The following is a 233,830-nucleotide window of genomic DNA, read 5'->3' as shown; positions in this document are numbered from 1 at the left end:
AATTAAGGTAACAAGTTCTTTGCAAATTAGGTAAGGGCTTAATTACAGAGGCTTACATTTTTGAAAAATTTGGCAGTTAAATGTTACTTGACATTGCTAAATGGCATGTTTAAAACACGAAATGGTTAAATGATGAAATGGCGAAATGGTACTAAAGATAAGAGCCAAAGTTATATAAGATATAACCACTCCAATAAAAGTTGCAGTTGTTGCCCAATTTATTCTGTTTGGGGACAGAGCATTTGATTTTTGAGTTCAGGGGGTGTGGACACTTTCTTCTGAGGAGGAAATGTTTTTCTGCATTGGTACTTGTAATTGTTTTGGTTACTACTTTACCACTTTTCCCATGCTTATTTGCATAAGATTTCCTTCTCCTAATTTTAATAATAATGTCATAGCCGCTGCTTGATGGTAAACACGAGATAAACAAATCGTTTTCTTCCGAAGTCAAAATTAATGCCACCATTTCGATCACGAATATCCTAGGCATCTCAAACCGTGCCCTGTTAACAGAGAGAGACTGGCATCCAAATTACCCAAAGGTCCGTGGCGGAGAATTTGTGGTGCTTACCATTTAGCAAAAAAATCCGGAAATTTCGGTTCAAAGTCAAATGGAGCAGTAGTTTTCCTGAAAATCAGTTTGGAAATTGTAGACTACCTCCAGAGGTAATCCTCTTTTGCTGTTTCGAACAGAACAACAGAAACTCCTTACCATTTGGTAAATTTTCCAGTTCCCAGTCTTTCATCAGCCGAAAAAAAATTATGAGAAATTGAATTGCAAATGGTGGGCGCACTCCATTCAACTAAAATTTCCAGAAATTTTGGTCTGAAACTGAATGGATCGGTTTGGTCCAACAGGAAAAGTTTTGAAAAAATCGGTCCACCTTTCGAGGTGGACCAATTTCCTTGGTTGGACTAGTCCAATCAAAATGGACCATTCCATTTGACCATTCCAGCCCATTCTCAATCTCAGTACCTCGCTGTTCGGTATTTTCCATGTACAACATGGAGGAAAACAATTATCATTGCAGCTTTTATGGATTATTAACAGTGGATCTATCAGCATTACTCATACATCCATGTGCAGTTACAACAGGTCCATAGCTACTTCGCAAGCCAAGTGTATGTTTCTGCTGTTAACGGCTCTTAAAGATGATTAATTTCCTGAGAGAATTTGGAATGTTTTTTTTCGTCATTCAAAAGTGGTGTTTGAACTCATACAGCAAATATCTGGGAGCGGTCTGCTCAAAATAACCCGTTATACTGGTTAAATTACTACGCATGAAACAGCTCACACAATATTGATATCCCCGTCAAAATCATCATCTAGCTCTAATATGAGCAACAGTGATCCAACACCTCCATTTTAAATAAGCATGAAACTCGTTTTGCAAGTGGAATAGAACCTGCCACGATCCATTCGATGCCACGAAATTTTTGAATCTCAGCCCAGAAATTTTGGTTGAATGGATCATGCCCAAAAAGCGCCATCTCGTTTGGTTGGTTTGTTGATTTTGGAAAAACCCTTACCATTATTCAACGGTCATCCCAACTGGTTCATTCTGACAAATGGTAAGCACCCTAGATGTTTCTTTTATTTGTCGGGATTAATCTACAGAACAAATTCTGCAACAGATGGAGATTTCATTGGCTCTTATCTTAAGCTCTTATCTTTAGCACCATTTTACCATTTTGCCATTTCACCATTTCGCTATTTCAACATTTCATGTTTTAAACACGCCCATTGCTAGAAGCACAGAAAGCTAAGAACTCCATGCTACATGGTTTGCACAAATCTACCAGGGCCTCCTATGAAGGTACTCTTGGGAGTATGTCCCCATCCCAGTTAGGAGTGCAAAACAAGATCATTTTGAGGTGATTTCAAGACAAACATCACAACAGATCAGGCATGGGCTTTCATATTTATCTAGTATTTATGACCTGTTTGAGTTTTTCAGAGAAAAAGCTTGAAATCAAAAGCGACTATGACGGCGTATTTTGACAGACCTGGTCCACAGAGGGGGTCCATGGACCCCAGCTTGTACAGCCTTTTAGCCAGCTTCTTCAAACTGGCTGGAACTGGAAATTTGACCATGACACACTGCGTTATGATATCCTAGAACAAAATAACTGTTTTTCTGGCGCCAAAACAGGCGTTGCAGTAGGTTTTGTAGCTTTTGTAGAATTCAGACAATTTAGGAGATTTTCTCAGAAATTTGTAAGTTGCTTCAATGAAATTCAATATCAAGAGATGACAAGAAGTCATTTATAAAAACAGATGAACGAACGAATCAGGACTTCAAAACCCTAATTAGGCCCAGTCCAAACATCACTCCACCAGACATTCCAACCCCTTTTGAAGGAAAATAGGGAGACTCTTTCAGTGCTGAAGGTGGCAGCCTCCAGGGGGGTCTGGGGGCATGCCCACCGGGAAATTTTGCAAATATAGGTTTTCTCAAATGCCTTTTCCTGCATTTTGGAGCTGCTAAATGGACTAAGACTGCTGGCCTGATGAGTCTGCACAACACGTGGTGAGAGAATGGGTGACATAGTATGAGAAGAAAGTGTAATGTATCGCAAAAACGTACTTAAGATTAGCATTTTTCCCTAGTTTTCACAATTTTATGATAAATCAGGAGAATAAGAATCAGGAGAGCGGGAGGTAACACATCAAATCAGGAGCCTCCCAATCAAATCGGGAGGGTTGGAATCTCTGCTCCACTCATGTGGCAAACCAAACTTGATTAAGTTCGACTTTAAAGGAACTTTGGAGCGATGGCTGGTACAGACGGTGTACTTGCGTCTAACTTAATTTGGGAAGCCAATGGTAACAATTTTCGACAAGAAAATATGCATTCTGAATTCAAGAACTCGATCTGTCCAAACAGAAAAGCTGTGACTAACATTTTGTTAGGAAGCAAATTCAAACTCATGGTTCAGTGTTTATTTATGTATTTAGACAGGTTTTCTCCCGGTTAATTCGACTTGTTAAAGGGAAATCTCATAAGCTGGGCTATTATCACAAAGAAAAAGCAAAAAATGAATTTCCGCTAAAGAAACTTGCTTTATACAGTCCCGTTTCTCATATAAAATCGAAGGCATATTTTGTTTCTTTATTTTTAGCGACGACTTTGAGCTTCATGCATGACTGGTCATGTCACTCAATTTTGAGCCGATCACAAGTCCCGTTATATGAAAAATACATTACAGTAATTTATGCATTAGGTTTGACACATGAGGAGAACGCCGTATGAATCAGCTGCCGCTTCAACATTGCATACTGCAACAGACCCTGCGGAATTTACTGTTGTTTGCCGCACCAAACCTAACCTGCTGAACCAAACTGATTCAAACGCCGCTCCTCCGCCGTACTCAACTCATCAGTTAGGCTCGGCGCATGAATGGAGCAGCGTTGGGAACGGTCCTTAGGCCCGGTCCTTCAGGCGCGGACCTCAAGGCCCGGTCCTTAAGGCCCGGTCCTTAAGCCCGGTCCTTAAGGACCGGTCCTTAAGGCCCGGACCTTAAGGCCCTGTCCTTAAGGCCCGGTCCAAACTCCGATCCACTCATGTGCTGAGAAGAAGTCATTTATTAACGAACGAATCGGGACTTCGAACCCCTTAATCTTGTGAAAAATCGAGACTGCGAGACGCACAGAGCCGCTAATGAACGAGACTGCGAGACCCGTGAAATTCGACTAAAATTTTGATGTTGTTGAAGGACCATTCACCACCCCTAATTAAGCTTAAACTAAAATGCAAACTGGTCAAGTTCTACGTTTGCATTTGCTTTTAGCATTGAAAAGCTTTTCAACAGTGAAGTTCGCTCGAGTAAGATGTTTTAAACAATCATGAAAGGAAAAACAAAACAAACTTACGAGTTCCTGTTTATGTAGAATTGAAATTAGCTCATACGAAAACATTGCAGTTTGAACTTGTTTCACTTCGCACCGCTTCATAAGGGCTTTTTCAGGACTAGAAAATACAGACTTTAAATTCTTACCTATCCAGAAGACTATTAGCGCAAAAGCTGTTCTGGTGAACCACCGATTACGACGATGAGATGGTAGCATATTCCATAACATTCAACATGCATGAACAACCGAATATCGAATACACTTCTGATCCGAACGCACGGTTTGTTCTGGTTTGTTCTGGCGTGCACAACCTTTCTCGGAATGTCACCCGAACGGGGGTAGGGTAAGTAGAAACACTTGTTACCCAAGCGTTTTTGTCCAATTTCTGGCTATCTTTTAACGTTCTGATTTCTTTGAGATCTTTTACGTGAAATTGCGAATACTAAGTGATATCTTAAGTGATAAGATATCTTCAGGTTACTTTAAACCTTCGCGGGGCTATATTGGTCGATTTTTTTTTGGTCAAGAAAATTAATGTCCGCGAAGCACAAGTTTGCATACTGTCAACGCTAGGGGTTCTGTTATTTCATTGGCTCGCGGCTTTCAAGTTGACACATTCCTCTGTGAAGGCGTGATATGTTTATAAATCTTTAGAAGGCGAAAACTCGAACTCGTTTTTCGAGAGAATCCCTTCTCTTTAACTGAATTAATAGATTTGACGGTTTTCCATGAAATTTGGTCAGAACATTCACTGATAGATATGGAACAAAAGCGTGTCGGCGAATTCCTCTATTTTAAATACTTTCCTCGTGGCGGCCTTTAACGTAACAGGTTACGCGAATTTTTCGATAATCGAACTTGGTAGATCTATAAAAAGATAACCAATAGAAATAAAAGAAAATGCTGACAGGTTTTTAGAGATTGAGGCTTTGTGATTAACACTGCACAGTTATTTTGCATGAACGATCGCATTTGATACCCGATTAATTCGCTGGAACGTCAATCGGTCATTTTGGAGTTGACGGCCTCTGCCGCCTTTGGAAAGCAAAATCCAAAACAAAACATAATTTTATCGAATTCTACATTTCATAACCTTTCTGTTGGGGGTTTCCTTGAAAACAGCGCGGGTACGAATTTTTTTCTGGAGGACTCCCGCGAAGATTTGAAGTAACCTTAAGTGATAAGATATCAAAACTTTGTGCAAAGTCACGGGAATTTTAGTGGATGCATGCCCCGAGTAATCCGGAAGTACGAAGTACGTGGGTTGAGATAACTCCGTCAAAACACGTCATTAAAGATATAAGTCGAATGACCATGCAAAAAAAAAAATGACCAGTTCAATATTATACACAACAAACAGAAGGATGATTAGGCAATTAGTATAGGTAATCATACGGTTTCGAGTTCAATTTGGAATTAATTTGCACTTGTGAGTTTTTCAAAAAGCTGCAATTGCACGAGCGGCTTCGGCTCGTGCAATTTCAGCTTTTAGAAAAACTGACAAGTGCAAAATAATTCCAAATTGAACGAGAAAAGCCCGTATGATTACTATCTTTATTTTTTCCCTTTATATATTTCCACTGTAAAATCTGGTTGGTCTGTGCCAGTGAGTTTTCATAAGTAGCCTTTTGAGGCCACATTGTCCAAGAATTTCTTTTACATGTAGAACACAGTCAATACGTGTATTTTTGTAACAAGAGGTATTTTCATTGTCCAAATGTCAAAAAATCAAATGCGTACATTCGCATTTATATAAACAGATTTTTGACATGAAGGACTCCCATGCAATTTTGTGTTAAGCATAGTTTCAACGGAGAGGAATGCGGCATGGCAAATTTATAAAAAGATATCCCCGCAGAGACAAAATCCAGTGTTACCTAGTTCCTAAAGGTGATCGTACACAATTTTAATATTCTGGTAAGCAACCCCCCCCCCCCCCCCCCGCCCCCAATAAATGGTCCACCCCTAAGCTCAATTGAAACTCTCTGAAGGGTAACAAAGCGGAAAGAGTAAAAAGCCATTCAAACAAGCAAATTCACAATATTGCATACCGAGGTCGGCTAAATCTCTTCTGACTTACGCAACAAAACGGCCAAACCCACAGGAAGTTATAAAACGTTTTCAAGTTGTACTGAAGAGACATCCGAGGTAGTTGTGGATGTAGCCTGTGTATGAGGTCTGTTAAGTGGTTTTAATATTCACTCAGTAAAATCACCTGCCGGAGCAGCAGTTATAGCTTCGCTGCCAAGCGCAACAAGTAAGTAGCATTCAGTTGTAGTTAAATGTAAGGATGAGTCTGTTTCACAAGGTTGTCTTCTTTAGCTCTAGTTTATAGACACCGTACAGTGCAGCGCGTAACGGCAATGTACAGCATGCTCTCTACATTATCCCTCCAGCACGGTTAAAAACAAATGAATGTCACGCTACGCGAGCGCAAGCATAGTACATGCAAGTGGCTGCTTTCAACTTTAGCAGCACTTTCGCTATAACGATTCCCTCTAATTCTACAAGGAAAAACTCATGTATATCAGTTCAAACATTAATTATGTTTTTACAAATTAAGATATTAGTAAATTTGTTTTTCTTTTAACACAACTCAGAAACATAATCGGCAATTAAAGCAAAAATAGAATTTTGCCTTTGGCATGAGAACCATGAGCAACCACATAGTTTTAATTTTCAGTGCAGTTTACACTACTTTGCATGGGTTTCGTTTCCCTGAATGAGAGCCCGGCGATGTCCGAACGGAGAAGGTGACCAATATTCTTACAGAAGAAGAACAATAATTGCGGTTCAAACAAATAGATATTCAAAATATTAAAGCTTTATTTTTTTCCCACAACTCATCAGTCATTCATCGTCTGGTACACTCACACACGATAATCATTCCATGCGAAGTGAACATAATATTCATTACTGTAAATTATGCGGTATATATGGCAACGAGGCGAAAAAAAAAATTTTTTTTCCACAAATTGAGTAATTACACATTTCTAGCGAGCATATTAAGGTTCCGCATCGTTTCAAACCAGCGCATGTTGTCAACACGTGTTAAAAGCACTCGACGTGCAAAAGCAACCCCAGTGTGTAAATGTTATATTGGGTTCCCAAGGATAACCAACAGAAATGCAAATACGATCGATCCGCACAAAAGCGTAAAAGCGCACGCGATCCAATGCCGGTTGGTATTGTGGGTACTAACATGAGAAAATGAGGGGTCACGCGATGGAAATCTCGAACTCACAGTCTAATTGCTAAATATAAAAGGAATATCAAAAGGAACAGTGAAATATGTTTCTTTAGTACATGGCTGCGTCTCACAAGGACTGGGAACCACAGAATCCACGAATTTGATTGGCTGAAATCGATGTTGAAAGCGGTCTAGATTTTCCCCTCTAGACCGGCGGTCTAATTTTGCGATAAAAAAGTTGCAAACTAAAATACAAAAATATTGACTTTTTTCCTTCTAAAAATATTAGTAAAAGTGCCAAAAGGTTGATGAGAAAAAAAAAAAAGTAAAGAGACCGAGCAATTTTTTGGCAGATTTAAAAATAAGTTCACCTCATCGCCGTTCGCAAGCAAACTGTCAGCTAGTACAAACCAGTTACATTAAACAAATTGAATTTTTCTTGTTTGGCTTATAATAAACTTCTTATTAACCGAGCTTAGTCGGTCTGTATGGGAGAATCTCGACCTCAGTCGTGTGTAAAGACCTCGCTGCGTTCGTCTGTACTCACGACCTCGGTCAAGATTCTCCGATACAGACCTCCTGCTCGGTTAATAAGAGCTAAATAAATATCGTATCCATAACAAAATTTTCGATCGTGATTGGTTCTCCGCGCGCCTATTTGTCACGTAATCGGCGCGCGATCATGTGGGTGTCCAATTACAGATATCCATATTACAACTTTTTTGATTGGATACCTGTAATTGGATACCCACGTGATTTAACACGTCAATTACGCGCGCTCTAATGGCTTCTTTCTCATTTTTTCCTACAGTTTTTAAAGCATATGGAAAGCGCTATTGCCTTTTTGCTCAAACGAAATTCTCAATAGACTTTGCCGTCAATTTCAAAATTTGTTATAGATACGATTAATTAGTAATTGTACCTCTACTCGTGTCCTACAATTCAGGGAGTAATCGTACTCGTAATTTCAATAACTATTACATAAGGCAATCTCTCCGTGTTCCTTGCTTTTATCACAGTCTTGAGTAAATCCGACCTGAATACTGGACTGCACGTATCACATTGAAGAAATGGGATCAGTGACGCAACATCAGCAACTACAACAACGTGTGCAAGTTTCAAGGAAAAGAAGTAGCGAACAAGGTGACAACGGATGTTCAGAGCCAAGTAAAAAACCAAAAGAAAAAACAGCTGAGACAACCAAAGCTGATTTGGAAGATGGAGCAAACATGTCAATACAAGTTGAACAAGTGACGTTGTTATCACAGCAGTATATTTCTACTGAGGTATGAAAGGTTCCTTCATTGTTTTTGTTGCGTAATAATTCAGTGTTCTGCTGTTTTTTAGGAGAGAGAGAAGGGCATGCTCCTTTGAGTGAGGGGATAGTGGCGTTTTCTTGCGTGGGAAAGACGATTTGATATGGGCATCTTAAGAAATAAGAGGGAGAAGACCAACTGGCTGACTGACTGAATGACTGACTGTCTGACTGACTGACTGACTGACTGACTGACTGACTAGTAGAACAACCCACTCAACGACCGACCGACCGACTGACTGACTGGATAGCTTGCTGGCATAAATTATTTATTACAGTTTAGAGATCCACACAAAGGGTAGAAGGTCATGTTCTTATTTTCATTTTGTTGCCACTCTACTAGTGCAGTGGGGCTGTACTGGGATTCGTTGGTTTTGGCTTTACGACAAACGTTTATAGAAAATCCTCTGACTAACGCATTGAGGTACAACCCTAGTCGTAAACTCTTTCTTCGTTCTTCTTTACTCAAAAAGCCGCTTTCGGCACTTCGACGTACTCGAGTATCCACGAAAAAAGAACAGAACTCTTGTGCACCAGGATCAAGATGACTTCACTTTAATTCGACTCATGGCGGTGCCCAACCGTATACCGTAAGCTTAAGACTCCACCGTGAATTTTGTATCTAATCAGTTTTGTCAGACGCAAGAAGGTCTACCATGTTGTATCCAGTCGCTCCTTCGTCGTGATCGGAAGAAGAGGCGAGGAGAACCTTATAGAAACCTTGTAAAGGCCGGTTCTGTGAGACGTTCGAAAAGAATCAATGTAGAGTTCACGGGTACTAACACGGAAGGTCCAGCAACAGGTATGTCCACGCCCGTCCGAACGCTAAATCAATATGTCTTTTTTAATCATATGGTTGTGTCTCACAAGGACTGGGAACTAGCGATTTTGCGGTGAAAAAGTTGCATACTAAAATACAAAAATTTGACTATTTTCGTCTAAAAATATTTATTTATGGAAGTGCCAAAAAGTCTGATGAGAGAAGAAAAGTAAAGAGGACGAGCAAATGTTGGCAGAGTTCATGGGCTCCCGGTTCAGCTCATCGCCGTTTCCAAGCAAAATATCTTCTAGTACAAACAAGTAACGTTAAAAGAATTGAATTTTTCTTGTTTGCCATATAATAAACACTTTACTAGCCGAGCTTACCCGGTGTGTATGGGCGAATATTGACCTTGGTCGTGTGTACAGACCTCACTGCGTTCGGTCTGTACTAAGAACTAAATATTATGTCGAATTATTCTCGCATTTTGATTGGTTGTTACTGAGATGGCGTCATAGATGACAGCATAGATGACGGCATAGATGACACCATTGACATTTTTTGTTTCTTTATTATATAAAACAAATAGATTCCATGCTGCCGTGCGTCTGTTTAATAATAGATTACAGGTAACGTCAAAATGTGGTAAGAACACTAATGACACACTCGCCTATTAAACTGCTCGTAGACCACTTTTTAGTGCAGAGTGCACTATTGGGATGATTTTGGGGGCTGCCATTCGCTGAGGCACTATGTAACTGAGGCAATAAGGTGTAAACCTTTATGACTATTTATTTAATTAAACTCAATTAATTCATTAGTCCGGAGGCAAGGAAGTGGTGGGGTGGGGTGGGGAAGGTACTTGAGTAATCTACGGTTCTTTCATTATCCCAAACCGACTCGTCAGAGATCAGTGGGAACACCCGAGGAAAATGGAACGAGATTTTCCGATTAAACCGGGCCAACCAATAGGAATGGCTCTTGCCACTTTTTATTCCTTTTCCGAATTCCCTAATTAGGGCAAAGAACCGGTTTGTCAAAAATGGAACGGCGAATTTCGATCGGATTATTCCGACCGAAATAAGTGGACCACCTCCAGAGGTGATCCCGAATAATCCGGTCGGAAGAAACCGAAACGGACCTTTCCATTTGAATTCCGACCGAAATTTCCGGAATCTTTGGCAGAATGGAAAGCACCCTACGTTAAACAAGTTCCTTTTACACCAGTTGAGTGTGATTATCGCAAAGCGATATATTTGTTTCAGGCCGTAACCGCTTGCTCTCGTTGTGTCACTATTCTCTTGCATGCGCATATTAGTTAGCGTTCGTGTCTTCCATATATTAGCGTGAGGATACATTGCATACGGGATTACTAGCCCTAGCAGACTACCAAGGTAAATACAAACCGCAAGTGAACCGAGCAGGGGTGAGTACCTGCGTGACTACTGTGCCAGAGCTATCAATTGCACTCTGCACTATCTGAGATTGTGTTACTAGTTTGTCCTTACCACATTTCGACGTCATACTACGTGGCAAATTTCTTCAAATGGATTTCAATCACGGTGATTCGTTCAACCTTTTTTACCTTCAGAATTCCACAAAAAAATGTGTGATGACAAAAAAGCGTATTTTTTGAGGTACAGGGAAAAGGAGGACGATTACTATCTGAAGGTCAAATAATCCGGCGGCGTTAATCTTCGTGTAAGTACAGTTGCATCAACAATCTTTTTCTGGCGAACGATCAGTCGCGCGTTTTATTTGCGGTAGACAGAGAAACTCAAAGAAACGCGTAGCGTCAAAAGGAAGAAATGCTGAATTGAACCAAACATGCTTCAGTGGCGCTGTTACTGACGTTGCTAACACTTGAAATAATCACGTGTTCAAAGTGGTGCTTTCTGCCGAAGGGCGAGAAGATCTGGGTTTCTGAGGCCTATCTGATCCCGCAGTATTCATCTCAAAGGTGCTAAGCAACTGTGGGAATTTTCGCGCGCTGATTGGTCGAAGGCTGTGGTAGATAAGAATTTAGACCATAAATTTGACGTACATCGGTATTGTAACTTAAGGCAAGTCTCGGAGGGCTTGAGAAATTCTTGTAACTTCTGCAGTAAACTGAAACCGTCAAGTTTCGAAGTGTATTTGGGACAGCGGGTGTCAAATTTTCTAAGAACTCGTCGGCGTGAAGCAGAACAAGAAGTGATCTTATAAACTGTCACGCGCGCGAGCGATTTCACGGTGGTTTTGCCTGATATTTTACTCACCGTAGCTTCGGCTCGTGGTTCCACTTAAGTTTTATGACGGTCATTTCCACGGTCAATAAGTAGAGCACAAAAAATGTGATCGATTTGTTCAATAACCTAGTCGTACTTTAGTTATCATCCCTGAATGTTCTGTCCTTCTCTTTTTCTGTCATCCACAGAAATTGGTTGACTCCCCCACAGGTGACAAATACTTTTTTCTTATTGAACGCATTGATGCTATCGCTTTCGCCATCCAATCTCTGAAAAAACGGGGGTGGTTCCTACATTGTAGTGATCTAGGCAAGGTTTCCATGACAACGGCGACAACTGGAGATAATGGAGCATCTGATGATCTGCAGACATGGTTCACGTTTATAAGGAAAGAGCACGTGGTTCAATATCAAGAAATGAGCATGATGTACGCTAGAAGTGACAGTGGCATCGAGTGTGACTTCTCTGATCCTGAGGATCCAGGCAATGCTGTGGAGAAGAATTTGGAAGAGGCGCAAAACGAGAACGTGGAAAATCCAGAAGTAGGGAACTATGAGGCCCCCGGGGAGGACAACTGTAATAACTCAAGGAGCGGCAAATCCCAGGGCGTGGCAGAGACGACCCCCGAAGATCAGAAGGGGGAACATTCCGGAGAGTTGTAGAAGAGGATGTTGGAAATATCGTCAAAGGAAAATTTCATTGATCTGGGTGAAAAAACTTTAAGGAAAAGAGCACGCTGGAGTAAAAGCCAAGCAAAAGACTTTTTAAAAGTCCCACGATTCAGCGTAATTATATAAGGCCTATATATGTTGCGAGGAGCAGTTAGGACAGTAAATGAAATGTACGTAATTTAGTACAGTTTAAACATAACTCAGAGATTTAATTAAGCTCTCAGCCAGTATGCTCCTTTTCTTGTAAGTCTATAATTCTCCAACTGAGCTTGACATTCTTTGGCCACTTGAGCCTGCAATGGTCTCAAACCACCATTTCTAGCATTTCAATGAATCAATGTAAACACGATCAGGACCAAAATCGCATACATCGAAATATGTTTAAGCTCACCGTAAATGTTCAAACTTGTAACTATAAGCGTATGGTTACTGGACTACACAGACTCAAGTTCTAAAAGACTTCACACTGTTCTTTCAAAAAGTTGTCAAAATAAACTTGCTCCAGTGACTCTCATACAGCCTGCGATGTGTTGTTAGTGTATTTTTAACTTTTGAGTTAACCTCAGCTTCAGCGTTTTTATATACATGGATATAAAAAAGGGTTCTTAACGAAACAAGAAAAGTGTACAGCAAACGTGTTCATGATTATATAGTCGATCGTTTAGAGTCGTTTTTGTAGTCTTACTGTGCAAAATGTATGGTTTTCAGACCGATTTCGGAGTGTAGAACGGTGATTCTAAAACTTTATTTTGTATGTCATAATTCGTGCATCGTGATTTGCGTTAATCGGCCAGTAAGTGAACGTGGTTAAACATGGAGACAACGGGTAAATTTGTTGAAAAGAATGCCCTGGCGATTCGATCATGTAAATAAATCAGTCTTCTGATATCACCCGAGTCTGGCAAAGCAAGTTGTGGTGAGACGATAAACCAGCTGAAGGCCGGTGATTGCTGCGATGGACTGGCATCCCATCCAGGGGGGAGTAGAAATACTCCTAGTCGCTTCATGCTACAGAAACCGGGATAAGCTCTGGCCTGATGGGCCACTTGGCTCGAATGCAGACTTTTACCTGGTGATTGTTGCCGAATGTAATCGTCGGGCCAATCATGTTTTGAAAACACGCCGGGTTCTCTAAACTGCACTTAAATCGGCTGTAGATTTACGTTAAGTACATCTTACGGCCGCGTTGTATACATTGTACCCTTTCAGCTGACTAACCGGTGAAAAGGAAAGTTTGAAGTCGCTACTTTTTGGACGGGCGTTACTTTAAGGTTGTTGCCTGCCTCGTTCCCAGTCTCCGGGAAGAGCGGGTAACAAGGAGCGAAGTGCTTGATGGTTAGGTTGCAGGTTGCTCAGATGCACCGCGCTCCAACAAGAGGGACGCCTGGGGAAGAGGCAGAGGTGTTGTTACTTTGAAAGAGCTGCTAATTCTATTGAGTCTTTATTGGTAAATGGCAATAGTGGATGCGCAGTAGCTATGATAAGAAGTCACTCCTTATTGGTCTGAGAAATTACGGGGACTGAATGACAATATAAAACAGAGGGCAGACATTCTGCTGCAGAACAAGTCTAGCCCTGGAAACAGTACAGTGGAAAAAAAAACATAAATCCAAATTGTTGTGCAAACATCATGATCGTGTCTTGTAAATCAACTGAAATCGAGATTACAACAGAAGAAGCAGTTTTGACAGAGGTACGCAGTTTTTATATATACGCTTTATCATTCGGCAATTTGATTTTCAGCCAAGTCAAAGTAAACCGTTACAAAATTCAGATTTGAGAACTTTATCATACTCATTTCTAGGGTGGATGATTTTCTTTATTTTAATTAAATGATCACTGATTTGTGTGGATGGAATCCTAGTCCACATCAACGCTCAAGTCAACGAATCAAAACATTTGCGTCAGTTTTCGAAAGAAAGTATTTTCAATCTCGTGTGCTTATCATAACATAACCGGCACAGTAGCCATTGATTTAAGTAAGGCCTTTGACTGTCTATCACATGACTTAATTCTAGAAAAACTTAAATTCTATGGCTTAGGTGATCATGCGATCATCTTTAATTCGAAGCTATCTCTCTTCTCGCCATCAAAGAGTGAAGTTCGGTACCGCCTTGTCCACGTGGGAAGGGGTGTTGAGAGGAGACCCCCAAGGCTCTGTCTTGGGACCTACATTGTTTAATATTTGTATAAATGACTTGGCGTATGCAATGACACAATGCAGGATTATCGATTATGCGGATGAGACAAATATCCATTGTTCCAACAAGAACGTACGCGCTGTTGAAGACAACCTAAATAGTGATCTTGAGAACGCAACTACGTGGTTTAATCAAAATGGCATGAAACCAAATCCGGAAAAGTACCAGGCTATGGTCCTTGGCAGAACAGAAGAACACCTACTTCTAAATCGGATAATATTGATATTAGGACCACAGAAAAGACTAACCTCTTGGGGGTTGTACTTGACAGTAAGCCAAAATTTGACAATCATGTATCGAGTATTTGCCGCAAAGTGAGTGCTCAAATAAACGCCCTTAATAGACTGAAAAACATTTTACCACTTAAAACCAAGGAATCGTTATATCGTTCGTTCATACTACCAAAAGTTTTTATTACTGCAACCAAGTTTGGCACCATTGCGGAAAAAGAAACACTACAAAAATCGAAAAAGTCAACGAAAGGGCGTTGAGATATGTCTATAATGATAAACATGCATCCTATCAGCATCTCTTGGACAGGATAAGACTAGGCTCCATGGAATCTCGAAGAATTCAAGACATGTTATTGACAATACATAATAGCATATCGAACAAAGCACCACGGGCAATCAGAAACCTTATTAATTTACGCTCATTTAAGTACAATCTCAGGTGCCAAGAATATGTTTTATCTTTACCTAAAGTTATCACTACCAAATATGGACTCAAGTCATGGAGATTCTTTGCAGCCAAGAAATGGAATGAACTATCAAATTACATTAAAATAAAAGTAGGCGCCAATGAAATAGTAAACAGTATTAGATCGCTAAACTTCGGGGATTAATAAATTTGTCACATTAATTTTAATAGTATTTTGACTGTGGCGGTAATATATATTGTAATAATAGTTTTGAATAGTTTTAATCAGTATTTAATTTGTGATTTTTACCTGATGAATTGTGATGTTAGCGTTGTTTAGTTGTTAGGTTCTCATTAGTTATTAGGTGGAATACCTGTAAACTAGCTCTCAAGCTAAGCGTATATCCACGTTAAATAAAGCATTCATTCATTCATTCATTCATTCATTCATTCATGACTTTATATCAGTTATTGACTTAATTTAATGTTACTGTTACTGAAGTTATGACGAAAAATACGTATGTTTTGTTAGTACTAACGCATTTCGACATTGACGTAATGAAGAGATGTCAAACACAGGTCTGATAGACGAGTAGAAAATGAAAGAAATAGTTTATTAATACTAATCGTGTAAGAAGAAGGCCTTACGTGCCCCATTAAGCGCGACAAGGACTGAGGAGAAAGAATCGTGTAAGAATGATCGTTAGAAAATAAGAAACGAACAGATGGAACGAGAAATTAAACTGCCTTCCGCTTTGAATATAAACACGATCAAAGGTACTGATCATTTCTTTGTACACGTTTGTTATCAAAAAGATGACTGGCAAGTCTGATGCAAGTCAAATCTGCGCCGACGAAAATACCCAGCCTTATCACAGTGCGGTGGATTCTACGGTTTAACGTTGGGAAAACGTGTAAAGAAGCGATCGAAATGGGAATGCCTTAAAACGGGCAGTGTTCAGTTCAATCAGCCTATTTCATTTTCTGAAAATATAAAGAAAAATTGTATAGTTCAAGAGCTAAGATGGTATCCTCGGTTTTCGCAGTGCCAAAAAAGGATGTGTAGGGATTATAAAGAAAAAGAAAAGCTGTATAGTTCAAAAGCTAAAATGGTATCCCCGGTTAATGCCAAAAAAGGATGTGTGGGGATGAGGGTTGCGAATGAGGACATTTTTTGGTTATCATGAGATGATGCAAAAACAAATAATTCATATGATCTTATAATGTGCTTGATTTCGATTCATTACTAAAGTCTGAATACCCGAAGTTTCCTGCGTGGATTGAAACAAAGTTCTATCATACATGGGCATGGTTGATGTTGAATCAAGCTCCGCATGGTGCCTGTTTAAAATTGACAATTCACAATGTCACTTGTCTTAAATACTTGGAGCAAATGACATACCTATAGAAGCAGTTGAAGAAAAAGTTCCTAAATTCCTTACTTATTACAACATTTGAGACCTTCGCAGTAATTCTATGATATTTCGCTCACCGGAAATGGGAGACTTTTTATAGAGAAAAAAGTAAGCTGAAGATGTCATTGTGAAGTTTCGATTTTCTGTTTCTCCTAATTTTCGAAATAGGAGTGGCCAGTTGTAAGCAGAAATCATGCCATGTGGATCGGCCATAACATAGCATTTGCTTCCAGAAATTGACCTTTAAAAGGAAAACGGAATTCTAAAGATGCCAATATTTGAACTTTCACTTTTCTGTTTCTCATTTCAAAATATCAAGGGGAAGTTGGTAACATTTCAAGGAAAAGTAAACTATAAAAACAAAACGCCATTTTTTATTTTAATCAGTTTCTAGTTATAATTTTGAAAAATGAATCATTCGTATAAGATGAGTCAGCCGCGAGCAAAACTCGTTCTTTTTACATTGGTCCTTCGACATCAATCGTTGACCGGAAATTGGAGATCTCTTCGAAATTCTGAGCTTTCCTTTTCAAGTTTTTCGAAAATGAAAAATAAGCTTAAATTTTTCACTTTTTTAATTTTGAAAAAAATTAGTGATCATGACCTTTAGGGAGATATACGCACTGTAGCCATGTTTTCAGTAACATGCTCGACAGTTTCTTTCATTTTGTTTAGTCTGTTTTTATTTTATTTTTTTTTTCTTTTAGTCAGAAGAACATGGACCCTGCTATATCCAGTCACTCTATCGTCGTGATCGCAAAGTCAGGCGCGGGGAACATAATTACGGAAACCTTTTGAAGTCCCTTTCAACAGAAGGAACCGAAATCAATGTGGCCTTCTCCGGTACAAACTTCGGCGATCCGACAACAGGTATTCAAATTTTCCTGTACTAAAGTATAAAATTACTGGCGATCCTTGCTTTGCCCAATAACTATGGCAAGTTGAACTGCTGCGAATCCAGATCTAACAGTTTTCTACTTGGCGGTCTGATTTGTGTGCCTCGTACGGTGGAAAAAACTATTTCATTATAAAGCTCGAAAACTGTACCAGCTGGGGCGACATGCAGATGCCGGGGAACTGTGTTACTGACCCACAGTTTCGCGGCCGTCAAGCGTGGCAATTTTTCGCGAGACAGTGTTTCACGGGGTTTTGTTTTCACGATTTCAACAGGCACATATGAAAAAGGGCATTGAATTTGCGATTCAAGCGTTCTCAACTTCATTCTATTTTTCAGAAGTCTGAACTTTTTAAAATTTCAAGCGATTCAGATTAAGGTGATAGCTAAATTCTCTACTCCGGCCCATCTTTGCAAATTAACGTTATTTCACAACAGAACATACAAAATGGAACTTACCAGTACTGAACCAGTTAATAGTTTGTGTATTTGTCGAAAAATATCCTGTATGTGTTGTTGTTATTACACGATTAATCATTTTTTTTTTTCTGTGATTTGGATTTTCCAGTTAAATTTCACGTGTTTAAATTTCTCGAGGATTTTTATTCGCGCGGGTCTTTAATTTCGCGATTTATTTACAATCGCGAAAATCGAGAAATTAAGTACCAATAAGGGGGTCCTTTAGGGAATATTGAAAGGTCCTGGCTGCTACGACACAGGAACATCAACGAATACAGAATTGCGTTCTCCTTCTTAAAACTCAAAAATAGCTGCAAAGTTATCACTGTGTTTCCTACATCTAGTATTCCATCTTGAAGCAAGTAATAAAGACAAAGGAGCAAAGGCCATAAGGTACGACGGCAACTACTATCTAGCTGTGGACACTGATGACCACGTGAAACTTCGTGTAAGTCAGATCGATTCATTAAGTTACCTAAAAGGGCGTGGTAAGGTTCTTTACGCGATTGTACTGCAACAGATACATTATGATTCGGGATGGGCGTACAATAATTAAAATAATTGCCTTTTCGAGGAGACTCCGCCCGGAAAAGGTTACCTTTCTCAGACTTCAGGTAGGGATGGTAGAGATTTCACGAGTTGAGGTATATGAAAGGGTCGGGAAATCTAATATTTCGAACAGAAGCATCTAGAGCCTGTATCTGGTAATGCTTAATGTTTTCCCGTAAAATTGTTCATCAACTTCGTCAAAGGGGTTTTAGGTGAAAGAGGTACTTTTTTCCAAAAAAAGGTACACGAAACGGGTACGTTTTCTGTTCCAATTGTATACAAAAGGGTAAGGGGTTGAGCTTCAGGGCGGAGACTTTTTAGAGTATCCCCCTCTGGAGGTACGTTTTTTTTTGTTTTTTTGTTTTTGTTGTTGACAGGGTGTGTAATGTTGTTTAAGTCCGGTCAAAACTCGGTCTGAATCTATCTTTAACAGGGAGAGATTGTTGTCGTTAAACGTGGTTCAAACAGTATTTAACAAGCCAAGCTCGGAAACGTGGTCTAAAGTCAACATGATATAATTTCAAGTACAAATAGTACTCGTGGGGTTTTCGGTATCTTGTAATCTGTTATACGGGATCTTAGCCCTCGAACGTACAAGGGGAATGGGATGTGGAGGCTACCCCGGCCCTCCCCTTATGGTTTTTTCAAATTTTTGAAAAACAAAACTTACTCTAGGGGGCTGAAACTTTCAATAGCTGTTCATTAATCCTCTGCGGTTATTGTGACATGTCAATTTTGTGTCTATCATTTTTTACGTTGCCATGGCAACCATCGAATCCCATGTAGTTTTGGCCAAAAATCAATTTTTTTGACACGATTCTGTATTTTTTCCAGTTTTCATCATTAGTAGAAATTCACGAGTTTGTACATTTCATAAGCTTTATGATTTGATTTTGTATTAATTTTCGTTATTTTTTGCCTTCTTTTAAAAAAAAATATTGAAATTCAAGATGGCGCAAACACTGAACAAGATGGTAGGTCAAATAGCTTCAAATGACGTCATTTGACGCCATATAACGTCATGACCAACAAAAATGGTATCATCTTGTAGAGGAAACTCAAGACTATCTAGTTAATGTAAATTTATTGCGCTGTGCCCTAACAGAACGAAAACCCAGAGGGGGTTCCATCAACCCCCCCCCCCCCTTCCCTTGTAACGTGGTGGGGGTATGAGTTAGCTTGTACGTCCGAGGGTTAGAATAGGGTGTGTTGTCCTACTGGTGGCAGTACTTTAGGTTTGCCCTGTGAAAAATGGGATCGGGATTTCAAACCCTCGGCGACTTCTCCATACCCAAGTATAGGCCAAGTACCCCCTCCCCCGGATTTAGGACGGTGCTCTGAGGAGTTTTCAAAGCAGCAGCATAACATTCTTTACGTGACTGATTTGTAGTCGTTGATTTGAAAATCTGATCGAAACAACTATCATCTGCATCAATGCCAGCTTGTCCTGACTGGGTTGGGCTTCGCAGGCACACAGGTATAGAATTATATAATAAGACTGTTTTCTTTCCTTTCTATTATCAACAGAAATTAAAAAGCTTCCCCTCAGAAGACAAATATTTCTTTCATATCAAACAAACGAACCCTGGGCGATATCCTGTCACCATCCAATCAAAGATAGCAAAGGGGCCGTATCTACACTGTGGAAAGGAAGGCAAAGTTTCCGCTTACGGAGAGCCTGATGATTTACAGACGTGGTTCGCGATCGTGCCGTATGGATGCGAATACATCCAGAAAGAGGCGTATGAGATGAGTTACACAGAATGCGAAACCGTTACGACTACGAAAGCATTTGAAGACACTGAAGATTCAGCAAAGGGGATATCCTTAGGGCACGAAGGTGGCGCTTCTGTAGATCCAGACGAAGGGAACTACAATTATCGAGTAAAACGCAATTCTGTTGAACCAGGGAGGGGGAAATCCGAGGGTACCGGGGAGGGGACCCCCGACGACCTGAAGAAAGGAAACTCCCAGGAATCCGGAACGGATGTCCTTGAAGATCCGACGGAGGAGAGCTACCCGCACGGGGACGAAGCGACATCCGTTTAAGAACTCAAGGAAAGATAGCATAACTCTCTATAAAACGTTTAACAGCACGGCGCTCTTATTCTTACTATATGTTTACCTGAGCTTACTGTAAGAGAGAGATGTAAAGTAAGACAAATATAGAGTATACCTTACGCTAACTTTAAGGAGAACATTCGAAAGAGAAAATGTTAAAATGTATCGGAAGATAGGCGCACGATTCCAAGCTGCGATGATTCGGTGGCTTGTGCTGCGTGAAGGTATTAAACAATAAAAAAATCCTGTCTTCAATGACAGTAACAGCATTAAACAAGTTCTTGTTTTGGGATTTTTGACTCCCGTTCGCAATTTAAAACTAATAAACTCCGATTGAATGAACTGAGCCGCAAAAGTTCCAGTGTGTTACTTGCACACAGCACTTGGAGTGGTTGGGAAAATGAAGGTTGGCGAACAAACCTATTCTAAAGAATAGACATCGACCACACTTTTCCACTGGCGTTTTTAATGACCTCGAATAACAAACTTATTATAATGTAGCTTAATCAGTATTTCCGATTTCACTTTCTCTTGCTCGTTGATTTCTACCTAGCTCCTTTTCCTCTGATCTGGCGTAAGGCTTCTTGACGCTAAAAGTTTAAGGCGGCCTGATATACAACTCGAACCTGATTCTGCCGGCCAGCAGAATTCATCTAAGCGATATCCAAGCGTATTAACCTTGTGGGAGGTTTATCTTAGCCATGGATTTAAGGCACAGAAAATAACAGTGAAACTGTCACGATACACGATTTTGTTCCCACACTGACAATTCATTTTTTAAATAGTGTTTTCTGTGTACCAAGGCTTGGGGATTAAACTACCTTCTGAGGGGTACAGCATTTCTTAAATACTGTCAGGTTGTTTTAAACATCGCCAGTCTCTGAAGAATCTGAAAACTCAGTCCTCGTCGAGTTAGAAGACGTATTTATCTGCCAACACGCGCGCAAAAAAGCACAGTGAAACATTAAAAAACTACTAATATACACAAAATTGGGCATATATTTTGTACGTAAAGAATTTGGGTGATTGAGAAAGATTCCTCGTAGTGCAAATGCATTCGATGGCCATTTCATTTATCATGAGATCATCACTTGTGAAACGTTGTTAATTAAACATGTGGCGAGTCTAGCTTAGCAGATCATATAATTAGCCGTGACAAAACAGGCAGCCGTTTTGTCGTAAGACTTCAGACGAAAACCGTTTGAACTATGATAACCAAAATAGCAACGAGAGTCGAAACGAAATTAAATATGTGGAAACAGCTCGATCGAAAGGAAAACATTGTCTTTTTGCTCCTTGTTTTCAAAGCGTAGATGCTCTCTGCTGAAAGTTTTATGACCTCACTCTGCTCTCCTGCTTGCTAGTAATCGATGACATATTTATAATATCATCAATAAGCTTGTGGCGAATCTATCTTAGTTCTAAAGAACCTGGAGTTGAATTCACGGTTAATAGCCTGACAGTGCTATAAATTCGAGGCAAAAAAGTGAGACAATCTTTATACCACGAAGACTGTGGAACTCTGCAGGCTCTTTTGTTCTTCAAACCACCACCTCTGCACAGATCTCACAATATTTTTCATTTCAGAAGGTAGGATAGCTGTTCATGATAATACAAGCGTTGAGAATAGAGGTAGGCAATGACTTTCTAATAATTTACGCCTTGATGGTCGGGGAGACTTCCGTATAGAGAATTCTGTTCACGAATTAGTATGCTGTTGGCGGAGAGACCGCGTTCACTGAATTGCCCGGAAAAAGACTTGTAAGCTGAATTTCGAAAATTCTGCTTTTCCCGCCAGCACGGCATAAATGTAGTTTTACAGATCAAAATCTCAATGTCGATTCTAATATTTTACTTAAGAGGAGCTTACGCTCAGGGAAAAAAGGCACTGAAACGAAGACAAACGGAAGTTAAAGTTACTGTTGGAAGAGGTGGTAAAGGGCATTTTCGTGACTCGTGATCGGCCCTTTTTTTTTTCCCCGTGAAACATGAAATGACCAATTTTTTCCTCGGGAATCGTGATTTCCATAGTCGCCGTGCACCGTGATTTTCCGAAACGTTCTCTTTTATTTTTCGTGAAGCGTGAAATGCCAATGTCGTATTTTTCGTGAATTGTGAAAGGGCTGCTTTATTTTCCGTGAAACGTGATCTATACCCCACCCCCCCCCCCCCACCCCTTTACCACCCCCTTGGAAATCTAAGACATAGGAAACATTGCTGTGAGAGAACAGTTACTTCCACGATAGTTTCTTAACAGCCCCGGAACAGAAGACTGCCTCATAATGTGGCGTTAGCCCAAATGGGACGGGGTGGAGAGACGATCACTGATTCTGGGTGTCCCTCCCAAGATCTGTTTGCAGTTCGTTTCCAAGAATAATGGATTTTCAATCCTTTAATGGCTCCAGTTATTCCTGTAGAATTAAAACTTTTTTTAACCCTCTCCTAATCGCTTTAAATTTTCGTTTTCCAAGAGACCTTGCTTCTCTGAAGCTCGAAACGCAACCAGGGGTATATTCTTACGCTTCTATGGCCTTCCATTGCAAAGGAACATAAATGGACAAAATTAGTGTTTAAAATATAATACAAAACGCAGTCAGTTAAACAGCTCATTCTGCTGTCGGGGTTACGAAAATCGTTCTCGTTTCTGTATAAATATTGTAAGCCACTCATCACTGTTTTAGCTAGCTATTTCAAATAGCTGGCTAGGCTACAGTCACTCTACAACACTTTGACTTTCATAATGATGTCAGATTCAGATTTTTTCAGATTTTTATTGTTTTGCACTATTGCATTTCACTTTTACAGGAATTCAAAAATGATAGCTATTCTGTGTGCTTTGCTCTTCGTTTTGGTTCATGGATGTGCGGGTTGTGATACGGTTAAGTATTGTGGTTTTCTTTCTTTATACAAAATTAATGAATGTTCGAATTTGTCGGGAACTCTAAAATATCTTGATGAAGGGATGAAAGTGATCGAAAGTGACCCTCTCTTAGTCTCTGTAGTATGACACGATTAAGAATATAGTCCATCCCCATGGAAAGGATCGCCTTGTCCCGTTTAGATGTTTTGAAAGCAACCACATGATGTTTTCGAAGCGCTTTCGAAACTATTCATTTCTTCCGAGAAGCAAGAATTGTTCTCGAACTGAATTTTAAATAAACTCTTGACAGTTTCTTTCCTTTCTCTTTTACGGATATGTAGTCACATCCCGCGTGGATCTATGCGACCAGTCGCGCGAGTTCCGGTGCCGGAGCCTTTCTGAAGGTTCAGACTGGAGGAAGTTCAAAAGTCCGGAGTGTGTCGTTCACAGGTTATGGCCTGAAAGATCCTGCTACAGGTATTCGACGTTTTCTGCACTCTCATGTACAAAAGTAAATATTCTTCCTTCAGTTAAAGAATGACTAAAGACCAGGGCGAACACGCCCTTACCACTGACTCCTTCCTCTTTCCACCCAACATTAAAACGAAGGTTAGCAAGTGCAGGTTAGCAAGAGCTGGTTGGGTTAAGGCAAACTGAACCGTCAATTGAAATTCTGTACCTTACCAAGGGGATGGTTATTTAACCCAGCAAAATTTAGAGGGGCACATAAAGATGCTAAGATTTATGTTGGAGGCTCCAGGCGTTTAGAGGAACAACCTAAGATGTTAAGATTTATGTTGGAAGGTCCAGGAGCTTAAAGCGGGGGCACCCAACGGATCGTTTCGGTAAATTATCTGTTCGGAAGGCCTTTAATCACCTCTGATTTTCTGAAGAGAATTGTCACCTCGAACTTTCGTGACATGAGAAATTTAATATATGTTGTTTTCGGATTATAAAAAATGTGGTTTGGGGCGCCGAAAAAAGGTCCGCTATCATTTCCGGAAAGGCGATAAGACCTAAGGTTTTCGGGGAATGGACAAAAAAGTCCTAATAAATTCGAGAATACTCAAGTTCCCCTAGAATAACCGAACAGATAAAACTTTTTAGCGCAACTTAAAATTGACCTACAGAACTTCAAAAGTACTCCAGATAGCCTAAAACAGCGTTTAAAAGCATTTGAGAGAAAACGGTCGTTGGGTGCCCCTGCTTAAAGGAGCAAACTAAAATGCAAAGATTTCGGTTGGAAGGTTCAGGAGCGTGCATAATATCTTGTTTGGCGCTTATATATCACGCATGGATTACGTAACCAAAACGTATCTTTTGGTTAGTTGCTATACTGACAGAAGACGGTCAAAGCCAAAAAAGTGACCAAAAAAATACAACGAAGAGCTTTTTCGGTCTTCATAACCATTCCCCTTTGTTAACTATGGCTTTATTTGACAGTTTGTTTTAATAATATAATCGCGCTTTACTTTCAGATTTACACATTGAAAAGGACAACGTTAGAATGAAGATCGCCATCAAGTACCTTGAAGGGAACAACGATTACTATCTCTCTGCAGAAAGCGCGGGCAAAGTACAATTTCGTGTAAGTTTCATTGGAGTAACATTAATGTTGTGCGGGGTGAGTGAGGTAATAGCCATTAGAGTTTCAGAGGTAAGGCGTGACATGAAACGGCTGTCTAACCACGCATGCGTGAAGCAGTCAAATGATATCCACAGTTGGGGTTATATATACAAATGACAGTTGATGGAGAAACAGGACTGATTTTTCGCGTCGAAGTAGTGTGAAACGCTTGAGTCCTTGCACTATTTTATGGTTGAACAACAAAATTTTGGAAATTTAACTACTTCAACGAAAATCAACCAAAAGTGGCACTTGGTGATGCACATACTCGCGCTTGTTGGATTTAGATGACTACGATAGCCATCGAGGCTATCTATCATCTCTTATAATCCATCACATTTTTTTGCTTGTGCGCGATTGGTCTAAACGCTTCACGTGACTAAATATTCCCCAGCTTAAACTGGGGAAAATCCGAGTGATATCAAAACTGCATGTGTTGCGAAAAATATTGGAAGGACAATAAACACAATAGCCTCCATTTGGTGAGAAAATATCCTCGGATATCTGTTCCTCAAAGCTCACAGTTTTTCTCGAGCTACGCTCTCGGAAAATTGTTCGCTTCTAGGAACAGATAATGTCCGATGGCAAATATCCGAGGATATTTCTTCTCGAAATGGAGGCTATTGTTTATTTATTATCCAACAGCAGCGAATACAGTCCAAATAACGGTACAAATATACAGCGATATTGTACAGTAGAAATCCTGTTTGCCGGACAGGTCGGCGCACGCACGCACACTCTTGTCACACTCTCCCTCTTTCAGTGATAAATTTATTGACTACAGCAGTTGGATACTAAATCTCCTATTAGATGTTTTGGTCTGTAGTATCGCTTTTTATTTTTACTCGTTGTTTGTACTTTGACTCGCCCTACGGGCTCCTCAAAATACGGCACAACTCATAAAACTATACAGCGATACTACACACCAAAACATCCAATAAGTTATATATACTCAACGCGCGCTGGTGGAATAATGGTTAAATAGTCCACTGGGATATTGCACGCACGATTAAACTGAACGTTAAAAGTGGTTTAATGCAAGACCAAATTATTCGTCCGACCCCAACAGAATGAATGATTCCATCGTTTTCACTCAAATATGTTTTACGGGTTCCTTTTATTCTGAACAGGATTGCTATGTTATCAGACAGAAGCATATTAGATTATTACTGTGGTTCTAACAACATCATCGCTTTTTTCTTTATTTATTTTATCGACAGAAATTGGATAACTTCCCCACAGAAGACAAATACTTCTTTGGGGTTCAAAGAATTTCGTCCAAGAAGTACGCCTTCAAGTCGGTCGACACGGGAGAGTATCTCCATACAGATTCTAATGGCAGGGCTTTCATGAGGGCAGTGCCGTCCTCGGGCCTCCGGGATAATAAGCCTCAAGATCAATATACATGGTTCGGGATTGTTTTGCACTCTAAGAGTGACGACTAAAGATATGAAACCAAAGTAAATGTATCTGTGGTTTGGTCGGAAAATAAAAGTTGCGAAATAAACAATGGCTAGCATGTTGATGAAGAAATATCGGACAGAGTATGGGAGAATTGGAAAGTTAATCTAAGCATTCAGCTGCAACCGAGATGGAATTAAACTCTCTCTGAATTGTCCCTAACTTTCTCTCTCGTTAATTTACGTTTGCAATGGGTTATGAAAACAATTGGAGATAAAGGAGACTTGTTCAGTTCAGTGTCGTAAAAACAAAACCAAAGTTATCACTCTAGCCAATCACAAAGCAAACAGACAATCAAATTAACCAATCAGAACTTGAAGTAGACATGTTGTGGACACAAAGCGCGGGAAAACGTGTGCGAGCGAGTTGCGATTGGTTGTGGTTTTACTTCTGATTGGATCAAAAAGTGGCGCGAGTTTGTAAGCCAATCGCGTAGCGTTACAATGTAAAACCAATTACTTTTCGACGCTCAAATGAATACAACTCTATTTTATCATTAATCCTTTTGTAATCTTAAGCAAACAAACTGCAATAATGTCACAATCGTATTTACATAACTCTATGGCTCAAAACGACCACCCAACTGATCAAAGTGCTCTTTATAACATTAAACTGTTCTAACAGTTAAATTGAAGAAGGAAACCAGGAGTCCACTAGAGTTTTGAGGGAGAAAAGGATTCCAACTTTTAATTCTCTTTTAAAATCAGTTACTCGGGATGTTTTTTCTTCCTGTCATTGCTGCTTGCTTAAGTCTTAAATCATCATGTGCGAGTAATGCAAAACTTAATAAATAACCAAATTAAACGACCTTGTGTTAACGGGAAGGCTGTGCACTTTTTTTCCCGAAATCTACAAATATAATCCTACTTCAAAATTTCAGGAGTTAGAGATTGGCTCTGATTAACATATTCAATTGACATAAAATAAAAATCTGTGAGACAGATCTTTTGTCAACAAAGAAAACGTGAAATTTTGCTTATTTCAGAAATATTTTGCATAAATATTTAATTAGAACCCTACAGAAAAACCAGTTAATGCGTTAAATCCCTGCCCATAGTGCGAAACATACCCATGCTGGACCAAAATGTTCAAAGTTAATCTCAGAGGTAGGTAAAAACTAAGTAAAAATTAATATCGCAAATACTATTTGCAGATCCAAACTGTCCCTAACCATGATATGGCAACCGAAAAATTTATTTCAGTATTTCAGTCAGAATGAATTCAGAAAAAAAACGTGACATGGCTGAAAATCTTTAACACTTATTCACAGGAAACACAACAAAAGCAGTCGCTTGAAAACAATCATTTGTGAGCCGACCGAAAGGTTTTGACGAGATTCTAAAAAATGCTATAGGTCTGAACGCATCAAAAACACACTACGTGCAACGGCTGATGGGCAGATCATCCCGTTATTCGAGTTGAATTAAGGTTAGTGCACAGGCAATTAAAAAAATTGTATTAGTGTGACTCCGCGCGACCGAAGGCAAACTTGCAGGTCACGAACAGGCAGAAACGCGTTAAGGTACAAACTTTCACTTGGAAAAAAATATCCCAAGGATATATATTCTTGCACATAGAAAGCCTATTCCTTAATTCTCTGTTAAAACTTCTATTTTTATTTTAATTTGCGATGTGAGATGAATCAAGGTTTAAATGTAAAATGAAAAAGAAAAAAGCAATAATCACTTTTTAAATTGGGTATTGACGCTACTGATTCTCGGAGGTAGCTTTCAACATGAGCTGAGTTCGTGTCGAAAAAGCCAACTGGTCTAGATCTGCCCCCAACTAGTTGGGATTTTTAACAAGTTTCTAGCTGTTAAATTACAATATTTGTTTCTTCTTTCGAAAAGGGGCCACAATACAAACTACTGGGACAGCAGTAATTGTGTTTGCCTTGTAAATCCTGTTTTTTTCACTCTATTTTATTTATCTTTTTAAGCGCGAACTCTGACCTTGACATTTTTAATCTTGATAAAAATCACATCTTGACGATGTCGAAAACGCTTTATTCTCTCTTATTTTCTTATTGAAATATTAGTTTTTGTTTTTTCTTTAGAAACTAATTAAACTTTACTAAAATCAAACTTGTGAGAAATTATCTTAACCATGAACGACCAAGTTTTTCAAAAGCATCACTCACGTTACAAATCTTTTATCCTCGATGGCAGTTTTATTTAGGAGATTATCACTAATGAAACATTATTAAACTTGTGGGGAGTCTGTCCTAGCTGTGAAGAAGCCCAGTCAGCTTCTTAATGAACTCTTTCTGAAACTGTCTAAACTATGACAGGCAAAATAGCACCGAGATTCTCCAAATGGAATAAAATATATGGAAAAAGAACTGAGGCTTTTTGTTATATTTTACATAGAAAAAACGCCCTCCTTGCCTGGTGCTTTTTCATGCCTAGATTGCCATTCTATGAGGTCATCCTCCTCTTCCTAGAGAATCATTCTATGACTTCACTCTGCTTTCCTGTTTGTTGGCAATCGATGATTTATTCAACATCCCAAGTCGAATTACTATAAATCGATGACGAAATAATAAGACTATAATCGTACCACAAGGAGTGGGTGTGTGAAACTTTACTGGCAGTTTCGTTCTTCACCGCGATCTCCAAACTTCAAGTCATCTGACCTTTTCCGCTTCCGAAGGTAAGTGAGCTCTTCACAAAATATACTATCGTAAGAACGCCAATATTTTTTAGAAAACATAAGCCTTGACGGCGGTGATAACATCCTTAAACGAAAAACCTGTCCTTGAGGTTTTTAGTTTCAGATGGGCGCTGGTCGAGACAGACCTCATTCAATTACTTGGAAAAAAAACGGATCTTTTTTGACGATTTTGTAAAAAAAATCTGCTTTTCACGCCTATACTGTAAACTTGGCTAATTTTAGTGATTAAAATCTTAGTGTTAATTCTGATATGTTGATATTTTCTTAAAGAGGGTTTAATGTTCTAGGGAAAGAGAAGTAAAGTAAGGCACAAAGATATTGAACTTAACATATCATAATAAATCTATCACAAACGAGGAAAAGTTATTGTGGAGGAAGTGTTTCCCCGAATACCGTAAGTTCAATACTACACTAAAATAAAATCTAGCAAAAATGTACTGACATGAACATTAAGTTCCGGTCCCAGGTATATTCAAAAGGAACAGGTGCTATTGATTTTCAATCATTTAATGACTCCATGTTCCTCTCGGATTATGACCCTACTTTTTTTCGGCCATCTTTTCTTTAGGTTTTAAGCTGGCCTTATTCGATCTTCTGTTGCGCGAGAGACCATATACTAGTAATTTGACTAAATTTAACTATATTCTATCTATCCTAGTGGTGAGTTTATCTTAGCCCTGTAAAAGCAGTTGTCCTCAATCGAGTAGGTAGACTAAGTCTTTCTAAGTCTTTCACTTTTACGTGCATTTAAATTTGCAGGAATTAAACAATGATTACCATTCTGTGTGCTTTGCTTGTCGTTTTGGTTCACGGATGTGCGGCCACGGGCAGTGCTAAGGTAAAACATGAATTAAAACTTAAAGGTTTTGTAGAAGTGTAATACCTTTCCCTGGAGAGGATCGCTGGCTTAACACCTTCCCCAACCCTAACGTGGTCTTTCTCCCGCACTATTTAGGTTTCTCTAACCTGATATGGCGTTTTCCCGTAAAATCAGGGGGAAAGGGAATGGTGCCAATCTGTATCCTGCACTCTCCCTTTTCCTGCTCGGCTTCAACCCGTATATCGGGTGGAGAAGGGAGAGTTCAGAGCCTCGACTAACAACTCATGGAAACTAAGAGACCACAGTCTCTTGTGGAAACACAAAACAGTCTTACTAGCGCTCCATCCGGAAAGCTCGATCCGGTTTCCAATGTCTCACTTTGATAAAGTGAGCATACTCGAAGTAAAATTTTACTCTGTTGAAGAAACACATATGATGTAAGTGGCCTTTTTGTGTTCGTGAAATTTGTTGCAGCATCTCAGCACAAAAGATAACGAAACAAATCTTTCTCAAGATTTGTTGACAATTGAAAACACCGACTCGGACTTGAAAGTGCACGAGCTGCATTATGTAAATGAGCTAGTTGTACGCGTCAGACTTTCCTTTCAAAAACTTTTGGAAACTCGCCAAACAAGCAGAAACAATAAGAAACCATGAAAAACAGGTTTTGGTTATGATTAAGCATTGTCTGAGAAACTCACAAATTAACTCGATACCAGAGTAGAGAGTTTTCTTGCTATATTCTTAAGTTAAAACAAACGCAAAAGCATGTACGCGTAAGCTTACAACTAGCGCGAGCAGATCTTATTATTCATTCCCAGCGCGAGATTAAAGTCTTGTTTTCGACCCTGAAAAACCCACCTTTTCCGTTAGCTCAGAGCATAAAACTACATATAAGAGACCTGGTTCTTATTTCCTGCCTTATTCCCCGCCTTATTCCCTGCCTTATTCCCTGCCATCGCCGTGAAAAATCTGCAAGAGAATCTCGCAACTCTCACCATTTGATCACGCAACGTGACAACATCCACGCGAGAGTCCCCGATACGTGCGTGGATCCGCGCGTATATATGACGTCAGGATGGCGCAATCTGTTCTAAAAATAGAAAAATTGTCCCATATCATAGGTGCGTCTCCGTCCCCGATTATGGCTCCTGTCAACACTTATGGTGTTTTGAACACGGCCAAGACTAATTACAAAAAAAAAGAGCCTAGAAGTTACAGTCGTTCCTCTCTTTAGTGTTAAGCGGACACCCTCGGGGAAATGGAAGGTGGCCGCTTAAGGACGTTCGCGCTAATTGTTTCTGCGCATCCTTTCTGCGCACGCAAATTGACTCGTCATGTCATGCATCGATGCGCGTGCTAAGTAATAAAAGGAACGATGACAGGGCAGATGGCCATTGCTGTAGCTTTGCCTCCATTTAACGATGTTGGACGTTCGGTGACCCCTATTTTTCTTTTAATGGATTATTTTCTCTACCGGTTTTCTATACGTTTAGCGAAAAAATGAAGAAAATCTATCGATTAGCAGTTATTTAGAAGTTAATCCCGTTATTTTTAGCTCTTCGTTTATCTGTGCGGCGGTTTCAAATGCCTCTGGAAGGGTTAAGTTTTGTAAAATCGTTGGCAACATTTGGAAATACTTACGCAACAGACCCACTTCCACAAGATCGTTTGCCTCCGTTGACTCACTCGATATTTTTAACTATAAACCCCTGTAGACCATGCTGAATTACGGGCGCCAATGTTTCAAAATCAGGGTAGTTTTCCACACGCTTTATCTATGAAACAAAGTCGTTGACCCCCAAAATTTTTTTGCATTTCTGACACAAGAAACTCATTATCTGACTGCAGTAAAAATATTTTAAAAAATTTACGACTGGAAAATTTTCGTCCTAACGTCCTTAATAGGGGTTCGCCGCTTAACAGGGGTTTGTTCGGGATTAGCATGAGGCTCAGTGCAAACTTCAATTTATTCAAATACAAACATGCTGATGGCAACAAGGAATCACGTGAATTCACTATAAACGTGTGTCGGAAATTTTTTAGCGGTGGTCACTTTACGTTTCGGATTTGTATCTGACTTGGCCTTTTCGAAAATAAAGTGAAATTACGTGTTTTAAATTAAATAAATTATAGAAAACACTCCTCTGTAGGACCAAAGGTGGCCAGGCCACTTAATATTGGTGACCGGTAATTATAGGGGTTATATTTACAGTTTTTTATTAAAAAAAAATTTCGGGACTTTGATAACTGGCCGCTTAACAGGGAGTGGCCGCTCAATAGAGGTTCGACTGTATGACTTTGCTGTTGTCTGCTCTACTTTCAGAATTCTACCTGTAAAGGAGTGATGCTAAACTTGCGAATGCCTTCAGGTACAGAGAAGGGAAGAACGATTTCTATTTGTGTGTAGAAAGCGAAGGCAAAGTACTACTTCGTGTAAGTGAAATGAATATTGATGTTACAATCTTGTGTCATTAATAGTGCTAATCCTGTACGAGGCAAGTATTGCAATTATATTAAGAGGGGTTCCCTTTAAAGTGCTAGTATGATGAAATTCTCGATATCCATTTTTTTACATTTTCGTACACAATAGGTATTTCCTAGATATCTTGCCAAATTTCAATCTGTTACGAACATTAGACTTCGCGGTTTTTGGACCTTTATTTCCGAAAATTTACGGCCGCCATTAATTTTCCTTGTTGGTTGAGAATTTGTGAATTTGAGAAAATAGTGTCATTTTCTCAAAAATACCGCACGGGTTGAAATTATAATAACAATTAATGTAGAAAATTGCACAAATATATGAGCCAAAGTTTTGTTATTCTTTATGCGAATTGCTGTACTGATTGTTATTATAATTTCAACCCTTGTGGTGTTTTTGAGAAATGACGTCATTTTCTCCAATTTTCAACCAAGACTTGAAACTAGGAAAATTAATAGCGGGCGTAAATTCTCGGAAATAAAGGTCAGAAAAACATGAGTTATAATGTTCGTAATAGATTGAAATTTGCAAAGATATGCAGGAAAGACCTATTGTGTACAAAAATGTAAAAAAATGGGCATCGAGAATTTGATCATAGTGGCACTTAAAAGGAGATGGTCACTCCAAAAGACGTATTTTTTTTGTCAACGCTAATAAAAACCTTGCACTAAGTTTAGCCATTCACTGATGAAATTCGTCTCCAAAGAAGCCCAAAATTCGAACGTCGTTGCCGCCATTTTGAACAGTACTCAGCAGCCAGGCGGCGTTTCCGTGACGTCATTCCGCCCGAGAGATTTTGTCCAAATGACTTCCGGCGAGCCCTTAACTACCACTTTGGGTTATGGCTGCTCTCCAAACTCCGAAATGATAGCATTGAAGAGGGTGAAGTGGATAATCGCTTGGAAAAAAAAGTAGATTTTGCTGACCTTGTGAAGGATGCCAAATCAGTTGCAGGCATTCCCCTTTCCTGCCAATTTCGAGTCGCACGGAATGACGTCACATAAACACGGCCTGGCTGCCAAGACAGTTTGAAAATGGCAGCCTCCAAAGTCGCTTCTTTCGAGACGAATTTCTTCAGGATAGCGGGCACTTCAGAGGCTGAAACGTCGTTGAGTAGAAAAGCTGGATGTTTACTTGCTATAGGCGAAAACAAAACATATGATATCCAGCGATCAGACGTTCTTTTTTTCCCTATAAAAGAGCGTCTGATCGCAGTTGGACATCGAGATTGTCATGTTATTATTTAAGAAATAGAAAACATGTTAAGTACTTCTATCGAGTTTTAGTAGAATTCTACTAGCATACTAATGCAAATGCTGTAATCTGATTGGCTGAGCCATTGCACACTAATTAAGAAATAGAAAACATGTACCGTGTTTCTATTGGGTTTTAGTGTAAATCTACTAGCGTTCTATCACAAATGCCGTTCTCTGATTGGCTACGCCACTCACTATCTATTGTGTGATAGATAGTGAATAGCGTAGCAGTGTGCGCTGGGGACCGCATCTTCGTGTTTTCGAAGTGTCTGCGAAGAGGATTTAGATGAAAGTTTTGAACGGCTAGTAGATTTATACGGCCCTTTGAAAAACTCACTAAAAGAGAAACTCTCTGATCTCAATCGCAATGCGAATGGACTTTCTTGACTGCGACCATTATACTGTCGCTCTATACAGTACTAACGGGCCTCTTTTTGTTTATACAGCTTGTCTGCTTTGTTTGATTATGTGTGTAGTTAGAAACATACATGAACGGAACATTTAATTTCATGTGTTACGCGTCCGCTTTTTCTGAAACGACTGTTTCTGTAAAAACGTTTTTTAACCATCCAAAATTAACAGCTACCCGAAAGTAGCGACCCCTTTTGCCTGCTAAATCCGAAAGCAACGCGGACCGTCACTTTCGGAATTCTATGGTATTTTCTTACGGCTTTTTGCTAAATCATTTTTGAGGTTCTTATGATAAAGTGTCTTCTGTTTTTTATCAACAGAAATCGAATATTCTCCCCTCACAGAACAAATACTTCTCGGCTTTAACATAAAAAACGTTAGACGGAATAGTAAGTATATGTCCATGAAATCACTGGAGACGGGAGAGTATCTCCACGCGGATAGAACCGGCAGGGTATCCATGGGAGCTGTGCCATCCTCAAGACTCAGAGATGGACAGCCGCAAGATAGACGGCACTACGCATAATGCAAAACTGAATAAACTAAAAATCAAAGCTACCAAACCAACGTACATGTATGTAGGATTTGGAAAATAATAAAACTTAAGAAATAGAGATGTCTAGTAGATTGATATAAAAGCCTTGATATTACGATCACGTAGTATAAATCCTTTATTTCTCGAGCTCTCATGCAATTACTCATTTATTAGTTTTGAATATGAGTATCTCTTTAGGTACACCTGGAGGGCAATGAAAACAGCAAAATTCATGGTGTGGAGAAGCACCATCCTATGTGCTAGTCAAACACTAGTGTTCACCATGAAGGGATATCAACTCCTGCAGAAAGAAAAACAAAATCACTTAATTTGTTGTAAGGCTAATATCTCTCTACTCTATGGAAAACATGATGTACCCTCTACCAGCTGAGCGAATTGAAGCTATAACAAATGACGCAAAGTCGCTGAGCCGTTCGCAAAATTCTGCTTTCTAAAATTCGAGTTTATACAAATTGAATTGTATTATATTTATAAGATTAAATCCTCGAATTTTCCCTACAGAAGCGAAGTTTCTTTACATGTATCTTTTGAGAGTGATTAGCTGATTTGTGGCTCAGACATCGCCCAACTATTTGCATGAGTATGCATGTGCGAATCATCATGCATATTCGAACAAATACGTCAACACACTTCAGAATTTACAAGAAGTAAACCTCTGACTTTACACGCTAGAAATTACATATCAGCGCCGAAAATATGACCAAGCCACAATTTGAAGCTTGAATAAAATTGTAAATGTTATAGTTTACTTTTACACACCGAAGAAATATGAGAAAAATGAGTCAAAAAAAAATGGATTTATGCTTCAAATATGGCTAACACTTGACTATTTTTGACGCAAATTTCGGCGTCCCGAGAAAAAATAAATTACAACCATAACATCATACTGTTACCTTAGTTATCCGTGTGTGGCTTGGGCGGGTTCGTTTGGACAAAAAAAGAAAATAAGGCAGTTAAATATTTTACAATGTGTTGCAACTAACCAAAAACACAAAAACTCGAGGGCACACAACAGTAAATTGTCTTATACTTACGCCATTTTCACGCCATTTTGTACGTCATAAATTTCCACTAGGTTCCACCATGTTGAAATATGCCCTTAGCCAATCAGCGTGTTCAATACACTACGCCTGACCTATAGTTTCCAATCCAGTCTCTTCTATTATCCATGCTAAAAACAATTCGCTGAGCCAATTTAAACTCTGTTCTAGGCAGTGTCTGGAAATGTGCTAAAATTACGTCTCTTGTATTTGATGTAATATATCAAACTCGAAAGACCGTGTTTGACCACATTTCCAAACACCGAGAAGAGAGTTGAAAACACAACGCGCAACGAAGTATTTTTCGACGAACTAAAAGTGTTTGGAAATGTGATCAAACATCGCCTTGAGTGTTTGATACATCTTCTCGAGCGAAACTAAAACTAATGAGAGAACGGAGAGCTAAAATCATAACATTTTATGCTAATTAAGTTTAGACGCATCCAAACACCGCCACGGTCATGATTCTTTGAAGTTTGGGAAATATTGCCTCTCGAATATGGGATGGAATATAATCTTTTTGACCAAGGAGGGGGCTGGGCAACATTTCTGACGAAGACTTTTTTCATGCAAGAATTTCGGTTTGTTCCAAATTTTTATTTTGCGCAACACGCTTTTGTCGAGATCTGTTGTGCAGAAATTTTGGGGGTTGCCCACCCTCCATCAAAAACATAATGGTCCCCTGATTTCTTAGTTTCCCTTCATTATAAACAAGTATATCATTTGGCGTGCCTCTGCAATCCTTGTAATGGACGCTACCCACTGAACACAAAGGTGGAAAAAGTTAGTAGATCTTATCAAGGGCTATTGGAATCCACAAAGAAACCTGAGGGTAGCCACGCATTTTTCCAAGGTAATTAGCGTTTAATTTCCACACGACTATGATTAGGCTGCGTGTAGCCGTACCAACCCACCCTTCAATTTTTCCTAGACTAGTTTTCACTGCGTACGCACAGTGACCACAATGTAATGCGGATGCAGGATTTTTCTGTCAGGGGTTTGCTTTTGGGTGGATAGAGTTCTCGAGATTCTGTGGCGGAGGCGAAATTTCAATGAAACTCAACTAGCTGACGGCGGTTAAGCACTTTTTGTGGCTTGGAAAAAATACAAACTTTTTTTCCCTATTTTTGTTCCACGCGTTATAGTTATCTTGGCTGTCCATATCACATGAGCCGAACCCAATTCAACCAATTGGGCTCAAGTGAAGTTCGGCGTTTGACCCAATTAAGTTCGACTGATTTTATTTGGAGCGGCTGAGGAGTTCTTCACGCCTGGCCAGCCGTGAATAACGCCTGAAGACCGACTTTGGGTCAAACGCATCCTCAGACACCCAAGGGCTACTAGCCAGGACGATGTGATATTTTCGGGCGAGCGATATATATTTTCGGCGCGAAAGTTTACTTCAAGAGCTGAAGAGCCCCTGAGAACCTATTCTTACCGAACCAGTTCCAACACTGGTCGAATTCCGTCCCGCTGATTGTGTGATAAAGAAATATTGGATATGGAAAGGGGGAATTTGCTTTGTTGTATGAAAGCCCGGAATCATTGACCAGCGATAACAAATTCAGGGTCATGTTCTGGACGAAGTTCTATCAAAAAGTAATATTGCTGTTTATTGTGATCTCAAGGGGGGGGGGGGGGGTGGGGGCGAAGGTACTTCCGTAAATTTCGGATAGGCGTGTGCCGTGAATGGCCTTGGTGAAGGACATGAAAAATGACACCCTACTTAAGGCCCAAACCCAAGAAATGACACCCTATTGAAGGGAAAATCAAAAACTAAGAATAGCGTGAACGGGTCGGCTTTTGGTTTCTGTAACATTGGAAGTTAACCGAAAATTCAGTCAGATCAAGCTGGGCATTTATTCACTGCAATTTTAGCAGATACAATAGACCGTTTTCAATATATTAGATTCAGCTTGGCAGTGAGGCTTAGAGGACACAAACAAAGGGAATTGAATGACCATGTTTATTCATTTCTTATGGTTGTGTCCTCACTATCAAGCTGAATTTTAATATATGGAAAGTGGCCTATTGAGGTATCCTATCTAAGCCGGATCACACTGGGAACACAATCCCAACAGGGGCAAAAATGATACCCTATTTAAGGATTGAGAACCTCAAAACCCTACCCTATCCCACGGCACATACCTATATATAGCCCATATATGGGATTACTGCCCTCCCCCCCCCCCCCCCCCCAACCCCTGGATTGTGATGAGGTACATGCAACTGTTCATCGGTAAGTTCATTGATTTGTTTACTAGGAATTGGGTTATTCCATTTTATTAGTACTATTAATTATGAAGTTATGCCTAAACGATGACAGACACATCACAGTAATGTTCTCCTTTTTATTTATAAACAAGACTGGTTAAGTAAGCCTTAAGGGTAGCTTCTTAAGGACGTACTTGACATTTCACATGAAAATGTTGCATCAACCCTTTCGCTCATAGACCAAGTTATTGCATTGAATCTTCCCCTGCAATTTCTGAGGGTTCATAATTTTCCACAAGAGGCTAGGATTTAGACAGGACTTCTACAAGTATAATAATATTATAGATATAAGGTGTATTCACAGGTTATAGCTTTCTAGCGATCCTGTCACTGGCAGAGTCCATATCCGTACTAATATTTATGAAAAGACAAAATTTTGAGTCTTCGGATAAGATCGCATGGTGTCACCTGGTGTTACATGGTATTAACCTCTCAAGCAGTGCTTTATGCATAGAAATATTCATTTCGCTATCTTTTTACATTAGGCCAGTTCCGATATATTAAAATTCTAACTTGGTTCCGAGGCTTACGGGAATAAAACAAAAGAAATTAACTATTCATCCCTCATCCTCGATGCGATTTCTTTTGTTTTATTTTCCTAAGCCTGGGAGCCAAGTTAGACTTTTAATATATCGGAATTGGCCTATTTACATTTAGGATTGTTGTCAAATATTTACATCGGCCATGGTTAGGTGTCAAAAGTTTCAGTTCAAAAGAGCTGTTCATGTAGATTTCGTATAGTTCTACAGCTGAACAATATCTTTGATCTGTGACTGCCTTCTAGGCTTTCTATTTCTTCACTTCGCTGTCACACTCGCATGAAGCTTAAATTTTCATGTTCATAGTTCGCCTTCCGACACACAAACAAATTAAGTTTTTGAAGTCTAGAAAAACCCGCTGATATTTTTAAAAAATGCAGCTGGCCGATCGTCCCCGCACTCGATCGACATAGGTGCGTGGCCCGTGCAACGGAGTTTCGCACATCGTAGAAATTTTTGAGGAAGTTTTAGCAGGCGTTCAACGATCGAGGAGAAAAATAATAAGTTATGTACTTGACTAGCTTCGCGCGCCACCAACAACAGTGTAGAAATCGCGTACATTAACGATATAAATTTGCGATATACCTTCGGTTAGCCCGCCGTGAAAATTGATCGTCGAATATTGTTCCCTTGTGCCCATGTTACAGCCTGTGATTTCCTCGGCTTCGTTGAATCTTTCTTTCTGAATCTCAACTACTCGTGATTGATGAGGAAAATGACCTCGTGTAAGAGGGCTGGACCTCCTCGCTGATTGACCAGAAAAATATTTTTCTGGCCAATCAGCGGGACGGAATTCGACCAGTGCTGGAACTGATTCGGTAAGAATAGGTACCCAGGGGCTCTTCAGCTCCTGAAGTAAACTTTCGCGCCGAAAATATCGCTCGCTCGAAAATATCGCATCGTCCCGGCTAGTAGCCCCTGGGTCTCCGAGGATTGGTCAAACGGCGATCTTCACATGAGTTGAACCAAACGCATAGTCAAAGTTTTAAAGGCGCCATTTTGACTTTACCTTGAAAAACCACTGAACAAGACCGCTTTTGCCTGTACATTTAATGTGTGAGATATGAACCATTATAAGCGATTCCCATACACTAGAGCCTCGCTTAACTTGAATTGGTACATCTGTTTATGGTTTTTTTGCGTACCCGCCAGCTTTCTGACGAAAATCTTTCTCAAACTGTCTGAAGTATGACCGGCAAAATAGCAACGTGAGTCTTCAGATGGAATGAAATATGTGAAAAAAAACTAAGGCTTTTATCATATTTTATATAGGAAAACTCTCTGCTTGCCTGATTCTTTTCTATGCCTAGAGTGTCATTCTATTAGCTTGCGAGCGCCGACGCATTTCCGGTTGTCGCGATCGGTTGTCTTCACGGCTACTATTCTACTGAGCTCATTCTGCTCTTCACGTGCGGTTGTCATTCTATGAGCTCAGTCTGCTCTCCTGCTCGCTGGTAATTGATGTTTTATTCAACATAACATCCGAAGTCGAATTACTATAAATTTTCGACGAAATAATAAGATAATAATCGTATCGTACAAGGACTTCGGATCTGTGAAACTAAAGCTTGCAGTTTCGTTCTTCACCCCGATCTCGAAACTTTAAGTGAACTAACCTTCTCCACTTCCGAAGGTAAGTAAACTTTTCACAATATGTACTATCGGAAGAACGGCAATATATCTTTAGAAAACATAAGCCTTGACGGCTGTGATCACATCCGTAAAGGAAAAAAACTTGTATCCGAGGTTTTAAGCATCGGATGGACGCTGGCAGGGACTGACGTGAAAACATAAGGAGAGTGTTGTTGTCGGAATGATTGCATTTTCAAAAGAACTGTTAATGGATGCAGTCATAAAAACCTCATTCTGCTCACCAGTTTGCGGTAATCTTGCTCGTTTCCCCTATAAACTAAATTTAATTTCTAAGCGGTCAACCATGACTGTTTTTAGCCCAGTTCTTTCAAACGGCTAGCGCTAGCTAGATTCGGTCGACAGCATACTTAAACTTTGATGTGCATTTAAATTTATAGGAATTGAAAAATGATGACCATCCTGTGTGCTTTGCTCTTTGTTTTGGTTCATGGATGTGCGGCAACGGGCAGTGATAAGGTAAAACATGAATTAAACGTTATGTCAGGAGTATAATACCTTCCCCTGGAAAGGATCGCTGGGTTAACCCCTTCCTCGCACCCCAACCCGGTCTCTCTTCCGCCCTATTCAGCTTACTATATTTTTCCCAAAAATTAGGGGGGAAGGAGGGATGCATGTATGAAGCACCAGGGGAATTTTTGATCCCCCTTGATGGGATGCTAGTCCATCGCAGGGTCACCCCCAGTATTAAAGTCGCTGGTACCCGTTGGAGAGAGGTTTTGAAGTGCTCGCAAGACTATTCTTTTCTCCCGGGACGCAAGATTTGTCTTTACTCGAACATTTTCAAATGAACGCTTGACAGTTTCTTTCCTTTTTCTTTTACGTTTGGACGAAAATGCAGACAAAGTCCGTATTTATCGAAGCAGTCGCGGCCACCAGGAGTGACGGACGTCTTTTAAAGGTTCTACCAGGAGGAAGTTCACAAACACGAAATGTTTCATTCACGGGAGAAACCAATACGGATCCCACAACAGGTATTCGACGTTTTCCACACATGTTCATAGATAAATATGGCTACAGGACTGACCAATTATAATTGGTCAAACACAGTCACCCTAACCACCCCTTCCCTTCCCCCGTCAATCGAAATAGTGGACTTAACATGGCTATATTTGGCGGCGAATGCCTGCAAAGCTCGACAAACTTAAGGGAGCAAATAAAGCTTCCAAGATTCATGTAGAAAGGTCCACGACCATACGCAATCTGTTTTGCGGTCATACACTAAGCATAAATTACGTAACCGAAGCGCTTCTGTTGGTTAGTTGCTTAGACAGAAGTAAACAACTGTTGTATTCCGTACACGGCCAAAGCGAACAAAAACATATAAAACAAAGAACTTTGTCGGTTTTCATAACTGCTCGGCCTCTTTATAATTACAGTCGTACCCCTATTAAGCGGACACTCCCGGGAAAATGGGAAGTGGTCGTTTAAGGTCATTCCACTGAAATAGGACCTGCACTGAGATTTTTGTGAAACTTTGCCTATTGATTGTTTACATTATAGGAACTTAAATTTTGAAATAAAAATGAGGGGTCCCCATGTTCGTTTAGGAGCAACAACACCTTGTTTATACCCAGTAAATCCTTATAATAGCACCATGATTGTAGTCACGATTGCTTGCTAAATTCACGTTTCCGACGATTGTTTTTTGTTCTACACTGAGAATTGGTCCATACTTATTTTACTTAGAGAAATTTATTACTCAATTCAAAACAACAGAAAAAAAATGATAGGTCACCTACTCGTTTGCTAGAAAATGACGATTTAGCTCTATGGCGAGGTACAGCCGTAAAGAAAAAGCCGCCACTTTTGAATGCGCACGCGCTAATCACGCGTAAAATTATGCGCAGTAGGGATGCGCAATGCAATACTGGGAATGACCTTAACGGTTGACCGCTTATTAACAGTTAGACCCGTAGCCCGCAAGGGCTATTGACCCGTGGCCCTTGAGGGCGAAGGGTCTAATTGTTTTAGTATCACCCAGCTAGTCGGACAGAAAAGGCAATAATAAAGTTAGCAAATGCAAGTTGAAGAAATATTTATTTGGGAATAAAACGAAAGAAAACGTCACGCTCGATTGCGCCAATTTCGCTACTCGAGGACTATTACTAATATTCATCTAGTAGCGTAGCCAATTAAAATGCAGGATTTGCATTAGTCTACTAGTTGGGTGATACTAATAGTGTATATAACATGAAAAACATGTTTCTTTTTTATGATGCACATTTCTGATGCCAAGTTTCAAGAACACTGCGTCATTATTTCAAGAGATATCGTTTATTCAGTATTTTACCACTTTTTAGTTGCAAACAATATGACGTCATCACTGATCTAATTTGCATGATAGAAAAATGTCAATATCTCTAAAACGAAAAAAGATATTTCAAAAAGAAAAACGCCATTCTTCTATATTTTGAAAGGCCTTTCAAATAAGCAGAAATTATTTTTCATGTCTCACACGCTTTAATAGGGGTTCGTTCGGAATTAGCATGAGGCTTAGAAACGTCAATTTATTCGAATACAAGCAACTAGGAACCACGACTCCATTTCCCGGTTCATTAATCATTACTTTTCTCTTAATTTTGTTCCCCTTACCATTCCATAGGGAATGATAAAACATGTCGTTTATCTCCTTTATAGCATGATGGTTAGAATGTAAAGGAGCAAGTAAGTAAACTAGCTGTGATTCGGCCAGTGATTTAACCATGGTAATTTTCCCTACCAGCGTGAGCCTGCAGTATTTCCAATAGCTCTTAAGAAGGAATCCGCCAGATGTTCGAGTAACTAGTGGACAAAGACTTTGTAGCGAGATTGTTGACATCGTTTCGCAAAGTTATGTGCGACGGCTTTAAGAGGGAATCCACCAGACGTTCGAGTAAATAGTGGACAAAAACTTTGTACCAATATTATTTAACTTGTATTGCAAATTTCTATGCGACTGTTTTAACTTTCTTCTTAAAAGAAATCATTTCTAACAACACTAAATGTCGAAAACAAATGATGAAGTTCATATGAAACACCTGAAAATACTGGTGAAATGAAGCTGATGATGAAATTTTACGTGTGTTTGCACGATTTCTCTGAACTTTGAAATTTATTTCCTCGACTTCCCATGGGAAATTGGTTTTGGCGTTATTTCAGGCAAATATTTATATCATTAGCTTTTAGAAAATGCAAAAAGGACTGTAATATACTTAGAATTTTTCTGGTAGAAGGTTTTTGTCCACTGAAAGTTGAAACTGCTCGATTTCCTATCGGATTTCGTCTTAAATATCTTCTCGAAAGAAATCATTTCTAACAATACCAGATGTCGAAAACAAGTTTTCAAGTTCATGTGAAACACTTGAAAGTACTGGTGACTTGAAACTGATGATGAAATTTTACCTGTGTTTGCACAATTTCTCTGAACTTTGACATTTATTTTCTGGAGTTCCTATGGGAAATTGTTTCCGGTGTTGTTTCAGGCAACTATTTATATCTTAAGCTTTAATAAAACGTGAATAGGACTGTAAAATACCTAAAATTATTCTGGGGCAAGATTTTTGTCCCCTAACAGCTGAAATTACTCGATTTCCTATCGGTTTTCGTCTTAACAGCTTTCTAATTTTTTCAGTTTGCTCGTTATAGTTGAAGGTTATTGCCAAATCCTGATCTGCCAAGCGCTTTAACTTACCATTTTACATCCTTTCCAGGCACTAAAATGTTCTATTCCCCAGATATAGAGCTAATCCAGAGTGCTTCCGTTTTGTTATCATTGAACCTGAGGCCAGAGATCTTACTAACATCCTCTAAAACTTGCAGGGTTGCGATGAGGAACTCCTTTGACCCCTCTAAAATAAGAAGTATCATCGGCATATTGACTTAACTTGACTTCATTCTTAGCTAAAAGTGGTCAATTTCTATTTCGGTCTCTTATCTGACTTGGCTTTGTCCAAACCAAAGTGAAATTACGTGTATTAAATTTTGGTTAGCCACTTCCGAAAGGTGGCCGCCGCCACTAAAATAGAAGTGGCCTGTAATTACTAGGGATTTTATTATATTGCTAGGAACAATTTCGGGACTTTGATAACTGGCCGCTCTACAGGGGGCGGCCGCTTATTGGAGGTTCGACTGTGTGACTTTGCTGTTGTCTGCTTTACTTTCAGAATTCCACTTAGAAACTAGTAACGCTAAACGTGCGAAAGCCTTCAGACACAGAGAAGGGAAGAACGATTACTATCTGTGTGTAGAAAGCGCGGGCAAAGTGCTACTCCGTGTAAGTGCAATGAATATTGATGGTAACAATCTTGTGTCATTAACATTCATAATGTTGTACCAGTAAGTAAGTAAGATCCTTTAGTTAAACACGATGAGATTAAAAGCATTATATGCTTGAGGCGTCGTATATAACTACCTAATACCTATCATTTAACCTACAAGTTCAAGTGGATAAAACATCTATAATCAGACTTGAAGGTATAACCATAATATACTTTTATAATTTGAAATAATTTAAAATTCAAAATTGGACATCTTCTTCGCTACCGACTATGCGGGTAATCTTGTAAATCTGATTTCCCTAAATGTGGCATCAGATTTCACTTTCTATAAAATTGCTTAAAGCTACAAGAGTCAGCAAAATAATCTGAAACAAGATTCCACAATACAGCGCCTCTATATCGAATAGGATTTTTCATGAAATAAGTGGACAATCTTAGAACAACGGCCTTATTATGCCCTCTTAAATAATACGGACTGTTGCGCCATACAGCTAAATCTGAAATCATTTGGGCCATTTTATCGTTCACTATGTTGTAAAATAACTTGACAAGACTTACTTTATACAGATGATAAATCGAGTCCCATTGAGTAAGTTTCATGACTGCTTCTGATGGTAACAAATCCCGTAGCAAATTAAAAATTAGCCTTCCAGCGCGACAGTGTAGTGCTTGCAGGGATTTTATGCAATCCAGATTGTTGCAGTTTCCCTAGATAGCGATGCCGTATATCACAGATGGGAGAATTACCTTAAAATATAGGTCAAGAAGGGATTTTCTCTTTAGAAAAGAGCTCTTTTTCAATAAATTCATTTTATTGACAAGTTGTTTTCCAAATCCGTAAGATGTTTCGTCCAAGTAAGTTTTCAAACTATAGTTATATCTAGCAGCCTTGTTTGAAATCTCACATGCAACGTTTAGGTGGTAGGTACCCTAAAATGGACCAAAACGTTTGTTTAAATATGGTGAAGAGAGATCAATTGTTTGCTATTCCACTCAAGAAAAGAAATTAAATTTTGAAAGTTTTACTCAAAATGGTTGCTATGGCAACCAGCCACAGCCTTTTGAGGTGTTAGGCTATAGCACTGACGCCAGCAGTTCCTGCTCTTTTAAAAAACAAGATTTGATTTTCAAAGAAGCATATCTGGTAAGTTTCTGTCTCGTTCTATGCGATAAACAAAGTGAACAAATTATCTAGTGTCACGTGACAGACGTTAAAATGTTATGAACGTTTTAGTTTATTGCATCACGACATTATTGGTCTTTGATTACCCCAAATTTCAGGAATTTCTCTTAAATACCTTCCAAAGTAGAAATGTTGGCGTGAAGTCAGTTGGTGCAAAAGTAGACCTTTGAGAAAAATGCACTTAAAGTTTCTTACATGATGGATTAAGCATTTAATAAACCAAACATTGCGGGGGGGAGGTGCAGATTGGATCTCTGGGGCGGGGGATTGTAATGGTTGTTCTATTTTGTAAGAAGTTCCCGAAGTTGTGGGAAATGTTCCTTTTCATAAGGGAAGTGAAGGAGCCTGTGGTAGTAAATTAGGCAAAGCTTTTCCAAAGTAATTATACCAATCGAGTTGTGTATCTCTTTACAGCTTTACGACAAATTACCGTTCATATCTGTTACACCTAATCTATATTTTTGGTCATGTTCTCACTGTAAACAGCCGTTGCTATGGCCGTTGCGGCGTAAAAAAGCTTATCCCACAGTGTACTTTCCTTAAATTTCACACCTACCTAAGGGTAGATTCGGCAAGATCGTTTCAAAATGTTTTTAACAAGTGTTCAAGGGTCTTAAAATCTTGTATTTTTAAAAAACTGAATTTTTAATGAACATCGCCATGTTTTTGGGTATGTACCACCTTGACGTTTCCAATGGTAATCAGAGGGTATGGACCAATGAAAGATCCCCGGTGGAACAACATTACTTCGCATTTTGAAGAATGTACTGTTAAAAAAAACTGTAGTATCGTCACTATACAGATACAGATTGCCTGATGTCACAGCATCCTGCATGTCGTTGGCGTACAAACTAAACAAACATGGGCCTAGCACTGATCCCTGTGGGATGCCACAAGTCACATTTAACTCTTCGCACTGAGTGGACTGAATTCACAACCGTTACCTGTGTCCGGTGTTGCAGATAATCTGTGAGCCAAGAAGGACGATTGCCCTCGATTCCAATTTTGGTCTTCAATTTATGCAAAAAGATACTATGAGAGACACAGGCTTTACGAAAATCTATAAAAGCGGTAGCGACCACTGAATTATTGTCAACAGCTTGTCTCCAACTTTCCGTTAGGTGGGAAAGTTATAACCGGGTCGAGTGGCCCTTAAGGTAGCCCCATTGCCTCCTCAACACTGTGTCAGATATACACGATTCCAAGGTTTTTCTAGGGACAATTAGAAGAGAGATGGGTTGATAATTGCTCCTATCAGTAGGATCGTCCTTTTTGAAAACCGGGCATAAGTGAGCTTTCTTCCATTGGCTAAAATCCTCTCGTTTGTTGATGCTTGTCAAATACAGCTTAGTAAGCGGCGAGACGATATATTGCAAGCCTTCTTATTTAATTCCAACCATTTCTATGCTACAGCTTTAAGACTTATATTACAGGAGAATTCGTTATCTCCAAATGCACAGACCCGCTAAGGGAACCAAAATGGTAGTGTCTTTTGCCAACCTATTTATGGCAGCCGTTGAGACAGAAATGTAAAGTGAGAGCACACTGAGGTGGCTTCAAACTAACCCTACAAAAAGAACATTTAAACGAATATTAGGAAATTTAAACCACGTCTGGACGTGAAGTTATCTAGATAGTCTGGTAAATACAGTTCTCTTAGAAGTCAAATTCAAAGAAAGAAAGACGGCTCTTCAACACAAGGGAAAAACTTACAATTAAATTCCGCCTTCTGTCGACAACGCCATCCCGCAGTGCCTAATTTAAAGAAAGCCTTGATGAATAAATGGCACTTAATACAAAATCAGCCTTTGCTGAGGAAGATATATAAAGGGAGGCATATATAAAGGAAGCCTCCCATTAGTTCCCATTTTCTTGTGCAAAAGAGCAAAATGGTTCAAAGACACACTGGTGAGATTCAAACGTAACTCTAACGGCAAAGAACCCTACATTTACGACCAGCAAGGGTCGTGTACGCCTGTCACAATTTTAACTTATTTTTAACATAAAATGTTACCCGGAAATCCTTAGCGACTAAGGACTACTACTGCAATGCTAGCTCAGAATTTTGACTAGGAGCACTGGAGGGGTTACTGGAGATAAATAACACTTGTCATCTTTTTTATGACTGTCTCTTTAAGCTCTTTCTTACCCTTTTTATGTAAAAAGCAATCTATGCGATTATGACCGATATTAATCCACAATTTGACAATGAAACACGAAAAATCCGTAATAATGAAATTTAGTACCTAATAATCCGTATCCCTTCTCTAAAATCCCCTGATAATCCATAATCCTAAAACCCTAACAGGGTCTCCCTAGGGTTTTAATTTTCCTGTACACCGACTCCTCAGAAATTGTAAGTATTGATGCAACATCATTGCCAACTCCCTCCTGTGCAAGGGTGGAGTTTCTTGAATTTATTCCCACTGTTGCGAAGAAGGTATTAATCAAGTTTGCCTTTTCGTTATCGCATTATATGATAGTTTTTAATCCGCTCATTGCTATGCTTAGATTTCAACATGTTATGGTTGCATTTGGCGGGTTTTTTGGGACTTCAGTATTTACAACCCTTTATCAAAAGGGTTTCCTAAACTGAAACAGATTGTCACACAGTTTCAAATTCCATGTCTTCCATTTCAGGAACGTTTATGTGGCTCTGTATTTCACAATTTTAAGCTTAACTCTGTTGTTTGTTGCTTTATTTCATGGAACGAAATGATGCTGATATCAGAGGAATCGAAAAACAGTCAGCGAGAATAATTTTCGGGTAATTCGCGTATTGCTTCAAAGTTTAGACTATGCTCTCATGTTAACCTGTGCACAGGCTACTCTCGTGCTGAAAATAAAATGTAAGGAGAACAGAATGCGAGCGTTACACTTCCGGCAGCATTACGAATGCAATTCGGTCTGGCTTGATCTGATCCGACCCATGGTTTATGTACAGTGAGATAGCAATTAATTTTTGTGAATTACGTACCTGTTTGCTTATTCGCGGAAAATGCGCTTTAGAGGTTAGCTTTTAATCCACTCGATATCTTGTCATGTTGAAATTTTTCTGCCTAACTGAAACCCGTCACCTCAACGTTTTAACCTTGATGTTGTAAGAACCGAAGGCTCGGACGCTAACAGAATAAAATGCCAAAAACAGCCTGTCACAAATGGCTACAGAGGCACGAGTCTCCAAAATCTACATCTCAGTCCCCTTAAAAAACTGTACAGCGTGGTTGAAACTCGTATTTCCAAGCCGTCAATGGTCTATTCATCGTCGGTTTTGTGCCTGTCTTTCGTAGCCAAAATTGATCAACCTGCAAGTTGCCTGAACCATATCTATCAACCTATCTATCTACCGCCCTTCACAGGAATCTTACATTGGGAACACAAAGAATGGTTACACAGGAATTTGTTACACAGGAATGTACATAACTCACTCTATACACTCGAGTCCACGTGACTTTCGTCAAAAACGGCCTTTTCCATCTGAAAACGCTTCAAATATTTTCGTTCCACACTACACCGGAGGAATTTTAAAACGCAACAATCACCAGTCATTTTAGATTTGTGGTTGAGGAAAACTCTGAAGGGTAAATCACGTGATTGTCGTGATGTCATCCTTTTCGAAAAGCTCCGTTTTTAAAACGTTTCCGTTCGCGCTTAAACGTAAGGCCGGCGTTTTCAAATTTTTCAGTTTGAAGAGTGTTTTCAAAAATCTCCGTTTTCGTGACGGATTAATGTGGACGGTAGACTTAACCGTAGAAATAAAGCTGAATTTCTCCGGTGTAGCGTAGACAGGGTCTCAAGTAACTGACTGTCGTGAAAGGGTAGTCAAGTGACATAGAAATGCTCGAGTACGATCAGGGGTTCTTTGACGAAAGGTGACCTTTTGTTTCAGGATCACGTGTAAATTTATTGGTCGTAAAAGAGTTAATGCCATAGATATCGATAATTTATTCGATTTGTTATCAGTTACTATAAAATTGTGATCATATAAAGGTGAAAACAATTATACTCATGATTACCGCCCACTCTAATTGGACGGTACATTCCGCAATCTCGCCACTTATGACGTACTACTGCTCACTTTCATACTAAACAGCTATTTTGTAAATAGATGATATGGAGAAACACACTAAAAGTTAACGTTGGAATGTTATTAGAATTGATGCTTTAATAATCGCGTTTTTTCTTCCTTCTTATATATCGACAGAAATCGAATGTTTTCCCCTCACAGAACAAATATTTTTTTAGAGAAAAAAGTTTGTTTTCGGGGAATCGCCGTTACCGTACCTGGAAGTCGCTGGAGACGGGGGAGTATCTCCACTCGGATGTAAACGGCAGGGCGTTCGTGAAGGCAGTACCATCCTCGACCTTCCAAAATGGAATGCCACAAGATCGACAAACATGGTTCAAGACTTACTGGGTCTTCTTGTGATTGAAAACTGGGTAAACTGAAAATCAAAGTTATCAAACCAAAGTACATGTATGTAAGGTTTGAAAAATAATAAAACTTGAAAAAATAGAAATGTCTAGTATAGATTGATATAAAAGCCTAATATCACGAGTATATAATGTAAATCCTTTATTTCTCGAGCTTTCTAACGATTATTCATTCATTGAGTGAGAAAAGTACGAACACGACTAGATTAATTTACCTCTAGATCCTAATAATAAAATTGTCGATAAATTTGAATGCTCTCAGTTAATCCGAAGTAATGATGACAGCCATACGGTAAGCATAGATTTTTACGATCTTATTTTTTCCGTTCAATTTTTCTTCTTATAGCTTCGATTGAGAAGATAGCCACTGTTTTATCACATTTCCAAACGGATTGAAGCTAATTTTTTAACAAAATACTTCGCTGTGCCATTTCCATCTTAGATTCCTTGCTAGCAGAGGCTAGTTTCCTCCAATTGTCCCGTCAGCGAACACCAGAAAAGGAGCTCTGCTGGCAGGGAACATATTAGACGGTGTCTGCATGGATATGTGCTGAAACAAGGTCTATCGTATTTGATGCAATATTTCAAACACGAAAGACCGTGTTTGACCACATTTCTAAACATTAGGAAGGGAAGGGAGTTTAAACTATGACGCGTGGCGGAGTATTTTTGACGACCTTCGAGGTGTTTGGAAATCGGTCAGTGCATAATGCAGACTGCGGAGTCTGTGGACTGAGGACTGCAGACTACAGACCGCAGACTGCGGACAGGGGGTGAAATGCAGACCACAGACAATAGACTTAGCTGAATCGTGTTACCATTTCAATCATTGAGAGCTAACCATAAACAGGCTAACCGGGGCGTTATTTAGGCTAACCTGAGTGATGTTCAGGGTAACCGGAGTGCAGACGTTCACTGTCATTAGCCTGAATAATCCTGTTTACGGTTTATACTCGATAATGGAAATAACATATGTACTTAAAAAGTCTGTAATCTGCATTTTGCCCTGGTCTGAGTTTTACCCCCGGTCCACAGTCTGCGTTTTACACTGACTGGTTTGGAAACGAGGTCAAACACCGTCTTGAGTGTTTGATACATCTTCTCAAACGAAACTAAAGTTAAGGAGAAAACAGAGAAAAAAATCATAAAAAAATCTACCAAATATCCAAACACTGTCACGGCGTTGATTTTTCGAAGTTTGGGAAATATTGGCGAATATGGATGGGTTATAATACTTTTGACGAAGGAGGGGGCTGGGCTACTTTTGTGAGTAAGATTTTTTTCATGAAAGAATTGCGGTTTGTTCCAAATTTTTCTTTTGCATAACACGCTTTTTATCGAGATGGGTCGTGCAGAAATTTTTTGGGGCAATTGCCCACCCTCCATCAAAAATATCATGGTCCATTTTTTAGTTTCCCTTCATTATAAAGCACTATATATTGGCGAGCCACTCCAATCCTTTTAATGGACGGTACAAACTAAAACCAAAGGTCTTATCACCAGCTTGGGGCCGTGTGGAAAAAGTTAGATCTTGCCAAGGGCTATTGGAATCCAGAAAGAAACCTGAGGGTAGCCACGCATTTTCCCAAGTTAATTAGCCTTGAATTGACTATAGGGTGCGTTCCTCTGGGGTGATCTGGATCAGGATCAGTGATCCAGATCATGGATTCGTCGGTTCCTTTGATGCGCCATGATCCAGACGGATCTTGGATCACCGATCCTGATCCAGATCACCCCAAAGGAACGCACCCTATGTTTAGGCTGTTTATTTGTAGCCGTACCGCCCACTCTTCCGTTTTTCCTAGACTAGGATTCACTACGAACGCAGATATAGGATGGACAGAGTTCTCGAGATTCTGTGGCTAAGGCGGCATTTCGATGAAATTCAACTAGCTGACAGAAATTTCAATTACAATTCTAGGACTTTTTCGTGACTTAGAATAGAAAAGAATACAGACTTTTTCTTTCCATTTTTGTTCCAGGCGTTGAAGTCATTGTCTATCCTTTCATATTCCGAGCAGTGGAAAGCTTGCAGATTTCTGCACTGTTTCAAGAAATCCAACCTCTGATGTGAAGTATATATAAAATAATTCATACCTTTAAATCCAACCTCTGTACGAAACTCTGTCAGCATCCCACACCCTTAGCCTCAGCCATTTTACATATGCATATTAGTGATGAGCGATTCAAACAGCGTGACAACAAACAGTAAGCAGAGAGAATGACGAAATTATCAAACAATTATGCAATGTTAGCGCTGTGGTATTAGTGAAAAGATCTCTTGTGACCCTCGTAGTTTCAGACTGGTGCCAGAAGCTTGCTAGTGACCTGCACAATTAAGCTGTGTTAAGTAAAATAACGTCTTCGTAAAGTTACCGGTAAAAGTGACGAGATCTTGCACGTGGAAGTGTTACAATCCTCGTAATATAAAAAGTACTCGCGCGTAAAACATTCCCCTCCCTCCCCGGGGAGTGGAAATACTCTCATAATCTTGTGAGGAATTGGATAAACGCACACACACACAAAAAAATGAAATATTTGAATTGAAAATTATAATTTATCAGTCGGAAGTTGTCCGTTTCCAGAAAGCCAGAAAGAACATACAATGCAAAAGGTAGCCAGTGTAAAAGGGCCGAGAAAAACAGAAAGGAAAGGGGCATTTGGCCTTGCGGAATTTGACACCTTTGATACCGTTTGTTTTGGCTCATATGCATGTTTTTGTAATATGTAATTTATAAAGTTCGCTAAGCAGGGGTCGCACTAGGTATGACTTTGTTTGGCAGTTTGTTTTTCTCTCGAAATTCAGTAGGGGTTATGATGGGGTTACGTTTTGGCTAAAGGAGAATGGGACGAGACATGGGCGCGGCACGCAAGAGTTTTTCCTCGTCGCGCCTTCTTCCCTACTCGGCCACACCGCCCTTGTCCCGCCTTCTTCCTTACTCGGCCACCGCCATCCACCCTTTTGCGTTCGCGATGACTAAACACTCGTCCTAGTGACCCTTAGAGAAAAAACCGGCTGCCAGCAGACTAAGGGGGTGATGGAGCTTAAACAGTGGTGCGACTACAGGCGGATTCTTTTCGTCTCGCGCTTCGCCCTCGCGGTCGCGCTCCGCGCTCGTGTATCGCGTTTCGCTCTCTGCCCCACTGATACGCCTATTCAGCAGGCTACCCCCTGCCCCCCAAAAAATCGGGGAGAGATAGAGGTCTGTGTAGCGGTGTCGATAATCGTATTCCGGAATTATTTGCATAAATTAAAATTAGTGTTAAACTGGTTTTTTTTTTTTTTTGCAGTATGATAATTGCAACTGCTTCAGTCCAACATTTTAACACATGCATTGGTACTTCGCAGTTTAACGGCTAGCCCTTACAAGGCATATTTGTTTGATTTTCAAAAATTAAGCCTGTTCCGACGCAGCACCTCGGTTTCTTTTGACGTTTTTGTCAAATCACTAAATCCGCCAATTTATGGCAGAGGGGTCGCACTGATATCTAGTAACAAATGACAGCTTTTTAACGTTACATAAAAACTCGAAATTTCCAAAAAATTACAAACGTCTTTTTCACGAGCGATTTTTCAAGTCACTTAGGCCCCTTAGGGACGGACCATTAGAAAGGTGATGGGGGGAGGGGCGGTGGGACTTTTTCAGCTTGTAAGAATTTTTTTCACGTCCACTGCCTCTGCAGGACTTTTCTTTTTCTGGGGCAAGCCCCCTGCACAATTTTTTTTTTGGGGGGGTGGGGTTGGGGGGGGGGGGCAGTGAGAATTGAAGGGAGAAATATTCTACTGCCGCGATCTTAATCTTGACACTCACCACAATCTAAATGCCTGGAGTAGGCTCCAAGTTCAAACAAATATTTTTTAACTTTCATACAGTCATTGTGCTTTCCTGTCAAAATTATACTCGGGGGAAACATAACCGAGTATCAGACACATCCAAGTGCTATTGCCTAAAATGGGGCTGCATTGCTTTTGGTTTGATGTTAAGGGAAATATCATTTTCATTGGTTCCCTTACCCTAGTTAAAAAAAATTCATTCTTGGCATGCAGTGAATCAAGGTTTAAGAGAGGGTTTTGTGAGTGACCGTCCAGCAGCAAATATGGGGCTGAAGGGCTTATTCAACTATGGGGTCTGGGGGTATCCCCACCCCCCACCCCTCGAAAATTTTGCAAAATTGAAGCATTTTTGGTGCGTTTCCGCGATTTTCAGCAAAAACCTAAAATAGATTGAAACAGCCCATACTAAACGTATCAGTTGTGTTAACACCTCCATGACTGTCTTTGGTTACAACGTTTGTCCAACGTTTGATCTTGGCGGCCATCTTAAGGAAAATGCTACAGTTTGCCATGAGGTGTGCACATCTATGTCCATAATCGTCATTTAGACATGTCAGTTGTGAAATCACTCCTATATTTCGAGGCTTTCAAAACAAGGTATGTGCTTGCTTAAATGCAAACGAATCAAGCAGGATGGCTGTTTATAGCACATGGTTATCCAGAAGGGTTTTTCAGCAAGGGTGTTTGGCTACCAGTGTCCATGATGAGGTTGCTGTGCAGTAAAGTAGCTACCAAGTTTCCATTCAGGCGGGTATAGTCCCCGACAGTGCGATTCACTCTGCAGGAATTTTTTTTTCCTTCACTTCTGCTTTGCACGATTTTTTTTTGAGTCACCCTCCCTTGAATTTTTTTTGTTGTTTCCCCCCCCCCCCCCCCATCGTTTTTCTAATGGTCCGTCCCTTAGCGATTGACGGCCGGAAATCTCGCGAAAACAGTTGGTGGTCTAATTAGCTTAAGTTTAACAATAAACGGCAAACTTTAATGGATTTCTTAGCAAGCGAGTCGGTCAAACATTTAATATTGCTAGTAGTAACCAAAGATTAGAGCAGTGCGTTCACGCGGTACTTTACATGTTTAGTCTACTTTGGCGGCGTTCGAAAGGCTCGATAGATCGAATATACCGTAAATCCTCGAATATTTGATTTTTCACAGAAAGAGGCTGGAGCCAAGAGTGTTTCCATGGCAACAACATAGTAGGTGTCATTCTGTTTCCTCTATGATGTACATTTCTGGTACCAAATCTGAAGAACACTGCTCCAATATTTCAAGAGATATTCTTGATTCATTGCCGTTTACTTTTTAAGTGGAACTTTTCATGACGTCATCACTTTTCTTCATTTGCATGATAAAATAAAATCTCTAACACGAAAAAAGATACCGTAAATCTTCGAATTGGCGCCCGCTTATTTCAAATTTAGGATAAGATGGGGGCGCTTATTCGAGGGAGGTCGCTTATTTAATTTTTTCCCAAATCGTAGCATCATCTGCGCGTAAACACCAACACAAGCTATTTATTGACATAAAAAGCTGATCCTAAAGTTCAAATCGCGGCACCATTAGAACTTAACGTGTTCAACGTGTTCACTAAACTGAAACAATGTACAAATCTAATACTACATGACGAAAACTATACACCCTTTGTTGTCTCATTACTCGTCCACAAAATGGGGGGAGGGGAGGGGAGGGGGCTTATTCGAGGGGGGCGCTTATTTTAAATTTCGGCCGATGGGAGGGGCGCTTATTCGAAGGGGGCGCTTATTCGAGGGGGGCGCTAATTCGAGGATTTACGGTATTCCAAAAAGGAAAACGCCATTCTTCTTTACTCTGAAAAGCCTTTGAAATAAGCAGCAATTATTTTTTACTTCAAAGGCACTTTTAATTCCATTCTTTTCTATGCCTAGATTGCCACTCTATTAACTTGCGAGCGCAGACGTATTTCTGGTTGTCGCGTGTCTTCACAGCCGGAAATACGGCTACAATGCTATGACCTCATTCTGCTCTCCTGCTTGCTGGTAATTGATGATTTATTCAACATAGCATCCGAAGTAGAATTACTACAAATCGACGACGAAATAATACGACAAAAATCGTACCACAAGGATCGACTTCGGATCTGTGAAACTATACTTGCAGTTCCGTTCTTCAACTCAGATCTCCATTAAGTCAATTAACCTTCTCCACTTCGGAAGGTAAGTGAACTCTTCACAATATGTACTATCGGAGGAACAGCAATATTTTTAGAAAACATACGCCTTGACGGCTGTGATCACATCCGTAAAGGAAAAACAAAACCTATATCTGAGGTTTTTAGCATCGGATGGACCCTGGCAGAGACTGACTTGAAAACATAAGGAGAGTGTTGCTGTGGGAATAATTGCATTTTCAAAAGATCTGTAAATGGGTGCAGTCATAAAAACCTCATCCTGCTCACCAGTTTGCGGTAATCTTGCTCGTCTCTCCCATAAACTAAATTTAATTTCTAAGCGGTCGACAGTATACTTTAACTTTGATGTGCATTTAAATTTATAGGAATTGAAAAATGATGACCATCCCGTGTGCTTTGCTCTTTGTTTTGGTTCATGGATGAGCGACAACGTGTAGTGATGTGGTAAAACATGAATTAAGAGATTTGGAGGAGTATAATACCTTCCCATGAATAGGATCGCTAGTTTAACCCCTTCCTCCCACCCCAATTAAAAAGCCGGTCTCTCTTCCACCCTCAGTATTCAGGTTCACTCTAACCTGAATATGGCGTTTTGCCATTTATGATTTTTCCCCAAAATCGGGGGGGGGGGGGCGGGGAATGCATGCATGAAGCACCAGGAGTATTTCTGCCCCCATTCGATGGGATGGTTGTCCATCGCAAGGTTACGCATCGCATTTTCAAATGAACGCTTGACAGTTTCTTTCTTTTTTCTTTAACATCTGGACGGAAATGTAGTCACAGCCCGTATGGATCTCTGCACTCGTGCGCACGGGTCGCATTAGGCCCGGCGGGACTGACGGAAATCTTTTAAAGGTTCTACCAAGAGGAAGTTCATAAGCACGGAATGTGTCGTTCACTGGAACAGACCCGTGGGATTCAAAAACAGGTATTCGACGTTTTCTACAAATGTTCATGTAATATATCAAACACAATAGACAGAGTTTCATCCGGATATCCAAACACCGAGAAGAGAGCTGAATATACGACGAGCAGTGGAGTATTTTTGACGCACTTCGAGGTGTTTGGAAAGCCAATGAAACACTGTATTCAGTGTTTGATATATCTTCTCTAGCGAAACAAAAAAATAAGGGGTAAACGGAGAAGTAAAGTCGTCAATATCTATGCTTATTAAGACCGGATATTCAAACCTCCTTCACGGTTGCAATTTTCTTTGTTTTTACTTGATGAATTTTAATGAGATTGAGAAAGATAAATATGGCTACAGGATTTACCAATTATAATTGGTCAAAGACATGAGTCACCCTAAACTACCCCTTCCCTTCCCCCGTCAATCGAAACAGAGGACTTAACCATGGCCATATATAGCGGCAAATGGCTGCAAAGCCCGACAAAGCAAATGCACCTTTTGTTGTTCATTTACAGAGAATTCCCCTTCATTTGTGTTCAAATTTGTTTCATTATGGTCACTATGGTGGGGGTGGGGTTCGTCTCGTTTCACGCCGCCTACCCGGTCAAGTCTTCCGTTTTGCGCTGGCGTCTCGCTACTGTGAACAGTCTACCAACAGGCGGCCGCGGCCACTTAATTTCGGGAATTTGACAACTGGCTCCTCTACAGGGGGTGGCCGCTTAATGGAGGTTTGACTGTATGACTTTGCTGCTGTCTGCTTTACTCTCCGAATTCCACATGGTAAAGAGTGATGCTAAACTTGCGAACGCCTTCAGGTACAGAGAAGGGAAGAACGATTACTATCTGTGTGTAGGAAAGCGAAGGCAAAGTGCTACTTCGTGTAAGTTCAATGAATATTGATGTTAGCTATATTGTGTCATTAAAATTCATAATGTTATACATGGCAAGCAAGGCCCCGTCCACATCACATACCCCGGTGTAGTGTGTAATGCAAGCGTAGCGCTATATCAAGTAGTCTGGATACAATTTTACTTCCGTTAATTTTACGAATAAAATTCGATCTGCCTCTATATATCTGACCCGATTCGACCCTTATTGACAATCAATTTTTGTAATTTATACCTTTGCTTACTCTCGGAAAGTGCGCATTGTATCATTTTAAATCGGCTCGTCGTGATCCCTAGATTTTACCTATGGTTATGGTTGCATTTAGGTTTTTTGGAACTTCAGAATTTACAACCCTTTATCAAAAGGGTTTCCTAAAACAGATTGTCACACAGTTTCAAATTCCATGACTTCCATTTCAGGAACGTTTATGTGGCTCTGTATTTCAGACAATTTTAGCTTAACTCTGTTGTTTGTTATTGTATTTCCTGGAATGAAATGATACTGATATCAAAGGAATCGAAACCCAGTCAGCGAGAATAATTTCCGGAAAATTCACGTATTGCTTAATTAAACGTGTAGACTATACTCTCATGTTAGCCTGTACAGGTTACTCTTATGTTAAGAAATAAAATGTAAAGTGAACAGAATGCAAGCGTTACACTTCCGGTAGCATTACGAATCCCTTAAGGTCTGACCTGATGTCCTAAACTGACCCATGGTGATACAGTGAGATATTGACCAGACCTAACAATTAATTTCTGTGAGTTATATACCTGTTTGCTTACAAGTTCGCAGAAAATGCGCTTTAGAGGTTACTTTTTAATCTACTCAATATATTGTCATCGTCAGATTTTTCTGCCTGACCGTGCCAGTCACAAACAGCTACAAATGCTCTACAAAGCTCTACAAGCAGGCGTTTTAAAATTCTTCCGATTTGAAGAGCGTTTCCGAAAATCTCCGCTATCGTGACGAATTAGTGTGGACGGTAGACCTAACCGTAGAAGTAAAGCTGCGTTTTAAAATTTCGCCAGTGTAGTGTGGACGGGGCCTAAAGTAATTGAAAGGGTAGTCAAGTGACATAAAAACGCTTGAGTGCGATCAGGGGTTCTTTTTCCTACAAAAGAACATCTAATCAAATGTTCATATCGGAATTGCAATGTTATTAGATTATTTTTGAGGTTCTCATAATAACGTTTTTTCTTCCGTCTTATCTATCGACAGAAATCGAATGTCTTACCTTCACAGAACAAATACTTTTTTCAAGTGAAAAGTGTTACCCCGTGGCTAAGGTCCAAATGCCGATCCTTGAAGTCGCTGGAGACGGGGGAGTACCTCCACTCAGATGAAGACGGCAGGGTATTCATGAGCGCAGTGCCATCCTCGAGCTTCATAGATGGAAGGCCACAAAATCGACGAACATGGTTCAATATTTACATGAACCTCTTATGATGTAAAACTGAGTAAACTGAAAATCAAAGCTATCGAACCAAAGGACATGTGTGTAAGGTTTGGAAAATAATAAAACTTAAAATAGAAATGTCTAGTAGATTGATATAAAAGCCTAATATCACCAGCACATAATGTAAATCCTTTATTTCTCGAGCTTTCTAACAATTATTTATTTATTTATTTATTTATTTATTTATTTATAAATTATGAGTGTGAAAATTACGAACACGCCTAGATCAATTTGCCTCTGGATGCAAAAAAAAAACAATCACGATAAATTAGCCTTCTCCCAGCTGATGCGAATGAAGTAATGATCACAGCTGTATGGTAAGCATAACTTTTTACGATCTTATTTTTCCGTAAATCTCTTTCCCTTTAGTTTCGATTGAGAAGATAGCCTGGCAATGTATTATCACATTTCCAAACGGATCGAAGCTTATTTTAAAAAAAATACTTCGCTGTGCCATTCCATTTTAGACGGTGTCTGCATGGAAATAGGCCAAAACAAGGTGTATCGTATCTGATGTAATAATTCAAACAAAAAGACCGTGTTTGACCATATTTCTAAACATTAGGAAGGGAAGGGAGTTAGTTTCAGACTGGTGCCAGAAGCTTGCTAGTGACCTGCACAATTAAGCTTATTCTTTTCTCGACGTTAAGTAAAATAACGCCTTCGTAAAGTTAGCAGTACAAGTGACAAAATATTGCACGTGAAAGTGTTTCAATCCTCGTGATATTAAAAGTCCTCGCGCGCAAAACATTCCCCTCCCTACCCGGGGAGTGGAAGTACTCTCATAATCTAGTGAGAAACTGGATAATCGCACAAAAAAAGTGAAATATTTGAATTGAAAATCCGTTTCCAGAAGATTCCAGAATGGATTCCTATCGGAAAGAATTTGAGATAATTCCGGATCGATGTGACAGATGGTTTTCTTAACCATTATAACACATGAGACTATCATACTCTCTTGTATAACATTAATTTAAATAATTTTCAGCAAGTTCATTCCATCCATGAGAGACCCATCACAATAATGTTTTATTAATTATTTCTTGTAAACTGCCGGACGTTACTACGCCACACTAACGGACGTTATGTCCGGCGTCCAGCTTCAAGCCTGTACAACTGATGTGTTAGATGTGAGCCATTGCAAGCTAGTTTTCATACATTGGAGCCTTGCTCAACTTGAATTGGTACATCTGTTTATGGTTTATATTGCATACGGTAGATGAGCTTATACACGTGTTTGTATGTGTAAAGGAATTCCGGGAGCGTCTCACAACAAGATTAAAAGCTCGGGATTAATTAACTCGGGTTAAAATCGTAACTTCCACTCTGGGACATTTTCCTTTGTCCCAAGATTGTGAAATTTCCCTACCTAAAGTCACTTATCCGGGCTGAAGTTACTTGCGGGACTTTTCCCGAAGTTAGTTAAACGTTTGTAAACAGAGCTCATAGAATGTATCGTCATTCAAACGTTAGTGTCCAAGGAAGAAAGAAATCCAAGCCAAGTTAAAGTGTATTTGTAGTGGAAAATCATGTCCGTGATCAAATTGGAAACAATTGAAGTAGAACAGACAGGATTGACCAAGGTAAACACATTTAAAGCGAAGAAATTTAATATTTCTACTCAAACAACTGCAAAAAATATACGTTTCACTAACGCCAGAAATCGATACGGTTGTACGCCGTGGAGATCGAGAATGCATGATTAAAGAGAAGCTAAGAGTGCATTTTAGTTTTGTTTTGACTTAAAGGAAATTAGTTTGAATTTTAGATTACTGCTTCACAGCCATAATAGACACGTCTTTTCTCTTAATTTCATATTTTCACAATAAATATTCATTAAGTGATGTAAATATTTCAAACGACCAACTACTAGAGACAGAATTACAAATTAGCACTTTGTCCTCGACTTTCTCTTGCTTTTCCTGAAGGGGAGAACGGAAAAGATGTCGAAAAGACATCTGCCAAAGGAAACGGAGTGAAAGCGAAGCTTTTAAAGTGTTATACATCAATTCCAATCAGGGCAGAATAAATGAGGGATGTTAGAAATTAGAACCGGAGCATAATCACGAAGCGAGACAATAGTTCTTTTGCTATTGAACTTGTCACGATCACGGTTTGTTTGTTATTTCTTCATACAGTCTTGTTTGAAATATTTGACAAGAAGAACTTTTCTTAAGTGTTGATGCCCAGTCGTTTTGTAGCCTAAACAAAGGTCACTCTGTGGTCAGCCATTTGATGATGCAATCAGGAGGGGTATAAAAACATCATGCTGTTTAAAAAAAAATCCTTGAAAATATTCGCTTTAGAACTGGGCAACAAGTCAAGTGTCCACTGCGTTATAGTGATCGAATGTGCCATTTCTATGTTCAACCTTTGTCTAGTAAACGACTACTTCTCCTTCGATTCCACGACGAAGAGCCTAGAGAATGCGTTCTTCCAAATGTCTCGATTAAAGCTGATCAAATATCGGTAAATAAACCACGGTATAGATTGTATTAATCATGAACTAGTGAACCCTAGTATAGTTACGGAGCAAATCACGTGCTCAACTTGTTTTATACTCAATTTTACCAGCTCAGTAGTCTACGCATATCGTGTTTTATAAAAATAAAGAAACAGGACAAATACCCCGTGACTTAGATTTCCTAAATTGAAAGTATTCACCTAAATGTTTTCATTTTCAAACAGAATTTATCATAACAGGTGCTTGGAATCTTCTAAAATAGATTCTCAAGGAATCTATTCTGTTTTCAACTTCTACACTGTCCTGGGCTCTTTAAAATTCGAAAGTATTTGCGTTAACAATCCGGTACAAAATTGCAATATAACCTGTAACGTTATTTTCCAGCCGGTAAAGCTGCATGTCACGCGATCTAACGCGTGACAACCCCTAAAAATACCAGGACTTTCATGCTAATTTTATACAGCAAAGAAAGGAAAGTTCTATCTTTTCATTTTCTTAAAGAAACTTTACTAACCTTCTAGCAAAACCAAATTGAAATCTATGTTAGCTATTTCTGATTCTTTCTTACGTAGCGTGGCATGGCGATTTTCAAATTCCGATATATGTTCTTCTCTTTTATGGGATAAAATCTAGAATTTTCCCCACTAGCGTAGCACATGCTCCTGCGCTTTATAAACAACCGGTTTCACAGGATCAACGAGAATCATTTGCGACTAACATTTTTTTAGTCTTTATCATTTTCTTCGTAAAGCGCGTGACTTCGGGGAATCCCCGAGCTGCAATTTGCATAATTAACTTCCTGCCCGTAACTTTTTGTATAAATACAACTCCGGATCACAATTCCGCTGTACTACAGCTATCAACTTTTGGAAGCTATACACTGGTAATCTAGTTGGAAAGAACACTATCCTGAGAAAACCATGTCTGAGGTACGAGTAGAAAACCGTTGTTTGGTTGCCTTCAAGTAGTTCGTTCAAATTTTATCTAATCTTTAACCGGCTATGAAGTACGAGTAGGTTGTTTGAACACGTATATATCCAAACAAATGTCTATTCTTCTCTTCAAACAGGCAACGGGAATTCAAGCTGCAATTCGTCAACACATACACGAACACCAGCGAGGTGGAAACCTCTTGAAGGCCGACGTTAGAAATGGCCATGTAAACCAAGCACACGTTCCGGTCACGTTTACTGGAACCCGCACAGACGATAGAAGAACAGGTAAACTTTATGAAAGTGTTTCATAGAAATTCGGTTTGATACCAAAAATGTTTCCATAAAACTTACTTCAAGTGGCCAACACTTCTTCTAAAAATCGAAAGAACCAGAATGACGCCTCGGCTTAAAGTAGCATGACTGAAGAGTCAGTAAAACTCTCTCAAGATTCTCATTACAAGACAAAGAAATTCAATATTTACACTGGTTCTAAAATTCAGTTTTATGTTACTGTAAAAACAACAACAACAACAACAACAACAAAAAACAAACGAACAAATAAATAAATAAACAGATAAATAAATAAAACGAAGAATTTAAGAAAAATACTGATATTCATAATAACACTTTATAATCCCTGGTTCGAAAATAAGGACCTGTTAGATAGTACATTGAAAACATTTTGAAGAAGGTACAGTGTGAAATCCTATTTTCTTATCTCAAACGTTTAGAAAAGTATCGTTTCAAGTGATTTTGTTGAATAGTGTTGAACTGAATTCATTTTATTTTCTAGAATTCTATCTCGAAAAAACTGAAAGTGGTGAGTGCGACCCCTTCACATGTACCATGAGATGTGAATTAGGAGACCAAAATGATTGCTACTATTTGTGTGCAGATGATGACAAAGATGGCAAAGTATTCCTATTGGTGAGTGTTGAACAACAGTTTACTAGTGTCTCTTCAATAAGACTGCCCACCTGAGGATGGAGACCTCCCCAAGGTCCATGATTATAGCTTTCACGGTTGACAACATTTGATATAAGACTTCTGGAAGAATCTTTGTTACTGTGTTTTTAATTAAATGAAAAATCAGTCGTCTCTAATACTCTATTTTATAAAGATGGAAAACGTGCTAATTGCAGGAGGGAGAAGCTTTGCGGGGGGGGGGGGGGGGGGCTTGAATAACAATAATATTGTTCTTGACTTTAAATGCCTTGACATCAAGAAAGAGGGATGGGCCAGTTTGTGGAGTGCAGGGGCAAGAGGCATTATTACAATTTAACATTGAAAGAATATATTTTCTACACACTAACTCAACTGATCAAACTATTCAACTTTTCTTTCTCACTAGAAATCAAATTCTGAAGACCTTAAAGATAAGAAGTTCAGGTTTGAAATCAAAGTTGCTAGTGATGGTGGACACTACTACACAATCATGTCATTGAGCACCGGAATGTTTCTTGTCAGCGACAACAAGGGAAATGCATCTTTGAAGAGATTAAAAGAACAACCGGAGGACTTACAAACATGGTTTCATTTCATGCCCCACGTGACAGGCTTGACGTTTTGTAATAACGTTGAAACTCATACATTGGGTGTGGGTAACTTCGATTATGACAGTATACAGTTCCCAACTTCATATTGTCAGGCTTCTGAGGTGGAAGCATGTTAGAGTTCAAGTTCAACAATCAATATTTAAAATTATAATGATCTTGAATGATTCAGTTTTCTGCATAGTTTAATAAATTTTGCAGCATATTATCGTAGAATTGAAGCCCATAGTAATTCCCATATGGAATCAAAGCAAGAAATGTATGTATTCAAACAAACTCCAACTGAGAGTTTTTGCTAATATTTGATATTAGGTTATTGGCATAGGGATTCTCTGACCACAAATGGGCAGAGCCTTAACAATTTGTAGACTGTATTTAGACATGGCAAAACAACTTTAGCTATAGCTTAAACCTGTTTCAGACTAGCTTTTTTTTAAATTAAATAATGCTGTCTTAATTTCACTTGAACAATAATTGAGGCTTAAGCTAGCCACCAGGATTTACATATTTTGAACAATTTTCCTATAGGTGAAAAAAGATACTACAGTGAAATTCCAATTAGAGTTGCTGTAGAGAATTACTTTTTAAAAAATAGTGCACGTAGCTCTTTTGTTGTTCATATCAGTTTGTTAACAGTATTTTTTATAGGAATTACGTGGTGACTTTGAGAAGGGCGATGGACATTTCATGTACAAATGCAATTGTTCATGCTCTTTGATATATTAGGTAGAGAAAAATAGAAGTCTAACTGTACTTTTCAGCATCCTACAATGATTGGTTGTTGTATCAACAAGTAACAAATAATATTAATAACGTATTATAATTAATATGGCTTGTAACTGGTGCAGTAACCAGAGAATATGTTGTACTCTATGAGTATGTTTATAGTTAACATTAAAATTTATATTAAATACAAAATTATTGCCTGAATGCTGATTTAACCTTGTATGAGCTCAAGGAAAAGTGGTTATGTCTGAAAGAATATTTTGAAAAAATCAACATGTTACCATGCTCTGTCAGTAGAAATACCAAAGACATTTTTAAAAGATACACTAAAATCACAACTTTGCTTCTGCTTGGGATGAGCAAACACAAGCAAAAATTCTAATTATCAGTCTGCAACTTGTCCGTTTCCAGTAGATTCCAAAATGGTTCCTATCGGAAAGAATTTGGGAAAGAATTTGGGATAATCCCGGATGTGACAGCTGGTTTTCCTAACTGTTATACCACATGAGACCATCATAGTCGCTTGTATAACATTACACCCGCTTTCAGTGTTACGTGCATAGCAACTATCTCTCGACATGCCATCTTTCGACATGCTATGTAACCTGGCCTACGTCAAAATGTAAGCACAAGTGGCTTCTTTGCGGTCGACCTCGACTTTTAGTCATGAAAGATGGATTTATTTGTCATCAAACAAAGGCAAGGAGCATCAAGAAAACATTCTGTGAGTGATAAATCGACTGCTTTGAATGTTTACATCTTTCGAATATTAACTGAGCGGTAGCGGCCCAATTCTACCGGAAGTCACTATTGAGAGCCGATCGAGTTCACTAATATCGTTTGAATTATCCCGTAAATCGGGAGTCCACAATCTTCTTCGTTCATTTGAGGTCAGTAATTATCATATACTTGTCGTTTGTTCCGCTAATAACCGGAAAAATTGCTAGTTTCACAGGTAAACCGTATTTCAGCCGTTTATATAGCATGTCGAAAGATGGAATGTCGAGAGATGGTCGAAAGATATCGCCTGTGCACGTAACACAGAAAGCGCGTGTAATTTAAATGATTTTGTGCAAGTTCATTTCTTCCATGCATGAGACACCCATCAGAATAATGTTTTAATAATTATTTCTTGTAAACTAGCGGACGTTACTACGCCACACTAAGGGACGTTATGTCCGGCGTCCAGCTTCAAGCCTGTACAAATGTGTTAGATGTGAGCCATTGCAAGCTAGTTTTCATACACTGGAGCCTTCTTCAACTTCAATTGGTACATCTGTATATGGTTTATATTGTGTACGGTCAGTACGGTACATGAGCAGATACACGGGTTTGTATGTGTAAAGCAATTCCGGAAGCGTCTCTCAACAAGGTTAAAAGCTCGGAATTAATTGAGTTAAAATCGAAAGGGGTTCCACTCTGGGGACATTTTCTTTTGTCCCAAGATCATACCTAAAGTCACTTATCCGGACTGAAGTTACTTGCGGGACTTTTCCCGAAGTCAGTTAAACGTTTATCAGCAGAGCTCAGAAAATGTGTCGTCATTCAAAAGTTAGCCTCCAAGGAAGAAAGAAATCCAAGCCAAGTTAAAGTGTATTTGTATTGGAAAATCATGTCCGTGATCAAATTGGAAGCAACTGAAGTAGAACAGACAGGATTGATCAAGGTAAACACATTTAAAACGAAGAGATTTAATATTTCTACTCAAACAACTGCAAAAAATATACGTTTCACTAACTCCATGCAGATATCGATACGGTTGAACTCCGTGGAGATCGAGAATGCATGATTAAAGAGTTCAGTTAAGAATGCATTTTAGTTTTATTTTGATTTAAAGGAAATTAGTTTGAATTTTAAAGCACTGCTTCACAGCCATAACAGACAGGTCTTTTCTCTTAATTTTATATTTTCACAATAAATATGCATTAAGTGATGTATATATTTTCAAACGACCAACTACCACCGACACAATAACAAATAACTCTTGAGGTTCTACTATTTTGTCCTCGACTTAGTCGTGCTTTTCTTGAAGTGGAGAAAAGAAAAGATTTCGAAAAGACATCTGCCAAAGGAAACGGAGTGAAAGCGAAACTTTTAGTGTTATACATCAACTCCAATCAGGGCAGAATAAATGAGGGATGTTAGAAATTAGACCTGGAACATAATCACGAAGCGAGAAAGAAGTTCTTTCCGGTGTCAGGGTCACGGTTTGTTTGTTATTTCTTCGTACCAGCTTTCTTTTTAAGATATTTGCCCAGTCGTTTTGTAGCCTAAACAAAGGTCATTCTGTGGTCCACCATTTGATGATGCAATCAGGAGGGGTACAAACATCATATTCTTTAAAAAAATATTCGCTTTAGAACTTAACAACTTGTGTCAAATACGTAGGTCTTATTATTGATTGTCATTTAAATTGGAAAAAACATGCACATGAAGTGAGTAAGAAAATTTCAAGAGGCATTGGTATCCTATCTAAGCTCAGGCATTTTGTTACTGATGATATTCTTACTCAGATTTATCATTCCTTAGTGTATCCCTTTCTTACCTATGGCTTGGTTGTCTGGGGAAATACCTACTCCAAAACTCTTAAACCCATTGCAACTTTGCAAAAACAGGCTCTACGTATAATGACATCCTGGTTACTATGCAAACTGCCGTTTTTATGTTTAAGTATTACCATCATCTATTACGTATGGTCTTTGACAATTACTTTACATGCATATCACCTAAACATAACTATAACACTAGGCTAGCATCTAAGTCAACATATTATATCGACCAGGTTAGAACTAATTATGGAAAATTCAATCTACATTTCTCTTGTCCTTCTATCTGCAACAATTTGGATGAAGAGATAAAAAGTTTATCTCCGCGTTTATTTAAACAAACCTTGACTAAGCAATTTCTAAGTTCTTATGCTTAATGCTAGCTTAGTATTTTTTCTTTAGGTTACTATCGCTCTTAATTAAACAATGCTCTGTCTATAACTGGTACTGTTACTAATTATATTTCTTTTTATATTTATATCTGTATATATTTTTTTCTTTCTACCTCTTCTTTTCTTTATTTTTCCTACAACCGATTTAAAGCGTAATAATTCCTGTAACTACTCAGCTCGTTTAGTTTTTATTATTTTGAGTAGTTTTTTTGCTTATTTAAGTTTAATGTATTCTTTTGCTGAATGATATTCTATGTATTATGCAAAATAAAATGGTTGTTGTTGTTGTGTTGTTAACTGAGCAGCATGTCAGGTGTCCATTGCGTTATAGTGATCGAATATGCCATTTCTCTGTTTAGCCTTTGTCTAGTAAACGTCTACTTCTCCTTCGATCCCACGACGAAGAGGCTTCCAAATGTCTCGATAAAAGGAATAAACCACGGTATAGATTGTACTCATCATGAACTAGTGAACCCTAGCACAAATTACGTGCTCAACTGGTTTTATACTCAATTTTAGCAGTTTAATAGTCTACGCATATCGTGTTTTATAAAAATAAAGAAACACGACAAATATATCGTGACTTAGATTTCCTAAATTAAAAGTATTCATCTAAATGTTTTCATTTTCAAACAGAATTTATCATAGCAGCTTTCAGGTGCTTAGAATCTTCTAAAATAGATTCTCAAAGAATCTCTCCTGTTTTCTGTTTCTGTACTCTACTGGGCTCTTTGAAATTCACACATTCTACGAAAGGTATTTGTGTTGATAATCGTGTTTCGCAATTGCGCGATAAACTGTTGTGTTATTTTAATTTCCAGCTTATGAAGATGCATGTCACGCGATCTAACGCGTGACAACCCCTAAAAATACCAAAGACATTCATGCTAATTTTATACCGTATAAAAAGGAAAGTTCTATCTTTTCATCTTCTTAAAAAAAATTTTACTAATCTTTTAGCAAAACCAAAACCTTTTTTGGCTATTTCTGATCCTTTCGTAGCTTGGCATGGCACTTTTCAAATTCCGATAGATGTTCTTCTCTTTTTTGTGAAAAAATCCACTAGCGTAACACACTCTCCTGCAGCTTATAAACAACCGGTTTGACACCATCAACGACAATCATTTGCGAGTAACATTTGTTAAGTCTTTATCGAGCGCGTGACTTCGGGGAATCCCCGAGCTGCAATTTGCATAATTAACTTCCTGCCAGTAACTTTTGTATAAATACAACCCTGGATCGCACTACAGCTAACTACTTTTGGAAGCTATACACTGGTAATCTAGTTGGAAAGAACACTGTCCCGAGGAAAAACATGTCTGAGGTACGAGTAGAAAACCGTTGTTTGGTTGCCTTCAAGTAGTTCGTTGAAATTTTATCTAATATTTAACCGGCTATGAGGTACAAGTAGGTTGTTTGAACAAGTATATATCCAAACAAACGTCTATTTTTCTCTTTCAACAGGCAACGGGAATCCAAGCTGCAATTCGTCAACACATACAGGAACACCAGCGAGGTGGAAACCTCTTGAAGGCTGAGGTTGGAAATGGCCATGTAAACCAAGCACACGTTCCGCTCACGTTTACTGGAACCCGCACAGACGATAAAAGAACAGGTAAACTTTATAAAAAAGTTTCATACAAACTGGGTCTGATACCAAAAACTGGTTTCATAAAAATTACTTCAAGTGGCTGACATTTCTTCTGAAAATCGAATGAACCGGAATGAGGACTCGGCTTAAAGTAGCATGACTAAAGAGTCAGTAAAACTAGCTAAAACTCTCTGAAGATTCTCATCACAAGACAAAGTACTTCATTATTTACAATGGTTCTAAAATTCAGTTTGTTACTGTAAAAACAACAAAAACGGTTATGTAACTAAATAAATACAGGAATAAATAAAACGAAGAATTTAAGAAAGACACTGATATTTATGGCATTTTAAAATCCCTGGTTCGAATATAAGCAGATTTTAGTACATTGAAAACACTTTGAACAAGGTGCAGTGTAAGTGAAGAATGATCATCGCAGTAAATTTTTTTTTTCAATTTAAGCAATTGGAAAGAAGAAGCCTGAAGCCCGTTGAAGCCCTGATTTTTTCAGGCTTCTTCTTTCCAATTGCTTAAATCGGAAAAAATTTACTGCGATGATCATTCTTCACTTTCATCTACAACCGCAGTTCATATATGAATTATTTCAGATAAACTTCACATCATTTCACTCCTCACGGGAAGATATGAACTCAATTAATTGACCTCGCTCCCAATGTGTGGCTTCATAGCTCAGTTGGTAGAGCATCGCACCGGTATCGCGGAGGTCACGGGTTCGAATCCCGTTGAAGCCCTGATTTTTTCAGGCTTCCTCTTTGCAATTGATTAAACTGGAAAAAAATTTACAGCGATGATCATTCTTCTCTTTCATCTACAACTGCAGTTCATATATGAATTATTTCATATAAACTTCACAAGGTGCAGTGTGAAATCATATTTTCTGATCTCAAACATTCAGAAAAGTATCGTTTCAAGTGGTTATGTTGAATAGTGTTGAACTGAATTCATTTTATTTTCTAGAATTCTACCTGGAAAAAACTGAAAGTGGCGAGTGCCTATTGATATGTACCATGAGATGTGAATTAGGAGACCAAAATAATCGCTACTATTTGTGTGCAGATGATGACAAAGATGGCAAAGTATTTCTATTGGTGAGTGTTGAACAACAGCTTACTAGTGCCCCTTCAATAGGACCGCACACCTGGGAATGGAGACCTCCCCAAGGTGCGTGGTCATAGCTTTCACGGTTGACAACTTTTGATATAAGACTTTCGGAAGAATCTTTGTTACTGTATTTTTAATTAAATGAAAAATCAGTTGTCCCTAATACTCTAAATTATAAAGATGGAAAACATGCTACTTGCAGAAGTGAGACACTTATTTTTGGCGGGGCTTGTCTTTTTTTTTTGGGGGGGGGGGGTAGAAGGTTTGAGTTACAATAATATTATTCTTGACTTTAAATGCCTTGACATCAAGAAAGAGGGATGGGCTAGTTTGTGGAGGGTAGGGGGAAGAGGGATTATTACAATTTAACATTGAAAGAATATATTTTCCACACACTAAGTCAACTGATCAAACTATTCAACTTTTCTTTCTCACTAGAAATCAAATTCTGAAGACCTTAAAGATAAGAAGTTTATGTTTGAAATCAAAGTTGCTAGTGACGGTGGACACTACTACACAATCATGTCATTGAGCACCGGAATGTTTCTTGTCAGCGACAACGAGGGAAATGCATCTTTGAAGAGATTTAAAGAACAACCGGAGGACTTACAAACATGGTTTCATTTCTTGCCCCACGTGACAGGCTTGATGTTCTGTAATAACGTAGAAACCCATACATTGGGTGTGGGTAACTTCAATTATGACAGCATACAGTTTGCAACTTCATATTGTCAGGCTTCTGAGGTGGAAGCATGTTAGAGTTCAGGCTGAACAATCAATATTTAAAATTATAATGATCTTAAATGATTCAGTTTTCTGCATAGTTTAATGAATTATCCAGAATTTCATCATAGAATTGAAGCCCATAGTAATTCCCATGTGGAATCAAAGCATGCAATATATGTATTCAAACAAACTCAATTTGAGATTTGAGGTTAGGATACTTGCATAGGGATTCTCTAACCACGAATAGAAATAGACTTAATAACAACTTTTAGACTGCATTTAGACATGGTAAAACAACTTTATCTATAGCTTTAAACCTGTTTTAGGCCAATTTAATTAAATTATGGATTCTTAATTTCACTTGAACAATAATTGAGGCCAAGTTGCAATAACTGCAACTAGCCACAATTTTTAGGATTTAAATATTTTAAATCATTCATTTGCTATAGGTGACAAAGACAGCAAAACAATATACTACCATGACATTCACATTACTGTTGCTGTAGAGAATTGTTTTAAAAATGGTGTATATAGCTGCTTTCTTGCTCATATCAGTTTGTAACTAGTTTTTATAGGAATTAACATCATGACTATTAGAAGAGGATGGACATTCCATATACAAACCTTATTTTTTGTTCAAGCTGATTGACATATTAGGCAGAGGAAAACAAGATGTATAGATTGGATTTTTTTATATGCTACAATGATAGGTTATATCAACAAGTAATAAATAATACGAATTACATATTATAACTAATATGGCTTGTAACTGGTGCAGTAACCAGAGAATATGTTGTACTCTACGAGTATCCTGGTTAACATTAAAATTTATATTAAATACAAAATTGTTGCCTTGTATGAGCTCAAGGAAAGGTGGTTATGTCTGAAAGAATATTTTGAAAAAAGTCTATATGTTACGAGACACTGTCAGCAAAAATACCAAAGACATTTTTAGAAGATACACTAAAATCATAACTTTGCTTGTGTTTGGGATAAGCAAGTACAGTAAAACCTGTATTAAGCTGACATTGGGACCCTCAGTAGTCTCCACTTAATGCTGGGTGTCCGCTCAAAGCAGGTTGTAATATGTTGTGCAAGAATAGTTAATTATTAACTCTTTTGTAACACAGTGTTAAACAGTGTAAGATCAAAGACCAGCACAGTATGATGTCCAGTAAATCAATGCATCAATCTGGAATAATCACTTAGCCATTTAAAATGACAGGAGTCTCAGCTGAACCTTTAGAAGCAAAAAGCCCTTGAAGTGTCTGCTTATTGCAGGTTTTGTGCAACAAAATGTCTTAATATTTGTGTCCGTGTCCGCTTAACACAGGTGTCCGCTGAATGCAGGTTTATTTTACAGTAAATGTGGGTGGAAACTTTTGCGACTTCAGCTGGTAATAGAGGGTGTCTACTTAATATGGAGGTCAGCTTAATACAGGTTTCATTGTAGTTATTACAGGTAATTATGTTAAAAGAATAAAGGTGGAACTTCCAAAAACTACTAATAATCTGCTCATCACAATAACCTTTAAAGAAATTCACCAATAAGCATTTCACCAAACTGATTATGAATTGAACAACAACAACAACAACAACCACAAAACCGAGGAATCTACATTTATAGTAATTATTCAGGCATAATTTGAATATTATTTTTGCTCGACAGCTTTGCAGTCTTTTATCGGCAGTAGCTTTACCAGCCTTTCACCACTGAATGACCATTAAAGAAATTCGCCCGAGCATTCTTGCTCTCTGCCGTCCTCTTTCCTTTCACGTTCCCTGTCTTGAAACGTAATATCAACTCCGCTGTCGTTTGTTGATATTACAACATAAATAAGTTTTCTTTTCTAAATAGAAAGCTTCTGTTTAAAACGACACCTCTCTCTCAAAATGGTTATGGTGTTTTCCTCCAGATAAACGCGGGTTGCCCAATTTCCCGCCGAAAAAATATGGCATTCTTCAGCTACCCTGTTCGGGTTTCCTTGAGACTCCCCTCCCCTTCCCTCCCCTAGAGTGTGCTCGCTGGTGATGTCATAACCAAACTTTTTTCGGCTTGATGGCTAACCCATGTTGTTTCGCTTCGGGAGCTGAACCCCTAAATTTTGATTCTGTGGATTTAGTGCGGTTTTTTCAATAAATAAAGAAAGCGATTTCCACCGAAATAAAGGCCATGCAATTTTCGTTCATTGTATATGTTTTTTGTCTTGGGTACAAAATGAAGGCAGCCAATCCATTTTTCACTAAAACATTGAATTGCGCTTTTTTTTTTTGACGTGGAGAAAACAACCGGTTTCAAAACGAGATCTGCTAAAGAAACCGAGAATAAAAGTATTAAACATGTACGACCATGTACGTCAATTCAATCGTGGTAGAAGAAATGTAGGGTGTAAGAAATTAGAACTGAACCATAATCACCGAGGGTGAGACAGCAGCTCTTTTGCTATGAGAACTGAACTTCCAATGTGTCACGGCCATTTCTTCACGAAAGCTTTCTTTTACAACTGCGCAATAAGTCAGTTGTCCGCTACGTTGTACCTATCAAATATTCCATTTCCAATTGTCTTGTAAACGTGTTCTCTTCTCAGAGTCTCTCGAACTAAATATACAGTCCGACAACAGTGGACTAAGACGACTTAAGTCCTTGGGACACTGATGTGATGCCATAAATTATCTGTGTTCTAGAACTGAGGTTTGAAAACTCACTGCCATCTTTAAAATAAAAAGACTCAGGAGAAATTACAGGGAAACACGCGTCCAACATTGTAGGTGGGGTAGGAAGTAGAGGGGCGAGGGAGAGGGCAAGTGAAGTTGCATCCGCGCGCGACTTTGTGTGCCAGAAAAACCGCCACAAGTGCAAATTTGTCCCATAAGCAAGACTTTTCTCCATGATTGTAGCAACTTGTCTCTCCACCGCCAAAAGCTTTTTAGGGGACAATCCCCTGAGCAATGTGGGTACAGTGCGCCTGCACTGTATTCGCAAAACCTCTCCGGCAGAGAGAGAAACTCGGAAGTGTAACAGCTCTCATAAGCTTAAAATTCTATTTGTCGTCATAGTGTATAGCTGTTATTGTTTTAGGGCTACGTGCATTGTCTCTGTGGCTTGTTTCATTGTTCTCTCAAAGGAAATCGAGCCATTCATGCATGTGAGACGAGTGCTGCTACATGAACCGAGAAACTGCGTTATATTTAGAACTCGTGAACCCTGATCGTGATTCTGGAGAAACAAATCACGTGCTCAAATGATTTTATACTTTAATACTAGTTTTTCACGTAACGTCTACCCATTTCAGGTTTTATAAAAATAAAGAAAGACGGCAAATATATCGTGACTTAGATTTCTTAAATTAAAAATGTTCGTCTATAAAATGTTTTCATTTTCAAACAGAATTTATTAAGTAGCTTTCAGGTCCTCAGAATCTTCTAAAAAAGATTCTCAAGAAATTTGTGTTGCTTTATCCCTCTGTAATTCTGCTCCTTTCCTTCTTGCCGTTCAATTTCAAATATACTACGAATGTATTTGTCTCAATAATTCTTTACAGAATTGCGCGATAAACTGTAGTGTTTTAAAATATTTTCCAGCTCATGAGTTGCAAGTCACGCAATAGATCGCGTGACAGCCCTAAAAATACCAAGACATTCATGCTAATTTTATGCCCCATAAAAAGGAAAGTTCTATCTTTTCATTTTCTTAAAGAAAGTTTCCCTAACCTTATAGCAAAACCAAAAACCGTTGTAAGGTATTTCTGATCCTTTCTTTCGCAGCGTAGCATGGCCCTTTTCAAATTCCGATAGATGTTCTTGTCGATTTTTTATGTGCTAAATTGTGGGGTTTTCTCACTAGAATAGCACACTTTCCTGCAACTTGTAAACAAACCCCTTTGACACGATCAACGAGAATCATTTGCGACTGTCATTTTTTAGGTCTTTATCGAGCGCGTGACTTCGGGGAATCCCCGAGCTGCAATTTGCATAATTGACTTCCGGTAACTTTTGTAATATAAATACAACCACGGATCACAATTCCGTCGTACTACAGCTATCTACTTTTGGAAGCTATACACTGGTAATCTAGTGTGAAAGAACACTGTCCTGAGAAAAACATGTCTGAGGTACGAGTAGAAAACCGTTGTTTGGTTGCCTTCAAGTAGTTCGTTGAAATTTTATCTAATCTTTAATCGGCTATGAAGTACAAGTAGGTTGTTTCAACAAGTATATATCCAAACAAACGTTGATTTTTCCCTTTAAACAAGCAACGGGAATTCAAGCTGCAATTCGTCAACACATACACGAACACCAGCGAGGTGGAAACCTCTTGAAGGCTGAGGTTGGAAATGGCCATATAAACCAAGCACACGTTCCGGTCACGTTTACTGGAACCCGCACAGACGATAGAAGAACAGGTAAACTTTATAAAAGTGTTTCAAAGAAATTGGGTCTGATACCAAAAAATGGTTTCATAAAAATTACTTCAAGTGGCCAACAATTCTTCTGAAAATCGAACGAACCAGAATGATGCCTCGGATTAAAGTAGCATGACTGAAGAGTCAGTAAAACTTTCTGAAGATTCTCATCACAAGGCAAAGAAATTCAATATTTACACTGGTTCTAAAATTCAGTTTTATGTTACTGTAAAAACAACAAAAACAACAAAAAACAAATAAATAAATAAATAGATGAATAAATAAAAAGAAGAATTTAAGAAAAATACTGATATTCATAATAACACTTTAAAATCCCTGGTTCGAAAATAAGGACATGTTGGAAAGTACATTGAAAACATTTTGAAGAAGGTACAGTGTGAAATCATATTTTCTGATCTCAAACATTCAAAAAAAAAGTATCGTTTCACACGATTATGTTGAATAGTGTTGAACTGAATTCATTTTATTTTCTAGAATTCTATCTAGAAAAAACTGAAAGTGGTGAGTGCCGCCCCTTGATATGTACCATGAGATGTGAATTAGGAGACCAAAATGATCGCTACTATTTGCGTGCAGATGATGACAAAGATGGCAAAGTATTCCTATTGGTGAGTGTTGAACAACAGTTTCCTAGTGCCCCTTTAATAGGACCGCACACCTGGGGATGGAGACCTCCCCAAGGTGCGTGGTCATAGCTTTCACGGTTGACAACTTTTGATATAAGACTTTTGGAAGAATCTTAAGTTTTTTACTGTATTTTTAATTAAATGAAAAATCAGTTGTCTCTAATAATCTAAATTATAAAGATGGAAGACATGCCAACTGGAGAAGGGAGACACTTATTTTTGGCGGGGCTTATCTTTTTTGGGGGGAGGGGGGTGGAAGCCTTGAGTTACAATAATATTGTTCTTGACTTTAAATGCCTTGACATCAAGAAAGAGGGATGGGCCAGTTTGTGGAGGGCACGGGTAAGAGGGATTATTACAATTTAACATTGAAAGAATATACTTTCCACACACTAACTCAACTGATCAAACTATTCAACTTTTCTTTCTCACTAGAAATCAAATTCTGAAGACCTTAAAGATAAGAAGTTTATGTTTGAAATCAAAGTTGCTAGTGACGGTGGACACTACTACACAATCATGTCATTGAGCACCGGAATGTTTCTCGTCAGCGACAACGAGGGAAATGCATCTTTGAAGAGATTTAAAGAACAACCGGAGGACTTACAAACATGGTTTCATTTCATGCCCCACATGACAGGCTTGATGTTTAGTAATAACGTAGAAACTCATAGATTGGGTGTGGGTAACTTCAATTATGACAGCATACAGTTTGCAACTTCATATTGTCAGGCTTCTGAGGTGGAAGCATGTTAGAGTTCAGGCTGAACAATCAATATTTAAAATTATAATGATCTGAAATGATTTAGTTTTCTGCATAGTTTAATGAATTATCCAGAATTTCATCATAGAATTGAAGCCCATAGTAATTCCCATGTGGAATCAAAGCATGCAATATATGTTTTCAAACAAACTCAATTTGAGATTTGAGGTTAGGATACTTGCATAGGGATTCTCTAACCACGAATAGAAATAGACTTAATAACAACTTTTAGACTGCATTTAGACATGGTAAAACAACTTTATCTATAGCTTTAAACCTGTTTTAGGCTAATTTAATTAAATTATGGTGTCTTAATTTCACTTGAACAATAATTGAGGCCAAGTTGCAATAATTGCTAGCCACAACTAGCCGCAATTTTTAGGATTTAGATATTTTAAAATCATTCATTTGCTATAGGTGACAAAGACAACAAAACAATATACGACCATGACATTCACATTACTGTTGCTGTGGAGAATTGTTTTAAAAATGGTGTATATAGCTCCTTTGTTGCTCATATCAGTTTGTAACTAGTTTTTATAGGAATTAACATCATGACTATTAGAAGAGGATGGACATTCCATAAAACGCGTTTTTTTGTTCAAGCTGATTGATATATTATATTAGGCAGAGGAAAACAAGATGTATAGATTGTATTTGTTAATATCCTAAAGTGATAGGTTATATCAACAAGTAATAAATAATGTGAATTACATATTATAACTAATATGGCTTGTAACTGGTGCAGTAACCAGAGAATATGTTGTACTCTATGAGCATCTTTGTAGTTAACATTAAAATTTATATTAAATACAAAATTGTTGCCTGAATGCTGATTTAACCTTGTATGAGCTCAAGGAAAGGTGGTTGTCTGAAAGAATATTTTGAAAAAAAGCTACATGTTACGAGACACTGTCAGCAAAAATACCAAAGATATTTTTAGAAGATACACTAAAATCATAAGTTTGCTTGTGTTTGGGATAAGCAAGTACAGTAAAACCTGTATTAAGCTGAGATTGGGAGCCTCACTAGTGTCCACTTAATGCAGGGTGTCTGCTCAAAACAGGTTAACATGTTGTGCAATAATAGTTAATTATTACCTCTTTTGTAACACAGTGTAACACAGTGTAAGATCAAAGACTAGCACAGTACGATGTCCAGTAAATCAATGCATCAATCTGGAATAATCACTTAGCAATTTAAAAGGACATCGCTGAACAATGTCAAAGGAGTCTCAGCTGAACCTTTAGAAGACAAAAGCCCTTGAAGTGTTTGCTTATTGCAGGTTTTGTGCACCAAAAGGCCTTAATATTTGTGTCCGTGTCTGCTTAACAGAGGTGTCCACTGAATGCAGGTTTATTTTACAGTAAATGTGGGAGGAAAATTTTGGGACTCCAGGTGGTAAAAGAGGGTGTCCGCTTAATATGGGGCAGCTTAATGCAGGTTTCACTGAAGTTATTACTGATAATTATGTTAAAAGATAAAGGCTGAACTCCCAAAACCTACTAGTCATCTGCCCAACACAATAGCCTTTAAAGAAATTCACCAACAAGTATTTCACCAAACTGATTATGAATTGAACAACAACAACAACAACAACAACAAAACCCAGGAATCTACATTTATAGTAATTGTTCAGGCATAATTTGAATATTATTTTTGCCGACAGCTTTGCAGTCATTTTGGCGGCAATAGCTTTACCAGTCTTTCACCAATAACCATTAAAGAAACTTACCCAAGCATTTCACCAAACTGATAATGAATTGAACAACAACAACGGCAACAAAACCCAGGAATCTACATTTATAGTAATTATTCAGTCATAATTTGAATATTGTTTTTCCGACAGCTTTGCAGTCATTTTATCGACAGTAGCTTTACCAATAACCATTAAAGAAATTCGCCGAAGCATTTCAGCAAACAAAGAAAACGAGGAAATCTCCATACTTTGTAACCAACATATGCAAATCACCAAGTACGAGCGTCAAATGCAAACTTAGCAAATCCTGTTCGCTTTTAAAGTTAGAATGAATGAATGAATGAAGGAAAGAAGGAAGGAATGAATGAATGACTTCATTTAGGTGTCAAAGAGTATTTAGCTAAAAAAAAATGCGTTCTTGAGCTTTCTTGGTTGCCAACCGTACCAAAAGATATTTTAGCAGACTACGAAGCTCTCCCTTCTAGCTCCTGCTAACTGGTCTACTAGCACAAGGAAAACTTCAAAACTCGTCGAGCAGTATTTATAAAATAATACAGTTTCATTATTTTCAGAAGTGAAGTTACAACAAAGCAGAACGAAGAGTACAATCGCTTACCATAATTTGGCAATATTCACTCTTCCAGGCAGAAACGTGTGAACACTGAACTGAACTAATGTTTCTGCCGTCATTCCCTATTCCTGGCTCGCTAAACTTCTCGGCATTCCTCACTTATATTTCGCCTCCACTCTATATTCCTGGCTCGCTCGGCTTCGCGTCGTTCCTCGCTTATATTTCAAGGAATTTTTCAGTTTTGTTTCGCCTGAATCAAATAAATTACGCGCCAAGTCTGGACAGACAATTGATTGTTCGACTTTGAAAATTTTCCCGCGAAAATTTGATTCCACTGAAGCAAGCCAGCGTGTTAACATTTAAAAGAGAAGTAAATGTAGCATACTTAAAGAAGACTTTAATTTTTCTATTTCCTCATTAAAGCAAATCAGGGATAATAGGGAATTTTCAAACCTAGCAACTGATTCTGTGGATTTTGTGCGGTTTTCTCAATAAATAAAGAAAGCGATTTCCGCCGAAATAAAGGCCATGCAATTTTCGTTCATTGTATATGTTTTTTGTCTTGTGTAAAAAATGAAGGCAGCCAATCCATTTTTCACTAAAACTTTGAGTAGTACGTTGTTATAAATTAACACAAATAAATAGTTTTTGAGGTTTTAGAACTTTTCTGCGCTTTTTTGGACGTGGAGAAAACAACCGATTTCAAAACGAGATCTGCTAAAGAAACCGAGAATAAAAGTATTATACGTGTATGACCATGTACATCAATTCAATCGTGGTAGAAGAAATGTAGGGTGTAAGAAATTAGAACTGAACCATAATCACCGAGGGTGAGACAGCAGCTCTTTTGCTATGAGAACTGAACTTCCAATGTGTCACGGCCATTTCTTCACGAAAGCTTTCTTTTACAACTGCGCAATAAGTCAGTTGTCCGCTACGTTGTACTTATCAAATATTCCATTTCCAATTGTCTTGTAAACTTGTTCTCTTCTCAGAGTCTCTCGAACTAAATATACAGTCCGACAACAGTGGACTAAGACGACTTAAGAGGCCCTGCGCCTAAGAAACGACCGATGATTTCCGGCTAAAAAATAAAATCGGCCGATTTTTATCTCCCATGTAGAGGTTACCGAATACTATTTAAAAATGAATTTCTTTTGTTTCAGTTTAGCTTTAAACCAAAAATATCGAGCCGCAAACTTTTTCCGTCTGATAGCAGAAAAATCAGGCCGAAAATAAGCCCCCGCAAAATACTGTTCAGAAATTACTATCGCAACGCAAAATAATGAGAAAACTACACAGTGTTGAAGAAAAAGGCCTTTTAATGCAATATCATTCGATAAACATCAAAAAACTGCCGAAGCGATTAAAAAATAAAGTTTCAAATGTTGCATACTAAATTAGATGGAGCGTTGGAGCTGATTTTAAAATAATTATTTCTCAAAAGTTCAACGGTTTTGAAAGCAATCACAGTGATGACTTAGACATTGGAGGGATACAAATCACGTCCCTGGAAAAACATTTTTCGGCCAAAGTATATTAACCTTGTACAAAGCGTTCAAAGTTACCGTGTTTACCGTTATCCTGCTACTTCGGCGAAACACTTCTCTTTTGCCCATACGGCCGTGGATAGCGTGTTAAACGCCCCTTTAAACCTTGCTAGGCATTCAAAGACCATCCTGAGTAGAAGGACGTAGAATTGAAAGAGACAGGAAGATGAAAAATACGCAGAAAAAGAAAATAACTCGAAATCACCATCTGCTAACGAAAGTTCAATCTAAATGTCATCGCGTGACAGCGGCCATTGACGTCATTTGTACAAATAGCGGCGGAATGCAAACGAATGCACAAATAGGGAAACAATTTTTCCCGGCCAGAAAACGTTTAGTGGAACAATGTTATGTTATTTTTCACCAATGATGGTCACTCAAAAAGAAAAACTTCCCCAACCGCCACACCGTTTTGGCCGCAGCGTGATCTGAGTTATGGGGTCACGACTGGATCCCTAGCCGCTGACCGCCCGAAGGACATTGCAGACTCGTTTTCCCACGCTCTTGCGACTTGACGTGACAAATGACGTCAATGGCTGCTGTCACACGACGACATTTTCCAGATTCAACTTTCGTTAGCAGACGGTAATTTCGAGTTATTTTCTTTTTCTGCGTATTTTTCATCTTCCTTTCTCTTTCAATTCTACATCCTTCTACTCAGGATGGTCTTTGAATGCCTAGCAAGGTTTAAAGTGACGTTTACCACGCTATCCACGGCCGTATTGGCAAAAGAGAAGTGTTTCGCCGAAGTAGCAGGATAACGGTAAACACGGTAACTTTGAACGCTTTGTACAAGGTCAATATACTTTGGCCGAAAAATGTTTTTCCAGAAACGTGATGTGTATCCCTCCAATGTCTAAGTCATCACTGTGATTGCTTTCAACAGCGTTGGACTTTTGAGAAATAATTATTTTAAAATCAGCTCCAACGCTCCATCTAATTTAGTATGCAACATTTGAAACGTTATTTTTTAATCGCTTCGGCAGTTTTTTGATGTTTATCGAATGATATTGCATTAAAAGGCCTTTTTCTTCAACACTGTGTAGTTTTCTCATTATTTTGCGTTGCGATAGTAATTTCTGAACAGTATTTTGCGGGGGCTTATTTTCGGCCTGATTTTTCTGCTATCAGACGGAAAAAGTTTGCGGCTCGATATTTTTGGTTTAAAGCTAAACTGAAACAAAAGAAATTCATTTTTAAATAGTATTCGGTAACCTCTACTTGGGAGATAAAAATCGGCCGATTTTATTTTTTAGTCGGAAATCATCGGTCGTTTCTTAGGCGCAGGGCCTCTTAAGTACTTGATACACTGATGTAATGCCATAAATTATCTGTGTTCTGGAAGTGAGGTTTGAAAAAACACTGCTCTCTTTAAAATCAAAACTCTCACGAGAAATTGCGGGGATAAACGCGTCCAACATACTAGGTTGGGTGAGAAGTAAAGGGGCGAGGGAGAGGGCAAGTGAAGTTGCATTCGCGTGCTACTGTTTCTTTAGTGTGCCAGAAAAACCGCCACAAGTGCAAATTTGTCCTAGAAGCAAGACTTTTGTCCATAATTGTAGCAACTTGTCGCTCCACCGCCGAAGGTTTTTTTCGGGGACAATCCGCTGAGCAGTGTGGGTACAGTGTGCCTGCACTGTACTCGCTAAACCTCTCCGACGGAGAGGGAAAACCAAAAGTGTAGCAGCTCTCATAAGCTTAAAATTCTATTTATCGTCATAGTGTATAGCTGTTCTTGTTTTAGCGCTAGGTGCATTGTCTCTGTGGCTTGTTTCATTGTTCTCTCAAAGGAAATCGAGCCATTCACGCATGTGAGACGAGAGCTGCTACATGAACCGAGAAACGTTATATTTAGAACTCGTGAACCCTGATCGTGATTCTGGAGAAACAAATCACGTGCTCAAATGGTTTTATACTATAATACTAGTTTTTCACGTAACGTCTACCCATTTCAGGTTTTATAAAAATAAAGAAAGACGGCAAATATATCGTGACTTAGATTTCTTAAATTAAAAATGTTCGTCTATAAAATGTTTTCATTTTCAAACAGAATTTATTAAGTAGCTTTCAGGTCCTCAGAATCTTCTAAAAAAGATTCTCATGGAATTTGGGTTGCTTTATCCTCTGCAATTCTGCTCTTTTCCTTCTTGCCGATCAATTTCAAATATACTACGAATGTATTTGTGTCAACAATTCTTTACAGAATTGCGCGATAAACTGTAGTGTTTTAACATATTTTCCAGCTCATGAAGTTGCAATTAAGTCACCCGATACATCGCGTGACAGCCCTAAAAATACCAAGACGTTCATACTAATTTTATACCGTATAAAAAGGAAAGTTCTATCTTTTCATTTTCTTAAAGAAAGTTTTACTAACCTGCTGATCCTTTATTTTGAAGCGTACCATGGCGCTTTTCAAATTCCGATAGATCTTCCTCTCTTCTATGTGATAAAATCTGGGGGTCTTCCCCGCTACCGTAACACACTCTCCAGCAGCTTATAAACAACCGGTTTGAAACGATCAACGACAATCATTTGCGAGTAACGTTTTTTAGGTCTTTATCGAGCGCGTGACTTCGGGGAATCCCCGAGCTGTAATTTGCATAATTAACTTCCTGCCCGTAACTTTTGTATAAATACAACCCCGGATCAGAGTTCCGTACAACTTCAGTTATCTACCTTTGGAAGCTATACACTGGCAATCTGCTTGGAAAGAACACTGTCCTAAGAAAAAACATGTCTGAGGTACGAGTGGAGAACAGTTGTTTGGTTGCTTTCACGTAGTTCGTTGAAATTTTATCTAATCTTTAATCGGCTATGAGGTACAAGTAGGTTGTTTGAACACGTATATATCCAAACAAACGTCTATTTTTCTCTTTAAACAGGCAACGGGAATTCAAGCTGCAATTCGTCAACACATACACGAACACCAGCGAGGTGGAAACCTCTTGAAGGCCGACGTTAGAAATGGCCATGTAAACCAAGCACACGTTCCGGTCACGTTTACTGGAACCCGCACAGGTGATAGAAGAACAGGTAAACTTTATGAAAGTATTTCATAGAAATTGGGTCTGATACTAAAATATGCTTTCATAAAAATTACTTCAAGTGGCCAACAATTCTTCTAAAAATCGAAAGAATCAGAATGACGCCTCGGCTTAAAGTAGCATGACACAAAAGTCAGTAAAACTCTCTGAAGATTCTCATCACAAAGACAAAGAAATTCAATATTTACACTGGTTCTAAAATTCAGTTTTATGTTACTGTAAAAACAACAAAAATAACAACGAAAAACAAATAAATAAATAAATAAATAGATGAATAAATAAAACGAAGAATTTAAGAAAAATACTGATATTCATAATAACACTTTAAAATCCCTGGTTCGAAAATAAGGACATGTTAGATAGTACATTGAAACCATTTTGAAGAAGGTACAGTGTGAAATCATATTTTCTTATCTCAAACATTCAAAAAAAGTATCGTTTCAAGTGATTATGTTGAATAGTGTTGAACTGAATTCATTTTATTTTCTAGAATTCTATCTCGAAAAAACTGAAAGTGGTGAGTGCGGCCCCTTGACATGTACCATGAGATGTGAATTAGGAGACCAAAATGATCGCTACTATTTGTGTGCAGATGATGACAAAGATGGCAAAGTATTCCTATTGGTGAGTGTTGAACAACAGTTTACTAGTGCCCTTCAATAAGACTGCCCACCTGAGGATGGAGACCAGCCCAAGGTCCATGCTTATAGCTTTCACGGTTGACAACATTTGATATAAGACTTCTGGAAGAATCTTTGTTACCGTACTTTTAATTAAATGAAGAATCAGTCGTCTCTAATACTCTATTTTATAAGATGAAAAACGTGCTAATTGCAGGAGGGACAGAGTTATTTTTGGTAGGGCTTATCTCTTTTTTTTGGGGGGGGGGGGGGCGTGGGGGAAGGCTTGAGTTACAATAATATTGTTCTTGACTTTAAATGCCTTGACATCAAGAAAGAGGGATGGGCCAGTTTGTGGAGTGCAGGGGCAAGAGGCATTATTACAATTTAACATTGAAAGAATATATTTTCCACACACTAACTCAACCGATCAAACTATTCAACTTTTCTTTCTCACTAGAAATCAAATGCTGAAGACCTTAAAGATAAGAAGTTCAGGTTTCAAATCAAGGTTGCTAGTGACGGTGGACACTACTACACAATCATGTCATTGAGCACCGGAATGTTTCTTGTCAGCGACAACAAGGGAAATGCATCTTTGAAGAGATTTAAAGAACAACCGGAGGACTTACAAACATGGTTTCATTTCATGCCCCACGTGACAGGCTTGACGTTTTGTAATAACGTTGAAACTCATACATTGGGTGTGGGTAACTTCGATTATGACAGTATACAGTTCCCAACTTCATATTGTCAGGCTTCTGAGGTGGAAGCATGTTAGAGTTCAAGTTCAACAATCAATATTTAAAATTATAATGATCTTGAATGATTCAGTTTTCTGCATAGTTTAATAAATTTTGCAGCATATTATCGTAGAATTGAAGCCCATAGTAATTCCCGTATGGAATCAAAGCAAGAAATGCATGTATTCAAACAAACTCCAACTGAGAGTTTTTGCTAATGTTTGATATTAGGTTATTGGCATAGGGATTCTCTGACCACAAATGGGCAGAGCCTTAACAATTTGTAGACTGTATTTAGACATGGCAAAACAACTTTAGCTATAGCTTAAACCTGTTTCAGACTAGTTTTTTTTTTAAATTAAATAATGCTGTCTTAATTTCACTTGAACAATAATTGAGGCTTAAGCTAGCCACCAGGATTTACATATTTTGAACAATTTTTCTATAGGTGAAAAAAGATACTACAGTGAAATTCCAATTAGAGTTGCTGTAGAGAATTACTTTTTAAAAAATAGTGAATGTAGCTCTTTTGTTGTTCATATCAGTTTGTTAACAGTATTTTTTATAGGAATTACGTGGTGACTTTAAGAAGGGCGATGGACATTTCATGTACAAACGCAATTGTTCATGCTCTTTGATATATTAGGTAGAGAAAAATAGAAGTCTAACTGTCCTTTTCAGCATCCTACAATGATTGGTTGTTGTATCAACAAGTAACAAATAATATTAATAACGTATTATAATTAATATGGTTTGTAACTGGTGCAGTAACCAGAGAATATGTTGTACTCTATGAGTATGTTTATAGTTAACATTAAAATTTATATTAAATACAAAATTGTTGCCTGAATGCTGATTTAACCTTGTATGAGCTCAAGGAAAAGTGGTTATGTCTGAAAGAATATTTTGAAAAAATCAACATGTTACCATGCTCTGTCAATAGAAATACCAAAGACATTTTTAAAAGATACACTAAAATCACAACTTTGCTTCTGCTTGGGATGAGCAAACACAAGCAAAAATTCTAATTATCAGTCTGCAACTTGTCCGTTTCCAGTAGATTCCAAAATGGTTCCTATCGGAAAGAATTTGGGAAAGAATTTGGGATAATCCCGGATGTGACAGCTGGTTTTCCTAACTGTTATACCACATGAGACCATCATAGTCGCTTGTATAACATTACACCCGCTTTCAGTGTTACGTGCATAGCAACTATCTCTCGACATGCCATCTTTCGACATGCTATGTAACCTGGCCTACGTCAAAATGTAAGCACAAGTGGCTTCTTTGCGGTCGACCTCGACTTTCAGTCATGAAAGATGGATTTATTTGACATCAAACTAAGGCTAGGAGCATCAAGAAAACATTCTGTGAGTGATAAATCGACTGCTTTGAATGTTTACATCTTTCGAATATTAACTGAGCGGTAGCGGCCCAATTCTACCGGAAGTCACTATTGAGAGCCGATTGAGTACACTAATATCGTTTGAATTATCCCGTAAATCGGGAGTCCACAATCTTTTTCATTCATTTGAGATCAGTAATTATCATATCCTTGTCGTTTGTTCCGGTAATAACCGGAAAAATTGCTAGTTTCACAGGTAAACCGTGTTTCAGCCGTATACATAGCATGTCGAAAGATGGAATGTCGAGAGATGGTCGAAAGATATCGCCTGTGCACGTAACACAGAAAGCGCGTGTAATTTAAATGATTTTGTGCAAGTTCATTTCTTCCATGCGTGAGACACCCATCAGAATAATGTTTTAATAATTATTTCTTGTAAACTAGCGGACGTTACTACGCCACACTAACGGACGTTATGTCCGGTGTCCAGCTTCAAGCCTGTACAAAATGTGTTAGATGTGAGCCATTGCAAGCTAGTTTTCATACACTGGAGCCTTGCTCAACTTCAATTGGTACATCTGTTTATGGTTTATATTGTGTACGGTACATGAGCTGATACACGTGTTTGTATGTGTAAAGCAATTCCGGAAGCGTCTCTCAACAAGATTAAAACCTCGGAAATAATTGAGTTAAAATCGAAAGGGGTTCCACTCTGGGGACATTTTCTTTTGTCCCAAGATTATACCTAAAGTCACTTATCCGGGCTGAAGTTACTCGCGGGACTTTTCCCGAAGTCAGGTAAACGTTTATAAGCAGAGCTCAGAAAATGTGTCGTCATTCAAACGTTAGCCTCCAAGGAACAAAGAAATCCAAGCCAAGTTAAAGTGTATTTGTAGTGGAAAATCATGTCCATGATCAAATTGGAAGCAACTGAAGTAGAACAGACAGGATTGACCAAGGTAAACACATTTAAAACGAAGAGATTTAATATTTCTACTCAAACAAATGCAAAAAGTATACGTTTCACTTACTCCATGCAGATATCGATACGGTTGAGCTCCGTGGAGATCGAGAATGCATGATTAAAGAGTTAAGTTAAGGATGCATTTTAGTTTTGTTTTGATTTAAAGGAAATTAGTTTGAATTTTAAAGCACTGCTTCACAGCCATAACAGACAGGTCTTTTCTCGTAATTTTATATTTACACAATAAATATGCATTAAGTGATGTATATATTTTCAAACGACCAACTACCACAGACAGAATTACAAATAACTTTTGAGGTTCTACTATTTTGTCTTCGACTTAGTCGTGCTTTTCTTGAAGTGGAGAAAAGAAAGGATTTCGAAAAGACATCTGCGAAAGGAAACGGAGTGAAAGCGAAACTTTTAGAGTGTTATACATCAATTCCAATCAGGGCAGGATAAATGAGGGATGTTAGAAATTAGACCTGGAACATAATCACCAAGCGAGAAAGAAGTTCTTGCCTGTGTCACGGTCACGGTTTGTTTGTTATTTCTTCGTACCAGCCTTTTTTTAAAGATATTTGACGACAAAGATTTTTTTACGTATTTATGCCCAGTCGTTTTGTAGCCTAAACAAAGGTCATTCTGCGGTCCACCATTTGATGATGAAATCCGGAGGGGTAAAAACATCATATTCTTTAAAAAAATATTCGCTTTAGAACTTAACAACTTGTGTCAAATACTTAGGTCTTATTATTGATTGTCATTTAAGTTGGAAAAAACATGCACATGAAGTGAGTAAGAAAATTTCAAGAGGCATTGGTACCCTATCTAAGCTCAGGCATTTTGTTACTGATGATATTCTTACTCAGATTTATCATTCCTTAGTGTATCCCTTTCTTACCTATGGCTTGGTTGTCTGGGGAAATACCTACTCCAAAACTCTTAAACCCATTGCAACTTTGCAAAAACAGGCTCTACGTATAATCACATTCTGGTTACTATGCAAACTGCCGTTTTTATGTTTAAGTATTACCATAATCTATTACCTTAGGTCTTTGACAATTACTTTACATGCATATCACCTAAATATAACTATAACACTAGGCTAGCATCTAAGTCAACATATTATATCGACCAGGTTAGAACTAATTATGGAAAATTCAATCTACATTTCTCTTGTCCTTCTATCTGGAACAATTTGGATGAAGAAATAAAAAGTTTATCTCCGCGTTTATTTAAACAAACCTTGACTAAGCAATTTCTAAGTTCTTATGCTCAATGCTAGCTTAGTATTTTTTCTTTAAGTTACTATCGCTCTTAATTAAACAATGCTCTGTCTATAACTGGTACTGTTACTAATTATATTTCTTTTTATATTTATATCTGTATATATTTTTTTCTTTCTATCTCTTCTTTTCTTTATTTTTCCTGCAACCGATTTAAAGCGTAATAATTCCTGTAACTACTCAGCTCGTTTAGTTTTTATTATTTTGAGTAGTTTTTTTTGCTTATTTAAGTTTAATGTATTCTTTTGCTGAATGATATTCTATGTATTATGCAAAATAAAATGGTTGTTGTTGTTGTGTTGTTAACTGAGCAGCATGTCAGGTGTCCATTGCGTTATAGTGATCGAATATGCCATTTCTCTGTTTAGCCTTTGTCTAGTAAACGTCTACTTCTCCTTCGATCCCACGACGAAGAGGCTTCCAAATGTCTCGATAAAAGGAATAAACCACGGTATAGATTGTACTCATCATGAACTAGTGAACCCTAGCACAAATTACGTGCTCAACTAGTTTTATACTCAATTTTAGCAGTTTAATAGTCTACGCATATCGTACTTTATAAAAATAAAGAAACACGACAAATATTTCGTGACTTAGATTTCCTAAATTAAAAGTATTCATCTAAATGTTTTCATTTTCAAACAGAATTTATCATAGCAGCTTTCAGGTGCTTAGAATCTTCTAAAATAGATTCTCAAAGAATCTCTCCTGTTTTCTGTTTCTGTACTCTACTGGGCTCTTTGAAATTCACACATTCTACGAAAGGTATTTGTGTTGATAATCCTGTTTCGCAATTGCGCGATAAACTGTTGTGTTATTTTAATTTCCAGCTTATGAAGATGCATGTCACGCGATCTAACGCGTGACAAAACCCTAAAAATACCAAAGACATTCATGCTAATTTTATACCGTATAAAAAGGAAAGTTCTATCTTTTCATTTTCTTACAGAAAATTTTAGTAATCTGTTAGCAAAACCAAAAACCTTTTTTGGCTATTTCTGATCCTTTCGTAGCCTGGCACGGCGCTTTTCAAATTCCGATACGTGTTCTTCTCTTTTATGTGAAAAAATCCACTAGCGTAACACACTCTCCTGCAGCTCATAAACAACCGGTTTCACACGATCAACGACAATCATTTGCGAGTAACATTCTTTATCGAGCGCGTGACTTCGGGGAATCCCCGAGCTGCAATTTGCATAATTTCCTGCCAGTAACTTTTGTATAAATACAACCGCGGATCGCACTACAGCTAACTACTTTTGGAAGCTATACACTGGTAATCTAGTTGGAAAGAACACTGTCCCGAGAAAAACATGTCTGAGGTACGAGTAGAAAACCGTTGTTTGGTTGCCTTCAACTAGTTCGTTGAAAGTTTATCTAATCTTTAATCGGCTATGAGGTACAAGTAGGTTGTTTGAACAAGTATATATCCAAACAAACGTCTATTTTTCTCTTTAAACAGGCAACGGGAATTCAAGCTGCAATTCGTCAACACATACACGAACACCAGCGAGGTGGAAACTTCTTGAACGCCGACGTTAGAAATGGCCATGTGGATCAAGCACATGTTCCGGTGACGTTTACTGGAACCCGCACAGACGATACAAGAACAGGTAAACTTTATAAAAGTGTTCCATAAAAACTGGGTCTGATACCAAAAAATGTTTTCATAAAAATTACTTCAAGTGGCCAACACTTCTTCTGAAACTCGAACGAACCAGAATGACTCCTCGACTTAAAGTAGCATGATCGAGGAGTCAGTAAAACTCTCTGAAGATTCTCATCACAAGACAAAGAAATTCAATATTTACACTGGTTCTAAAATTCAGTTTTATGTTACTGTAAAAACAACAAAAACAACAACAAAAAACAAATAAATAAATAAATAGATGAAGAAATAAAACTAAGAATTAAAGAAAAATACTGATATTCATAATAACAATTTAAAATGCCTGGTTCGAAAATAAGGACATGTTAGAAAGTACATTGAAAACATTTTGAAGAAGGTACAGTGTGAAATCATATTTTCTGATCTCAAACATTTAAAAAAAAGTATCGTTTCACATGATTATGTTGAATAGTGTTGAACTGAATTCATTTTATTTTCTAGAATTCTATCTAGAAAAAACTGAAAGTGGTGAGTGCCGCCCCTTGACATGTACCATGAGATGTGAATTAGGAGACCAAAATGATCGCTACTATTTGTGTGCAGATGATGACAAAGATGGCAAAGTATTCCTATTGGTGAGTGTTGAACAACAGTTTACTAGTGCCCCTTCAATAGGACTGCCCACCTGAGGATGGAGACCAGCCCAAGGTCCATGATTATAGCTTTCACGGTTGACAACATTTGATATAAGACTTCTGGAAGAATCTTTGTTACTGTATTTTTAATTGAATGAAAAATAAGTCGTCTCTAATACTCTAAATTATAAAGATGGAAAACGTGCTAATTGCAGGAGGGAGACACTTATTTTTGGCGGGGATTATCTCTTTTGGGGGGGGGTGGGGGAACCTTTGAGTTACAATAATATTGTTCTTGACTTTAAATGCCTTGACATCAAGAAAGAGGGATGGGCCAGTTTGCGGAGAATAGGAGGAAGAGGGATTCTTACAATTTAACATTGAAAGAATATATTTTCTACACACTAACTCAACTGATCAAACTATTCAACTTTTCTTTCTCACTAGAAATCAAATTCTGAAGACCTTAAAGATAAGAAGTTTATGTTTGAAATCAAAGTTGCTAGTGACGGTGGACACTACTACACAATCATGTCATTGAGCACCGGAATGTTTCTCGTCAGCGACAACGAGGGAAATGCATCTTTGAAGAGATTTAAAGAACAACCAGAGGACTTACAAACATGGTTTCATTTCTTGCCCCACGTGACAGGCTTGATGTTCTGTAATAACGTAGAAACTCATACATTGGGTGTGGGTAACTTCAATTATGACAGCATACAGTTCGCAACTTCATATTGTCAGGCTTCTGAGGTGGAAGCATGTTAGAGTTCAGGCTGAACAATCAATATTTAAAATTATAATGATCTGAAATGATTCGGTTTTCTGCATAGTTTAATCAATTATCCAGCATTTCATCATAGAATTGAAGCCCAGAGTAATTCCCATGTGGAATCAAAGCATGCAATATATGTATTCAAACAAACTCAATTTGAGATTTGAGGTTAGGATACTTGCATAGGGATTCTCTAACCACGAATAGAAATAGACTTAATAACAACTTTTAGACTGCATTTAGACATGGTAGAACAACTTTATCTATAGGTTTAAACCTGTTTTAGGCCAATTTAATTAAATTATGGTGTCTTAATTTCACTTGAACAATAATTGAGGCCAAGTTGCAATAATTGCAACTAGCCACAATTTTTAGGATTTAAATATTTTAAATCATTCATTTGCAATAGGTGACAAAGACAACAAAACAATATACTACCATGACATTCACATTACTGTTGCTGTAGAGAATTGTTTTAAAAATGGTGTATATAGCTGCTTTCTTGCTCATATCAGTTTGTAACTAGCTTTTATAGGAATTAACATCATGGCTATTAGAAGAGGATGGACATTCCATATAAAAACCCTATTTTTTGTTCAAGCTGATTGATATATTATGCAGAGGAAAACAAGATGTATAGATTGTATTTTTTAGTATCCTACAATGATAGGTTATATCAACAAGTAATAAATAATACGAATTACATATTATAACTAATATGGCTTGTAACTGGTGCAGTAACCAGAGAATATGTTGTACTCTACGAGTATCTTTATAGTTAACATTAAAATTTATATTAAATACAAAATTGTTGCCTTGTATGAGCTCAAGGAAAGGTGGTTATGTCTGAAAGAATATTTTGAAAAAAGTCTATCTGTTACGAGACACTGTCAGCAAAAATACCAAAGACATTTTTAGAAGATACACTAAAATCATAAGTTTGCTTGTATTTGGGATAAGCAAGTACAGTAAAACCTGTATTAAGCTGACATTGGGACCCTCACTAGTGTCCACTTAATGCAGGGTGTCTGCTCAAAACAGGTTGTACATGTAATATGTTGTGCAATAATAGTTAGTTATTAACTCTTTTGTAACACAGTGTAATACAGTATAAGATCAAAGACTAGCAGAGTGCGATGTCCAGTAAATCAATGCATCAATCTGGAGTAATCACCTAGCCATTTAAAATGACATCGCTGAACAATGTCAAAGGAGTCTCAGCTGAACCTTTAGAAGACAAAAGCCCTTGAAGTGTTTGCTTATTGCAGGTTTTGTGCACCAAAAGGCCTTAATATTTGTGTCCGTGTCCGCCTAACAGAGGTGTCCACTGAACGCAGGTTTATTTTACAGTAAATGTGGAGGAAAATTTTGGGACTTCAGGTGGTAATAGAGGGTGTCCGCTTAATATGGGGCAGCTTAATACAGTTTCACTGTAGTTATTACTGGTAATTATGTTAAAAGAATAAAGGCTGAACTCCCAAAAACTACTAGTGATCTGCCCAACACAATAGCCTTTAAAGAAATTCACCAACAAGCATTTCACCAAACTGATTATGAATTGAACAACACCAACAACAACAAAACCCAGGAATCTACATTTATAGTAATTGTTCAGGCATAATTTGAATATTATTTTTGCCGACAGCTTTGCAGTCACTTTGGCGGTAATAGCTTTACCAGTCTTTCACCAATAACCATTAAAGAAACTTACCCAAGCATTTCACCAAACTGATTATGAATTGAACAATAACAACAACAACAAAACTGAGGAATCTACATTTATAGTAATTATTCAGGTATCATTTGAATATTTTTTTTTGCTGACAGCTTTGCAGTCGTTTTGTCGGCAATAGCTTTACCAGTCTTTCACCAATAACCATTAAAGAAATTTACCCAAGCACTTCACCAAACTGATTACGAATTGAACAACAACAACAGCAACAAAACCCAGGAATCTAGATTTATAGTACAGTCGAACCTCGATTATCCGGACTCGTCGGGACCTCGGTAAATAGTCCGGATAATCGAGAGTCCGGATAATCGAAAACATGAATATTAATGAGATAGATATGTGAACAAAAGGTATACAGCAAAGAAAACATGAATATTAATGAGATAGATATGTGAACAAAAGGTATACAGCAAAGAAAACATCATTTTAATTGTGAAATCTACACAGCCTGTATGTATTTGCAAATAAAAACTTTCAGTTCAGGTATTTACAAAGGTCTAAAATGTTCAAGCTTGTTTGTTTGCTTCAAAGACTTGTAACTTGATCGCATTGCGAAGTCCATCATTCGTCTTAGCTGCATTAACTGCACAGGGTCAATATCGTTCTGTGATTCCATCCACGACAAGCATTTTTTGAAACATTGCGCTGCCTCTTTAGTCGATACTATTTTCTCGTCCTCGCCCTCATCTTCCTCATCGCTGCATACACTTTCGCTTTCCGTCGAATCTCCGACAACGGTGGCTAAGATCTCTTCATCATACATCTGCGGTGAAGTCGGGAGCTCGTTTTCTAGTTAAGCCAGTCTTCCACATCGTGAGCATTAGGCATTTCCTCATTGTCAAGTTGCTGTACATGTTCCAACATTTCGACCATGGACTCGGCGATATTATCGCACAGGATAATATGCTGTTTCAACAGTGTTTTGAAAGGATTATTGGGCTTTTGCGACTTTGACTTTTCAAGATCACAACTAATTAATATTCATGAAAAAATTTGAATATTGTTTTGCCGACAGCTTTGCAGTCATTTTATCGGCAGTAGCTTTACCAGTCTTTTACCAATAACGATTAAAGAAATTCGCCGAAGCATTTCAGCAAACAAAGAAAACGAGGAAATCTCCATACTTCGTAACCAAAATATACAAATCACCAGGTACGAGCGTCAAATGCAAACTTAGCAAATCCTGTTCGCTTTTAAAGTTAGAATGAATGAATGAATGAATGAATGAATGAATGAATGAATGAATGAATGAATGAATGAATGAATGAAGGAAGGAAGGAAAGAAGGAAGGAAGGAATAAATGAATGACTTCATTTAGGTGTCAAAGAGTATTTAGCTAAAAAAAAGATGCGTTCTTGACCTTTCTTGGTTGCCAACCGTACCAAAAGATATTTTAGCAGACTACGAAGCTCTCCCTTCTAACTCCTGCTAACTGGTCTACTAGCACAACGAAAACTTCAAAACTCGTCGAGCAGTTTTTATGAAATAATACAGTTTCATTATTTTCAGAAGTGAAGTTACAACAAAGCAGAACGAAGAGTACAGTCGCTTACCACAATTTGGCAATATTCACTCTTCCAGGCAGAAACTTGTGAACACTAAACTGAACTAATGTTTCTGCCGTCATTCCCTATTCCTGGCTCGCTAAACTTCTCGGCATTCCTCACTTATATTTCGCCTCCACTCTATAATCCTGGCTCGCTCGGCTTCGCGTCGTTCCTCGCTTATATTTCAAGGAATTTTTTAGTTTTTGTTTCGCCTCCTTTCTCTAGCCCTGGCCCGCTCTCTTTGGCTACTGCTTTGCCTGTTAATTCTTGCTCTCTGCCGTTCTCTTTCAAGTTCCCTGTCTTGAAAGTGTAATATCAACTCCGCTATCGTTTGTTGATATAACAACAGAAATAAGTTTTCTTTTCTAAATGGAAAGCTTCTGTTTAAAACGACACCTCTCTCTCAAAATGGTTATGGTGTTTCCCTCCAGATAAACGCGGGTTGCCCAATTTCCCGCCGAAAATATATGGCATTCTTCAGCTCCCCAGTTCGGGTTACCTAGAGACTCCCCTCTCCTCCCCTCCCCTAGAGTGTGCTCGCTGGTGATGTCATAACCAAACTTTCTCGGCTTGATGGCTTACCAATGTTGTTTCGCTTCGGGAGCTGAACCCCTAAATTTTGATTCTGTGGATTTAGTGCGGTTTTCTCAATAAATAAAGAAAGCGATTTCCACCGAAATAAAGGCCATGCGATTTTCGTTCATTGTATATGTTTTTTGTCTTGTGTAAAAAATGAAGGCAGCCAATCCATTTTTCACTAAAACATTGAGTAAATTAACACAAATAAATAGTTTTGGAGGTTTTAGAACTTTTCTGCGCTTTTTTTGACGCGGAGAAAACAACCGGTTTCAAAACGAGATCTGCTAAAGAAACCGAGAATAAAAGTATTATACTTGTACGACCATGTACATCAATTCAATCGTGGTAGAAGAAATGTAGGGTGTAAGAAATTAGAACTGAACCATAATCACCGAGGGTGAGACAGCAGCTCTTTTGCTATGAGAACTGAACTTCCAATGTGTCACGGCCATTTCTTCACGAAAGCTTTCTTTTACAACTGCGCAATAAGTCAGTTGTCCGCTACGTTGTACCTATCAAATATTCCATTTCCAATTGTCTTGTAAACGTGTTCTCTTCTCAGAGTCTCTCGAACTAAATATACAGTCCGACAACAGTGGACTAAGACGACTTAAGTCCTTGGGACACTGATGTGATGCCATAAATTATCTGTGTTCTAGAACTGAGTTTTGAAAACTCACTGCCATCTTTAAAATAAAAAGACTCAGGAGAAATTACAGGGAAACACGCGTCCAACATTGTAGGTGGGGTGGGAAGTAGAGGGGCGAGGGAGAGGGCAAGTGAAGTTGCATCCGCGCGCGACTGTTTGTTTAGTGTGCCAGAAAAACCGCCACAGGTGCAAATTTGTCCCATAAGCAAGACTTTTCTCCATAATTATAGCAACTTGTCTCTCCACCGCCGAAAGTTTTTTTCGGGGACAATCCGCTGAGCAGTGTGGGTACAGTGTGCCCTGTGCTCGCTAAACCTCTCCGCCCGAGAGAGAAACTCGAAAGTGTAACAGCTCTCATAAGCTTAAAGTTCTATTTTGCGTCATAGTGTATAGCTGTTATTGTTTTAGGGCTAGGTACATTGTCTCTGTGGCTTGTTTTATTGTTCTCTCAAAGGAAATCGACTCATTCATGCATGTGAGACGAGTGTTCCCACATGAACCGAGAAACTACGTTATATTTAGAACTCGTGAACCCTGATCGTGATTCTGGAGAAACAAATCACTTGCTGAAATGGTTTTATACTTTAATACTAGTTTTTCACGTTAAGTCTACCCATTTCAGGTTTTATAAAAATAAAGAAAGACGGCAAATATATCGTGACTTAGATTTCTTAAATTAAAAATGTTCGTCTATAAAATGTTTTCATTTTCAAACAGAATTTATTAAGTAGCTTTCAGGTCCTCAGAATCTTCTAAAAAAGATTCTCAAGGAATTGTGTTCCTTTATCCCTCTGTAATTCTGCTCTTTTCCTTCTTGCCGTTCAATTTCAAAGATACTACGAATGTATTTGTGTCAATAATTCTTAACAGAATTGCGCGATAAACTGTAGTGTTTTAAAATATTTTACAGCTCATGAGTTGCAAGTCACGCAATAGATCGCGTGACAGCCCTAAAAATACCAAGACATTCATGCTAATTTTATGCCCCTTAAAAAGGAAAGTTCTACCTTTTCATTTTCTTCAAGAAAGTTTCCCTAACCTTATAGCAAAACCAAAAACCGTTGTACGGTATTCCTGATCCTTTCTTTCGCAGCGTAGCATGACCCTTTTCAAATTCCGATAGATGTTCTTGTCGATTTTTTATGTGCTAAATTGTGGGGTTTTCTCACTAGAATAGCACACTTTCCTGCAACTTGTAAACAAACCCCTTTGACACGATCAACGAGAATCATTTGCGACTGACATTTTTTAGGTCTTTATCGAGCGCGTGACTTCGGGGAATCCCCGAGCTGCAATTTGCATAATTGACTTCCGGTAACTTTTGTAATATAAATACAACCACGGATCACAATTCCGTCGCACTACAGCTATCTACTTTTGGAAGCTATACACTGGTAATCTAGTCGGAAAGAACACTGTCCTGAGAAAAACATGTCTGAGGTACGAGTAGAAAACCGTCGTTTGGTTGTCTTCAACTAGTTCGTTGAAATTTTATCTAATCTTTAATCGGCTATGAAGTACAAGTAGGTTGTTTCAACAAGTGTATATCCAAACAAACGTTTATTTTCCCCTTTAAACAGGCAACGGGAATTCAAGCTGCAATTCGCCAACGCATACACGAACACCAGCGAGGTGGAAACCTCTTGAAGGCTGAGGTTAGAAATGCCCATGTAAACCAAGCACACGTTCCGGTCACGTTTACTGGAACCCGCACAGACGATAGAAGAACAGGTAAACTTTATAAAAGTGTTTCAAAGAAATTGGGTCTGATACCAAAAAATGGTTTCATAAAAATTACTTCAAGTGGCCAACAATTCTTCTGAAAATCGAACGAACCAGAATGACGCCTGGGCTTAAGGTAGCATGACTGAAGAGTCAGTAAAACTCTCTGAAGATTCTCATCACAAGACAAAGAAATTCAATATTTACACTGGTTCCAAAATTCAGTTTTATGCTACTATTATGTTCAAAATAGATCAATAAATAAAACGAAGAATTTAAGAAAAATACTGATGTTCATAATAACACTTTAAAATCCCTGGTTCGAAAATAAGGACATGTTAGATAGTACATTGAAAACATTTTGAACAAGGTGCAGTGTGAAATCATATTTTCTGATCTCAAACATTCAAAAAAGTATCGTTTCACATGATTATGTTGAATAGTGTTGAACTGAATTTATTTTATTTTCTAGAATTCTATCTAGAAAAAACTGAAAGTGGTGAGTGCGGCCCCCTGACATGTACCATGAGATGTGAATTAGGAGACCAAAATGATCGCTACTATTTGTGTGCAGATGATGACAAAGATGGCAAAGTATTCCTATTGGTGAGTGTTGAACAACAGTTTACTAGTGCCTCTTCAATAGGACTGCCCACCTGAGGATGGAGACCAGCCCAAGGTCCATGATTATAGCTTTCACGGTTGACAACATTTGATATAAGACTTCTGGAAGAATCTTTGTTACTGTATTTTTAATTGAATGAAAAATAAGTCGTCTCTAATACTCTAAATTATAAAGATGGAAAACGTGCTAATTGCAGGAGGGAGACACTTATTTTTGGCGGGGATTATCTCTTTTGGGGGGGGGGTGGGGGAACGCTTGAGTTACAATAATATTGTTCTTGACTTTAAATGCCTTGACATCAAGAAAGAGGGATGGGCCAGTTTGCGGAGAATAGGAGGAAGAGAGATTATTACAATTTAACATTGAAAGAATATATTTTCTACACACTAACTCAACTGATCAAACTATTCAACTTTTCTTTCTCACTAGAAATCAAATTCTGAAGACCTTAAAGATAAGAAGTTTATGTTTGAAATCAAAGTTGCTAGTGACGGTGGACACTACTACACATTCATGTCATTGAGCACCGGAATGTTTCTCGTCAGCGACAACGAGGGAAATGCATCTTTGAAGAGATTTAAAGAACAACCAGAGGACTTACAAACATGGTTTCATTTCTTGCCCCACGTGACAGGCTTGATGTTCTGTAATAACGTAGAAACTCATACATTGGGTGTGGGTAACTTCAATTATGACAGCATACAGTTCGCAACTTCATATTGTCAGGCTTCTGAGGTGGAAGCATGTTAGAGTTCAGGCTGAACAATCAATATTTAAAATTATAATGATCTGAAATGATTCGGTTTTCTGCATAGTTTAATCAATTATCCAGCATTTCATCATAGAATTGAAGCCCAGAGTAATTCCCATGTGGAATCAAAGCATGCAATATATGTATTCAAACAAACTCAATTTGAGATTTGAGGTTAGGATACTTGCATAGGGATTCTCTAACCACGAATAGAAATAAACTTAATAACAACTTTTAGACTGCATTTAGACATGGTAGAACAACTTTATCTATAGGTTTAAACCTGTTTTAGGCCAATTTAATTAAATTATGGTGTCTTAATTTCACTTGAACAATAATTGAGGCCAAGTTGCAATAATTGCAACTAGCCACAATTTTTAGGATTTAAATATTTTAAATCATTCATTTGCAATAGGTGACAAAGACAACAAAACAATATACTACCATGACATTCACATTACTGTTGCTGTAGAGAATTGTTTTAAAAATGGTGTATATAGCTGCTTTCTTGCTCATATCAGTTTGTAACTAGCTTTTATAGGAATTAACATCATGGCTATTAGAAGAGGATGGACATTCCATATAAAAACCCTATTTTTTGTTCAAGCTGATTGATATATTAGGCAGAGGAAAACAAGATGTATAGATTGTATTTTTTTAGTATCCTACAATGATAGGTTATATCAACAAGTAATAAATAATACGAATTACATATTATAACTAATATGGCTTGTAACTGGTGCAGTAACCAGAGAATATGTTGTACTCTACGAGTATCTTTATAGTTAACATTAAAATTTATATTAAATACAAAATTGTTGCCTTGTATGAGCTCAAGGAAAGGTGGTTATGTCTGAAAGAATATTTTGAAAAAAGTCTATCTGTTACGAGACACTGTCAGCAAAAATACCAAAGACATTTTCAGAAGATACACTAAAATCATAACTTTGCTTGTGTTTGGGATAAGCAAGTACAGTAAAACGTGTATTAAGCTGACATTGGGACCCTCAGTAGTCTCCACTTAATGCTGGCTGTCCGCTCAAAGCAGGTTGTAATATGTTGTACAAGAATAGTTAATTATTAACTCTTTTGTAACACAGTTTAACACAGTGTAAGATCAAAGACCAGCACAGAATGATGTCCAGTAAATCAATGCATCAATCTGGAATAATCACTTAGCCATTTAAAATGACAGGAGTCTAGCTGAACCTTTAGAAGCAAAAAGCCCTTGAAGTGTCTGCTTATTGCAGGTTTTGAGCAACAAAATGTCTTAATATTTGTGTCCGTGTCCGCTTAACACAGGTGTCCGCTGAATGCAGGTTTATTTTACAGTAAATGTGGGTGGAAACTTTTGCGACTTCAGCTGGTAATAGAGGGTGTCTACTTAATATGGAGGTCAGCTTAATACAGGTTTCATTGTAGTTATTACAAGTAATTATGTTAAAAGAATAAAGGTGGAACTCCCAAAACCTACTAATAATCTGCTCATCACAATAACCTTTAAAGAAATTCACCAATAAGCATTTCACCAAACTGATTATGAATTGAACAACAACAACAACAACAACAACCACAAAACCGAGGAATCCACATTTATAGTAATTATTCAGGCATAATTTGAATATTATTTTTGCTCGACAGCTTTGCAGTCTTTTATCGGCAGTAGCTTTACCAGCCTTTCACCACTGAATAACCATTAAAGAAATTCGCCCGAGCATTTCACCAAACAATCAAAACGAGGAAATCTCCATACTTTGTAAACAAAATATGCAAATCAGCACGTGCGAGCGTCAGCTATACAAACTTAGCAAATCCTGTTCGCTTTTAAAGCATGAATGAATGGATGAAGGAAGCAAGGAAGGAAGGAAGGAAGGAAGGAGGGAAGGAAGGAAGAAAGAAAGGAATGAATGACTTAATTTAGTTGTCAAAGAGTATTTAGCTTTAAAAAATGCGTTTTTGACCTTTTTTGGTTTCCAACCGTACCAAAAGATATTTTAGCAGACTACGAAGCTCTCCCTTCTAGCTCCTGCTAACTGGTGTACTAGCACAAAGAAAACTTCAAAACTCGCCGAGCAGTATTTACGAAATAATACAGTTTGAATATTTTCAGAAGTGAAGTTACAACAAAGAGTACAATCGCTTACCGCAATTTGGCAATATTCACTCTTCCAGACAGAAACTTGTGAACACTGAACGGAACTAGTGTTTCCGCCGTCCGTTCGCTCAACTTCTCGGCGTTTCTCACTTATATTTCGCCTCCATTCTCTTTTCCTGGCTCGCTCGCCTTGGCGTCGTTCCTTGCTTACATTTTCAAGGCATTTTTCAGTTCTGTTTCGCCTCCTTTCTCTAGCCCTGGCCCGCTCTCTTTGGCGACTGCTTTGCCTGTTAATTCTTGCTCTCTGCCGTCCTCTTTCCTTTCACGTTCCCTGTCTTGAAACGTAATATCAACTCCGCTGTCGTTTGTTGATATTACAACATAAATAAGTTTTCTTTTCTAAATAGAAAGCTTCTGTTTAAAACGACACCTCTCTCTCAAAATGGTTATGGTGTTTTCCTCCAGATAAACGCGGGTTGCCCAATTTCCCGCCGAAAAAATATGGCATTCTTCAGCTACCCTGTTGGGGTTTCCTTGAGACTCCTCTCCCCTTCCCTCCCCTAGAGTGTGCTCGCTGGTAATGTCATAACCAAACTTTTTTCGGCTTGATGGCTAACCCATGTTGTTTCGCTTCGGGAGCTGAACCCCTAAATTTTGATTCTGTGGATTTAGTGCGGTTTTCTCAATAAATAAAGAAAGCGATTTCCACCGAAATAAAGGCCATGCAATTTTCGTTCATTGTATATGTTTTTTGTCTTGGGTACAAAATGAAGGCAGCCAATCCATTTTTCACTAAAACATTGAATTGCGCTTCTTTTTTTTGACGTGGAGAAAACAACCGGTTTCAAAACGAGATCTGCTAAAGAAACCGAGAATAAAAGTATTAAACATGTACGACCATGTACATCAATTCAATCGTGGTAGAAGAAATGTAGGGTGTAAGAAATTAGAACTAAACCATAATCACCGAGGGTGAGACAGCAGCTCTTTTGCTATGAGAACTGAACTTCCAATGTGTCACGGCCATTTCTTCACGAAAGCTTTCTTTTACAACTGCGCAATAAGTCAGTTGTCCGCTACGTTGTACCTATCAAATATTCCATTTCCAATTGTCTTGTAAACGTGTTCTCTTCTCAGAGTCTCTCGAACTAAATATACAGTCCGACAACAGTGGACTAAGACGACTTAAGTCCTTGGGACACTGATGTGATGCCATAAATTATCTGTGTTCTAGAACTGAGGTTTGAAAACTCACTGCCATCTTTAAAATAAAAAGACTCAGGAGAAATTACAGGGAAACACGCGTCCAACATTGTAGGTGGGGTGGGAAGTAGAGGGGCGAGGGAGAGGGCAAGTGAAGTTGCATCCGCGCGCGACTGTTTGTTTAGTGTGCCAGAAAAACCGCCACAAGTGCAAATTTGTCCCATAAGCAAGTCTTTTCTCCATAATTGTAGAAACTTGTCTCTCCACCGCCAAAAGCTTTTTAGGGGACAATCCCCTGAGCAATGTGGGTACAGTGCGCCTGCACTGTATTCGCAAAACCTCTCCGGCAGAGAGAGAAACTCGGAAGTGTAACAGCTCTCATAAGCTTAAAATTCTATTTGTCGTCATAGTGTATAGCTGTTATTGTTTTAGGGCTAGGTACATTGTCTCTGCGGCTTGTTTTATTGTTCTCTCAAAGGAAATCGAGCCATTCATGCATGTGAGACGAGTGCTGCTACATGAACCGAGAAACTACGTTATATTTAGAACTCGTGAACCCTGATCGTGATTCTGGAGAAACAAATCACGTGCTCAAATGATTTTATACTTTAATACTAGTTTTTCACGTAACGTCTACCCATTTCAGGTTTTATAAAAATAAAGAAAGACGGCAAATATATCGTGACTTAGATTTCTTAATTTAAAAATGTTCGTCTATAAAATGTTTTCATTTTCAAACAGAATTTATTAAGTAGCTTTCAGGTCCTCAGAATCTTCTAAAAAAGATTCTCAAGAAATTTGTGTTGCTTTATCCCTCTGTAATTCTGCTCCTTTCCTTCTTGCCGTTCAATTTCAAATATACTACGAATGTATTTGTCTCAATAATTCTTTACAGAATTGCGCGATAAACTGTAGTGTTTTAAAATATTTTCCAGCTCATGAGTTGCAAGTCACGCAATAGATCGCGTGACAGCCCTAAAAATACCAAGACATTCATGCTAATTTTATGCCCCATAAAAAGGAAAGTTCTATCTTTTCATTTTCTTAAAGAAAGTTTTCCTAACCTTATAGCAAAACCAAAAACCGTTGTAAGGTATTTCTGATCCTTTCTGTCGCAGCGTAGCATGGCCCTTTTCAAATTCCGATAGATGTTCTTGTCGATTTTTTATGTGCTAAATTGTGGGGTTTTCTCACTAGAATAGCACACTTTCCTGCAACTTGTAAACAAACCCCTTTGACACGATCAACGAGAATCATTTGCGACTGACATTTTTTAGGTCTTTATCGAGCGCGTGACTTCGGGGAATCCCCGAGCTGCAATTTGCATAATTGACTTCCGGTAACTTTTGTAATATAAATACAACCACGGATCACAATTCCGTCGCACTACAGCTATCTACTTTTGGAAGCTATACACTGGTAATCTAGTGTGAAAGAACACTGTCCTGAGAAAAATATGTCTGAGGTACGAGTAGAAAACCGTCGTTTGGTTGTCTTCAAGTAGTTCGTTGAAATTTTATCTAATCTTTAATCGGCTATGAAGTACAAGTAGGTTGTTTCAACAAGTATATATCCAAACGAACGTTGATTTTTCCCTTTAAACAGGCAACGGGAATTCAAGCTGCAATTCGTCAACACATACACGAACACCAGCGAGGTGGAAACCTCTTGAAGGCTGAGGTTGGAAATGGCCATATAAACCAAGCACACGTTCCGGTCACGTTTACTGGAACCCGCACAGACGATAGAAGAACAGGTAAACTTTATAAAAGTGTTTCAAAGAAATTGGGTCTGACACCAAAAAATGGTTTCATTAAAATTACTTCAAGTGGCCAACAATTCTTCTGAAAATCGAACGAACCAGAATGATGCCTCGGATTCAAGTAGCATGACTGAAGAGTCAGTAAAACTCTCTGAAGATTCTCATCACATGGCAAAGAAATTCAATATTTACACTGGTTCTAAAATTCAGTTTTATGTTACTGTAAAAACAACAAAAACAACAACAAAAAACAAATAAATAAATAAATAGATGAAGAAATAAAAAGAAGAATTTAAGAAAAATACTGATATTCATAATAACACTTTAAATTCCCTGGTTCGAAAATAAGGACATGTTAGAAAGTACATTGAAAACATTTTGAACAAGGTACAGTGTGAAATCATATTTTCTGACCTCAAACATTCAAAAAAAAGTATCGTTTCACACGATTATGTTGAATAGTGTTGAACTGAATTCATTTTATTTTCTAGAATTCTATCTCGAAAAAACTGAAAGTGGTGAGTGCCGCCCCTTGATATGTACCATGAGATGTGAATTAGGAGACCAAAATGATCGCTACTATTTGTGTGCAGATGATGACAAAGATGCCAAAGTATTCCTATTGGTGAGTGTTGAACAACAGTTTACTAGTGCGCCTTCAATAGAACCGCACACCTGGGGATGGAGACCTCCCCAAGGTGCGTGGTCATAGCTTTCACGGTTGACAACTTTTGATATAAGACTTTTGGAAGAATCTTAAGTTTGTTACTGTATTTTTAATTAAATGAAAAATCAGTTGTCTCTAATACTCTAAATTATAAAGATGGAAAACATGCCAACTGGAGAAGGGAGACACTTATTATTGGCGGGGCTTATCTTTTTTGGGGGGAGGGGGGTGGAAGCCTTGAGTTACAATAATATTGTTCTTGACTTTAAATGCCTTGACATCAAGAAAGAGGGATGAGCCAGTTTGTGGAGGGCACGGGTAAGAGGGATTATTAAAATTTAACATTGAAAGAATATACTTTCCACACACTAACTCAACTGATCAAACTATTCAACTTTTCTTTCTCACCAGAAATCAAATTCTGAAGACCTTAAAGATAAGAAGTTTATGTTTGAAATCAAAGTTGCTAGTGACGGTGGACACTACTACACAATCATGTCATTGAGCACCGGAATGTTTCTCGTCAGCGACAACGAGGGAAATGTATCTTTGAAGAGATTTAAAGAACAACCAGAGGACTTACAAACATGGTTTCACTTCATGCCCCACATGACAGGCTTGATGTTCTGTAATAACGTAGAAACTCATACATTGGGTGTGGGTAACTTCAATTATGACAGCATACAGTTTGCAACTTCATATTGTCAGGCTTCTGAGGTGGAAGCATGTTAGAGTTCAGGCTGAACAATCAATATTTAAAATTATAATGATCTGAAATGATTCGGTTTTCTGCATAGTTTAATCAATTATCCAGCATTTCATCATAGAATTGAAGCCCAGAGTAATTCCCATGTGGAATCAAAGCATGCAATATATGTATTCAAACAAACTCAATTTGAGATTTGAGGTTAGGATACTTGCATAGGGATTCTCTAACCACGAATAGAAATAAACTTAATAACAACTTTTAGACTGCATTTAGACATGGTGAAACAACTTTATCTATAGCTTTAAACCTGTTTTAGGCTAATTTAATTAAATTATGGTGTCTTAATTTCACTTGAACAATAACTGAGGCGAAGTTGCAATAATTGCTAGCCACAACTAGCCGCAATTTTTAGGATTTAGATATTTTAAAATCATTCATTTGCTATAGGTGACAAAGACAACAAAACAATATACGACCATGACATTCACATTACTGTTGCTGTGGAGAATTGTTTTAAAAATGGTGTATATAGCTCCTTTGTTGTTCATATCAGTTTGTAACTAGTTTTTATAGGAATTAACATCATGACTATTAGAAGAGGAGGGACATTCCATAAAACCCTTTTTTTGTTCAAGCTGATTGATATATTATATTTGGCAGAGGAAAACAGGATGTATAGATTGTATTTGTTAATATCCTACAATGATAGGTTATATCAACAAGTAATAAATAATATTAAGTACATATTATAACTAATATGGCTTGTTACTGGTGCAGTAACCAGAGAATATGTTGTACTCTATGAGCATCTTTGTAGTTAACATTAAAATTTATATTAAATACAAAATTGTTACCTGAATGCTGATTTAACCTTGTATGAGCTCAAGGAAAGGTGGTTTGCTGAAAGAATATTTTGAAAACAATCTATATGTTACGAGACACTGTCAGCAAAAATACCAAAGATATTTTTAGAAGATACACTAAAATCATAAGTTTGCTTGTGCTTGGGATAAGCAAGTACAGTAAAACCTGTATTAAGCTGACATTGGGAGCCTCACTAGTGTCCACTTAATGCAGGGTGTCTGCTCAAAACAGGTTAATATGTTGTGCAATAATAGTTAATTATTACCTCTTTTGTAACACAGTGTAACACAGTGTAAGATCAAAGACTAGCACAGTACGATGTCCAGTAAATCAATGCATCAATCTGGAATAATCACTTAGCAATTTAAAAGGACATCGCTGAACAATGTCAAAGGAGTCTCAGCTGAAGCTTTAGAAGACAAAAGCCCTTGAAGTGTTTGCTTATTGCAGGTTTTGTGCACCAAAAGGCCTTAATATTTGTGTCCGTGTCTGCGTAACAGAGGTGCCCACTGAATGCAGGTTTATTTTACAGTAAATGTGGGAGGAAAATTTTGGGACTCCAGGTGGTAATAGAGGGTGTCCGCTTAATATGGGGCAGCTTAATACAGGTTTCACTGAAGTTATTACTGATAATTATGTTAAAAGATAAAGGCTGAACTCCCAAAACCTACTAGTAATGTGCCCAACACAATAGCCTTTAAAGAAATTCACCAACAAGCATTTCACCAAACTGATTATGAATTGAACAACAAGAACAACAACAACAAAACCCAGGAATCTACATTTATAGTAATTGTTCAGGCATAATTTGAATATTATTTTTGCCGACAGCTTTGCAGTCATTTTTGCGGCAATAGCTTTACCAGTCTTTCACCAATAACCATTAAAGAAACTTACCCAAGCATTTCACCAAACTGATAATGAATTGAACAACAACAACAGCAACAAAACCCAGGAATCTACATTTATAGTAATTATTCAGTCATAATTTGAATATTGTTTTTCCGACAGCTTTGCAGTCATTTTATCGACAGTAGCTTTACCAATAACCATTAAAGAAATTCGCCGAAGCTTTTCAGCAAACAAAGAAAACGAGGAAATCTCCATACTTTGTAACCAACATATCCAAATGACTGAAGAATGAATGAAGGAAAGAAGGAAGGAAAGAATGAATGAATGAATGACTTCATTTAGCTGTCAAAGAGTATTTAGCTAAAAAAAATGCGTTCTTGAGCTTTCTTGGTTGCCAACCGTACCAAAAGATATTTTAGCGGACCACGAAGCTCTCCCTTCTAGCTCCTGCTAACTGGTCTACTAGCACAAGGAAAACTTCAAAACTCGCCTAGCAGTATTTATAAAATAATACAGTTTCATTATTTTCAGAAGTGAAGTTACAACAAAGCAGAACGAAGAGTACAATCGCTTACCATAATTTGGCAATATTCACTCTTCCAGGCAGAAACGTGTGAACACTGAACTGAACTAATGTTTCTGCCGTCATTCCCTATTCCTGGCTCGCTAAACTTCTCGGCATTCCTCACTTATATTTCGCCTCCACTCTATATTCCTGGCTCGCTCGGCTTCGCGTCGTTCCTCGCTTATATTTCAAGGAATCTTTCAGTTTTGTTTCGCCTCCTTTCTCTAGCCCTGGCCCGCTCTCTTTGGCTACTGCTTTGCCTGTCAATTCTTGCTATCTGCCGTTCTCTTTCACGTTCCCTGTCTTGAAAACGTAATATCAACTCCGCTATCGTTTGTTGATATAACAACAGAAATAAGTTTTCTTTTCTAAATGAAAAACTTCTGTTTAAAACGACACCTCTCTCTCAAAATGGATATGGTGTTTCCCTCCAGATAAACGCGAGTTGCCCAATTTCCCGCCGAAAATATATGGCATTCTTCAGGTACCCCGTTCGGGTTACCTCGAGACTCCCCTCTCCTCCCCTCCCCTAGAGAGTTCTCGCTTGTACGGTGATGTCATAACCAAACTTTCTCGGCTTGATGGCTTACCAATGTTGCTGGGCTTCGGGAGCTGAACCCCTAAATTTTGATTCTGTGGATTTTGTGCGGTTTTCTCAATAAATAAAGAAAGCGATTTCCGCCGAAATAAAGGCCATGCGATTTTCGTCATTGTATATGTTTTTTGTCTTGTGTAAAAAATGAAGGCAGCCAATCCATTTTTCACTAAAACTTTGAGTAGTACGTTGTTATAAATTAACACAAATGAATAGTTTTTGAGGTTTTAGAACTTTTCTGCGCTTTTTTGGACGTGGAGAAAACAACCGGTTTCAAAACGAGATCTGCTAAAGAAACCGAGAATAAAAGTATTATACGTGTATGACCATGTACATCAACTCAATCGTGGTAGAAGAAATGTACGGTGTAAGAAATTAGAACTGAACCATAATCACCGAGGGTGAGACAGCAGCTCTTTTGCTATGAGAACTGAACTTCCAATGTGTCACGGCCATTTCTTCACGAAAGCTTTCTTTTACAACTGCGCAATAAGTCAGTTGTCCGCTACGTTGTACTTATCGAATATTCCATTTCCAATTGTCTTGTAAACGTGTTCGCTTCTCAGAGTCTCTCGAACTAAATATACAGTCCGACAACAGTGGACTAAGACGACTTAAGTACTTGATACACTGATGTAATGCCATAAATTATCTGTGTTCTGGAAGTGAGGTTTGAAAAAACACTGCTCTCTTTAAAATCAAAACTCTCAGGAGAAATTGCGGGGATAAGCGCGTCCAACATACTAGGTTGGGTGAGAAGTAAAGGGGCGAGGGAGAGGGCAAGTGAAGTTGCATCCGCGCGCGACTGTTTGTTTAGTGTGCCAGAAAAACCGCCACAAGTGTAAATTTGTCCTAGAAGCAAGACTTTTGTCCATAATTGTAGCAACTTGTGGCTCCACCGCCGAAAGTTTTTTTCGGGGACAATCCGCTGAGCAGTGTGGGTATAGTGTGCCTGCACTGTACTCGCTAAACCTCTCCGACGGAGAGGGAAAATCAAAAGTGTAGCAGCTCTCTAAGCTTAAAATTCTATTTATCGTCATAGTGTATAGCTGTTATTGTTTTAGGGCTAGGTGCATTGTCTCTGTGGCTTGTTTCATTGTTCTCTTAAAGGAAATCGAGCCATTCACGCATGTGAGACGAGAGCTGCTACATGAACCGAGAAACGTTATATTTAGAACTCGTGAACCCTGATCGTGATTCTGGAGAAACAAATCACGTGCTCAAATGGCTTTATACTATAATACTAGATTTTCACGTAACGTCTACCCATTTCAGGTTTTATAAAAATAAAGAAAGACGGCAAATATATCGTGACTTAGATTTCTTAAATTAAAAATGTTCGTCTATAAAATGTTTTCATTTTCAAACAGAATTTATTAAGTAGCTTTCAGATCCTCAGAATCTTCTAAAAAAGATTCTCATGGAATTTGGGTTGGTTTATCCTCTGCAATTCTGCTCTTTTCCTTCTTGCCGATCAATTTCAAATATACTACGAATGTATTTGTGTCAACAATTCTTTACAGAATTGCGCGATAAACTGTAGTGTTTTAACATATTTTCCAGCTCATGAAGTTGCAATTAAGTCACCCAATACATCGCGTGACAGCCCTAAAAATACCAAGACGTTTATACTAATTTTATACCGTATAAAAAGGAAAGTTCTATCTTTTCATTTTCTTAAAGAAAGTTTTACTAACCTGCTGATCCTTTATTTTGAAGCGTACCATGGCGCTTTTCAAATTCCGATAGATCTTCCTCTCTTCTATGTGATAAAATCTGGGGGTCTTCCCCGCTACCGTAACACACTCTCCAGCAGCTTATAAACAACCGGTTTGAAACCATCAACGACAATCATTTGCGAGTAACGTTTTTTAGGTCTTTATCGAGCGCGTGACTTCGGGGAATCCCCGAGCTGTAATTTGCATAATTAACTTCCTGCCCGTAACTTTTGTATAAATACAACCCCGGATCAGAGTTCCGTACAACTTCAGTTATCTACCTTTGGAAGCTATACACTGGCAATCTGCTTGGAAAGAACACTGTCCTAAGAAAAAACATGTCTGAGGTACGAGTGGAGAACAGTTGTTTGGTTGCTTTCACGTAGTTCGTTGAAATTTTATCTACTCTTTAACCGGCTATGAAGTACAAGTACGTTCTTTGAACACGTATATATCCAAACAAAAGTCTATTTTTTCCTTTAAACAGGCAACGGGAATTCAAGCTGCAATTCGTCAACACATACACGAACACCAGCGAGGTGGAAACCTCTTGAAGGCCGACGTTAGAAATGGCCATGTAAACCAAGCATACGTTCCGGTCACGTTTACTGGAACCCGCACAGGTGATAGAAGAACAGGTAAACTTTATGAAAGTGTTTCATAGAAATTGGGTCTGATACTAAAATATGCTTTCATAAAAATTACTTCAAGTGGCCAACACTTCTTCTAAAAATCGAAAGAACCAGAATGACGCCTCGGCTTAAAGTAGCATGACAGAAGAGTCAGTAAAACTCTCTGAAGATTCTCATCACAAAGACAAAGAAATTCAATATTTACACTGGTTCTAAAATTCAGTTTTATGTTACTGTAAAAACAACAAAAATAACAACGAAAAACAAATAAATAAATAAATAGCTGAATAAATAATATGAAGAATTTAAGAAAAATACTGATATTCATAATAACACTTTAAAATCCCTGGTTCGAAAAGAAGGACATGTTAGATAGTACATTGAAAACATTTTGAACAAGGTGCAGTGTGAAATCATATTTTCTGATCTCAAACATTCAAAAAAAGTATCGTTTCAAGTGATTATGTTGAATAGTGTTGAACTGAATTCATTTTATTTTCTAGAATTCTATCTCGAAAAAACTGAAAGTGGTGAGTGCCGCCCCTTGATATGTACCATGAGATGTGAATTAGGAGACCAAAATGATCGCTACTATTTGTGTGCAGATGATGACAAAGATGGCAAAGTATTCCTATTGGTGAGTGTTGAACAACAGTTTACTAGTGCCCTTCAATAAGACTGCCCACCTGAGGATGGAGACCAGCCCAAGGTCCATGATTATAGCTTTCACGGTTGACAACATTTGATATAAGACTTCTGGAAGAATCTTTGTTACTGTATTTTTAATTGAATGAAAAATAAGTCGTCTCTAATACTCTAAATTATAAAGATGGAAAACGTGCTAATTGCAGGAGGGAGACACTTATTTTTGGCGGGGATTATCTCTTTTGGGGGGGGGGTGGGGGAACCTTTGAGTTACAATAATATTGTTCTTGACTTTAAATGCCTTGACATCAAGAAAGAGGGATGGGCCAGTTTGTGGAGTGCAGGGGCAAGAGGCATTATTACAATTTAACATTGAAAGAATATATTTTCCACCCACTAACTCAATCGATCAAACTATTCAACTTTTCTTTCTCACTAGAAATCAAATGCTGAAGACCTTAAAGATAAGAAGTTCAGGTTTCAAATCAAAGTTGCTAGTGACGGTGGACACTACTACACAATCATGTCATTGAGCACCGGAATGTTTCTTGCCAGCGACAACAAGGGAAATGCATCTTTGAAGAGATTTAAAGAACAACCGGAGGACTTACAAACATGGTTTCATTTCATGCCCCACGTGACAGGCTTGACGTTTTGTAATAACGTTGAAACTCATACATTGGGTGAGGGTAACTTGGATTATGACAGGATACAGTTCCCAACTTCATATTGTCAGGCTTCTGAGGTGGAAGCATGTTAGAGTTCAAGTTCAACAATCAATATTTAAAATTATAATGATCTTGAATGATTCAGTTTTCTACATAGTTTAATAACTTTTGCAGCATATTATCGTAGAATTGAAGCCCATAGTAATTCCCATATGGAATCAAAGCAAGAAGTGCATGTATTCAAATAAACTCCAACTGAGAGTTTTTGCTAATATTTGATATTAGGTTATTGGCATAGGGATTCTCTGACCACAAATGGGCAGAGCCTTAACAATTTGTAGACTGTATTTAGACATGGCAAAACAACTTTAGCTATAGCTTAAACCTGTTTCAGACTAGTTTTTTTTAAATTAAATAATGCTGTCTTAATTTCACTTGAACAATAATTGAGGCTTCAGCTAGCCACCAGGATTTACATATTTTAAACAATTTTCCTATAGGTGAAAAAAGATACTACAGTGAAATTCCAATTAGAGTTGCTGTAGAGAATTACTTTTCAAAAATAGTGAATGTAGCTCTTTTGTTGTTCATATCAGTTTGTTAACAGTATTTTTTATAGGAATTACGTGGTGACTTTGAGAAGGGCGATGGACATTTCATGTACAAACGCAATTGTTCATGCTCTTTGATATATTAGGTAGAAAAAAATAGAACTCTAATTGTACTTTTCAGCATCCTACAATGATTGGTTGTTGTATCAACAACAAATAATATTAATAACGTATTATAATTAATATGGCTTGTAACTGGTGCAGTAACCAGAGAATATGTTGTACTCTATGAGTATTTTTATAGTTAACATTAAAATTTATATTAAATACAAAATTGTTGCCTGCATGCTGATTTAACCTTGGATGAGCTCAAGGAAAAGTGGTTATGTCTGAAAGAATATTTTGAAAAAATCAACATGTTACCATGCTCTGTCAGTAGAAATACCAAAGACATTTTTAAAAGATACACTAAAATCACAACTTTGCTTGTGCTTGGGATGACCAAACACAAGCAAAAATTCTAATTATCAGTCTGCAACTTGTCCGTTTCCAGTAGATTCCAAAATGGTTCCTATCGGAAAGAATTTGGGAAAGAATTTGGGATAATCCCGGATGTGACAGCTGGTTTTCTTAACTATTATAACACATGAGACCATCATAGTCGCTTGTATAACATTACACCCGCTTTCAGTGTTACGTGCATAGCAACTATCTCTCGGCATGCCATCTTTCGACATGCTATGTAACCTGGCCTACGTCAAAATGTAAGCACAAGTGGCTTCTTTGCGGTCGACTTCGACTTTTAGTCATGAAAGATGGATTTATTTGTCATCAAACTAAGGCAAGGAGCATCAAGAAAACATTCTGTGAGTGATAAATCGACTGCTTTGAATGTTTACATCTTTCGAATATTAACTGAGCGGTAGCGGCTCAATTCTACCGGAAGTCACTATTGAGAGCCGATCGAGTACACTAATATCGTTTGAATTATCCCGTAAATCGGGAGTCCACAATCTTCTTCATTCATTTGAGGTCAGTAATTATCATATACTTGTCGTTTGTTCCGCTAATAACCGGAAAAATTGCTAGTTTCACAGGTAAACCGTATTTCAGCCGTTTACATAGCATGTCGAAAGATGGAATGTCGAGAGATGGTCGAAAGATATCGCCTGTGGACGTAACACAGAAAGCGCGTGTAATTTAAATGATTTGTACAAGTTCATTTCTTCCATGCATGAGACACCCATCAGAATAATGTTTTAATAATTATTTCTTGTAAACTACCGGACGTTACTACGCCACACTAAGGGACGTTATGTCCGGCGTCCAGCTTCAAGCCTGTACAAATGTGTTAGATGTGAGCCATTGCAAGCTAGTTTTCATACACTGGAGCCTTGCTCAACTTCAATTGGTACATCTGTTTATGGTTTATATTGTGTACGGTCAGTACGGTACATGAGCTGATACACGTGTTCGTATGTGTAAAGCAATTCCGGAAGCGTCTCTCAACAAGGTTAAAACCTCGGAATTAATTGAGTTAAAATCGAAAGGGGTTCCACTCTGGGGACATTTTCTTTTGTCCCAAGATCATACCTAAAGTCACTTATCCGGACTGAAGTTACTCGCGGGACTTTTCCCGAAGTTAGTTAAACGTTTATCAGCAGAGCTCAGAAAATGTGTCGTCATTCAAACGTTAGTCTCCAAGGAAGAAAGAAATCCAAGCCAAGTTAAAGGGTATTTGTATTGGAAAATCATGTCCGTGATCAAATTGGAAGCAACTGAAGTAGAACAGACAGGATTGACCAAGGTAAACACAAAAGAGATTTAATATTTCCACTCAAACAACTGCAAAAAAAATATACGTTTCACTAACTCCATGCAGATATCGATACGGTTGAACTCCGTGGAGATCGAGAATGCATGATTAAAAAGTTAAGTTAAGAATGCATTTTAGTTTTGTTTTGATTTAAAGGAAATTAGTCTGAATTTTAAAGCACTGCTTCACAGCCATAACAGACAGGTCTTTTCTCTTAATTTTATATTTTCACAATAAATATGCATTAAGTGATGTATATATTTTCAAACGACCAACTACCACAGACAGAATTACAAATAACTTTTGAGGTTCTACTATTTTGTCCTCGACTTAGTCGTGCTTTTCTTGAAGTGGAGAAAAGAAAAGATTTCGAAAAGACATCCGCCAAAGGAAACGGAGTGAAAGCGAAACTTTTAGAGTGTTATACATCAATTCCAATCAGGGCAGAATAAATGAGGGATGTTAGAAATTAGACCTGGAACATAATCACCAAGCGAGAAAGAAGTTCTTGCCTGTGTCACGGTCACGGTTTGTTTGTTATTTCTTCGTACCAGCCTTTTTTTAAAGATATTTGACGACAAAGATTTTTTTACGTATTTACGCCCAGTCGTTTTGTAGCCTAAACAAAGGTCATTCTGTGGTCCACCATTTGATGATGCAATCAGGAGGGGTACAAACATCATATTCTTTAAAAAAATATATTCGCTTTAGAACTTAACAACTTGTGTCAAATACTTAGGTCTTATTATTGATTGTCATTTAAGTTGGAAAAAACATGCACATGAAGTGAGTAAGAAAATTTCAAGAGGCATTGGTATCCTATCTAAGCTCAGGCATTTTGTTACTGATGATATTCTTACTCAGATTTATTATTCCTTAGTGTATCCCTTTCTTACCTATGGCTTGGTTGTCTGGGGAAATACCTACTCCAAAACTCTTAAACCCATTGCAACTTTGCAAAAACAGGCTCTACGTATAATCACATTCTGGTTACTATGCAAAACGCCGTTTTTATGTTTCAGAATTGCCATAATCTATTACCTAAGGTCTTTGACAATTACTTTACATGCATATCACCTGAACATAACTATAACACTAGGCTAGCATCTAAGTCAACATATTATATGGACCAGGTTAGAACTAATTATGGAAAATTCAATCTACATTTCTCTTGTCCTTCTATCTGGAACAATTTGGATGAACAGATAAAAAGTTTATCTCCCCGTTTATTTAAACAAACCTTGACTAAGCAATTTCTAAGTTCTTATGCTCAATGCTAGTTTAGTATTTTTTCTTTAAGTTACTATCGCTCTTAATTAAACAATGCTCTGTCTATAACTGGTACTGTTACTAATTATATTTCTTTTTATATTTATATCTTTATATTTTTTTTTCTTTCTATCTCTTCTTTTCTTTATTTTTCCTACAACCGATTTAAAGCGTAATAATCCCTGTAACTACTCAGTTCGTTTAGTTTTTATTATTTTGAGTAGTTTTTTTGCTTATTTAAGTTTAATGTATTCTTTTGCTGAATGATATTCTATGTATTATGCAAAATGAAATGGTTGTTGGTATTGTGTTGTTAACTGAGCAGCATGTCAGGTGTCCATTCCGTTATAGTGATCGAATATGCCATTTCTCTGTTTAGCCTTTGTCTAGTAAACGTCTACTTCTCCTTCGATCCCACGACGAAGAGGCTTCCAAATGTCTCGATAAAAGGAATAAACCACGGTATAGATTGTACTCATCATGAACTTGTGAACCCTAGCACAAATTACGTGCTCAACTACTTTTATACTCAATTTTAGCAGTTTAATAGTCTACGCATATCGTGTTTTATAAAAATAAAGAAACACGACAAATATTTCGTCACTTCGATTTCCTAAATTAAAAGTATTCATCTAAATGTTTTCATTTTCAAACAGAATTTATCATAGCAGCTTTCAGGTGCTTAGAATCTTCTAAAATAGATTCTCAAAGAATCTCTCCTGTTTTCTGTTTCTGTACTGTACTGGGCTCTTTGAAATTCACACATTCTACGAAAGGTATTTGTGTTGATAATCGTGTTTCGCAATTACGCGATAAACTGTTGTGTTTTTTTAATTTCCAGCTTATGAAGATGCATGTCACGCGATCTAACGCGTGACAACCCCTGAAAATACCAAAGACATTCATGCTAATTTTATACCGTATAAAAAGGAAAGTTCTATCTTTTCATTTTCTTAAAGAAAATTTTACTAATCTTTTAGCAAAACCAAAAACCTTTTTTGGCTATTTCTGATCCTTTCGTAGCCTGGCATGGCGCTTTTTAAATTCCGATAGGTGTTCTTCTCTTTTATGTGAAAAAATCCACTAGCGTAACACACTCTCCTGCAGCTTATAAACAACCGGTTTCACACGATCAACGCCAATCATTTGCGAGTAACATTTGTTAAGTCTTTATCGAGCGCGTGACTTCGGGGAATCCCCGAGCTGCAATTTGCATAATTAACTTCCTGCCAGTAACTTTTGTATAAATACAACCGCGGATCGCACTACAGCTAACTACTTTTGGAAGCTATACACTGGTAATCTGCTTGGAAAGAACACTGTCCTGAGAAAAACATGTCTGAGGTACGAGTAGTAAACCGTTGTTTGGTTGCCCTCAACTAGTTCGTTGAAAGTTTATCTAATCTTTAATCGGCTATGAGGTACAAGTAGGTTGTTTGAACACGTATATATCCAAACAAACGTCTATTTTTCTCTTTAAACAGGCAACGGGAATTCAAGCTGCAATTCGTCAACACATACACGAACACCAGCGAGGTGGAAACCTCTTGAAGGCCGACGTTAGAAATGGCCATGTGGATCAAGCACATGTTCCGTTGACGTTTACTGGAACCCGCACAGACGATAGAAGAACAGGTAAACTTTATAAAAGTGTTTCATAGAAATTGGGTCTGATACCAAAAAATGTTTTCATAAAAATTACTTCAAGTGGCCAACACTTCTTCTGAAACTCGAACAAACCAGAATGACGCCTCGACTTAAAGTAGCATGATCGAGGAGTCAGTAAAACTCTCTGAAGATTCTCATCACAAGGCAAAGAAATTCAATATTTACACTGGTTCTAAAATTCAGTTTTATGTTACTGTAAAAACAACAAAAACAACAACAAAAAACAAATAAATAAATAAATAGATGAATAAATAAAACGAAGAATTTAAGAAAAATACTGATATTCATAATAACACTTTAAAACCCCTGGTTCGAAAAGAAGGACATGTTAGAAAGTACATTGAAAACATTTTGAACAAGGTACAGTGTGAAATCATATTTTCCGATCTCAAACATTCAAAAAAAAGTATCGTTTCACATGATTATGTTGAATAGTGTTGAACTGAATTCATTTTATTTTCTAGAATTCTATCTCGAAAAAACTGAAAGTGGTGAGTGCCGCCCCTTGATATGTACCATGAGATGTGAATTAGGAGACCAAAATGATCGCTACTATTTGTGTGCAGATGATGACAAAGATGGCAAAGTATTTCTATTGGTGAGTGTTGAACAACAGTTTACTAGTGCCCCTTAAATAGGACAGTACACCTAGGGATGGAGACCTCCCCAAGGTCTATGTTGGTAGCTTTCACGGCTGACAGCATGTGATATGGGACTTTTGAAAGAATCTTTGTTACTGTATTTTTAATTAAATGAAAAATCAGTTGTCTCTAATTCTCTAAATTATAAAGATGGAAAACATGCTAATTGCAGAAGGGAGACACTTATTTTTGAAAGGCTTATATATATATATATATATTTTTTTTTGGAAAGGGGGAACGGAAAAGGCTACACGTACATTAATATTGTTTTTGACTTTAAATGCCTTGACATCAAGGAGGGGGGATGGGCCAGTTTGTGGACGGCAGCCCTGGGAAGAGGCATTATTACAACATAGCATTGAAAGAATGTTTTTTCCATAGTGAGTAACTCAAGTGATCAAACTTTTCAAATTTTAATAACAATATCATATATCTGTAAACATTTTTAGCCAGAGATCGTTTTTAAATTTTTATTATGTTCAACCCTGGCTACGGTCCTTCAATATTTTTACGCATTCAAATTTTCTTTCCCACTAGAAATCAAATGCTCAAGACCTCAAAGATAAGAAGTTCATGTTTGAAATCAAAATTGCTAGTGACGGTGGACACTACTACACAATCATGTCATTGAGCACCGGAATGTTTCTCGTCAGCGACAACGAGGGAAATGCATCTTTGAAGAGATTTAAAGAACAACCGGAGGACTTACAAACATGGTTTCATTTCATGCCCCACATAACAGGCTTGACGTTTTGTAATAACGTTGAAACTCATACATTGGGTGTGGGTAACTTCAATTATGACAGCATACACTTTGCAACTTCATATTGTCAGGCTTCTGAGGTGGAAGCATGTTAGAGTTTAAGTTGAACAATCAATATTTAAAATTATAATGATCTTGGATGATTCAGTTTTCTGCATAGTTGAATAAATTTTGCAGCATATTATCGTAGAATTGAAGCCCATAGTAATTCCCATGTGGAATCAAAGCAAGCAAGATATGTATTCAAACAAGCTCAAACTGAGATTTTCGCTAATATTTGAGGTTAGGATATTTGCATAGGGATTCTCTGACCACGAATAGAAATAGACTTAATGACAGCTTTTAGACTGCATTTAGACATGGCAAAACAACAGGTTAAAACCTGTTTCAGGTCAATTTAATTAAATAATGCTGTCTCAATTTCACTTGCAAAATAATTGAGGCCAAGTTGCAATAAGTGGAACTAGCACAATTTTTAGGATTTAAATATTTTAAATCATTCATTTCCTATAGGTCAAAAAGACAGCAAAACAATATACTACCATGACATTCACATTACCGTTGGTGTAGAGAATTGTTTTAAAAATAGTGCATATAGCTCCTTTGTTTTTCATATCAGTTTGTAACTAGTTTTTATAGGAATTAATATCATGACTAAAACAAGAGGATAATAGACATTCCATAATGGACATTCCATATACAAACCCAATTGTTCATGCTGATTGATATACTAGGCAGAGTAAACAAAAATGTCGTGAATTTTTTAATACCCTAAATAACAAATAATAGTAATTACATATTATAACTAATATGGCTTGTTACTGGTGCAGTAACCAGAGAATATGTTGTACTCTATGAGTATCTTTATAGGTAACATTAAAATTTATATTAAATACAAAATTGCTGCCTGCATGCTGATTTAACCTTGTATGAGCTCAAGCAAAGGTGGTTATGTCTGAAAGAATATTTTGAAAAAATCTATATGTTACGATGCTCTGTCAATAAAAATACCAAAGACATTTTTAGAAGATACACCAAAATCATATTTTTGCTTGTGTTTGGGATGACCAAATACAAGCAAAGTAACAGCCCCGTTACTTTCAGATTTAGCAGGCAAAAAGGGCTCTTACTTTCGGGTAACCGTTACTTTTAGATGGTTTAAAAAGGTCTGTAGGGGACTGGCGGAAACCTTAGCTTTGAAAGGTTTTATCAGGAGGAAATTCACAAGCACCTGATGAATTCTTAATGAGATTGAGAAAGATAAATATGGCTACAGGATTAACCAATTATAATTGGTCAAACACATGAGTCAACCTAAATCACCCCTTCCCTTCCCCCGTCAATCGAAATAGTGGACTTACCCATGGCCATATATAGCGGCGAAAGGCTGCAAAGCCCGACAACGCAAATACACCTTTTGCTGTTCATTTACAGAAAATATCCATTCATTTGTGTCCAAATTTGTTTCATTATGGTCAAGATACTTTCATTTACACCAATATGACCTTCATTAACTGGAATTGGTTAATCCCACAAAAAATGAAATATTTGAATTGAAAATTATAATTATCAGTTTGCAGTTGTCCGTTTCCAGTAGATTCCAAAATGGATTCCTATCGGAAAGAACTTGGGATAATCCTGGATGTGACAGCTTGTGTTTTCAACTATTATAACACATGAGACTATCATAGTCGCTTCTATAACATTAATTTAAATAATTTTCAGCAAGTTTATTTCTTCCATGCATGAGTCACCCATCAGAATAATGTTTTAATAATTATTTCTTGTAAACTACCGGACGTTACTACGCCACACTAACGGACGTTATGTCCGACGTCCAGCTTCAAGCCTGTACAACTGATGTGTTAGATGTGCGCCATTGCAAACTATTTTCATACACTGGAACCTTGCTCAACTGGAATTGGTACATCTGTTTATGGTTTATATTGCGTACGGTAAATGAGCTTATACACGTGTCTGTATGTGTAAAGGAATTCCGGAAGTGTCTCACAACAAGGTTAAAAGCTCGGGATTAATTAAGTTGAGTTAAAATCGACACTTCCACTCTGGGTTAATTTTCTTTTGTCCCAAGATTGTGAAATTTCCCTACCTCAAGTAACTTATCCGGGCTGAAGTTACTTGCGGGACTCTTCCCGAAGTTAGTTAAACGTCTATAAGCAGAGCTCAGAAAATATGTCGTCATTCAAACGTTAGCCTCCAAGGAAGAAAGAAATCCAAGCAAAGTTAAAGTGTATTTGTAGTGGAAATCATGTCCGTGATCAAATTGGAAGCAACTGAAGTAGAACAGACAGGATTAACCAAGGTAAACATATTTATAACGAAGAGATTTAATATTTCTACTCAAACAACTTCAAAAACTATACGTTTCACTAACGCCAGAAATCGATACGGTTGAACGCCGTGGAGATCGAGAATGCATGATTAAAGAGAAGCTAAGATTGTATTTTAGTTTTGTTTTGAAATTAGTTTGAATTTTAGAGCACTGCTTCACAGCCATAACAGACAATTACAAATTAGTACTTTGTCCTCGACTTTGTCTTGCTTTTCTTGAAGTGGAGAAAGGAAAAGATGTCGAAAACACATCTGCCAAAGGAAACGGAGTGAAAGCGAAGCTTTTACAGTGTTATACATCAATTCCAATCAGGGCAGAATAAATGAGGGATGTTAGAAATTAGAACTGGAACATAATCACTAAGCGAGACGGTAGTTCTTTTGCTGTTGAACTTGTCACGGTCACGGTTTGTTTGTTATTTCTTCATACAGTTTTGTTTTTGAAATATTTGATGAGAAGAACTTTTCTTACGTGTCGTTTTGTCGCGCCCAGTCGTTTTGAAGCCTAAACAAAGTTTATTCTGTGGTCCAACATTTGATGATGCAATTAGGAGGGGTATAAAAACATCATGCTCTTAATAAAAGAAATCTGTGAAAATATTCGCTTTAGAACTGAGCAACAAGTCAAGTGTCCATTGCGTTATAGTGATCGAATATGCCATTTCTATGTTCAGCCTTTGTCTAGTAAACGATTACTTCTCCTTCCGGATCCCTCGACGAAGAGCCTAGAGTCAGTAGAGAATGCGTTCTTCTAAATGTCTCGATAAAAGCTGATCAGATATCGGTAAATAAACCACGGTATAGATTGTATTCATCATGAACTAGTGAACCCTAGTATATTTACGGAACAAATCACGTGCTCAACTAGTTTTATACTCAATTTTACCAGTTCAGTAGTCTACGCATATCGTGTTTTATAAAAATAAAGAAACACGACAAATATTTCGTGACTTAGATTTCCTAAATTAAAAGTATTCAACTCAATTTTTTCATTTTCAAACAGAATTTATCATAGCAGCTTTCAGGTGCTTAGAATCTTCTAAAATAGATTCTCAAGGAATCTATTCTGTTTTCAACTTCTACACTGTACTGGGCTCTTTAAAATTCGAAACTATTTGTGTTAATAATCCCGTACAAAATTGCAATATAAAGTGTAGTGTTATTTTCCACCTGGTGAAGATGCATGTCACGCGATCTAACGCGTGACAACCCCTAAAAAGGCTAAGATGTTCATGCTAATTTTATGCCGCATAAAAAGGAAAGTTCTATCTTTTCATTTTCTTAAAGAAACTTTTACTAATCTTTTAGCAAAACCAAATTGAAATCTATGCTATCTATTTCTGATCCTTTCTCTCGTAGCGTGGCATGGCGATTTTCAAATTCCGATATATGTTCTTCTCTTTTATGTGATAAAATCTAGAATTTTCCCCACTAGCGTAGCACACGCTCCTGCGGTTTATAAGCAATCAGTTTGACACGATCAACGAGAATCATTTGCGACTGACATTTTTTTCAGTCTTTATCATTTTCTTCGTAGAGCGGGTGACTTCGGGGGATCCCCGAGATGCAAATTTGCATAATTAACTTCCTGTTCGTAACTTTTTGTATAAAGACAACCCCGGATCACAATTCCGTCGTACTACAGCTATCTACTTTTGGAAGCTATACACTGGTAATCTAGTTGGAAAGAACACTGTCCTGAGAAAAACGTGTCTGAGGTACGAGTAGAAAACCGTTGTTTAGTTGTCTTCAAGTAGTTCGTTGAAATTTTATCTAATCTCTAACCGGCTATGAAGTATAAGTACGTTGTTTCAACAAGTATATATACAAACATCTATTTTTCTCTTTCAATAGGCAACGGGAATTCAAGCTGCAATTCGTCAACACATACACGAACACCAGCGAGGTGGAAACCTCTTGAAGGCTGAGGTTGGAAATGGCCATGTAAACCAAGCACACGTTCCGGTCACGTTTACTGGAACCCGCACAGACGATAAAAGAACAGGTAAACTTTATAAAAAGTTTCATACAAACTGGGTCTGATACCAAAAAATGCTTTCATAAAAATTACTTCAAGTGGCCGACATTTCTTCTGAAAATCGAACGAACCGGAATGAGGACTCGGCTTAAAGTAGCATGACTAAAGAGTCAGTAAAACTAGCTAAAACTCTCTGAAGATTCTCATCACAAGACAAAGTACTTCAATATTTACAATGGCTCTAAAATTCAGTTTTTTACTGTAAAAACAACAAAAACAGTCATATAACTAGATAAATACAGGAATAAATAAAACGAAGAATTTAAGAAAGACACTGATATTTATAATGGCATTTTAAAATCCCTGGTTCGAATATAAGGACATTTTAGATAGTACTTTGAAAACATTTTGAACAAGGTGCAGTGTAAGTGAAGAATGATCATCGCAGTTAATTTTTTTTTTTTTTTTCAATTTAAGCAATTGGAAAGAAGAAGCCTGAAGCCCGTTGAAGCCCTGATTTTTTCAGGCTTCTTCTTTCCAATTGCTTAAATTGGAAAAAAATTTACTGCGATGATCATTTTTCACTTTCATCTACAACCGCAGTTCATATATGAATTATTTCATATAAACTTCACATCATTTCACTCCTCACGGGAAGATATGAACTCAATTAATTGACCTCGCTCCCAATGTGTGGCTTCATAGCTCAGTTGGTAGAGCATCGCACCGGTATCGCGGAGGTCACGGGTTCGAATCCCGTTGAAGCCCTGATTTTTTCAGGCTTCCTCTTTCCAATTGCTTAAACTGGAAAAAATTTACTTCGATGATCATTCTTCTCTTTCATCTACAACCGCAGCTCATATATGAATTATTTCATATAAACTTCACAAGGTGCAGTGTGAAATCATATTTTCTGATCTCAAACATTCAGAAAAGTATCGTTTCAAGTGGTTATGTTGAATAGTGTTGAACTGAATTCATTTTATTTTCTAGAATTCTACATAGAAAAAACTGCAAGTGGCGAGTGCCCATTGAAATGTACCATGAGATGTGAATTAGGAGACCAAAATGATCGCTACTATTTGTGTGCAGATGATGACAAAGATGCCAAAGTATTCCTATTGGTGAGTGTTGAACAACAGTTTACTAGTGCCCCTTCAATAGGACCGTACACCTGGGGATGGAGACCTCCCCAAGGTGCGTGGTCATAGCTTTCACGGTTGACAACTTTTGATATAAGACTTCCGGAAGAATCTTTGTTACTGTATTTTTAATTAAATGAAAAAATCAGTTGTCCCTAATACTCTAAATTATAAAGATGGAAAACATGCTAATTGCAGGAGGGAGACACTTATTTTTGGCGGGCCTTGTCTTTTTTTTTGGGGGGGGGGGTGGAAGGCTTGAGTTATAATAATACTGTTCTTGACTTTAAATGCCTTGACATTAAGAAAGAGGGATGGGCCAGTTTGTGGAGGGTAAGGGGAAGAGGGATTATTACAATTTAACATTGAAAGAATATATTTTCCACACACTAACTCAACTGATCAAACTATTCAACTTTTCTTTCTCACTAGAAATCAAATTCTGAAGACCTTAAAGATAAGAAGTTCATGTTTGAAATCAAAGTTGCTAGTGACGGTGGACACTACTACACAATCATGTCATTGAGCACCGGAATGTTTCTTGCCAGCGACAACGAGGGAAATGTATCTTTGAAGAGATTTAAAGAACAACCAGAGGACTTACAAACATGGTTTCATTTCTTGCCCCACGTGACAGGCTTGATGTTCTGTAATAACGTTGAAACTCATACATTGGGTGTGGGTAACTTCAATTATGACAGCATATAGTTTGCAACTTCATATTGTCAGGCTTCTGAGGTGGAAGCATGTTAGAGTTCAGGCTGAACAATCAATATTTAAAATTATAATGATCTGAAATGATTCAGTTTTCTGCATAGTTTAATGAATTATCCAGAATTTCATCATAGAATTGAAGCCCATAGTAATTCCCATGTGGAATCAAAGCATGCAATATATGTATTCAAACAAACTCAATTTAAGATTTGAGGTTAGGATACTTGCATAGGGATTCTCTAACCGTGAATAGAAATAGACTTAATAACAACTTTTAGACTGCATTTAGACATGGTAAAACAACTTTATCTATAGCTTTAAACCTGTTTTAGGTCAATTTAATTAAATTATGGTGTCTTAATTTCACTTGAACAATAATTGAGGCCAAGTTGCAATAATTGCAACTAGCCACAATTTTTAGGATTAAATCATTCATTTGCAATAGGTGACAAAGACAACAAAACAATATACTACCATGACATTCACATTACTGTTGCTGTGGAGAATTGTTTTAAAAATGGTGTATATAGCTCCTTTGTTGCTCATATCAGTTTGTAACTAGTTTTAATAGGAATTAACATCATGACTATTAGAAGAGGATGGACATTCCATATACAAGCCCTATTTTTTGTTCAAGCTGATTGATATATTAGGCAGAGGAAAACAAGATGTATAGATTGGATTTTTTAGTATCCTACAATGATAGGTTATATCAACAAGTAATAAATAATATTAAGTACATATTATAACTAATATGGCTTGTAACTGGTGCATTAACCAGAGAATATGTTGTACTCCACGAGTATCATGGTTAACATTAAAATTTATATTAAATACAAAAAATTGTTGCCTTGTATGAGCTCAAGGAAAGGTGGTTATGTCTGAAAGAATATTTTGAAAAAAATCTATATGTTACGAGACACTGTCAGCAAAAATACCAAAGACATTTTCAGAAGATACACTAAAATCATAACTTTGCTTGTGTTTGGGATAAGCAAGTACAGTAAAACCTGTATTAAGCTGACATTGGGACCCTCAATAGTCTCCACTTAATGCTGGGTGTCCGCTCAAAGCAGGTTGTAATATGTTGTGCAAGAATAGTTAATTATTAACTCTTTTGTAAGACAGTGTAACACAGTGTAAGATCAAAGACTAGCACAATATGATGTCCAGTAAATCAATGCATCAATCTGGAATAATCACTTAGCCATTTAAAATGACAGGAGTCTCAGCTGAACCTTTAGAAGCAAAAAGCCCTTGAAGCGTCTGCTTATTGCAGGTTTTGTGCAACAAAATGTCTTAATATTTGTGTCCGTGTCCGCTTAACACAGGTGTCCGCTGAATGCAGGTTTATTTTACAGTAAATGTGGGTGGAAACTTTTGCGACTTCAGCTGGTAATAGAGGGTGTCGACTTAATATGGGGTCAGCTTAATACAGGTTTCATTGTAGTTATTACAGGTAATTATGTTAAAAGAATAAAGGTGGAACTCCCAAAAACTACTAATAATCTGCTCATCACAATAACCTTTAAAGAAATTCACCAATAAGCATTTCACCAAACTGATTATGAATTGAACAACAACAACAACAACAACCACAAAACCGAGGAATCTACATTTATAGTAATTATTCAGGCATAATTTGAATATTATTTTTGCCCGACTGCTTTGCAGTCTTTTATCGGCAGTAGCTTTACCAACCTTTCACCACTGAATAACCATTAACGAAATTCGCCCAAGCATTTCACCAAACAATCAAAACGAGGAAATCTCCATACTTTGTAAACAAAATATGCAAATCAGCACGAACGAGCGTCAGCTTTTCAAATTAGCAAATCCTGTTCGCTTTTAAAGCATGAATGAATGGATGAAGGAAGGAAGGAAGGAAGGAAGGAGGGAAGGAAGGAAGAAAGAAAAGAATAAATGACTTAATTTAGTCGTCAAAGAGTATTAAGCTTTAAAAAAATGCGTTCTTGACCTTTCTTGGTTGCCAACCGTACCAAAAGATATTTTAGCAGACTACGAAGCTCTCCCTTCTAGCTCCTGCTAACTGGTGTACTAGCACAAAGAAAACTTCAAAACTCGCCGAGCAGTATTTACGAAATAATACAGTTTGATTATTTTCAGAAGTGAAGTTACAGCAAAGAGTACAATCGCTTACCGCAATTTGGCAATATTCACTCTTCCAGACAGAAACTTGTGAACACTGAACTGAACTAATGTTTCCGCCGTCCGTTCGCTCAACTTCTCGGCGTTTCTCACTTATATTTCGCCTCCATTCTCTTTTCCTGGCTCGCTCGGCTTGGCGTCGTTCCTTGCTTATATTTTCAAGGCATTTTTCAGTTCTGTTTCGCCTCCTTTCTCTAGCCCTGGCCCGCTCTCTTTGGCGACTGCTTTGCCTGTTAATTCTTGCTCTCTGCCGTCCTCTTCCCTTTCACGTTCCCTGTCTTGAAACGTAATATCAACTCCGCTGTCGTTTGTTGATATTACAACAGAAATAAGTTTTCTTTTCTAAATAGAAAGCTTCTGTTTAAAACAACACCTCTCTCTCAAAATGGTTATGGTGTTTCCCTTCAGATAAACGCGGGTTGCCCAATTTCCCGCCGAAAAAATATGGCATTCTTCAGCTCCCCTGTTCGGGTTACCTTGAGACTCCCCTCTATGGCAAGCCGTTTGTAGCAAAATTCAATCCTTGCAATATATGTTTAATCCTTTAAATAATGGTTTCATTTAAACACAAAAAAAGGCATTCAATCCAATGGCAAATAAAATTTTTGGTTCAATTCAATCTTTTAATTTTCATGATTCAATCCAGTACCTGGAATATTGATTCAATCCAATACCTGGAATATTGATTCAATCCAATACCTGGAATATTGATTCAATCCAATACCTGGAATATTGATTCAATCCAATACCTCGAATATTGATGCAATCCAATACCTCGAATATTGATGCAATCCAATACCTCGAATATTGATTCAATCCAATACCTCGAAGAATGATTCAATCCAATACCTCGAATATTGATGCAATCCACATCGAATATTGATGCAATCTTCCTGGGCCGAGCGCGGCCAACAGGAACGAGAGTAACTGAGCACTAGAGAGCACTGAAAACATGGCGGGCGAAGGAGAACTAGATTTAGAAGTCGAGTTTCCTAAGTTTCTTGCAGACGTCTTGGATAAAACGGAAATAATTTTTGAGAATTTTGACTCAGAAGTTGCAGAAGCGCACGCCGAAGTCTGCTTAGGTAAATGAGGCATTGCTACAACCAAGACACAAGGGACACGGAGAATTTAGATCCCATTACTGTCGCTTTTGTAGATGTGTTCAGTGTGTTGCGTCGCAGAGCTATTACTCCGTCAATTTTTACTGCGGAATCCATTACGATGGAAAGCGAAAAAAGAGGAAAGCATGGAAGACCATTTCTTAAAATTTCTGTTGAGGTGCTTGAGAAACTTTGAGGACTAGGATTCATCTGGACAACGATAACAGAGATGATTGGAGTTTCGAGATGGACAATTCACAGAAGAGTGACAGACGGTATGGCCCGGGGAGGTACTTTGGGAATTTCTGGGAGGGGATGTGCCGCTGGGACCCTGGAACCCTTAGCGTATACCAGAGCTACAATCGTGGACAAAAGTCCTTGGGACACTTATGTAATGTAACGGATTATCTGTGTTTTAGAACTGAAGTATGAAGAAAACGCTGCTATATCCTTTATAAACGGGTTGCTGTTCCCCCCTCCCCCCCAACACAATGTTGAAAATCAGGTGAAATTACACGTACTAGTTTTCAACATTGCATGGGGGGTGGGGGGGGGGGGGGCGAGGTTAGGCAGGTGAAGTTGTATTCGCGCCTGGCGTGTTAGCAAAAGCGCCAGAAGTGCAAATTTGTCCCAAGACTTTTGTCCATGATTGTAGTTCAGCTGAATTTTGTTACCCTATACTAGAGTAAACTCCCCAAATCCCCCCATCTATCGACACTGTTGAGGCTGATTTGCGTAAATTTAAACTTGCCGATTTGATTTTATTATATTTTTGAGTGGCAATTCCTGGTTTCCTTAGTCTAGATAAAATCTTCAACCAACTAGTCAGTTTTGTGAAAAATTATACCCTATTCTAGACCTAAATGCTCTGATTTATATACCCTATCCTAGAGTAAACTGCTTGAAAACCATACCCTTCACAGCGGCACATACCTATATAGCCCATATATGGCAGTGCCCCCCCCCCCCCCGGGCGGTATGGCTTAGAAGATATGAGGGGTTTCGACAGCTTACCTGATAAGGAACCGAAATCAGTCAAGAGTACATTTCTAACCACGGGAGTGCTACTGGATATAACTTCATTGCAGGTTTCTTTAAGTCCATTGGGTTACGGGTTCAACGGAGAAGAATAAGAGAAAGGTTAACAAAATTAGATCCCCAAAATACTGTCTTGAGATAGGGTGCGTAAATTTGCTTTGGCATCTGGATGGACATCACTCTCTGATCCGATGGAAAATACTAATTCACGGCTGTATAGATGGATTTTCTCGGAGAATAACGTTTTTGAAATGTAGTGCAAACAATAAAGCAGAACCAGTTCTTGAATTGTTTCTGGATGCCGTTAAGAGAGACGGAGAATTTTGGCCTTTGAGGGTACGAGTATATCATGGTGTTGAAAGCATTGGTGTGTGCGATACAATGGTGCAGGTTAGAAGAAAGGAGAGGCGCAGCTTCACTGCTGGGCCATCAACACAACCAACGAACTGAAAGATTGTGGGATGTTTTCCGTTGTGCTTCCCACTTGTACTTTTACACTTTTTATAGTATTGAATTGTGGGGCATCCTGGAGACTGATAATTCAGTGCATCTTTTCACCTTAAACTTAGTTTTTCAACCAAGGATAAACCAAGCTCTTTGCCAGTTCACTTAAGCTTTCAACTACCAAAATGTAAGAACAGAAAAAAAACTGGTTGCCATACCAAATGTGGCTTATCATATGATGCAGCCTGAAAACCCCCTTTCAAATGGAAAGTCATATGATTTTGAATACTATGGTGATGATCCTGATGGTCCAACTCCATTGGACAGTGATAACAATGTTGTAGTTGAAGAAATTGACCTGGACAACATGATTCAGTGCAGTCATTTGTATTGGAAAGGCTAGATCCCTTAAAAGAATCAAGTCAAATGGGAGTAGACATCTTCCAAGAGGCTCTAGAACTTGTGACAGTTAAACTTGGGCAACTGACAGTTGCATAATACTACATGTGTGTGGGCTGGGTAAAGGAGATTATGGTGCCACTAAAGTATTTTTGCAACTCAATTCACAACAAAAAACCTCACCCTGTATCAAGTAAATTATTTTCTCATCTTTCTTTTCATTGATATACAAAACTCAGAAAATGCTTTCAGGAATTACAGGATGCCTAAGGTCTAGCAACACAACTAAACTGAAGAGAAATCAGGGCATTTTATAACTGCCATGTGCACTACTCTGCTTTGTAGATTTTACAGGTGCTTATCAAAACAGATGTTAAAATGTTGCAAGGTTAATTTGTTATCTTATTTTCAAAAGTACCCAGGACACAAGACTAAATTCTTGGTGCAATGGCGTAATGGCCACTAACAGGTCTCATGTCACTAGCCAAAACTAACTTTGCACCAGCCAGCCTTTTAAATACACAGTTTCACTGACTTTTTTATAAGAGTGGTCAATCTTGGACATATCTTGTTGCATCTAAAGTGTTAATAATAATCACTAAGAAAATTTCACTCCCACAAACACGAATCCTGCTTTTCTTGAATATGCTTATGTTCAATCTCTGATGTGCTTCTATCAGTGGTACCATTTTCTTTTATCTCCATTTAATAGTTCAATATTTATATGTTTATTGAGGCAATTATTTCCACGAAATCCACTCATAGTTTCCCTGTTTTCATTAGTTTCTATTCTCTTCAGTTTTACTTCGTCAGGATAACTCTCAATTTTGTTTTCATCCAGTAGACCAGTACTCCATTCCATCATGATTGCCACAATGGCTAGTGAAAGTGCAAAATCTACTATTCAAAACTGAAATGTGTGACTAGTTGGCAGTAGTGTTAGCCTTGAGCCCTGGGTACCCGATAATATTCACAACAAATTGGTGCAATGTTTGTCATAGAATATCAAGAAAAACATCGTTTTTAGGAAAGAAGTACCACAGGCGGGTTAAATAATGCAAAACATGAAACAGCAACATTGAAAAACTTAAAACACATCCCAATGTTCAATGATTGCTGTCTTGTAAAATGTAAGGTTCTTATTTCAAAAATAACGTAAAGCCAGGTTTACACAAACAGTTTTTGTGAGAAAAATGTTTGACTGTGTACATAGCACAGTAAAAATTTTGTTTACAGTTCAAAGTTTAGTGTGCCAGTAATGGGTGGACAGCAGAAATATGCACAATACCAAAGACCAATGTGGGAGCACAATTTGCGACAGTTTATGTTATTTGTCACAAAAAGCTAGCAAAAAGCTAGCTTTTAATAAACAAATATGTTTGTCACATAAAAATTGGTTAACTTACATGTACAAAAGCGACAGTAATGGGATCTAAATTCTCCGTGTCCCTTGTGTCTTGGTTGTAGCAATGCCTCATTTACCTAAGCAGACTTCGGCGTGCGCTTCTGCAACTTCTGAGTCAAAATTCTCAAAAATTATTTCCGTTTTATCCAAGACGTCTGCAAGAAACTTAGGAAACTCGACTTCTAAATCTAGTTCTCCTTCGCCCGCCATGTTTTCAGTGCTCTCTAGTGCTCAGTTACTCTCGTTCCTGTTGGCCGCGCTCGGCCCAGGAAGATTGCATCAATATTCGATGTGGATTGCATCAATATTCGAGGTATTGGATTGAATCATTCTTCGAGGTATTGGATTGAATCAATATTCGAGGTATTGGATTGCATCAATATTCGAGGTATTGGATTGCATCAATATTCGAGGTATTGGATTGAATCAATATTCGAGGAATTGGATTGAATCAATATTTCAGGTATTGGATTGAATCAATATTCCAGGTATTGGATTGAATCAATATTCCAGGTATTGGATTGAATCAATATTCCAGGTATTGGATTGAATCATGAAAATTAAAAGATTGAATTGAACCAAAAATTTTATTTGCCATTGGATTGAATGCCTTTTTTTGTGTTTAAATGAAACCATTATTTAAAGGATTAAACATATATTGCAAGGATTGAATTTTGCTACAAATGGCTTCCCATACCCTCCCCTTCCCTCCCCTAGAGTGTGCTCGCTGGTGATGTCATAACCAAACTTTTTGCGGCTTGATGGCTCACCAATGTTGTTTCGCTTCGGGAGCTGAACCCCTAAATTTTGATTCTGTGGATTTAGTGCGGTTTTCTCAATAAATAAAGAAAGCGATTTCCGCCGAAATAAATCCGAAATAAAGGCCATGCCATTTTCGTTCATTGTAGGTTTTTTGCCTTGTGTAAAAAACGAAGGCAGCCAATCCATTTTTCACTAAAACTTTGAGTAGTACGTTGTTATAAATTAACACAAATGAATAGTTTTTGAGGTTTTAGAACTTTTCTGCGCTTTTTTTGACATGGAGAAAACAACCGATTTCAAAACGAGATCTGCTAAAGAAACCGAGAATAAAAGTATTATACTTGTACGACCATGTACATCAGTTCAATCGTGGTAGAAGAAATGTAGGGTGTAAGAAATTAGAACTGAACCATAATCACCGAGGGTGAGACAGCAGCTCTTTTGCTATGAGAACTGAACTTCCAATGTGTCACGTGCAACTGCGCAATAAGTCAGTTGTCCGCTACGTTGTACTTATCGAATATTCCATTTCCAATTGTCTTGTAAACGTGTTCGCTTCTCAGAGTCTCTCGAACTAAATATACAGTCCGACAACAGTGGACTAAGACGACTTAAGTACTTGAGACACTGATGTAATGCCATAAATTATCTGTGTTCTGGAAGTGAGGTTTGAAAAAATACTGCTCTCTTTAAAATCAAAACTCTCAGGAGAAATTGCGGGGATAAACGCGTCCAACATAGTAGGTTGGGTGAGAAGTAGAGGGGCGAGGGAAAGGGCAAGTGAAGTTGCATTCGCGTGCTACTGTTTGTTTAGTGTGCCAGACAAACCGCCACAAGTGTAAATTTGTCCTAGAAGCAAGACGTTTGTCCATAATTGTAGCAACTTGTCTCTCCACCGCCGAAAGTTTTTTGGGGGACAATCCGCTGAGCAGTGTGGGTACAGTGTGCCTGCACTGTACTCGTTAAACCTCTCCGGCCGAGAGAGAAAATCAAAAGTGTAGCAGCTCTCATGAGCTTAAAATTCTATTTATCGTCATAGTGTATAGCTGTTATTGTTTTAGGGCTAGGTGCATTGTCTCTGTGGCTTGTTTCATTGTTCTCTCAAAGGAAATCGAGCCATTCACGCATGTGAGACGAGAGCTGCTACATGAACCGAGAAACGTTATATTTAGAACTCGTGAAACCTGATCGTGATTCTGGAGAAACAAATCACGTGCTCAAATGGTTTTATACTATAATACTAGTTTTTCACGTAAAGTCTACCCATTTCAGGTTTTATAAAAATAAAGAAAGACGGCAAATATATCGTGACTTAGATTTCTTAAATTAAAAACGTTCGTCTATAAAATGTTTTCATTTTCAAACAGAATTTATTAAGTAGCTTTCAGGTCCTCAGAATCTTCTAAAAAAGATTCTCATGGAATTTGGGTTGCTTTATCCTCTGCAATTCTGCTCTTTTCCTTCTTGCGGATCTATTTCAAATATACTACGAATGTATTTGTGTCAACAATTCTTTACAGAATTGCGCGATAAACTGTAGTGTTTTAACATATTTTCCAGCTCATGAAGTTGCAATTAAGTCACCCAATACATCGCGTGACAGCCCTAAAAATACCAAGACGTTCATACTAATTTTATACCGTATAAAAAGGAAAGTTCTATCTTTTCATTTTCTTAAAGAAAGTTTTACTAACCTGCTGATCCTTTATTTTGAAGCGTACCATGGCGCTTTTCAAATTCCGATAGATCTTCCTCTCTTCTATGTGATAAAATCTGGGGTCTTCCCCGCTACCGTAACACACTCTCCAGCAGCTTAAAAACAACCGGTTTGAAACCATCAACGACAATCATTTGCGAGTACCGTTTTTTAGGTCTTTATCGAGCGCGTGACTTCGGGGAATCCCCGAGCTGCAAATTGCATAATTAACTTCCTGCCCATAACTTTTGTATAAATACAACCCCGGATCAGAGTTCCGCACAACTTCAGTTATCTACCTTTGGAAGCTATACACTGGCAATCTGCTTAGAAAGAACACTGTCCTAAGAAAAAACATGTCTGAGGTACGACTGGAGAACAGTTGTTTGGTTGCCTTCACGTAGTTCGTTGAAATTTTAACTTATCTTTTTAATCGGCTATGAAGTACAAGTAGGTTGTTTGAACAAGTATATCCAAACAAACGTTTATTTTTTCCTTTAAACAGGCAACGGGAATTCAAGCTGCAATTCGTCAACACATACACGAACACCAGCGAGGTGGAAACCTCTTGAAGGCCGACGTTAGAAATGACCATGTAAACCAAGCACATGTTCCGGTCACCTTTACTGGAACCCGCACAGACGATAGAAGATCAGGTAAACTTTATAAAAGTGTTTCATAGAAATTGGGTCTGATACGAAAACATGCTTTCATAAAAATTACTTCAAGTGGCCAACACTTCTTCTAAAAATTCAACGAACAAGAATAACGCCTAGGCTTAAAGTAGCATGACTGAAGAGTCAGTAAAACTCTCTGAAGATTCTAATCACAAAGACAAAGAAATTCAATATTTACACTGGTTCTAAAATTCAGTTTTATGTTACTGTAAAAACAACAAAAATAACAACGAAAAACAAATAAATAAATAAATAGATGAATAAATAATATGAAGAATTTAAGAAAAATACTGATATTCATAATAAAACTTTAAAATCCCTTGTTCGAAAATAAGGACATGTTAGATAGTACATTGAAAACATTTTGAACAAGGTGCAGTGTGAAATCATATTTTCTGATCTCAAACATTCAAAAAAAGTATCGTTTCACATGATTATGTTAAATAGTGTTCAACCGAATTCATTTTATTTTCTAGAATTCTATCTAGAAAAAACTGAAAGTGGTGAGTGCGGCCCCCTGACATGTACCATGAGATGTGAATTAGGAGACCAAAATGATCGCTACTATTTGTGTGCAGATGATGACAAAGATGCCAAAGTATTCCTATTGGTGAGTGTTGAACAACAGTTTACTAGTGCCCCTTCAATAAGACTGCCCACCTGACGATGGAGACCTCCCCAAGGTCCATGATTATAGCTTTCACGGTTGACAATATTTGATATAAGACTTCTGGAAGAATCTTTGTTACTGTATTTTTAATTAAATGAAAAGTCAGTCATCTCTAATACTCTATTTTATAAAGATGGAAAACGTGCTAATTGCAGGAGGAAGACACTTATTGTTGGCAGGGCTTGTCTCTTTTTGTGCGGGGGGGGGGGGGGCGTGGGGGAAGGCTTGAGTTACAATAATATTGTTCTTGACTTTAAATGCCTTGACATCAAGAAAGAGGGATGGGCCAGTTTGTGGAGGGCAGGGGCAAGAGGCATTATTACAATTTAACATTGAAAGAATATATTTTCCACCCACTAACTCAACTGATAACTGAAACTATTCAACTTTGCTTTCTCACTAGAAATCAAATGCTGAAGACCTTAAAGATAAGAAGTTCAGGTTTCAAATCAAAGTTGCTAGTGACGGTGGACACTACTACACAATCATGTCATTGAGCACCGGAATGTTTCTTGTCAGCGACAACAAGGGAAATGCATCTTTGAAGAGATTTAAAGAACAACCGGAGGACTTACAAACATGGTTTCATTTCTTGCCCCACGTGACAGGCTTGACGTTTTGTAATAACGTTGACACTCTTACATTGGGTGTGGGTAACTTCGATTATGACAGGATACAGTTCCCAACTTCATATTGTCAGGCTTCTGAGGTGGAAGCATGTTAGAGTTCAAGTTCAACAATCAATATTTAAAATTATAATGATCTTGAATGATTCAGTTTTCTGCATAGTTTAATAAATTTTGCAGCATATTATCGTAGAATTGAAGCCCATAGTAATTCCCATATGGAATCAAAGCAAGAAATGCATGTATTCAAACAAACTCCAACTGAGAGTTTTTGCTAATATTTGATATTAGGTTATTGGCATAGGGATTCTCTGACCACAAATGGGCAGAGCCTTAACAATTTGTAGACTGTATTTAAACATGGCAAAACAACTTTAGCTATAGCTTAAACCTGTTTCAGACTAGTTTTTTTTTAAATTAAATAATGCTGTCTTAATTTCACTTGAACAATAATTGAGGCTTAAGCTAGCCACCAGGATTTACATATTTTAAACAATTTTCCTATAGGTGAAAAAAGATACTACAGTGAAATTCCAATTAGAGTTGCTGTAGAGAATTACTTTTTAAAAAATAGTGCATGTAGCTCTTTTGTTGTTCATATCAGTTTGTTAGCAGTATTTTTTATAGGAATTACGTCGTGACTTTCAGAAGGGCGATGGACATTTCATGTACAAACGCAATTGTTCATGCTCTTTGATATATTAGGTAGAGAAAAATAGAAGTCTAATTGTACTTTTCAGCATCCTACAATGATTGGTTGTTGTATCAACAAGTAACAAATAATATTAATAACGTATTATAATTAATATGGCTTGTAACTGGTGCAGTAACCAGAGAATATGTTGTACTCTATGAGTATGTTTATAGTTAACACTAAAATTTATATTAAATACAAAATTGTTGCCTGAATGCTGATTTAACCTTGTATGACCTCAAGGAAAAGTGGTTATGTCTGAAAGAATATTTTGAAAAAATCAACATGTTACCATGCTCTGTCAGTAGAAATACCAAAGACATTTTTAAAAGATACACTAAAATCACAACTTTGTTTGTGCTTGGGATGACCAAACACAAGCAAAAATTCTAATTATCAGTCTGCAACTTGTCCGTTTCCAGTAGATTCCAAAATGGTTCCTATCGGAAAGAATTTGGGAAAGAATTTGGGATAATCCCGGATGTGACAGCTGGTTTTCTTAACTATTATAACACATGAGACCATCATAGTCGCTTGTATAACGTTACACCCGCTTTCAGTGTTACGTGCATAGCAACTATCTCTCGACATGCCATCTTTCGACATGCTATGTAACCTGGCCTACGTCAAAATGTAAGCACAAGTGGCTTCTTTGCGGTCGACTTCGACTTTTAGTCATGAAAGATGGATTTATTTGACATCAAACTAAGGCAAGGAGCATCAAGAAAACATTCTGTGAGTGATAAATCGACTGCTTTGAATGTTTACATCTTTCGAATATTAACTGAGCGGTAGCGGCCCAATTCTACCGGAAGTCACTATTGAGAGCCGATCGAGTACACTAATATCGTTTGAATTATCCCGTAAATCGGGAGTCCACAATCTTCTTCGTTCATTTGAGGTCAGTAATTATCATATACTTGTCGTTTGTTCCGCTAATAACCGGAAAAATTGCTAGTTTCACAGGTAAACCGTATTTCAGCCGTTTACATAGCATGTCGAAAGATGGAATGTCGAGAGATGGTCGAAAGATATCGCCTGTGGACGTAGCACAGAAAGCGCGTGTAATTTAAATGATTTTGTGCAAGTTCATTTCTTCCATGCATGAGACACCCATCAGAATAATGTTTTAATAATTATTTCTTGTAAACTAGCGGACGTTACTACGCCACACTAAGGGACGTTATGTCCGGCGTCCAGCTTCAAGCCTGTACAAATGTGTTAGATGTGAGCCATTGCAAGCTAGTTTTCATACACTGGAGCCTTGCTCAACTTCAATTGGTACATCTGTATATGGTTTATATTGTGTACGGTCAGTACGGTACATGAGCTGATACATGGGTTTGTATGTGTAAAGCAATTCCGGAAGCGTCTCTCAACAAGGTTAAAAGCTCGGAATTAATTGAGTTAAAATCGAAAGGGTTTCCACTCTGGGGACATTTTCTTTTGTCCCAAGATCATACCTAAAGTCACCTATCCGGGCTGAAGTTACTCGCGGGACTTTTCCCGAAGTTAGTTAAACGTTTATCAGCAGAGCTCAGAAAATGTGTCGTCATTCAAACGTTAGTCTCCAAGGAAGAAAGAAATCCAAGCCAAGTTAAAGTGTATTTGTATTGGAAAATCATGTCCGTGATCAAATTGGAAGCAACTGAAGTAGAACAGACAGGATTGACCAAGGTAAACACATTTAAAACGAAGAGATTTAATATTTCTACTCAAACAACTGCAAAAAATATACGTTTCACTAACTCCATGCAGATATCGATACGGTTGAACTCCGTGGAGATCGAGAATGCATGATTAAAGAGTTCAGTTAAGAATGCATTTTAGTTTTATTTTGATTTAAAGGAAATTAGTCTGAATTTTGAAGCACTGCTTCACAGCCATAACAGACAGGTCTTTTCTCTTAATTTTATATTTTCACAATAAATATGCATTAAGTGATGTATATATTTTCAAACGACCAACTACCACCGACACAATAACAAATAACTCTTGAGGTTCTAGTATTTTGTCCTCGACTTAGTCGTGCTTTTCTTGAAGTGGAGAAAAGAAAAGATTTCGAAAAGACATCTGCCAAAGGAAACGGAGTGAAAGCGAAACTTTTAGTGTTATACATCAACTCCAATCAGGGCAGAATAAATGAGGGATGTTAGAAATTAGACCTGGAACATAATCACGAAGCGAGAAAGAAGTTCTTTCCGGTGTCAGGGTCACGGTTTGTTTGTTATTTCTTCGTACCAGCTTTCTTTTTAAGATATTTGCCCAGTCGTTTTGTAGCCTAAACAAAGGTCATTCTGTGGTCCACCATTTGATGATGCAATCAGGAGGGGTACAAACATCATATTCTTTAAAAAAATATTCGCTTTAGAACTTAACAACTTGTGTCAAATACGTAGGTCTTATTATTGATTGTCATTTAAATTGGAAAAAACATGCACATGAAGTGAGTAAGAAAATTTCAAGAGGCATTGGTATCCTATCTAAGCTCAGGCATTTTGTTACTGATGATATTCTTACTCAGATTTATTATTCCTTAGTGTATCCCTTTCTTACCTATGGCTTGGTTGTCTGGGGAAATACCTACTCCAAAACTCCTAAACCCATTGCAACTTTGCAAAAACAGGCTCTACGTATAATCACATCCTGGTTACTATGCAAACTGCCGTTTTTATGTTTAAGTATTACCATAATCTATTACCTTAGGTCTTTGACAATTACTTTACATGCATATCACCTAAACATAACTATAACACTAGGCTAGCATCTAAGTCAACATATTATATCGACCAGGTTAGAACTAATTATGGAAAATTCAATCTACATTTCTCTTGTCCTTCTATCTGCAGCAATTTGGATGAACAGATAAAAAGTTTATCTCCGCGTTTATTTAAACAAACCTTGACTAAGCAATTTCTAAGTTCTTATGCTTAATGCTAGCTTAGTATTTTTTCTTTAGGTTACTATCGCTCTTAATTAAACAATGCTCTGTCTATAACTGGTACTGTTACTAATTATATTTCTTTTTATATTTATATCTGTATATTTTTTTTTTCTTTCTACCTCTTCTTTTCTTTATTTTTCCTACAACCGATTTAAAGCGTAATAATTCCTGTAACTACTCAGCTCGTTTAGTTTTTATTATTTTAAATAGTTTTTTTGCTTATTTAAGTTTAATGTATTCTTTTGCTGAATGATATTCTATGTATTATGCAAAATAAAATGGTTGTTGTTGTTGTGTTGTTAACTAAGCACCATGTCTGGTGTCCATTGCGTTATAGTGATCGAATATGCCATTTCTCTGTTCAGCCTTTGTCTAGTAAATGTCTACTTCTCCTTCGATCCCACGACGAAGAGGCTTCCAAATGTCTCGATAAAAGGAATAAACCACGGTATAGATTGTACTCATCCTGAACTAGTGAACCCTAGCACAAATTACGTGCTCAACTAGTTTTATACTCAATTTTAGCAGTTTAATAGTCTACGCATATCGTGTTTTATAAAAATAAAGAAACACGACAAATATTTCGTCACTTCGATTTCCTAAATTAAAAGTATTCATCTAAATGTTTTCATTTTCAAACAGAATTTATCATAGCAGCTTTCAGGTGCTTAGAATCTTCTAAAATAGATTCTCAAAGAATCTCTCCTGTTTTCTGTTTCTGTACTGTACTGGGCTCTTTGAAATTCACACATTCTACGAAAGGTATTTGTGTTGATAATCGTGTTTCGCAATTGCGCGATAAACTGTTGTGTTATTTTAATTTCCAGCTTATGAAGATGCATGTCACGCGATCTAACGCGTGACAACCCCTAAAAATACCAAAGATATTCATGCTAATTTTATACCGTATAAAAAGGAAAGTTCTATCTTTTCATTTTCTTAAAGAACATTTTACTAATCTTTTAATAAAACCAAAAACCTTTTTTGGCTATTTCTGATCCTTTCGTAGCCTGGCATGGCGCTTTTCAAATTCCGATAGGTGTTCTTCTCTTTTATGTGAAAAAATCCACTATTGTAACACACTCTCCTGCAGCTTATAAACAACCGGTTTCACACGATCAACGACAATCATTTGCGAGTAACATTTGTTCAGTCTTTATCGAGCGCGTGACTTCGGGAAATCCCCGAGCTGCAATTTGCATAATTAACTTTCTGCCAGTAACTTTTGTATAAATACAACCGCGGATCGCACTACAGCTAACTACTTTTGGAAGCTATACACTGGTAATCTGCTTGGAAAGAACACTGTCCTGAGAAAAACATGTCTGAGGTACGAGTAGAAAACCGTTGTTTGGTTGCCTTCAACTAGTTCGTTGAAAGTTTATCTAATGTTTAATCGGCTATGAGGTACAAGTAGGTTGTTTCAACAAGTATATATCCAAACAAACGTCTATTTTTCTCTTTAAACAGGCAACGGGAATTCAAGCTGCAATTCGTCAACACATACACGAACACCAGCGAGGTGGAAACCTCTTGAAGGCCGACGTTAGAAATGGCCATGTACATCAAGCACATGTTCCGGTGACGTTTACTGGAACCCGCACAGACGATACAAGAACAGGTAAACTTTGTAAAAGTGTTTCATAGAAATTGGGTCTGATACCAAAAAATTTTTTCATAAAAATTACTTCAAGTGGCCAACACTTCTTCTGAAACTCGAAGAAACCAGAATGACGCCTCGACTTAAAGTAGCATGACCGAAGAGTGAGTAAAACTCTCTGAAGATTCTCATCACAAGGCAAAGAAATTCAATATTTACACTAGTTCTAAAATTCAATTTTACGTTACTGTAAAAACAACAAAAACAACAACAAAAAACAAATAAATAAATAAATAGAGGAATAAATAAAAAGAAGAATGTAAGAAAAATACTGATATTCATAATAACACTTTAAAATCCCTGGTTCGAAAATAAGGACATGTTAGAAAGTACATTGAAAACATTTTGAAGAAGGTACAGTGTGAAATCATATTTTCTGATCCCAAACATTCAAAAAAAAAGTATCGTCACACACGATTATGTTGAATAGTGTTGAACTGAATTCATTTTATTTTCTAGAATTCTATCTAGAAAAAACTGAAAGTGGTGAGTGCCGCCCCTTGATATGTGCCATGAGATGTGAATTAGGAGACCAAAATGATCGCTACTATTTGTGTGCAGATGATGACAAAGATGGCAAAGTATTCCTATTGGTGAGTGTTGAACAACAGTTTACTAGTGCCCCTTAAATAGGACAGTACACCTAGGGATGGAGACCTCCCCAAGGCCTATGCGTGTAGCTCTTACGGCTGACAACATTTGATATGAGACTTTTGAAAGAATCTTTGTTACTGTATTTTTAATTAAATGAAAAATCAGTTGTCTCTAATACTCTAAATTATAAAGATGGAAAACATGCTAATTGCAGAAGGGAGACACTTATTTTTGAAAGGCTTATATATATATATATATATTTTTTTTTTGGAAAGGGGGAACGGAATAGGCTACACGTACATTAATATTGTTTTTGACTTTAAATGCCTTGACATCAAGGAGGGGAGATGGGCCAGTTTGTGGAGGGCAGCCCTGGGAAGAGGCATTATTACAATGTAGCATTGAAACAATACTTTTTCCAAAGTGAGTAACTCAACTGATCAAACTATTCAAATTTTAATAAAAATATCGTATATCTGTAAACATTTTTAGCCAGAGATCGTTTTTAAATTTTTATTATGCTCAACCCTGGCTACGGTCCTTCAATATTTTTACGTATTCAAATTTTCTTTCCCACTAGAAATCAAATGCTGAAGACCTTAAAGATAAGAAGTTCATGTTTGAAATCAAAGTTGCTAGTGACGGTGGACACTACTACACAATCATGTCAATGAGCACCGGAATGTTTCTTGCCAGCGACAACGAGGGAAATGCATCTTTGAAGAGATTTAAAGAACAACCGGAGGACTTACAAACATGGTTTCATTTCATGCCCCACATAGCAGGCTTGATGTTTTGTAATAACGTTGAAACTCATACACTGGGTGTGGGTAAGTTCAATTATGACAGCATACACTTTGCAACTTCATATTGTCAGGCTTCTGAGGTTGAAGCATGTTAGAGTTCAGGCTGAACAATCAATATTTAAAATTATAATGATCTTAAATGATTCAGTTTTCTGCATAGTTGAATAAATTATGCAGCATTTTATCATAGAATTGAAGCCCATAGTAATTCCCATGTGGAATCAAAGCAAGCAAGATATGTATTCAAACAAGCTCAAACTGAGATTTTCGCTAATATTTGAGGTTAGGATATTTGCATAGGGATTCTGTAACCACGAATAGAAAGAGACTTAATGACAACTTTTAGACTGCATTTAGACATGGCAAAACAACAGGTTAAAACCTGTTTCAGGCCAATTTAATTAAATAATGCTGTCTCAATTTCACTTGCAAAATAATTGAGGCCAAGTTGCAATAATTGGAACTAGCCACAATTTTTAGGATTTAAATATTTTAAATCATTCATTTCCTATAGGTCAAAAAGACAACAAAACAATATACTACCATGACATTCACATTACCGTTGGTGTAGAGAATTGTTTTAAAAATAGTGCATATAGCTCCTTTGTTGTTCATATCAGTTTGTAACTAGTTTTTATAGGAATTAATATCATGACTAATAGAAGAGGATAATGGACATTCCATAATGGGCATTCCATATACAAACCCAATTGTTCATGCTGATTGATATACTAGGCAGAGTAAAAAAAAATGTCGTGAATTTTTTAATACCCTAAATAACAAATAATAGTAATTACATATTATAACTAATATGGCTTGTAACTGGTGCAATAACCAGAGAATATGTTGTACTCTATGAGTATCTTTATAGTTAACATTAAAATTTATATTAAATACAAAATTGCTGCCTGCATGCTGATTTAACCTTGTATGAGCTCAAGCAAAGGTGGTTATGTCTGAAAGAATATTTTGAAAAAATCTATATGTTACGATGCTCTGTCAGTAAAAATACCAAAGACATTTTTAGAAGATACACCAAAATCATATTTTTGTTTGTGTTTGGGATGACCAAATACAAGCAAAGTAACAGCCCCCGTTACTTTCACATTTAGCAGGCAAAAAGGGCTCTTACTTTCGGGTAACCGTTACTTTTAGATGGTTTAAAAAGGTCTGTAGGGGACTGACGGAAACCTTAGCTTTGAAAGGTTTTATCAGGAGGAAATTCACAAGCACCTGATGAATTCTTAATGAGATTGAGAAAGATAAATATGGCTACAGGATTAACCAATTATAATTGGTCAAACACATGAGTCACCCTAAATCACCCCTTCCCTTCCCCCGTCAATCGAAATAGTGGACTTAGCCATGGCCATATATAGCGGCGAAAGGCTGCAAAGCCCGACAACGCAAATACACCTTTTGCTGTTCATTTACAGAAAATATCCATTCATTTGTGTCCAAATTTGTTTCATTATGGTCAAGATACTTTCATTTACACCAATATGACCTTCATTAACTGGAATTGGTTAATCCCACAAAAAATGAAATATTTGAATTGAAAATTATAATTATCAGTTTGCACTTGTCCGTCTCCAGTAGATTCCAAAATGGATTCCTATCGCAAAGAAATTGAGATAATCCCGGATGTGACACTGAGCTGGTTTTCTTTAAAACTATTATAACACATGAGACTATCATAGTCGCTTCTATAACATTAATTTAAATAATTTTCAGCAAGTTTATTTCTTCCATGCATGAGAAACCCATCAGAATGTTTTAATAATTATTTCTTGTAAAGTAGCGGACGTTACTACGCCACATTAACGGACGTTATGTCTGACGTCCACCTTCAAGCCTGTACAACTGATGTGTTAGATGTGAGCCATTGCAAACTAGTTTTCATACACTGGAGCCTTGCTCAACGTGAATTGCTACATCTGTTTCTGGTTTATATTGCGTACTGTACATGAGCTTATACACGCTGTTTGTATGTGTAAAGGAATTCCGGAAGCGTCTCACAACAAGGTTAAAAGCTTGGGATTAATTAACTTGAGTTAAAATCGAAACTTCCTCTCTGGGGAAATTTTCCTTTGTCCCAAGATTGGTAAATTTCCCTACCTAAAGTAACTTATCTGGGCTGAAGTTACTTACGGGACTTTTCGCGAAGTTAGTTAACCGTCTATAAGCAGAGCTCAGAAAATATGTCGTCATTCAAACGTTAGTGTCCAAGGAAGAAAGAAATCCTAGCAGAGTTAAAGTGTATTTGTAGTGGAAAATCATGCCCGTTTTCAAATTGGAAGCAACTGAAGTAGAACAGACAGGATTACCCAAGGCAAACACTTCTATAACGTAAAGATTTAATATTTCTACTCAAACAAGTTCACAAAATATCGATGCGGTTGAACGCCTTGGAGATCGAGAATGCATGATTAAAGAGTAGCTAATAGTGCATTTAGTTTTGTTTCGAATTAAAGGAAATTAGTTTGAATTTTAAAGCACTGTTTCAGAGCCATAACAGACAGGTCTTATCTCTTAATTTTATATTTTCACAATAAATATGCATTAAATGATGTAAATATTTTCAAACGACCAACTACCACAGACAGAATTACAAATTAGCACTTTGTCCTCGACTTTGTCTTGCTTTTCTTGAAGTGGACGAAGGAAAAGATGTCGAAAAGACATCTGCCAAAGGAAACGGAGTGAAAGCGAAGCTTTTAAAGTGTTATACATCAATTCGAATCTGAGCAGAATAAATGAGGGATGTTAGAAATTAGAACTGCCACGTAATCACGAAGCGAGACAATAGTGCTTTTGCTATTGAACTTGTCACGGTCACGGCTTGTTTGTTATTTCTTCATACAGCCTTGTTTTTGAAATGTTTGACGGGAAGAACTTTTCCTATGTGTTGATGGCCAGTCGTTTTGTAGTCTAAACAAAGGTCATTCTGTGGTCCAACATTTGATGATGTAATCAGGAGGGGTATAAAAACATCTTGCTCTTTAAAAAAAAAATCCTTGAAAATATTCGCTTTAGAACTGAGCAACAAGTCAAGTGTCCATTGCGTTATAGTGATCGAATATGCCATTTCTATGTTCAGCCTTTGTCTAGTAAACGTGTACTTCTCCTTCGATCCCACGACGAAGAGCTTAGAGAATGCGTTCTTCCAAATGTCACGATAAAAGCTGATCAGATACCGGTAAATAAACCACGGTATAGATTGTATTCGTCATGAACTAGTGAACCCTAGTATATTTACGGAACAAATCACGTGCTCGACTGGTTTTATACTCAATTTTACCCGTTTAATAGTTTACGCATATCGTGTTTTATGAAAATAAAGAAACACGACAAATATCCAGTGACTTAGATTTCCTAAATTAAAAGTATTCATCTCAATGTTTTCATTTTCAAACAGAATTTATCATAGCAGCTTTCAGGTGCTTAGAATCTTCTAAAATAGATTCTCGAGGAATATATTCTGTTTTCAACTTCTACATTGTACTGGGCTCTTTAAAATTCGAAAGTATTTGTGTTAATAATCCTGTACAAAATTGCAATGTGAACTGTAGTGTTATTTTCCAGCTGGTGAAGATGAATGTCACGCGAGCTAACGCGTGACAAACCCTAAAAATGCCAAGACGTTTATGCTAATTTTATGCCCCATAAAAAGGAAAGTTCTATCTTTTCATTTTCTTAAACGAACTTTTACTACCCTTTAAGCGAAACCAAACTGAAATCTATGTTTGCTATTCCTGATCCTTTCTTTCGTAGCGTGGCATGGCGATTTTCAAATTCCGATATATGTTCTCTTTTATGTGATAGAATCTAGAATTTTCCCCACTAGCGTAGCACACGCTCCTGCAGTTTATAAACAACCGGTTTGACACGATCAACGAGAATCATTTGCGACCAACATTTTTTTAGTCTTTATCATTTTCTTCGTAGAGCGCGTGACTTCGGGGAATCCCCGGGCTGCAAATTTTCATAATTAACTTCCTGCCCGTAACTTTTTGTATAAATACAACCCCAGAGCAGCATTCCGTTGTACTACAGCTATCTACTTTTGGAAGCTATACACTGGTAATCTAGTTGGAAAGCACACTGTCCCGAGAAAAACATGTCTGATGTATGAGTAGAAAACGGTTGTTTGGTTGCCTTATCAAGTAGTTCGTTGAAATTTTATCTAATCTTTAACCGGCTATGAAGTACAAGTAGGTTGTTTCAACAAGTGTATATCCAAACAAATGTCTATTCTTCCCTTTAAACAGGCAACGGCAATTCAAGCTGCAATTCGTCAACACACACACGAACACCAGCGAGGTGGAAACGTCTTGAAGGCTGAGGTTGGAAATGGCCATATAAACCAAGCACACGTTCCGCTCACGTTTACTGGAACCCGCACAGACGATAAAAGAACTGGTAAACTTTATAAAAGGGTTTCATACAAACTGGGTCTAATACCAAAAACCGCTTTCATAAAAATTACTTAAAGTGGCCGACATTTCTTCTGAAAATCGAACGAACCGGAATGAGGACTCGGCTTAAAGTAGCATGACTGAAGAGTCACTAAAACTAGCTAAAACTCTCTGAAGATTCTCATCACAAGACAAAGAAATTGAATATTTACACTGGTTCTAAAATTCAGTTTTATGTTACTGTAAAAACAACAAAAACTATTATATAACTAGATAAATAGAGGAATAAATAAAATGAAGAATTTAAGGAAAACACTGATATTTATAATGACATTTTAAAATCCCTGGTTCGAATATAAGGACATTTTAGATAGTACATTGAAACCATTTTGAAGGTGCAGTGTGAAATCATATTTCCTGATCTCAAACATCCAGAAAAGTATCGTTTCGAGTGATAATGTTGAATAGTGTTGAATTGAATTCATTTTATTTTCTAGAATTCTACATAGAAAAAACTGAAAGTGGTGAGTGCCCATTGATATGTACCATGAGATGTGAATTAGGAGACCAAAATGATCGCTACTATTTGTGTGCAAATGATGACAAAGATGGCAAAGTATTTCTATTGGTGAGTGTTGAACAACAGTTTACTAGTGCCCCTTCAATAGGACCGCACACCTGGGGATGGAGACCTCCCCAAGGTCCATGATTATAGCTTTCACGGTTGACAACATTTGATATAAGACTCTTGGAAGAATGTTTGTTACTGTATTTTTAATTAAATGAAAAATCAGTTGTCTCTAATACTCTAAATTATAAAAATAGAATACATGCTAATTGCAGAAGGGAGACACTTATTTTTGGCAGGGCTTATCTTTTTTTTTTTTTTGGTGGGGGGAGGCTTTAGTTACAATAATATTGTTCTCGACTTTAAATGCCTTGAAATCAAGAAAGAGGGATGGGCCAGTTTGTGGAGGGCAGGGGCAAGAGGCATTATTACAATTTAACATTGAAAGAATATAATATTTTCTACTCACTAACTCAGCTGATCAAACTATTCAACTTTTCTTTCTCACTAGAAATCAAATGCTGAAGACCTTAAAGATAAGAAGTTCATGTTTGAAATCAATGTTGCTAGTGACGGTGGACACTACTACACAATCATGTCATTGAGCACCGGAATGTTTCTTGCCAGCGACAACGAGGGAAATGCATCTTTGAAGAGATTTAAAGAACAACCGGAGGACTTACAAACATGGTTTCATTTCTTGCCCCACGTGACAGGCTTGATGTTCTGTAATAACGTTGAAACTCATACATTGGGTGTGGGTAACTTCAATTATGACAGCATACAGTTTGCAACTTCATATTGTCAGGCTTCTGAGGTGGAAGCATGTTAGAGTTCAGGCTGAACAATCAATATTTAAAATTATAATGATCTTAAATGATTCAGTTTTCTGCATTGTTTAATAAATTATCCAGAATTTCATCACAGAATTGAAGCCCAGATTAATTCCCATGTGGAATCAAAGCAAACAATAGATGTATTCAAACAAACCCAAACTGAGATTTGAGCTTAGGATATCTGCATAGGGATTCTCTAACCACGAATAGAAATAGACTTAATAAGAACTTTTAGACTGCATTTAGACATGGCAAAACATTTTTACCTATAGGTTTAAACCTGTTTTAGGCCAGTTTAATTAAATTATGGTGTCTTAATTTCACTTGAACAATAATTGAGGCCAAGTTGCAATAATTGCAACTAGCCACAATTTTTAGGATTTAAATATTTTAAATCATTCATTTGCTATAGGTGAAAAAGACGACAAAACAATATACTACCATGACATTCACATTACTGTTGCTGTAGAGAATTGTTTTAAAAATGGTGTATATAGCTGCTTTGTTGCTCATATCAGTTTGTAACTAGTTTTTATAGGAATTAACATGATAACTATTAGAAGAGAATGGACATTCCATATACAAACCCTATTTTTTGTTCAAGCTGATTGATATATTAGGCTGAGGAAAACAAGATGTATAGATTGTATTTTTTTATATGCTACAACTATAGGTTATATCAATAAGTAATAAATAATATGAATTACATATTATAACTAATATGGCTTGTAACTGGTGCAGTAACCAGAGAATATGTTGTACTCTAAGAGTATCTTTATAGTTAACATTAAAATTTATATTAAATACAAAATTGTTGCCTGAATGCTGATTTAACCTTGGATGAGCTTAAGGAAAGGTGGTTATGTCTGAAAGAATATTTTGAAAAAAATCTATGTTAGGAGACACTGTCAACAAAAATACCAGACATTTTTTAGAAGACACACTAAAATCAAAACTTTGCTTGTGTTTGGGATAAGCAAGTACAGTAAAACCTGTGTTAAGCTGACATTGGGATCCCCACTAGTGTCCACTTAATGCAGGGTGTGTGCTGAAAACAGTTCTAATATGTTGTGCAATAATAGTTAATTATTAACTCTTTTGTAACACAGTGTAAGACAGTGTAAGACAGTGTAACACAGGGTAAGATTAAAGACTAGCACAGTACGATGTCCAGTAAATCAATACATCAATCTGGAATAACCACTTAGCCATTTAAAATGACATCGCTGACCAGTGTCAAAGGAGTCTCCGCTGAACCTTTAGAAGTAAAAAGTCCTTGAAATGTCTGCTTATTGCAGGTTTTGTGCAACAAAATGCCTTAATATTGGTGTCTTTGTCCGCCTAACAGAGGTGTCCGCTGAATGCAAGTTTATTTTTTTAGTAAATCTGGGAGGAAACTTTTGGAACTTCAGCTAGTAATAGAGGGTGACCGGTTAATATGGGGTCAGCTTAATGCATATTTCACTGCAGTTATCTACCGGTAATTATGTTAAAAGAATAAGTCGAACTCCCAAAAACTACTAATAATCTGCTCATCACAATAACCTTTAAAGAAATTCACCAATAAGCATTTCACCAAACTTGATAAATTGAACGACAACAAAAAAACAAAAAACAAAAAAACAAAGGAATCTACATTTATAGTAATTATTCAAGCACAATTCGAATATTTTTGCCGACAGCTTTGCAGTCATTTTATTGGCAGTAGCTTTACCAGTCTTTCACCAATAACCATTAAAGAAATTCGCCGAAGCATTTCACCAAACAAAGAGAACGAGGAAATCTCCATATTTCTAAACAAAATATGCAACTCACCATGTACGAGCGTCAAATACAAATCCTGTTCACTTTTAAACCATGAATGAATGAATGAATGAATGAATGAATGAATGAAGAAAGGAAGGTAGGAAGGAAGGAAGGAATGAAGGAATGCATGACTTTATTTAGGTGTCAAAGAGTATTCAGCTTTAATAAAAAATGTGTTCTTAACCTTTCTTGGTTTTGAACTGTAACAAAAGAAATTTTAGTAGTCTATGAAGCTGTCCCTGTTTTGATAGATATGCATCAGACTCAGTGAGAATCACAATGAATGTTAATGACCATGTAAGGAACACGATGCAACAGGAACACGTGACATGGTCTACTACAATAATGCAATATCGCAACATCTCCCTTTCTTTGAAGTTAACAAACTCATAAAAATAACAAAATTTGACCATATTACAAAAAAAGTAAGAACAAAATGTGAAGTAACAGAAAATAAATGTTCCAAAACTTTAAAAAAAAATAACTGTCATAAGAGTCAATGACTGCAGTATGGCAAGCCAATTGTAGCAATATTCAATACCTAAATTCAATTTCAATTCAATTTCAATTCAATGAAATTCAATTTCAATTCAATTTCAATTCAATGAAATTCAATTTCAATTCAATGAAATTCAATTTCAATTCAATGAAATTCAATTTCAATTCAATGAAAATTCAATTTCAATTCAATGAAAATTCAATGAAAATTCAATGAAAATTCAATTTCAATTCAATGAAAATTCAATTTCAATTCAATGAAAATTCAGTTTCAATTCAATGAAAGTTCAATTTCAATGCAACGAAATTTATTCAATGAAGAAACTAAATCACGATTCAAAGAAAGTATATATAGTTACTCATCCCGTTGAAAATCACTTCCGGTTAGTGACCGGAAATGGTAAGTTGCATCCGGGGTAGTTAGAATACGGGAGCTGCATGCTTTAATTTTTCCGCGGGAACATTTTACTGGCAATATGGCGCGTGCCGAATCAGAGTTTGACGCGGAAAAGGATTTACCCAAATTTTTGTCGTCTGTGCTGGATAGGACAGAGGAATATATAAGCAGCAATGAAACAAACATCAAAGACTTGCAAGTACAATTTGTAGTTCTCGATAGAACTGTAAGTCTTTTGCGTTCTATTGCCTTTGACATTGAGCAAGATCGGATGGAGTGGGAGTCCCTAGCTACAGCCTTTTTAGAAGTACTACGGGCTATCGAAAATCACATCAAAACTCTAGCAGTAGAACCTTCATTAATTTCACGAAGTGAATGCGAAACCCTCAGAACGGGAAATCCTGGGAGACCTCAGTTCTACGTACCTGCCGAAACGTTAGAAGATCTTCTTGGACTCGGATTCTCAATGGCAAAAATTTCTCGGATGTTTGGCGTGTCTCGCTGGACAATTTATCGCAGAATACAGTCATATGGCTTGCAAAACACCGTGCAGTTTAGTTTGTTGTCGGATGCGGAATTGGACGAGTTAGTTCTCGAATATATGGGTCGTCATGGATTTACAACAGGGCGAACATACTTAGCCGGGTACCTTAAGTCAGTTGGACTGAGGGTTCAAAGGAGAAGAATTCGTGAGTGTTTGGCAAGGGTGGATCCGACGAATACTGCCTTGAGGTGGGGGATTGTTGTTTCTCGTAGGCAATACTCGGTCCCGTGGCCAAATTCTCTATGGCATTTAGATGGGCACCACTCTCTTATTCGCTGGGGTCTTGTAATCCATGGGTGCATAGATGGTTTTTCCAGACGGATTATGTTTCTCAGATGCAGTAATAACAATCTTTCGCAAACTGTTCTGGAACTTTTTCTGAAAGCAATTGAAAATGATGCGTTGTGGCCATCACGTATTCGTGTGGATTATGGTGTCGAGAATGTACAAGTTTGTGATGCTATGGTGGAAGCAAGAGGTGAAGGTCGGGGGAGTTTTATAGCAGGTCCCTCCACCAGAAATCAGAGAATTGAAAGACTCTGGAGGGACGTGTTCAGGTGCGTGTGCCATCTTTTCTATTACGTGTTTTATGCATTGGAAGATACAAGCTTGCTCAACATCGAGAACCCAACGGATCTATTTGCGCTGCATTTGACATTCATCCCAAGAATAAACCTTGCACTTCGCGAATATATGGAGGCTTTTAACCATCACAAGGTAAGGACAGCAAACCATTGGTCTCCGTATCAGATGTGGGTAAATGGCATGCTAAACAAGGAGAACCCCTTACCACATGGGCAACTAGACGAGGATCCCAATGATCTGGAATTCTACGGTGTTGACCCTGACGGGCCATCTCCATTTGAAGATAGCAATAACAATGTTGTTGTTCCCCCAGTCACATTACCAGTTGAACATCAGTCAGTTCAAGCGAAAGTTCTGGAGCAGATAGACCCACTGGCGTCATCAACACAAATGGGCATGGATATATACACTAAAATTCACCAGATAGTAAAAGAAAGCATTGAAAACATTTAACAACACTATACCTTATTGACAAATTGTGCAGCTATGTGCAGTTGCTGTGTGGGATGTGCAGAGATAAAAAAATCAGGAACAATCATGTAACAGGATTCAATATGGCTGCAAGATTGCCAATCAAGTTCAGTACACAACGTACTTAAGTAACTTCAACTTGTTTTATTTCAGTAAAATACAACAGTAACATCAGCAGTTATCTCTGGTGGAACAGATATTATCCTCGCATTTCAATGGATATGACACTGTGATAGAATTAATTAGTGAAAGTTCTTGTGACTAAAAACACTTACAAATAATGTCAACTTTTTGTAACCTATAATCAGAACATTACAGCTTTCCAAAATATGCATTTGCAAAGGCCAAATCATAAAGATTAAATAGTTGCTCCTCACTTGGCAGCAATGAACCATTTGTACATCTTGGTAAGCTCAAGGTATTTGCACAGGTGTTAGCAGTAGGTAGAAAAGGGCATTCTGTGTGGGGGTTTGTGCCATGACTTGTTGCCTCAACGAACTCTATAGAAGGTGCTACTCTAAACCCTAGTAGGGGCTCTTCGTCACTGCCAGTAACAAATTGAAGTATATGCCCCAAAGTGATTGCACCCCTTTGCCCACTTGCTGCAAGTCTGGTGTATTTAGAGAACAACTCATAAATTTCTGTTTCGAAACGGCATGCATTGCTACCCTCTTCAGAAAAATTTGGTGAAAGAAGGGCCATCAACTTTCTTCTCGATAAAGCATAACTTTGGGAAGGTCTGAAAAGATGAAGGAAGTTAGGTATAGCATTCCCTATTTCATAAAGCCCCAGATTTTTAAAACCAATTCGAAGCTTTGCAATACAAGGGCTTGATGGCTCTTGGGAAGAAAAAAGCGCTTGGAGGTTATCTTCTTTCACAAATCTGGGGATACTGCCATTCTGCAAAGTGCTAAGGGCCATAATAAGCCCAATGGTTGAATAATCATTAGCAAGATGGTCTTTAAGACCATTGTCAAAGTATGTAGCTTTAATATCTCGTAAACATAGGCGAAAGAACTCTTTTCGAGGGCCATCATAATCCTCAACACACTCACCATAAAATCCAACTGAGAGTGTTAGTCTGGGGTCTTTTAAAAATTGCACTTCATCCATTGCTGATTTTAAAACATCTTGTCGATTGATTAAGATGAAGTTGGTTTCACCATCTAGACTTTCAGAAACATCTTGCACATCCAGTGGCCTTCCGCTTACAATCACACTTTGTGCATAACGTAAAATTTCTACAGGATTCTCAATGCCATTGGCTCTACAGTAATTTACACAACGCTTTGCAAGCAAATCCACTGATGGATCTTCAGTGTTATCAGCTAGTGTCTCCTCCCCTGCTGACTGAAATCCTGTACTACCCTCTTCAGAAATGGGTACTGATTGCATTTCACTTTGCTTCTGTTGTTCAGAAACTGGTTGACTCAACATTTCTGCCAAAAAAGTAAAATTACAGGATAAATAAATATTTGCTGACAACTTGCCTTGTGAGGAACAAGCCAGAAGCTTTGTACTATGACTACAGAAGGAGATGGATTTTTATGCCAACAAGAGTTTTTACCATGGGCAACTGTTACACACATTGCCGGTTTACTATTAGCACTAGAAATATGATCTGCAAAAATTTTAAAATGAAAAAAAGATCTCTTACTCTATTTTACAGAATTCAAGTACTGTAGTAAAAATGAAGAAATGTTACCATGGTAACAATTTAGTTTTGGCATTAAAACTTTGCCTCAAATAACTCTAGCAAAGGAAGAAAGGCAATTTCAAATTGTCTTAAGTGTCACTCTACAGAGCAATGCTGGCACACCAGGAAATTATTACACTAATAGGCACACAATCTACATTGTTTCGATTTCCACAAATGTATGAGAGTATGTTTAACCTTTGGGGGCCAAACAACCCATTTTCAATTTAACAAAGTTTTCATTCTTGTTTATAATTTATTATCCACATCCAGGACTAGCAAATTAACAACGTTGTCCCCTCCTTGTCTTAGGTTCCCTGGGGATGGTCCATGATACCTTGACATACAAAAAAGGACGCAAATTTAATGTTTTAATGTTAGTATTGTTTTTTTTAAAATTGTATTAACTAGGCCCAAATTAATGACAGCAATAACATACTTACCAGGCAAATCATCATGATCTGATGAGCTATTTACGTCACCATCGCATATTAAACAGTTCAGTCCACTTTTCAGTTTAACATAAATAGCTCCTTGTCCGCAGAGCAGTTTCACTTGCTTGTACGAGTACTCTCCACAACTGACAGGTATGCTTAACTTCCGCCGGTTAGCACGAAGAAACACAAAATCCCCATTACCGACTAATGGATGTTTTAGTCTAATTGCATCGCCAATTTTGGATCGAATTTCTGCCTCTCCATCCGTGCTCACTAAATTAACAAATCCTCGAAGCAAAATGTTGTCATGGTTAATTGACAAATTTTCTTCGTCGTCATCGTCGTCCTCCACATACATAAGAGCAAATTCAAACGGTTTAGGCTGTTCTGGAGTTGTTTTTTTGTTTCTTTGCTCCACTACTACTAGGCACGGTAGAAGGTGATGCTGCTCGAAGTCGCTCCCGTTGACTCAAGCGAGAACACAATCCTGTACTTCGACTTCTTTGCAACATGGACCGAGCTCGTTCGACAGCACTGGAAACGTTGCTCGTTGAACTGAAGTTATTTCCTGATACCCCTTGTGTAACTGAATCCGTAACGTTCCCATTTGAGCTGGAACTACTACTGGCTAAGACTTGCGAAACCAGTCGCGAGCATTCACCCAGCGAATCTGCAAGATTTCGAAGACTTTCCTCCATTTTGTCGGCTAAAATGGCGGGAGGAGATTTGGCCGATTCCCGGATGTTCCACCCAAGATGCTTTGCGCATTGAATAAATTTTCATTGAATTGAAATTGAATTTTCATTGAATTGAAATTGAATTTTCATTGAATTGAAATTGAATATTCATTGAATTGAAATTGAATTTTCATTGAATTGAAATTGAATTTTCACTGAATTGAAATTGAATTTTCACTGAATTGAAATTGAATTTTCATTGAATTGAAATTGAATTTTCATTGAATTGAAATTGAATTTCATTGAATTGAAATTGAATTTCATTGAATTGAAATTAAATTTCATTGAATTGAAATTGAATTTAGGTATTGAATATTGCTACAATTGGCTTGCCATACTGCAGACCTTACAAGAGTTGCTACATGACCCTAGAAACTACGCTATATTTAGAACGTGTGAGCCCTGATCGTGATTCGGGAGGATCAAATCACGCGCTCAAACAGTTTGCAGGTAAAGTCTACCCATTCCAGGTTTTATATAAAAAAAAGATGGCAAATATATCGGTACTTTGATTTCTTAAATTAAAAATGTTCGTCTATAACATGTTTTCTTTTTCAAACAATTTCTTAAGTAGCTTTCAGGTCCTCAGAATCTTCTAAGGTAGATTCTCAAGGAGTTTGTGTTGCTTTATCCCTCTGTAATTCTGCTATTTTCCTTCTTGCCATTCAAATTCATCTATACTACAAATGTATTTGTGTCAATAATTCTTTACAGAATTGTGTGATAAACTGTAGTGTTTTAAAATATTTTCCAGCTCACGCAATAGATCACGTGACAGCCCTAAAAATACTGAGACGTTCAATGCTAATTTTATGCCGTATAAAAAGAAAATTTCCATTTTTTCACTTTCTTAGAGAAATTTCTTCCACCCTTCCAGTAATATCCAAAAAAGTTATTTTGAAAATTCTTGATTCTTTCCTTCGAAGCATGGCAAGGCATCTTTCAAATTTCAATATATCGGGATATATCCACTCTTTCAGGCGATAAAAAGAGGATACTACATGACCGCGCGTGGATACGAATTTTATCTCGAGTGTTCAACTCAATATCTTTCGTGAGATATCAAGTTGAACACGAGAATATAAAATTCAGATCCACAAACGGACATGTAATATTCTGTTCATTATATAAACATACTAATGATAACGTTTTTGACGATTTTCCGAAATTTCAGTCCACTATCTGAAGATTTCTGAAGATTTTCCAAAATTGTTCTGAAGGCGAGACAAACGCTTCCGAACATTTTCTGAAAATTAACAAAGATTGCCGACGATGACTGAAGAAGATCGGAAGATGTTTCGATCATTCATCTACAAATTCAAGTGTAGGTAAAGGGATAAAAGAAAAATGTTATCAAAAAAATATCTTCAGTGTGAAAGATAAAAATAGTATCTTCACTGCACACGATGAAGATACGACTTTTTAGTAAAAGGAAAAATCCTGGTATTTCACTGGTGTTTATGTAATAAAATCTTTTATGCCGTATAAAAAGAAAATTTCCATCTGTTCCTTTTCTTAAAGAAATTTCTTCCACCCTTCCAGTAAAAACTATTTTGAAAATTCCTGCTCCTTTCTTTCGAAGCATGGCAAGGCACCCTTCAAATTCCCATATATCGGGATATATCCACTCTTTCAGGCGATACGGGTATGACTAATAAAAGTTTTGAAAAAAATAGCCCGGAGGGTAGCAAAAGGGAAAGCTGCTTGGGTCCGACATCTTGCAAACTGAAGAACAGCACGCGAAAACTTCGCCTACGTGTAGCCGTACCCACCCCCTGTTGTACATAATGTACATGTATACAGCTCTTTTGATGTTCATATTACTTTTGAGCTTGTTTAACATAAGAGGGTGCTCACTGATATATTAAGCATACGAAAACAAAGTCTAGTCTAATAGTATGTTTGAAAATTAAGAAGTGTGAGCAGTAGTTACATAATTAAAAAGTAATATAATTGAGTTCTAAGAACGCAAACCTAATTTTGACCTGTGGCTTTCTAGAGTTGGTTTCCCTGTGCACGGTTATACGCAGAAAAATCCACATTCCTGAAAGGACAACAAAATGGCCACCCCGCTTGATTTTTGCAGGGGCTGTCACGGCCAGTAAACTGGCACTGTTTAATACTAAGACATGTGACAAGACATGTGACGAACATGTGACTATGTGAGCAGGCCATGTGAGCTTGTCTTTCCGCTGGGTCTTTGACTTCTTTCCACTCAGTCGCCGTACGCTTCGCTATTATGTGTGCTCAGCGTTAGATTTTGGTGAATTTAAACGCTGCGACGGTAGCATTTATCGAAATTTGAGGGAATTGTCCTTGTCTATTAACACGACTTGGCTTTGGGATGTTAACCGTGGGAACACCTACATTTTAATGACACTTGTTGATTAGTTCCAGTCGTGACAGATAGCACAGTCTCTATCCGGTCGAAATTTTATAGATTGTTTGAAATCGGTGGAAGAGTACTCTGAAGGCAAGATCCAAAAGTCTATTTTATTCATCACGGGAAATACTCCAATTAGTCGCACAGAGTTTGTTTACGATAAACGAGCATGCGATTGCAAATGCTAGCTTAAATCTGTGCTTCCAGCTTAGAATAATGTACGTAATTTAAATATTCTCTGAAACTTTTGAGTCTACAGAAACTGGCGGCGTCATGCAACGTATCAACAAATCGTGACCTCTTCACTAGCATGGACGATGACACTATGCAATATCTGACTGTAAAACCTCAGTTGCCGCTGAAAAATGTTGATTTTAGCATTAGACAAAGGTTGAAAGTCATCTGGTGAAATCATTTATTTAAGGTATATATATTAAATTGAGGACGTCAAACGCACTCTCATAATCTCTGATTACTAATAGTATTAACTACATGTCATAACGAACATGGCCTGTAACTGGTGCAGTAACCAGAGAATATGTTGTACTCCATGAGTATCTTTTAATTAGCTAATAATATTAAAAATAACATTAAAAAACAAAGTTGTTGCCCGAATGCTCATTCAATTGTGGATGAACTCAAGATAAAAGTCTGTGTCGGGACAAGTGGTCCATACCGCTGAAGCCTAACTCAGTCTGGGTTTGTACCCTTTTTCAGAAGCAAATTTCCAGGACTTTTCCAGGACTCGGATTGATTTTTCCAGGACTGTAAAATTCACACTAACCCCTTCACTCCCAAGACCTCAATTTTAATTCTCGTTACTGTCTGCCGTACATTTCATATCTTTTAATTGCGTTTAACAGATTTCCAGCACTTTCCAGGACCAGTTGCCTTTTTCCAGGACTTTTCGGTCCTGGAAAATGCCACAGTAAAATTCCAGGACTTTCCAGGTTTTCCAGGGGCTGTAGGAACCCTGCTCAGTTTCCACAACTTTAAGTGGTCAGGATTATTTCTCCCCCCCCCCCCCCCCCCCCTCTGATTGGGATGCTCATCTATCAGAGGGTAACCCCCCTTCTCCCCAGCACTAAACTGGCCCGTACCCATTTATACACCTGAGTGGAGAGAGGCACTGTGAGAGTAAAGTTTCTTGCCTAAGGACAGGACAGGACAGGACAGGACGCGACGGGACAGGACGGGACGGGACGGGACATCCCTGGCCTCAGCTCATTTTGCCTCAAACCTGGACTGCTCGATCCAGATTCCAGCACACTAACCATTAAGTTACCATTGATACCTCAACGGACGCACTCAAGAGGAATGGTTATTTCTGAAAAGTTACATACCTGGGATATGATACGTATTCTTCAACTCAGAAGCACATCAAGATCTCCTTTCATGTACATATTGACATAATATTGATTTCAAGTGTATTAGTGTTTGTTTTTAGATCAATTATATATATGTTTGTGTAACGTATTTTCTTAAAAGACAAAAAAAATCTTGAAAATACAAAAAAATCTCAAGATCTTCTTGCTTAAGGTTCAAATCATGATAGATGTGCAGGTGATCACTTGATGGGAGAAACTTTTAAGACAAAGCTATATCACGCATGTTAAAGTGAAACATTTTCCACTGCAATGTTGTGCTACAGTACTGTTGAATTAAGCAGGTGGTTGCTTGTACAAAATGATATGAGATTTTTGGCAAGAATAACAAGCTGAAATCAAGATTACTATAACGCACCCTGACAATTTTATTTAAATAAATTTAAAGACGTAATAGTAAATGTACTTGCACCATCTACATTACTACACAGCACCCACAAACAAAGGTTAATATTTGATTTGAGTAGCAAAATGGCTATGTAACATCCATTCAGGAAGTTTTAAATCAGCATTTAACCACTGCGCAATGCTGCAATATACATGACTATCACCTTTGGTTTCATTACTAGCAGTTTTTAGGTGCCTTCCATTGGACTAGAGAGTGGACCAAAAGCTAACTACGTGACCATACAGACTGCACGTTTTCTCATAAATCTCAGTAAGAAACCATTGAAGGCAACAATTTTAAAATCTATATACAGTAGGTTGGAATAGCCAGTTTAGCTTTAATTTCTCCTAACATCTGTTGGTTAAATATATCTCTTAACTCAGGCAGAAGCCCCATGGTTTCTTTGTCTCTAACATCTTTGAAAATTATTGCAGATAGATGTATGCCTGATTACAGTTTAGCGGTAAGAATTGAAAAATCAATATTATAACCATTGATATTTAAACTACAATGTCAATCTCTTAAATCTCAAAATGTTAACATTTCTTAGAAGTTTCTTCTTAAATCCCAAAACTAATAACAATTATTAATTAATTAAAACTAACTATTAAGACTGGATCTTGTCTGAAAAAACGACAGTAGAACCACAGTGCTACCATAACCATAATGGTGCAGTCACCATGGTTCATTGTTCTCAGTCCACAAGGCACGAGTGGAAGACTTATCACGCATTTCACAAATAACCAATACCTACAACTCCCTACGGTGGAGTTGTATCATACAGAATCATCTGCAAGAAATTAAGACAAATTAGGAGATCGTCACCACTGGTGATGTGCGGCAAAATTGTCATACCCCACCATGAATTGGGTGACATGGGTTTGGAAGGTTCAGTGTTTACTTATGTTTATTTTTTAGTTGTTTTGTCTCTGAGTAAGACTCATGCTTCCAATTGGCTGACTCCTTTGTGAAAGGAGAGGGAATTGCAGGTGAAAGGCTTTGAGGAAATGAGGGTTGGGTGGCTAGCTCATTTTTTAATTACTGTTACATGTTTAATTACTGTTACTGTTACGGTGTAGGCAAAAAAAGCCTCCTATACCCTTGCAGTAAAACAGATGTAGCTCACAGTACCTTGCAGATATATGTAAAAGAAAAGGAATCTGGAACCTAAACATATTTTATGGGCCGGGGTACTGAGTAGTTGTTACAAAAGAGGCTCAGAAGAGAAAGAGAGAAACAAAAAGCAAGACCAAAGGAAAGGAGAAAATGAAACTGAAGATTAAATGCCCAAGATAACAATAATCATTTATAATATGTTTATGTATATAATTTATTTAATACATAGCCAACTTCAAAGAAAAGAATTGAAGAGGGAACCAAATTAATAACAATGAAATGCATGTTTAAATGAATTTTTGGTATACTTACCATGATACCACCATCTTGTTTTCTTGGGACTTTTGTGACAAGTTTTAACATACCAGCTATTATCAGGTGGGTGTTTCTAAAACAAACACAAAAATTTCAAAGCACTGCCTGGGTTTATGTCACAAACAGAATTACACATAGTACAAAGTTAATGATGGGTAAAAAATGCCATACAATACCATACATGTGGTTGATACAGATGCAAAAAAAAAAAAAGAACTTGGCTGATACTGTAGAATTCCAAAAGTAACGGCCCCATTACTTTCGGATATAGCAGGCAAAAGGTGCTGTTACTTTTGGGAAGCCATTGCTTTCGGATGGTTAAAAAACATTTGTATGGTAATTCACAGTCATTTCAGACAAAGTTGCCGTCGGGATTCAATAGGTAAGTAAAAAATTAATGTTACTTTCAGGGAGCCATTATTTTTTGGGGGACTGCTACTTTTGGAATTCTACGGTATCCAGCCATTTTGCCCTTACACCTGGTTGAATAAGCAACACAATTTTTAAGCATGATTAAGCATGACATTTTCAGTGTGGACAAAACTACTTGTGTAGTTAAGTAAACCCTAATCAAGTGTGGTTGATACATAATTTAAGGTTTTGCATCCCATCATTTACAAAGCAATAAAATTTTAAACTGGATTGGAATCAAACAACCATTATGGCAGTGTCTGTGTTCCAACAAATACAGTTTGACCTCTATTAAGCAGCCACCCTCGGGACTTTGAAAAGTGGCCGCTTAATAGAGGTTGGTCACTTAATAGAGGTACAATATAAATTGGATAGGAATGGCAGTAAACATGATCTCATTGACTACAGAGCAAAATGCTTTTAAAAAGTGAAAAAATATGAAGATAAATCCAAAATTCATTCTAACAAAACATCACGTGCATTTCCAGCCCATGCATAGTTCTAGCTCTAACACAGAGGGCACATAGTTGAAATGTACAGTATTTCTTCAGGTTGATAATGCACAGAAAAAATGCAAACATTGTTGATGACTTGTTATAGTGCAGATTAAATTGCAGTTCTTGTTTTCTTGTTGTTATCAGTTATCACCTTATATCATCTGTCACCATTTCGCTTGGAAAGATAATTTGCCGGCCACTTAATAGAGGTGGCCGTTGAATAGAGGTATCAAATAGAGCAGTTTACTGACAAATATATCGGGACTTTGGAAAGTGGCCGCTTAATGGAGGGTGGCAGCCTAATAGGTGGCCGCTTACTAGAGTTAGGACTGTATTTAGATAACTGCACCACAACAGTGTAAAATTGTGTGTAAATGATCATCTGATTTGAACTTACTGCATATACAAGATCAGTTTGCAATAAATCTGTCTTAAAGGTCAGCACACACAAGGAGACTAGCCCTTGCAACTAGTCCCTGCAACTAGTCCCCTGAAGAATTTACATGAAGGGACTAGTTGCAGGGACTAATCACAGGGACTAGTCTCCTTGTGTTTGCTGACCTTAAAGGCTTTCCATCACCTTACCTTTTCTTGACAGCTACTCAACATGCTAACAATACTTAGACAAACAGATTCCACTGACAGAGCAGGAGACCAGTCATCCGTCAGGATTGATAGGCAGATGTGCCCATTACTATACACATGAGGATGGACTGGAATATTTGATCCTCCAAATATAACCTGCACACAACAAATCATCAATTTTCCTTAATTACTGATTGCCATATCCTATAAAATTATGGTAAGGAACAGACCATTTTTTTTGAGGAGGGGGTTGGGCAATTTCTAGAAAAAGAAATGTGCAGCAAAAAGGGCTTAAAAGAATTGTTCAAGGGGAACCGTGAGCAAAAAAAAAAAAAAAAATAAAAAATAAATAGCAAGTGCTTTCTATTATCCAGGTCCTGTGTTTTGACTTTTAAGAAATTCTTGCATAAGCTATTGCCCACCAAAAGAAATCATGCACAACCTAAAGGTGAGAAAATTCCCACAAAAATTGTGCCCCCCCCCCCCCCCCCCCCTCTTCTCCTCAAAAAAATAATGGTCCATCCCCAATAAGGTCTGGGCTCATATTTGTTTTTGGTGGGCTTATTTTCTTGGGGGGAGGGGTATGTATTGGGGTGGGAGCTATTATCAGAAGGAATTCTGTGTTTCAGAATAATTGTTTAATTACATTTGGAGGTGATATTGTGTTTGAAACATTTTAGGTCTATACTAGAATACCGCTGGCATGGTAAAATACTGGAAAACAGGATATGAAGTACAGAACAAGTCCTGAAATGATTAGATAAACATCACCGGTCAGACTCTTCACAGACTCTTACAGAGCGTTTTCATTGTCACGCAATAAAAAATAAAATCAAAATCAGTGGATAAGGTCAAGAAATTGTGATATTACAGAAGATAAATAAAGAAGACAGTTCTCCAAGTTTAAGGTGTGTGTTCTGTCCCAAAGTTGAGATATTTGTCAAATTTGTTCCATGCATATTTACAGAATCTAATATGGAGTCACCATGTTGGTGTTCCTCCATGGCACACCAATATGGCAGCCGAAAATCAGTGTTAAAATCTGGAACTTACTTTGGTTATCTGGGACAATGATTATCTGCACTGAACAAATAAACATTTAAATAAGCACTTTTCCACATACAATAACATCTTAAACAGCTAAAAAGCACGAGATGAATGCATATTTTTCAACAAACGCGATCACAGCTTTATACATGTATCACAAATCAAAATGCGCTGGTTTCCAAACAAAGGGCAATATTGAGCTGGAAAGTTGTAAACAGATATAACTTTAGTACCTCTTATGCGTGATGAGGATAAAAGCTTTGGTGGCCCTCTAGTTTTGGATTTAAGAATTTGATGACGTCACATGAAAACGCTCTCTTCTCTACTATCATATGGCTAGCTCCATGAGCTGCCAAGATTAATCAAATCCTGTGCTGTGATTGGCTACCCAAGTGGGCAAGATGGAGCTGTCTTCCCCGCTTGGGACTACCCTCCGTGTTGCACAAGAAAAATTTCCCCGAGAGCCACATAATAAATCCTTTATTGACCAAGCTTGTTCAGTCAAGATGGCTGGATATTGGCGTCATTCTTTTTTTGCAAGTTTATGGACCTTGACTCTGTCTCGGTCCATAAACAGGCAAAAAAAGAACTTGGCCAATATCTAGCCATCTTGACCTCACACTTGGTCAATAACCCATATTTACATCCCACAAGAAGCTTAATACAGCTCAATAGACAGGGGGGCTAACTTCATTAAAGAGCAAAACTCTAAAAGGTTATATAGTCGAATCTGTATATAACAACCCTGTATTAAGCGGCCATCCTCTATTAAGCAGCCAGTTTTCAAAGTCCCGATTTTTTTGCTCATACAAACACTGTATTTGTGACCTGTATTAGGTGGCCACCTCTATTAAGCAGCCGTAGCACCCTGTAGTCCTATGTTTGTCTTTCTTTGTTATTGTTACCTGTATTAAGCGGCCACCCCGAATGCAACAACTATGAAATTGAGCGTAACAACTATGAAATGATGGAATGAGATACTTTGTTGTGAAGTCATAGAAATACAGTACTGTACACCATAGAAGAGTAGAAAACAATTTATTGCACAGTACTTTTACGCAATGTTACATATATTATACCGTTAAGTTACAAGTTGGCACTGAACGTTGTTTAAAGTATTGATCTCTTGAAAGAGTGTTGATTGTCCTCTTGTTTCCTTGCATGAAGTGTTTTTGTAGACATTAGACCACGCCCAGTGAGTATTTTGAGTGATCTTGTATTAAGCAGCCACCTGTATTAAGCGGCCAGTTCCTCAAGTCCCCAGGGTGACCGTTATATACAGGTTCGACTGTAATTATCATGATTCATTTTTTGCTGGGGGCTTTGAACAATAAAGTGTCGCAATCAATTCTTTCCAAATAAACAGAAAATACCAGTAAAATTTACCCACAGCTCAGAAATATTGTATAATATAAATTTGTGATCTGATTGGTTCCAAAAAAATGCACAAGTAATGTAATTGGTCTGTTTTTGTTTTAGTTGTCAATGTTCAATGAAGGGGGGAAGGTTAGTAAAGCTCTTGTTCCAAATATTGGTTGGAAAACTTATCAGTTAATAAGATGTTTATTATATGGCAAACACAGACAAATTAATTTATTAATGTAACTGGTTTGTACTAGCTGGCATTTTGCTTATGAATGACGATGAGCTGAACTTAATTCTGCCAAGGTTTGCTCTTCTTCTTTGCTTTTTTTTCTCATCAGCCTTTTTGGCACTTCCATAAATAAATGTTGTTAGAAGAAAATACAGTAGTCAATATTTTTGCATTTTAGTTTGCAACTTTTTCACCGCAAAACATTACCGGTCTAGTGCCGGTCTAGGTGGGAAAATCTAGACCGCTTTCAATATAGATTTCAGCCAATCAAATTTGTAAATTTGGTAGCTTTCAGCTCAGTCCTTGTGAGACACAGCGATATAATAACATATATATAAAACAAACTCTATCACAGCTTCCTTTAAGTAAGGGCATTTCACGAGAAGAATAGTTACATACAACTAGGACTTGGGAACCTCATCTTCTAACATTAGTGCTTTTTAGGCTAACCGGATTGCTATTGAAACGTTTTGACTGCTGGTCAGTTTATAATAGTCTATGTTATAGATCCCGATATACTGGGTGCCGCGCTCACCAAAATTAGTATTCAACCATAAAAACAAGGATTTGACATTATTAACTGAAATTTCTAAAAAATAATTTTGACTGCAGGACGTGGAGCATTTTGAAAAACCTGTCTGGCTGCCGGACATAGAGACACAGCATAGTTTTAAAAGCCACATGTATGCCTGTTTATTCACCCAAACATTTTAACTGGAGTGTATTCCATGTGACAAACTACGGTACTTTGAGTTTTTAAAACCAGAAAAGAGGGAGTGAAATAAAACATTAATTCCTTACCTCGGGCGACTCAAAGGGATACTTGGATCCAAATTTGAACTCAAGCTGAAATTTTTCACCATCGTACAATGTACCTATAAAAATAAAATGTGTAGAGTGACAACAATATTAAACAACCTGACTGCCCATCATTTTGAGTCACTTCAAACACTTGACACTTAAAATTAAAAAAGAAAACAAAAATCATTCCATTTGCAAAAATATTCGACACCCAGTATACGGTCGGCATTTTAAATCGAAAATGTCAGCTTCCTTTTAACATTTTCACCTTTTCTTTCTTCCACTCTAGCTGTTATTTCAGATATGCAATTGCTCAGAAGCTATTCATAGTAACAGTCAATGACATGCATGTTCCACTTTCGCCTGCGTAAAGCTAACTTCAGCTTTCAGACAGAACAGAATTAATCACGCTCTAGGGAGCCGTCCACATCGGATACTTCTCGAATGTCGTCATGAAGTGTAATAAAATTTATTTACCTGGGGCTCCTTCTACATGGATAATCCACCTAAAACAGCAAAAGAGAATCAAACGTTTACACTCAGCACAATTCACGGAAGTGCACATAGGTTTCAAATTAAAGTTCGTACAAATATCGATGTTTATGATTGCCGAAACAATGATTCGGTGTTTTAAGAATTAAGACAAGAAAGCCTGAAACTTACGTAGCAAGATTCGAAGAGACTGAATCACAGTCGAGGCGCATTCCTGGCGGCGGTTTAGTTTTGATTTCCATCAGCTCTTTCTGCAATCTTCTCTGCCAAGCCGCCATATTTGACGCACTGTTATGGTTGCCTCGATATCATCCCGTTGTACAAAAGGAATGGGCTCTAAAATATATGAAGTTTCTTGACAGGGTTGCTTAGTAACATGACGTAACAACTTCGGCTTACGCCGGAAGTGAGATAAGAGTAGTCCGTGATTTCCTCGTGACGCACGTGACGTCGCCGCACCTCCGCGAGCTACGTTTTACGTTTGAGGGGAGGGGTGGAGGCTAGGGAAAGGCTGGCCATCTATGTACTACTCTTTTCTGGACAGCACTTTCATCAATAAAGTGGTCATATTTAGACTCTTTTTTGTGTCCAGGTGTGTGTAAATCTGTGCTAGAACCTGCCGTTTGTTGTCTTGTTCGAGATGGACCGTAAAAGGGGTGTTGGGGATTAAAAAAATAGAGGAGACGCTCGAAAAATTTCCTTCTCCCAAAAGAGGATGAGGCGAGGGGTGTGGGGGGGGAGGGGGGAGGGGGGAGGGGGGAGGGGGGAGGGGGGAGGGGGGAGGGGGGGCCGGGCTTATTCGAGAGGAGGGCTTACTGCATTGTTCAACTTGTCATTTATTAGTTTCACAGCTAAAATGTCATTGCTACAATATTTATTTGAGACGTTTTGTTTAGAAGAATAAAGCACAAAGTTTCACTTTGTCTTTTTGTTTAACTATCCATGATAACGTGACATATCAGATCAGAGAAAGCAATTACTTTGTTTTACATGTAAAACATCACGGTGTAGCTGGTAGGGTAATGAGGGTAATGAGAGAGCAGGAGGTGCAAACATCGTGGCAAGAAAAGGTTTTGATCCACAATTCAATTCAATTCAATTCTTTATTTACACTATACAGAGGCATTTAGATGCATTTTATAGGTGAAGTAATCACAGGTCATATGCTAGCCTCTTCCAGGCGTTCAGTTAGTTGGAGCGCATCGCGAAAAACGGCGCGGGAAAAAATAAATAATTAAAAAAAAAAAACGCGGCGAGATGAAACGAAAGTTCTTTCGCTTCCTCTCGCCATGCTTTTTATATTTTTTCGCGCGCTGTTTTTCGCGCTGCGCTCCAACTAACTGAACGCCTGGAAGAGGCTAGTCATATGCATTCAAACAACCCTTCTCGGAGCAGCCAGAAGATCTGAATTAAGGAATTTAGGTTTTGTAGCCAATGCTTACTTCGGTGTTAAAAAATTGCTTCTGGCACATGGATTGTAAATACATATCTGAAAAAATACACTTAACAAATACATATCGAATCGTTTCAATTCTCTATGCCAGTGATGTCCTCGCCTCTCAGTCGACTTCTCCAACCAACGTTTTTCTTTGTCATTCAGGTTCGAGTAATATGAAAGGACGAATTTCTAAGCAACTTTAACTACAGTCAAACCTCCACTAACGGCCACCTCTCTACAACGGCCGCTTTTTTTAGTACTAGCCTATAGTCCATACATTCACTCTTATTCTAACCTCTCTACTGAAATAAGCTGCAAATTATTATTAGCTGTAAATTTTTATTTAAACTAGATAAGATCTTACATTGTAAATTTTTACATACATACATACATACATACATACATACATACATACATACATACATACATACATACATACATACATACATACATACATACATACATACATACATACATACATACATACATACATACATACATACATACATACATACATACATACATACATACATACATACATACATACATACATACATACATACATACTTTATTGTTACCTCCCCAATGGGGCTTTTCAGGAACAATTACTTAAATTACTAAGTTACTAATAACTACACAATCAAAATTAATCAAATTGAAAAAACATTTACAACATTATCTAAACTTTGTAGTCGCGAAAAATACTAAAAATAAATGAAGTTTAGGGAGTATTTACAAAATTGTCTAATTTTTTAATTCTTAACGGCCAGCTCTCCACAACGGCAACGGCCACTGAAACTCGCCCCAACAGCCAAAATAACCTTTCGACAACGGCTAATTAATCAACGACTGACGAACGGTATATACAAAACCCCATTTTCTTATCGTAAAAGGTCACCAAACTTGATCCGTACCGCACGCCGTTGGTCTCCGTTTCCGTTAAGTTTCTGTTTTATTGATATCTTTTGATTCATATACGCTAAAGTAAGCCTTTTTTGAAAAAAAAAAAACAAAAAAATGTTACAACCCCGAAAAAAAACCGGTGTCGCATTACACCCCTACCTCCCCCTAACGGTCACCTCTCGACAACGGCCACTTTCCTTTCCAAGGTGGCCGTTGCGGAGAGGTTCGACTGTAAAATTGCAATCCTGACCAACTTGATACGCCAACAGTTCCACAGAAGAAGAGACTGTTCTGGGTTATTGTGGGTGGAAGAAATGAACGAGCCAAATAATGCCTGGTAACCGAATCTTGCTGTCAGCTCAGTACTTAAATTCAAGAGTATGTTAGCTCATTGGAATGACTGTTTACATTTGGTTGTATATGACAAGCTCATTTATCAGACGGGCAACTGAGACCACGGCTTCTAGTAAGTCCGTTGCTTCGCAACATGAGGTAAGACGTGACGTATCACATGGGGCATCAAGATGGCGGAGCGCATAGGCTAGCCTCCTTATGGTGTTGCCTCGTTACGGTGCTAAGAATGTAACGGATTAAGGAGTTGTGTTGTGAATAAACAATTTTGACAGTTGGTGATTAAATCACTTACACTGAACTTCACACTATCGCCAAAAAAGCACGCCACACAGTTGCCCGTAAATTATCGTCAAGCAATATGGAGACTTCAGGCAGTGTTCCCGCCTATTGTTAACGTATGGTTGGTCAAGAAGACAAATAAAATAAGTTTTTTTTTTTTTTCTGGGGTGAGGTGTGCGGGGGGGGGGGGGGCGCTAAAATATCGGACGAGGATACTGACGCATCGACAGTTATATCACCAAACCCACGGTTGATCCCGAAAGGAGAAACTGTGCGGAATCCGAATGTATTCTTATCTACCACTACGGGAAGACGTCTGATGTTTGTTCCGACGGCAGTAGTACATTACTATCTCGCAAGAGCCTCCATGTGTGTACACCATATGGTTATTCACCCACTCTTGTCCCACCGGTGTTTGTTGTCTAAACATCTTGATTACCCAGTTTCGTACGTGAATTCTTTTGGAGCTGGAGTGGTTTGTTTGTCTCTAAAACAGAATCGGACGACAAAACCAGTTTTTAAACGTTCATTTAAGACTTCACATCTATTTTGCCGTCTTCGTTTCGCATAGAAGCGCAAGTTTGCACAGGAGTGAAAGATTCATCGACATACTAAAAATAGATCAGAAAGAATTATCACGTGAAATAAAACGCTTCTCTCTTGCGTTATGGTCTCTTGTTCATAAATAGAATATGAGCTCATCATACAGAATGGAACAAACGATGGATTGTCGAAATATGGACGCTCGATCAAAGCGCCAAAAAAAGGGAAAAAGAGGTGATTCACACCCGTTAACTTACTTAGCTTACTTACCCACTAGAACGGACTCGTTCCTTGTGCCGCTTTTTCTTTAGCTTTCGTTTCTGATTTTTGGACAATTTCGAAGTTTGTTCTGTTGATTCGGCCGTGAGCTGTGATCCAGTGTGCCGCGCGGCTTGTTCTTCGCATTCCTTAGCACTGGATTGATACAATGTTTCATGTGCTGCGCTGAGATCTTGGGAAACTGATGAAAAATGATGACGAGTTCTGTTACTTGTCTTGCGTAATGGCAGTATTACAACTGAATGATCACTGTTTTTGTGTTAGCCTTCGACGCAGACGCGCTTTGGGCTGTCACGCACATCTTCCTCCGAAGTTTGCGTGACAAGGCAAAAGGGGGTCTAGTAGTCCGCATAGGAGGATATTTTTGAGTATCGCCAACCTTAAAAAAGCAAACTGATTGTAAACCTCTATGCTTACAGGTATAACGAAGAAAGTAACATAATGAAAGTCGCGTACATGCCTTGTACCATTTCATCGCATTCTCTCTTCTTTCTGTCATATCTCGTTTCAGCAGACTTCGTGCCTTCTTAGTGGCTTGTAGTGCAGTTATGGCCCCCTCTCTGTCACGCAACGCTACGCAAAGAGAGGACCAGAACTGGACTAAGTGGCCTGTTATAGACCAGTTTGACTGAACGCTCTGGAATCAAAATTGATGTAATGGCCTACCGTATGGCCTATAAAGCCCTCCCCTCCGTCCCTCCCTCTCCCTCCTTCTTTCTGATTCTAATAAGCACCCTTTTCTTTAACTTTTCAAGGTGACAATCTGGGGATTAGTCACTTAACGACGAGGATCATTTTGTCCATCCCTTATTTTTTTTTTTGTTACATCTTGCAAAGACGTTTGGCAAGAAACATAAATTGTTGTATTTTCATCTAATACAGGGGTTTCATTAACATCTTCAGCAGGAAGGCAACCGGATTTTTACAGACGGGCAAAATCTTTTTGAACTGAACTTCTTTATAAGAACAACTTTCCTCTTGATGTTCAAACCAAGTGGGTAAAAGCATCCTCACAGCCGGTCAGTCCGCCCTCTCCGACTCTAACATGCACTCCCCCCTCCCCAACTCCTTTCTTAGATGCCATTATAGGATTTCTTTTTTTACCTCGTAAAGACCTTGGCGAGGAAGATAAGACAGGTTTTTCTACAGCATGAAGCTGTGGAGAGTACGGCGACGTTTTTTCTTCATGATTATGTAGCGAAACGTCATCGTTTGGAGCAAGATTTCGACCTAGAACGAAATAACATGAAACTCGTACGTCAAATCATACGATGAATTCATATCCGAAGTAAACAGGAGCTACGTTGTGGTTTGCGCATCTTGAAAAGTTGAGCCTAAATTTTTCAAGTTCGTCGTTTGTAATCCGTGTTAATCTTCTCCATCCTTAACCATCCTTGTTCCTTTATGGTTTAATATTATCTATTTGGTATTTTTCTAACTAAGTAAACTACTATTTTCAGGGTTCCTTCAATTTAACGGTAATTTAGCACCGCGCCAAAAATTCTCAAAATACTGCGACTGAGCTGAACGAAATAACAAGGTACGTAAGAAATGAATACTACCGTCATGCTCCCCGAGCTTCCGTTTCTGTCCCTTACTGGCCATGTCATGTAAGTCTTCACTTTCCGTCCCGACAGGCGAATATAATTGCTTCGTCGTGTCCTCATCATTCTCTGAATCTGTTTCCTCTTCTGAAGGAAACAACTTGCTTAAGACTCTCCGGCGAAAAACTGACGAGAGAGAGAAGACCAGGTAATTAGCTCTGATCTAATTTGTCTGCAAAAATAAAGTTTTCTTCTGAGGCTAAATCCAAATCTTTTTACTGTGCCTTTCAATAACATGCGGACTCTAAAATTCAAAGCTCAACCGACAAATGCGTTTTTCGCTACCGTCAATCAAATGTTCAGCGGCTCCTCCCAGCTTCCGACTACTACCGAGCACTGTTTCGTTGTCTGAACTGTGCAACGATTTGATTACTGCGCGCTCGGTAGTAGTTGGAAGCTGGGAGGAGCAGCCGATGATTTGATTGACGTTTGCGAAAAACGCATTTGTCGGTTGAGCTTTGAATTTTAGAGTCCGCATTTTACTGAAAGGCGCAGTAAGTGCCACTAAAACGAAATTTTTGGATCCTTTTTCTTTTTTTTTTTTTCGCCCAATCTATAGTTTCAAACGTACTCACGATGAACTTTACTTTTGCCAAACCTTAACGCATAGCAAAAAAAGTGTCCGGACTCTGGAACCGAATTTAAGGACCTGGCTGTATAAATACGGGAAGCGTGGTAAATCCTATCTTGTTTTCACCTGATTTATTCGAGTTTTAATCTTCATCTTGTCACGACCTACTACGGCTTTCTTAAATCCTGACAAAAGTCTATCAAATAATAAACCACGCGTTGGACTTCGGATCCAACGGTTCAGCTCCAAGCCCTGCCCCCGGGTCACTGAGTTAGTACTTCACCCTTTAAGTGTTTGGTGAATTTTTTGAGCCTTCTTATCCTCTACAAACAACAGCAATTGGGAGGCGGGAAAAGGACGTCAGCAATGTCTTCACTAGTGAGGATATGAATAATATGCCACTCGGGTTCCGGATGTAGTCTCGTATACATTTTACGAGTGGTGTATTTTTCAGTGAAAGAATCGTGACAATATAATATGGAAAAGTTCACTTACATGTTTCCCTGTCAGCTGAGGTCATTCGGTCACAACTCACAAGCGGCTGTTTCGATGACCGCGAGAAGCATCCGACAACTAAAAGAAGACGAAAAAAATTGGTAAAATAAAGGTGGATTGGAACCCCATGTTGAGGAGGCGCAGTGGTCTCATGGTTAGTACGCTCGCCTCCGGATCGAGCGGTACGGGTTCGAGCCCTGGCCTGGGACATTGTGTTGTGTTCTTGGGCAAGACACTTTACTCTTTCAGTGCCTCTCTCCACCCAGGGGTATAAACGGGTACTGGTGAATTTAATGTTAAGGGTAACTCTGCGATGGACTGGTATTTCAACCCTTCCCCGGGGAAGGGGGAGGGGGTTGAAATACTCCTAGCCGCTTCATGCCACTGAAACCGGAGATACAGGGAATTCATTTAGATCCATACAAACAAAAAGTTCAAGCCTACTACACCAGAATATTAGAAAGTTTAAGATTAAGCATTAGAAAAGCAGGTAAATATGTAGACAAGGTGGTAAAAAACACTCTATTCTGATCGCCACTGACACAAAAGCACAGACTTGCTCTTTGTAGAAGATGACTAATTTTATCTCAAAGGAACATTTTCTCTGGTTTGAGTTCTCTGTCCAGGGCTTTTTTTCCGCATAATCAGAGTCAAAATTTTCCGCCATTTTGCCGAAACGGTGACGTCACAAATCTTTCATGACATCACAACTATCGTCACCTGGTGAAAAATCAGACTGAAAAGGGAAAAGAAAAACCTGGAAAGAAACTGGGAACGAATATTCCCAAAAGAGTCCTGAAACTTTTCCTTACACATACGCATCAAAATAAAACGAAAAAAATGTTGTTTTCCACACAAATTAGAAAGATCAATAGTAAACTAACAAAAATCAAGTGTTGTTTTAGGTATGTTTGTTCAAATTGACAACACGACGCTAAAAACTTCTCTCAGGGGTAACCGAAAAACAGGCAATCGACGGTTTGAACAAACACTGAACAGGAACTTTAAAACTCGGTCGTTAAAGCCATTGTTAAAAAGACTGGCGTCAACCTTGCGTCAACTGTCGCAATAAAATGATAAATTAGTTCTAAATTCGATTTCAATTTTGCTTTACGCCACAGACGCAATTCAGTTATTGTCGTCATCTTTGCAGAGTTTTTGTCCCAATCTATAAATAAACAAAATAAAACATGAGCAATACACATAATGAAGACCGAGGCGGATATTACGAAGATTGAATCGACAATATGGATTCCGTACTTATAAATCATTTTGAAGATCACTTTTCTACAAAAACTTCCTGATGCCGGCAACAATAGACGTCTGTCTCGACCACTCATTACCGCGAGCTATAAGTTTCGTTTTCCATCTATCCCTTGTTAAAACTTGTAGAAGAAACTGGCCTTGTATCTGAGCTGCGTGGATGCGTGCGTGGATGCGTGCGTGGATGCGTGCGTGGATGCGTGCGTGGATGCGTGCGTGGATGCGTGCGTGGATGCGTGCGTGGATGCGTGCGTGGATTACTATAACTACTGCCTACTCCACGTAAATAATAACAAGTATTGCGGGATTACTATAGCTACTGCCTGTTGTCCAGGTAAATACTAACGAGTGTTGCGGGGGCATAGGCAAGGTAATTACGCTGCGAGCAGAGCTTTCTTGATGGCAGCATCTGGTACCTTGTGGCGATACGCCACTTTGCGCAATGCGAAAGTTAAGATCAAATTAACGACCAAAATGCTCTTAGCTTTGAAAATGATAGGAACATTTTACATCTTCAATAGCTGCTCTGGAGTTAAATGGACTATTAAAAATTTAAGTATCTTCCCAGAATTGTGTTGAAACCTGATGGTATTGTTTTCACTGTCATTCTTTTAAAAATAACATACGGTTTTCAATACAATATCGCCACAGAAAAAGTCATTCTGTCAAGGTCAGAGGAGAGAGCACCGATGCTTCTTTTTAATCTCGCCGAGTTCAACCCCACCGAAAGTTATAAACGGGTTTATCTTTCACTTTCGACGCGCCGAAAACTGAAATTGAAAATAATTGAATATCCGTATGTAGGGGCAATATTAACTATGGAATTTCCAATGAATCCCTGTGCCAAACTAAGAAGTGTAAATATTAGACCGAAGACCGAAAAAGACCACGGAAAAAAACCCAAATCCCTGCGACCGCTAAAAATAGAGAGTCACGCAAACGTAGATGAAATATTTAGAAGGTAATTGCGCGTTGAAGTGAAACTAGCGTGAGAGCGAAGGATTTGAGAGGTGACATGGAACATTACAGTACACACGCAGTGCTAATCAGAACATTAATTTTCTAAATCAATGATTCGAAGCAACACGCAATGCAGGAATCAAGGAGAAAGGCCTTTTACTTCACATTAGCAACGTGTTAAACAGTGGGAAACAATCGCATAAATTCGAAGTCTGTGGATGAAAGGTTTTTAAAGGAGCCTTTTGCAATAGCTGCTTTGCGTTATTTTGGCCTCAGTGCTAGTGTTGACGAGTATGGCATCGTGAATGAAACCCACCAATGTCACTTGGAGCGATGCTATGTCAATCAAGCGCACATCGTCTGAATGGCGATCGATCTGAGCCAATCAGATGGCGTTCTTCAATGGTTGCCACGCGAGCAAAGGCTCGAGTCACTCCATTCAACAATTAACGTCCATCTGCGGTAGAAATGCAAAATAGGTTGTCATGCAAGGTAATTTACAATAGCGCAAGTTCAACCACAGAAAATTCAACCCGATCGCCCACTTGAGCGAGCAGTGCGCAACGTGCAATTCGACTGTGGTATGGAAAAGGATGGAAATATTTTCCCACGTGCGAAAAAACCCAGCAGTTCAACGCGCAATGATTTTCGTGAGCCGCCAACGCAATTTGTTGCGTTAAGGGATTAGTGTCAATATTCCGTTTACGCTCGATCGCATCAATTGCTATGCAAATTTACGTGCTTCCACGCATACGAGCCAGCGTGCACAGCCGAAAACCACACACGAGTATTACGAATCCCGTGCGATATGCACTGCTATTTTAAGCAGCTCTGCTGTTGCCTACAGCTGGGGGAAAGAGGAATATTTCGCCAGCTTCTCCAGCACGGCTGTTCCCGTTTGCAAAATACACTCTACTCTATGAATGAACCTCGTGGGGCGTCAAGCGAGACTGTTGCTCATTGGTTATGCTTGAACGGTTCAAGCCCTGTGATTGGTCAAGAGACTCATCAACTTCTGTTTTACCCCCCGAATTCACACCTGAGAAAGGCTTTGCGCGTGGCTTATTAGTAGTCCCTTAGAAAAGCATTTGTTTCACTACGTAGCCGGCTCGCGCTCTGCGACACTACAAAGAGAGTACACATAAGAAAATTTCGCCAGTCCTGGCTAAATCAGCCTCGAGTCAAACTCACAAAAAGCAGCAATTGTCAACCGCCGAAGAGCTAAGGAAGAGAAAAACACATTTCAGCTCGCAGACGGTGTATTTATATTTCACTTTCGAGACATGGTGCTGCACGAAGTTCAGAGAACATTGTGCGAGAGCTGCAGCAGGCTTCGACGAAGAGAAATGGTTCACAACACGATTCAGAGCGGCAAGTTTGACGCATCCGAGCTTAAACTCGGACGATTATTAGGAAGTGGAGGTTTTGGATGTGTGTACGAGGCAAGATATCGCGGTGAGAGACTGGCAGTTAAAAAGCTTCACCAGGGAACAAAGAACGAGAGAGCTGCGCTGGAAAGTTTCGAAGCTGAAAGTTCCATTCTACACTTCAGCCATCCGAACATTGTGCGTACCCTCGCGGTGCTCACAATAATGGACGCTAGATGCGTGATAATGGAGTTCGCCGGCGAAAGGAACTTACAAAGCGTTATAAACGATCCATTTGAGGAGTTAGGCAGTGATCGGCGCAGAAAATTCTCATTAAATATTGCCACAGCCTTGGAGTTTGCCCACCAACAAGGGCTGGCCCATCTAGACCTAAAACCGGGCAATGTGCTCGTAACTGCGGACGATCAGTGCAAACTGGCAGATTTTGGGTGCTGCCGAGCCGTGGAGGAAAATAACAAGCCTGCTAGCCCAACAAAGTCGAATTTGACGGGAACTTATGCTTACAGAGCACCGGAACTTCTCAAGGGCGAAAGTCCAACGACAAAAGCGGACATCTATTCATACGGAGTTTGCCTTTGGCAAATGTTAACAAGAGAGCAGCCTTATGGAAACGAGAATCAACACGTAGTTATTTTCGGAGTCGTCGCGTATCAGCTGCGGCCCGAATTAAACGAAGAAATTACAGGAGATGAACAATATGTAAATTTAATCAGACAATGTTGGCAAGCCGAGGCTAAGTTCAGACCTGCAGCTTCTGACGTTGTTGCCAAGCTCCAAGAAATCCGAGCTGCTGAGAAAGAATTTACCAGAGATCTGCTAGAGGAAAGAAAAGTCAACGATTGCGACAGATCAAGAGTTTGTAGTCCTCAGGTGCGCCATCAAAACACCAGACTACACTAACTGTGGTCTCCATTAAGGCAGCAGTGCAGTGGACAATCTAGTTTTCTAGTATTTCAATGCAAATTTTTTGTAAAGTGACAACGGGTTTTAAATTTTCGGCTCGTGCACAAAACAGTTCTTATGCTTCTAAAAGGACGTTGGACAAGAAAAAATGCCTTTTTATAAAAATAAATCAAGTTATATTGTAAACATTTGTATAATATTACCATTATAGAAAAAAAAGTGCTCCTGCCAAGACGAAAATAATCTATGAATTCTCAATAAAAGAATGCAACAATTTGCAAATTAAGTTTGTGTTCGTTTGATTTTTCGCCGCATAACGCATGGCTAGTTTTCATAGCGCGATCTTTTACTTGCATGAGTAAACCACCGCTCACGGAAGCGAAATGGCGCACTCTTTTGTTCCAGTTGGTGGGATATTTTACTTTTTGCCTTGATATTAACAGCGCAGCGCAGCTATTTCAAAAGTGTTCCATAGATCAGCCGATAAAGATTAACAAAGGACGCTAGGCACAGTCAATCGAGTGACTTATTCGACGCCAAACCCGGTTAATTCTCGAGAGAATTTTGAATCGGCGTCTTTCGCAAGACTTACAGAGCAACTTAATTTTTACTTTTGGTCTATTCTTAAACCCCCTGGAGACGGCTTTTGTTAAGGCCACGTTCTTGCAACGACAGTTCGTCGCAGATCGACCGCGCAGAGTTTTTACAACACATCAGGAATATTGGCACGGGTTGGGCGACTCATTTCAAGAAAAACGTGATTTCTCGTAAAATCAAAGTTCGCAAATCTAAAACAAAATTGGGCATTTTTCTATACCGCCAACCGCTTCCAACCCTGTGACCGACCGACCGAACGAGCCTCAAAAACCGTGAATGCTTAACCCAAGCACAACAAAGAGAACCACAAATTTGCATTCGTTGCACATAAAAACTCATTGTAGTTATCCAGCTGTAGTTGTCCATTAAAATCAATAGTGCCTTTTGCAACCATGGTACAAGGGACTCAGCAAGTTCAGCGCTAACTCCATTGTGTCTTCACCTGCTGGGGGCGTGGCACGCATTGAACGAGACCTAGCCTCGAACGCTGATTGGTCGCCGAGACAATACAATCAATTTACTTAATAGGCGACGCGTGCCGCAGCGCGAGCTGCTCATATGCGAAGCCGCAAGAAAGAAAAGCGCTGGGTTGTTCAATACACTATGTGCTAAAAAATAATCCAAAGTTGACGATTGAACTCGCGACGCGAGAGCGCTCGATAAGTCGCGCAAAACCGCGCAAAATCGTAAAAGCACCGAAACATGAGGTAATGATGCGTAATTGGAGCTTTCCGCTTTTGAACACAAGTCTCATTAGACATCATGGCTACACTCTAACCCAGATCATGAAAGCCCTTGTAATAAATTTGCAGCGTTCAATTTGTAACGATTACGACTAAACTGCGCCTTGGCTGATCATACGCTCGCGATCAAACAGCTCTATCGCTTTTTTTCACTCTATCACACCGTCTAGCAATATATCGAGACCCCGGGAAGTCATTCAAAACGAATATCTACCCCGCTGGGTTTGCAGGTTGAGGCGAGAACGTCAAATCATTACCTATGCAAAAAACGTGCAAACAGCTGAAAATCAAAATCAATGGCATCGTAATGGAGAAGCAAATCCAATCAAATGTTAAGTCGAGACTGTTCTGTAGGGATCCGACAGCTCAACCATCTTCCAAATTCTACCATCGCGCGCGGACTTATCGCAAATTCAACTCGACAAAAACTCTGCCACAGCTATCTTCCAGTTGTTCACCCAAGCTACACAAGGAATGGCTACTAAATAAACTTTCAGCTCAATCTTTCCTTCCGTTGTTTGGATACGCTTTTTCGAAAATAGAAAAAGTAAATAATTGCATGTCAGCTTACTGATTAATGAAGTTCCGAAATTTCTTTTGTTCCTGCACCGAGCTAACCTGTCGCTAAGCAACAATGCGAGCAGAGTGTGGTTGGTAATTGAAACGTTGCTTAGGGGAAGTGTGAAATTTGATCAAGCAGAATTTTTCCGTCATGTAAGATGGTTGGCCTTGGGAAGCGCACAGCACACGCCCGTGGGCGATTCTTTGAAGATAAATGGCTAATTTAACCGAGATGAGCTAATAAAGTTGACCGAGAATTTACACGCGGGTTATAGATGTAATAATGCATCTTGAAATCAATCGGACGATTGAGGCAAAATGTGGCAAGGTTTTCAAAGTTTATAATGACGTACACGAGTTTCAATTGGCCACGCAGATTTTAAATGGCTGGATTTGTTTTTATACAAGCAGAATTGAAAAGGAGAGCATTTTAATAAAGCCTTCGATGGATGTAAATTGGTTTAAACTTGAAGCGAAGCTGTCAAAAGCTATTGACTGATTTACTAGAGCATCATAATCAAACAAACATCGAGGGAACTACAGCACAAATGGCTTGCTATTGTGGAGTTGTCTTGGGGCCGCTTACAACTTCCGCACAGTCAAATTACTGTCTTTTCAAACAAAATCCAAATCAAGCTTAAACAATACTCTCTTTGGTCAAACATTCTTGTAATTAAGAATATGAACTTATTTACATTCATGCGACAGGTGAAATTCACGATGTGATCGCACAAAACCAAAACACTGTCCATTGCGAGGTAAACCATAAACACAGTAGCAATGCTGTTTATCATAAAAGTCGAAACTAGGAGCAACAGATGGTATAAGCCACACAAAAGAAAATGAGGAAAAAGGCGAAAAGAGGAAAGAATTGCGGAAAACCTCGCGCAGGTTACTAGGAAACGGCACGAGAAGAAATGTTTGTTTTCGAACGCAACATTTTCTAACTCAAAAACAGCGAAAATAATCGTGAAATTCTCTTTATGCTGTTTCGTCACGGAAAGCAAATTAAACGCTCCGTGAAGATCCTAACAGCGAGGCAAAAAAGCTGAAGCAGGCTGAATAAACCGGCTTGCCTCTAATCAACTGCTCGGCCAAATTGCCTTCCAATTATATTCATCCCAGCAAAACGTGCCATTTTGCTGACCTAATAGCTCTTGCAAGCAGAGCATAAGTTTACTTGATTGATTTCTCGGCGTAAAAGGTCACGGGAAAACTTTTTTGCTTGTCCTTCTCAATGAGTTAAGATTAGTTTCATTGCCCGAGTGGCAACGGCTAAATTAAGCGCGCGCTCCTTTCATGCATGTGTAAAATTTCGCACATTTTCAATGGGGGTGCTGTTCCAGCAGCTGTTCTGTGGACTAAACAAAGAGAAAAGTATTCTGAACACACGCGGCTCATTGTTCGCAGACAACTGTAAGAATTTGATCCCAAATTAAATTGTACAACCACAGTTACCGGGCGTGTAACCAGGACGAACGCGCTAACGTCGAAGCGTGCCGCCCGTCTCCGAGGTCCGCAATGTGCGAAGGTCAATTTGCACCATTTTGAGGGTACCCACGTGATTCTTGCGGTTGCTATGTGGATGTCCACTAAATTAGTTTCTGAATTCAATAAGGTTTTTAGCGGCTTTTCACATCATACAACGGCCACATGCTTGCGGAGTGTTGCTATCGAAGAGATGCCTGCTCGATTCTCACGGGGACTGAATTAACGCAAAGCTTGCATGCGGCGGGGCTTCCGTTTTGTTGTGGCTTCGGGCTGGCAAAGAATAAGACTCCTGTGGAGCGCTGCATTTTCTGACCTTGGAATAAAAAAGGCGGTGGGAGGTAGACTTCGGATTTACAATTTAACGATAAAAAGATCGCTTCAGCTCCAGAGGCGGGCTAAAATTGATACGATTCTTTGTTCAACCCTACATCTATCAAATGAGAAATTTTATAACGCACAGCCCCAATTCACTAACATAAACATCAACAACAGAACAAGAGCAACTCTTGACTAGGCTGTCAAAACAGTCTGCCAAGAACGATCGAGGACCTCACTGAACGAGTCCAGCCAGAAAAATTTTAAAAGCATAATCCTTTGTCCGTTACAACAATAACCTTTTCATGCCATGATCGAAATAATAATTTTCCTTACTGAGTTTCATAGACTTTTCTTCATAATGGTTGTGAGAATTTGATGCAACACCACGAAAATGAAAATGAACCTGTTGGCGGAACACATTTTCATATGAATGGTTTAGACTGGTTTTGACGCAGGCAAAACGCAACTCGGAAATTGGCTATTGTTAGTCTCCCGATTTCTCTCAAAAGTTTATTTCAAAAACGATCCTGTAGCCAATGCTTATAGACTCTAGTCATAAATGGCTGCCAATTTAAAATTATTTTGAATGTAGTTAAATTAGCCCAACTAACCTCGTTTGAAAGTAAAAATTCTTTGGAATGATCAACTCAAAAACGAGGTTAGTTGGGTTAATTTTAATACGTACAAAAGAATTTTTACTTGGCAGCCATTTATGAATAGGGTCATTTATGAATAGGCCCCTATATATTTCTTGATAACAAAGTAATCAAAAAGACATTATTAGAAAAATTTGTATCGAAAGAAAACACTACGTTTCTGTCAAGTGACCGCACGGCTGATGTAGTCGAACGAGCACGCAGGTATTTCAATAACTGAAGAAACTTCTGGAAGCAGACAAGACTCTCTAAATAATTTCCGGACACTTAGAAATTCTTAGAATCCCAGATCTTAGTTAAATTCCAACTGCTGAGCCCCCTCCCAAGGTATTTAGCAAATACGGGAACAACAGCATTTATTTTTAGAGAACAGGGGATATTGTCAAATTATTTTCAGGAAACATGGGAACTCCTGATTAGATCGTTGGGATCAAGGAACACTAAAATCTACTTTCAATTATATATTTCTTTAAACTTTCCCAATCCCTAAAATAAATAATATAATGTCAGCATAACCTAGGTGGGTCATAAAGTCCTTTTCACTCGAGTATTATTTTGGGAACGTTTGTTTCTGCCATATGGCAAAAATCAAGATTACGACAATGTTACATTTTCTATTGGTTACAGCTGATCACGACGCAGCTCGATCGAAGCAATCACAGTTGTACCAATTACTGCATGGGGCAATTTATTACACTAGGCATGGAAAGCCTATGGAGAAATGGAGCCTTGATCGGCTTAGATTAAGTGTAACCACAGCTGAGACACAAGGGCCTCATGGAAATTTTTTATCAATGACCTCCTAGACCGTTTTAATCCAAGCCTTATCACCAAATTTAGTATTAAAAGTCGTTTAACGCTTGTTGCTTTGTCGAAAACACATTTTCAGAAATGAAGAAGTGACGCCAATGCTCCTACAGCGTGAATTCGATTACAGATTCAGCAAGAAAATTAAGGAATGGTTGAAGAGGCAATGTTTTACACCACTTGCTTAGTTCACAGCTGCCAAGTTCTACTGCAGTGTTTCAGCCAGAAAATTTTACTTGAGGGCCAAAGTGGCCCCTGAAGACCCTTTTTAGGGGCCAATTTTTTTAGGAAAGGGGCCAATAAATTGAAAGCTACAGAAGGAAAAAAATGCGTCAGGGTACCAAGGAAAATAAAGCAGTTTATTAGATCTGTGATAAAATTTAATAAGTGCTTTTTGGAGTGTTTCAACTCAATAAAGTTTCTTTTGAATCAGATACTAGATACTAGTATGAAGTGCATTACAAGAGAACAATCCTTAGGCATACATGACGTAGTCAATGATCAAGGGTTTGCAATGCATTATAGGGCGATTTCAAACACGACCAGCCATTTGGGAGTTTTCCGATGTGAGAGAATAAATACAGCAAAGCAAAAGGACGGATTGATTTCTTTTCTTATGTTGAATGTTTTAGAAGTAAAGATCTTTCAATATGATTTTCTAGAAGGACATAATGTGTGACAAAATAGCCGTTATTGATCGTCAACACAGAGAAATGTAGTCGCCATTATGGTGACAAAACCAGAATTTTTGGTCGCCAAGGATGAAATGTTAGTTGCATTGGCGACCGTATCGGTCGCAATTTCGAGCCCTGGGATAGCTTTTAAAATACTATGCCTGTGTTAAGCCTGAACTCTTGTAAAAGGAAAGGGCCAAATTGGCCCTTTTCTCGTTTTTCTGGGGGCCATCTCTGATTGCAGCGCGGGATTTCCGCAATGGCGCGCTCTGGCCGAAACACTGTCTACTACCCAGAGGTTTTCACCACAACACACTACAAGGATTTAACCAAGTTACTCCCTCCAAAGGCACACAAACTATCTGAAAAGCAGTTGAATCAAATGAGGAACTGGAGAGCAATGTATGGTCAGAGCATTCCCGAGAAAACAACACGAAACATGACAACAAAGGACAACCGAGGAACTCTGTCTACAAATCGAAATGTAGCCGACTCTGTGACTATACAGCCTAGATTTCACCGTGCTGAGTGAAACAGCAGTGATCCCAGTGCCGCATGAAAAAAAAAAACACAAACACAAACACAAACAAAAAAAAAAAACAGAGACTTTGTACAAACCAAGCCAGATTGTCTGTGTTTAAGTTGATTCCAGTGATTCTCATCAGTCGTAATACAGTCAAACCTGTATTAGGCGGACACCCTCGGGACCCATGCTAGTGTCCGCTTAATAGAGTGTGTGCATTGTCACGCAATAAAAAATAAAATCAAAAACCATTCAGTGGATAAAGTCAAGAAATTGTTTTATTATAGACGATAAATAAAGACGACAGCTCTCCAATTTTAAGGTGTGTGCGTTGTTCCAAAGTTGAGATATTCGTCGAAATGTTCCGCGCAAAATTATAGAACCTAGTCCTCCAATATGGCGGCCGGAAAATAGTGTAAACATCTGGAACTTACTTTGGCTATCTAGACAACTGATTATCTGAACCGAATATTTACACAAGCACTTTTCCTAATACTTTAACTCTTAAAATGGCTAAAAATCACGAGATAAGTGTATATTTCTCGACAAACGCGATCTTAGCTTCATGCCACGCACCGCCATAACTTCGAAATTGAAAATGCGCCGGTTTTCAAACGAAGGACGCTATTGAGCTGAAAAGTTGTAAACAGATATAAATTTAGTATCTCTTATGCTTGATGAGGGTAAAACCTTTAGAGGCTCTTTAGTTTTGGATTTGAGAATTTGATGACGTCACGTGCACACACTCTATACAGGGTGTCCGTTGAAAACAGGTTCCCTCAGAATTCGTCTTAAAAGGGTCATATTAATTTTCCTCACTATTAAAAGACCTTGAAAGAGTCAAATAGCATTCTTGTGAAAGGTCGAGAACTCTGAAATACCCGTATTTCCATAAACAATGACAAGTATATGGGGTAAAGCGATTTAAGTGTGATACAGTAACAGTATCCACATTGATCGAATCATGTGAAAGTTCACAAAACCAAACAAGAACAAAAGTTCTGTAAAAACAAAACCGAATAACAAAATATTGCATTTCTGTGACAGCTCAGTTTACTGGCAAACTTAAATGACCGATCTACTAAAACGTGGACAAAAAAATCATGCATTCTTTTTGCACTGTCCGTCTGATACAGGTTTCTAAGAATAGAAATGACCATCAAAGTCAAGTTTAAGGGGTCCGCGTCCGTTAATAGAGGTGTCCGTTGAATACAGGTATTTTTTACAGTGAATGTGGGAAAAGAAAAATGGGACTTGAACTGCTATCCGCTTAATAGAGGGTGTCCGCTTAATATGGGGTCCGCTTAATACAGGTTTGACTGTAATAGCCTGTCTGCAGGAGAATGTGAGTGTCGGCATAAAACATAATCCTCTTCGTGCCTACATGCCTTCGTGCCTGCTTCGTGACACATAAAAAAACAGTGTTCATTCAAGTTGCTTTGAATCTGGTGCTGTTCAAGGAAGATGCAGAGAGATAGTGTCGATATCAGCATTGTTTGCCATGACTACCGTCACGATATCTTAGAGCTTGAAGAAGGTGATGGATGTGCTTCAAGATACCAATGAAGTCGTCACTATCACAGAGGCAGTTGACACCGTTGAGATGAGAGAAACTGCAGCCAATGAAGTACAGCATGAGCGGATTCCAAGGGGAAGAAAGAAGCGGTTTGAAAGCGATTTTTAGTGCAGAGTGCACTATTGGGATGGTTTTGGGGGCTGCCTGCCGCTAAGGCACTAATTCCCTATGGCCCTATGGCGCTAAGGTGTAAACTTTAATGTTTGTTTAATTATTTAATTTCAATTAATTAATTAGTCTGGAGGCAAGGAAGCGGTGGGGTGAGGTGGGAAAGGTACTTGTGTACCCTAACGTAAAACATGTTCCATCTACGTCAGTTAGGTGTGAATATCGCAAAGCTATATATTTGTTTCAAGTAACCCCTTGCTCTCCTTATTTTCTCTCATGAATAGCAAAGTAAAACAAGTAAACAAATGTGGGGAACAATGATAAAAACTTTTGGGGATCAAGAGAACAGCGCAAAAGTTTTTGGGATCAAGGGAGCACGAGCTTAAAACATTTTAGGGAACAAGTGGTTTTATAAATGGGGAACAAGGGATAAAATCAAAAAAGATTAAGGGATCATGGGAACATGTAACCCCACCGCCCCTAGGAAGGGCTCACTGCTTGAAGACTTGTTTGTCATATGAGGTTCAATTCCAAAGTACTAAATGGAGTACGTCACGGTTTGCACATCTTGAAAAGTTCAGCCTAAATTTTTCAAGTTCGTCGTTTGTAATCCGTGTAAATCTTCTCCATCCCTGTTCCTTTATGGTTTATTATTGTCTCTCTGATGTTTGTCGATCTTACTATTTTCAGGTTTCCTACAAATTTAAGTTAATTTTCTACGTGGCCAAAATAACTCAAAATGCCGTGACTAAGCTCCCTTTAGCAGCATAAAAAAGATTACAACTTTGATATGAAGAATATACTACAACCTGCCATGGAGTGTGGATTGAGTGCTTTTAAAATTACCTACCAATTCTTTTATACTGATCAAATAAACTAAAGTTCCGAATACTCGTTGGCGTTCGTCTTTTTAAATGAACGATGGTTGACTTAGCTTTGCCTCAAGGACTACTTGCCCCACATAAGACTATAGTTCGGGCTCCAAAAGGTTTCTAAACGGTCTACAGAGAACAAACGACCACCTAGATCGAAAGCCTCTCATACTATATAGCTAGTGACTTTATCGAAAAACTAAACTCGGGCAAAACCTGCCGATATAGCAGTTTTTAGTGGCTAGAATACACCAGTGTTAGTTTTAGTAATATCTGCCAAATGAATGGCAAATTTATAAGAAATTTATAAGAAATTTCTAAATCATATCGTTGCAGGTCATGCAACAGTTTGAATCAAAAATGACAGAGAACAAATCGTCTAGGAAAACTTGTCGACATCCTGTGTATTCTTTAGTGTGATTTATTAAAAGTTACTTTGCCCACATTCACGCACTTAGCAAGATTATGACTGGTTCTTTAACAGCACGTGTCATTTCCGAAAAGCTTAGCTGTCCAATTACAGCTGCCCCCTGCAAGGACTTGCACTTTGACAGATGCTATCGGGAAATATACATGAATGAGTTCCTTTTAACGTCTTACAACTAATGACAGTCAGAGCAGCTTCGATGGCCAATGACAGCTGCCCACTTACAGGGGCTTACAATCTGACAGTGCATGCACTCGAATGGGTTCCTTTTACGTGGGTTGACAACCATTGAGAGCATGACCAACTCAGGCATCCAATTACAGGTGTCCACTTGTAAGGGCGTGTAACTTCACAGTGCACTCGATTGACGTCCCTATTACGTTAGTTGAGCTTTTAATTTGACGGTTCTCATTGACAACTAGTGCATTTGAATGGGTTCCTTTTACGTTGGTTAACAACCATTGAGAGCACTTGTCCACTTGTGAGGCGTGTAACTTAACAGTGCACTCGAATGCTGGGCTTCCTTTTCATGTTAATTGGGCTTTTAATATGACGGCTCTCATTGGTGCAATCAAATGATTCCTTTTCTTTTGCTATAGACTTTTTATACAAAAAAAAAACACATTTCCATCAAATATCAGAAACGTTCCGCATTTTTTCTCCTATTATTTATTATTGCAGTGATTAACTGTTCACCAGAAGAACCTCCTGTAGTAGTTCTACTCTCTTAGCCCACAAAGCAGGTTTTTTTAACATCAAAAAGGACGCAAATATGACGGCGTTTGAACCAAACTCCGATATCAAATACTTTTCGTAAATATGATCTCTACAATATTCAAAAATTGTACATGTACCTAAAAAATTGCTGATCAAATTAGATTTCATAGCCTGAGCAGGAACGGCTCTGCACGCAACAGACAAATTAATACGAGGCGAACCGTTTTTCCTGTGCGTTAATTTGTCCGAAAAGTTTCGCGCCGAAATCCGAATACATCAGTAAAAGCACGTAAACTTTCATTCTGTTCTGTGAGAATGCTACATCTTTCAAACCACCCTCTCTGGAATTGTCCGCCGCAAAAAAAAAAAAAAGAAAGAATTTATCGTTTTTAGTTACAGTATATATCCCTGAGACAGTTCATTGAATAAGAAGAATAAGTGATAAGCGTGGCTCAATCTCTTTAAGGCCTCCATCCACACGATACCGTAAAAATTTGAAAACGGCGCCGTTTTCACTCTGAAAACGCATCAAATGTTTCCAGTCCACACTACGCCGGATAAATTTGAAAACGCAACAATCACCGGTCATTTTTGATTTGTGTTTGAGGAAAACTCGGACAGGAAAATCACGTGATTATCGTGACGTCATCGTTTTCGAAAAGCTCCGTTTTCAAAATGTTTTCCGTCCGCACGAAAACGCAAAGACGGCGTTTTCAAATTTCACCGGTTTGAAGAACGTTTTCGAAAAGCTCCGTTTTCGTGACGGTTGGCCTAACCGTAGAAACAAAGCGGCGTTTTCAAATTTCTCCGGCCTGGTGTGGAGGGGGCCTAAGAATAAAACGAATGATACAAATTACGTAATATATTAACGATTAAATTATGCATTCGATACGACTATGCATCAAAGGAAATATTGGGCCACCTTCAACTCTTTAGAAAATGAATTTCTTATGTAATCAGCCTTTTTCATTTAAATAATAAACCGTTTCCTGAAAAGGTCGCTTATGTTTACAACTGCATTTAACGGTCAATTTTCTCACCAGAAAACGTTTCAAGGTTTTTGTTCATTTCCAATTGCAAGATGTTCTTTTTTGTGAAGAATATGTTGTCAAGGGACACTCGCCGGTATCACTGCGGGAGGCAATGTGGTTTCACGTTGCCGCTTGAACATTAAAAATATGAAGCTCACCGAAAATAGTCATTGCCAAAGCCTGGGAAAATATTTTGAACGGGCACGTACCGAGCGAGACTTCGCGTGCTTAACCAGGGAAACAAGAAAATGATTGAAAGAATGACCGCTCTTGAGCAACCGCAAAATTATCAATGAACAAAAAAAAACTTTCCAATATCCACTTGTACTTATCACTGAGCCACTTTCCATATTCACTAATGAATTGAACTTTCTTAAAGGAATTTTAAGTGGTTTCAAATAAACAAACCAACTTTTGTGAAAAGGGTTCATTTCAAATATTGAATTCGCAAAGAGCGGCTAATTGACAATTCCACCATCCGCACGCAAGGTGGGGTAGTACAGCCTTGGTCGCTGAGCCTGAACTGCACCGAAGAAACTAGAGAGTTTCTTGCGCTCACTTCTAAACTGTCAAACCCATTTGTGCGTCAAACTTTGCATAATTGTGTCTATTGAAAACTCCATAGACCAGAACACGTTTTCACTGAGACAAAACACTTCTGAATTCCAATTCTATCAGGAACAGTAGACGAATATGCGCTGAGGGAATTTGCCACTGCAAATTCCTGATCATGGCAGTGTTTATTTATACCTTAAGTGTCCCCTGAAAACGCATCTATAAAACGAACTTGCTCATCTAAAATACAGTATTACAGTGACGTGCTTTAAACGGTCAGACGGTCACTATAGTAAATTATCAAGGCAAACCGCAGTGATTGGACCAAATAGTTCGCATTTAAGATTAGAACAGACTCGAATGTAGACACTGATATTGGCACAATTCTCTATTAAAAGGCTGGATTCATTCCAATGAACAGCTGGGTTTTAAATAGCGTCAGTGAAAACGTCAAATGATTACGAACAACGTCAGCAAGATCACCAAAACACAAGTAAAAAGATTAACCTCACTCGTGACAACAACACGCGAGTTTCGAGGATGCGCCCGTGAGAGGAGTACACAATACACGCGAGATCCCAGCCAATCTTGCTTTGGATCGTATAACTATCCGATTGTCGCTACAACCTGACAATCAGTCAAATCTACGGTGGCTTAGAAGAGGTATACAGAATAATTAACATTTTCATCATTTTAGCGACTCTATCACCAACGATTGTTTTTCGGGCAAATGAATTCACTTATCTACAACCGGCAAAAACAGAGATCCAATAGCAAAACCCCGGTTCTGAAAATGTCCAGTAACTTTTTGTACTTGCTCTCTTGCATATTTTGTTTTAAGGCCATACAAAGGAAAGTAATAACATTCAGAGACCATACAAAGAAATTCAAGGAATTTTAGGGTCATACTAAGAAAGTAAAGGACTATCTGAGGACGCATAAATAAATTCCAAACATTTCAAGACCATGTTAAGAAATCCAAGGACTTTAAAGAGCAACTGTAGACTACAAATTCTCCCTTCATCTCTCCTGTCCTTCAATAGACCATTTTACAGTTCTCTGCTTAGTGAACTAGCCTTTGAATGGCAGCGAGGCTAGAGGTTACCTTGCTTTCATACAGACCTCTCTGCGTTTGTCATGTAAATGCACCTAGTTAGCATTAGAACAACCTGATTTACACAACAAAAGCAGTGAGGTCTGTATCAAAACAAGGTCAACTCCAGCCTCGCTGCCATTCAAAGGCCAGGTCACTGAGCAGACAACTGTAAAATGGTCTAACAGACATAACTAGGCAGGAGGCTAATTCAAACACCTAATGGTTCATTTAGCCTCCAATCTTATCAATATAAGATTACAATAATTGTCGCCTTAACTGTAACATGCTACATATATTAAATATACTTCAAATGTTAAAAATTCATATTTGCATTGAGAAAATAAACATGTTGTTGTTGTTGTCCTATATCGCAGTCCTCGATCGTTTATAACACAATGCTTGAATTTGATTGGTTCTCAGGACACCTTATTAACAGCTAACATGAAGAGCATGAACAGCTTTGATGTTTCATGACAGCTGGTCACTTACAACTACTTGTAAGTTGACACATGTTGCCAGCTTAAAGGGACACAGTCAGCTGGAGCACATGCGCATTAGATGCCATTTCATCTAGCTAATTTGCATATCACAGAGACGCGATCCATACTGTTTTTAACCAAATATGATAAAAATAGTATCATACAATGAGCAAAAGCACACTCAAAAACAGGCTATTCAGTAAACAATTGAAAATCAAGCAAAACACTGTGAAGATTGAAGTGGATGTACTTTGATTTCAGGTTGAGGTGAACTTTTTTCAAAGTGAGAAAACTAGTGTCCAGGTCAGCGCAGTCCCAAAGCTGTGTCCCTTTAAGATCCCAGTAAACTTAGATGGTGAAGTTTCAAGAAACAAAAAAGAAATTTATCCTCCTTTGCCATCAAAAAGCTTCAGAAACATTTCATAGTAATAATTATTTCAGCTTAATTTTGGCATTGATTGATTGAACATGTATAATTCAGTGGTACTTTCATCTGATTGGGTTTGCACTTACTGCACCTTTCAATAAAATGTGGACTCTAAAATTCAAAGCTCAACCGACAATGTGTTTTTCACTACCACCAATCAAAGGCTCGGCAGCTCTTCCCAGCTTCAGACTACTGCCAAGCACACGGTAATCAAATCGAATCGTTGAGTACAGTTCAGACAACATAGTCAGAAGAAGGGAGGAGTGGCCGAACAGTTAATTGATGGTAGCAAAAAACGCATTTGTTGGTTGAGCTTTGAATTTTAGAGTCCACATATTATTAAATTAATAAAAGGCGCAGTAACAACAAAGAAAAAACACAGGGGGAGATTATTTAACAATCTGCTTCCAAACAAGTATGCTCTGACACTCCTAGGTACTAAACAATCCAAGCTTTTAAACAGTCTGAGTCCAACGATAACATTTTATTTTTGTTTTGGTAGGACTGAATAATTAGCTGTATAAGACTGGTAATCTGTTTTGTTGCATTATTTTGAACCAGGGCTATCAAAAAAGGAATGGCATAGGGGGGAGAAGCTGATGAAAGTGCATGGAGTGGTTGAAGATCAGAAGAGACAAGGGACATCAAGGCAATGACAATTTGATGATGGTGATGATGATGATAATGATGATCAGGATGACAATGACAAAAATGATGATGACAGAGATGACGACAAAGGCAATGATGAAGATGTCCATGATATTTCCTAATAGTCTATCCTAAAAATATTACAAGACTGACACTATATGAGGATGACTTCTTTCCTACAGTAATCATTATTCAATCTACACCAAGTCAAGCATGAAAATTAAATACTGATGAGTAATCATTTAGTTAATCAACAAGAGAAAATACTCAAATCCATGTATAATTACTGCACTTATCACCTGATCACTGAAAATTATTTGCTTCAGATCTCGAATGCAAACTTCTCTCACTTTTTGGAGTGAGGTGGATGACTGTGAACTAAGCCTGGCCTGTCCTGTTTCTAAACATATCACTCTTAGAAGACAGACAAATTCCAAAACACTAAAAAGTTGAAGACTATAAGGGCTACATACAGTCTTAATAGAACAGTATGTCGAAGAAAAACAGCTTCAAAAATCAAGAGTGTAAACAATACTATTGCAAAAACTGAATTATCAAAACAACATTTATCCCAAAGAAAATAAACCAAATATGGCCTCCGGTTGAGATTACCAAATATGTAGAATGATTTACAAAGACTATAGCTTTCATATGATAATTTTATTATAAAAACTTAATAGAACTTAGACTGTGAATTCACATTTTCTTACTAGAGGTATTAATCAAGCAAGCTGTGGTGAGGACAAGGAATCTAAATAGTTTAATTGATGCAGCAAGACACAGCTGTCACACATAAAATATTTAAATGTGAGTTAAGGCCAAAACTAGCAACAACATAGGTGCATTATGGTGGTCTATTAGCATACCATAAAATTATCTTCACAAAGCCGGGGCCAAACAGCCCTAAAAACAAAGACATGGGGCTGTTTGGCCCCGGCATGACTGGACCCCTAGGCTATTTATTTCTAACACATTTGATGGAGGTAGGGCTTAACAGAGGGATGGCATATTCATTTAGCAAAATGCTGGCATGTTAAAAGTTTACCATTCAATTTCTCTGTACAATGCTAAGGTCAGTGAAGTTGCTTCAATTCTTTTTTAATAATGAAGTATCAGTAATTGTTCCCCCTCATCTCTTGCCAAGCAGGTGTTTGAGAAAAATACATGTAACTATGAGTAAACTACATTTTCATAAATACATAGCCTCCATTTGGCATGAACACAAGCTCAGGTATTTATCTTCAGATATTATCTGCTCTGAGAGGCAAACAGTTTTCTGAGAACATAGTTCAAGGAAAACTGTGAGCTTTGAGGAACAGGTATATGCCCAAGGACATATATAGGAGCATATTTTTGCGCCTAATGAAGGCTATTGTTTGTCCTTCAAATATTTTACGCAACACATTCAGTTTTGAAAATTGGTGAATATCACTCGGACTTTCCCCAGTTTTAGCTGTAGCATATTCAGTCGTGCCACGTTAGAACCAATCGCACAGTCAAGCAAAAATATTTGATGAATTGTAAGCATGTATGTGTATTTCTCTCTGGATTGGTACTGCCACATTAAACAAAATATGCATTGGCAATTTTAACACAGTCCATTGTTTAGCGTTTTGGTTGTGAAGGAAATAGGGGTGGGGTGGGATGGGGTGGTGGCGGGTTCATAAATTTCTTGCTCCAAAGGGAGGGGGCTCATTACTGAGGTGGGTAATTTACGGTGGCAAACAGTGAGAAAACCAATCACGTTATTAGGATAGTGGGCTATTGAAATGCGAATAAACTTCAGAATTATACATGTCAAACAATTCCTTCCTCTCAACTATTCCTCTCTTATTAAAGATTAAATAAAATAGCTGATTATAATATCTACCCATTAACGTATTTTGTCTCTAATGTGATATCTATACATAAAGATCAATAAAGACTTAAAATAGAAGTTGATCTACATACCATTACAGTGTAAGTTTTCTCTCACCGGTCACTTTAAAAGAAGGCTCGCAAGATAACCTACATAAAATAAGCTACTTAGGGTAAAAAATTTGAGTACCAACAAAGTTGCAAAAAAGAAGTATTCACCTGCAAATTTCTCTTTTACAACGTGCGCCATGCTCGCCGCCATATTTTAAACTTATCCCTGCCTGTTGCCTCGTTCTGGCTGAGCGATATGATTGGCCCCTCGGCCTGTTTTGCCCGATCAGCGATGGCTGCAGGTTGTGTTTACTGGCTTGCTGGACACAATTTGAACGAAATTTCAAAAACCCTGGAGGTATTCAGGGATCACGATGGATGGAGAGGTCAGATAGTTAATTTTTCTTCCATTCTTCAATCTTTTAGATCACGTGCATGTTTTGATTAATACCGGAAAGACATCCATTTATACATAATGTTCGTAGGTTTTGACCAAATTCACCAGAAGATCATGCAAATCGAAAATTCTATGAGCAGATAAATCTCAAGCTTATGCTGAAATAATTTACTTTCTTTTTAGACGATAACGAGACGACGACATATCTTGCTATTGGATATCAAAGCTCTGAATTTCAAAGTATCTGCGACTCCCTCAAACACGCAAGATTACAAAGACCTGTTGAATTTTTAATAAACTTGTACAGGGAACATGGAACAAAGAAGCCATTCTGTGATTCCATCTTTGATCTGAAGGAACAGCTGATAGCTCTTCAACTGGTCATGGCACAACTCAACAAAGAGGTACAGAAACTATTTCATAATTGGTCCCCTTTAAGAAAAAACAGTGCATGGAAAGTTCTCTTTCTATCACAAAGGCTGGAAAAGACGTAGACGCTTAAAGGGAGAAAAAGGAAGAGGAAGGGGAGGAAATGGAATGACATATCACTTGCTGAGCGAAGATTCAGCATTAAATTGGCATGCAAGCATAAGCCTATAAATAATTATTAGTGCTCCAGTTCGCATTTTTGCATGAAGATAAGCAAATACATGTTATACTATTAATAGTTATTTTTTCTGAACTCCAAACTAAACTGGAGAGGATTGAGATGACAGCAAAAACAGTGATTTCAACTATCCCGTTTAGGAAACAGGAGAGTTCACAGTGAAAATACAAGATGTCCTAGATGCACACAAAGCTATCATGAAATCCAAGTTATCTATGGATGATGACGATGATGGCGACACAATCACAAAGTTGTGTACTGCCTATAATAAGTTTTTGTCCCACTGCAACGCCGTAGACTTTGCCGATGTCTTTCAGAGAGTGAAGACATATTTTATTGTGGACAGTAATCTTAAGGATATGTTCCAAACATCTCATCAGTTTGTTCTGTTTGGGAAACCCAAGACAGAACTGGAGGTGAGTGCTAAGCATTACCCAAATTACTTTTATTATTTCCCTGTCAGTGGCTAACTTGCATTCAGGAATGTAACACGGAAGCAGCCAGGCTACATCAAATGTTAAGGGCTAAAGGGGGGAGGGGGGGGGGGAAGGGGAGAGAGAGTACGAGGGGATATCCCCATCACCTCAGCAGCTCACACATATCTTCCTTCTGAGCTAGTTGAAGCTGCAGTGACTGCTCATCAAATGTTAGCCAGAAGGTGGCTGGCAAACTTTATACAGGCCGTACAAATGTTCCTTAACCAGCTAGTAACCAAGATAAAACAGCATAGCAACGCAGTAAAGTTAATATCTCCCTAGTACAGACACTTGCCTAGAGTATAGTGGACAGTTTATTGGTCCCACAAAAGAAAAGAAAAGAGAGTTCTCATCTCTGTCTCAGTCTATAAATATGTTCACCTCCATAAAATGGACACTCAGCTTACCCTTTTGGAAAAATCTTTCACTTGGCCAAACCTATGATTTCATTTGCCTTTAAATCAAAGATCAGATACCAAGATTTGAGATCAAGTTTTATGCTAACATGATTACATTGCAAAATTCTTAGCGACAAATCCTTCTGCTGGTTGTTGGAAACAGAACAATGATGTGCTTTACAGGGAGAGAAGGTAAATTGCAAATGAAAGATGGCCTTCATATATAAGGGCCTTCAAATTGATGGAGGGGTATACAGTACAGTGTATATCTTAATTTCACACTTGCAGTTAATACAAAATCCTACTTTTCATAGTAAAGACAAGCACAACTTTGAGATGGACTTATTTAATAGAGTGAAGTAAAAAGTTTGTTTTTTCCCCTTTGCACTCAACATACAGTGTATTACAGTCAATCTAAGGAGGCCATTCGCTCTTGTTGCACCTGTACTCATGAGGTGACTTTGGTTATAGATTTTCATCGAATGATCTTTTATTTAATCTCATTCTACCTCTCTTTCTTCTTCAAACATGCAGATTGTAATCATTTCCTATCTGAGAAAACAGTACATTTGTTCCTGCGTGGAGGGTCAGAAGTTAATGCAGACCAGTCACCAGATTCTCCGATGCAAAGGATCTGCAAGCCAAATGTGACAATTAAATCCCATGAAGAGGTAGCTAAGGTAAAGCAAATGTTTTAGTTCGGAGGTTTTGTCCTGGTTCCACTTGGGAGCTTCAGCTACAAACAAAGCCGAAGAAAGAGAGCAAATTACTGTCTTGCAGTGTTCAACCCATCTGTACAGCTCATTTGAACTACATGTATGTGACAGTAACATCCCCCTGAAAGTTGTAATCCTCCAAAAGTAGGACTCACTCTGATTGGAAAAGGGTGCTTCAGTATCTAAAAATTAATAATTACTTTTGGATGTAATACTCATTAGTTGATCATCCATTCATTGATTTTAATGTTACTTTTACAGGATCAATTGCTCAAGGTTTTGCTTAGCTACCTCAGGCTTCTGGTCAATTCCAGAGACGAACTAGCCCTCTCTCGAGCCATCAACATACCCTACAGAGAATTAGCTCACAAGCAGTTCACAGCACTCAGGAAAGTGGCAAGAGAGAAAAACATGCCCATGTTTCAGGTATCAACAAGCTATGTATTAGCATCATGGCATGCTTTAATCCAGGACTTGAAACTTGGCATTCAAAATTTCCAAAGGATTTGGCTAATGAAAGCTAAATAATAGTTACATTGAAGCAACATGTCATGTACAGACCATGAAAGAGGTGTCTACTTGTGAGTGGGCAGAACTGCTTTACAGAATTGTACATTAAGTGTCTGAAAGTTAACAAATGATCAAAATGTGATGTTGCACCAAGTCAGTCTTCCAAGACTTCCGTGGCATCATAATTTTTCTTTTCTCCTTCCTGTAGACAGCTGTGTCTTTTATTCTGAGAATACGTCTGGGTGGAAAGAGTTATGCACCAAGTGATGACAACCCACTTCTCCCTTTAACTAAAGTAAGTGTACACGCCTGATTATGGATAATCTGCGCCAGTGTTATTGCATTAAAATTCAAAATGATAAAAACTTTCCCTTGCAAAATAAAAAACTTTGCCATCAGGAATGTCATGTTGTGCTCTTTCTAAATAGTTTACAGTACTAATACTGTCATGCCAATACCATCATGGCTCTAACTGACCAATCACAGTCAATGGACCAGACTTAAAACGCTATTGACTAACAAACACTATTCCCTTGACTCTGAAGATAACTTCTGCTCAGGTTATTGAAACGTCAATCACCAACAACAGTTCTTTTCAGAACTACTGTCACCTGGACGATCACACTATATGAACTACTGATACTCCTGGGTTCAAACCATTTAAAATATAAAATACCACTAATGAAAATTTTGATTTTTACAATATTGTAGGGTCTTGGTGAATTTGTAACCTTTTTCCAAAAGTTGCAAAATGTCTGTGAAGAAACAGCTGATGCAAAGTAAGAATATCCATAAGATTGTGTACTTTGTAGTTACAAACTACAATCTATAGCTATGTTTAAATTACCTTTTCATTGGTTATGCTGAGACCACTGATGTGCAAAGTTTAGGTTACATATTTAGGACACCTTTCCTAGGGCAGATCTGGGGGTGGGGGGGTTCTCGGGGGTTTGGTTGAACCCCCTAAATTTAAAAAACTGAGATTTTGACACACTGACCTCTGAGGACTTCAATTTTAAAAATTTTCTGGGGAAGGATGCCTGCCCTCCCCCCCACCCCACCCCGATGCTTCTACAGGGAACTGCCTTCAATGGTCTGTATCTCGAGCACCCTTCCATAAAATCCTAAAGATCAACTTGAGCAGTTCTCCAACAACAAAAAAGCTGTCGTAGCTGGGACAAACTCTAAATAGATCTTTCTTATATAAAATTAATGTTTTATTTTTACATTGCACTTTTTTTTTTTTCAGAGATGCCATCTTTCGAATTATTAAAATGCTTAAAGTTAGTATTACAAAATCCAAGGAAAAAGTTTTCACAAATGAATGCATTGGTGAAGTCATGGAATCCCTGCAACAAAAGGTAGAACAACTAAGCAGTGAAAGCTCTGGTACTGACAAGATTGCATCCACCATGGTTGGAATGAAGGTGTATCTCTTGATTCAGGCCCTGCTGGACCAACAAGTGAAGAAAACATGTCTACAGGATTATCAAGCAAGTGATGTGAGCTGTGCACTGATGACCCCAGAAACAACTCACAGAAAATCTAAAGTACGCTCAATGCTCAGCCAATTCAGGTAATGCTAGGCAATATTACTGTGCCTTTCAACATCATGCAGACTCTAAAATTCAAAGCTCAACTGACAAATGTGTTTTTCGCTACTGTCAATCACATGTTCAGCAGCTCCTCCCAGCTTCCGACTACTGCTGAGCTCATGGTAATCATATCGTTGAGCACAGTTCAGACAACGAAACAGTTCTGAGCAGCAGTCACAAGCTGGGAGGGGCCGCCGAACATTTGGTTGTTGGTAGCGAAAAACGCATTTGTCAGTTGAGCTTCGAATTTTAGAGTCTGGATGTTATTGAAAGGCGCAGTAACGCTCTCATCATGAGAAAAAAGCATTAAATAAAGTTCAGTTCAGAATTTAAGAATAATATTACAGAAATTTAAACAGAAAGTTTTGATTAGTGATTTTGTTACATGTACATATATTTGTGGCTAGAACCCCTGATCTTGAATCTCAAGAGGAAGCTGTAACACCAACAAAGAAGCAGCCACTAAAGCTTAAAGCAGAAAAGGTAAGTACTGTAAAATGGCCTTCAGATTTTAGTACACAGTAAATTTGTTTACTTGGTACTTATCATAGATGATACTGGTAGATAATTAGTATTTACTGGTTTGTGTGTCCTACGCAGTGTTCCAGATGAGTGAGGGGTCTCAGGTCAAAAACCCAACAAGGTCAGCTACATATTAAACAAATTTACAGAAAATTTATTACTGATTTAGTGGGAGCAGTGGGAATTGACCATTGGAATTCCTTATTGACACCCTGCTATGAAAACTTACCTGGAACCCTGCCTATGCATAAAGAATAGGTCAAGACTGTTCAAGCCCAGGGTGTGGAAGCTAGGTTGAGTTCTAGTGCAATACACTTAAATATTTAAGTCTCACTGCACCTGACAAAATGCCTGCAGGTAGGGGGTTGGGCAGGGGGGGGGGGGGGGAGGGGGCTATGTGCAAATTAATGGCCTAGCATTCCACTCAGGGTGAGAAGAGCAATGATAGTAATAACTGAAACTTGCTTACAAGTGCCTTTGATCTTTTCAGCAGAAACAGTTTGACAGCTACAGAAAAGTGTGTGGTGACATGAGCTGGGCAAAACCTGCTGTCAGTATCAAGATAGGACCAAGTCCTGCCACCAAGAGGGACCAGATGATGGATGCTGCGATCAGCACTGATATAATATTGTCTCGAAAGAACTGCATTATCGAAGAATGCACTGAAGGTACACCAAAGTACCACAGCAAGAAAAGAACTCTAAAAGAATCTATGTATGACAAAGAGAACAAACCCAGTGAAGACAGCATTGATAGAGAAGTTTCAAAACCACCTGCAAAACGTATCCTCCTTGAAAGAGACACAACTGGAAAAAAGAACTCCAAAAGCAAAGTTACAGGGAAAGCAAAGTCAAACAGAAAACAGATTAAATTATTACAAGGGCAAAGACAGCTTACTAACTTTTTTCGGTAATTAAGTGGATGTTTAATATAACATTATCATGGAATTTAATATCTCAGTCACGACATCTAAGAATATTGTCATGTACAAGCAACTAACAATCTTTGATTTTTATCGAAACATTCTAAAACCACTTTGCAGCTCTTTTAACTAAAGGCTTTCTTATGGAAACCCCTGTAATAAGACTAGAGTTACATTCAGAAGTTTTTTTTCATTTAAGAACACAACCTGCAAAAGATAAAATTGTCCAATTATACTCTACAATTTTAGTGAGCAGTTACAGCGTACACATACACATAAACATACATCCAATTCTCATTCTCAAAGGATTTTGTAACATTTTAAAATAAACATTCTTTATAAGAATTATTATGCAATTACCCTTATATATAATTACCATGCAACTGACTTATTTTTTAATACACAAATAGCAACGCAAAATTTGAATTTACCGTACTTTGTGGTTAACTTTTTGAGGATTAAACAACAATTTGTTTTCAGTTGCTCAAATTTTTAATGTTTAATTAGTTGACAGGATAAAAATTTGGCATGTGCTTGTGCTGAGTTCATGTCATGTTTCAAATGCAGTTACTACTAACAGTTGAATCCCACTATCTTAAACTCTCGAGGAAAATGAAAAACACTGGGTTTAAGATGGCCAAAAGTAAATAACTGAAAAAACTTTTCCAAGGGAAAGTGATTTGAGTTCAAGATGGAGATATCTGGCTTCTAGATGAGGCAAGGTTCAAGTGTACTTAGTAGATAACTTTTTTAAAAGGTGTAAGGTGACTTGACATCAACAACCACCATTTTCAAGTCCCACTAACCAATGTATATTACAAGCTGATAATGTTATTTCCCAACTCTCTGAAACTGTCTTTCAATGATCGTTAATAAAATGAACTGTCTTCTCTGGTAGTTCAAGACTTTGACAATCATCTCTTACGTCAACTGTGATTACCAAATGAAACCCATTCATCATCAGGCATTAAAAAACCAATGATCCACAGGTCTGACCGCTGTTCAAGACGATTTGCTTCGAGCAACATTAAATGCCAGAAACATCTCAGTTTATGGAATGAACAGTTTATCTTTTTCTTCTCTTGGATCCTGTACTTTTTGTTTCTGCCGTGGAAGATGATGATGCTCCAGTCTCTGTTTCTCGTCTTCTTTTACTTTGCCCACCTGAACTGGCTGTGTCCTGTGATGCATCGGACATTTCATCTGCAAATAATTTGTGTCTGTAGGTGGAGTTAAGGACAATGAAGTGTTCTATTAAAGTTGAAAAGGTCTACTTAACAACCTTAAAGGGCTACGGCTTTTTTAATGTCTGTTACGATAAAATAACAGCCCTGTGGTAAATGGCAATCGTGCAGGTCCAGAAAATATCCATACTCCCCCCACAAAAGGGATTAGAATTTCTGGGGGGTGGGGTTCTGTAAGACCAAAAAATTTAAAGAAATGTGTGAAGCTTTATTGGAATTTCCAGAGGGGTGGGGTGGGGGGTCTTAGAAAAAATCCCTTCTGTGGGGGAGGTATGGATATTTTCTGGAACTACACATTGCATCTTAATAGTTCTCTGTGATATTAGTGACAATATCTAAATTCAGTTTAACAGAGAGTCTTGATTGGTTTATTATGTCATCTACTAGGTATCATTACTCCTACTGACCAGTGATTTCAAAGGACCTTTAACAGCTATTTCGAGAAAGGTCGTTCTACAAAAGTGTAAAATGTTATGTGACAATGCTGAAAGGTACTATGGGTGGAAGTAGTTTTTCTCTCATTGATCAAAATTCAAGATGCAAAAAGAAGGAAAAACCATTGAATATCATTTTTACAACTATTGCCCTACAACACTGTGAACTTTGATCAACTAGCAGTAAACTACCACCAAAAGTACCATTCAGTATTGTGGCGTAAGTTTTTACACTTTTGTAAGACAACCTTTCTTGAAACAATTCTATGTACTGAGTTTTGGAACATTAACATTCTCGAGTCAGAACACATGGTATAATGCGATCTTTGGTATCAAAGAACAAGGGTTAATCAAAAGTGCTTTAAGATTACTTTAAATAAAAGATACTGCTCAAGGTTGAGCTCTTGTCGTAGCACTCCTGTAAGAAGTACTTCGGCACTAACCACAGGGATGCCAGCTTCTAGTGGCTTCTTACAAACACTTTTGTCCTCTTCACAAGAAATTACAAAAACTCTGTCATCTTTACTTCTTGGCATACTGGACAAAAACTGCAAAAAAATCAAATTAATAAACAATCGTAATTCTGCATTGGAATTCAGGTTGATACTTAACCTTAAATTTAAAGCTTTCTCAGTCAGACAAAAAAATAATATAACTGGCAAAATTTAACGATGGTGAAGCAGACTGTTTTTCATAAGCTATGAAAAATGAATTTAGTTGGAAACATTCGACTTGATATATTGCAATGCAATAGTGTGTGAATTTCGGTGTGGAACATGGTTTGTCTGTTAGTGGACAACAGATCAGGGAGGAGATTTTCTTCAGTTGCTACCCTGTTAACTTTTCATCATTCATGATTGACTCAAGATAATTTATTACCAGCTTACTGGTAATACTTGAATGTATTTTTAATGCTACATAATAAATTAGTCTTTTTCTACATACCTCTCCTTTAGCACTTTGAATTATATCTGAAACAGAACAAACAATATTTATTTAATGATTAAAAATAATCAGACTATAAACTTGACAGTGTATTTTATTTATTTCTAATTATCCCTATTGACAGTAACTTCGTGTGACCAATGCAAGTTTGGGAGAACTTGACTCAGCCTTACCCTGGCGGTACGCCAACAACAACAACAACAATAATAATTTTTATTTTCTTTCATTGTAAAATTACATGTTACTTGGCCCGCAGATAGCAAGTGCTAATCTAGGCAGGCCATTTATCACTTATGCATAATTATAACTAGATTAATTAAATAAAAAGATGAGGGTACGAGATGACTGACATTTCAGGCTAACAACTTAAAAGTCCATAAAAGTATTTACAACATACAGTGACAAGAAAAAACTTAATTGTTCATACTGTAGTGTAGTTTACAAAATAATTTAAAATCTTTTTGAGGTTTTCAGCCATGACATGATCCTATCCTATAAGACAATACAGAGCACCTCCAAAAAGTGTGTAAACTGTACAAATATTTTTTCTTTTTTCTTTACCTTTCATTTGTGAAGGTTCTGGTTTAACTTTCTTTGTTACATGAATCTTATAACCCTCAAGCAGACCCTTTGTAAGAGCAACTTCATGGGATCTGAAAGAAAACGAATGAAACCAACATAACAATTGCGCTCTGTGACTAAAAGTGTATATCAGATTATATTATTGGTTCAGAAAATAAAATAAAGTTTGTTTGTTATGACTCATTTGGAAAATAGATTCATTTATAATTGTTGACCAATGTTTACCGTATTAGCTATAAATGAAACATAGAAACGCTCACAAACCTTTGAAGAGTAAACTTATATTGCTTCTCTGCATCTTGATCTTTGACAAAAAATGGCGAGGTGTCTGTTGACAAAATAAAAGTGAAAGCACATCTTGAGAATTTATAGCCCCACAGCAAAAATGTGTTAGAACCAGAGATGTAGGGATGAGTAAGTAAGCATTGGAAATAATGATAGGGGTGGCAAATAGTCCTTCAAAAAACCTTGGGTCTTGCAAAATTTTTTGACAAATTTCACCAGTCTTGCAGTCTCTTTTTTTAGTGGTTATTTGTGTCCCACAGTCCTGATTTTTTCACAAAGCATGTCTCGGAGTCTCAAGGCTAAGAAAGTCCCGATTTATTTGTTTGATTGTCTTTATAAATGAGGACTGTACATCTAATGCTTGCATTTAAAAGTCAAAATGTGTCTTGGGCTTGCAAAGAAAAACCCTAGTCTTACCTTCTTGCAAAGTCTCACATTTACCATTCATGACCACCCATAATGATTAGCTACATGCTATAAAGAGTTGCTATTACACAGTGAATGTAAATGTAAAGCTTACCAACAAAACTCTTTGCCTTTTTACAAGCATCCAGCCATGAAGGCAAAACAATAACTTGCCCACTAGCTAGGCCACATAGGAACTTGACAGTACGTCGCACCTATGAAAGAATTTCCAAAGATCCATCATTAACATATACCTATAATTTTATAATTGCAATGACAATGCAGCTATGTTCATAAAATGTGGATGATGAAAAGACTGGGGGAATAGGTAGGCAAAAGTTTGAACAATATGCCAAGAAAGTAGTGTCTGATATCCCAGGGCTACTGAATTATGCAGTCGAGCTAGTAGTGGATTAATCTGCTTGCCCAAACAGCAAGAGAACCTTTTGCAGAAAAGTTTTGAGAAAATGTAAATTACAAATAAAGTGCTGTAAGAGATGAAGTTATTGTTTAAGTATTAATTTAATTTAAATGTAGAAATGACATTAACTTGGAAAAAAATCTGAGTTCCAGATGGGATTTAACCCCACAACCCTCCGTGATCTAGCCAGACGCTCTAACCACTGAGCTAGTGGAGGCTCTATGGTGGGCAGGGGTGAAATGTGGGTCTTTGACTGGAACCGCATCGTGCAGTCACACAGCCAAATAATGACTAAATAATATTTAATTCACTGTTACTGTAGTACCAAATTATTCTTTTGCACCCAGCAAATGTTTCAATCCCCCTACCCCCATTATTATTATTTTTTGCATCACAGGAAAAGCTCCATGAACCCCCCTCCCCCGCCCCCACCTACCTACAACCCATAGATCTCTCTCCAATAGACCTGTATGTTTATTGAGAATCCCAAAAAGGTCTCAAAAAGAACTAAGCCCAGGAGTTTAACAGTTGAGAGCTTTCACAGTTAAATTCATTCGACCGAAAATGACAAAGTGGTCATTACCCACCTTATCTGTAACCAGATGTGTGCAGTTGTGAATGTTATCCACCAGTTGACCTCCAAGACTTGTCACCACCTACAAGAATGTTTATATTAAATGAGCAGAGAGTAACAAATTATGTTAAATTTTACCCACTTAGTAAGAGAGATGCTAGTGGTGTAATGGAAGTACATGTATGCTGGAGTACAGATCAAGCAGTCCAGGTCTGGCCCGGGTTATTGTGCTGTGGTATTGGGCAAGAAAGCTTTCTCTTGCGGTGTCTCTCTCCACCTAAGTGCAGGAAATTGAGGTAACGCTGTGATGGACTAACATCCCATTTGCTTCAAATCCAACAGGTAGTAGAAATATTCCCAGTCAGTTTATGCTACTGAAACCAGAGTTTAGTGCCAGCCTACCTTCTTGCAATACATTTGAAGACATGATTGATCAACGCAGTTACACACACAACTTAAGCAGTTGTGAAATTAAAGCCTGAAAAAAATTCAGGCCTGAACGGGATTCAAACCCATGACCTATGCGATACTGATGCAGTGCTCTACCAACTGAGCTATCAACCCAGCTGGGAGCTGGTCATACTGTGAGTTCATAATATACCCGTAGATGATGAAGAATGCAAATGAATATATGAAAGGTCATATATTTGCACTGCGGAGAAAGATATGAAGACATTATTGGTCATCACAGTTATACACACAACTTAAGCAGTTGTGACGTTAAGCCTGAAAAAAATTCAGGCCTATTAGAGCCAAGTGGCCAACCCAAGGATATACTGTGAGCAACTCAAAGATCTCTAAACATTATCCCTGACAACCACCGACCATTAGACTTTACAATCAGCTATTCAGGAATTTTCTTACCTTCTCACCCTGTTTATCAACAAGACCAGTGAACATGATTCTAGGTTTGCTATCACCAGGTAACTTTCCTCGATTTAAAGATGGACTGCGAACTACAGAGGGCTCTTTTCCACGCCTGCTCTTTTTCGCTGGAGTTTCCTCAACCTCCTGGAAAGACAAGAATAACAATGCAAAGATTTCTTGGCAAGTTCTTATAGCATCAAAATTAGTCCTTCTTTCCTCCTGTGCCATATATATCACAAGCAGAATATGCTAAAAAATAAATGAAAACAATCAAAAACTTATTGCACTCACAAAAAGTTTAAGTTCTCAGACAGACCCACAGACACAGACAAAATAATAAAGAAACAGCAGACTAAGAACAGATCAACAGACAGAGATGAAAAGACAGGAAGAGCTCACATCTTTTGTAATTTAATTTACCACTGATTCTGAGTCCTCCACTGCCTCTTTTCTTTGCCTGCCCCTACGGCTTCCTTTGCTACTTCCAGCAATTGAACTTTCCTCTGAATCTCCAATGGTCTCACTAAATTCTGTACTTTCTGACAATGTGACAGCCTACCAAACAATCAAAGGAAATCATGTCACTTTAGGGTGATATTGCACGTACATGTATCTTGATAAAACATTGTGCATCAATTATAATTATAATATTAATTATCAGATATGAACTAGCACTTAACAACAACAACAACAACAACAGATCTTCATACAATGTCAGAGTTCTGCTCTGTGCTTTCCCTTGCTATTTTTCCTTTGCTCCGTCCTTTTCTTGTTTGAGAGCTTTCTGATTCTGGCTGAGATGTTTCTTCTTCTTCCTGAAGAAATAACATCAAAAACAAATCATTTTAAGATGGCTTCCTTTCAATATGAGCATAAGATGAGATTACTAGACACTGTCTTAAAGTTTCAGCCCAGTATATTCTAGTATCTGGCACAGAGCTCAGATGTCAACACATTGGAACATGTCATGATAATCAGTTAGATGCAGGAAGTGACACTGGATTAGGAAAGCATGCAGAAAAGAAAACTGTACCATCACAAGACAGGCTTTGGAGTACAACTCCAGTATATAACCATCAGAGAAAGAGGAAAGGAGGGCAGCCTAGAAGCAAATGGAGATACTCCATACAGTAGACTTGTTAGAATGAGTGGCCCATAACTGGAGCAGAGCCTAAACAGTGCCAAAGAACAATGTGGGATGGCGGGAACAGGAGGACACACACACCCTAATCACCCAGTAGTGGAAAGGGTTAATGGTAATGATGATGTAATCTGACACATTCCTTATCAAATAATTCGAATTCTGTATGATTAAAGACAGTCAGGATAATAAATAATTATTATGCAATGTATAAACATGCCTCTAACTCAGCGACTGAACGCTGTGTTTTCTTCCCTCTTCCTTGTCTTCCTCTACCCTTCCCTTTTGAGGCTGCAGCTATGACAGGTGATTCCGGTGGTGGCAACTCTTCATCATTGATGGCAGGAGTCTCTGGAACCTATGGTTCACAAAATGTACTCTATAAATACACTACCAACTTAAACAAACCATTTTGATTACAACACAATGTACTTTGTAATGCAATCAGTAATACATAAACAAGTAAACATTTCCATCATTAGGGTCAGGTTTGTAAAGATTCAAAATTAAAAAAAAGACCCACATACCATTTACACTATACAGCTCTCTGTAGCTCAATAGCTTCCATTAGAAAGGTCAAAAACTACAGTTTCATTCTAAAAACTGAAAAGCTAGAACCCACTTGCACTGCATAACATTAAAAATACCATGAAAGTTCTGCTTACAAGTTTTCAAATCAAATTAATTGGGCCACATAACTAACACCCAAAGTCTATCTTAAAGATGTGTTCACTTCACCAAATTTATTACTAAATTTTAAAAGTCAGCAAACGTGATCTAAGATTCAGCACTTACTGAGTATGGAGAGGAACTTCTACTAGATGCCCCTAACTCTTGATCAGTGCTTAGAGTAGGCTGTGCTTTCTTTGCTCTGCCTTTGCCTCTCCCTCTCCCTCTCGCAGGTGTGACAATGGCTTGTTTGGGCTGAACTTCTTCTGCATCAACAGATTCTGTTGCCTAAGCCATCAAATTCCAACACAGCAGACATAACTAGTAAGCTGCAGAATGCACTGCATGTACAACATTACACATCTTTTGGCCTTCATCATTATGATATCATGTACAAATCTATGTAAAACTCTCAAAAAAATCTGTGCTTTAACTTTGATTTTTCTTTGAAAATAATTTGGAAGGAAAAAGCAAAATATTGATAAACAGCCGCTAACATATGCATGTGGAGCCCCCAAGAAAAAATGAGAGAGTTATACAGGTGGTCACAGAACATGTGGAGGAGAAGTATAGAGGAAGATATGAGACAAATAAGATTACAATGGGCACAACTGGAGAAGGTGGAACAGGACATAATTAAGACAACTTTGGAGCACTCTAGGTGTTAGCCTACACTCCATGACTAGCAAAGAGCCTAAGTAAGTGTACACTAAGAAGTGTTAAGGTAGCGTTAAATTATTTAATTGACATGATACTGAATATGAAGCTCAGTGAAATAACAGTAAGATGTTAATCAGGTATGTCATGAGCATGGAAAAAATTCCTGAGTCTCAACAGGATTTAAACTTAGTTGATCTCCTGCATACTGATTGGATACTCTAGTGTACTAAGAACTTCAAACCAAGACTGCTACCAAGGACTTATATTTCCTCTTTCAAATAATTATTCAAAACTAGTTAACAGACTGTGCACCATAATACTCCACAAATGTAAATGTTCTGATGTTCCGTAATAATTGTTAGTTCCTTTTTCATTGTATCTTCATGTATACTCAAACTGATTTTTCATACCAGTGATTCATTACTTGTGGGTTGACTTTTCCTTCCCCTCCCTTTTCCTTTTCCTTTCCCTCTTGTTGACACGGCTTCTACATGTGATTCTGGCTGAGGTTCAACAGAAGTACCAGATGCTTCTTCACCTTGATCCTCCATTGTCTATAATTTATACAAAATACTTTATTTAGATGCATTGCCCACACAAATGTTGGTCTGAACAATTTTTTTTTTCATGAACTGATCAGCAACAACAAACATTATTGCAAATCTATTGACATTTTATTTTTTGTTCAATAAAACCTGGTAGAAATGAAGCTCTCTAAAAAATATGTGTCATCCTCTCAGCCCCCTCGTCCAAACAAAAAATCCCAATCCATCATACTGTAAATCTTGTTTTGTCTTTCACATCATTACATGTGTATCTTTAGGGAATTTACCATACAATAATCAAACCCTTGCAGTGTCTTGAGCAAACGTTTTTGAAATCCAATTTTAAAACTCCTTCACATAACAGGCACCCTCAAGACTGAACTCACTCCAAACAAAATTTCCTTCCCCACCCTACAATCTTTTATTTCTCTAGACAAGTGCTGTGAGGTCCTTACACCTCTGTACATATACCTGCATTGTTTCTTTAGCTGCCATTCCCTTTCTTCCCCTTCCTCTTCCTCCTCTGCGCACATTAAGAGGTTCTACGGCCACAACTGTTGCTGGTTCAGAATCAGTTACCTCTTGTACTCTTGCAGTATCTGAAGGCTTCAAAATCAGTCCGTTTCAAATTATAAATTATTTTACCTTAGGGTGAGTACAGTCTGTTAAGAGGTGGCAATATTAAGAGGACTGTATTGTTCATTGCCATCATGGCTGGCCTAAAACTCAGTTTACAGGAGATGCTAAATTCGTTTTCTAAATGACATTTAGGGCTTGAGGACTAAGTAGGCAGAAGTAATGAGGTGGCCTGACACAAAGCTTCACTAAATATCAACTTACTGTTTTGAGTGGTGTTTCTGACACGGAAGTTGTTTCAGCTTGTAGTTGATTTCCCTTCCGTCCCCTTCTTGATTTAGTTACAGGCATCTCCTTGTCTTCCTCCTCTAGAACACTCGTTCTTGCTGCTTGCCTTCCCCTTTTTCTTCCAGCTGCAGAAGTCATCTTTTGAATGTCTTCCTCTTCAGTCTCATTTGTCTCCACGACTCCTTTTCCTCCCCTCCTTGTTGAGTTTTCGCTTGTTTCTTCTTCCTCTGGTTCTTCTGGTCCAGTCGTCACCCTCATCGCTCCCCTTCTTCCTTTTCTTGCTGCTGTTATGTTGTTTTTCTTCGATATACCTTCTGGTGTATCACTAGCCTCCTCTATCTGCTCTGTTGTACCAACACTGGAACTAGCCATAACAGATTCAGTTTGATTCCCAGCTTCTCCAAACTTGCCAGACTAAATGTTAAAATTGCAGACATTAAGCCATAAAGCATTTTGACACAGACAAAACAATAAACAAAACAGCTGAAACTGACTTTACAATAACTTTATCCTGAATTATTTTGGCTAAAATAATTATAGAGCTCCCTGGCTAGCGAACTGACTATTACTGTCAAGATGTGGAGCTGCAAAGCTGCAATAATTTATTTAGATTACACAGAATAAATTATTTGGAAGAATTTTTTTAAATAAAAAAAAGGGTTAGGACCTTTTATATTCAAATTAAATTTCAAATTTCGATACTTAAAGAACAGCTATGGGTCCTACATAATCAAAGCAAATTGTAAGTTAGACAAGCTGTGAAGAATTGCCAAAACAGCTGTAGTTCAGTCTGTAATAATAAGTTGCTCTCAACTGATCACTATTTTTTCAGTCAATGAAAATGGGTACACTCATGCTTTGCCCATTAAGGCATACTGTAATTAAGCAAACAATATGTTATCCTCAAAGTATATTAATTCAATCAAAATCTATGCATAGTACAACAAACAGGTCACAGCTGCAATAATGAAAAGTGGTTGATCACAAGGTAAGACTGTCTGAGTCAGTCACTCTCCATACGAGCCAAGTGGCCCTTCAGGCTCGTGCTTATCTCCAGTTTCTGTAGCATGAAGTGTCTAGGAATATTTCTACTCCCCCCAGATGGGATGCTAGTCCATCGCAAGGTTACCCCCAGCATTAAATTTGCCAGTGCCCATTTGTACACCTGGGTGGAGAGAGGCACTGTGAGAGTAAAGTGTCTTGCACAAGAACACAACACAATGTCCCCGAACAGGGCTTCAACCCAGACCACTTAATCCGAAGTCAAGCGCACTAACCATGAGGCCACTGCTCCTCCACTAGTCACTCCACTAAGTATGAAAGAATAATATGAAAAACCAAAATAAATTAAATACCACTTTATAATGAAGCTGTACCTGTTGACTAGGTTCTCCCTGTGACTTTTTAATGACTGGCTTTTTTCTTCCTCTCTTGGAATGTGACTGTGGCTGTGATATCAAGTCCTCACTGTCCAGCAGATAGTCCTCCATGTCAGCTGCAGTACTACTGGAACGTTTACATTTGCCGCCTAGAGTAAAAATAAGCACATTACCCACAAGTTTAGTGCTGTTAACCTGGGCTTCTTGTGAGGAGACTTCAGTGGGCAGGTGGTTTCTGAGATAAACAGGTTGCCTGAGTGGGCGGGTGTGTGGGTGGTGTATATAGATGGTGTGTGGGTGGGTGTATAGTGGTGTAGGTGTGCCTTGGTGCACAGTTAAGTGTGCAGAAGAGTTAAGTGACGGGGGGGGGGGGGGGGGATGTCATTACAAATTAAACCTGCATTACAATAACTACACTGCCATTTAATCAACAATTAATTAAATTAATAATTACTATTAGCACATTAGAAAAGACAAACTACAAACCTTTACCAGGTGCAAATACATCAACTTCAGTTTCATCAACCTCAGGCACCTGCCAAACAAATACAAATGTGATCTGTTACAATAGAATGCTACATGTCACCCCAGATATTTAACCATACTGTGGCTATGAACTGTCTAAAGTACTCAAAAGTACTTGACTTAAAGTACTTGATAAATCAATGCAAAAACACATCATTCAAATTATGCCCAGAAGAGTTTTAAAACTCCTATTCAGATTCTGTTGTCAAGGAACATTTATCTCCTACTAATGTCAAATTAACTTGGTCACCATGAAGAAAAAAGAAAGTAGCATAATCATGTAAAGTGTCTATCAATAAGTGGACAAACCTCTGTAGAAGTGCTAACAAAACCCACTCTCTTGATGTTGTTCTGCTTTGTTCCTCTTTTACTTTGCTACAAAATAAGAAACATTTAATATTTAAAAGGAAAATCTCTCACTTTGGATGAAACAAAGAAAAGATGGCAGGTGCATCCCTACAAGCAAATCAAAATTGGAAACTGCGTCATGGCTTACTATACTGTAGCTACTGACTTAGTTCTTTATCTTCCTTTAGAGAATACCAATTGGGATTTGGGGATGTAAGCCTTGGTACTTTGTGGCATATTTGTTGCTTTCGTAATAAGAATAAGCTGCGCATAAAAATAATACTTTTGTTGCTACAAATACCTGAACTTGTAACTCAGTTTCGGATGGCTCTTCAATACCATAGGCTTGAGTAGCTTCAATCATGCTATTCTGAGCTGAATCTAGTAGGAGGAAAGGACCATTAAGAACTTTCCATTACCGGTACTGAGGGTAATAATATAAAATTATATATATTGCTATCAAGTCTATCAAATGGGAGTTGTTAAAATCCACTTGTACTAAAACATGGATTGATGGGATCACCATCTACATTTTGTTACACTTTGTTTGACTTTCCTCGACACAGCCTCCAGTGATCACTTGTTGTCAACGTGTCGTACCCCTTATGAAATTTGAATTCAGCTTCACACTTTCCTTTACAATTTTGAGATCCCCTTTAAAATTTTGAGATCACCCCACCGCCCCCTCCGCCCCCAAAAAATATAGCTATATATACAACACTTGAAATTTCCATTGATTTCCCCCCATAGGGTGGGTATAGATATTCTCTGGGATCATACAATTTTCAATTAAAGTTCCAGCACCCAGCTATAGGAAAAGAGCAAAACAAAAACTTCACCCCTGCCCCCAAAGTTGTTCATTTCACCTGGAACAATGGTTAAACAAATACAAGAACTGAGTGATTCAATATCTCAAATGCACACACAAATTGGCTCAGAAAAAGTACCTGTGTCGTTGTTATCCATATCATAAGCCTGTGTTTCCTCCAGCCCATAAGGCAATGTAGCCAGGTTATTCTGTCTTACATTACCACTGTCTTTATCAGTCTTATTATCTCCATCATCATCACTATCATCATCGTCACCACCAACTCCATATGGCTGAGTGGGAGCTAAACCGTATGCAAGTGTTGCTGCATTTGCATTACCTCTGCCATGATCCCCACCTGTACTACTTCTGTCCACTTCATTGTCAGCATCCTCATCATCTGTTTCTTCATCAGCACCATATGCCTGAGTTGCCTCCAGTCCATGCGGAATGGTAGGCTGGCCTGTGTCACCTTCATTAACTACATGTACAGTGTCCATATTAGCTGACTGCTTAAATTCAACTGTCTCTGAATGGCTATCTTTTGTATCATCATCATCATCACCAGCGCCATATGCCTGAGTTGCTTGTAAGTCATAAGCAGGCATTTGCTTCTTGTCTTGTTCACCTTCATCTTCAGAGCTATCACCGCCTTTCTCAGAAACATTGTAAGCTTGAGTTGCTTCTAATCCATATGCCATTGTTGCTGAAATGTTGTCATGAGTTGCAGTTGCAGCAGTACCAATTGGCAGTGGCTGGGAATCTGAACTGTTGGAATCTTCATCCTCTAAGCAATATGCCTGTGTTGCTTCCAAGTCAGAGGGATTAGCTGCTTGCTTTGTGCCACTCTTGTCAGCTACTGTGTGACCACTCCCAAGTGGAATAGGTTCACTTTCCGTATCAGACTGACTCTCATCATTATCAACGGCATATGCTTGAGTGGCAATGTCTGCTCCATAATCGTCAGCATCCAAATGTTCATGTTCATCATATGTTGAATCATCTTTTCTGGTTTCTTCAGCATCGTATGCTAAATTAGGTTCTGCATGAGCCAGAGTTTCTTCAAGGTTAATATCTTTATCATTTGCATCTGCCCCTAAAAATAAATCAAATGAAAGCAATTTAACAACAACAAAAAAAACATGGTAACCCATCTTAAATGCCATTTTCAATTTCTTGGTACACTTTAAACCCTTCCATATAAACTATAAGGCAAACAAAGTCTCGAACTCACGTGTATGAGATGGTGGAGTCTGCACTTTTTGCAGTTTCTCAAGATATTCACATGTCAATACAAATCCAACGAAAGTAAGTGACCACTTGATAAAAGAATTGTTCCCTAGATTATTGCTTTTATGGTAGAGTACACCATACCTGATTCATCTTCATCATCTGTTGAACTCATCTCTGCTTCGGCATATGGTAGTGTTGCATCGGCATCCTTAATTGCAGTGGCTTGTTGCTGAATGTCAGTCCTGTTTTCTGCCACATTCCCTGAGCTTTTATCAGGAAGACTTAGTGGTTTTTCTTCAGATACGTCACTGTATAACAGTGTTTGCTCATCGCTGGCATGGTGACCATCTTCTCTTACATCAGATTCTGTGGGTGCTACAACAGTGCTACTGCCTTCCTCAGCATCAGATTCATATAGCAAAGTTGGTTCATTTGAAGCTCCAGGTTGTTTTGGTCTCTTTTTAGGAGTTCCATTATCTGACTCAGAGCCATACAAAAGTGTTGGCTCACAAGATGAGCTTTTGTCTAAGACCCCTGCTTCCGGGTGCTTAGGTCTTTTTATGGGGCTCCCATTGTCTGACTCAGAGCCATACAAAAGTGTTGGCTCACAAGAGGGGCCCTTGCCTGGGATCCTTGCTTCCGGGTGCTTTGGTCTTTTTATGGGGCTCCCATCATCTGATTCAGATCCATACAAAAGTGTAGGCTCACAGGGAGGTTGTGTTCCTGAGCTCCTGGGCTCAGGGCACTTGAACGAGCCTGGTTTTTGATCATTATCTGACGACACATCCATTTTCCCATCTGACTGTGAATCAGATTCAGCGCTAACCATTAAAGTTGGTGGAAAACTTGCTGTTTGTCCTGGGTGCGATCCAGATGAACCTGTGGAATCTCTATAAACAGGAAAATAATTAAGATAAAGTTTATTTTCATTTTATTCTGAATTTACACAAATATGTGAATTACATGTTTTTCTTTGTATGTATTCAAAAAGTGGTCCCAATGGAAGGTAGGCTAAGTGGCTCATCAAGCCCACGCTTATCCAGGTTTCTGTAGCATGAAGCGACTAGGAGTATTTCTACTCCCCCCTGGATAGGATGCTAGTCCATCAAAGAGTTAACCCCAGCATTAAATTTGCTGGTAACCATTTATACACCTGGGTAGAGAAAAGCACAGTGAAAGTTAAGTGTCTTGCCCAAGAACACAACACAATGTCCCCGGCCAAGACTTGAACCCGGACTGCTCGATCCAGAGACGAGTGCACTAACCATGAAGCCACCACACTTCCCAAGAAGATCATAACCCTAAATAGCTGTCAATGTCTATGCAAATGAGAAAGGAGCCTCTTTGCTTCACTTAATGCCATACACAGGAAGTTTACAAGAGGGAGAGGTAAGTTCATTTTCTCTACAAGCAGACCATTCAAACAGGTATGGTTGTTACATTTTTTTAATAATACTTTCTGGCCTTCAGTTAAGTCACTACCAGCCTTGAAAAAGCGGTACATTAAATATCTGACTGGCAGCCCTGCTGAAGCCAAGGAGTTTCAAATTATAAGCCTACAAGAATTAAGACAAAGTAAACTACCAGTGCCTTAACTTTTGAATTCACAAGCAATGTACCTGCTTTGAAACACATTGGCTGGGCTACCAAGTCCAAATGCTAGAGTCTGACCTTCCATACTAGAATTTCCTTTACTTGGAATACCTAACCAAGGCAAAACAGTTGCCGTTAAACAACATTATTTTAGGGGTAACCATCACTTAAAGCATAAATGTGATGGAGTTGACCAGCTGTCAATTTTTGATCCAACCAATAACTAATGATGCCAATAATATAATCATAGAGTGCGCTAGATGACACAAACACCTCTTTGCTTCCTTATGTCAGTGACCTATGTTATGTTTTGGCTCTGGCTATTGGAAAAGGCCCTTTCCAAGTTATCTCTTGCCTCTGTGCCAAAATGAGGCTTTGAGCAAAACCATTAATATGAAAATGTGTTCCCCTACAGGTTCTTTTTCATGGAAATCAAACTCATTTTCATATGAAAGGTTCTGCACAAGGACTTGTTTTGAAACATAGGCACAAGGTAACTCAGAAATAGCTGGTTGCATTTACCTGAAATTTTCATATTGGTTTGACTGAACTTACTCGATACCTGCGGCCTTCTAGGTGTCTCTTGCTCATCTTCAGAGCTGTACAACACAGTAGCCATTGCTGCTACTGCAATTGGACGTTCCTCATCCGTGTCTGAATCTGTGTCTGCAGCATATGCCTCTTCAGCATCCTAAAAATTCCAAAGAATTCATGCATCTTTTTGTTCTTTTAAAAAGTAGTAAGGAGTATTATTTGTTCCCCTGAATGTGACGCTACCACACAGTGTACTATCCAGAGTTAGAATCATGTCCAGTTTCTAAAACAATTTCCTTGTAACCCTTAACACCTCCAATGAGTGACAGAAGTACTTGGGAAACTTTTGGGAAAGGGCATTTAACAATAATTTACCCCTTCTTCTATTTCAATTTGCCTTTAGCGAAGATTCTCTGATACCCCCAGGCCCCGAGTACAATGTTGCGTAGTTGCTGTGCAGTCTCAAAGATAGAAAAACCAACATTGCTTGGGGGAAGCTGAAGGGGGAAATTTGTATAAAACACTCAAAAGTGGCATTTTACACTGAAGTATCTCAACTCTTATCACCCACTGCAACTGGAAAGAGACTCTTTGAGTATCAAGTGTCTTAGCCAAGGAACAAAATGCGAGGGTCATCTCCAAGACCCAGTCTTGACCTCTGAGACTCATACTAGTGAGACTCCTATTACCATTTTGACAACTGTGCCTCCTACATTTTATACCTTCTGTCAGAGTAGACCTCAATGAACATAAACTTACAGACAGTCTAAGGAATATAATTGCTTCAAAATATACTCAGTAACAGACAGCTCTTAAACTTTTCAATTCTGTTAAAAAAAGTCCTACGAATGACACAGTTGAGCCTCTGCTAACGGACTCCACCTCAGATTGGACAATTCTCCCAAGTGGACACTCTTTTAATCTCCCATATGGGGACACTTCTCTGAGGTAGGTACGTGTACTCCAAGTACTCAGTGTTGACAAAGTTTTGGAGAAAATGGCATTATTGCGGTAAGTAGAGGGCTGATTTTGCAATCGTTTTTTTAAAGAATCACGCAAATAGCAAACAGAGTTACTGGCTGAGATCTTGAAGTTGATGGTTATTTTCGCACAGCCAACCACTTTTGACAAACCTGGCTACTACTTAATGAAACCAAAAGTTACAATCATGGATATCAGGATTACTGGTATACTTAGTGCACAGTTATTGTAATTTTACCTTGGTTGGTTTTGTTATTCGGTGGTCTTCTGTTGGCTGCACTAATGCATTCCTTGGAATACTACCATTTTCGTCCAACTTCTTTGAAGTGCTAGCACTATCGGTCACAACTGGCTTTAAACCACAAAATAATGACAAACAGAAAATCGTCAGCAAAACTTAACCTACCAGACATCCCAAATGGCTCACAGGAGGCAACACATTTACTTCTGGAGTTAAATACCTTATCAGCGTCTGATTCCTCTTCAGTATTCACATCTTGTAGCATGGACTCTGATCCTGTTTCTGAACCAGTTTCATCTTCATCTTCCTATTAGTATACATTAAAAAACAATGTTACTTGTCAAGACATTGTACAACTCACACCTAATTATTACATTAAATACCCGCGGAGTACCTAGTTACATGTACTGTAGGTGCCGTCCCTTGGATCCAAGTGAGATCTCCTGTTTTATAAGTCACTTGAGTCTTGAGACTACCTAATAACAGTCACATAATTGTGGTCTTGCTTTCTGGAACAATTTGGTTGCAGTCAAGAGACCATAACACTGAATAGACACTTGGCATAAATGGTACCGAAATTTGAACAACAATATGTTATACGTATCCTAAGCCTCCTGTTAATGTTTCCAGACATAGATTTTTCATATGAATGCGAAGCTTAGGACAAATTAGTATTGTTATTCAAGGATCGGTGCCATTTATGCTAACTGTTTATAACGTTTCTAAAACGTGACAAGCTACTGGACTGTTAAAGACACGTCAGATTATGTGTACTAAAGGTATCTGCGGTCAAGTGTTGATCGCTACCCTCAATCGATACCCTCTATCGACCCTCAATCGATACTCCATCAACACCTCAGTTGACACTCCATCGACACTCCATCAACATCTTGGTCGACAGTCAGTCAAGAGTCGACTAATTTTCGATTGATTCATATGTCTTGAGTCAGTCGACACTCGTCCGATGATCAACCAACTGTTGATCAAGTGACGACAGCGTATCGATCGGGATGTCCATCGAGATGTCTTTCATTTTTCAGTCTGGTAAACCTTTGGATCAACTTTTTGCACCAGCAACACATTTCATTAGTTTTTTTCCTACCTCTTCCATGTCCAGGCCCACCAAATACTGACATTTTACATCACCCAGTGTTAACATATCACCATGTTTAAGCTCATATCGTATGGTGGGCTTCAAGAAAGACTACAAAATAAAACGTTAAAGAATGATCTAGACAGACAAGAAGTTAGGTAATGAAAAAATAATAGTTTTCAATGGCAAAGAAACAATAAAAAATGCATGCAATATGTCCATTAGATTTAAGAGAGACATTTTCTTTGTATGGGACTACTCGTGAAAACAGAATATATCCAATCTTTTTGGTATAATGGTATCCTAGGTTTTAATTGAAACAACCTGCCAAACCTTTTTTTAATTATTATTTATGAACCAGACAGAGTGTCATGCACTTTCACATGATGTACTTTTATACCTTTCCCCTTTTAGTCCTGTTCTTGCTTCCACAATCATAAATGAGATGAAGATCTTTTTGCACTTCAATGCAGGCATGCTTCTTTGACAAGGCCTACATTAAAGCAGAAAAAAGAGTTAATATGATTTACTTGCGCTACTAAGACCCAACAGCCCAACTTGAGTGAAAGCCAGGGCTCCAACGATTCAATAATATGCTGGACTGTTGGAAATGTTGAATACTCACCTTGATAGGAACTGTGATGTTACACTTTCCATCTCTTCCTATAACATTGTCACCTTCAAAGAGATATAACAGACAGTCATTTATATATTAAACAGTCAGGCTCTTTGTGCATTGTTCAATCACATAAACCCTTTAAGCAACAGTTACAAATTGTATTTTCTTATGAACGCATGATTAATCATCGCAGCTATATACAAAACTTAATAAGCAGTTGTGAAATTAAAGCCTGAAAAAAAAATCAAGCTTAAACAAGATTCAAACCCATGACCCCTGCAATGTTTCACAACTGCCTAAGTATGAGTGGAGGCACAGTGGCGTCATGTTTAGTACACTCATCCACGGATCGAGCGGTCTGCATTCGAGCCCCGGCCATGGACACTGTGTTGTGTCTTTGTGCAAGACACTTAACTATCACAGTGCCTCTCTCCATCCAGGAGTATAAATGGGTACCAGCAAATTGTTGGGGAAACCTATGCAATGGACTAGCATCCCATCCAGGGAGAGTAGAAATACTCGTAGCCACTTCATGATACAGAAACTGGGATAAGCTCTAGCAGCTATGAGCCAGTGGGCTCCAAGGATTCACTTAAGTTGTGTATACAACTGCAATGATCAATCATGACTTGTGTTCATATCTTTCTCCGCAGTTCAAATATGTGATCTTTTGTAATATTATATTCTTTTGTACATTTCCTTAAATCTAACCCTTCCTATAACCAGCTTATACAACTCAGAACTGCAATAAAATATTGTACACATTTACTGTACTATTCATTTAATATCAAAGAAGGATAGATAGGCCACTGAACAGGTGGATAGAAAGCATACAGACAGACAGGCAGACAGACAGACCGTGGGAGTAAGGGAATAAGAGACACATACAAAGGAAAAACAGACAGGTGGATGGGTAGACAGACTGAAGAATGAATAAAAAGAGCCAAGAAAAACAAAACTAACATCAAAATACTAGTGCAGACCTTGGAACACTGGAAAGATTGTTTCTTTAAATCCTTGTTGCGAAAATACTTTCAAGTGCGCAACCTAAAACAAAAATTTAATGATATAATTTTAATACTGATCTTACTATCAATTCAGCTGACCTTACAATCCTCATGGGAGGCACAGTGACATAATGATTGGTGCATTTCAAAGGTCCTATTAGGGAGGTCTAAATATCCCACACCCCTTTGATTTTTGGTCTAAATCTCCCATATCCTGTTAAATCCAGATTCAAAAAGTACCAGTTTTCTGGATCATGTGTACTAAAGGCATCTGTGGTCAAGTGTTGATCAATACCCTCACTCGATACTCTAGATTGACACTCAACTGATACTTGATCGACACTCTATCTATACTTGATTGCCACTTCATCGACACTCGATTGATACTCCATTGACATCTTGGTCGACAATCAGTCGAGAGTTGACTAATTTTCAATCAATGCATGTGAGTCAGTCGACACTCAGCCGACTATTGACCAACTGTTGAGCAAGTGTCAATCGAGTGTGCACCGAGTATCAATCGGGAAGTTGATTGAGTACAGATCGAGATGTCGTTAGAGGTGGCAATAGAGAGTATCGATCGACACTCGACCACAGATGCCTTTAGAACACATAGTCCAGTTTTCCTCCTCAATATCACCAGTAACAGTTCTAAATATCCCATATTCAATTAATTTTTCGCCCAAGTATCTTAAACCTGTTATTTTTTTACCTAAATATCCTGTGTCCCAAAAACCCCTTCTAGGATATCAATTGAACCAGCCAAAAGAGCTTTGGTTGAGCTCTTAGTTGATGTATCTAATAGTTTCCGATATTTGTAACAATAGTTCTCCATATGCTAGGCATGACCTGCGAAGCCAGGTTGGACAAGCAAAGGCAATAAATATTGACCGTAGTGTAGTTCAAGTTGGTCCATGCCCTCTACTTGCTACTAGCAAAGGTTTTGACAAATAATTTAGTTCTTTTAATGGCAGCAGGTAGTGAACATGAAGCAGCACAGACTTCAATGAACTAATAGACCAATTTCGATATATTAAAATTTAGCCTAAAACAATAGACCTCAATGCTTCGTTCAGCCTTAAACATGAGACTTATTTCAGATAAAGCTGCCCATTATTGAACTAGGTGAGCCATCTACAAAATCTCTGATTCAAGCATTGCAAAATGATCACTTAATCACTATATCATGTGGTACACGTGATCTCCGAGTGAGCTCTTGTCACACTCAGCACAAGGTTCTAGGGAATAACTTCAGAGTTTGTGGGTTTTATTCTCAATGCTGAGGTCTATTGTGTTAGGCTGAATTTTAACATGTTGAAATTGGTCTATTAGAATAATTTATTGGCTCATTAAAATGTAAAGTTGACATCCAGTTTTCCTTGAGAGAGGGAGGAAATTTCATACTTAGCAGATTTAAAATATACCGCTATGCAGAATAATGTAGCCCATCCAAGAGACAAACCAAAAACAACTATTCTTCCACCTGACCTGAAATCCCCCCCTACCTACTCCACCCTTCCCTTACTAAGTTCACAGTAGGGGTGGAGGAGAGTCTATTCACTGAAGTCCTCCAGTAGCTACTCAGTTACAGCTCAGTCAATTCCAAGCCTGGCTGTTCATTCCCTTCCCCCCTCCCCCACCCTCTTCCTGCTGGGCATTTGATGGGCATTTGACATTTTGTTTTCAGAAGGTGGCAAATGTTCCACTTTGGGGAGGCTGGTGCATACAAAATCCCCATGGTGGGGCCATGAGAAAAGTACAAATGCCCCACTCATAGGATGGCGTCAAAATTATATTTTATTAGCGATATTGCCATCAAATACCCGGGGGGGGGGGCGGTGGGCAGACTTGGAATTGACAGAGTTATTACACAGCTGCAGTTATTCAACAACAGGAAAGCTGACCACAAAGTTGAAATGTTCCAAAAATCACAGCAGAGTTTGACGTGAACCAAGAGGCCTCTCTTTTACATCAGATTTCAATATTTTAAACAAATCGCTTGCACAGAGTGTGGGTGTCTATGAAATTATGTTTAATGTACCACGGTACATTCAGTTGCTTTCTTCTTCAAACTTACCTCCTTTTTCTTAGTAGTAGCTTTATCCTCTTCCACTTTCTCTTCTTCCTCTTCTTCGTAATCGGATATCGTTTGCGTTTGATCAAAATCCATCACGCTGAAGCAATCGTGCAAATTTGAAGATTTAAATACAGAAAAAAACACGCCAGTCGCTAGCGGTAGATTTAATGTCAATTTTTCCGAAAATGACACCAAAATGTGAAGTAGATCAAACGTTAATCGCGGAAAATGAAATCTGGAAACCGAGAATGACAAAAGAAAGAGAAAAATAGCCACAAAATTCACTTTTTTGCCTTGTTTTAGTTCGTCTGAAAAACAAGTCCGCCATATTGAAATTTTCCCGCGAAAAGCCAGCGGTGAACTTTTTCGTCACTAGTTTCAATCCCACTCGGTCATCGATGAGCTAAAATGAGATGACAATCTCGTGATTTTCATGTTGTTCAGTTAATTCTGCAAAATGGTGAAGCTCGATGGACTATCCGTTCGGGATATACGGTTTCCAACTTCCTTGGAGCTCCATGGGTCGGATGCTATGGTGAGAAACTTCTTTTATGCGATATTGTGATGCGAGGTGCGAACACTGTCAGTGCGCGGTCTCCGCTCACCCCCAATGTCACTGTTGTAGGTAATTTTTTTCTTCAGGTAAATTTGATTTTTACCTAGGTAATATTTTTTTAACTAGGTAATTTTAAAACAAATTTTTTTACCTGGATATTTTTAATCTGTTATGATGTTCTTCATTTTCACATAGTAGATCAACGGATATTGACAAAGCTGGAGTGCCGGTTAGCCAGATTTTACCCGTTAGCCCGTGTCGGTTAGGGGTGACACTATTTGGCGCAAAGACAGCTTTTTTTAGGTAGTTTAGGCAATATTTAATATTATTGTTGTTCCGTCATTCCACCTTGAATCGTCCACTGCTTTCGTTTAGTGGCCGCTGCATCGGTCTTGGTTAGTCCAAATTCTGCTTCATTTTTGCTGTCATTCTTTAGCCAGTTTTTTGCCTTGTCGTAAAATTGATCGTCGATAAACACAGTTAATTTGCTTTCCTTCTTTTTAGAGCTTTTTTGCGCATCTAACTTCTCATAAAACGTGTCTTTGCTGACACAAAACGTGGCAGTTTCCATTGCTTTCACGAACGAAGTCCCGTCCCATCCAAGTGCGCATGTGCACGTTTTGCATAAATTAAGTTTGGACCGAGGTGAGTCTGGGACCCAAAAAAGCAATAATTAGGAGAAAAAAAAGAAATTTTTCCAACTTGAGCTGTGTAGTCTAGTGGAGATCGAGATGGACATGTAATCTGAAGGTCTTGGGTTCAACACACGGTAGGTACTTGTAATTTCCTTCTTCCTTTGAAATTAATAATTAGATAGGAAAATAAGAAGAGGTAGGCGTAGAATAGGGAGTTAGTGAAAGAGAAGAAGAAGTAGGTGGGAGCAGGGAGAGATGAAGAGAAGAATAGGAAATGAGATTTTTCTCCTCCTTTTTTTACCTGGTTAAAAAAAAAAATACCTAGTTAAATAATAAATTTACCTAGTTAAAAAAAAAATTACCTACTGAATATTTTTAACTGCAACATCACCTTGAATCGCTTGAATTTCGTCAGATTTGAAAACAAGGACTCTGTAAATAGTTGTTTCTGTAAGTCTTAAAAATCATCTCTCCTTGCTCGAACCTGTTGTTTACCTTCTTCCTTTAGTCAGTGTCAGCATCTTGGTTCCTTAATTTCTTGTCTGCCCTCCCTCCCTCCCCCCCCCCCCCCCGCCCCCCGTCTCATCTCAGTGCAAACTCAATTCAGCCTGCCAAATGTAAATGAGTCGCTTGCACAATTAACAGCAAAACACTAAATAAAATTGCTCAGCACCTTGCCCCCAAGCATCCCTAGGTTTAGTTTGAGCACTGTGTGTGAGGCCATCATTGAAAAGAAAAAGACTGCAAAAGTGCCTGGAAACGTGGCAGAGATACCTCCCTGAGGGTACATCTCCTAACATACACCTAGACACAATTTTAAATTGAAACAGCCACTTCAATCAAGTACACTGTTCAGTCTCCACAGCAATTTGAACTCAAAAATCTAGCATTTGGGCTTCAATTTTTGGACTGCCAAGGTATGATGCCAAGTACAGGCCCCACAAATCTACAGGCATTAGCCAATATAAATCTTAAACATTCCTTTCATTCATTTAAAAAAGTTATATGCTAAGAAAAATGACTTTCACTTTGCAGCACAAGTCACCTGATTACTCTGCAGTGTATATTGTCTTCAAAACAGATGGAGAAACTGGTGTGGAAGGGCACGGCTTGACATTTACTCTAGGGCGAGGAAATGAACTAGGTAAAAATAATATGTGTCGTGGTTAAAGCTTGTTCTTCAAAACTGACAATAATGTTAAAGCTACAACTTTACTGACAGTTCTCCATTTGACAATGTAAACTCAACTTATTATTATTTTGCACAGCCTGTTAATAAACAGTCAGTCTTAAAGGCAATTATTTTCCCCTGACTTGACACAGAAGAGGGATTATAATTTTCAGTTTATAATTAAAACTAAAAATGAAAAGTTGATCTCAGTAATGCGGCAACTTGTTTGAGCAAATTTGAATTGAATTTGCAAACTGCTCAAGTAAACTGCCAATCAATATTGAAACATTGCACTACAACAATGCAAATATGTAAGGAAAAGAACATCCAGTTGGACTGCAAAAGGTATAACATGTTGTGCTGACAGCATCTATGTATTATATTTAGCTTTCACTTCCTTTCCTAATTCCACATCCTGTGTGACTGCTTGAAAAAGAGGATCTAGAAAGGCCCGGTAACCCCTAAGCCCATTAAAAAAATACAACTATAATGTTTCAAAATGTGGGTGAACACCAAGACTGCCTCTCCCTGAATCTGTTTGGAACTGTACCTTTCAATTTAAGATATATGTACATTTTTCCCCTCAGTAATGGAAGCTGTAAAAATATATGGAAAAATGCTCACTGGCAGAACAACTGAAGACATTTTTGGTAACTTTGCTGCGGTTTGGAGGGAATTAGCTCATGAGAGCCAGTTAAGATGGGTAAGGTCCTTCACAATGGTAATAATTATCATGCTAACTATTGACAATGATTAATACATTGTTAGTCGGAGCCTTCTTATAAAGTTCTGAAATACTGTTTTTAGTTTGTTCTCAGGTTTTAAAACATTGAGTTACAGGATCAAACAGCAACTGATTGCTTTTACTTACATGTACTTTGTTTAACATCTCCACTCAAAGTCATGTAAAGGTGAACTACAGTAGCTATGCAGGGATGCAGAATAAGTCAGATAAAATACCTGACTAAAATACCTAAGAGCTTTCAGGCTGAAAAATGCTAATAAATGTGGCTATGTTTTCCACCTGCTGTAAATGTTTAGCTGTAATTATATATCTGAATGTTTGTGACATTCTTTGATTTTTAGCTTGGTCCAGAAAAAGGAGCCATTCACCTGGCGCTAGCAGCTGTTGTCAATGCATTGTGGGACCTTTGGGCAAAGTTGGAAGGCAAGGTAATATTGAATTTGGATTTGGATTTTTTAGGCAGTTTCTGAAAATTTTTTTTTGTCCCTCTTTACTTCCTCTGAAAAGGATCCACTTTTACTGGAGCCTCTTATTTTGGAGCCACAAAGGACCCCTCATTTTTCAGCACTTAATGTTCCAGCCACTGTGTAGTCTGATGATCAGTTCATATGTTTCAAATGGTTAATGTTGTTTATTTATTTATTTATTTATTTATTTATTTATTTATTTATTTATTTATTTATTTTTTACAGCCACTTTGGAAACTTCTTGCAGACATGGTGAGTCATTTTTAGCTCAATATTTCACATCCTTTTCCAGATAACTTACATCCATGTAATTCATTTTCTTTCACAACCCAATTTCATTCGTTTGGCTACACTCAAGATAGCCTAAACTAAACTTTCATTCCACTTTTCTTGCAATACACAGTCTCCAGAACAGCTGGTATCAACAATAGACTTCAGCTATCTGTAAGTGTCACAATTTATAATGATAATAATTTATTGCATTATCATGGCATATTACATGTGATCAATCAAAATTACATTGTGAAGCAGTCAATTATAAGAAACTCTTCACAGTAAGTGACAAATAAAATTTACCACAGTCACCAAAATTTCTGAATTTATAACTGTACAACAAATGTTGAATACCAGTATATAGAATGATATTAAATAGGTACATAGGCTGGTTTGTGCCCAGCAAACAAGCACATGTAAGTCAGCTCCCAAATACTGTTGTGCATTAATTATACATGTGAGAGACTGACACATTTGTAATAAATTAACTTACTTATAACTGTTAATTTGAAATATTTATTTTCTTCAGGTCAGATGTTCTAACCAAAGAAGAGGCCATAGGTTTTTTTGTTTTTATTCTTTTTGTTTGTTCTGTAAATTACCTGTTTACGATTCATACTACATTTTCACAGTGAATGAAAGAATAGATAAAGAGTAGGTTCTTAAATGTTCTTTATGACACATTGTGCAAATCTTGGCATTCACCCAGACTTTAAATGTTTCTCATTCCAAGGTATTCTTCGACGAAATGCAAGCAGCAAAGAAGAAAGAGGTATATTTAAGAAAAAGAAGTCTGTTTGTTTATTATTGTTTATTATTAAGTTATTTTGTACTGATTGTATGACTCTAAATAATTATCAAAACACCTTGGGTCATGCTGGGACCTGTTGATACTGTGATTGACAAAAGGCGGAAATCAACATGATAATAATAAAATAATAATATTTATTTTCAGAAAAAGAGATCATTGCTAAGGGATATCCTTCTTACACAACATCAGCTGGGTGGCTTGGCTACACTGACATTCAACTACGTAAACTGTGCCAAAAATATCTTACAACTGGCTGGACGAGGTTAGTTAAGTTCTCGCCTTCTTTCTCATCTCTGTAGTGTTAATAGACAATTCTGTATGCCAAATATTCTTAGAATTGTATTAATATTATATTAAACAGTTTGTCAGGTACACATTGATTGTGTTTTACCCATTTTTCCACCTTTTCTTGGCACAAAGCTGAGTTCACTGCATCGTACTTATTATTAATAATGGATTATATTTAACTTGGCTGTTTTGTTTGCAGATTCAAGATGAAAGTTGGTTCTGATCTGAGTGATGATATCAGGCGAGCGGCTATTTTCAGAGATGAGATTGGATGGGATAACTTCCTGGTAAATAGCCAATCTTTTAAGCCACAGAAGTTTCAAAGTCAGTTGCTTAGACCAATTTCTCCTTGATTTTCAATTCAAATACAACAGTCCAATGTACCTATCAAATCCTCTTAACTGGAAACAGGTTGGAATTTTTTAGTTTTCTTATTTTCTTATTTTATTTTTTATAGGTTTATTAGTTTCTCAGTTGCTATTGCTCTCTAACCAGTCAGCTGCATCTCTTTGTTCTTGTAGGCAATGGATGCAAACCAGTGCTGGGATGTTGATGAAGCTATCAGTCACATGAAGCAATTGGCAAAATTTAAACCTGTCTGGATTGAGGAACCTACATCCCCTGATGATGTGTTAGGTAAACTGGCAAAACGAAACTTCTTTTAATAGGCGAAGGGATCTTGCCCTTGATATCAGTAACTGAACAGAGAAAATTCACAATCAAGAGTTTAATTTTGAAAAAATTAAAAATGCAATTTTGACTAATGGGGAGAAAATCTTTACTTGAAAGCAGTTCTCCATGCATACTCCAGATTTGTGCAAAATTGCCTCTTTGCTTAAATCTGGTTAGAGCATCTTGCAGATAATTTGTATCTTTTGAAACAGTTACTGGAAAGTCACAAATTGCAAAACCAACCACAGCTTTGAAAACTATTGATTTTAATAAATGAAGGAAATCTCACCCTGTAACTCCATTCTTAACCATTTAACAGGGCATGCTGCAATTTCCAAAGCATTGGAACCTTACGGAATAGGTGTGGCAACAGGGGAACATTGCCAGAATCGAGTCATCTTCAAGCAGTTTTTCCAGGCTAATGGTTTCCAGTTTTGTCAAATTGACAGCTGTCGTATGGGTGGACTTAATGAAGTGCTGGCTGTCTTGCTGATGGCTGCTAAGTTTGGAGGTAATGTCAGTGACATACAAGCCAAAAAATCCAATCTGTATAAAATAAAATCTTTTTTTGGAGGGAGGAGGGGTGGTGTTCTGGATATAGTGACTCAAATTTCTCTATCATTCTATCACCATCATCTGACCATCCAACATTCCCTTAGAGGATTGGTTGGGATATACAAAAAAATGAATTGTTTGAAGTCATGATAGCCCATGCAGAGTGATTTTAATGACACAAAAAAATTGAAACATTCATCCTCTAAAGTCCACTCAGTCAACTGTTACATTAAACATTTGACTGTAAAAGCTGAAGTCAACTTTGTTCTAATGATCTTTTTTTTTTCAGTTCCTGTTTGTCCTCATGGTGGTGGTGTTGGCCTGTGTGAATACATTCAACATATTTCAATTTTTGATTTCATCTGCGTCTCAGCAACATTAGAAAACAGGTTGGTAGTTTAAATTAAGGCACAGTTAAAGCAAGAATCTTAAACTGCGCCATTTTTTAATATAGTTAAATGAAATTTAACATAGTTAACGACTAGGAGCTAGTCTGGTCAGTAGCGTTTTTATAGGCGGTTGTTAGTGTCTTGGCCGCCTGTGAGCGTTTGGCTAGCGTTTGGTGTGTTCTGCAGCGTTTGATATAGTTCAATGAAATTTTACATAGTGTATGACCAGGAGCTAGTCTGGTCAGTAGCGTTTTTTTGTAGGCGTTTGATAGTGCCTTGGCCATCTGTTAGCGTTTGTTTAGCGTTTGGTGTGTTCTGTAGCGTTTGCAGCAGTCATATGGTCGTTAGAGCCCTGGGGCTGACATTGTCCAGTGGTATTTTTGGTTAGTACATGTGTTGTCGTCCCATGTGCTCGCAGTGTGTTCATCGCTCTGTTAGTGTGGCGTTGTGGATTGAATTATAGTTTAGCAGTTCTCGGCGTTCCCTCCCTATCCCCCCCCCCCCCCCCCCCTCTCTTTTCAGCACTTTTTTGTTTTTTGTTTTTTTCCCACCAATGCCATCTGGCTTGAGTGTGACGGGTGCCTGTAGCGGGCTTGGCGTGGGGGACTCGTGGCTTGGTTGCGGGTTGGGCAGGCCAGTTGGATGTTCTAGCACCTTGGGGATGTGACTGCTGTTGCAGCCCCTGGGCTTCGTAGGCACCTTCCCTCCACTAGCGACTTGGGCGTTAATAAGATATTTATTGGGCAACTCTTTCTCCACAGGGTCACTGAGTTTGCAGATCATCTTCACGAGCATTTCATTCATCCTTCTGTGGTGGAGAATGGAGCTTATAAAGTTCCAATGGTGAGTTCTTTTGTGAAGGAAAGCTTTCAAAATGATCCTTGCAGAACAGGCAACTTATTTTAAATAAAGTGTACAGTAATTTTTGTGCTTTGGATCCTTTATTAACCTGTTTTACAATTAATCATAACAATTACAATTTCCTCAAATGTGATTGGTGCATAAACTGCTGTATTTCGCTCTAATTAATCTGCAAAGCTGTAATCGGACACCTGTAATCGGACAGTTGCATGAGCCAATCATTTTAAGTCCTCTCCACTAAATCCACCAATCACAACATTGATTACAATCACTATAGCAACCAATTCAAGAGACTGACTTCGTAAAATAGTGGAGGTTTTGTCTCTGGTGACTGTTTTGAAAGAAACTTAACAGCCATTTTGCAAGCTATTCTCTATAGTTTTAATTATGATATTTAAAAATGACTATTAAACGCTCTTTTTCAAATGAATTTTTGCTTTTGTGGGAAATTGTCATTATTATGATTAATTGGGAACAGGACATCGTGTCGTCCAATTCAGTCTGTAATCACACTCGTGATTAACAAATCAGACTCCCGCTTTGCGGTTGTCCGATTTTGTTAATCACTTGTGTACAGACCAAATTGGACTCCACTCAGTCCTATTACCATTATTAATCGTATCTATAACAAAATTCTTGATTGTTATTGGTTCTCTGTGCACCTATTTGTCATGTAATCGGCGCATGATCACATGGGTGTCCAATTACAGGTATCCAATTTGAACTTTTTGTAATTGGATACCTGTAAGTGGATACCCACGTGATTTGCATGTCAATTACATGCGCTTTAATGGCTTCCTTCACGATGTTTCCTACAGTTTTCAAAACTTATGAAAAGCGAAACTGACGTTTTCGCTCAAAAGAAATTCTTAAAAGACATTTTTAATTCCGAAATTTGTTATAGATACAATTAATTAGTAATTATTGTACCTCGTGGCATACAATTCAGGGAGTAATCATGGTCGTAGCTTGAAATCGGCCTCACACTTCGCGCTCGTCCAATTTTGAAATTACTTGTGCGATTACTTCCTGAATTGCACTCCACTCAGTCCAATCACTATTACGTAAGAAACCAAGACTGGTCTAAAACCCTTGTTCCAGAGTCCATCACACTAATCCTTACCCCACTGTGTCCACCTACAATAGCACATTCGTAAAATATAAATTTGTGGCAGTAAAGAGTGTTTCCACAAAAAAAGAATTCTCTGACACCAAGTAATACTGATGTGACTAAAACCCATACTAACAGCCTGGGGTTAAAGTTAGACGGTTAATTAAAAGTAATTTTTCTTTTTGTAAACGAGTAAGAACTTATAAGAGAAGAAAGAGAATAAAGTGCAGACATGCAGTCACAATACTAAATGGTTCCCTTTTCACTCAGGCCCCAGGTTATAGTGCTGAAATGAAGAAGGAATCTTTAGATGCATTTGAGTTTCCCAATGGTTCTGAATGGCAGAAGCTCATTAATGATGGGCGTTTCAAGATTTGAATACAATAATTTTGATAGGAAAGTAAATTGTAGAAATATTTTTTATTAGACAGTATAGAAATTAAAGTAGATGTCAATATGCAGACTGATCAGTGGATTCTCAACCACTAATTCAGTAGTGAAGGTCACATTTTACATTCACGTTTGCTGTGCTACGCTATGGAAGTCAACTGCAATTAATTTCGAAGTTATGACTTACTGTAGGTATTCTATGTTTAATTCTATATTATAGCATAGTGCTTGCACTGGTTCTACCTAATTCCAATTGAGCCATCATAGTATGTAACATGACGAGTGTAGTTTCATTTTAGCTTCAGAATTTCTGTCGAGTTTAACTGCAAGTTCCTTTTGTTAAATTTTCTGCGATGCGATAATCATTTGGAAATAATCCAAACAAACCCTACTTCCTTTGACTTTCACCAAGCTAAGATGTTTACTGAAACTTGAGTATTTTGACTTTGTTTGTCTACATTGTCATCAAGTATTTTTGACTTGCTGACTTATTAATTACATGTAATTCAAAGAAGCCAATTTTTCATTAACAATTTAAGAAACTGGATGAAGCATTTAGTTCAACCATCGCTTAACCCTTTGAGTCCCAATTATGCATATATGCGTAATTAATGGTCATGCTCTTTGTACCACTTTTGACATCATCAATTTAAATGTCATTAGCTATTCTTGATAAGCAGATAGTAGTACTAGGCTAGGCTAAGTCCAAATCTTGGCTTATGTGCATGCCCAGAATTGAAATGTTGCTCAATTTTGTACCTACTCCTTGAAAAATCTCTCCTTTTAGTAAGGAGCTAAAAAACCTGACTAAATGGTCAAAAACAGTATTTTTTGGCGAAAGTTTGGTATTCAAAGGGTTAACTGATTGTGGCGTGTTTTTAACCAGTCAACTGGATCCTCTGTTTTCCTTTACTGTGCATTGTGAGAACTTTGTAGTCAGTCGCAAATAAAACATGTTTTGCAGTTATGAAAGAATTGGTTCATGCTTTTAGCTGTGCGTATATCATGTTATGGATGCACTTGGGAAGTTTGCAGAGCACTCAAGGAGTTAAAGGTGCTCTCAGCTGCGCCCCAAGCAACTCTTACATTTCTTTGGTGCTCTCCATGACTTGATATATGCACGCTAACCACGAACAAATTCTTTACTTGTATTAATTATTTGCAATTAAATAATTAATTATTTTGAGTACTATTACCAATTAATTATTAATAGTCAATACACATAAAGAGCTAGTAGCTAGAAGTCTACTGGCATTTAGATAGACTTGCCACAAGCAACCTTATTAGTTAATTTCGGAGGGCTTTTGCATCTAAGATGACTGGTTTTTTTTTTAAATAAAGTTCACAATAATCAACATTACGATATGATACAATACAATACATTACTTACAGTACTGCTCACTTACTTACTTAAGACATCTAAGATGACTTTGGTGACATGTTTTCAGGGCATTGTTTTAGAGTTAGATTAATATATCTGTTTGACCATAGTCAACATATCACCTTGGAATCTTTTGAACTGGATAGCAATCTATTAGGAATCACTTCCATGAGAAAGTGCATGGCATTGGAGAAATTGAAAATTTATGAAAATTTATGAGATAAATTTATGAGATAAATTTATGAGATAAATGCAGTTAATTGGTGGTTTAAAATCCATGGCATGTACTTTTGGGTAGGAAATGTGTTAGTTTTGTAGAGTCTTTGCATCAAATGTGACAAAGGGGAGCATGTTTTCGGGGTTGTTTATAGAGTTAAATATATATTAGCTGTGTGACTATGTTCACCATAACCTTGGAACTGGATAGCACTTCCAGGGGAAAGTCCATATTGTAAAAATCGAGAATCTGTTTTTTAGATTAGCATTTTTAAGGATTTTAAGGATTTAAGAAAAAAAAAAAGTATGCCCAAGCTGAAAGAGATTGAAATTCTCCTTAGCTTAGTGAAATCTTGACATACATTTTTTCTCATGTTGGCTATGAGAATTTGGCAGTACGTCAAAACAACAACTCCTTTAAAAGTTGATGAACATCTTTCTTCTCATCACCTTTTTGCTCGGCAGTATATTGATATTGTAAAGAGAAGTTAGATTTTGATCACTCTTGGGATTGAAGGGTTAAATGATAAATTATTTTCTCAGCATGACTAAAACTACAAAATGAGATATTAGTGAATCCCATGTGGAATAAATGGTGGTAATTTTTCCACTTTAAAAACCCAAAGTGTGAGGGGCTGGACCCTCCTTGATTAGCACCTTGTAGAGAACCCCCCCCCCCTCCCCCAGGCTCAGGAATTTGGCCTAATCCAAAAGAGGGTTCCAAGACAACAAAATAGGGGCCGAGTACTTCTTAGCACTGCCACAGGATTCCAGTGGATGAAAATTGACATTTTTGTCCGAGATTCAAGAAGAGAAAAGCCTTGAGTTTTTCGCTCAAAAAAATTATGCCCTCGTGGTCCATTGACCTTCCCCCTGGGACCCTGTGATCTAGAATATCTTTGTCTTTCTTTCCCCTTTTTTGCTTTTCTTTACTAAATCCTTTTCCCTTCGTTTTTATTCTTATTTTTTTTATTTTTCCATCAATTTTAGAAGTTGAA

At 38.1% G+C, this 233,830-nt stretch overlaps 22 protein-coding genes and 2 pseudogenes across 38 annotated transcripts in view; 18 read left to right on the top strand and 6 right to left on the bottom strand.

Moving 5' to 3' along the window:
* The window catches only part of LOC110047639 (uncharacterized), a 14,439-nt gene extending 10,103 nt beyond the window's left edge, over positions 1-4,336 (bottom strand). Inside the window, exon 1 of the mRNA XM_020753394.2 lies at positions 4,000-4,336. Coding sequence (XP_020609053.2) covers positions 4,000-4,081 — 82 coding nt within the window. The 5' untranslated portion in view covers positions 4,082-4,336. The remainder of the gene's footprint in view (positions 1-3,999) is intronic.
* A 1,508-nt stretch (positions 4,337-5,844) lies between these two features.
* Positions 5,845-20,513, top strand: LOC110047702 (uncharacterized). The gene is made up of 5 exons (XM_020753464.2): positions 5,845-6,110; positions 8,063-8,329; positions 16,980-17,142; positions 17,971-18,074; positions 19,703-20,513. The coding sequence occupies exons 2-5, from the start codon at positions 8,114-8,116 to the stop codon at positions 20,222-20,224; spliced, it is 1,005 nt and encodes a 334-aa protein (XP_020609123.1). The 5' UTR covers positions 5,845-6,110; positions 8,063-8,113; the 3' UTR covers positions 20,225-20,513.
* Positions 20,514-21,705: 1,192 nt separating this feature from the next.
* On the top strand, positions 21,706-26,233 carry LOC149097551 (uncharacterized). The gene is made up of 5 exons (XM_089280237.1): positions 21,706-21,826; positions 23,042-23,114; positions 23,438-23,573; positions 24,575-24,684; positions 25,944-26,233. Exons 2-5 carry the CDS (start codon positions 23,052-23,054, stop codon positions 26,166-26,168), a joined length of 534 nt encoding a protein of 177 aa, XP_089136363.1. The 5' UTR covers positions 21,706-21,826; positions 23,042-23,051; the 3' UTR covers positions 26,169-26,233.
* A 13,547-nt stretch (positions 26,234-39,780) lies between these two features.
* LOC149097550 (uncharacterized) lies at positions 39,781-49,847 on the top strand. Its single transcript, XM_089280501.1, has 5 exons — positions 39,781-39,868; positions 40,266-40,344; positions 40,727-40,859; positions 44,031-44,140; positions 49,532-49,847. Exons 2-5 carry the CDS (start codon positions 40,276-40,278, stop codon positions 49,754-49,756), a joined length of 537 nt encoding a protein of 178 aa, XP_089136627.1. The 5' UTR covers positions 39,781-39,868; positions 40,266-40,275; the 3' UTR covers positions 49,757-49,847.
* Positions 49,848-60,311: 10,464 nt separating this feature from the next.
* LOC110047656 (uncharacterized) lies at positions 60,312-64,887 on the top strand. Of its 3 annotated transcripts, XM_089279542.1 has the most exons (5): positions 60,312-60,600; positions 60,946-62,410; positions 62,551-62,701; positions 63,210-63,343; positions 63,768-64,887. In XM_089279542.1, exons 2-5 carry the CDS (start codon positions 62,402-62,404, stop codon positions 64,086-64,088), a joined length of 615 nt encoding a protein of 204 aa, XP_089135668.1. In that variant the 5' UTR covers positions 60,312-60,600; positions 60,946-62,401; the 3' UTR covers positions 64,089-64,887. The 3 variants fall into 3 exon arrangements, with proteins under 3 accessions (XP_089135668.1, XP_089135667.1, XP_089135670.1); XM_089279541.1 differs by lacking the exon at positions 60,946-62,410; XM_089279544.1 differs by lacking the exon at positions 60,312-60,600 and having other exon boundaries at positions 60,607-62,410.
* A 286-nt stretch (positions 64,888-65,173) lies between these two features.
* LOC149097548 (uncharacterized) lies at positions 65,174-85,953 on the top strand. 4 transcript variants are annotated; one of them, XM_089279546.1, is made up of 4 exons: positions 65,174-65,419; positions 83,591-83,741; positions 84,243-84,376; positions 84,833-85,953. In XM_089279546.1, exons 1-4 carry the CDS (start codon positions 65,369-65,371, stop codon positions 85,151-85,153), a joined length of 657 nt encoding a protein of 218 aa, XP_089135672.1. In that variant the 5' UTR covers positions 65,174-65,368; the 3' UTR covers positions 85,154-85,953. The 4 variants fall into 4 exon arrangements, with proteins under 4 accessions (XP_089135672.1, XP_089135673.1, XP_089135671.1 ...); XM_089279547.1 differs by lacking the exons at positions 83,591-83,741; positions 84,243-84,376; positions 84,833-85,953 and adding exons at positions 69,098-69,248; positions 70,203-70,333; positions 70,785-71,917 and having other exon boundaries at positions 65,219-65,419; XM_089279545.1 differs by lacking the exons at positions 65,174-65,419; positions 83,591-83,741; positions 84,243-84,376; positions 84,833-85,953 and adding exons at positions 65,592-66,361; positions 69,098-69,248; positions 70,203-70,333; positions 70,785-71,917.
* LOC149097549 (uncharacterized) lies at positions 75,393-77,703 on the top strand. 2 transcript variants are annotated; one of them, XM_089279550.1, is made up of 3 exons: positions 75,431-75,475; positions 75,971-76,104; positions 76,558-77,703. In XM_089279550.1, exons 2-3 carry the CDS (start codon positions 76,024-76,026, stop codon positions 76,876-76,878), a joined length of 402 nt encoding a protein of 133 aa, XP_089135676.1. In that variant the 5' UTR covers positions 75,431-75,475; positions 75,971-76,023; the 3' UTR covers positions 76,879-77,703. The 2 variants fall into 2 exon arrangements, with proteins under 2 accessions (XP_089135675.1, XP_089135676.1); XM_089279549.1 differs by having other exon boundaries at positions 75,393-76,104.
* A 308-nt stretch (positions 85,954-86,261) lies between the features above and the next one.
* LOC149097547 (uncharacterized) lies at positions 86,262-92,540 on the top strand. Of its 2 annotated transcripts, none has more exons than XM_089279539.1 (4): positions 86,262-87,419; positions 90,176-90,326; positions 90,824-90,957; positions 91,405-92,540. In XM_089279539.1, exons 1-4 carry the CDS (start codon positions 87,366-87,368, stop codon positions 91,723-91,725), a joined length of 660 nt encoding a protein of 219 aa, XP_089135665.1. In that variant the 5' UTR covers positions 86,262-87,365; the 3' UTR covers positions 91,726-92,540. The 2 variants fall into 2 exon arrangements, with proteins under 2 accessions (XP_089135665.1, XP_089135666.1); XM_089279540.1 differs by having other exon boundaries at positions 86,266-86,485.
* Positions 92,541-93,869: 1,329 nt separating this feature from the next.
* Positions 93,870-95,091, bottom strand: LOC149097546 (uncharacterized; annotated as a pseudogene).
* A 2,809-nt stretch (positions 95,092-97,900) lies between these two features.
* On the top strand, positions 97,901-100,152 carry LOC149097545 (uncharacterized). Of its 2 annotated transcripts, XM_089280557.1 has the most exons (3): positions 97,901-97,970; positions 98,434-98,567; positions 99,016-100,152. In XM_089280557.1, exons 2-3 carry the CDS (start codon positions 98,487-98,489, stop codon positions 99,334-99,336), a joined length of 402 nt encoding a protein of 133 aa, XP_089136683.1. In that variant the 5' UTR covers positions 97,901-97,970; positions 98,434-98,486; the 3' UTR covers positions 99,337-100,152. The 2 variants fall into 2 exon arrangements, with proteins under 2 accessions (XP_089136683.1, XP_089136682.1); XM_089280556.1 differs by lacking the exon at positions 97,901-97,970 and having other exon boundaries at positions 98,388-98,567.
* A 4,178-nt stretch (positions 100,153-104,330) lies between these two features.
* Positions 104,331-106,620, top strand: LOC149097544 (uncharacterized). Of its 2 annotated transcripts, XM_089280061.1 has the most exons (3): positions 104,331-104,391; positions 104,889-105,022; positions 105,476-106,620. In XM_089280061.1, exons 2-3 carry the CDS (start codon positions 104,942-104,944, stop codon positions 105,794-105,796), a joined length of 402 nt encoding a protein of 133 aa, XP_089136187.1. In that variant the 5' UTR covers positions 104,331-104,391; positions 104,889-104,941; the 3' UTR covers positions 105,797-106,620. The 2 variants fall into 2 exon arrangements, with proteins under 2 accessions (XP_089136187.1, XP_089136186.1); XM_089280060.1 differs by lacking the exon at positions 104,331-104,391 and having other exon boundaries at positions 104,849-105,022.
* Positions 106,621-110,581: 3,961 nt separating this feature from the next.
* On the top strand, positions 110,582-113,038 carry LOC149097543 (uncharacterized). Its single transcript, XM_089280112.1, has 4 exons — positions 110,582-110,714; positions 110,855-111,005; positions 111,503-111,636; positions 112,084-113,038. Exons 1-4 carry the CDS (start codon positions 110,706-110,708, stop codon positions 112,402-112,404), a joined length of 615 nt encoding a protein of 204 aa, XP_089136238.1. The 5' UTR covers positions 110,582-110,705; the 3' UTR covers positions 112,405-113,038.
* Positions 113,039-113,600: 562 nt separating this feature from the next.
* LOC149097542 (uncharacterized) lies at positions 113,601-119,920 on the top strand. Of its 3 annotated transcripts, none has more exons than XM_089280110.1 (4): positions 113,601-113,729; positions 117,433-117,583; positions 118,081-118,214; positions 118,795-119,920. In XM_089280110.1, the coding sequence occupies exons 1-4, from the start codon at positions 113,679-113,681 to the stop codon at positions 119,113-119,115; spliced, it is 657 nt and encodes a 218-aa protein (XP_089136236.1). In that variant the 5' UTR covers positions 113,601-113,678; the 3' UTR covers positions 119,116-119,920. The 3 variants fall into 3 exon arrangements, with proteins under 3 accessions (XP_089136236.1, XP_089136235.1, XP_089136237.1); XM_089280109.1 differs by lacking the exon at positions 113,601-113,729 and adding an exon at positions 113,902-114,670; XM_089280111.1 differs by lacking the exon at positions 113,601-113,729 and adding an exon at positions 114,712-117,292.
* A 1,121-nt stretch (positions 119,921-121,041) lies between these two features.
* On the top strand, positions 121,042-126,025 carry LOC149097541 (uncharacterized). The gene is made up of 4 exons (XM_089280554.1): positions 121,042-121,343; positions 123,227-123,377; positions 124,344-124,474; positions 124,925-126,025. Exons 1-4 carry the CDS (start codon positions 121,290-121,292, stop codon positions 125,198-125,200), a joined length of 612 nt encoding a protein of 203 aa, XP_089136680.1. The 5' UTR covers positions 121,042-121,289; the 3' UTR covers positions 125,201-126,025.
* An 8,501-nt stretch (positions 126,026-134,526) lies between these two features.
* On the top strand, positions 134,527-137,104 carry LOC149097540 (uncharacterized). Its single transcript, XM_089279526.1, has 4 exons — positions 134,527-134,587; positions 134,728-134,878; positions 135,376-135,509; positions 135,973-137,104. The coding sequence occupies exons 1-4, from the start codon at positions 134,579-134,581 to the stop codon at positions 136,291-136,293; spliced, it is 615 nt and encodes a 204-aa protein (XP_089135652.1). The 5' UTR covers positions 134,527-134,578; the 3' UTR covers positions 136,294-137,104.
* A 336-nt stretch (positions 137,105-137,440) lies between these two features.
* Positions 137,441-149,526, top strand: LOC149097539 (uncharacterized). 3 transcript variants are annotated; one of them, XM_089279523.1, is made up of 5 exons: positions 137,591-137,624; positions 137,848-138,566; positions 141,304-141,454; positions 141,953-142,086; positions 142,668-143,794. In XM_089279523.1, the coding sequence occupies exons 2-5, from the start codon at positions 138,513-138,515 to the stop codon at positions 142,986-142,988; spliced, it is 660 nt and encodes a 219-aa protein (XP_089135649.1). In that variant the 5' UTR covers positions 137,591-137,624; positions 137,848-138,512; the 3' UTR covers positions 142,989-143,794. The 3 variants fall into 3 exon arrangements, with proteins under 3 accessions (XP_089135650.1, XP_089135649.1, XP_089135651.1); XM_089279524.1 differs by lacking the exons at positions 137,848-138,566; positions 141,304-141,454; positions 141,953-142,086; positions 142,668-143,794 and adding exons at positions 147,165-147,315; positions 147,809-147,939; positions 148,391-149,526 and having other exon boundaries at positions 137,441-137,624; XM_089279525.1 differs by lacking the exons at positions 137,591-137,624; positions 137,848-138,566; positions 141,304-141,454; positions 141,953-142,086; positions 142,668-143,794 and adding exons at positions 145,249-147,022; positions 147,165-147,315; positions 147,809-147,939; positions 148,391-149,526.
* A 1,715-nt stretch (positions 149,527-151,241) lies between these two features.
* Positions 151,242-153,407, top strand: LOC149097538 (uncharacterized). The gene has a single exon (XM_089279651.1). It carries the CDS (start codon positions 151,496-151,498, stop codon positions 152,996-152,998), a length of 1,503 nt encoding a protein of 500 aa, XP_089135777.1. The 5' UTR covers positions 151,242-151,495; the 3' UTR covers positions 152,999-153,407.
* On the bottom strand, positions 153,141-156,004 carry LOC149097537 (uncharacterized). Its single transcript, XM_089279652.1, has 2 exons — positions 155,156-156,004; positions 153,141-154,455 (listed from the first exon to the last, which is right to left on the bottom strand). Exons 1-2 carry the CDS (start codon positions 155,505-155,507, stop codon positions 153,329-153,331), a joined length of 1,479 nt encoding a protein of 492 aa, XP_089135778.1. The 5' UTR covers positions 155,508-156,004; the 3' UTR covers positions 153,141-153,328.
* A 3,994-nt stretch (positions 156,005-159,998) lies between these two features.
* Positions 159,999-167,226, bottom strand: LOC110047657 (ubiquitin-conjugating enzyme E2 W-like). Of its 2 annotated transcripts, XM_089279654.1 has the most exons (6): positions 167,072-167,226; positions 166,886-166,914; positions 166,409-166,482; positions 162,967-163,122; positions 161,471-161,546; positions 159,999-160,832 (listed from the first exon to the last, which is right to left on the bottom strand). In XM_089279654.1, exons 1-6 carry the CDS (start codon positions 167,176-167,178, stop codon positions 160,819-160,821), a joined length of 456 nt encoding a protein of 151 aa, XP_089135780.1. In that variant the 5' UTR covers positions 167,179-167,226; the 3' UTR covers positions 159,999-160,818. The 2 variants fall into 2 exon arrangements, with proteins under 2 accessions (XP_089135780.1, XP_089135779.1); XM_089279653.1 differs by lacking the exon at positions 159,999-160,832 and having other exon boundaries at positions 161,409-161,546.
* Positions 167,227-167,984: 758 nt separating this feature from the next.
* LOC110047605 (uncharacterized) lies at positions 167,985-194,346 on the bottom strand. Of its 2 annotated transcripts, XM_020753350.2 has the most exons (7): positions 194,263-194,346; positions 194,137-194,193; positions 173,367-173,444; positions 172,259-172,426; positions 171,801-171,926; positions 170,688-170,877; positions 167,985-170,361 (listed from the first exon to the last, which is right to left on the bottom strand). In XM_020753350.2, the coding sequence occupies exons 3-7, from the start codon at positions 173,389-173,391 to the stop codon at positions 170,310-170,312; spliced, it is 561 nt and encodes a 186-aa protein (XP_020609009.2). In that variant the 5' UTR covers positions 173,392-173,444; positions 194,137-194,193; positions 194,263-194,346; the 3' UTR covers positions 167,985-170,309. The 2 variants fall into 2 exon arrangements, with proteins under 2 accessions (XP_020609009.2, XP_089136636.1); XM_089280510.1 differs by lacking the exons at positions 194,137-194,193; positions 194,263-194,346 and having other exon boundaries at positions 173,367-173,725.
* On the top strand, positions 175,853-178,166 carry LOC110047604 (serine/threonine-protein kinase mos pseudogene; annotated as a pseudogene).
* Positions 194,347-194,380: 34 nt separating the features above from the next.
* On the top strand, positions 194,381-201,161 carry LOC110047603 (uncharacterized). Of its 2 annotated transcripts, none has more exons than XM_089280509.1 (11): positions 194,381-194,480; positions 194,675-194,895; positions 195,239-195,514; positions 196,104-196,164; positions 196,507-196,652; positions 196,950-197,114; positions 197,407-197,493; positions 197,910-197,977; positions 198,448-198,774; positions 199,201-199,276; positions 199,809-201,161. In XM_089280509.1, exons 1-11 carry the CDS (start codon positions 194,387-194,389, stop codon positions 200,226-200,228), a joined length of 1,941 nt encoding a protein of 646 aa, XP_089136635.1. In that variant the 5' UTR covers positions 194,381-194,386; the 3' UTR covers positions 200,229-201,161. The 2 variants fall into 2 exon arrangements, with proteins under 2 accessions (XP_089136635.1, XP_020609007.2); XM_020753348.2 differs by having other exon boundaries at positions 199,806-201,161.
* LOC110047602 (uncharacterized) lies at positions 200,312-222,708 on the bottom strand. The gene is made up of 30 exons (XM_089280508.1): positions 222,312-222,708; positions 220,211-220,274; positions 219,234-219,286; positions 219,009-219,101; positions 218,618-218,719; positions 217,736-217,822; positions 217,513-217,626; positions 216,315-216,450; positions 215,786-215,870; positions 214,308-215,056; positions 213,073-214,029; positions 212,427-212,506; positions 212,087-212,152; positions 211,739-211,787; positions 211,250-211,401; positions 209,850-210,287; positions 209,481-209,615; positions 208,875-209,018; positions 207,931-208,092; positions 207,352-207,493; positions 206,705-206,805; positions 206,415-206,549; positions 205,992-206,138; positions 205,141-205,209; positions 204,248-204,347; positions 203,707-203,770; positions 203,422-203,513; positions 202,861-202,886; positions 202,303-202,463; positions 200,312-201,457 (listed from the first exon to the last, which is right to left on the bottom strand). Coding segments are annotated over exons 1-21 (3,903 nt in total). The 5' UTR covers positions 222,405-222,708; the 3' UTR covers positions 200,312-201,457; positions 202,303-202,463; positions 202,861-202,886; positions 203,422-203,513; positions 203,707-203,770; positions 204,248-204,347; positions 205,141-205,209; positions 205,992-206,138; positions 206,415-206,549; positions 206,705-206,803.
* On the top strand, positions 222,699-233,457 carry LOC110047649 (mitochondrial enolase superfamily member 1-like). Its single transcript, XM_020753405.2, has 15 exons — positions 222,699-222,846; positions 224,538-224,646; positions 225,261-225,376; positions 225,760-225,846; positions 226,111-226,137; positions 226,289-226,329; positions 226,688-226,719; positions 226,892-226,930; positions 227,114-227,231; positions 227,457-227,544; positions 227,779-227,893; positions 228,249-228,440; positions 228,774-228,873; positions 229,635-229,716; positions 231,116-233,457. Exons 1-15 carry the CDS (start codon positions 222,769-222,771, stop codon positions 231,221-231,223), a joined length of 1,332 nt encoding a protein of 443 aa, XP_020609064.2. The 5' UTR covers positions 222,699-222,768; the 3' UTR covers positions 231,224-233,457.
* The last annotated feature ends 373 nt before the right edge of the window (positions 233,458-233,830 follow it).

The sequence above is a fragment of the Orbicella faveolata genome, unplaced genomic scaffold (assembly GCF_042242905.1).
Source record: "Orbicella faveolata isolate gen_17 unplaced genomic scaffold, um_ofav_v1 contig_47, whole genome shotgun sequence".
NCBI lineage: Eukaryota > Metazoa > Cnidaria > Anthozoa > Scleractinia > Merulinidae > Orbicella > Orbicella faveolata.
This window is presented reverse-complemented; position numbering and strand designations above follow the sequence as displayed.

Coding starts and splice junctions, on each gene's coding strand:
- LOC110047702 (XM_020753464.2), top strand. CDS start 8,114: ATGGGATCAGTGACGCAACATCAGCAACTACAACAACGTGTGCAAGTT. Junction 8,330..16,979: donor AGCAGTATATTTCTACTGAG/GTATGAAAGGTT, acceptor TTTTTCTTTTAG/TCAGAAGAACATGGACCCTG. Junction 17,143..17,970: donor CTTCGGCGATCCGACAACAG/GTATTCAAATTT, acceptor TCCTACATCTAG/TATTCCATCTTGAAGCAAGT.
- LOC149097551 (XM_089280237.1), top strand. CDS start 23,052: ATGATAGCTATTCTGTGTGCTTTGCTCTTCGTTTTGGTTCATGGATGT. Junction 23,574..24,574: donor CCTGAAAGATCCTGCTACAG/GTATTCGACGTT, acceptor CTTTACTTTCAG/ATTTACACATTGAAAAGGAC. Junction 24,685..25,943: donor CGGGCAAAGTACAATTTCGT/GTAAGTTTCATT, acceptor TTTTATCGACAG/AAATTGGATAACTTCCCCAC.
- LOC149097550 (XM_089280501.1), top strand. CDS start 40,276: ATGATGACCATCCTGTGTGCTTTGCTCTTTGTTTTGGTTCATGGATGT. Junction 40,860..44,030: donor CAATACGGATCCCACAACAG/GTATTCGACGTT, acceptor CTTTACTTTCAG/AATTCCACTTAGAAACTAGT. Junction 44,141..49,531: donor CGGGCAAAGTGCTACTCCGT/GTAAGTGCAATG, acceptor ATATATCGACAG/AAATCGAATGTTTTCCCCTC.
- LOC110047656 (XM_089279541.1), top strand. CDS start 60,547: ATGTCCGTGATCAAATTGGAAACAATTGAAGTAGAACAGACAGGATTG. Junction 60,601..62,550: donor AACAGACAGGATTGACCAAG/GTAAACACATTT, acceptor CTCTTCAAACAG/GCAACGGGAATTCAAGCTGC. Junction 63,344..63,767: donor ATGGCAAAGTATTCCTATTG/GTGAGTGTTGAA, acceptor CTTTCTCACTAG/AAATCAAATTCTGAAGACCT.
- LOC149097548 (XM_089279546.1), top strand. CDS start 65,369: ATGGATTTATTTGTCATCAAACAAAGGCAAGGAGCATCAAGAAAACAT. Junction 83,742..84,242: donor CACAGGTGATAGAAGAACAG/GTAAACTTTATG, acceptor TTTATTTTCTAG/AATTCTATCTCGAAAAAACT. Junction 84,377..84,832: donor ATGGCAAAGTATTCCTATTG/GTGAGTGTTGAA, acceptor CTTTCTCACTAG/AAATCAAATGCTGAAGACCT.
- LOC149097549 (XM_089279549.1), top strand. CDS start 75,931: ATGTTGAATAGTGTTGAACTGAATTCATTTTATTTTCTAGAATTCTAT. Junction 76,105..76,557: donor ATGGCAAAGTATTCCTATTG/GTGAGTGTTGAA, acceptor CTTTCTCACTAG/AAATCAAATTCTGAAGACCT.
- LOC149097547 (XM_089279539.1), top strand. CDS start 87,366: ATGTCCATGATCAAATTGGAAGCAACTGAAGTAGAACAGACAGGATTG. Junction 87,420..90,175: donor AACAGACAGGATTGACCAAG/GTAAACACATTT, acceptor CTCTTTAAACAG/GCAACGGGAATTCAAGCTGC. Junction 90,327..90,823: donor CACAGACGATACAAGAACAG/GTAAACTTTATA, acceptor TTTATTTTCTAG/AATTCTATCTAGAAAAAACT.
- LOC149097545 (XM_089280556.1), top strand. CDS start 98,388: ATGATTATGTTGAATAGTGTTGAACTGAATTTATTTTATTTTCTAGAA. Junction 98,568..99,015: donor ATGGCAAAGTATTCCTATTG/GTGAGTGTTGAA, acceptor CTTTCTCACTAG/AAATCAAATTCTGAAGACCT.
- LOC149097544 (XM_089280060.1), top strand. CDS start 104,849: ATGTTGAATAGTGTTGAACTGAATTCATTTTATTTTCTAGAATTCTAT. Junction 105,023..105,475: donor ATGCCAAAGTATTCCTATTG/GTGAGTGTTGAA, acceptor CTTTCTCACCAG/AAATCAAATTCTGAAGACCT.
- LOC149097543 (XM_089280112.1), top strand. Junction 111,006..111,502: donor CACAGGTGATAGAAGAACAG/GTAAACTTTATG, acceptor TTTATTTTCTAG/AATTCTATCTCGAAAAAACT. Junction 111,637..112,083: donor ATGGCAAAGTATTCCTATTG/GTGAGTGTTGAA, acceptor CTTTCTCACTAG/AAATCAAATGCTGAAGACCT.
- LOC149097542 (XM_089280109.1), top strand. CDS start 114,617: ATGTCCGTGATCAAATTGGAAGCAACTGAAGTAGAACAGACAGGATTG. Junction 117,584..118,080: donor CACAGACGATAGAAGAACAG/GTAAACTTTATA, acceptor TTTATTTTCTAG/AATTCTATCTCGAAAAAACT. Junction 118,215..118,794: donor ATGGCAAAGTATTTCTATTG/GTGAGTGTTGAA, acceptor CTTTCCCACTAG/AAATCAAATGCTCAAGACCT.
- LOC149097541 (XM_089280554.1), top strand. CDS start 121,290: ATGTCCGTGATCAAATTGGAAGCAACTGAAGTAGAACAGACAGGATTA. Junction 123,378..124,343: donor CACAGACGATAAAAGAACAG/GTAAACTTTATA, acceptor TTTATTTTCTAG/AATTCTACATAGAAAAAACT. Junction 124,475..124,924: donor ATGCCAAAGTATTCCTATTG/GTGAGTGTTGAA, acceptor CTTTCTCACTAG/AAATCAAATTCTGAAGACCT.
- LOC149097540 (XM_089279526.1), top strand. Junction 134,879..135,375: donor CACAGACGATAGAAGATCAG/GTAAACTTTATA, acceptor TTTATTTTCTAG/AATTCTATCTAGAAAAAACT. Junction 135,510..135,972: donor ATGCCAAAGTATTCCTATTG/GTGAGTGTTGAA, acceptor CTTTCTCACTAG/AAATCAAATGCTGAAGACCT.
- LOC149097539 (XM_089279523.1), top strand. CDS start 138,513: ATGTCCGTGATCAAATTGGAAGCAACTGAAGTAGAACAGACAGGATTG. Junction 138,567..141,303: donor AACAGACAGGATTGACCAAG/GTAAACACATTT, acceptor CTCTTTAAACAG/GCAACGGGAATTCAAGCTGC. Junction 141,455..141,952: donor CACAGACGATACAAGAACAG/GTAAACTTTGTA, acceptor TTTATTTTCTAG/AATTCTATCTAGAAAAAACT.
- LOC149097538 (XM_089279651.1), top strand. CDS start 151,496: ATGGCGCGTGCCGAATCAGAGTTTGACGCGGAAAAGGATTTACCCAAA.
- LOC149097537 (XM_089279652.1), bottom strand. CDS start 155,507: ATGTATGTGGAGGACGACGATGACGACGAAGAAAATTTGTCAATTAAC. Junction 154,456..155,155: donor AGATCATGATGATTTGCCTG/GTAAGTATGTTA, acceptor CTTTTTTGGCAG/AAATGTTGAGTCAACCAGTT.
- LOC110047657 (XM_089279653.1), bottom strand. CDS start 167,178: ATGGCGGCTTGGCAGAGAAGATTGCAGAAAGAGCTGATGGAAATCAAA. Junction 166,483..166,885: donor CCATGTAGAAGGAGCCCCAG/GTAAATAAATTT, acceptor TTATTTTTATAG/GTACATTGTACGATGGTGAA. Junction 163,123..166,408: donor ATCCCTTTGAGTCGCCCGAG/GTAAGGAATTAA, acceptor TGTTGTGTGCAG/GTTATATTTGGAGGATCAAA.
- LOC110047605 (XM_089280510.1), bottom strand. CDS start 173,577: ATGTCCCAGGCCAGGGCTCGAACCCGTACCGCTCGATCCGGAGGCGAG. Junction 172,427..173,366: donor CTCAGCTGACAGGGAAACAT/GTAAGTGAACTT, acceptor CTCTCTCGTCAG/TTTTTCGCCGGAGAGTCTTA. Junction 170,878..171,800: donor CTCGCCAAGGTCTTTACGAG/GTAAAAAAAGAA, acceptor ATTTTTCATCAG/TTTCCCAAGATCTCAGCGCA.
- LOC110047603 (XM_020753348.2), top strand. CDS start 194,387: ATGGCTGCAGGTTGTGTTTACTGGCTTGCTGGACACAATTTGAACGAA. Junction 194,481..194,674: donor GGATCACGATGGATGGAGAG/GTCAGATAGTTA, acceptor CTTTCTTTTTAG/ACGATAACGAGACGACGACA. Junction 199,277..199,805: donor TAAAGCTTAAAGCAGAAAAG/GTAAGTACTGTA, acceptor TGATCTTTTCAG/CAGAAACAGTTTGACAGCTA.
- LOC110047602 (XM_089280508.1), bottom strand. CDS start 222,404: ATGGATTTTGATCAAACGCAAACGATATCCGATTACGAAGAAGAGGAA. Junction 217,823..218,617: donor TGGGCCTGGACATGGAAGAG/GTAGGAAAAAAA, acceptor GTATACTAATAG/GAAGATGAAGATGAAACTGG. Junction 212,153..212,426: donor AAACTGAGTTACAAGTTCAG/GTATTTGTAGCA, acceptor CTTATTTTGTAG/CAAAGTAAAAGAGGAACAAA.
- LOC110047649 (XM_020753405.2), top strand. CDS start 222,769: ATGGTGAAGCTCGATGGACTATCCGTTCGGGATATACGGTTTCCAACT. Junction 225,847..226,110: donor GGGCAAAGTTGGAAGGCAAG/GTAATATTGAAT, acceptor TATTTTTTACAG/CCACTTTGGAAACTTCTTGC. Junction 228,441..228,773: donor GATGGCTGCTAAGTTTGGAG/GTAATGTCAGTG, acceptor TTTTTTTTTCAG/TTCCTGTTTGTCCTCATGGT.